The sequence below is a fragment of the Culicoides brevitarsis genome, chromosome 2, assembly GCF_036172545.1.
Source record: "Culicoides brevitarsis isolate CSIRO-B50_1 chromosome 2, AGI_CSIRO_Cbre_v1, whole genome shotgun sequence".
NCBI lineage: Eukaryota > Metazoa > Arthropoda > Insecta > Diptera > Ceratopogonidae > Culicoides > Culicoides brevitarsis.
The window spans coordinates 13,479,383-13,767,740 of NC_087086.1; the positions used below are offsets into that span (position 1 = coordinate 13,479,383).

The 288,358-nt window shown below is 26.7% G+C and overlaps 20 protein-coding genes, 1 long non-coding RNA gene and 2 other non-coding genes across 29 annotated transcripts; 13 read left to right on the forward strand and 10 right to left on the reverse strand.

Moving 5' to 3' along the window:
• Window positions 1-13,173: 13,173 nt before the first annotated feature.
• On the forward strand, window positions 13,174-131,885 carry LOC134829307 (uncharacterized). Its single transcript, XM_063842337.1, has 14 exons — window positions 13,174-13,342; window positions 13,914-14,076; window positions 33,203-33,231; window positions 58,101-60,445; window positions 105,440-105,597; window positions 114,103-114,284; window positions 116,328-116,600; window positions 117,532-117,628; window positions 117,748-117,875; window positions 127,413-127,555; window positions 127,612-127,734; window positions 130,873-130,975; window positions 131,039-131,211; window positions 131,277-131,885. The coding sequence occupies exons 4-14, from the start codon at window positions 58,562-58,564 to the stop codon at window positions 131,586-131,588; spliced, it is 3,576 nt and encodes a 1,191-aa protein (XP_063698407.1). The 5' UTR covers window positions 13,174-13,342; window positions 13,914-14,076; window positions 33,203-33,231; window positions 58,101-58,561; the 3' UTR covers window positions 131,589-131,885.
• On the reverse strand, window positions 68,016-68,097 carry Trnas-aga (transfer RNA serine (anticodon AGA)). Its single transcript has one exon. It is a non-coding gene; the product is annotated as a tRNA-Ser (tRNA).
• On the forward strand, window positions 92,089-95,301 carry LOC134832280 (uncharacterized). Its single transcript, XM_063846265.1, has 7 exons — window positions 92,089-92,163; window positions 92,222-92,399; window positions 92,461-92,596; window positions 92,655-93,091; window positions 93,700-94,182; window positions 94,240-94,459; window positions 95,022-95,301. The coding sequence occupies exons 1-7, from the start codon at window positions 92,089-92,091 to the stop codon at window positions 95,299-95,301; spliced, it is 1,809 nt and encodes a 602-aa protein (XP_063702335.1).
• LOC134831530 (trypsin-3-like) lies at window positions 119,628-120,890 on the forward strand. Its single transcript, XM_063845275.1, has one exon. The coding sequence runs from the start codon at window positions 119,631-119,633 to the stop codon at window positions 120,456-120,458; it is 828 nt and encodes a 275-aa protein (XP_063701345.1). The 5' UTR covers window positions 119,628-119,630; the 3' UTR covers window positions 120,459-120,890.
• A 2,223-nt stretch (window positions 131,886-134,108) lies between the features above and the next one.
• On the forward strand, window positions 134,109-136,089 carry LOC134831821 (uncharacterized). Of its 2 annotated transcripts, none has more exons than XR_010162019.1 (3): window positions 134,109-134,415; window positions 135,554-135,745; window positions 135,839-136,089. It is a non-coding gene; the product is annotated as an uncharacterized LOC134831821 (long non-coding RNA). The 2 variants fall into 2 exon arrangements; XR_010162020.1 differs by lacking the exon at window positions 134,109-134,415 and adding an exon at window positions 135,191-135,326.
• A 3,950-nt stretch (window positions 136,090-140,039) lies between these two features.
• LOC134831179 (uncharacterized) lies at window positions 140,040-142,076 on the reverse strand. The gene is made up of 2 exons (XM_063844840.1): window positions 141,993-142,076; window positions 140,040-141,934 (listed from the first exon to the last, which is right to left on the reverse strand). The coding sequence occupies exon 2, from the start codon at window positions 141,917-141,919 to the stop codon at window positions 140,222-140,224; it is 1,698 nt and encodes a 565-aa protein (XP_063700910.1). The 5' UTR covers window positions 141,920-141,934; window positions 141,993-142,076; the 3' UTR covers window positions 140,040-140,221.
• A 1,885-nt stretch (window positions 142,077-143,961) lies between these two features.
• On the forward strand, window positions 143,962-145,112 carry LOC134829220 (thioredoxin-related transmembrane protein 2 homolog). Its single transcript, XM_063842218.1, has one exon. The coding sequence runs from the start codon at window positions 144,092-144,094 to the stop codon at window positions 144,917-144,919; it is 828 nt and encodes a 275-aa protein (XP_063698288.1). The 5' UTR covers window positions 143,962-144,091; the 3' UTR covers window positions 144,920-145,112.
• A 6-nt stretch (window positions 145,113-145,118) lies between these two features.
• On the reverse strand, window positions 145,119-146,456 carry LOC134829219 (26S proteasome non-ATPase regulatory subunit 6). The gene has a single exon (XM_063842217.1). The coding sequence runs from the start codon at window positions 146,342-146,344 to the stop codon at window positions 145,175-145,177; it is 1,170 nt and encodes a 389-aa protein (XP_063698287.1). The 5' UTR covers window positions 146,345-146,456; the 3' UTR covers window positions 145,119-145,174.
• A 797-nt stretch (window positions 146,457-147,253) lies between these two features.
• LOC134830448 (AP-1 complex subunit sigma-2) lies at window positions 147,254-152,893 on the reverse strand. Of its 4 annotated transcripts, none has more exons than XM_063843941.1 (6): window positions 152,753-152,886; window positions 152,645-152,693; window positions 151,538-151,716; window positions 151,372-151,480; window positions 151,079-151,216; window positions 147,254-147,480 (listed from the first exon to the last, which is right to left on the reverse strand). In XM_063843941.1, exons 2-6 carry the CDS (start codon window positions 152,645-152,647, stop codon window positions 147,436-147,438), a joined length of 474 nt encoding a protein of 157 aa, XP_063700011.1. In that variant the 5' UTR covers window positions 152,648-152,693; window positions 152,753-152,886; the 3' UTR covers window positions 147,254-147,435. The 4 variants fall into 4 exon arrangements, with proteins under 4 accessions (XP_063700011.1, XP_063700013.1, XP_063700012.1 ...); XM_063843942.1 differs by lacking the exon at window positions 147,254-147,480 and adding an exon at window positions 148,204-148,493; XM_063843944.1 differs by lacking the exon at window positions 147,254-147,480 and adding an exon at window positions 148,834-148,986.
• Window positions 152,894-152,958: 65 nt separating this feature from the next.
• On the forward strand, window positions 152,959-153,982 carry LOC134829585 (iron-sulfur cluster transfer protein Nubpl). The gene is made up of 2 exons (XM_063842740.1): window positions 152,959-153,065; window positions 153,134-153,982. Exons 1-2 carry the CDS (start codon window positions 153,006-153,008, stop codon window positions 153,980-153,982), a joined length of 909 nt encoding a protein of 302 aa, XP_063698810.1. The 5' UTR covers window positions 152,959-153,005.
• On the reverse strand, window positions 153,937-155,369 carry LOC134829586 (deoxynucleotidyltransferase terminal-interacting protein 2). Its single transcript, XM_063842741.1, has 3 exons — window positions 155,182-155,369; window positions 154,828-155,123; window positions 153,937-154,376 (listed from the first exon to the last, which is right to left on the reverse strand). The coding sequence occupies exons 1-3, from the start codon at window positions 155,306-155,308 to the stop codon at window positions 153,996-153,998; spliced, it is 804 nt and encodes a 267-aa protein (XP_063698811.1). The 5' UTR covers window positions 155,309-155,369; the 3' UTR covers window positions 153,937-153,995.
• On the reverse strand, window positions 154,449-154,794 carry LOC134832943 (small nucleolar RNA U85). Its single transcript, XR_010162101.1, has one exon. It is a non-coding gene; the product is annotated as a small nucleolar RNA U85 (small nucleolar RNA).
• Window positions 155,370-155,674: 305 nt separating the features above from the next.
• Window positions 155,675-159,592, forward strand: LOC134830319 (intraflagellar transport protein 80 homolog). Its single transcript, XM_063843759.1, has 3 exons — window positions 155,675-156,442; window positions 157,998-158,377; window positions 158,441-159,592. Exons 1-3 carry the CDS (start codon window positions 155,675-155,677, stop codon window positions 159,561-159,563), a joined length of 2,271 nt encoding a protein of 756 aa, XP_063699829.1. The 3' UTR covers window positions 159,564-159,592.
• A 1-nt stretch (window position 159,593) lies between these two features.
• Window positions 159,594-162,259, reverse strand: LOC134830320 (cysteine-rich with EGF-like domain protein 2). Of its 2 annotated transcripts, none has more exons than XM_063843760.1 (2): window positions 160,885-162,259; window positions 159,594-159,645 (listed from the first exon to the last, which is right to left on the reverse strand). In XM_063843760.1, exon 1 carries the CDS (start codon window positions 162,096-162,098, stop codon window positions 160,977-160,979), a length of 1,122 nt encoding a protein of 373 aa, XP_063699830.1. In that variant the 5' UTR covers window positions 162,099-162,259; the 3' UTR covers window positions 159,594-159,645; window positions 160,885-160,976. The 2 variants fall into 2 exon arrangements, with proteins under 2 accessions (XP_063699830.1, XP_063699832.1); XM_063843762.1 differs by lacking the exon at window positions 159,594-159,645 and adding an exon at window positions 160,613-160,653.
• An 8,868-nt stretch (window positions 162,260-171,127) lies between these two features.
• On the forward strand, window positions 171,128-173,982 carry LOC134831755 (uncharacterized). Its single transcript, XM_063845565.1, has 4 exons — window positions 171,128-171,239; window positions 172,496-172,639; window positions 172,697-173,252; window positions 173,316-173,982. The coding sequence occupies exons 1-4, from the start codon at window positions 171,147-171,149 to the stop codon at window positions 173,870-173,872; spliced, it is 1,350 nt and encodes a 449-aa protein (XP_063701635.1). The 5' UTR covers window positions 171,128-171,146; the 3' UTR covers window positions 173,873-173,982.
• A 7,658-nt stretch (window positions 173,983-181,640) lies between these two features.
• Window positions 181,641-185,816, forward strand: LOC134830031 (alkaline ceramidase). The gene is made up of 4 exons (XM_063843380.1): window positions 181,641-181,779; window positions 182,005-182,187; window positions 182,241-182,267; window positions 185,008-185,816. The coding sequence occupies exons 2-4, from the start codon at window positions 182,044-182,046 to the stop codon at window positions 185,620-185,622; spliced, it is 786 nt and encodes a 261-aa protein (XP_063699450.1). The 5' UTR covers window positions 181,641-181,779; window positions 182,005-182,043; the 3' UTR covers window positions 185,623-185,816.
• Window positions 185,817-187,279: 1,463 nt separating this feature from the next.
• Window positions 187,280-207,020, reverse strand: LOC134831215 (insulin gene enhancer protein isl-1). The gene is made up of 7 exons (XM_063844888.1): window positions 206,812-207,020; window positions 192,986-193,306; window positions 192,156-192,338; window positions 189,204-189,324; window positions 188,695-188,857; window positions 187,721-187,933; window positions 187,280-187,654 (listed from the first exon to the last, which is right to left on the reverse strand). Exons 1-7 carry the CDS (start codon window positions 206,984-206,986, stop codon window positions 187,484-187,486), a joined length of 1,347 nt encoding a protein of 448 aa, XP_063700958.1. The 5' UTR covers window positions 206,987-207,020; the 3' UTR covers window positions 187,280-187,483.
• A 33,267-nt stretch (window positions 207,021-240,287) lies between these two features.
• On the reverse strand, window positions 240,288-265,409 carry LOC134828539 (S phase cyclin A-associated protein in the endoplasmic reticulum-like). The gene is made up of 8 exons (XM_063841518.1): window positions 265,004-265,409; window positions 260,654-263,964; window positions 258,456-258,595; window positions 250,426-250,661; window positions 245,069-245,160; window positions 243,396-243,560; window positions 241,390-241,545; window positions 240,288-240,829 (listed from the first exon to the last, which is right to left on the reverse strand). The coding sequence occupies exons 1-8, from the start codon at window positions 265,407-265,409 to the stop codon at window positions 240,662-240,664; spliced, it is 4,674 nt and encodes a 1,557-aa protein (XP_063697588.1). The 3' UTR covers window positions 240,288-240,661.
• LOC134828782 (maltase A1-like) lies at window positions 246,972-248,944 on the forward strand. The gene is made up of 2 exons (XM_063841769.1): window positions 246,972-247,198; window positions 247,251-248,944. Exons 1-2 carry the CDS (start codon window positions 247,006-247,008, stop codon window positions 248,861-248,863), a joined length of 1,806 nt encoding a protein of 601 aa, XP_063697839.1. The 5' UTR covers window positions 246,972-247,005; the 3' UTR covers window positions 248,864-248,944.
• Window positions 265,410-265,888: 479 nt separating the features above from the next.
• LOC134830706 (nuclear distribution protein nudE-like 1-A) lies at window positions 265,889-267,379 on the forward strand. Its single transcript, XM_063844264.1, has 2 exons — window positions 265,889-265,923; window positions 265,985-267,379. The coding sequence occupies exon 2, from the start codon at window positions 266,013-266,015 to the stop codon at window positions 266,961-266,963; it is 951 nt and encodes a 316-aa protein (XP_063700334.1). The 5' UTR covers window positions 265,889-265,923; window positions 265,985-266,012; the 3' UTR covers window positions 266,964-267,379.
• A 4,011-nt stretch (window positions 267,380-271,390) lies between these two features.
• LOC134830285 (F-actin-capping protein subunit beta-like) lies at window positions 271,391-272,861 on the reverse strand. Its single transcript, XM_063843712.1, has 2 exons — window positions 272,722-272,861; window positions 271,391-272,597 (listed from the first exon to the last, which is right to left on the reverse strand). Exons 1-2 carry the CDS (start codon window positions 272,722-272,724, stop codon window positions 271,776-271,778), a joined length of 825 nt encoding a protein of 274 aa, XP_063699782.1. The 5' UTR covers window positions 272,725-272,861; the 3' UTR covers window positions 271,391-271,775.
• A 12-nt stretch (window positions 272,862-272,873) lies between these two features.
• LOC134830286 (large ribosomal subunit protein uL13m) lies at window positions 272,874-273,691 on the forward strand. Its single transcript, XM_063843713.1, has 3 exons — window positions 272,874-272,989; window positions 273,054-273,177; window positions 273,230-273,691. The coding sequence occupies exons 1-3, from the start codon at window positions 272,966-272,968 to the stop codon at window positions 273,616-273,618; spliced, it is 537 nt and encodes a 178-aa protein (XP_063699783.1). The 5' UTR covers window positions 272,874-272,965; the 3' UTR covers window positions 273,619-273,691.
• A 2,485-nt stretch (window positions 273,692-276,176) lies between these two features.
• LOC134829944 (G1/S-specific cyclin-E-like) lies at window positions 276,177-286,496 on the forward strand. Of its 2 annotated transcripts, XM_063843257.1 has the most exons (7): window positions 276,177-276,340; window positions 277,182-277,256; window positions 277,322-277,412; window positions 283,933-284,845; window positions 284,912-285,083; window positions 285,719-285,944; window positions 286,004-286,496. In XM_063843257.1, the coding sequence occupies exons 2-7, from the start codon at window positions 277,243-277,245 to the stop codon at window positions 286,175-286,177; spliced, it is 1,590 nt and encodes a 529-aa protein (XP_063699327.1). In that variant the 5' UTR covers window positions 276,177-276,340; window positions 277,182-277,242; the 3' UTR covers window positions 286,178-286,496. The 2 variants fall into 2 exon arrangements, with proteins under 2 accessions (XP_063699327.1, XP_063699326.1); XM_063843256.1 differs by having other exon boundaries at window positions 283,933-285,083.
• The last annotated feature ends 1,862 nt before the right edge of the window (window positions 286,497-288,358 follow it).

A 288,358-nucleotide genomic window follows, 5' to 3' on the forward strand; every position in this document is an offset into this window, starting at 1 on the left:
CGATGCAATAAACGCCTTATGGGAATAATTTTGCATTTTAATGGCACATTTCGACGTTGTCATCGCAACGAATGCGGGGCGCTAACTAGGCCAAAATGCAATTCACATCATTCCAATTGACTGTAATAATCGGCTTAAATAACAGAATTTTAGCGTTGTTTATTTAAAATGTTTTTTTTTTTTATTTTTACTTCGAATTTGAAATGTTTGTCTAAATATTTGCGAATTTTGCACTGAATTTGGGCGGTTTGAAATGATAATGATAACGAAAATACCAATATTGACAACTTTTAGCCGATATTTATTCGAAATCATCATCAACATTTATGGTTATTGCCAGGCAGGCAGGCAGGCGCGACATGAAGTTACTCGATCTGTATTGAATTTAATTAGCTTTTAATTGCATAAGGCACAAGCCGAGCACAAGAGGTGAAAATTTCGTATCAACGACGAGTGAGCGAGTGAGTGGTTAAATGCAACCGGAGGCTGTTTGTTTAATTTTAAACTTCATTTTAGCATGGTTTGAAAATGGATGCGGGTGACAGGAGAAACATTGATGCAGCAACGGCGAAAGTAAGTTTAGTGTTTGTGTGCGGTAATGGGAGGAAGGTGTTTGACAGACGAGACGAAAATATCTCCAAGTGATTAAAGATGTTAAGAAATTATTATTATTATTGATATTCGTGTGAAGGAGGGGTTTTCTTGATGTAAACTTTAAAAAAATATTTAATTTTAATTTTTTTGTAAAAAAAAATGGATTAAGACTTAAGTTTTTTAAAGGTTTCAATATATTCGTTTAAAAATTTTTTGCTTAAAACATGTTCGACATACATAACCAAAAAATCTTTTTTTTAAATTAAATAACTGTATTTTAAAAATTTTAATTTATTTAATATATTTTTTTAATTTTAAAAGTAAAGGTGCTTTAACGCTTTATATAAAGTGAGTAAGTAAGTAATTTAAGATTTTTTTCTTTGAAAATATTTTTGATTTTTATTTATTTTTTTATTATTTTTATTTTATTTTTTATTTATTTTTATTTTTTTATTTATTTTATTTTTAAATGAAAAATTTAATTTTATTTCTTATAAAATATTTGAAAAATATATTTTGTATATTTTTTATTTATTTTGCAAAATTTTTTTATTGAAAAATTTTTACAATTTTTTTATTTACTTCACCTTGTCATTTAATTTTAAAAATTAAATTAAATTTTTAAACATTTTCAATAAACTTTTATATATTTTTTTTGTTATAAGTTAAAAAATATAACTTTTAATGGCCTAAAAAATTATGTTTCTAGCTAAAATGTATGTAATTTTATTTCATTTTATTTATTTTTTTTTTGTAAAAAATTAAGAAAGACTTTTTGTTGAATCTTTTTAAAATTATTTTTTAATTTTAGAGAATAAATTTATTTTTTTTTATTTAAAAAGTCATCAATATTTTTATATTTTTTTTTATTTTTTTAAAATTAATTTAAGTATTTAATTTTTTAATTTAATTTTTTTTTTTTAACAAATCATTTTTAAAATATTTTGTTTAATTTTGTATTTTTTAAATTTTTAATATTATTAAACAAATATTTATAATAATTATTTTTTAATTAAATTTTTATATTTAACCTATATTTGTCATAAGTTTAACTGTGTTAAAACTGAGGCTTACAATTTTTTTTTTAATATTTAATTTTAAGAATTTAAATTTTAGCCTTAAATAAAATATATTCAAGAAACTTGCACTAAATTTATTAAAAATTGATTTTGTGTCATTTCTACCTCCTTTTTCCATAACATTATTGCTAAACATGAACACATTTTATTGCAAACAGCTTATAACCAATAACATTACACAACTTCCATCATCTCCCGACGTAACATAATCGCATCTAATACTAGTTATATTTTATCGTGGATCATAGAAATGAAACATGAAAACGACCACAACTCTACTCTGCTGCTCTATTTCGCTTGCTTTTCGTTGCCATGAAGATCCGCAAGAGAAGAAGATAAAAAAGTGTTTCACAGAAATATTCTCTAAGGGCATTTTACCACAAACTCTTTTCCTCGTATCTCATTTTTCCCATTTTTATTTCGAAAAATAGTGAAAAAAAAATCTGCTTAACCGAGTCTTGGATTTTTTCTCTTTAGCATTTCATATCATCATCATCGTTCATCTAATCTTATTTATTTTTTTCATTCAAACAGATTATTTCACCTTTGCGAGATTTTCAGCTGTTTTTGCGGATAAATAAAGTCTTGCAGAAAATTGCGATTTTTTTTTTCGAGACATTTCAATATTTTGCGATGAAAATGAGATTAAACCACATATTTTTTAACGGAGATACCTTCTGTCGTTGTTGTATCACTTGCGGCATAACAAGACATTGCATGCCAAACGTTGTCGTCATCATTATTGCTCTTCGGATGGAAAAGGGGTTAAATTAATTCCTTTTTTTGAAAAATCGTTAGAAGCGTTTTGCCGAGATCTACAACTTATGGAAGAAAATTTTCCGGAAATAGTGAAAATTCCGGGAAAACAAGTTTTTGACCACGTGGTTAACGGATTTTTTGAATAAGCCCATCATCAATCTTTGTCTCAAAAGTTAGAATTTTTGAAACACTATAAGAAGGTATAATTCGATTTTTTATTTTTCGCCATCTTCAGGACTTAATTTCTCAAAAACCAGTTTTTTAGGGGTTTTCCACGAGCTTTTCCGGGCATAACTCCTTGAATTTTCATCACAAGGTATCGAAATAATATATTTTTGGATTAGTCTTGATTAGATCTACAACTTTTGGAAGAAAATTTTTCAATTTTAGAAGAAAAAAAATTTTGTCCTTTGGGAGTTTCCACAATTTTCCGAGCATCGCCAAAATCCAACCGCCAATAACCACGTGGGTCATTACTGTAATTCTTTATTTGATTTCAGTTTATTCAACTATATCTTGTTTTTGTGAAGTTTTGGCTCTCATATTAAGGACTTTAATCCTTTGAATAGTAAAAATGACACATTTTCAACCCTCAGAGCTCGTTGAGGAAAATTGGTTCAAATGTGCAATCATCATTCTGTTATTGGTATCATATTACATAAGAATTACATTATGCACGCTCCTTACTCTCCGTTTCTCCCACACACATGAGTTGCCGCCGCGTCATAAAAGTGAGTAATAGAAGCAAAAAAAAAAAAATATTCAATAAAGTCTAACATCATCCTCCTCATCATGCAGTTAAGAAAATACGGAGCCATCCCGCATGAAGCCGGGAACGATGCTGCTGCTGCTACTACTATTTGCATAATCTTATATTTTTCCAAACAGATTTTTTCTATTTTTTTTTTCTCTAAACTTTCGAGACACGAGAAGAAGAGAAACGGAGGAAAAGGTAAGTACGCCGAGATTATGCAGGCGCATATCAAATAAATCAAATCTGTTTAGAATTTGATTAAAGAATGATGATCGTCGTCAGCGTATATCGTGCGCACGGGAAAAACATAAAACGACGATGATGATGATGGTGCAATCATATTAGTTGGAGGAACGTTTGAGATTTGCACAATTCAATGAATTTGGATGAAATATAATCGGAAAAATTTTTTTTTGTAATTTAAGGAGACAGAAGTATTTTTTAATGATTTGGATTTCTTATATAAAAGGATCGTTAGATGTTTAACAAGATTATGCAGCTTTCTAATAAAATTTTAAAATTTCTGATTTTTTTGAATAAATTACATCAAAAATTGTCTTCTAAAAAATATATAAAATAAAAATTGTGAAAAGCTTATCGTCAAAATGGAATTATCTAGATTTATCTTGATAATTTTATTTTGTTAAAAATAAAAAACAGATATTTTTGAAGTTGTTAACTTCTAAAATCATTTTTAACATTTTTCAAAAAAAAAATTAAAATTAAATAAAAATATTTAAAAAAAATATAAAAAAAAACATTTTTAAAGTTCTAAAACCACTTTTATATTTAAAAAAAATAAATAAGACTTCTTTTTTTTTTCATTTTTTATATTATTTTTAGATATTTGTTTTTACATATTTTTTTAAATATTTTTTTTATTTCATCTTTTTAGTTTGTTTTTTTATTATTTTTTTTAAATATAAAAATTATTTTAGAAGTTGAACTCTTCAAAAATTATTTTTTTTCTATTTTTGTATTTATTTTAAAGTGTATAAAAAATTTTTAAATCGTTATTTTTTAAAATTCCATAAAAAAATATTATAAACCAGACGTCTCCACAGCAAAAAATTCCTTCAACTTAAAACTTTTCTTCTTACTTTTGTAAAAATTTTTTCGCAACTTTTAACAAACAAACCAATAAAAATATCGAAATAAATTTCAAAAACAATCAGGATCAAAAAGAAAATCCTCTTCAATAAAAATACTTTTTATTACGAAGCAAATTGTTTCTCCCACTTTGCATCTAGTATTTTGATAACTTTTTTTTTATAGACATCTTCATAAAAGGCAGAGCGAATTCATAACCGAAAATGTCGTCGTTCTTTGCATAAAATAAAAGTATTACATAAATTGAAGACGAAAAATTCCTTACATAACTTTATAAAACCTCAATTTTCTCCGTTGTTGTTTATTTTTCTGTTTTTCTTATTAAAACAAACAATGGAAATATTGCTCGATGGTGACACGAAACTCAACGCATGAAAAATATGAAAGCCAGGAAGGAGCAAGGAAAAAACGGAAAATAAATGAGATACACATTTGAAAATTTAATAAATTGTCTCGCTCGTATTTATCATCGTTGTTGACGTTGCGTTGTTTTGATGCCAGTTTTTTTTTATATTTTTAGGACTTTTTTACGTTTTTAAGGTCTTTTGAAGGAATTTTCGCCAAAAAGCGCTCATATTTTTATATTTTTAGCAGTAAAAAGGTGTTTTGATTATTTTTTTTACACTATTTTGGAACTGTAATTTATTTCTCTCACACTTTTATGGAGACATTGCCGAAGAAAAATTGCTAAAACTCATGACGTGGTCCTGTAGCAAGGTCCTTGATGGATGATTTTTCACGCATTTTGCGTCAATCGTTATTTTTTGTGTGCAAAAAATACCAAAATTATTATTATTAATGAGACGAAAGCAAAATGAGTGAAGGAAAAAAAAAATATAAAACACCTGAAAAAAATTTATTTTTCGACAAGATTAATAATTTTACAGAATTTTCTCTTGTTTTTGTTTTTCTTTGTTTCAGTTTTCGTGAAATAATGAAAAAAAAACCCGCAACTATTGTACTCGCGATAATTTCCCACTTGTCCTATTCATGTGTCTCGTACAAATTTCTCTCACAGAAACACAACAAAAAAACGAGGAAATGAATGGTGTAAATGTCAGACTCAATTGTTTTATTGTTGAATGTCTGTGACAGACACGGAAAACGACCGCGAACGACGAGGTAAGTGCTAAAAAAGGAGGCCCAAACCACTTTCGAGTGTGAAATTTCGAAAGGAAAAGTGTCGCAAAAATTATGCGGGAGCAACTTGATTGACAAATACGGCTTTTTTAGTGTAAAAAAGGTACGAAAAAAGTGTTATTTACATCGACAATGACTTTTTCACGAGTGCCTGGCGAAAAGTACTAAACATGAAATGATAGTAGTTCTCGGTACGTGTCGAGTTGTGCGGTGGAATCCTATTTAAATTTTTACAACTTTAGACAAATAAATTCGGTACGTGCCGCAGCAAAAATTGAACAAAATTCGATTAGAAAAGTGTGAAAATAAATTAAATTCATTATATTGAAATAGAGACAAAAAGTAAAATTCATTGTTGATGAGATGTAAAATTTGCTGTGAAAATTAAATTGACAAATAAATAAAGAATTGAAAGTGATTCCAAGAAATTCGAGTTGTTCAGGTATGTATCTTGAAATTTAAAACTTAAAAAAATTATAAATTAAAAAAAATAAAATTAAAATTAAAAAAAAATAAAAAATTAAATTAAAGACTAAAATGAAATTAATAAGATTTATTTATTTATTTTTAATAAAAATGAAAAATAAAATCAACAAAAAATAAAAAGAAATTAAAAATTAATTTGTAAAAAGATTTTTAAAAAATTTTAATTTGTATTGTAAAATAATTAAAATTTTTAAATTTTTTATGCATGTTTTTTTATATAATTAATTTTAATTTATTTTTTTTTATTTTTACCATTTGGGTTTTTTTTTCCAAATTTTTCAAATAAATTTTTGTCAATTACTCAAAGGATTTTCAAGTCAAGAATTTTCTAATATTTTTTCGTAATAATATTAAAATTTTGTTTAAAAAATATTTATTTATTTTATTTAAAAAATTTTTTTTTTAATTTATAATTTTTTTAAAATTATATTTTTTTATTTTTTTAAAAATTTTTTTCATTATGATTTTAAATTTTTAATAAAAAAAAATATAAAATTTTTAAAATAAAAAATTAATTTTAAAATTAAATAAAAAATAAAATTTAAAAATTTAAATTATTTTAAAATAATTTTTAAAAAATAAAAATAAATAAATAAAAATTAGTTTGATTTTTTAAATATAACTAAGAAACCGAAAAATACTCGTAAAACAATTTATTTAAAATATTAATAATTTATTAATAATAATTTAATATTTTTTTTAATAATTATTATTTTTATTTTTTTTAATTATTTAAAAATATTATTATTTTCTTGATTTTAAATTCTTTTTTTTTTTGAATAAATTTTTGTCAATTTCTCAAATAGGATTTTATAATATATTTGGTATTATTTTTAAAAATGTTTTTTTAAAACCTAATTTTTTAATATTAATATTTTTTCAATTTTATTTAATTATTTAATCAAAATTGCAATTAAATTTAAATTAATTTTTAATTATTTTGAATAATTTTATTTTTTAAATTTAAAAATAAAATTTTTGTAAAATAAAAGGTTTTTTTTATGCAAAAAATTATTTTAAGCTGTACAAAATTATTTATTATTATTTTTTATTTTATTAAAAGTTTTTTTTTCAAATTTTATTATTTTTTAATTTTAATTAAAATTCATTTTCAAACAATGGAATCTCCAAAACAATTTTACTCGTTGCACTGCACAATATCCGTAATGATCACAAACGAATCTGACAATAAAATAACAAAAGTCATTACCTTCGACATCGCCTCTTGTTTCATTATATCAGACACAAAAATCACACATCGAGGCAAAAAATTCATTTGCATGTGTCGGAATTTATTCGCAAAAACATTGAAAATTTTAAATTAGTTTTCCATTTCTCTCCTTCTGCCTCATCCGACATTTTTCGGCTTACTTTTTTGCCAAGCCACTAATACTCACAAAACATAAATTCATTGTTTTTCCAGCTTTTGTGCATTTCGATAACGAAATTTCCTTGTTCCTTCGTCCTCTTTCTCTCTGTGTGTTTATGTGCATGTCTGACCTGAACATATTTCGACTAAAAAACAAAAAAACGAGAAAATTTTCTGCTTCAATGCCTTTTTATCTGAGGAACAAAAATATTTCATTGCCATGTGTTGCCAGTCGTCGTTGTTCCTTCTTCTCCTAAAAAGTAGTTTTTTTTTGTGAGTTAATAAAATTGATAGTAACGAAAATTTTATGCTGGCAAAGATGACAACTATCGAACGAATTTTTAAAAAAAGAGAGAAGAGAAAAAATTTCGAATGTTAATTAAAATTGTGACATCAAAAATCCCTTAGCAGTCCCAAAATTCTCAAAGATTTCGAGCGTAAAGGAATTTTTCGGACCTTTTTTGTCGTCTGTGTGGATGACAGCAACACAAAAAGAGACAAAATGCACAAACCACACAATTATCGTCGTCCATATTTTTTAATTTATGTTTGCTCGAATGACTTTTCCTCAGTCCCAAGATGGAAATTTTACCAGTAATTTTATGTGGTTTTGGTAATTTCTATTTATTATCTTCTCCGTTCATATTTTGTGTTTACGTATAAAAATAAATAAAATAATTTTCTAAATTTCTCTTTTTTTTGGGATGAGGCGTCTCCATTAAAAATGATTAAAATTGACGTTCAACTTTTGGAGAAATAAAACTTTTTTTTTGTCACAAAGGAGCTTTTAAAAATTTTAAGACGCAATTTTCTTGACTCATAGTTGTTTTTTTTATTTATTCTCGTTATTATTTATAGGTCAAATGTGCCGTAAGAGAAATTCAAGTAAGTAAGAAGTGCTTGCTGCCTACCTACTACAAGATAAGCTGGCAAGAAATTATTTTATTTTTTTTCTAGTGCAATGCAGGTAGAGACACGTTTCTCATCATGAATAAATAAATAAGAGCAAATAATAGATTTTTTTGTGTTTGTTTGTTTGTTTGCATGCAAGGTAAGAAGATGAAGAAAAATGAAGTGGGTTTGTTGCAAGTTGCACTTTTCAAGGTTGAGGGAAATTTTTTTTAAAGTATATGAAGGAAAATATGATTATTTTTATTTTTTCTAAAAAATGAAGAGATATTGTCTTATAATTTATTAAGAGTCTCAAATGCTGTTTAAAATTAAAAGAATTTTTTTTTGAAAATAAGATTAAACTGCAAAAAATATTTTAAAAGTAAAATATATTTTTTAAAAATATTTTTTTAATTATTTTTTTTAATTTAATCAATTATCAATTTTTAAAAATAAATAAATTTTTAATCAATTTAAAATTTTTATTTTATATATTTTTATTTTATATTTTTTTTTTAATTATAAGAAATTTTTTTAAGTAAATAAAATATAGTAATTTTTTAAATTTTATAACAATTTTTAATATTATCAAATAAAAACTTAAATTAATTAAAATAAATAAATAAAATAAAATAATAAAAAATAAAAAATAGAAAAAAAAATCTTCTTCTAATTTTAAAATGGGTAAAATATTTTGCACATACCAAAAAAAAAATTAAAGTTATTATTATAAAATTAATATTATTTTTTTTAAATTTTTCTCTGAATATTTTTTTAAATTCAGTTTATATTAATTTTGATTTCAAAAAATTATTTAAAGAATTTGCAAAAAAAAAATATTAAAAAAAATATTTTAAAAAAAATATTTAAAAAAAAAATTAAAAAAATTTGGACCAAAATCCTCTTATTACCAAATTTATATTGAATTCAACAAAAAATATTGCTTCTAACGGGTTGGGAGCCAAACTAAAAAAAAATGATCTACTCGAGTCAGCGCACAATGTTAGCGAAAAAAAATTGACAAAAAAAATTTCACCCAAAATCCTCTTATTACCAAATTTATATAGAATTCAACAAAAAATTTTGCTTCTAACGGGTTGGGAGCCAAACTATGCGTTTCCGAGCATATGTTCCATAGAGAAAAATGATCTACTCGAGTCAGCGCACAATGTTAGCGAAAAAAAATTGACAAAAAAAATTTCACCCAAAATCCTCTTATTACCAAATTTATATTGAATTCAACAAAAAATATTGCTTCTAACGGGTTGGGAGCCAAACTATGCGTTTCCGAGCATATGTTCCATAGAGAAAACTGATCTACTCGAGTCAGCGCACAATGTTAGCGAAAAAAAACGCGCCGTTTCGGCGGCAAAAATTTGATTGTGTTCATAAGTTGGTTTTTTAAATCACTAAAAATTTTTCATTAATCATAAGATTTTTTTATAGTTTTAAAAAACTTAGCACTATAAAATTTAAAAAAAAAATATAAAAAAAAATTTAAAAAAAAAATTTTTAAAAATATTTAAAAAAAAATTAAAAAAAATTAAAAAAAAATTTAAAAAAAAATTAAAATTCTTAACTTTTAAAAAAAATATTTAAAAAAATTTAAAAATAAACTTACTAAAAAATAACTTCTAAAAAAATTATATTGAAAAAAAAATAAAAAAAAACAAACTATAAAGTAAAGTAAAATCCGAGGAGTTTTTTTATAAAGCATGAAACAAGTTTCTTATGAGAGGGAGACATTCATATCACAAAAATTCTCGCTGAGCTTTTACCAAACAGACCAAAATGATATAAATTTTGGGCAACAGTTTTCAATTAAAGCTTGTAAAATACAATAACAAAAACAAAACAACTGTCGAAAGCTTATTAACGTTGATTGGAAAAGAGGTTAATAAAAACCAAGTTTCCAGATTCAGCACAATTGCCCAAAATTTATATCATTTTGGTCTGTTTGGTAAAAGCTCAGCGAGAATTTTTGTGATAAAATCAAGAAACTTGTTTCATGCTTTATTTTGTTTATTTTCAATTCTCTGCGGATTTTACGTTTCATACTTTATAATTTTTTTTTAATTTTTCTAAAGAAAAATAATCATTTAATTTTTTTTATTTATATTTTTTTTAAATTTTTTTTTATTATTTTTTTTTTTAAATTTTTTTTTTTACTAGAATTTGCAAATTTTTACAAAAAAATTCTAAAAACAAGTATAAAAATATTTAAATAATTAAAAAAAAATATTTTATAATCGAAATATTTTAAAAATTAAGAAATTATTGATTTGAGATCCCGAATTATTTTTATACGAAAAACATAAAAAATTAGAATAAAATTTCATAAAAAAATCCATAAAAATCACTGTTTTTGCAAAATATATACATAATTTTGTACATTTTCAAAGTCAAGTCTAAAATTCATCAAATAATCTACTTACCACTAAATCCATCATCAACTGTCCTCTTATCACCAAATCATTTGCAGAACAAATCTCCACGTAACGCAATCCAATTATTCATTTGGAGCATTTAACTCTGCCCAAATAGTCAATTCATAACGTCATCGCAAAAACATCATCAACCTCAATTACTGTGAAACGCAAGATAAATGAGTTTTATCTAAACTTCAACATCCCTCTCTCTTTATTCAAACGTTACAAATTGCCACTCGTAGCTGTAATAATAAATGCATCTTCCAACTTTAATGTACAACAATAAATAATAAGTAACGACGCCGTCGCCTGTAAAAGTGGCGCAAAACCAAAGTCATGTCATTTCTCTTTTTCCATCGGTTTTTTGCTTAACAAAACGAACAAATGAGCATTTTCCTTCCAAACTCGTCTGATTTATGTAAGTCTATAATTAATATCAAATTTCTTCGTTGTCGACGTTTTTTTTTCTCCTCCAGTCAAGAGAGAAATTCCGACTTTCCGAAGAAGATCGTCAAATTATGCAGTGAGCAAAAACAAGCATTCATGAAATTAATTTGATGCCTTCGTTCGGAGCTACGGAAAAGTACGCAAAAAGTGTTACAATAGTGGAAAGTTAGTTTAAATTACACCTTATTTGTCATCATTAAAGCTACATTAACATTTTCGCAAAAGGTTGTGTGTGTTCATTATTAAATTAGTGGTTCCCGGACTAAATTCAAAAAAATTTCTGCATGTTTCGTCAAAATTTCGCACACATTTAATGCATCGATAAATTTTCGTTTGACATGCAAATTGGGTGAATAAAAGGTTGCGGTCCTTGAAATTCGACGTATAGCATTTCTTTGATCCACTTCATCACCAAGAGCAACGTCATTAGCAGAGAATTGTAATTTCACATGCGGAATAATCAGTCTTTGAGTTTTTTGATGAGCTTATTGGGAAATTGCAGTTCAGGGAATTGAATTTTTAAGTAATTTTTGGTTAAAAGAGCATTTCAAATGAACCAAAGTATTTCTGGAAAAATTATTTAGTTTTGTTTAATGGATTCTCGGAAGGTTTTTAGATGTTGAACGAAGTTTTGATAAAATAAAAATGAAGTGCATTAGACATGGGAATGAAAAGTTATGAATTTATGGAATATGTAAAAATTTTAAATTGAAACGAGTTTAATGAATTGAGTTAGTGGTGTTTTTTTTCTATGATTTTTTCTCGAATTTTTTTAAATTGTTTCTAAAAATTTATTTAAATTTTATATTTATTTATTTATTTGCATTTTATTATTTTTTTTTTCGATTTTCCTCATTGTATTTTTTTTTAAATTTTTTATATTAAATTTTACTTAATTTATTAATTAATTAATTTTATTTATTAAAAAAAAATAAAAATTTTGTATTTTTATTCGTAAAAAAACTTTGAGAAATTAAAAAAATAAAGACTCTTTTGTGTAATTTAAAAATATTTCCCGCACTCGAGATAAAAAAAATATTTATTTATATTATTTTTTTAATTTCTATACGATTTATTTATACCTATTAATTATTTTGTTTGTTTACAATTTAATTATTATTTATTTTTAAATATTTTTTAATTTATTTTTCATCATTTTATAAATTTTTAAAATATTTAATATCATAAAAAAACCATTTAAACTTACTTTTTTAATTCATTTAAATTAAAATATTTTTTTTTTATTGCATTTGATTAGTTTTCTTTTTTAAGGTTTTTTCATTTATTTTTTTATATTGATCAATTTAATATTTTTAAGTTATAATTTTTTTAAATTTTTTCATTTTTTTTTGCCAACAAATTTTTAAACCATTTTTATATGTACTTAAAATTTCAGCGAAAAAACATAATTTTTTAAATTTTATTAAAATTATAAAGTCAAAAAACAATTACAAAAATATATTAAATTTTTAAACTAAATTGAATAACTAAATTAAATCAAACTGAACTTTTTTGAAGTTTATTTAAAAAATATGCATATTTTTTTTTTATCAAAAATATGCAGATAAAAGATGAAAACTCAAAGAATAATAATTTAAAAAAAAATATTTAAAAAAGAAAAAAAAATTAAAAATGCACAAATTCAAATTCACAATTTTTTTTTACATTTTGCTTCAATTTTCATCAAATTCAACAAAAATTCTTTCCAAAGAGAAATTCTAATTAAAAACAATAAAACGTTCATGCCTAAAAAATACCTTCACTAGAATTTTCCTCATTTTCCATTGCTTTTAGCGCCATCTACCATAATGTAAAAATACTAAAAAACCGCTTCTCGTACAAATCTCGTACGTACAAGGACATCACTCACACACACAAACATTTTCCGTGAGAGCCACCCTCATTTTCCCGTTTTCTCTCCCACGAAATTCTCTCCGCCGTACGTTCGTTTCGTCAAAACATTTTCCCTGACCATGCAGCCATACATTACATACACGCACAGGAATATTCGCACACACACACAATTGGAATTTGAACTTGGAATCACAAGAGAATTGCCCTTCACACTCGTTCATCTCACATCAGTTTCACAGAGTATCTTGTCCGGATAAGACATGCCAAAAAAGTAACGCGAACGCGCAAGTTATGTGTTTTCCTCTGTTGTTTTGAACAGGAAAATTGCTGAAAATTCACAAATTGATCAGTGAAAAGCGAAAATTAGAGCGATTAAAAGTTGCTGCTGGCAACGTGGACTTATTTCGCATCGTGAAATATTCAAATTAAGGTGAGATTGTAAAATTTTAGGCAAAAACACGGAAAATTCCCACACATACACACACGCACGTACAAAAAGATAAAAGTTCAACGTGCTAAAAAAATAAATAAAAATACGTGAAAAAAAAAATACATCAAAAATTAATTAAAAAATTCCAGGAAAGTGTAAAGTGCATCAAGTACTTGCGAGTGTGTGTGACATGCAAAAGTGAAAAATTACAAATAAAATTTGCTTTGATCAAACGTAAAAAAAAAATAAATTAAAAAAAAAATCTGGAAAAATTCTGTCATTGCCAAATATTCGCAATTAAAAAAATCCCGTTATACTTTGTTTGAAAAATAAATAAAATAATAATTATTTGAGTTGATTGAAAATTAATACAGTGCACGATATATTTTTTTTTCGGTGCTGTGTGTTGTTTTTGTTTTTGTTGGCAATCTCTGATAACTGATATTATTGTTAAACGAGCAAAAAAAAATTTTCGCCGGAGTATTGCCATAAAAACAAATGTCACACAGCAGTTTAATGTTGCAAATCTCCAATTTAAAATTAATTAATTAAATTTTATGTGCTTTTATAGTGAATATATCGCGACAGCAAAAATAAAATTAAATAATAAAAAAAAAGATATTCAATAAAAACGATATAATAAAAAATATTGATGAATGTTGGAATGAATTAATTTTCATGGATTATTGAATTGAAAAATAAAAAAGTTTTATCATAAATAAATTAAAATAGAGGTGAGTTGTTATTTTTTCATATTTTATAAAATTTTATAAAAAATTTTTTTTGTTCCGATTTAATGAAAACAAAAGCGCCAATCGAAGTGAATCGTGTTCAAGAATGATTTAAAGCGGAATGTAATTCAATTAGTAGCAATTAATTAAAATTATGATAAATTAAATGTAGTTTCTTATTCTGCTTCGTGAATTTATTCCCCCTGACAAGGAAAAGTTAATAAATTGAATTCCCACCCCCTCAAGAGTAAATTTGTTTTGAATAACAGTTTTTGAGAGAGCTTATCAGAAAAGAAGTGTGAATTTGTTTAAATTTTTTATAAGGCGGTTGTTGAATTTTTTTCAGTTGGAGTCAAAAATTTTCGTTTGTAGAAATTTTAGTTTTTATTTTAATCAAAAGAAAATTTTTCAAAGAAAATAAAGAAAATTTAAATAATTTTTAAATTTAATTTTAAATAAATTAAAAGTTAAATTTAATTAATTTTTTTTAAAATTATTTTTGAGTTTTTATTTTGGTTAAATCCAAAAATTAATAAATGTTTAAAAAAATAAATGAATAAATACCTAAAATAAAAAAAATAAATAAAAATAATTTTTCAAAATTTTTAAAATTATTAATTTTTTTTTTCAATTATTTTTTAAATACAAAGAAATTTCGAATATACATAAAAAAAAATCTAAAAATTTATTTTATTGTAAAACAGGATGAAATTTATTTATTTTTATATTTTTAATTTTTATTTAATTAGTTAATTAATTAATTTAATTAATTTATTTGAATTAAATTTAATATTCGAATAATTTAATATCCATAAAAAAATATACATAAGGATATTAAATTTAATTCAAATAAATAAATTTTAATTTTTAAAAATATAAAAATAATTAAATTTATCCTGTTTTATAATAAAATAAATTTTTAGATTTTTTTTGTGTTAATGTTAAATATTAATTTTGTTACTATTTTTTTATTAAAATTTGGGGTTTATATGCTTTTTTTTATTAAATTTAAAATTAATAAAAATAAAAAATTAATAAATAAATAAAAAATAATTTAACAAAAAAAAAAATGAATCAAAAAGATGGAAAAAAATTATTTAATTAATTTTAATAAAATCAATTTATTTAAAAAATTTCATTAAAAAAAAATTTTGAAAATGAAAATTTTTGACCAATTAATTAAAGCGTCGAGTGATTTTTCAAAATTTTTGCAGTTAAAAAAAATTCAGAATTTTAGAAAACCTTTGACAAAAAATATTTGTTGAATTGATGACCATAACGAATTTCCCTCACAAGGGAGCTATTAACAGTATTTTTTCTATGACATGTGCTAATTAAGTCTCTTCCCTGTCAAACACTTCTTTCCGGACAAAAGAAGAAAAAAATGTGATCAAAATTTAGATTACGCTCGTCTCAAGAGCCTCCAACGGTAAATCACACTGCCAACGTCCGAAAATCAACCCTCTTAATAGCCAACCCGTACAAAAGCCATTTATTGTCTTTCCCCCTATTTTCTCCATTATTATTCCGCATTCGAAGCACACACATATGAGACAATTTCCTCTATTTTCGTGCTCATAGTAGTGCCTTGTGAAATGAAAATAAATCGGTCAATTGATATAAAAAGTGATTGTATTTATCATTGTCATGGCCTTCGCACACTTTGCAATGTTGATACTTTTATTGCCTTAAATATTTCATGTGCCCTCGTCGTCGTCGTCATGCGTCTTCTTATCGTCAGAGACAAATACGATTTGTTTGGCATGCAAAATAATGCGATTTATAATTTGATGGAATTTCAAATTTGACTTTTTTTCCTCATGTCTCAAATGCGACAAACAGCTGATGAGCGAAACGACTTTGTGTCAACTCAGTGAATGGCAGGCGAAAAAAAAAAGTTAAAGAAAAATGAGATTTTTTTCTCAAAAAAACTGCTGCAGCATCGTGATATGAATGGAATGAATCAGTTGTAATCATTATTATTCTCGTATTTGTAGCTTGGCCATCATCGCGTAAGCGGATTAAAGACAAAACCGCTAAAGTAAAGCTTTTTCCGCTTCCGTTCGCGATTTTGCGTAAAATGGACGAAGAACGGTGTTGAAGTTGAGTTAAATTAGGAAAAGGTGGAGATTTTGAGACACCCCAATAACAACATCATCAACTCCAGCTTGTTGGCTGTTGTAATAATAATATGTATATGTCAACAAACAATATGGTACAGCCTTCATTTTCCATCGCTGCTTGCGTCGTGTCTTTTTTGTGTGTCGGAAAAATTAGGCTGAGACAATTTTTGAAAAGTGTTTCAATTTTTTTTTTAGTTTACAAATTATAATTTTTATAAATTTCTGATGAAAAATGAGCAAAATATTTATAAATATTAATTAATTTTTTTTTTTTTTTGAAAATAATTTAATAAATAAAAAAATAAATTTAAAAAAATTTAACGTAGATTTTAACAAAAGTTTTGAAATTAAAAAAAATCGTAATATGAATTTTTTTTAAATTAGAATACCCAATGCTGAAAAAATCGATCGATAAAGGTCTCAATTTGAACCAAATTCTTTTACATATATTAAATTGATATCAAATTGACATGATACAGATATACAAAATATTAATTTTACTCAAAAGTATCTTTGTGTCAAATAAGTCATGACTAAAGGTGTCAAAATTTTCATGATTTTTGCTTGAATAGTTCTTCAAATTGTCAAAAAGAATTTTTCATATCTATTTTATATCAATTCAATATCAATACCTTATAAAATAAAATATAACTATTACTTTGATTTTACAAAGGCCTGCTTAAAATTTCGATTTTCTTAAAAGAAGGAAGAATAATTTAAAATATTCTTTTGCTACACATAGAAAAAAATAAAATTAAATTAAATGTTTCAGCAAATTTTAAATTTTAATCTGAACTTATTAATAATAAAAATAGTAAGTTAATGAAATCTGCCACTTTTCTTGGCCATATTTGCATATTTGAAAAAAATGAGACCAAAAAATTATGAAAAATCATTATAAAATTTTGAAAATCTTAAGAAAAAAAGAATGAAAATAGATAGCTGAAACTAGCTTTCGAGCTGTTTATCTGAGTTTGAGTTCTATATGAACCAGATATTGCTAATTAAAAAAAATCTGAAATATTTATTAATTTTTTTTTAAATCGAGCACTACTATTGGGCAAAAAAGACATTTTTTTCAAGAAATTTTTTAGAGGTAATTTTTACGAAAATTCATAATTTTTTAATTTAATATAGGTGTTTTTATTAAAAATTTTAATTAGTTAATTTTTACAATTTTTCATTAAATTGAATAAAAATATTTTTAATTTTTTTTTATTAATACCATTATTCTTAGACATTTTTTTCAAGAATTTTTTTAAAAATGTAATTTTTAAAAATTCATAATTTTTTAATTTAATTAATTTTGTTCATTTTGGTTTCTATTTTTTTGATATTTTAGACAATTTTAAATCTTTTTCTACTGTAAATTGTCGAATTAAAAATAAATTTCATTTTTTTAATTGTATGGAAACTTCATAGAACATTGGAACCCCAATCTTAAGTGTTTTTTAATCGAATATCAATTTGTAAAATTCCCTTTTAAATTTTTTGAGTGTAACATAAAACATTTTTCTTTATTGCTCCAACCTAAAAACGCAGGAAATTCACATGAACATGTAAAAATGCGGTGATAGTCATCGCTTCTCGCACAAGCGAGCATTACGAGTTCTCGTCGAGACATTTTATTCTCATTATTTTTCCGTCTCTGTCTGTGTCTCTCTGTGTGTTCATGAGTTCTCGTGTGCGTTCCTGAAACGTACGATTTAAAATGAATATTTTTTACTGTCGCACAACAGAACAAACATAAGAGCTTATTTCATTTCGCAAACAACGAGACGTAATAATAATGAAAAAGAAACAAAAGAAAATCTACATTTAAAATTTTTCACCATAAAGACACATCCGCCTTACACACGGAGAGCAACAAATTTGTTTACTCAACTCATGAGCCTTGCCTCGACATACGAAGACGACATGATGATGATTTAATGCGACTCCAGTTGTTTCCAAATATATTTAACTCGTTTTATTTGCATTTTTCTTTGCGGTTTATGTCAAAAAAAAAAAAAAAAAATTCTTTCACTTTTATTGGATTTTTGATCAAATATGTATGAGCCGAGTGAGTTGTTTGACAGTATAAAACATTTTTCAAGAGTATTTTATGATTATTATGTTTTGCACGGTGGATGTATGTAAAGCAGTAAATTTAAAGCACTGAGTCGATAATAAATTACACGAGAAATAAAACAGAGAAACTAAGTAAATAAGTAAAGTGTTGAAGCGCATGAACCCGGTTAATAAATGGTACTTCAGGGATCACTTGACAATATTTTTTACTTTTTTCTCTGCTTATTTATTGTCATCTTCTGTTACTTTGCTGCTGCATCCTCATGGCCACACAACTGCTAAAGGATAGTTTATTGCAACAAACTTTATTGCGTTTGATCTTTTCGACCAAGGGAGAGAGGAGAAAGGAAATGTCTAATAATTGTAGTGCAAAATAGACAAGTTCGTTACAAGCAAGAAATAATGAAGTTTTGTGTTTTGCTGAAAATTGGGAGATCATGTTTTGAAATAATTAACGAAATACGAGTTTTAATGGACTCTTGTTAGAAAATCTCTTTAAAAGTTGTTAGAAATGCACTTTTCGAATAAAATTTTTTATTGAGTATTTCATAAAAATTTTTTAAAAATTGCAGATTATTTTAAATTTTTTTAGACATTAAATTTTTTAAAATAATAGTTTTTTTTAGAAAATTTTCAAAAATTAATTAAAGTTAATATTAAATTAAAAATAATCTTGCAAATTAAAATGAATTTTTTGTTATAAAACTTCACTTATTTTTTCAACTTTATTTTAAAAAAAGGATAAAAAATTTTAATAAATTGCTAATTTAAGATAAAATTTAATAAAACTCTGAATATTAGAGATTGTTATTAGTTAAGTACATCTTACATAAAAAATAGTAAAAACTATCTAGAAAAAAAAAAAATAAAATTAAAAAAAAAAATATATTAAGCTTGATAATGACAATTTTAAGTTGATTCTTAAGCAAAGAAATTTAAAAAAAAAATATTTTAACGAAAATTTTATTAAAATTAAAACTAAAAATTAAAACAATATTTAAAAATCACGACTTATTTTATCGAATTTTTCCTTTTTGAGTAAATTATTTCAAAATTGAAACTATTTTAAAACTAATCAAAAAAATTTTTTTAAATTAATTTAAAATTAAATAAAAATTAAACTAAATTAAAAATTGAATTGAAAATAAATTTTGAAGAACAGAATTTAACAAAAGAATTTTTTACTTTTTTTGGTTCACAAAAGATAAAAATTTATCCTAACAGCTCAAAAATGCGTTTTTAAAAATTAAATTTTATCCCAAATTTAGCCTTAAAATCCTTTAAAAGCCCATTTAAACGCTAGCCTGACGTTCATCCGTTACATTGATGTAAAATTCATTCCAAGAAGATTATACAAAAATTTTTCACATACATCATCTACCTTCAGTTCATTTAAAATTTCAACATAGATAATAAAATCTTTTTTGAAACAATTACAATTTGACTAATCTCTAATACCGCCTCGAGGGTACAAACTAGAGAACATGTTGCCATATATCACAAGCGCAACGAACGTCAGACGGAACAAATTTCATCATAAATTTTCCATAATACCTCTTAATTTTCATCTCTTCACATTGCAAACTCCTGTGAAATTATTACAAAATTATAAAATGTAACAAAGTCGGGCATCTCATCATTATTTTCCATGGCACCATCAACTAAATCACACTTAATGAAAATGTGCAAATAGCCATCAGCTCAACTTCATTAATTCATTATTATTGTTATTATGTTATATTTGCCATTAGTTAGTATAATATTATTATAGTGTTTTACTTACATAAACATATAAACAACCGCAATGGAAATACGAGCGACTTATAAATAAATACGAGTGAACAGCAAAAATACATTATCATTATCAAATTGCAATCTACTCGCAAATACAGATCAATGCACAATTAATTTGTCTGTTTGTGATTCTGTGTGTAACATATATTATTTGAATCGAATTAGAGCTCTTTAATGCATTTTCGTTCTGAGACTCACGAGCAGTGATGGATTAAAAAATTTTCTTTAGTGGTCCTGAATATTTTTTTTAAATAAAAATTAAATTTAATAAATTATTTAAATTAAATTTGTTTAAATTATTTTTTATTTTGAATTATTTATTAAAATTAAATTAAAATATAATTTTAAAAAAAATCAAAAAAAGATAAAATATTTTTTAAAATAATTACCTAATTATTTTTCTTCTGTTGGAATGATTGGATGATATTTTAAGATAAAAAGATTTTTTTTTAATTTTTATTAAAAATAAATTAATTTTAATAAACTAATAATAAATTAAATTTTAATTAAAAAATAGATAAAAATTCATTAAATATTTTTTTTATTTTTTTTTTAATATTAAAATCATTTTTACTAATTTTTTTAATTAATTACATTTTATTTTAGAGTAAAAAGTATTTTAAAAATTTTTATTTATTGTAAATTTATTTTTAAAATTTGAAATAAAATAATAAATAAATTAAAGAATTAAATTAATTTATTAATTAGGTAGGTAAATTAATATTATTTTTAAAAAATTCATAAAATATTTAAAAATAAAAAATAATTTAATATTTTGCTTGGTTTAAATTAATTAAATAATACTCTACCTATTCTAAAGTAAATTTAATTTTTTTTTGTATTTTTTGGAAGAATTTTTTCCACATAAATTTCCGCTACTGCTTAAAATCACACACACACAACGCGACATGTTGTACATTTAATCACTTAATCCCTCACTCGCTCTCTCACCGATTTCACTAATTATATTCATTTAATTGTCTCGTAAGATAAGCACCACACACACACACACACACACGCTGAGCCTCGGGTATGCCGTAAAATTTTAAAATTCATGTCAGGCATGACATTACAAAGGCATATCATTACATAATTTATCTGTTTATTTTATCGTCATCATCATATTCTTTCTTTCTTTCGTTTCTATTCGTGTGTGTCGCGTCACTCATTGTCGTCTGTTCGCAGCAGACATTTGAAAAGTGCGTGCCACGAAAGAAAGCTCGGTGGGAGAAAATAAAGCTATAAAGTTGTGGTAATGTCAGACGTGCGTTGTACGTAAAAAGAAAACCACTGAGAAAATTTTTTGCGAGATTATAAGGGAAATTTTCCATGCCCAGAGAGGTATTGGAGAAGAGCAGTGGCGTTCTATTAAAATTAAAAAAAAAATCAATTTCGAGGTTTTAGAATGTGCATTGGGGCGAGGTTTTAGAATGTGCATTGGGGCGAAGTTTCAGAATGTGCATTGGGGCGAAGTTTCAGAATGTGCATTGGGGCGAAATTGTTTTATTAATTTTTCCTTGGAATTTTAATTCCTTTTGAAAAAAATTTGTTCAAAAATGAAGGAAAAAAAAAAAATAAATTAAAAATCAAAGGAAATTTTGAAAAAAAAGAATTTTTAAACATTAAAAAAAAAAAAATAATAAAAATGAAAAATTATTAAATGAAAATTATTTAAAAAATTCAAAATATTTTTTTATAATAAAAATAAAAAGAAATAATTAATTATAAAAATAAAAAAAATTAATTTAAAATTTTAAAAAATTAATTAAAATAAATTAATTAAATTAAAAAAAACTTAACATTAAAATAAAATTTAAAAAAAATATTTAAAATATAAATTTATTTATAATTAAATAAATAATTTTTTGTAATTATAAATTTATAATTTATTTATAATAAAATTTAGAAACATTTATGATTAAAAAATAAATTTAAATTTTTAAAAATAAATTATTTAAAAAATATTAAAATTATTTAATTTATTTAAAAAATAAAATAAATTATTAAATAAATAAAAAAAAGTTCCACGTTTGTAACTCAGTTCAATTTAATATCCTTAAAATATTCAAATTTTTAAAGAAGTTTACTCTTAAAAAAAAACTTAAGCAATTTGATCCATCCCTGAAGAAAATAGAAACCCACATTGTTCCCTTTCGCCTTGAGTAACTCATAAAAAAGGTGCGTATTCCAATTTTATTCTTTAAAAAAAATATAAAAAAAAAGTAAATCGCTGAGAAGGAATTGGGAAAAAGTATCATCTTCAGGCGACACATTCACAAAAATAAATAAAGTCTTAAAAAACTTTTTTTTTCTCTCTTGCCTTCGTATGCTTGTGTGTGACCTGGTTGCGTGTGTTTCCCATATTTTTCTTATTATTGCAAGAAGAAAAAAATTTACATCTTTGCTTATATATAGAGTAACGTATTTTTATGAGGTGTTTGCTTTTGTGCGAGTGTATGATCAAAAAAAAAAGTACATTTTCCTCTCCAGCCACCTTTTCCGACTCAACTTCATGTTTCGTGCGAGGTACTTGTCGTTCAACAATAAAATTCTTAAATAGCTTTTTTATCTTGTGATTATCTTTTTGTGTGTGAAAGTGTGTTTTTTCTCCATTTTTATATTTTTTTTGTTGTTGTCGTCGAGAAGTAGTCGTCACGAGAGCACTCTCGTTTAGTGCTGGATGGAATGGCGAAAGAAAAGTAAATAATATAATAATAATATGAGTGACATTATAAAAAGTACGTGCTTTATCAAGTTACCTTGTTGCCTTCGATACATAAGTGACGGGCGGTAAATCTCAGAAAGACGTCTTTTTTCTATTTTTTTTTGTGTATGTTGAAAGTTTTTTTTATGATTATTATGGAAAAATATGTATATTAACGTCTGGATTAACGGCGTGATGCGTTAAAAGGTCGTCGACGCGTCATCGTTCTTGTAACTTCCTCAAGGTTAACTAATGTGACATTCGAAAAACTCCGCCGCCATCATTTAATTTTCTCGCGAATTCCTTTGTGGCTCGTCTATCAGCTGATTGTTTACTTTTCCGTCTTTCGCGAACAAAATGAACAAAAACAAAAGAATCTTCACTATTGTCTGGTTTCTTTTTCTCGAGTATTTTGCACGTAAATACTCGAAGACAAAGAAAACAGAAAAAAAAAGTTTTTCTTTTGTTCGCCTTGAACTTCTCTTCATTTTTCTTGGAAGAACGGAAAATTATTCAAAAAAGATTGACTGATAATTGAAAACTCAAGTAATTCGAGTGACAAACTCCAACCACAAACAAAAAAAAAGTTACTTTGACAAATCTTATAAAATTAAACAATTCCTTAATTAACATTTTTATTACATTTCCTCGGAGTGAAGTCTGTCATGAATATTCAACGATCTCCTAATTTACATCTTTTTTTCCATTTTCTTGCGTTTATGGACAACTTTTCTTGCTCTTCAAGTTGTTTCCAGCAGAACGACAAAAAATCCCTATGCCAGACTGAACGAACGACGCCCTGATGTCCATTAAATAATTATGTACGAGATCTAATTTTCATTTTAAAATTTTAATGTCATTCGGCATGAGGTTCCGTGTCGTATATGGAAATTGAAATAGAGGAAGAGAATCTAATTAATATTGAATTTACATTTGTTAAAAAGGTTATTAAATTAATTAGAGACCGAGTTTATTGTTTTCGGTTTGCGATTTGTGTTCCATGCGACGCCAAAAAGTTGTTGGGGTTTCAAAAATTTTCGTGTTGATGAAAAATGTTTCCTCTTTCCCTTCCGTTTCGATTGCAAATCCATTTATTTTCGTTTATTCTCATGATTTATACTCCATGATTCAGTGTTATGCCAAGCTTAGTTATTTTTACCTCTTTTTTATATTATTATTTAAGCGATGCACCCGAAAGTACTTCCAAACAATAAATTTTTCAAACAAAACTTTATCTATGACTCTGTCTTCTCATTTCATTTCCTTTTCTTCCTTCGGTGCCTCATACAGCGACAGCCTTTTTCTGTCTTGCCCCACAATATTGATTCAATATGTTGATTAAAAAACTAAAAATTGACTAGACTCTTGCTCCTTGCTCCTTCGTCGGTGCATCGTCGTCATCATCTGGAATAAGGAACATCACATACTACTCGAAAAAAAAAACTATGAAATATCTTCTAATAATATACCAGATCAGAGAGAGAGAGGTATAAAAATCTAATTTAATGCAGATGGTAAAACTTTTTTCATTTTGAACACAGAAAAATACCTTACACGTCTGTCGGTTGGTCGCTCGATCGGTTGTAGTACATAGAAGTTCGGCAAATTACAACTGACTGTCTGTTTAAATTTTCATTTTTTTTCCGCTACTATATTGTGCAGAAACGAGAGACTGCAGTACATGTAGGATTTTGTATGAAATAATAATAGTTATAATATAATAGAAAATGTGCATAAAGAAGTTTTTTTCAGCAGCAGGATGATCAGTGCGGGAACGAAATATGATGAAAAATTTTTTATTTGAACACTTGCATTTGCTTCGTGCATTTTTTAGTTTGTGCTGCACAAGAAAAAAATTGTATTAGAACTTGACAGTAGATTTTTAATGTGAGCGCTTTTTCAAAAAATTGGAGCCAAATGTGTTTTGGTAAATGAATAAATTTGGAATTAACAAGTTTCACATAAAACTTAGTTATTAAGTCTTCAAAAGCTTATCTGAATCATTTGTCTTCTATTGAAAGTTTTTAACTATAACAAGTATTCATTTGATTAACTAAAAAATTATCATGATCTCCTTTTTGCCAAATTTCGGTTCTCCTTGAAGTTTAGCTCCTCGTCAATCATTACTCCAAGGTATTTAATTGACGACACTCTTTCAAGGCATACATCATCCATCTTCACGTTAAGATTGTCTGGGATGTCTTCTTTTGTAATGATCATATACTTTGTTTTCTCCAGATTAATTTTCAGTTTACATATTTTCATATATTCACTGAGACGGTCGACATCTTTTTAAAAGCTCATTAATAGTTCCGTTGAGAGATTTCCAGACATCCAAACTATCGTATCATCTGCAAACATGTTCACTTCAGCATTTCTCGTGACATTTGGCAAATTATTCACGTGCATATTGAACAGTGGACATGAAATTGGAGTTCCTTGAGGAAGACCAGTCAAAACTTTTTTACTTTCTGAAACATGATCTTTGAATTTCGTCACCTGTGTTCTTACGCATAACCATGATTTGAACCAACTTTCAACTTTGCCTGAAAATTCCGTAGTTTTGTAATTTTTTCAACATTATATCACGGTCAACCGTTTCGAAAGCACGTTTTAAGTACTAAACTTGTTTAGTTTCTTTTTGAAATGGATTTGATGGAATTTGGTATTTTCGATGCTCGTATGAAGGAAAAGTTAAAGTGGTCGGTCCTCTCAGTCTTTTTAGTGTAATAGAAGAAAAGTTTTGAGATGTCCGAACTTCAATGCCTGTGATGGTATTAGAGTTAGTTTTCCGCAAATTCAAGAAGCGGCTCGAACAAAATCAAACTCAACTCGCCAATCTCCCTCTTTTTGACTGGGTCGAACGTCATTTCATAAAAGTAAGTGAAACAAACGAGTAAAGTATAGTTGATCCGTTTAAATTTTTTTTTGTTTCTTACAATTTGATTAAAGATAGTCATCCATGAAGTCCTACAATAAGACAGATAAAAGTATCATATTAAATCGATTTCATACACTTACCATTTTCACAAGATCTTTTCTTCTATGGGAAAATTTTGAGAGCATCATATTAATAAACTTTAGCTTCAGATAAATGTCATTCTAAGTTGAATTTCTCAAATTCATCATTCTTAAAATACTTCCTCATATAACGGACAGACTTCAAAAAACCTGAAAAGTCTAAATATGTTTCCAATGAAACATCTTTCCAAGTACAACTGAAAAAGAAAAAGCTTTGTAAAATATAAAAATAGTTTGTGAGTTAGTACGAGCAAAAAAACTTACAACTTTTGTTATTACTTCTTCATAAATAAAGTAAAATTATCCCAGTTCCCTTATGTACACTTTAGATTTGTTGGTATTTATCTCCAAAGGTTTTAGTTTTAAAACTACAGAAATTCGCAGAAAAAAAACTTTATCCTGTATTGGAATTATTCACACGAGTATTTGAGTCATCTTGCAACAATCAACAACAACCAGTATTAAAACTTTTGAATGGCAAAAGCTAAACATCAAAAAAGTTTTTTCTTTTTCTAGCGACTCTGCTTGATGCTCTGCATGTGACATAAGTTACATTTCCTCACAATAGTTTTGTATTTCTTTTTTTTTCTGAATTCGAAAAACTATTTTCAAAATGTCATAACATAACAAAGTAATAACAAAATCCTTCTTCTCTCATCATCTTCCTTCTTGTCCTTTGCAATACACATTTTCTATATTTATAACAATTGCACAAGTTTTGCACAATATTTTGTTTCGTTCTCTCGACATACATACCTTTTTGTACAGCATTTCCAGGATATTTCCTGAAATATGTCTGCTTTGCTTTGGTTTGCTCCAGATACTGAAAAGGCAAGAAAAAAAGAAGAAGGTTTAATATCACACAAATAATAACAAGTTCTGAAGTATCTTTGCAGAGATAAATGTAAGAAACTATTTCATGTTTTGATATCATTTTCCATTATGATGTACAAGAAAATCCTCTTTAAAAACACTTTAATGCTAAAACTTACCTGGCAATTCTGCTGGAACGTAAGCTATTTGCGGTTGTTTCGGTAAAACTTGCTTCTCATTGTGCCTAAGAAGAAGTAAGGAAACATCGCAGTAACAATAATAATATTACAACTACTGAAAGAAACGTCTGCAAGCAAATGATACAAAACGAGAAAGAATTTCTTGAAAAAACATTTCTTCGTCTTTATAATAAATAAAATAATTGTGAGTTTGTGCAAGTAAATTGCAAGCATTTCTTTTGAAAAATGGAAAAATCATAAAGAAATTCTGCTTTTGTTAAAAGAGTTGTGTACTAATGATTAAGCAAAACTCTGATTTTTCTCTTTGTACCCTGATCAAACCAATTTCATCGCAATAAATAATAAAATTTTTAATATCATTAAAAAAAAAATCGAGCAAAAAATAAACAAAAATGGCGAGCAATGTATGTAAAAGTATGAATATATGAAAATAAATGTAATTTTATGTATTCATGAAAATTCATATTTTATGCGCCGAATGATTTTAAAATTTATTTTGAAATGGAATAAAAAAATTTGTGGCTTCGTCTGCCTGCCTACATTTGTTATGCGGATGATGAAAAGAGATGCGTTGTGTCGTCGAACAATGCATACGAGAATTTTGAGCAAAATCCCAGGCATCGAGTCCAAATAATATTAATAATAATAATATGATGCTGTTCCATGCAAAAAAATAAAAAAAATAATATAAATTGCATACACACCTGATGCTAATATTTATTGTGCCGCCACACCAATACCCTAGAGCTGCAGTGATAAAATAAAAATTTTAGGACGTTACAATTTAAGGAAATATTTTTGAGATTTTTTTTTTTTTTTTATATTAATAGAAATTTTTAATTTTTTAATGAATTTAAATTTTTTTATAATATTTTTAAAATTTTTATTTAAAATTTAATTTCATTTTTATTTTTCTTAATTTTATTTTTGAATTAATTTGAAAGTTTTCTTCTGATTTATAATATTTTTTTTAAATTTATGTAAAAAAAAATTTGTAAAAATAGATAATTTAATTAAAAAAATTTTTTCTTTTTCAAATATTTGGATGTTACTTAATTAATTCAATAAATAAATTAAAATAATTAACTAATTAATTTTTTGTAGAAAAATTATTATTAAAATTTAATTATTTTTTTTAATTTTTCAAAAAAAAAAATTAGTTAATTATTTTAATTACTCATAAGCATTATTTTTAATAATATTTTTATAATTAAAAAAATAATTTTAAAAAAATTAAATTTTCATAAAATTTTAATAATTTAATTCAATAAATATTTTTTTTAAATTTTATATTAATTTTATTTATTTTATATTTTTTTTTATTTCTATTTAATTTAGAAAAATTATTATTAAAATTTATGTTTTTTTAATTTTTTTAAAAAAAAATAATTAGTCAATTAGTTAATATTTTTATAATTAAAAAATAATTTTAAAAAATAAAATTAAATTAAATAATAAAATTAAATTTTCATAAAATTTTAATAATTTAATTCAATAATATTAAATAAAAAATTTTATATTTTTTTTTATTTTTATTTTTTTTTTCACATTTCAGTATTTTTATCAAAGAAGAACATAATAAACTGCTAAATTTATGAGTCGCAACGGCCTTTTGAGCAGAAGACAGTAACGTACAAAAATTTTTAACAGGAACTGGCTGCCATGCCAGCAATAGCACCCATATTATCTTTATTCCAGTGCACATGATGGCAAATGATCACAGTACGAAATAGAGAGAAAAAAAACTATTCATGCAGTGCACATTCATAACTATCAGAAACACCTGTGATGCCAATTTTTTTCTTCGTTCACCGAAAAAAAAAATATCGTGCTTGCTTTTAAACGTGAAGTGTAATAATAGTGTCGATTTTTCTTCTTTTGCCTGTTTTTTGAAGCAGAAAATTGATTTTATAGCGTAAAATTTACGCCCTTTTTTGTCCTTCTCCGTTATTTTTTTTTTTAGCAACATTAAAGTTTATGTGTTTGGTAACTTTTGTCTCTAATTAACCCTTATAAATTTTCCGAGATGCTGGGGCGATTTTTTTCTGTCGTGTGAAAGGTGTTGCCTTCCATAAACTCACACATCATCAAGTTGCTGGCTCGTAATATTTACGAGAAATTACGCATGATTGAGCTTCTCGTCCGAAATTTTGATAAATGGTTTTTTAAGATCATGAATTTCTTTTCGATTTGTCCTTTATTTGGACCGGAAAGAATTATTACGCATTTGAATAAACAAAAGACAGAAAAAACATGAAACAAAGTCGTAGGTGACCCTAATCCATTTAGCACTTCATTAATCACGTCATCATCTGGTGGTGTCACAAAAATTTTAGCTACTTCCTCTTTCTTGCACGTTTTTCAATCCTTTTTTCATCTCAAAGATGGACAAATCGCTAAGAAATGTGTCGTTGCCATGACACATAAATATTTTATTACAGAAAAAAAGGTGGTGATGTAGAAAAAAAATTATTGAATGGGTTGAAGGACATTCAAAGTGCCAAAAAAATACGCAACAAAAAAAATATTTTTTTAGAAAAAATATTAAAAAAAATCATAAAAGATCAAAAAATTAGACGCATGAAAATTAGATGGACATTAAAATTGATCCGAAGTGACAAGGCTAATAATAAAAGAAAAATATCAAGAAATAAACTAGGACAAGCAAGGAAAAACTTTTTAATAGGAAAAATGTCATCTTCGTATGATTTATCACGATAATTGATCGAAGTGGGGTGTCATGACGAACGACTTTCATGTATGCGGAAATTTTCCTTTTAAATTTTTTTTTTCTTATTTTTTTTCAAGAGTCATTGGATGATTGTGTTTGCATTATGTAATGATTTTTTTGTTGATAAGGCTAATGCAAGAGCATCAATATTTTTATTTGAAGGTTTTTTGCTGTATCATTTAAAGGAAAAAGTTTATAAATTGACAAATTTTACGTTATTTCTTACAAAATTTTTTTTCGTTAAAATATTCATTCAGAAAAAATATTTTGTCAAAAGACTAAAAAAATTTTGAAAAAAAATTCAGAATTTTTCAAATTTTTAAAAAGCCTTTTTTTAAATTTAAAATTGAAAAAGACAAGATTTTTTTTTAATTTTCAATTAAATAATCTAAAATATTTTGAAAAAAGTTCAAAGAATATTTCAAAAATTATTTTTTGCTTTTCGATGATTTTTAATTAAAAAAAAAAAACTAAAATTTTTAAAAATTAAAAAAAAAATTAAAATGAAAATTTAATTTTAAATTTAAAAATTTATTGTTAAAATTTAACAAAAAGCAATAATTTTTAATTAATTAAAAATTTTAAATTAATTTACATTAATTCATATTTTTTTTTTGAATAAAGGTTTTTAATTTGATTTAATTTAATAAATAAAAAAAAAATATTAAATTTTACGAATAAATTTTTACTTAAAAATATTTTGTATCTTACTTGAAAACATTTTTTTAGGTTCGTTGGAAAATTTTCTAGATTTTTTTCTATTAAAGAAAATATTTTTCAATTTTTTATTAATGTTTCAGGCTCTTAAACGCAAGAAATCTCTTAAGAGAACAAAACTTTTTTTTTCAAAAGTTGATATAATTTTTAATTTGTTAAATTAAATTAAACTTTCCATCAAGAAACTTTTAAAAATTTTCCATTCTTTATGAAATAATCACTGAAATCAAAAAACTCAATAGATTTGAAAAGCAGTAAAATTACTTGAGATCAATTTTTGTTGTTCCATTTCTTAACAAAAAAAAACTTTTCCGTTTATTTTTCTATAGTTGTTATTGAACATGTCGCTTCAAAAACCGTCCTACCAACAAAAGGAAATTACGATTTTTCATATTTTTCTTCAACTTTCGAACGTTTATCGGTCAGCACAACAAAACCATTGTTATGTCATCGTCCTTCTTTTTTCCGTAGCGAGAAGTTAATATCTCCAAAGAGGAAATGTTGTCAATTGACATAATGGAGGGGAGTTGGTCTGGGATTTCAACTTCCTTTTTCTACGTGACCAATTTTGATTTAAAAAAAAAGAAATTTCAAAGAAATTAAAGATTTGAACATGAAGAAAGTACGTGAGCGTTAAACTGACAGCTGCAAGTGGAGACGCCTCGTTTTGTGGGAAACTCGAGATTTTCAATAAATTACATGGTAGACAGACATTTTGAGAGAAAAACAGTCCCTAATCTTATTTATATCTTATTTTATGGCAAAAGTAATATTTCTTCTTGTGTGGAGAGGAGATGCATTCGAGAGACGTTGGAGCAATGTAAATCATCGTTTCCTTTGTTATTACAATCTCATAATAATATTATAATAATGCATGTGAAATCATTGCCTTGGAATAATTTTCTCTATAATATCGGTATTGTGCTCCGTTTTCCGTTGCATTGTTGGATGCGATCTCATTTTTCTTCTTTTGCTTCAACAGACTATTAATAAATAATATAATAAAATGCATTTATGCATGGAATGGGGATGGCGGTGCAGGCACACAGAAGAGCAACCACACCCGCTTTGTGGATGCGTTCGTACAGAAATTGATATTATATTGGATTGGAAACCCATTTCCCGTTCCACAAATAACATAAATAATAAAAACAAATCGACGTCGTCGCTCGAAATGAAGTATCTACTGAAAATAAAATACACAAAAAGTAAACAAAAGTCAGGGAATTGCGAAAAATTGGTGTTTCGCAAATTTTCTACTTTTAAAATTTCAAATTTTAAGCAAATTTTTTAAATTTCTTTAAAAAGTATATTGAAAAATTTTACGAAAAATTATTTTTTTTTTATTTCTCTAAATTAAAATAAATAATTTTAAAATTTAATTAATATTTATTATTTTTAATTAATTTAAAAAAAAAATTTAATATTAATTATTTTAATTAAATTTTATTTTAGTTTAAAATGAATAAAATATTTTTTTGGATGTCCATTTTTTAAATTTTGAAAAAAAATTATTTAACTTTTAATTTTTTTTTAATTTTCTGCTTTACGCTAATGAAGAGTTTTTCACAATATACATATGAAGAAAAGACTTCGAGAAAATACCAAAATAGTTTTGTCAATTTAAAAAATTTTTAAAATTGGAAAATATTGTAATTTGTCAATTTCGTCTCCATTTGTTTCTTCCAACTGTTTTTAGGGCGGCCTCTGGATCTTTTGAAATTTTTGCTTAACGCTTGTGTTAAAGAAATTTTTTAAACGTGCCCGAACCATTTTAGCTGTTTCTCTTCGAGTTTTATTTTTTTAAAATTTCAAATATTAAGCAGATTTTTAAAATTTCTTTAAAAAGTATATTGAAAAATTTAAAATAAATTTCATATTTTCAACAAACTAAATGTATTATTTTTAATTAATAAATTAATTTTAAAAAAATAAAAAAAATTAATATTTATTTATTGTTATTTTAAATATTTTTTTAAAAAAAAAAATATTTTTTATGTCACATTTTTTAATTTTGAAAAAAAAATTATATTTTTTTTTAATTTTCTTTTTTTTTTTGAAGATGAAACTTTCAAAAAAAAAATATTTTTTTTAAAAATTTTTTGCAATATTTTTTTTAAAAAAAATAATTCCACTTTTTTTTTAATTTATTCAAAATATACCAATTTAAATTTTTAAAATTTATTTTTCTCCTTACTTTCAATGTCAAAAAAAATAAATTTTTAAATTAAAGAAAAAATTAAATTAAAAATTATTTAAATAAAATTTATTTCTCCTACTTTCAATATAAATAAAATTATTTTTAAAAAAAAAAATAAATAAATAAAAATATAATTAAAAATATTTTTCAATTTATTATTATTAATTATTTTTATTTTATTAAAAAAAAAAATCATGCTCGAAAAAATTTGTACATAAATATTTAATTCAATTTAAAAATTAAAACAAAAAAAAAATGAAAAACTTCAATTTTTCACATCGTCTCCTCCATCGTCATCCTCGAAGAACAATGCAACAATAAATTGCATGCATGACGAATTCGATGCTGCTGCTGCTGCTGGAACAATAAATCAAAATTGTTGTTATTATTACAGACAGACATTGTGATATATTATTATTATTATAAGTATTTTTGTTTGTTTCTCTCTCTCTGTTCTGTACGCCACGCATTCATGTGTGTAAGCGCAAACGCTCCTAGTGATGACAATAATAAATAAATTGTAATGTTGCAATAATTCAATCTATTTGAACATTTCGTACACTCGAAGCGAGAAAATTAATGTGGCAGGCGGTTGTTATGCGAAATATTCCGAGAACGATAGAGAATGTAAATTTTCGTGTCTGAATGCCAAAATGCACAAACTTGTCAGGTAATTTTGAATAAGTGTTGATTATAATTTAATGAATTGCAAGTTTTTGGGAAAATTTTAATGACATTTCTCTCTTTATTTTTCAGAATTCCCACAAAATTCCTCATTTTTAAAGGTAAGTGATAAAATTCCCCTGAAAAATGAACAAAAATATTTCCTCTTCGTTATTTGAATTATTTTCACCCATGTTGGTCATGCCTCGGTATTAAGATAAGTGGTCACCTTGATAATTATCCTTCTCCAGTCGTGTCACATGTAAAAAAGTTTGTTTTTCTCACTACAAATTTTTTCATGTCCGTGCCGAAAAAAAAACGCAACTCACAGTTCCATCACACCATGGAGCAATAAAAAATCACGCGGAAATGAATAAAAATGTCCCTCAAGTGGGCTATAAAGTTGCTTGGCGTTGCTAGAACATTTCGCGTTCTTTGTTGTTGTTGTTGTTGCTGTAAAAAAAATGTACAAATGTACAAACAGACAAAATAAATATAATTAAGATAAACATGAGTTTGATGTTAAAAGTTCGTGTGTGATGTATTTTTGTGTTGTACCTTGCTTTTTTTAACAGAGATAGGCAAAAAAACTGGGGCATTTGAGGTCATTTCAGATAACGTTTTTTGTTTTATTTGTAGAGAGTTTTGTTGATTCAGAGGGTAATTTTGCTGAAAATGGCACAAAAAGTTAAGAAAATCACAAGTTTGTTTATTGACCAGTCGTAAATATTGACCTTCAGATATTTGAAGAAAATTTTATCGATTCGAGATAAATATTGAGTTTTATTTGTGCCCCGAAAGGATTTAAAATTTTTAAGATTTTTTTTAAATAAAATTCTCGAAAATTTTTATAAAATTAAATTTTAATTTTTTTATTTTTTTTAATAATTTAAAAAAATTAATATTCTTCTATTAAATTTTTGAAAATCATTTCGTCGAAAATTGTTTAAACAATATTTTTAATTTTTTTTTTTCGAAAAAATTTCTTTTATCTTTTTAATTAAAAATTTTCTCCTATTAAAAAAAAATCAAATTGAACAAAAAAATATTTGAAATTTGATTTATTTTTTTTATTTTGAGAAAATTTTAAGCAAGATTAAAAAAAATATTTTTTTCATTAGATATTTTAAAATTTTTAGAATTTTTTTTTTTTTTTTTTACTTTTTAACAATAAAAATTCATCTTACGATTTAAAAACCTTTCATGAAAAAGTAATAATAAATATTATTAATAATAAAAATTATTTTTTTAAACTAGAGTTGTAAGTTTTATAAAATTTTTTACAAAATTCTTAGAAAAATTGATTTTCTCGATATTTAAAGCAAAAATTGTTACTTTTACAATTTTCATTATAAAAATGTTAAAAAAATAAATTTTGAAATTTATGCTTATTTTATAATTTAATAAAATAATTAAAATTAATTAAAAATTAATTAAGATAATTGAATAAAATTTAAGTTTTATTAAGAAAAATGTAAAAAAATCTGAATTGTTTAAATTAATTTTTGTTTAGTAATTAATTAAAATCGAATGGAAATTATTAAAATAATTGTTAAAAATTTGATTTTATCTAGAATTTTCCAAATTAAAAAAAAAATTAAGAAAATTAAAAGTTAAAAAATTAAAAATTAATTAATAAGAATTTTATTAAAAATCTGATTTTCATCAAATTTTCATAATTTTTCTTAACTAAAAAAATAGTTTATAACTTTTAATTAAAATTTGCGACCTCATCAAACATTTATTTCAAAGCCTTAAAACATCAAAACTGCCGTTTTAACAAAATCCTTCCATTTTACGTCATTTTTATCACTTCCCACACGATAAACTATAAACTTTGATTGTTTTCCTCCGTTCGAACGCAAAAAAACGTGCTACTTCAGCAACATCGAACGTTCATGACTTGCCTTCTAACGACTAAATTATCCACAAAAAAAATGATTAAATACCACCAAACTGTTTTATATTCTCACACCGAATTCACGTTAAACATCTGTCAGCTTCGACTGAAATTTATCCGGAAAATAGTCACATCATCATCATTCGAAAACTTTATAAATTAAGGCTTTCCACTCTCGCCTCGCGCAGTGAAAAATAAATATGTTAAATCATTTTGCAGGTATTTGCGCTTCATATTAAGTCATGTCATGTTCCGTTTCGCAAAATAATAAACAACGCAGGCTTTTAACATTCCATTTGCGTAAAATTTATAATTTTTGCTCGGAAAAGCAGGAAGAAAGCGGCCATAGAAAATTTTTTTAACTACAAAATAAAATAATTATTATTGCCAAGTCGGGTGAAAATTAAAACTCTTGCAATGCGATATATTTTTGTGAATGCACATTGAAACCCGAACGTGCAAATAATTATTTCAGTTTAAAATTAAAACAATACAAAGGCAGCTAGTTGCCTCGAACACATAGACACACACAAATTGAAATTAGAAACACTTGAAATGCCTTTTAATTTTATTTCAATTATTTTCTGTTCGAAAATTCTCGTGTGGTGATGATGATGATGCGATGCGATGCAGGAAATAAGTTAAAAACAGCAAAATTCTATCAAAAAGAGTAATCTCGTTAAAATTTCTGCTTGTCGCTTTTAATGATTCAGAAGTCCCACAAAAAAAATGTCTAGTCACTGATCCAACATTTTAATTTAGCAATTCGATTTTCAGAAAAAAAAACATAAAAGAGACATTTTCATTAAATTGGAATTTTATGTGATTTTCCACTTTTATGTGCACACCTGAATAGATTTTTCCCTTTAACATTGTTTCTTTGGCATGCAGCACACACACATGAGAGGCTTAAAAATTTTATAAGTGCTTTCTCATGCAATTTCTCCGTATCTGCATCATCGTCAGAGCAAACAGGATAAATATTTCCATAAAAGCAGTTTTAGCTAAATGACTTCTCAAACAAAGTTTTTAATAATAAAAAAATGTATAAACTTGTTAAGAACGGTACTTTTTACTACTAAATAGATAGAGAGAGATAAGATGTGAAGAAGCTTAGCTAAAAAAGATACAAAAGAGACTCGTCTTGTAGTTTTTAATAAAAGTTTAACGGTGCTTAATTAGTAGTTGTGCAAGGTTGTTTACTTCTTTTTAAAAAGGGAGTGATGTTATTTTTTCATCGAAATAAAAAAAATATAAAACTTTATCTAAGAGAATTTTTTTTTTTAAATATTTAAAAATTATTTTATTATTATTAAAAATATTTTTAAAAAATTATTTAAATATTTTTAAAAATAATTTTTTAAAAAATTAAGATTTATTTGTAGCTTTGAATTTTAAAAAATTAACAAACATTTATTTCCGAGAACTTTAAAAAATTTTTTTTTTTAAATTAATCAATTTTTTTTAAATTAAAAAAAAATAGATTTATCTAAAATTAAATTATTATTAAATTAATTAATTAATTAATTATATTAAATTAATTAATCTAATTATTATCTAATTTTTTTATTATTAAAATATTAGAAAAATAATTTGATTTATTTTTAATTTATTAGAAACTTAACATTTTAATTAAAAATTATTGTAATTGATTGATTTTTATAATTAAAATTAAATCAAAAATTAATCAATTTTTTTAAAATTAAAAAAAATAGATTTATCTAAAATTAAATTATTATTAAATTAATTAATTAATTAATTAAATTAAATTAATTTATCTAATTATTATCTAAAATTAAAAATTAAAATTATCTAAATTATCTTAAATTATCTAATTATTTAAAATTATTAAAATTAAATCAAAAAAATAATTAGTTTTTATAATTCAATAATTTCAATATTTTAAATATTTTTATCATTTTAATATTTTTTAATAATTTAATTTAAATTTAATATTAAATATTAATTTTTAAAGTGATTGAATAATTTTTTATTTTTTATTCAATTTAATTTTTTTTAATTATTAAAAAAAAATTAAAAAAATATTTAATTAATAAAAGTTAAAAAAACAAATTAGAAATAAAAATAAATTTTTTTAACAAATAACAAAAAAAAAAGATAAAAATTATTTTAAAGAATATTTAATTAAATAATTTAAATAAAAATTAATTAATTTAATATTCAAAAATATTTTTCCTATTTTTTAAAATTAAGTTTCTAAAATAAATCATTAAAATTTAAAGAAAATTCAATATTTAAAAAAAAATAAATTTAAATAAAAGTTAAATTTCTACTAAAAATGGCGTCTCTAAAGCACTTCAAGCCACTCACTGAAAATGTCCTTCACGCCATTTCCGTCGAAGATCAAGTTTATTTATCACAAAAGCACTCTTACCATTAATTATTTATTAAAAAGACGGCAGAAAAAATATTTTTGTTTGCTTTATCTTCAATTTTTCTTTTTTCATTAAAACAAAAAACGAACAGAAAGTTATTGACGCGTTAATTAAGATTTTTTCTCTGCTTTTCATAATTTCTTAAAAGTGGGTCAACTCACTTTTTCTTCATGTACTTTTTTTGTTTTGTTCATTCAAAGTCCGTTTTTTCTCATTCCCTTTGTTTTTTTTTTATTCTAGATTCATTTAAAATTCAACAACGAGCGAAATTTATGTCATTTTTGGTTTCCGTCCTGCCTTGTCTCGCTCTCGAGATACGCTTAAACACAATAAATAAATGAATCCACTTAAAACCGAAACTCGCTTCGTTCAAGAGCAAGAAAAACGGGAGAAAAGTGAAAAAAAGAATTAATAACAAACAAAGATCGTCCAACTTGACTTCTTTTCTAGGGCAAATCGTCGAGATGGAGAGAAAATAAAATTTAAAGCGGCATAAAACGAAATAAAATGCTAAAATTTTAAAATAATGTGTCCTGAATACGAAATGAATGAAGAGTCGGTCATGAAGACGATGTAGACGACGACGAGGTTGCAAAAAATACAAAATAAAAAGAACGAGGAAGAATTACGTAAATAAATACAAAATATAATAAAATACTTTTTCATTTTCTTTCATAGTCGCTTTTCTCTCAATCGTCACTTAAACGACTCAAAATGTTCTTTTTCGAGCATTTTTAAAAATAACAAAAATAAAAACTTTTTTTGTTGAATAATTTTTTCTCTCTAAAAGCGGCAACTCGTAATGAAATGTCCTTTCAGAGGAATTATTGTCGGAGTGTAAAAGCCGTATTTTCTGCAATAAAACCTTAAATAAATAGAATTTTATTGCGTCAGAATTTTTGTTATTGTTGTTGAATTTATTACAGGCGAATACTGAAAAAGAATACAAAATAAACACTTTGATAAGTTCAAAACAGTTAAAAGGCATGATGACAATAAACAATGTAATGATAATGATGAAGATTCCTTCAGTTTTGTGTCTCATTTTTCACAGGCAAAATTTTAGCGACACACTGATGAGACATAAAATATAAAGTGAACTGGTTCGGTGAAGGAGAAGAAAAATACGGCAAAGAAAATCACAGTTTTTAATGAATTTTGGAACGGAGGAGTAAAGTAGGGTGACTTAAAAAAATAAATAAAAATTTATTTTAATTAAATTTAGAATTAAATTAAATTTTATTAAAATTAAATTAAAATAATAAAAAATATTTTTTTTTACTAAATTTTATATTTTTTTAAAAATTAAATAAAAAAAGTAAAAATATTATTTATTTAATTCTCAAAATAATTAATTAAAATAAAAATAAAAAAATTTATTAATTTTTATTAATTTATAAATTTAATAAATTATTTTTCTCAAAAAATTAAATATATAAATTAATTAATAAATTTAAATAAATATTAATTAATTTTAAAATTAAAGTTAATAGAATTTTTAATTTAATTTCAATTTAATTTTAATATAATAAATAAATTTTAATAAATTTAATAATTAATTAAATAATTAATAATTAAATTAAATTAAAAAAATATTTATTTATTTAATTTTAATTAACTTTAAAATATTTATTCTGATTATTTTCAATTTTTTATAAATTTTATCAATCAAAATTTTTAATGGAGACGTCTTGCATTTGATTAAAAAATAAAAATGTTCACTCTACAAAATATCTCCAGCACTTTTCATATAAAAATAACAAAATTATGCTCTTTTTGGGCTTTAGTGGCACGTAATTAAATGTACATAATTTTTATAGTCCTTTACAATGTTATCGTTTCTTCGCGTTGTCTGTGTCGTTGTTCGTGTCAGGGTTATGTCAATTTTGAAGAAAATGTCGTTGAGCGTAATAAATATAATGGAATGTAAATTAAAAAAGACAATATTTTTAGTATGAAATTCATTCATTGTTACTTTGTCTGGCAAAACTTTCAGCTTTTTGTGCAAAAATGCGAGAGAGAAAAACAAGAAGGAATTTTATAAATAATAATTGTTGTTTACTCAAAATAATTTTTCGGTTGCGAAATAATGTTTAAAATTAGCATTCAAGGAATTTATTTTTATAATTTAATGAATTTTATACAATTCTCTAAAAAGGTTTTACGAAAAAAAAACAAGAAAATTTATAATAAATGAGTTTTTGAAGGAAATCAGACAAGTAAGAGCACTGCAAATATTGTTTTAGTGCAAAAGTTTATCAAAAATTGAAAAAAAAACTGAATGAAGAATGTGTTACGAGAGATTTAACTCTCTCTCTTCCTCTCACATTCATGTAATAGTAGATTATTTTTTTATGTCATCTGAATAAAAAATTGAATTGTTATTGCTTCACTCGAGTAATGGAAGAAAAGTAGAGTGAACCGAATGAAATTCAAAACAGAAAAAGGGAGAAATTGTTAAATGGCCATCATAGTGGATCATATTTCACTCAAAGATTCTTATCGAAATATCGAATGTCTCTTCATTTCTGCTTGAATGGATGTTTTTCTTTGTCTTTTGTTTATTTTAAAAATTGCTTGATCCAAATCCGCAATTTGATTCAATCGACATTCGATGAGGATATCAATTTACGAAATCTGCATAACAGAGTGCTCTTGTACTCAATTAGGGCGCAGTAAGTGGTCTAATGCTGCTAAGAAGAGATTATTTTTTAATAATTTCTTGAAAAAAAAATTTTTTTAGGATATTTTGGATATATAATTGTCTGGAAATGAGATTTGTGTTTTTCTAGAAATTCTTGTTTACGAGAAAAAAATTATTTATTGAGAAAAAAAATTATATTAATTATGATAAATTATTTTTATTCGTAAAAATATTGAGGAATCAAAAATCAAAATTATTTTCAAAATTATTTTATTTTATTAATTCAAAACAAAAAAATTATATTTTTAGTAAAATAATTTTTTTTAAATAAATTAAAGGGTAAATATTTATTATTATTTTTTTTTAATTAAAAAAATTTAAATTAAAATAAATTTATTTAAAAAAATTATGAATTTTATTCTCAAAAATATGAAATTAAATTAAGAATAAAATTTAATTTTTTTATTTAATAAAATTAATTAAATAATAATTCAATAAATTTTATTCAAATTGTTTAATAAATTAATTTTTTAATAATTTTTAATAAAATTTAAAAAAAAATAAATTTATTTAAAATAAATAAATAATTAATTAATTTAAATTTAAAATTAATAAAATTTTTTAAATAATATTTAAGGTAAAATTACATTTATTTATCATTTTCTTTTTTTTATTCAATTTTTATTCGTAAAAAAATTTTGAATTTTATTCTTAAAAATGTGAAATTAAATTAAGAAAAAAAATTAATTTTTTTATTCAATAAAATTAATTAAATAATAATTCAATAAATTTTATTCAAATTGTTTAATAAATTTATAATTTTTAATAAAATTTAATAAAATCTTTTAAATAATTTTAATATAAAATTTCATTTATTTATTATTTTCTTTTATTTTTTAATTCAATTTTCATTCGTAAAAAAATTAAATTAAAATTTAATTTTTATCCATCAAACCGCTCCAAAATTCGTTCAACTTGAAAAAAACATCAAATTTTTTTCTTGTTTACCAAATTTCATCGCCTTTCATAAAAACTTGAAAAAAACATCAAAAGCAGCATGTTGTCGTTCAAACACACATCAAAAGTCAAGCACATCAATGTTATTAAAAATTCAGTCCTTGAACCGATTATTTCCAGTAGATAACATCGAAAGAGTATTTTTTTTTGCGTCAAAATAAAAATGACTCCCACGCAAAAAACGTCAAAAAAAAAATCTCAAAAAACAAATAATGTAAATTGATATCGCTGAAATACCTTCACCAACTTGAACACAACTTCAGGCAATTATTGGATTATATTTTTGCAAAAATTTTATTTAAATTTTTGGCACGAGGACTTCAACATGACAAGGACAATTTTGGCTGGATAAGAAAAAAAAAACAATTTTATAAAATTATCAAAATTCAGTCCGTGACACCGGAATTTCGACAACATTCCGATGCCTGTCACCTCCGATATCCATAAAATTATGTAAAGACGTGCGGCAAATTCTCTCTTTGTTCGCAATAATAATTAGTGGAGGAAAACAATTTTGTCGCACGCCGCCGCCACACACCGACTTTGACGAAAATCTGTCGTTTTTCCGTCGATGCGAGATAATTTTGCCAAAAAAAAAAAAAATTGTGAAAAGGTACAAACAAAATGCCAGCTTAATTTAATGGATATTGCCGAGAAAAAGGATTAAATAAAATTACTTTCTTACCGTATCTCGGCTGCCGGATCTCCTCGTTTTGCTCCTTTATTAATATTATAGTGATCCCATTTAGTTGTATTGCGTTCACGTTCGTCAAAATGAGCAAAAATGGATTTCACCTTGATGTAACTAGTTTAAAATTCTCAAACTAATTTTCCTACAGCTCGACTCGTGCAACCGTAAAACCATAAAAATTCAATTCGTTCCCTTTTTTATGTTCTTATTTGCTCCGAAACCGTAATACGAATTGTGAATTTCGAGTGAAGATGAGGAATTTTATTAAAAGAGAGAAAGCAATAAAATCACGTCAAACAGAAAATGAAAAGTAAATCTTTAAAATCAGGTTCACCTCAAATAACATAAAGTTTTGTGAATGTAACCCCACAGAAATGACGGCAACGACGACGACGAGGTACACTAATTAAATGCCTCGTGTGTGAATGTGCCGCGCGCATTGACGATGGAGGGATGTCGTTAAGAATGTCATTACCTTGCTCACATAATTAAAAATAAACTACTTCACTTACTGCCGTCATGCCAGCTTGCGAGCTTGTCATGTACTTTTGCGATAAAAGTAGCGAAATGAAAAGAAAAGAAAATTTGCGCGAGTGAATGATGAGTTTCTAGCGCGAAAGAGGCACTCGAGACATTATTCATAATTTTGTGAAGAGCGAACGAACTTGATTAATGCGTAGTTTTTTAATGAGTTTTTATTCGTTGAAAGGGAATTGTACAAGGTGAAATTTTAAGTTGAAAAGACTATGGAAGTGTCATGTTGGTGGCATGAAAAATCAAAGTTTTGAGTTAATGACTTATTTGAAAAAATTTCTTTTTAAAATTATAATAATTTTTTTTAAAGATTTGCAACAAAAAATATTTTTTTCCATTTCTACAGAAGAAAATAATAATAATAATAAATTTAAAAAATTGAACAAGTGGTTTTTGAACAATTTTTTTTATTCATCTTTACCAAAATAATTTGAAAAAAATATTTAAAAAATAAAACAATTTTTTTCCTCATTCTGAATAAGAAAAATATTTTTTAAATAAATTTTTTTTTTTTTAAATTTATTTTTTTTTTTTAAAATTTTTTTTAAAATAATTTTTACTTATTTTTCCGGTTGTTTTTTTTAATATATTTTATTTAAATTGAGTCAAATTTCAGTTACATATTTAAAAAAAAAATACTAAAAAATGATTTTCAGTTTTATAAATTAAATAAAATAATTAATAAAAATTTAATTCAAACTTTAAGCGTAAAAATATTTTTTTAAATAATAATTAATATTATTAATAATATAATTAATTTCATAAAAATAATTTTAAAAAATAAAATAATTTCCAAAAATAATTTCAAAGCTTTGCTTGCTTTAAAAATGCAAATTTTAAATCTGATTATTATATTGTGAACCAAATTTTAGTATTTTTTTTTTAAATAATAATTAATTTAAATTAATAAAATTTTTATTTAAATTTTAAAATTAAATTTTAATTAATTTATTAATTAATTAATTAATTATTAATTAAATTAATAAAAAATATATTTTGAGCTTAAAAACTTCAATAAGTAAAAATTTTGTTCAAAACAATTGCCGAAAAACTTAAAAAATAAATAATAAAAAATTATTTGAAAAACCCAAATAAAAAACTAAAAAGGACACACAAAAAGGCTCAAAATAAATAAATAAATAAAATTTTCTTTGTCAATTCGATATTCAGTCATGCATGTATTTGTCTCGAATTGTATCTTTTTCTATATGAATGCACATTTCGTACACATCCTTTATACACAAACATATTTTTAGGCCAAAAATTGTCTTTTTCAACGTTCTCTTCAACAGAAAAAAAAACACAAATGTGGCTTGTTTGCATTGGTTGCTTGGAGCCTAATATTTGCCATAGTATCAACTCATTATCCCCATAAAGACCAATCGGATTTTATTCTTTTTTACGTTTTTTTTTGCGTTTGGCAAAAATTCTGAGTGATTGTCTCGATTTACTTGTTCGTCAATCCTTTCCGTGATCGATTCCGGAATAAATTTGGTTTCTGTTTATCCTTCTTTTTCCTCATTTTTCTGATTTTTCTCCGTTCGAAGGTACGAATTTCCTGTCTCTGCGAAGGATTGTTTGCACAAAAAAAAAAAGAATATTGAAGAAAAATCGATCTATAGAAATTCCATTTTTGCAACTAATACCCAATTGTCTTTCGCATCGAAGAGATTTTTTCTCTGTTTTTTCTTCCTTAATGATACCGATATATAATACATTTATTTTAACGTATCCGCACCAACAAATGAATGCGCATCGTCTCCTTTTTCGTCTCCGAATCTCGTACACAAAAAAGTATCCAATTCCATTAATTTATTTTTTTTTTCAAGCCGACAGAAAAAAAAACGAGCAAATAAAATCAGATAGATGTGAGTTGAAGATGAAAATAATCATAGAAAAAAAAACAAAACGAAAGCTCCCGAAAAAAATAATAAAAATAATGAAAGACAAACAAATATCACGTTTATTTAGAAGGAAGAAAAAAATCTCGAATTTTGCTCAGTCGTTGAGTAATGAATGGTTTTTTCGCATTTTTTTTCTCAATATTATTGGAAAAAAATTGTTTGTTATTTTTTTTTATTTTGAGGAAAATATCGGAAAAAAAGGAAGTCGAATGAGTGGAAAAGAAGATTTGAAGAATGAATGCAATCAGCATCAATGTCGAAGCGAAAAAATCTTTTATTATTTTTTTTTTTTTGTATGTGTCGCAAAACGTGCACATCTAGAACAATATTTTAATCAATCTTTTGAGCCTTTTTTGTCGATTGACCTTCGACAGCACGATTTTTAGGTTGGAATGTAATTTGTTTGTTTGTTGTTTAATTTCGACATAAATGAGAAAAAATTGAGTTCATTTTTTTCTTTTTGGGCAAAATGCCCGATTGCGTCAATCGATCCAGTTTTATGACACATGATAAATTTTTTTAATTAAAGAAATTTTATTTTTTAATTTTTTTTTTGTTCTTTAATGAAAAATAAAATATTTTAAAAATTTAGTTTAAATGTTATTTTTGAACTAATAATTAAATAAAAATTTTAATTTAAAAGAATAATTTATTTATTTTAATTATAATATAATTTAATAAATTAATAAAAAATAAATAAATAAAAAATAAATTTTTAATTAATTTTTAAATAAAATTTAATTAAATTTTTAAATTAAAAAAATTTTAATTTATTAATTTAATTAATTAATTAATAAAATTTAATTTATAGTTTTATTATTTATTTTGATTTATTTTTTAATTTAATATTTAAAAAATAAAAAAAATATATTTTAAATTAATTAATTTTTTAAAATTAAAAAATAAAAAAAAAATATTTTATTAATTAATGATTTAATTTATTATTTTTTTTTACTAAAAAAAAATTTTTTAAATAAAAATACCAAAAATTAAATTAGATTTATTTTAATAATTAATTAAAACACATAAAATGACCATTCTCGTCTTGACCATTTTTGCGACATCCCATAATTTGATTATCTTCCTAAAATTTGTTACTTAAACATTGAACCCTCTAACAAAAAAAAAAAACTTTCAAAAAATCCTAAAACAACAAAATTCTTATCCCATTGTCTATTTTAGGGCGACTTCCATCCATTTTTCTCTCATAGTTGGCAAATACACCCCAAAAAAATAAAAATAAAATTATTGGAAAACAAACAAAACATCGGGCAGACACCGAGTCGCCTCGTATGTATTTTTTTTATCATTTCAATGCCCATAAGATTCAGACAAATCGAGACAATAGTAGTTAGTATTCACATCCGGATGGTCGGCATGGCATCCCATGAAAAAGAAATGATATTTAATGGTCTTTATATATCGATTTGTTGTTTTATGCTGCTTTGATGATGCGTTATAGCCATGTTTTTCTACAATTTTCTATTTTTTTTACATTTTTTTTTGCTCCGAGTAAGAATCAGAAAAATTGAAAAAAAATAAAACTCGAGTGAATTTTTGATGAATATCAGTATTAAATTTTACTTTTTTTTTTATTGTCATATGTGTCTCCTTCGATTTTTTTCTGTTTTTTTTTTCTCGTATGTGAGAAAAAATCATGAAAAATTGTTGAAAGGATGAGAAAGTAGTAACTGCAAGGTAGAAGACGAACAGCGCCAATGTGTCGCCAAATGTCCTTGTTTTCTTATTCAATAAAAAAAAAGAATGAAACACAATATTTTACTTTGTTTGTTGCCAAGGATGGTGTCGAGATGCATGGTTTTGGATTTCCTTCGAAAGTTTGTTCAGTTTCTTACGTATTTGTGGCGCCTTGCGTTTGTCGTCAGCTTGAAAATAATATTTTTCCTCCGAAGAAAAGTTTTTTTCCTCTATTTTTTCGTACATGTGGCATTTTAATGTAAATTTCAATGTTCGAGTGTGGTTTCCCTTTGCATACAAAATTTTTCTCTCTACGTTTTCTAACGAAAATCTGACAAACAGGCAGCTTGCCCGAGAACCGGAAGTTTTAATTTATTCAGATCTGTGTTTCTCTCGCTCCTTCGGTGTGCTTCAACTTGATTTTCGTTTTTGATGCTTAAAAAAATGATGGAAGACTGGCGGTTGCACCCACGCGGTAACAAAACCTCAACAACGTGCTTCAATGTTGCTCTATATTTTTGTTACGCGATGCGATTAAAATAATACAATTTAGAGCAAAGCGAGAAAAGAATAAAACTTTTTCAATTCTTCTGTTCTGCCGACGCAACGTTGTGAAACCAAACAAAAAAAAATACCTGAGTAGAAAGTTGTCGTTTGAAAAACAACCAGAACGCATTTTTAAACAATTCAGAATGTGCTATGGGGCAAAATTATAAAATGTCATTTGGGATGAAAATTGAAAAATTGTAAAATGGGATAAAAATCCAAAATAATCATTAGAATAAAATTTCTTAATGCCTTCTGGGCCAAAAACTTAAAGAAAATTTTCACTGGGTAAAAAATTAAAAAAAAATGTGCCATGGGGCAAAATTTTAAAAATTTCTTTTGGGAAGATATTTAAAAAAAAATTCAAAATCCAAAATTTTTAATATACAAATTTTGCTGTTTAAAGCATATTAAAGCTAAGAATTTGTGAATGTGCACTGGGTCTACAATTGAAAATGCGTTCTGGGCTGAAAAATTTAAAAAAGGAAAATTTAAAAAAATGTGCATTGGGGCAAAAATTTCAAAATGTCCTAAGGGATGAAAATTAAAAATGGGATAAAAATTCAAAACAATCATTATAATTTAATGCATTCTGGGCCAAAAACTTTAAGAAAATGTTCACTGGGTTCACTTGGTTTAAAAAATATTAAATCTAAAAATTTGTGAATGTGCACTGGGTCAATAATTGAAAATGCGTTCTGGGTCGAAAATTTTAAAATAGGAAAATTTGTTAAAAATGCTAAATATCCATATCGAAGAATGCCTTCAAGGCGAAAAGAATATTCCATAAAAAGAAAAATCACGATTCAAAATGTGCATTGGGGCAAAAATAAAAAATATCTTATTAATTTTTAAGAAATTAAATTGTAAACTGGGTCAAAAACTCAAATTAGTTTCTAAGTCAAAAATTTCTTAAAAATTTTCACTGAGTAGAAAATTAAAATTGTGCATTGGGATAAATAAATTTTCCAATGCCCAATGCACATTAAAAATTTTCGTCCCAGTGAACATTTTTAAAAATTTCAAACGTCAAATCTGCATATTTCCTCAATTTTTCTTCGAAATGCGGTAAAAAATAAAGAAATAGGGGGAGCACTGTAACAACACTTAAAAGTAAAAAGACATAACTCAAATAAAACAATAATTAAAATAAAAAGATTTTAAATTTAATTTCATCTACTTCCCTCATTTTTACAATGAAGCCCGATTCATGCTGCTTTTTTTCATTATAATTGTTAAAGTACTTACTCTTAGGCGGGAAACGTGATTCAAGTGTTCAAACTTCTCTCTCAGGTAGGATGATGACGAGTACTGGACTAGTTGGCATCAACTTTTGAATTGAGGATGAAAAAACTTTTTTTTTTATTTTATTTCATCCAAGGCAAGTCTTAATTGAGCAGAAGAGGTTAATTAATTATGCGTAACCTTTTTTCAACGTTGCCTTCTTACCTACTTAATTTTATTTCATTTTTACTTTTCTAAAATGATTTTTGTCTGAAACTCGTTTCATTTACCGTTCCACCTGATCCCTTTTTTCCTTCCCTTCCTCCGCTATTGAAGCTGGCAAAGAAAAAAGTTAACATTATTTTCTTATGTACTTTTCTCATTATTACTTTCCTTTTGCTTGTCTTCTGTTTCTTATTGAGGTCTTATTTACTTAGGAGATGTACTCTGCTGTCTTCTTGTCTCGTTCGAAAAAAATCCGAAAAATTGACGATGTCAATATTTGACGATTCGATTGAAAAAAAGGATCAAGTTTCAATTATTTATTATTATCATCAGCTCAGGTTTCGATTGGGAATCGAGGAGTAATGGTGAATTGATTGACATTTGGTTTTAAAAGCTCTTCTCGTGTTTCAACATATTTTTAGCTTTTTACCGAAAAATTTCGAAAAGAGAGAAAAGTCCATTAAGGACTAATTTGTAGGCAAAGACCTACGACACTAATTTCGCTGAAAGCCTTCTCCATTACATCCATTACCGCTATTTGCATAACAAACACCTGCCTCCCTCATATTTTTCCCAATAATTACTCGTTCTAATGTAATGTGGATCGCAGACACATATTTTCGCATGTAGCAAAGATAAAACGCTTTTTAAAATTATTCCCCATGGTATCTTTTGATAATCCATTTTCGCATCTCGAGTCTTTTGTTGTCGGCAAAATGTTTGGTGAGGTCCTCCTTCTACTTTCGTGCGTTTCTTTGAACGAAATTAATTGTGTTAAATAATTTTTTGAGAGAAATTTGTGTTAATTGCTTATTTTTGTAATTTTAATGTGAAAAATTGACTGTAAATTGTTAAGCAAAAATTTTATTAATCGTTTAATTTAACAAGAAAAAAAAATAAATTCATCAGACAAGAGACAATTTTTAAGACATTACCCCCCGAGATGTTTTGATAAATTTTCAAGGCCGAGTCTCAATGTCATGAGTTCAAAAATTTGTGTCTGTTTTTAATAAATTTTAATATTTTTCTTTGAATTTTAGGTACTTCTTTAATAAACAAAAAAATTTAATGACAAATAAATAAAATTTTTCAGCAATATTAGCTAAAAAAAATAAATGTTTTGAAATAAAAAAAAAAAATAAATAAAAATAAATTAATAAATAAATAATAAAATATCACAAATTAGGTTCAAACGTTTTAATTCAAATTTAATTTAATTTAAAATAATCACTAAATTTTGGGTAAAACAATAATTTTTTAAAAAATTATTTTAAATAAATTTATTTTTTTTCAAATTAATACATAAAAATGCTACAAAAAAACTAGAATTTAAAAAAAAAATTAAAAAAAAATATTTCAACATTTTTTTTTGTTTTGAATTACATCTTCATAAAAAAATATTAATTTTGGAGATTGCAGATAAAAAATTAAATTTTTTTCTGATATTTTTTAAAAAAATATTTATTTTTAAATTTTTTATAGTTTTTATTAGTATTATTTTTTAAATTTTTTTTTCTTCCAAAACGTTGAATCTGATTTTCAAATCAGAAAAATAATTTTACAATTAATTAAAGATTTTTTAATTCAAAAACTTGATTGGTTTTTAAATTAATTCAAATAAAAGAAGAAAATTTAAATTTTTGAAAAAAAAAATTTTTTTAATTTTATTTTAAAATTTTTTAAAAATTTAATTTTAATTTCTCGAAAAATTTAATTTTTAAAATTTAAAATTTAAATTTAATTTTTAAAAAATATTTATTTTTTTTCTAATTATAAAAAAAAAACTTAAAAAATTCTTATATTTCATTTAAATAATGAACAAAAGCTTCTCCCGTATTTTCATTACCACACATTCACCACATTTCCTGATCTACGAAAAATCTACCGACAAAAAGTTTGATTAAAACCGAATCTTTTCGTCATACATTTTTCTATCTTCTTTTCCCTCCATTTTCTACACTATCTCGCTTGTTTGCTATTTGGGGCGCAAAAAGGATTAACCATCATTTTGATGTTCAAAGACGAGGCAAATCCACATTCGAATCCCTTTTAACAGGCTTTTTGTGTGTTTTTTTTCTTTAATACCATAAAGTTGTAAACAAAAACGCCTCAATGTAATTTTTTTTCTTTTTCTGAAAACTGAAGCCAGACAGAATTTCAATAGAAGAAAAAAAAAGAATTGAACGAAATTTAACATATTCGCTGTGACTAACACGTCATTCGACGAACGAACATCAAATGATTGCATCAGGCTATTTACAGTTATCGTCTCGGGGGACAGTTTGATATAAAAATAAGAGAGAGCAGAATCGATACTTGAGACTGATAAAAATGAGATAAAAACATTTATGTGTCAAAGTTTTTTTCCGTTCTCGTCCATATGATCATTTTATGAGCCTCATTTTTGTTTTCTTCTCTATTTTATTTTTTTTTTTTGTATCTCTTGGATAGAAAAAAATAAATTTTTAGAAGAAGAATAGAATGACAAAAGTAGATATATGGATTTTATTGACGGCTAGCTGTTAAAAGTTGTATATTATCCGTTATCTCTCTCTTTTGCTGAAAATGAAATATATTGAAAGATGGGAAAAGTTTCCTTAAAAAAAAAATCGAAAAATACGGAAATGGCGGTGAAACGGAAAGAAATACGAGGCAATGTATCGAAAACGAGTCACTCAAATAGAAAGGTGACTGACAGTGGATGTTCCTTTTATAAACATTGTGTTTGTTTGTCTTGAAGCTTGCGATGGGAAGAATGTGTTCATTCGAGCGTCATGATTATTTTTTATGCTACAAAATTTTATATATATTTTTCATTATTTATAAAATTTTCTTCTTCTCGTTCCTAAAAACGAAAAAGAAATTTTTCTTTAGAAGAAAGTCATTCACGTGACTGCTTTTCATCGAATTTTCGACGATAAACGATGCGAATTGTTGTTTTCTCTGGGACGAAATGATAAATAAATAAATAAAAAAGTACACAAGACGCATACTTAAGTAGAGACCGGGCCACGTTTTTCGTGCGGCGAATCGCTAAGAGCAATAGACGTTCTTCAGCAAGACAGTCAAGGTGAAATATTTTTGTTTTTATTTTGGAATTGTGCGTCGCATGAGTGGATTCTTTGTTGTACCATTCGATACGATTATTGTCTGCGATGTCAAGTTTCGCAAGTGAAAGGACAAAGAAAAAGGTCAAAGGACAAATATTTTGTCGAGGAACTTTGAACGTCGTTGGCTTTGGGGTCACATTTTGTTTCTTGATTTAAATATTTTCAAGGTTAATTTAATTAAATGATAAAGTAAATGTTAATGTCAGGTGTCAATCATAACTTTGGAAATTTTTTTAAAACAAAAAAAAAATAAGCTTCTAACTTTTTATATAAAAATAACAATTTTTAATTTTTTTATGAATAAATAAAATTTTTAGAAAAAAAAATAAATAAAAAAAATTATAAATTTTAAAAAAAATTAATTAAATTTTCAATAATTAAAAAAAAAATTAAAAAAAATTATTAAAAACTATTGAATAAATAAATAATAAATATCAAATAAATTTTTAAAAAATAATGAATCTTTGTAAAATAATTTAAATTAATATTTAAAAAATAAATTTTCATTAAGTTAAATTTTATAAAGTTAAATTATTTTATAAAATATTCATTGAAAAAATATTTTTATTTAAGATAATATTTTTCTTAAATTAATATTTTTTAAAACAAAAAAAAATAAGTTTCTAACTTTTTATATGGAAATAAAAATATTTTTTTGATTTTTTTGTGAATAAATAGAATTTCAAGAAAAAATAAATAAATAAAAATGTAATTTAATTTTTAAATTAATTAAAATAAATTAAATAATTAAAATAACTTCCAAAATTAAAAGGGATAACTTAAAATAATTTTCAAAATTGATAAAATACCTTAAAAAATAAAAATATTAATAATTTATTTATATTTATTTAAAATATTAAATAAATTTTAAAATTATTAAATAAATTTAATGAAAAATAAAAATTAATTAAATTAATTTATAAATTAATGAATATTTTGTAAAAAAATTTGAATTAATATTTTAAAAATAAATTTTCATTAAGCTTATAATATTAAATAAAATTATTTTACAAAATATTCATTAAAAAATATTTTTAATTAAGACAATATCTATTTAATTTTTTTAATACTTAATTTGTATTTTAATAATATTTATTTAATTATTTTTATTTTTTTTATTTTAAAAAAATGTTTATTTATTTTTATTTAAATGTTTGTGTTAAACTTACATTTTTAAAAAATTAAAAAATTAAAAATTTTGAATTAAATGATAAAAAATCTTCTTAGAAACGCAAAAAATTAAAATTTTCCATAGTTTTTGTTTGGAATTTTCCGTTAGTCCTTTTAAATGTCCTCGATTTTTTTCACGATCAAATATCAGATAATTTACCATCACAAATGAACAAAAAAACAATCCTCAAAGAAAACAATTTCTCACAATTACGGTTATAACTCAAACAACTTCTTCCCAATTATCATCTTTTATACGTCTCATTTTCTCTGTAGTGGCTTCTTCACTTCGTAATTAATTTTCTTCCGACTCTTCTCAAATAATTTCTATCTCCGTATGTCAAAAGAGAAAGTACGTCACAACCAGAAATCCCATAGATTTTGGGCAAAAAAAAACAAAAAATCAAGCAAAAATTAACTTCACATATCTCTTGTCATTTCTGATCCCTTCCTTGGTTGATCCTTTAATTATGATGGACACGTAAAGCCATATAATTTATAAAATTGAACCTCTTTCAACTGAGAGACAATAAAGCGACTTGGATGAACGAGCATCGCTCTCGGACCAAAAAAGTTACCCATATCACGTGTCTTTAACTTTAAAAATGGGTTTTGTGCCTTTATTACCTTTTTCTTCCATTTCTCGCAATGATTTCTCTTGTCTCCGACATTCAAAGGTAATTTTTCGTAGAAGACGCAAGAAACAATGGGCATTGTTCATCATCATCATCATTTGCCTTGCTGCCGAGAAAAAAGGGATCAAAGAGAATGATTAAAGAGATTTGTTTTATTTTTCTTGCTCCAAACGCTCGAATTGGCATAATATTTTATCGCATTGTTCATTCCAACTTTCGACCAGATTTTGAAAAAAAAAATTTTTATGATAAGAAGCACGCACGAACGCATTTCTCGTATTTATTAACGTTGTTATCACTCCGTATTCCGAGCAATGTTTGCACAAGTGACACCTTGTTTCCGACATTTTTCCCCTTTTAACAACGTACTTCGTCATCAAAACAACAAATATTGTGAAGCACCTTTTTCGCACATGCACGACATACGGCAGGTTAAACATAAACAACAGAAATATATCCGCTTGGAGAGCAAGTAATGACATCAAGAAAAACAACAAATGAGTTAATGCTGAAAACATGTTTGTCGCTTCTTTGCTGCTGAGTACGAGAAATTGTGTGCGACTGAAGCGAAAGAAAACGAGAAAAGGGTACTTGTGTTGAGATGGCATGACACAACAATGGAAAAGAGTTAAAAATACAGGAGGGGAGACGTAAAGGGATTACAAAAGAAAGAAGTCGATTGCAAGGACAACACATTTTCGATAAATGTTTTAACTTTTTTTTTAAAGCATTTCGAGAAAATAATGCGATTTTGAGTTTTAAAGGTCTCATAAATAATGAGGAGTATGAAATTGTGAAGTGAGGAGTACGAAAATGTGAAATTGTTGCAAAAGAAAATTTGTTCAAAAATTAAAGAAGATTTCGAGAATAAACTTCAAGAAATATTTTGAAACAATTAATTAAAAAATTCCTAAGTTATGAGGAGTATCAAATTGTAAATTAAGCGAGGAGTAAGAAAAATTTAATAAATTTTAAATATAAATATCTCCGTATAAAGCTTTTTATGTGTTTTTGAACAATTTCTTGAATGAGGAGTACTAAAATGTTATATATTTTACACTACAAACCCTAATTTTACAGTGAGGAGTACATAAATGTAAAAATATCATTTTTATCTTTACGAGGAGTACAAATATGTGAAACAAGAGTTATTTTTGATCAATTTTTGTTTGAACCACTGAGAATTTATGAACATTTAAAAAAGCTTTCAAATTAAGAGGTGAATGAAAATGTGAAATTTGAAAGTTATGGACTAAAACATTAAATAAAATATTAGTAGATTTTTGCTTATTTTCGGCGAATTTGTAAGACATGAACTTAAAATAGAAATTTTTGGCAAAAAATTCAAATTGATGCCATTTTACAATGCTTTCAAATTGCTTACTTGGGAATTTTTTAAAAGAGGAGTACAGAAATGTAAAATCTTTCAATTTAATTGTTCAAATAGATTCATTTTTTTTGGATTATATTAAATTTTTACATGAAATTATTCTTGTTTCACAATTTTGTACTCCTCGTATAGATAAAAATAAAATTTTTACATTTTTGTACTCCTCATTGTGAAATTAATAATTTTTGGTACTCCTTATTCAACATGAAGTTTGTCCAAAAGTACAATGAAATACACAAAATGCATTAAATTTCATATACTGAGGAGTATGAAAATGTGAAATTATTTGAAAAAGATTTAAATGCGATAAAGTTCTTCGTTCCATTCACAACAAACCACTACCAAATTCCGTTATTTGTTTTTGAACGATCCTTTTGTAAAAGTCGTGTTTTAATAATAAATGAAATGAAATTCAACTGCAAACGTTTTCCAAGAGCAACAAATACGTTTATTTTTGTCTTCCTTTGAGGCCTCGTTTTCTGTGATGTTCTCGTTTTGTGCAGATAAAGCTGCTCGTTATATTTATCGCTCCTTTTCTAGCATAAAAACAAAGAAAACCAGATTATTCTCCATGTTTGTCCACGCAACCACAGCAACAGCAGCCTTTATTGTCAGTTTTCCTTTGTGTCTTCTAGCAACTCGTTTGAAATGACTGAGATATTCGATTGTTGTCTGCAACAGGATCTTATGCCAACAATAGTCAAAAGGCGTCATTTGTTGCACACGAGATGCCTTCCAAAGCAAAGTGAAGTTCGTGAAAAGCTGGGAAAGGATTTAGCTGAAGTCGTATTCGATCGAATGAACTCTGTGGAGAAAAATCTGATGGGAATCGATAAACCTTTGAAGGGACCGAAAGAGCAGCTTTGGATTGATCCGAGAAAAAATGAAAAACTTTTGAGGGAAATACCAAGCTATGATCATGTCAAAGCAATCACTCATCAAGGGATTTTAGAAATCGGGGGCGTTTTGGAAAAAAGATTTGCGGAACATGAAAAGGGCAAAATTGAAACGGCGGTCCAGGAAGCAATTGAATTTGAGAGATTTGAAGCTAATTTGAAGACAAATTTCAAGTTGAAGAAGGAAAAAGAAAGACATGAGAAAGAAATGAAATTTTTAGAGATGAAATTGCTTCAGGAATACCAAGAAAAATTGGATGCTTTGAAAGTAGCTTTTGAAAATGAAAGAAAATCATTAATTGAGTGTCTTAAACAAGAAAACGATCGAAATTTAAGACAAGCTGTGAATGAAGTCATCACCAAGACACAAGAAAAACTAAAAGAAATTTATGAGAAAAAATGTTGTGAAACCTTAACTACCAAAAACTGCCATGTTTGCTGTTGTGAAAGCAGTCAAGAAGAAATTTGTCTCCAAAATTCATCAAGCTTAGCAAAAATCGACTCACTTTTGAACCAATTATACGAATCTACTTTCAATAAATCTCCACTTTTTTGTCTCGCCTTTGAAGAAATTCAAGAAGAAATTGATTCATTAAAATTAAAATCCTCCAAAAGCTCTTCTACTGTCTCTACAAAACACTATAACGAACCTTTGTTAGATGAATTGACACCACAAGTCGTCATTAAACTAATAATTAAGCACATTCAAGCTGAAATTCCTAAATTCAATAAAACAGCTCTCATAAAAGGAGAAAAATGGGAAAAAGAAGCCATCAAAGCAAAATTAGAGCAAATAGTCTCATTTTTCATTAACGGACAAAACCTGACGGAACACGTGAATGAATGTATCGAATCAATGTCTTCTGATGAGGATTTTGACCGAGAATTTGAGGAAACTTCCATTAGATACCCTGAAGGAAAGTTAATTGCTCATTTGGATTCGCTTGACTTGATTTCTGTGCCTCATGTTCCTCCGTAAGAATTTTTTAATTTGCTTGGTTTGGATTAAAAGGTATTTATTTTTTAATAAGGATACTTACATTTTTCAGCGTTATTTTACCAATTGATACCTCGAAGTTGCTTGAAGTAAAAGATTCCTTGGAAATTTTCTCATATCGGTCAAAAAATGTATCAGATACGGTCGATTCTTCCATCAAAGATGATTCTGAAATTTTTGATAACCCAATTAAACGTCCTCCAAAGATCCTTCTTCAGAAAAGAAATCCTCCTCCAACTTTTGAAATTAAACCAAAAGCTCCAAAATACTTCAAAATCCACAAAAGTCCTCCGAAAATTCCATTCAAAGCTTGTACTGATGAGGATATTGAACAACTTTACGACGAATATCAAGCAAAGCATCCAAATCCACTGCAAAAACATCTCCCATAAATTTTTCTCATCCCACTTTGTTTTTGCTTTAAATCAATTGATTGTTTCTCAAATTATCCGTGATTCATCGGCAAAGGCAGCGGTGTTGATAACAATAATCAATATACAAAAAAAAAATTAACTTTCGTTTTCATCATTTTATCGTCACCCTCGTCGTTGTTGTCACGCACCATCTTTCGTCTCGCAAGCACTGTCAAGACAATTAGCCTGTAATTTGTCTCAGAAAATAATAATAAAAATCCCGATGAAAAATTCGAAATCATCAAAGGTAATCATCATCTATCAGACTTTTTTTTCTTTTTCACATCCGTCGTCGTCGTCTTCGTGCCTTAATGATTCGCTATTTTGGTTATATTACGCGTGGATCATCAATATTCGTTTTTTTTTCGTTGTTGCGTACTAATGGTATGGAAATTATGTCGGATGAAAGCGGGATTTATTTCAAGATTGAACTTTGTTTGGGTTTTATTTGGATCCCTTGAGGAATTTTTCGTTAAACAATGGATTTTTTTTTGACAAAAATTTGGATCATCAATCAGTGTTTTGTTGTTAAAATGGGTTTAAAAAGATTTTTTTAATGATGATTTGAGGAAAAAAATAATTTAGCGCATTTTTAAAATGTTTTTGTATCAAAAATTAAATTTTAGTTATAAAAAAAAATATTTCAAAAATTTTAAGTTTTGGTCCCAGGGCACATTTTTAAAAGTTTCCCATATTGCAAATTCTGAATATTGATCCAATGAAAATTCTAAAACTTTTTCTCAAAGAAAATTATGAACTTTAAACATTTAAAAAGTTTTGCCCCCAGTGCACATTCTTAAGAATTTCCCATAATGCAAATCTTGAATTTTGACCCAGTGAAAATTCTAAAACTTTTTGTCAAAGAAAATTTGAACTTTTTAAACTATTTTCAAAAAAAAATTGTAATTTTTTGACCCATTGAACATTTTGAAATTTTGACCCAGTTAACATTTTGAAAATTTTCATTTGTTATTTTTACCCGGTAAATATTTTAAAACTCGAAAATCATCAAAAATTAATTCCCAGACAGACTCATAAATTTTAAATGACTTCCATCCAAAAAATTTCCATCAAACATCTGCTAAATTTTGATTTAATTTTAAATCTCGCGCTTTTTTTTTGTCACATTTATTTACTTACCATTCATATATTATTTAAATCCAGCCAGCGCCAAAATTGATAGAAGTATGACATCCATCATCCATTTTTTGTGATATTTTCCATACACCAAACTCATCGCTTCATAAAACACGATGTTCTCTGTCGAATTATTATTGGCGCCTATGCTCTTCCTTCCTTCCGTTTTTCCTCTTTTTTTCCCAAAAAAAATTTCTTTGTTGGTCTTGTTTTGTGTTGTTTGCGAACTTCAATCATTTATCATCATGCATATTCAGATCCATACACAAACGCAGGAAAGTTTGTTTGAGTGATGATTTTTTTCCGTTTTTTATTAAAAATGACAATGAATAATTAATCATCGACGATGTGTTTTGACATATTTTTGCGTGTGGTGCATAAGGGGCTTCCAACAATAATAAAAATATTTTTTTTAAAAAAAAGCGACTTCTAACGAAAATTTTTGTTTTTTTTTATCGTTTCAGAAATCATCGTAAACTTCACAAGACGAGGATACTCAACAAAAACACTTTTCACAGATGAAGAGTACATCATAAAAATCTGAACAACTGTTTTTCTCGCTTCACGTAGAAGAAAAAGTAAGAAGGACAAAATCCTTCATCATTGAAACACTTGATGATGATGATTGTGTTGAAATAAAATATTGCGAACGAGAGGAAAATCTGTTCACATCATACGTCTTCATAAAATACATCGGGGTATATACATGTGAAAAGTGAAATATAAAAAAAAAGAAAACAATAAAAGGCAAAAAAACGGGGCGGCACTTGAACAACTGTAATAATCATAAACATAAATAAAAACGGAAAAATATTCCTCGAGTGTGAGAACACAAAAAGGACGATTGTCAAGAGTAGTGTGTAGAAACTGCTAAATATTCCATAATATATGTTTGTTTCTTTCGGAGCCATAGAGAAAACATTTAATGATGCCAAACAATAAAAAATCCAAGTGCCAGCAGTTGTTTATCGTGGGCTGCTTATTCATCGTTTTACAGGCCCATGTGACACTTTGCGACGATGTTGAAGTCACCACAACTGAATCCATTGTTTCTGACTCGACGACGACATCCACTTCATCTACTGTCGTCGCATCGACAATAGCTCCTGCTTCGAGTACTCTCAATAATGTGCCAAGTAGTACTGAAAGTGCGATCGTTACAACTGTAAAAGATCCAAGTCAAGAACAGACGACCACGACTGTTCCTGAGGTAACCACAAAACTTGAAACTTTGAATGCCACGACAGCGAAGGAGCCACAATTGACAAGCACAACAACAACACCTTCCACTACCACAAATGTTAATATTGAAAAATTTGCGAGCAACGACGAGCCAATTTCAAACGAAATTCACGAAAATGAAATTACAAACGATAATCATGTCAAATTGGGTGACGCCGTCATGAACAATAACGATTTTGTGAACAAACAAAAAACGAGTAAGAAACCAATTAACATTGACGACTTTTATCCGTCGAAAATGGAGGACTTTAAAATGGTCATACAGCAGTCGAATGAAAAGTTGCTGCGCGAAAAGGAGATGATGCGAAATGACGACGAAGAGGCGGCCAATAATAATCCGCTGCTCAAACCGATGGATTTATTGCCAATCATTAGTGATAAGAAGGATTTATTGCTGGAGGATCGCAATGGATCGGAAATTGCGACAACTAACATTGAAATTGAGTTAATTGAACCAGATGCGGTTGCGACGAAAAATGATGATGAGCCACGCGAAGAACTAGATATCACGGAAAAGTTACAAGAGAACGACGAAGTAATTAAAAAGATAGAGGAAAGCTTCAAAATTGATGACATGGATTTGCGGCCGGATATTGTTTTTGACGTCATGCCGTCAAAGAGCTCGACGGTACCCACGACGATTGAAACGAAAGCTGTAACCGTTCCTCAAACCACTCCTTCTACGACGACGACTACAACGACGTCAACAACTTCTACGGTAAAACCAAAAGTTGATGACCTGTCGCCTCCATATCATCACGCCACGCAGCAAGACATGGGTTTCATTCCGCGTCGCGTCAAGAAGAACGATCCGAAAATCGAGGGAAAAATTAGTGTGCTTAATCGTGCCACATTAAAACGAATCGATTTCGCTAATACCAAGTTTAAATCTCACCCGAACAATGGCGATGTACACGACAATAAGCACAAGAGTACGGCATCATCTGCTGAATTTTCAACCACAAAATTTTATAACAGCAAAGAAACGGACATTAATAAAAGCAATGACAGCAACAACAACAACAACCCAGTTGTGCAAACCACATCGCAAATACCAGCAGAAAAGGCAACAATGAAGCCAGCGACAACAACGAACGGTATTAATATTAATAACGATAATAATAAAAAGAGTACAACAATTGCCAATGTGCAAACAGATGCCGACGACGCAGCTATATCCGCGTCAACGACGACCATTGCTGCCACAACTCCCGATGGTGACAGTAATAATAATGATAATAAAAATTCTAATAATAAAAATGTGGTGGATATGTCAATCACGGCTAATGTGTATCCAGCTGATACTGCAACCGAACAGCAACAACAACAAACAACGGACACGGAAACATTACATCCGACAATAAAAATTCCCGTGTTCCATCCTTTGTTGCGACCACGTGTTCAGATCTCACGTTTACAGGAGAAAATCAATCAGCTAGACTGCGACTTGCAAAGTTTCCCACAGCAACCGGCACAAAATGCAGCAAGCGGATTCCCCGTGGCGACAGAAGAGTACATCAAAATTTGGCGCGGCAACGAGACGCATGAACTGAGTTTGCCCATCGTGGTAAGTACAGATTTTTTTTTTGTATCTCAACTAAAATGTAGAACAGATAAAAACTACAATTTCACACATAAATTATTCATTTCAAAAGTTTGTGCAGAACCTAGTCTATATTTCGACAAATAGTGCATTTGCATAAAATCTCATAGAGTAAAGTACGAGAAACTAAGCAAACAGAAATCCTTCTCCTGAATACATATTTTATGCAGGATAAATGACTTTTTTTTTTATTTTCTCTCTTCAAACCAGAAAAAAATTGTATTTTAAAAGCCTCTTCGATTTTGTTTTGTTCAATTGTTTTTATCGTCAAAAGCTTTTCCATTTCCTATTGAACGAAAATAACACTAAAAGTACTTTAAGGATTCAACAGAAATTATTTCCCAAAGGGGCTTAAAGAGTCGCGTTCGCAATCGAAGGCAATTTTCATGTTTTACTTTTTTTCCCGATATTACATTTCTGTTTTGATTGTTTGACAATCGAACATTGTGTATACAACTTTTTTTGTCCTTTTCTCTGTTAAGTGAATTTTTTTTCTCTTGAAACATTTAACAGAATTATATGAAGAATCATTTGAAAAGAGATTTATACAAAAACAATTCCAGATCCTTTTTTTAAAAGAAAAAAATAGTACGAAACAATCAAAGATGAACAACAATTTTATCAACATTTCGACAAAAATAGTTTTTTTATATCGAATAAAAGGAAAATGTTTTCTAGGAATGATGAAAAGAAGGCTTTTCATTTGTAAAAAAGTAAAGACGAAAAAAATATATTTAAAATGACATTTAATTCCATCCCTTTTTGGGGTTTTTATTGATAGTGAAATTGAATGATATAGGCAAGACAGTGACAAGTCAATACTAGATTTCGTGTCCTTATTATGTTGTACTGATAAAAAGGGACAACATTTTTTCCTTTTAACGTATTATTTGTATTAATAGAATTCAATTGATGTTTTCGACGAACTTACATATGCTAAGTGTTTTCAAGGATTCTGAACGAAACTATGATCTATGATCTAAGACTGATGTTATATAAATCTATGGTTGGGTCATGCATAGACTATTGTAGCTCAATTTTGATATGGAACAACGAGACTGATTTGAATGAATTACAAAAAGTGCAAAATCAAGCTTTAAGATCACTGACTGAATCAAATCGGTATACTAGAATCTGTGATATGTTGAAACAAACTGAATTATTGAGTGTCAAACAGGGAATAAACTTTAATGTGCTTGTCTTTACTTATAAATGTGTAAAAGGACTCTTGTCCGATTACCTAAGAGTAAACATATCACATGTTGGAGACGTTCAGTATTTATTTATTTACTAACCAACTCAGTATTTTACAAGGGATCAGCATTATAAAACGAATTATCAAAAACCTGTGGTATTTGTGAACTAACATTGAATCAATTTAAAAAAAGAGCAAAAGATTATGTGATTAAAAACATTAAAATATAGTAAATTAGCCCAAATTAAGAACACAAAAAAGTGATGGAAAAAAATACAACAACAACTTCCAACAAGGGCTTTTTATAAAATTATCAAAAATATGCTTTAAGGTATCCTTGTAGTATTGCAGAAAAGGCCAAGTCGTAATTATGTCTTGAATGTCACATCACCTATATAAGTAAAGTATCGTGCTTATTCTCGTCTCGCTCTCTTTGGTTTGATATCTTGAACAAAACGAACGTGTTATCTCTTCGCTCCGCATAAGTATATTTTAACCCTCGTACCATCAGACCGTCGAAAACTTCAGTAAACACCAAAATTGTTTATTGATTAAGGTTTCCAGTCATAAGGTGTCAAATATTCCCTTTATCATTCTGTCTTAATTCAGTCTCTTTACCTTAAATTCTCTCAAAATCTTCGTATCTCGAGTGCCTTTAGCTCTGATTGGATTGCACTACCACACCATCATTTAGCATCATTTGCAGTAACAACAAGAAGCCCATTTATTTTTCACTTGCCAACAATAGATTTCGATCTCAACTTCACAGAATAAATTTCGCCATAAATTCATGTCTTGTACTTTTGGAAAACCATAAAACACGAAGAGTTTGTGCAAAGCGAGATCTATTTGCATAGATATGCCTTTCACAACACAATCTATTATCCCGGGCTCCTTATGGCATCACAAATAAATGTAACTAGAAACAGAACACTCGTAAAATATTGCTGGTATTCCAACTATTTACTTTAGAATATGCATAAATTTTTTAATAGACACGCTTCGTTCGTCTTCTCTTGTTTGGGGAAAAAAAAGGGAAGAAAAAAGTGTTGGAGTAAAAGTGAAAACCTTTGCCTTGTAACGTGATCCGTGCGAAAGTAGTAATAGCATAGTGAATAAGAAAAATGGCTTAATTTAAATAAATATTCACTTTACAGTGTAATTTTTTTCGTCTTCTCCCTTCGTTTTTTCTCTTCTTCTTTCTCACGTCGGCACCGCCGCGCAATTCCTTGGAACAGAGGCCTTAAACATTTATTTTTAGTAGAAATACCGTTATTTATGCAAAAAACAACAACGCGTGCTCTATCAGGCAATTTAGCTCATTCCATGAAAGAAAATTCTTTTAGAGATGTTCAAAAAATTTTTTCGTTACTGATCGAATTTTTAGCAGGCAACATAAATTCTTGCTACCTAATAATTTTTTCAGACAACACTTTTATGAAGGTGTAAACTGTGTTATGTTATGTTTATCGAAACAATAGTCTCCGTAGGCGAAAATACACAAACAAGGAGACGACCATGTGGAAACATCTGTCTCAGCTCAGCAACGCCGCGCGCGAAACACACGCACCACCGCACATGCTTGATGGGGCAATATATTTTAAATGAAAAAGTTAAGATAATAAATCTGTGATAAAATTTTTCATTTTCTTTGAAGCATAAGAAATAATAAAAAAATAAGAAGAAGAAAATGAAAAAAAGTCTGCAAGTGAATGGTGAACGCGTATGTGAGCTCTGTCAAACTTCGTCCTACGCTAATATCGCGAGTGTTTTTTTTTTGTCTGAGATGAGGGAGCCATAAACCAAAAAACATGTTCATATATAAAAAAATAATTCTATAACGGAAAAAGGGAGTATGAGATACGAATAAAAAAAACGTTTACGGCAGAGAAAAGAACAAAAGAAAATTAGCTTATTACATGCGTTTAAGAGATGAATCATGAGAATTGGGACGCGACATCGTTCGCGGTGATGGTAATACTTTAATGAATAAGGGAATAACTTTGCGGCATTTTGCGACGCGTGATATAATGAAGAATGATGCCTACTTTAATTTTTTTTCTCCACTTTTTTTCGCTTGATAAAAGAGTTTTTCGTGTTTGTGCAAATGATGAATTTTTTTCGTGTTTTTTTTCTTTGTTGCTGATTAAACGGATGTTTTTATCTTTCCTCTGCATGCAGCAAAGAGCAGCAGCGAAAGTAAATTTTATTTTTGTAAACAACAAAAAAAAATTTTTTTTACCCCCTTTGGGATATTTTTTTCTGTGCATTCATCTCTGCTAATTAAATCATTTTTAAAGTCAGAAAAAATCGCCTAGAGTGTCATTCAACATACACAAAAAAAAAAGTTTATTTTATTCAGAATTTAATTCATAAAAAAAATTCGGTCAAAAAAGGTGAAGAGATTTTTTTTTCTACTGCTGTTTGTTGAAATCTCGCAAAATTATTATTATCTTTGTTTATTCACATTTTTTTTAACGGAAAAACTTTTAATCAAAAGGCACGTTTGTGTCAATAATGTTCACAGTGCCTCAAAAAATTATATTTTTAAAGATTTAACCTTAAGTTTAAAGAAAAAAAATAATTTTTTACAAAGCACCGTTGCCATTTGACATTTTTTGTTGGAAAAACCAGATCCCAGTAGATGAAAAACAGACACAAATGGGGAATACTTTTTACTGCAGCTTGTTAATTAATCTTGCTTCTTTATTCCGGACTCTTCTTGTGAAAAACGATGTTAAGTATTCTAATTTTCATATTTTTTGTTCGTTTGATGAAAAGGGGTGGTTTATGGCTGTAATTTTATAATCTAAGACGCGCCATTGTTGACAACAACAAAAAAAATTTTTTAGTAGGTCATAACTTTTTTGACTGCCGAAGTGGTAGTCACCTCATTTGAATATACGATTTGCCGCAGAGGAATTTTATGGGCGAAGGTAAAATCACGACAAACAAATTAACTGTGCCATAAATCATCAATTAAATAGATGTTTACTAGACAACGGTGGCGTTTCCGACAAAATTGCAATAAATAGTAAATAAATATGGAATGTCTAGGAAAAGGGAAAAATTAAAGATTATAGAAAATTTATGTTTCGCATGTCTGAATTTTTATTTATTTATTTTTTGAAAAATTAATTTTTTTTTTTGAATAATAAATATTATTTTAAAATTTTAATTTAATTTTTTTATTTTATTTAATTTAATTTAAGTAATTTTTTAATAATAAAAAAAATTTTAATAATTTTGCTTTAATTTAATTTAGTTTAATTTAATTTATTTTAATTTAATTTAATTTAATTTAATTTAATTTAATTAATTTTAAATAATAAAAAGTTTTGAATAATTTTGCTTTTAATCATTTAAATTTAATATTTTTGAGAATTTTTGAAAAAAAATATATTAATTTTTTTTTTAATAATTTTTATTAAAGAAATTTTTCAAAAAAAATGTTCAAAAAATTTTTTTGATTAGAAATATTTTCGTAGAAAATCCCTAAAAACCATTATTTTTTTGAATTTTGAATCAAAAGTAATCAGAAATGTTTGAAAAAAATAATTAAAAATTTCCCGCAAAAAATTTAGCTTGCGAAACCCCAATTTTTCATAGTTCAAAAAGCGGCAACCTTTCCTTTTATTACCTCTTTAATATCTTATGACACGTTTAATCCATAACTTTTCCTTTCTTCCTTTAATGCGATTCACGACGACAGGAGCCTCAAGATGTCTTACCCGAAGCTCTTTTCCAAGCGCTAGACATTCCCACAAAAGCAGCCATAAAATATGCGTGATATGTGACAACAATACCAGAAAAGTTTTTCTTTAAGAGTCACATGTGAAAAATTATCGCAAAAAGTAATAAAAAAAGAACAAGTCGACGACGACATGCCGCACACAGCAATCCTTTATCGACTAAGCTGATTGTCAAAACTTACTTTATGCTCAGAAGCAAGTCTTAAACACATAAAAGTGTCACATAAATTGTTGCCAAACCTCCGCATGAGCGAAAAATAAACGAACGAAAAAAAAACAAAAGAAAACTGAAACGATAAAAAGGAAATTCGTTCGCTTTGATGGTAATAAAATGGCAAAAAAAAAATATCGAAAAGCTATCAAATAATTCGATATTTATTGATTTGTGTTCGATACGATTGTTTCTATGTGAAAATATGTTGAAAGGCAAAATAAAAAGTTATGGGAAAACAAAGAACTATGATAAACGTGGAAAGAATGACAAATCAAAACTTTGTCCAACAAACTTTTTCGTCGCACAAATCCAGCAGTCATAAATCCTTCAGAGAATTTCATTTCCGAAAAATATGGCAATCAAAGACGGCAACATTTCATTTTTCCAAGTGCAATTGTATATTGATTAAATGTAACGCAAACACACGGCACAGAGTAAAAGCCATCATCATAAAATGGCGTTCGCTTGTCACTCGTGTGTCCCCGTGGATTTGTGTCGTTTGATGACTTTGCGAAAAAGAACACAGTAAATTCGCGCGTAAATCCCCCCATGGACAGACAGAGAAACAAAAAGTAGTGAAAATTGACAGTCAATAGCAGGCAGGGGTGTAGTTAGGGCTAGATTTCGAGTAGAATAACATTTTGGCGCCATTTTTTAGATCTTAGCTTCTGTTTTATATTTTGGCGCCATTTTTAGATCTTAACTTCTGTTTTACATTTTGGCGCCATTTTTAGATCCAAGCTTTGTTTTTTTTTTATTTTGGCGCCATTTTTAGATCTAAGCTTTGTCTTTTTATATTTTGGCGCCATTTTTTAGATCTAGCTTGTGTTTAACATTTTGGCGCCATTTTTTTAGATCTTAGCTTCTGTTTTACATTTTGGCGCCATTTTTAGATCTAAGCTTTATCTTTTTAAATTTGGCGCCATTTCTTAGATCTAGCTTCTGTTTAACATTTTGGCGCCATTTTTAGATCCAAGCTTTGTCTTTTTAAATTTTGGCGCCATTTTTTAGATCCAAGCTTTGTTTTTTAAATTTTGGCGCCATTTTATAAAAAAAATTAAAATACAGAAAAATGATAATTTTAATTAAAAAATAATTTTTGTCATTTTTATAAAAAATGCGCCTTTGACAAGTTATTCGCCTCTGCACGAATTTTGCAAACAAAAAAGTGGAAATTTAAGAGAGAGCGAGTACAATAAACATAAATTGACAGATCGTATGGCACATGGCACAGATGTCACTCACAAAATTGAATTGTGACATTTTTCGTGTGTATGCTCGCATGACAATGACATGGAAAATAATGTCGAATCGACTGAACGAACGCCCAATTATTGTAAATTTATTCTGCTTTTAAATCAATTTAATATCTTCTCACTCTTCTCGTTCGATCTTTCTCACTATAGAAAATCTTTCTCTGAGGACGATGCAAGTTTGTGACAAACAACCAAACTACAAATTTAAAGAAAAAAAAAGTAGCAAGAAGAAACTTTCAATTTGATATTTATTTTATTTTCATTCAAAAATTCTTGCATAAATTAAATAACAACGAGAAACTTTATCGAAGCACGTTCGTCTTCGTTCTTCATCGTCGAGGAAACTCAAAATTTTACAGTTAAAAATTATTTGTTATACGATTCGAGCGTAGGCACAAGAAACCAAAAAAGAAACGAAATTCAGGCAAAAGTTTTCTCGTGCGAAGGGGAAAGATTAAGTTTTCTTGCTTCATTTCAAAAAGTTTAATTTGGGTTTTATTTACAATAATAATTGCAGCAGCACGAAGTTTTTAATTTTTTTTTATTTTTCTGATGAAATTGCACTTGAAAAATTCCCACAGCAATTAAGCAGTAAACATATTAATGAGAAATGGCAGGAACATGCTTCGTTCATTTAAAAACTGATTAAAACATTAGGAGAAAACTTGTATTTGTTACAATTTTTTGAAGAAAGTTTTGATCGATATTTTTGTTGTTTGGTGATTGAATTAAGATATTTACAAGCGTTAAAAGATAGTTGAAATGAAAAAATTTTTTTTTTGCATAAAAAATTTAAAAAAAAATTTTTTTCGCCTTAATTTTTAAATTTTTCAACATTTTTAAGCTAAATATTTGAAAATTTTCAAAAAATGCTCAAAATTTCATAATTAATGCGAAAATTAAACATTTTTAATTTAAAAAAAATTTAAATTTAAATTTAAAAAATTAAAAATCGTTAAAGATTTACAAACAAATTTTAACATTTCCTTAAAAATTCCTTAAAAAATTAAATTCTTAATTAAAAATAAAAAATTAAATAATATTAATATAATTAATTAATTAAAAATTCAGAAAAAACGAAAATTTTTCAAAACCAAAAAATTATTAAAAAATTTGTCGCAGTCGGTAGGATTCGAACCTACGCTCCCAGAGGGAATCTGATTTCTAGTCAGACGCCTTAACCGCTCGGCCACGACTGCTTCTTATCTTCTTACCGTCATCAAAATATACAGCTACTCTTGTTTAAACTTAAATCCATGCATACAGAAATAATCAAATTATGAAATTTTTTGTTGCTATTTTTAATCTCTTTCTTACATTGGAATGTACATTCACTTTTTTATGTAAATGACGTCACACAAACACACGTTTTTTTTATTAAAACTTGAAAAATAAAAATAAACTAAGAAATTCCCGAACTAAAAATGCTTCATTTCATTTATTTTCTGGTGTCGTTTGTTTTTCTAACTCGTCTAATGCCCTTTCTTCAATGTTGTTGTTGTTTTTTGCTTCAGTTTTCTTATCAGTTGATTTTGTATTACCAGTGAATGCAATTTTTAGTAGTTGTGAATACGGATCTTCAAATAAAAATTTAAAAACTATCGCTGCACAATAAATTATCGATGACATTCCGAGTCCAATAATTATCTGAAGGGTAAATAAAATTAAAAAATTAAAAAATTAAAAAAAAATTAAAATAAAAATTAATAAAAAAAAAATAATTTTTTAAAATTATATGAAAAATAATTTTAAATAAAGGTTTTAATTAAATTTTTAAATAAATTAATTTTATATGAAATTTTACAATTCTTCAAATTAAATTTTAAAAAATAAATAAAACTCTTGATTCAGTCTTAAATAAATATAAAAAACAATTTTAAGAAATTTTTAAAAATTTAGTTAAATAAAATTTTTAAATAATTTTATAATTATTAATTATAAATATTTTTATTAAATTTTAAAATAAATTTAAATTCTTAAAAATTTTTAAAAAAAATGTTTTAAAAAATTTTAATAAAAAAAAAAATAATAAAATAATAAATTAAATAAATAAATATTTTTAAAATAAAATATTTAATTAAAAATTAAATAAATTTAAATATTTTTTTTTTTAAATAAAATTTTACAAAAAAAAATATTTTTTTAAATAAAAAAGAAAATTTTACTCACGATATTTGTTGGCGCCAAATGAATCGGCGTCTCCATCATCATGGCAATAGCGATAACGCAAATTGGGTTCAACAAATAAACGCTATACGTGAGCTTACTGAAGACGATAAAGGTATCTTTCGTGAGAAAATTGTTCAAGCGTCTCATGTTACCTGTCGAACATGAGATAATCACCCAACAAATTGCCCATGCCCACATGATTCGTCCGAAACCAGCGAGAAAAGGTCCAACAAATTTGCTTTCTTGTCGAACGGAGTGAACGTGAATGACAAAAAGGAGCGAAAATATTGCCAGTAAATTCAATAATTTGATGAACCACTGAAAAAATGTTAAAAATTAATATTTTTTTTAAATTTTGATTTTTTTCTTACCTTTGGAACTTGCAAGTCACTCTTTTGAACGGACAAAAAATGCCCGGACAACATTCCGATGATGTAGGCGCCAATTCGTGTCGTGAAAGGAAAGTACAGGAGTTCCAAAGTGTGATATTGAACATCAAGACTTAACGCGTAGTTCGATTTAACTGCCTTCATTGTCGTATTGCTCAACGAAAATTTGAAAGTTAAAAAGGCGAGAATTAATCCAAAAGCTTTGCTCCTGAAAAAATATTCAAAATTAATTTTAATTGAATTTTTTAAGCAAAAAATCGACTTACTTGTAATAAATTAACATCAATAAAACTCCTACAGTGAAGCATTGCAACTCAACCGATAGATACCAACTCCAACTCATGCACATTTCATCCAACGGGTACAAATTATTGACATACAACAAATTCCGCCACCAATAATTCCCGCAATTTTTCTCGTTATCTTCGATCATGAAGTACGGCGAAACGTCATTTAAGGCCATGGACATCACAAGCAGCAACAAAATGGCAACCGCATAAGCGGGAGTGAAGCGCAAATACCGATGAATGACCATTTTTGCGGTTTTCAAGACACTCAACTCGAATTTCGGGTTATTTCGCTTTTGTTTGAACAAGTGATAGGACATCAGGAAGGAACTGATGGCGAAAAAACTGTCGACTGATGTGGGACTTGTGAAAATTGTTTGTCTGACAATGCGTGTCATGAACGGTAAAATCATGGGGAGATTGCTGACGGATGCCATTGCGAAAAATGCAATATGGGCCATGATGATCCAGAACATTGAAATTACTCTGAAATGAAAATTAATTTAAAAATTAGGAATTAATTTAATTAAATTTTGTATTATTTTAAATAAATATAAAATATTTTTTTTTAATTTAATTTAAACTGAAATAAATTGAAAAATTTAATTTAAAAAAAATAAAATTGAATTATTTTAAATTAATTTTAATGTTCAATTGAAATTAATTCAAAAATATATTAAAACTCAATTCAAATTATTTTAAAGTAAATTTAATTTAAATTAAACATTTTAAATAAAAATACTAATATTTAAAAATTTAATTCGAATTTAATTAAAAATAATTCATTTTTTAATAAATAATAATTTAAACTAATTTTTAAAAAAAATTAAAAATAAAATTAAATCGAAAATCGATGAAAATTGAAAATTAAAAATTTCAAAATTATAAAAAATTAAAAAATATTTAATAAATTAAAAATTATTAAAATTAAAATAAATTTTTTAAAAAAAAAATTAAATAAAAAAATTTAATTTAAAATTTAATGTTCAATTGAAATTAATTAATTAAAAAAATCGAATTATTTTAAAATTTAAAAAGTTTTTAAAAAATTAAATTTAAAAAAATTCGAATTTAATTAAAAACAATTCATAATAAATATCAAAATTTAATTAAGAAATAATTAAAATAATTAAAAAAAAATTTAATTTAAAAATTTTTAAATAAATATTATTGAATTTAAACTAAATTAAAAAAAAATTAAATTAAAAATTTCGAAAATCGATGAAAACTTTTTAAAAAAATTAAAAAAAAAATAATTTTTTAAAAATAAAAAATAATAAAAAATAATTTTTAATTTAAAAATTTAATTAAATTATTTTAAAATTAATTTCTTACTTGATTCCATGAACCACTGTCAAGTCATGTTCATGTTTCGTTTTCCTACAATCCAAAAACTCGTTCCAATTAAACTTCAAAGAAAAGGCTTTTAAATAATTCGGCATATAAGCAATATTGACATCAATACAAGTGCATGTCAAAACAACCAATAAATGAAGTACAACGACACACATGAACAAAATAACCGACCAACTCTCGAAAAAATGTTTTCTCAACACCAACGTCTTCGAATAAAGCACAGTTGCATTCAAAAAATCCGAATTTCCAAACATTTTCACGCCATTTTCTTGTAAATTTTCATCATTTATCGCAATTTCCATCAATTTTGCGAGTTCTTGGTCACTACAAGCCTGAGGAACACAAACTCCGAAATGAAGAATGTTCTAAAAAAATTTTTTTTAATAAAAAAAATAATTTAAAATTCATAAAAAATTACTTTTGGATACGTTTGCATGTCAATTTGGTACTGCGAAAACGTTTCGGCGTAGATCACACGATAATTGACCGGAAATGGCGGTTTCTCATCGAGCAATTCCGGTGTGTGACGATGCTTATAACGCGGTGACAAAACAATCGTTGCTTCGTTATCGTAGTTATTGATCCATCGACAAGCGTCTCTGATACCCAAAAAATAATTATTGCCCCATATGAAGTTCGGGGGACGAGATCCTGAAGCATCGAACACTAAAAAAAAATTTTTTTGAAAAAAAAAAAATAATTTTTTTATAAAAAAAACTTACTTTTATAAGCCCAAATTGCATTTTCTTCCGCTGCAACGTCAATTTCGTGCAAAAGTCCCAAACAACTGGTGCCATTATTGACCCTTGAGAGCTTTGTGAGTAACGATAAAACACTTGAATCTTGAAAACTTTGACTTTTTGTCACAAAAATGACGATTAAAAGCCATGTTGATAAAATCTTTAACAGAAAATCGTTGGTCATTACTACGTTTTATCGCTAGAACGGTCAAAAAAAGACTAAAAAAATATTTAAAAAATTTTTTTGATGCAAAGTAATTTTTGTGTTTTGATGAAATCTTACCATATAATTACCAATCGGTCATCTTTAATCATTTTCAATGCCATTGTGCTTCAATAATTTCAAAAAAATCGTCGCCAAAACGCTTCGTTACAAAATCTTTAAAAAAAGCGATTCAACCATGACCGCAGTTTCTTTAAATGTTGAAAAATTACTCTTTAAAACGACATTTGATCCCCAATTCGCCGTTTTTGAAGTAAATAATCGTCCATCAACCGTATTCGAACCCTTCTTAAGCCAACAAATTTCGTTTCGCAAAGCATAATCATCTTCTAATGTACGATTTTTGCCTCTTGGCTGTGTACATTTCCGTTCCGTTTCATCTTCCTTGATCCCATTTTTTCTAGCATGGAGCGAGCATTCACCATCCAGCGGAATTTTAGCGTTCATTCTCCATCCATTCATCCCTGATCCGTCTGATTATCATCAACGTCAAATAAAAATTTATGTATTTAAGGGGCATTCAAGTGTGTCGTGCACACATATTTTGTTTGCCTATCCGGCCTCTTTCTTTGTGTTGGAAGATATTGCGGCGCGCGTAAAAGAAGATGAAAAAAATTGAAAATGTTTATTGTCTTCAGTACAAAAAATTCATGTCTCGCAAGCTAAAATATTCGAGAGAGAAGAAAATTAGGCAGATAATAATAACAAACAACATAAAAAATGTGCATTGGGACAAGATTTAAAAATGTGAACTGGGTCGAAATTTAAGAATATGTTTTAGGGCAAATTTAAGAACGTACATCGATTTGAAATATAAGAATGTACATTGGGGCAAAACTTCAGAATTAACATTGAGGCAAAATTTTAAAATATGCATTGGGCAAGATTTTAAAATGTGAACTGGGTCGAAGTAAAAAAGTTTTCATAAAGGCAAAGGTTACAATATGAATTGAAGAAAAAGTTAAAAATGTGCATTGGGGCAAAGTTTTAAAATTTGGATTGATATAGAATGTGATTTCCACATAAAAGGCCCCCAATCCACATTTTAAAATTTTATCCTCATGCATATTTTAAATTTTGCCCCAATGTACATTTTGAAGTTTCGCCCCAATTCAAATTCTAAAATTTTGTCCCAATGCACATTTTTTAATTTACCCCAATCCATATTTTTAAATTCCGACCCAATGCACATTTTTAAATTCCGACCCAATGCACATTTTTAAAATCTTGCCCCAATGAACAATCTTTTAGTTCGTTGTTACCTCATCTACCTAATTTTCATGTATTTTTCATGGCGGATATTTTTTTTTTTTGCGAGACATAAATTTTTACAATGTTCTCATGTCTCATGTACGCAAAAAAAAAATAAAATAAAACGAAATGTAGCAAACGATAATAGAAAATTTATCCACATGACTTTCGTTCTTCTTCTTACGAAATGCGACGCGTCGCTTGATTGTCTTGTTACAAAATTGCGTTTATTGAAATGATATTTTTATTCAAAGAAAAAAATTTTTAGATTAAGCTCATCCATGCGACTTTTTTTTCGCATCGCAAATAAATCTGAATACGTAATTATGACCTAGTTATCTTGTTGAAAAAAAAACTACACTCAGAACATTAATTAGAAAAAAAAATTAACAACCACTAACATTATCTGCAGCCACGTAAAGAGCAACTTTTTTATTAATTAAAATCCTATCTCTCTGCCGAGTTTGTGTGGGTTTGCTGCTGCTTGAAGATAAAAACGCGAAAAAAAAGTCCAACCGAAACATAATCCAACTTTTACTAGAGGAGTTTTGCAGAAATGCATAATTATAATGCAGCCAGGAAAGACATGCGAGGGTTCTTGAAATGTTGGTTTTTAATTATTCAAGAGATTTTTGTAATTTTAAGACTTTTTTTGAAGTCGGTTTGAAAATTGTTGTCGGAGATTTTTATTTTATTTTTAGTCAAATGAGAGTCACTTAGAAATTAAAAAAAAAATCTTAAGATTTTAAGAAAAAAATAATGCAAAATAAGCTCAAGGATGTAAATATATGAAATTTCACATTTTGTTCTCCTCTAGAGCACAGATACGGAAATTCTCGACAGAAATACGGACAAAATCCAAATTATTTTCTAATTTTAAATAAATTTAATTTATTAAAAAATAATTTTATTTTGATTAATTTAATTAATTTTTTAATTATTTTTAAATTATTTTTAAATTATTTTTTTTTAATTTATTTTATTTTTATTTATTTCAACTTGTTTTATTTAATTTATTTATTTAAAAAATTTATTAAAATATATATAAAAATTAAAAAAAAAATTAAATTTAATATTTTTAATTTTTTGAAAATTTAATAGAAATATTGTCATTAAACCACAAAATAAACAAAAATCAATTTGATTTTTTTTTTCATTATATCTCAGAGGAGTAAGAAAATGTAAAATTTTCTTATAATTTCAAGGTTAATTTTGCCTTATTTTTCTTAAAAATATATTTTTTCCCAATTTTTTTTAAATTTTAAAATCTCAGAATCCATTATTTGACCAAAAATAAAAGAAAAATTTCTTTAGAAAAGCTAAAACCTTTTTTTTACCCTTAGAGATAATAATTTTAGAGGAGTACAAAAATGTAAAATAGGTTATGGCTAATTTTCTTTTAAAAAACCCATAAAAAATTAAAAATTCAACAAAATCTTGTCTTTTATACGAAATCCGATCATGTTTGTCACAACCTTCTTACATCCTTGTTGTTCTCGCTATTAGCATACATTAAGTTTACATCGTTATTATGAGCAAAACTAACATTAGTACATTATTTATTAAAAACTTTTACGTTTTAATATAAATTTTTTATCATAAAAAAATAGTTTTTTTTATGCGGATTAGGCTTTATCAGAGGTATTTTATAAAAAAAAATAATTAATAATTTTTTTATATTTTTTCTATGGTTCAACTTTAAAATCTCTCATAGAAAAAAAAACTTTTTTTTAGAAAAAAAAATCGTAATAATTTATTTATTTTTTTGTTTGTCAAATATCATTACAAAAATCAAACTAAATAAAATTTTAATTGTCTCTGAGCCTTTTTGTTCAAAAATTTTGTTTGGTTTGCAGCACAAAAATTTACGTAAAAACATTCTCACATTCATTGTGGTTTTTTGCCATCTCCTATTCAAACATTTTAATTTATCATCATGTCTCTGTGCATTGTGAGACTTTTCTAACAAGCAAAACTTTTGTTGTTGAAATTTTTTGATGTGTGTGAAAAATTGTTCATCCATCCCGGATGACGAAACACCTGGAATGTCAAAGTTTCCTGATGAAGTCTCATTTTTTTTTTAAATGAAATTAATTTAATTAGATTTTCTCGGGCATCGTCATGGCAGCGTCGTGGACCGAAGACAGGCGAATTATCAATAAAATCTCGTTTTTCTCGTGTAAATTGCTTCCAGTAAATATTTATGATGATGATATTGATGGCGGGTTAATATTTTATCTCGTGCCTCGACACGCACAGTCCTATACACGAAAATAATAATAACAATAAAAGTCGAATTTCGAGATTCGATCATGTCATGTGTGAAATAAAACAAACCATTGAGAGCAAAAAAAAAGGGGGGACGAAAAAATCGACAATTCATGAATTGGCGCACTTATTTTTGATTGAATTTTTTTCCCTCATACAGATTTTTTTTCTTCACACAGAAAAAAAATGATTTTTCGATGTCTTTCACTTTATCATCATAAAATTTGTCATGCAGAGTGACAGAATAAATTTCTTCGCATTTCCTGTCCTCCTCTCTCTGCGTCTGTTTTTTTTTCTCCATGAGGAACAGACAATATCTTTTTATTGTTATTTGAAATTATGTCAGATATGCAATATCCTGTTTGTCTGCTGCTGCTAACTTTTTACCTGTAAGCTACTCTTTTGAGATTCTGCACTGATGATGGACCCCGTGGATGGTCGATGAGCAATTTTTACAATTTTTTTAAATTTTTTTCTATGAAAAAATTTTTTTTTCCTGAAAAAAAAAAATTTTTAAGTGCCACAGTGAAATCGGCTCATGTTACATCGTCGTAAGAAACAGGAATCCAGACATTTTCTTACAAACGAGATTAAAAATTTTTATTACATTTCATTTAGATTTATGTCTAACATGCAATGAAATCTGAGAATTTTCCTTCATTTTTATGCGTTATGAGAATTTTTCATTGCAAATTAGTCCGGAATTGTTTTTTTTTGTTCGTGTATTGATGAATGACACGATAAATTCGAATGATTAGACAAAGAGCTTTTTACGATGTACGGAGAGACAGTATATCATCATCATCATTTCGCTCGATTAGTCACAATTAATTTAATTATATTGTTTATCGGGCGAAGCTATCAGGGATTCATCGTCGTAGAAGCATTTAAATTAGCAGAACCATTATGTGTCGCAAAATAGCAAAAAAAAATGGAAAGAGGGCAGTTAATGGTGACATGTAAATGAGGAGATAAAAATCGCAATAATGAATGATTTTTTAAAAGTTTTTTATATGGAAAGTTGAAAAATTGTTAAACAAAAAATATTTAGATTTAGAAAAAATTAATTAATTAATTAATTTTAAATTTTTTTTAATAAAAAATAAAAAAAAATTATAAATTTTAAAAATTAATTATTTTAAAATAATTGAAAAAATATTTTTTCTTCCAATTTAAAAATAATCAAGTAAATATTAAAAAAAAATATTATTTTTTTTTAAATAAATAAAATTATTTTTTTTTAATTCAGAAAATTTTTGAAGGATTTTTTTTTAATAATTAATTAAAAATTGATTAAACATTTTAAAAATAATTTTAAATTTATAGCTTGATAAAAATATTAAAATTAAAAAACGCAAAACAATCAAAAAAATAGTAAAACGAAAATAAAATTATGAAATTTTAAAAATTATTGTAGATTGTACATTTATTAATAAAAAAAAATTAATTAATTAATTGTAAATATTTTTTTAAATACATTTTTAATATTTTTTATAATTAATGTTAAACTATTTTTTTTTTATTTAAAAAAAATTAAATAAAATAATTGAAAAAATATTTTTTTCTTTAAGTAAAACAATCAAGTAAATATTTAAAAAAATATAATTTTTTTATTCTTTTTATTTTTTATAAATTATTTTTTTCAAGACAAAAAAAAATTAAAAAATTAATATATTATATTTTTTTAAAATAAATTAAATTATTTTTTTAATTCAGAAAATTTTTGAAGGATTTTTTAAATAATAATTAATTAAAAATTATTTAAATTTATAAGAACACTTTTTTCAAAAATTAAAACAGAATAGCTTGAAAAAAATATTAAAATTAAAAAACGCAAAAGGTCTGAAATTTTAAAAATTCATTGTAGATTTTACATTTTTTTAATAAAAAAATTTAATTAAAAAATAATAATAAAAAAAATAAAACTTCTTATTTACTATGAGAAAAAAAATATAAAATTACAATAAATGAATATAATTTTAAAGAATTTTTTTTTATTAATTTTTTAAAATTTAAATAAATAAAAAATAAAAACAAAAAATCGACATTAAATGATATTTCTCCTATATAAAAAAATATTTTTTTTATTTTACGAAAGTAGAAAAAGCAATTAAGCTTATAAACCTTCACATGACAAAATCCTCCGTTAGACCTTTTTTCCATTCCAATAACCATCAAAAAACGCCTAACATCGTCGCAGAATTTATTTTTTAATTTTTCTTTCGATTTTCTTGATCACAATTTAAGACAATACCATGGCAGTTTCCTTATTCAGCTTCACATTTAAACACACACACGCATAATGGGAACGCCTTGTTCATATTTTTTTAATACCATAATCTCATAAAATTTGTTATTTCTTTTATTAAACATTTAGAAATTTTACAGTCGACTGCCTCGTGCTCAGACATAAAGCGATTTTTATCGCAGCAAAAGAACCAAAAAAGAGCAAAAATCCTAATAATAAAAATGCTGCCGAACGAACATAATTTAAATATATGAAGAAAAAAAAATAAAAAAGGAACTTTTGATGAAAAGTACACAAAATTGCATGCATATATCTTGTTTTGTGTCGTCTTTGGCATTTTTGATACAAAAAAAAAAAGAAAAAACGAATAAAGTTGTTTGGGTGATTTTTGTACCGTGCAAATAAAAAAAATAAGAAAACAGTTTTATCATAAAAATAATCTTATTTAATCTAGTTTTCTTTCGTTTTTATTTTTTTTTTACAAAAGAAAGAAAAATTTAATAAAAAAGGGCGCGCAAAAAATTCACGGAAAAAATATTTTTGGATTAAGATAATGCAAAACATAACAATAATAAAAAGACGTTTTTTTCCGGTGTGACGTGAATTTTTCCGCCTTTTAATAAATCTACGCGATCTCTTCTTTGACTGACACTCAAAGTGAGATTATGGGGTTAGATAATCTTTGACACGAGTTTCGTCAAAAAAAATAAAATAATTCGCTGCAGGAAGTGAAACAAAAATTAAACAAATAAATTATCGGAAATGGTACTTTTCGTAAAAGTTTTTTTTTCAAGTGGCGGCATGAGAAATGGAAACTTCTCGAACAGAAGACGAACAAAAAAAAAATTATGATCTATAACAAAGTCATTTAAAAAAGTTTTTATTTCACGTGAGAAAAAAAAGTGTCATACAGCAGAAACGCAAGCAACGAGGTATGAGACAACAATACCTTAATAAAAGTTTGAAAATTCCTTTTAAAACTTAAGCTTAAGGAGGGGAAACTTTGTCATTGCTAGTTATTTTATTTTTTTGCTTCTTAAGAAATCAACATTGATACTCGTCGTTCAGTGAAGGAAGTTGCTTTTTAAAAAATGATAAACTAACTGGATTAACTACTTGTCTAAACACGTGCCTTTTGTTATAAGAAATAAAGGACAATTAAACAAGTCACACCATTTTACCTCTTAATTCATTTGTTTTGTGAAAGTGAAAGACAAATATTGAATCCGTTTGAGAGCATTTGAGCAGTTAATTGGGCATGACCTATTAAATGTGGCAAACATTCGTGTTGCTCTTCAAAAGATCAAAGACAGACGAGAAAAGGTCAAGCACGTGTTTTGTAATACTTGAACGTTCGTTAATTGACATCCGTAACGAGGAAATTCCGTTTTATGAGGGAAAATAAGGAAAAATTTTGCTCAGAAAGCGATTCTGAGAAAATTAATTTTGTGTGACAATTTGAGGAAAATAATTCAACTTGAACTGCAAAAAAATAAAAATTAATTAAAAAAAATAAAATAAATTTTAAAAAATAATTATTAAAATTAATTAATTAAATTTATTTGTTATTATATTAAAAAAAATAATAAACAAAAATTATGAAAAAATTTGAAAATTATTAAGATTTTAATTTTTTTAAAATTTAATTTTATTTGATTTTTCTTCTTTTTTATGAAAAAAAATTTCTACATATTTTAATGATACTTTAATTTTTTAAATTTATTATGTAAATTAATTTATTTATTTAATTAAAAAAAATAATTAATTTTTATTAAAAATAATTTAAAATTGTTTTTTTTTTATAAAAAAAGTTAATTACAGTTTTATTTAAATAAATTTTTAAAAAATCTTTCAAAATTCATCAATAATTTTATAACGTCATTTCATATTTGTCTTTATGAAATAAAATAATTTTTTAAAAATTTACTTTAATTTTTTTAAAATTTATTTTTTAAGACTACTTTATTAAATAAATTTTTATTTATAAATTAAATTTTTGCATTAATTTATTTTTTAAAAAATTTGAAAGAAAGTTTTTAACTTTAAATGAGCAAAATTTTGTATAAATAATTTTAAATAATAATTGCCACTTGACTGTGAATTTTTTGAAAAATTCATTTCAACTCTTAAGACAAGTTTCATATACATGTCAAACATTTTAATTTAAAAAAAATCTAAAATTTTAGTTGATTAAAGATTTTTTTCATAATCACAAGTGCACTTTGACCCATTTTCCGTTCCCCATTTCTCTCCATCAGGGATTTAATTACTTTTATAATCCTCGGCTTGATGAAAAATTCCACATTTCACTCCATAAAATTTTAGTTCTGCATGTGTTTGTTGTCCCGAAAGTGTTCGTATGTCATTTGTTGGCTTCAAAAGATATTCCGAGAATTTCACACAACAAACGCACCAGACAGTCGCCAAAAAAGCACAAGGAGACAAATGTTTAGTGAATTAATATTAAATTACGCCTATAAAATGTTCTCGTGTGTGTTTGTGTGGCGCTGCATGAATTTTCGAACATGACTGTAATGAACGTCAGACACTTTTTCTTCTTCTGCAACATTTGTGGGATGTTGGCCAACTGCCGACGACGAAGCAGTTCAAGAGTTTAAATAAATAAAATAAATATTGCGGTGCATCGATAATCGATGTTATATCGGAAATAAATTGAAACACTCATTTTTTGCTTGTTTTTGTGAGTAAATCGAGGTATTTACATTCGGGTACCTTCAATATTGAGCACTGCAGTTGCTCTCAAATTTTTGGCACGAAAATACAATTATTTTTATTATTATATAATAAAGTACTTTATCTTAGGAAACAGGCAAGAAATGACTTTGAATTAGCAGAAAATAAGATTTTAGTAGAAAATTTTTCGGGAAGTTATATTTGTGACAAAAGTTATAAAAGAAAATTAAAAAATAAAATTATGAAAAAAATTCAGCTAGGTATTGGAAAATCTTTAGAAAAAAAAATAAAACAAAATATTTAAAATAAACAAATTAAAAATTCTTAATTTCCCTAAAATTAAATAAAAAATCCAAAAATAAAAAAATTATAAAAAAAAATTTAATTAATAAATGAAAATTTAAAAAAAAATAATTAATTAAAACTAAAATTACAAAAAATCGTTTGAAGTAGAAAAATAGAATTAAAATTAGAAAAAAAAATAAATTGTTTATTTTATTTTGTTTAATTTTTCGTCATTTTTATCCCCAAAAATTAATTTTAATTATCCGAAAAAATCTTTAAAGTAAATAAAAGTAAATAAAAGTACATAAAAAAAAATTAAAATAATTTAATAAAATTTAAACTTGGCTGAAAATAATTTTGAAATTTAAAAAAAAAAATAATTTTCATAATATTTTAGTAGAAAAATGGGACAAAAATGCTGATCAAAACCAATAGAGTACATTTACTACAAATAAAAATAAAAAACAACAAATTCGATGAATTTCTTTTCGAATGAATTTTTCATCATGAAGAATGTTCCGGCGGAGCAAAAGGTCACACGAAACGGACACGAAACGAAGGCACATCATTAAAATTAACTCACACGACACACACTCACATTACATTTCATTGCAACTACTGGCAATAATTGTATTTTGTCGCAATAATGTGTAAAATATGAGACATAAGGGACCGACGACCGTTCGCCATGTTATTGCAATATTTGTACACTTTTAATGTAATTTCCACAGAGAAATACGGAACGAAAAGCAACACTATAATAATAATATTAATAACACAACATCTGAAAATTGTATCGTTTTATTATATGGTGCCATCACTAAAGGCAGAAACAGTCAGTTGTCGTGGCAATGAAGGCATTGAATAATGGAACTAATAGCATTGAATGCTCTTTTCTTGGTGTTAGCTACAGATAATATTAATAAAAGGAATGATAACATGTCAAAAGAGCTTGTTTATTGTCGTTGAATCGGATGCAATGCGTGTGATATGAATATTTAAGATTTGTGATTTATATTGAGTTGCTGCTCAGTTTCTGCTCCTTTTTGCAAACAAATATTCTGAGAAATAAATTTAAGCAAACACGAATATTCCTTGTGAATTTTTAACTAAAGGACGTGCCTTTGCATCAAAATTATTCGAATATGCAAATTTTGAGTACGGAGAATTTCAATCAGGCAGAATGCAAAGTTTTGTCTTCAAACTTGTTTTTTTAAAGGGAAATGGAGAAAATTGTGAGAATTTCATAAGATTCGTCTTTAATTAGTGAATGAAATTATGAAAATGTCTTAAATCAAGAAAATTAAGAAAAAATTTTATAAAAAAAAATTGTAAAATTCTATTAAATTAAATTAAATTTTATTGCTTTTCAAAACTGATTTGAAGAGTCAATTATTCAATCTTAATTTATTTTATTCAATTTATTTTTTTTTATTTTAATTCAAAATGTCGACAAATATTTTTTATTATTTTTGATTTATTTTTAAAAATTTTATGATGAATTGCGATAAATTACAAGCCTGATTAAATCAAAGATTTGAAAATCAAATCAAAAATCAAATCTTCAGCTGAAATCAAAAAAAATTCAGTTTTGAAATTTTTTTTTAATTTTTTTTCATTATTTGATTAAAAATATCAGATCATTTTTTTGATTTTTTGATTAAAATCATGCAAGCCTGGATAAAATTTAATAAATTAATTTTTAAAAAATGAATAAAAATATGAAAATTAATAAGAATTAAAAATTTGTTAAAAAAAATTATAAAAATTTAATTTATCAACAAATTTCTTTGATTTTTTTTTTAATTTTTAAAATATTTAGACCCGAATTATTAAATTAATTTTTTTTTAAAAAACAGATATTTATTTCTTTAAAAAAATAAAAAAGTTCAGTCAGTCTTTTTTTCATAAGTCTCGTTCAGAGGGTTTTATAGACACATCTAGCCACAGCCAACAATACCCGTCTAACCATTTCTATTTAATGTAAGTGCAATCCATAATATTTACATGCGCAATCCAAATATTAATCCATATATCAATAATCAAAAATATTGATATTAATATTACTTTCCAAATTTAATTTTAAATAATTAATAATAACAAAATAATTTAATAGTATTAATAATAAAATCATTTTAAATTATATTTTATTCAGAACTAACTTACGATTTTTAAATTATTTATAAATTTTTAAATTTTGAGAATAATTTTGATAAAATAAAAATAATTTTTATAATTTTTTTTAAATATTTGATTAAAATTAATTAAACTAAAAATTATTTTTTTTAAATTAAAATATTTAATCATACTTTTAATAAATTTAAAGTTTAATATTTTAAAAAAAAATCTCAAAAATATCTAGTTATAATTTTAAAATAAAAAAAATATATTTAACAAATAATTTGAATAAATAATTTTTGATCATTTTGACCTCTTTTTTTGTCAAAAAGCAACCAAATCATGAATCAAAAATAATCCCTCAACAAATAACTAGCCATGTTCCATTAATCCCCTTACCTTACCTTCCGAAATGCTGATAAACTAGTCACTTTACTATCCATTGTTAAGCATTTCGTCGCAAATCCTCTCGTACTCAACTTTATCTTTAAATTGCCTTTTTCCTTGCCTTGCATGCTGCATGTTAAGCATCTCCCAAACTTTTACATGTTGTCTCTCTTATCTTCTCTCCTTTTATCGCAAACACAACAACCTTCGATGAAACTCTCGAAAACCAAATAATAATTCGACACTTTATTGAATCGGTCTCCAGGGAATACTTTTTCGATTGCAAGCACATTTTCACCTCATCTTATCTCGTCTCTGCTCTGGTTTCCCCCAAACGTTACTTACATCGATGATGATTGGCTGGATTTCGTTGCAATTGATTGATTTGCCATCCAGTCGGTGATTTTTCATTAATTTTTAGTCAAAATGGAACAAAATTTAAGGAACGGAAGGCAAAAATTGTGAACTGTGAACAAACTTGTGTGCGGTTTTATCGTTTGTCGTCCTTTTTCTGGTAGCACCTCAGTGTCTTGCGTCGTCGTCGTTGCTTCGTAGCTGGTGAGGCATGCGGAAAGACAAAATTTGTTATGGATAACCACAACTATACAAAAGCAGTTTATAAGAGGTGGTGTGTAGTTCAAATATTTATGCAAAACTATGTTTGGAACATACTCCCTCGTTATATTGTTAAGGTGTTTGTTAAAGGTAAATGAGAGGTTTTAACTCTCCCTTGCGTGTTCGTAGAGCAAAGAATTCTCTTTGTTTGCCTCAATTTCGCCTGGCTAGAGTAAGATACGAATGAATGCATCCATGAATTATGCAAAACTAACTTCAGTAGAGACTCACATTATGAGAAAGAATTTTTAAGTAAATCCATGCATAATTGTCTGTTCATAATTTTTGTGCATATGCAGAAAATGCTTGAGATGCAAATGAAGGAGGGTGACACTTGGTTTTATTTTTTTTTTCTCTTGAAAGTTGTTTAATAATGACTTTTTGTCCTTCCTAGTTATTAAACATTGTCATAATTTTCCAAACAAATTTCATACACATTTGCTCCGTCTTCTCTTGAGTTTGACTTTTTTTAGTTGATTTTTGATGAAGTTAATTCAAAGTAATTTAATGAGTCTTAAAAAAACTGAAAAATAAAAAAAAATATATAATTTTCGAAAAATTTTCAAAACAAGTTTTAACTGTTTGTAGAAAGTTTTAAAATTTTGAACATTTTTCTTAAATTTTTCAAAAAAAATATCTTTAATACAAAAAATTTCAATTTTCGAAAATCAAATCGAATAAGAATAAATTTGAGTGTATTTCGAATCGTTTTCAGAAAATTTTCATATTTTCAACATTTTTTTATATTTTCGAAAAATAGAAAATTTTGAGTTTCGAAAACTTTTAAAATTTTCGAACAACCTCTAAAATTTTATCAATTAAAAGAATTTAAATTTTTGTGACATTTTCCAAAATATTTTTTAATTTAATAAAAAATGAATACATAAAATTTTAATAAAAATAAATTTAAAAAATTTTTCGATAAAACTTTAATTTTCGAAAAAAATAATATTTCGAACTTAACTTCGAATTTATTTAAATTTAAAATATTTCGAATTTTTTTCAGAAAATTAAAAAATTTTTTTTCGATATTTTGAAAAATTTTTGAAATGTTTGTTCCTTGAAAAATAGAAAGTTTTAAATTTCGAAAATTTGCTTTTAAAAATTTCGAAAAACATCAAAAATATCGTCAACTTGAAAAATTTAATTTTTTTTTTATAAAAAATTTTCTAAATATTTTTTGTGACTTTTGGTTGAGATTTTCTTAAATATTTTTAATTTTTTTTCTTTGAATATATAAAATTTTAAAATTAAAAATAAATTTTAAAATAATTTTCGAAAATTTGTGAAGACAAAATTTTTATTTTCGAATGTATTTTTCGAATGCTAACTTGTGATAAAATAAAATATAAAAATTTAAATAAAACTTATGAAATTTAAAAAAAAAATCGTAATTTTGAGAATCTAAAAAAAGGAATTCGAAAAAAAATCCAAGTTTTTCTAATTTCGAAAAATCGAAGTTGAGAACTTTTAATTTTTTTTTTTTTTTTTGAAATAAAAAAAATTCTAAATATTAAAATTCATAAATATTTAAAAAAAAAAGTGATTTTTTTTATTGAAAAACTTAAAAAAAAATTATAAATAAAAAAAAATTCTAACCTAAAAATTAATTAAATATTTTCTACTTTTTAGTACTTCTTATTAAAAATATTTCTTTATTTTAATTTTTGTAAAATAATATTTTTGTCATGTAAAATACCTTGTTGTTCTACTTCGTCGTTGTTGTCATCATCAAATGCTGCGGCAAGCAAGGAAGACTTGCAATTTTTTAATGAAAGTAATTAAAATTTGAATAAATCTGTAAAAAATCTGCATGTTCATCCATAATAATAAACATTTTATCTACCGTACCATACGCCCATTAAATACACAAGTTGCTCCATTAAACCTGAAAAGTTATTCCTAGAATGCAATCGTGTTGTTAAACATGCAAGCAAGGCTCTTCTTGGCTCGACGACGACGAAGAGGATGCACTGATTAAAAATTTAACACAGCAAAAAGTTGTTACACTCCAAAGATGAAAGGAATTTGCTCCCCACACACACACACGGAGACAAAGGTGAAAGGCATCGGGGCACGTGTGAGAGACAACAACAACGAGTCCTTAGATGTTTTTTACACGATGATGATGATGATGTTGATGGAAGTACTCAGACGTTTACAAGTTGCAATTTATGCATGGTTTGCGATGGAAACTTGATGTTTTTGATAGACTCCCACTTTTTCTCCTTCGTTGTCTTGACGTCGTCGTGTCGTTGTTATTTTTTGTGTAATCTAGTGAAAAGGTGCGGAATGTGTCACAAATTTCTCCCCGAACAATGCCTGCCTCCGAAACAAAGGAAAATAGGTGAAAATGATGCCTCTTCAGTAAACAAAGCCAGATTTTCTCTGTTTGAATATTAACTTTTTTACGTTGTCGTCATTGCCTTGCATGCAAAAATCATGCTATTTCTAGAAATACAAAAAAAACGCTTTATTGTTGATTTATTGTTATTAAAAAACTTTTTTCACATTTATTTTTTCATTATTTTACACCACGTGAAGTTAGAACAACGCAGGTCATTCGGGGAGAGGGGAAACTTTTTTTTGCACTATTTTATAATTTTCTTGTAGAGTTTTTCTTTCGACTTCCTCATAATAACAGTAAATTTAAATGCACTTTAACGACAACATTGTCATATTTATGAGAAAAGAAATGACAGAAAATGTTAATTTTAATCCAAATGAAGTAGAAAAGTTTCAATTTAATGTTCAAGGAAGGATGGAATAATTTTTGTCAAATGTTTTAAAATTATTTTAGGTCAAAGTTTTTGTGGATTTTAATGTGATTTTGCTGTTTAAAAGCAAATAAAAATTGGTTTTTCAGTAATTAAAATTAATTTTTAAAATGATTTAAAAATTAATTTAATTAATTTTAGTTTTTAAAGTAAAAGAATTTTATTTTAAAAAATTTAAAAATTAATTTCATTTTTTTTATGATTATTTTTAAAAGTTTTATTAAAGAATTTTTTTTGAACACTAAGCAGTTCTAAAAAAATTATTGAAATTTTTATTAAATATGAAAATCTTAAAGTTTTTTTTTCAATTTAATTATTCATCATAAGTAAGAAATTCAGTAAAAATTAAAAATTTTGAATATTTTTATAAAAAACAAATCACCTAAAAATATTTTTGTTTCAGTTTCATCCACAAAAAATTACATTTAAATTGCTTCAAATAATTTTTCTCCTGATAAATTAATTAAATTTACAATTAAACTCATTAAAAATTTAACTTAAAATCATGTTGAAATTCTAAATCTGTGACAATAAATTATTAAATTAAATTTAAAAAAAAAAAAAAATTTAAATAATTATTTTTAAATATTAAAAAAAAATATTAATATTTTTGACTTAAAAATTAAAAAAAAAACAAAAAAAATTACTAATTAAAAAAAACATAAATAAAAAATATAAAAAAAAATAAAATTAAGTAAAAATAAAAATAAATTATAAAAATAAAAAATTATTCCGTTTAATAAAAAAAAATTAAAAATTAATTTTTTAAAAAATAAAATTAATTAAATAAATAAAATTTTTCAAAAATTTATTTCAAAGGTCAAAGTTACTTACTATTTTTATCCATTTTATCCACAAATCGCGTTAAATCCTTCTCTGGTCTAGATAAAAGCATCTCCTCTACAATTCAGTGGAAAAGACAAAACAAAACAAAAAAAAAAACAGAACAACAAATCCAAACATAATCCCAATTAATGAACGTCAATTAGTCATAACACTGCTGTATTTAATTGGATTTTTTTCCCGTTGTTGTTGCGTTCAATCTCTCATTTTCTCCCTCGTTGCTGGTGTTGCCTTTCACACAAGTAATCCGTTTCGTTTGCCATTTCATCTGACACTTATGTGCTGCAATAAAAGCATTTCTAATTTAAAAATTTTCCTCTTTTAATCGGAGGAACAGCAAAAAAAAACACAAACTTTGTAATAACAATGATCATCATTTTAATGTTGCTCCGTTCAACTTTTTTTTTTGAGTAAAAAGTCACGCATTTAGCACCACCTGAACATTATTACTCCACACATCTACCGAGAAATGAGCAAACACATTTACTCTCAAATGCTTTTTTTTTGTTGCTATTCGAGTCAATGATAAAAGACGACGTTTTAATGATGATTATTTTTGTGTTTTTGCGCACTTTTTTTTCATTCAAACGAATATGTTGAGGGCTGTTTTTCGGGAAACAGCTCGTGAAATTGTAATTTTTCTCATTTATCATGCACACATGTACACTGCGCGACAGCTAAGCACTTCATAAAACTTTTGTTTGGTGCGAAATTTTATGAAAAAGTTAACATTTGTTACAGCCAGCAAAACGGTTTCGCCCAAAAAACGGAAGTTATGTCGAAAATTATTATTGTTATTATTATCTCTTCCCTCCAGCTTGATTGTTTTCGTTTTTGGAATACTTTATGACGAATTATTATCACACCAATGGGAACATATAAACAGACAAAAAGCGATTAAGCGCGGATTTAGTTTTCAAAAAAAAAAAATATAAAAAGTTACCGTTATCTTCTTCTTCCTACACCATTCAGAATGCAAAGGGCCTAAAATTACATTCGTCTCCCATTTCCGATTCAGAAGAATCATGAGGTTGGTGTATAAAAAGTGACCGTTATAAAATTGATAAATGAGCATTTAAAGTTTGAACCCAGTCAATATTTTAAAATTTTTATAACAAATTCCGAAATTTTGAATTTTAAGTCTTTTTTATTTGTCCCAGTGCACATTTAAAAGAAACACGAACATTTTGTCTCTAACTCTCCATTAATATGACTTGACCCAGTCAACATTTTAAAATTTTTATAACAAATTCCGAAATTTTTGCCCCAGTTTACATTTTAGTTTTTTTTTGCTTTATCCCAGTGCACATTTTCAGAAAAAAATTATCAATAAAACTGCATTTTGTCTCTGAACCTCCATTAATGTGACCTGACCCAGTAAACATTTTTAATTATCACATTCTATAGTAGACAAATTAGAATTTTGAATTAAAACCCTTGAAATATTGGTCCCAATGCACATTTTTTTGTTAAATTTTTCAACAGAAATCTTGACATTTGTATATTTGGCAAAAAATGTAAAATTTAATTTATTTTTGCACATTTTATTTTTACCCCAGTTAGAATTTTTAGTTTTTTTGCCATCAAATATTTTATCCCAATGCATATTTGAAATATCTTTCCCGACTATATTTAGTTTTTAACCCAGTTAACATTTTAAATTTCAACCCTAATGCAAATTTTATTCATTTTCACATACAAAATTAATTTTTATTGTAATTGAACAAATTAATCCCAGTGCAAATTTTAAAATATTCCGATCTAGAATAGTATATTTTGACTTTAAACCACGTGACTTTACCCAGTTCACATTTTTATTTTTTTTTTTTGTTAAAATTATTATATTTACATTTAAAAATTTCACCCCAATGCACAACTTTTCTCAAATTCTTTGTAAAAACCCCAATGCATATTTAATATTTTAACCCCAATGCACATTTTAAAAAATTTAAACACATTTTTTTTCTCCTATAGACGTCAATTTCTATTTTAAACCACAATTTTTCTTCGAAACGCTCAAAAAAAAAAAATAACTTGCAGAATTGAATCACGATTCAAACAAAACTCGTTAACTAACAAAAACATTTACAACGAGAGACGCCAGATAAATCAAATTGATTTCGTGTGTAAATCTTCTTCTTCGCGCGCGTTCAAACACTTTGCCAGAACAAACAAAAAATCCTTCGATCAATATCTTTTTCGTGCAACAAGACGTGAAATGATCCAAGTGAGAGATTTTCAAGTGTGAACGAACGATTTATGTTTTTTTTGCGGCAATTACTTGTTGTTTTAATCTTGCCTCATGCATCATGCTTTTAAGCAAAAGTCAAGTTTTTGGTCTTTAAAAAGTTTTAAAGTGAAATTTAATAAAGTTAATGTTCCGTTGGTCGACTTGAGTGCCCTCACAGGATCAAAAATTCAAACTATCCATAAATTTTTAATAAATATTCATTTATGGCATATAAACTATTAAATTTTGTGTGCAAAAGTATCACATGCTCCTTTCATGTCCTTTTGCCAAAATTCGGTTGCAAAAGCAAAGAAGGAGGAGGAGGAGAAATATGAAAACATTAATTTCAATTAAAAATCAATAAATTATTCTTTGGAAACTCAACTGACTAATTTTTGGTCGTCGTCGTCGTCTTCACAACAAAAGTTTCTCGAAAAAGACAAATATTCCCCTCCTCCCTCCTTCGGTTTCATGGCAAGGCGTCTCTTGTTCACGAAGCTGCTTAATTTAAATTAAAATTTAATTTTCGTATTTTGAGCTGCTTCTCCGAATGATGTAGTTATGGAAAGTTAAATATTGGCTCTATAAACCATTAAAGAAGATTTTAAAACAATGATAAGAAAGCGAGGAGAGCGAAACGAGGCAGCAACCACAAAAGCCACAAAAGGAAAATATGCTTTTGTGTTGCCACTGGATGAGGGTGGAAGGATGAGGTGCGGCGAAATGTGAGGCGAAATTACGATTTTACACTTTGTGCGGGTTTTAAATACGTTCCAGCGGCAGCAGCAGCAAAGTTGGCGTGCTACAAATTAAAATTTATCGCTCCAAGTCTCTGTCTAGTCGGGGAGTCTTTTATATTAATTTATATATTTTGCCATAGAGACGCGCTTATTAGAGAGTAGTTTAAATACTTTGCTAAGACAGTCTCGATGTTTTTAAAGTAAACATCGAGTAAATAATGAATTTGAAGGATTATGAGTTGGAGGAAAAGTTTGACAGGGTGAACTAATTTTTAATCGTTTTTGGTTAAAAATAGACAAAAAAAAATATTTTAAAAAAAAATTAAGTAATAAAATAATTAATAAAAATTAAAAATAAAATATTTCGATAAAAATTTGGAAAAAATTGAAAAATAATAGGTAATAATAAAATTTAAAATAAAATAAAAATTTTAGTGCCTTAAATAATTTGAAAAATGTGTCAAAAATTAAATTAACAAATTTAAATTAAAATTAAAATATTGAATGAAAATAAAAAAAAATAAAAAAAGATTTAATTAAATACAAATAAATAAAAAAAAAAAATTGCAAAAAATCGTATAAAAAATCTAAATATTTCTTTTTACAAAATATAGACAAATTAAAATTAATTATGTAATTAATTAATTAATTAAAATTAAAAAATTTAAATATAAAAAAAAGCAAATTAATTAAAAAAAATTTTTTAAATAAAACTTTTAGACACAAAAAAAAAATTTTTAATTATAAAAAAAGCAAAAATGTAAAAAAAAATTAATAAAATTCATATATTTTTTTTTAAATTTCGGTTTTGGTAAAATTCATTTGCCAAAAAATTTTAAATTTGAATTAAAAATTAAATTTTTAAATTATTAAAAAATTAAGTTTTATATTTAATTTTATTTTATTTATTGTTTTTTTAAATTTTTAAATTAAGTAATTTTAAATTTTTTTCGACATCTGACTAAATTTTTTAAATTTTTAAGTGATTTAATACTCAAAAAAAAAATTTTTTTAAAAATTTTTTTCTTCAAGCTAATTCTTCAAAAATTAAAATTTCAAAATTTCACTTTAAATTTTATATTAATTTTCAAAAATTTTTCAAAAACTTTTAAATTTATTTTTATTTTTTATTATTTTATTTTTAATTTTTAAATTATATGCGAAAAATTCAAAACAAAATTTTTACAAATTAAAAAATTTTTATAGTCAAAAAAATTTTTGTTAAAACTACTTTAAATATGAAATATTTACATAAAAAATATTTATATAAAATTCTTAGAAAAAATTTTCCCTAGAAAATTACAAAAAAAAACTTAAAAATTTAAAATTATTTTAAAACTTAAAAAAAAAATTAAAAAAGCGAAAATCAAAGTCATTTAATTTTTTTTTTTTAATTCGGAAAATTATCTTAATATTTTTTTTTATTTTAGGTATTTTATTTTTATTTTAATTTTTTTTTTTAATTTTAAAAGCAAATCATTATTTATTTTATTTTTTTTAAACCAAACACCTTTGAAATTTGTGTCAAAATTTCAACCAAATCATTTGTTTTGAATAATTCCTCGCCTTAATGAACTCCAGACCAAGCGCTTCCATTGGGCGTCAACGCAGATTAACATTACTCGACGCCAACGAAGATGTCGATGTAACACTTTTTCCCTCTAAAATCATCGCCCGAAGCAATAATTTCGATAAATTCACAGGTTTACATTTCAATTCCCACCGACAAAGGCTACGGCTGGGTAATTGTTGCCGCTGCATTTCTCGGAAATGTTCTCGTTGACGGCGTCACATTCAATTTCGGGTCATTTTTGAAACCAATGTGCGATACTTTCGGCGTCAAAACTGCCAGTATTGCCTTGTTGCTGTCCGTTCAAAGTGGTTCGTTTCCCATATTTCGCTTTTATTTTCAGTTGAGTTTTGAGAAAATTTGCTTTCGCAGGAATTTATTACATGTCCGGACCATTCATAAGTGCTTTGATAAACAAAATAGGATTCCGCTTAACTGGACTAATTGGAGCTGTATTATCGAGCATTGGACTTTTATTATCGGCTTATGTCGAATCTCTTCCCTTGATGTTGCTGCCATTCAGTTTCATAAGTATTTTTCCCCTTTTTGAGTTTTTTTTTCAAAAGTTCAAAAGAAAACGAATCGATTGCAGCTGGACTCGGCTATGGGATTATAAATTGTACGGGAATCCTCATAACGGGACATTATTTCGAGAAATATCGTGCTTTGGCGAACGGAATTACGATGAGTGGCTCCGGGGCGGGTACTGTGCTCATTGGACAACTTGTGACTTTTTTGCTGAAGAAGTACGAGAACGACTGGCGACGCATTTTGAAGATTTTATCAGCTTTGTTCTTGATGACGTTTCCAGTTGTAGCGACTTATAGGCCTATAAAACAGAAAAAAGTTAAAATTACAGAGAAGAAATTGGCTTTCGAGGATGACGAAGACTCAAATTCATCGAGAATTACAATTGATTTTACCAAATCTCGGATTTCGATGCTTCCAACGTTGTCCATTTATACAATTTCGGAGGAGGAGTCGTATGAAAGTGTTGGAATGAGTAAGTTTTGGTACTCAAAAAGTCATATTTTGACCCGAAAATTAAATTTTCAACCTCGAAATGTGAATTTTTGATTTTTAAACTTCAATTTTTTATCAAAAAAGCCAACTTATGATTCTGAAATGTGAATTTTTGACTTAAAATGTCAATTTTTGTAACTAAAAACAACAATTTTTACACGAAAAATTACATTTTTGTTCCAAAAGATCAACATTTGACTATAAAATGTCAGTTTTTGATGTCTAAAGGTCAAATTTTGACTCTGAATCTGAATGAAACTTTAACTTTTGACCCAAAATGTCAGTTTTCGATTATAAAACTGTAAAAGTTGACTTATTACTTCTATTATCTATTAACTCCGAATCATCAACGTTTTTATCCAAAGTCAACTTTTAGACCAAAAAGTAGATATTGACCTAAAAATATCAATTTTCGGTTAAAAAAGAAATTTTTAAGAAATATTTTGACCTAAAAATCTTCGTTTTTGACTCCAAAACGTAAATTTTTGATCAAAAAATTCATTTTTCTTCCCCAAAAAGTCAATTTTTAGCCGCAAAAAATTTTTTTATCCTCTAAAATTTTCTTCGAACAAAATTTTCCCATTTCAGAAGAACCAATTAACGTTCCAAACACTCCCCCAATAAATCCAAAGACCCGTTTCCGCATTTTTTGCAAGAAAATCTGCCCGTGTCTCTTCCGCGAACGCAAAAAAAGTCTCAAATTCGGTCGAAAAGTCTTCTCGAGACCAGTTTATCGTGACGATGCCTTTTACACGCACAGCATGGCACTCCTGCCCGAATATGACGAGATCAAATCCCTAATCCGCTCGAATTCAATTTCACCCAGCTACCTCAATAGACAACAGATGGACGACGAAACAATTCCGTATCACTTGTCGGTGGCTCGAGTTCCGTCGTACGATGAATTTTCAAAGGAAAAATCGTGGATAGATGGTTTTACGGGCACCATTGTACGGACACTTGCGCTGTTATTTGATCCGAAATTCTTTAGAATTGCGACGTTTTATTTTGTGGCGTTTGCCATGATGAACAATACGGTTGGGATGATGTTGCCGTCGGTCTTTTTGATTGGTAAAGTACTGAAAAAGAAGAAAATTGATTTTTTGAGTTTGAAAAAAATATTTTTAGATCGAATAAAGCAAGAACCTGACAGTGACGAAAGAGTTCAATATTTGATGTTGGCAATTGGAGCAAGTAACATGATGGGAAGATTCTCATCGGGGTCGTTAATTTTCTGTAAAACTGCAAGTGCGACACTTTTTGCAGCTTTTGGGGCTTTGACGTGTGCTATTAGTTGCTTTTCGATCGCTTTTGTGGAGAATTCTCACATGACAGCGCTGATTTTACTGTTTGTATAAATTTATAATTTTATTTTTTTAATTAAAAATTTATTTCAAACTTTTTGTCCTTTTTTACATTAATAAAAATATTCAAATTTTTTTTTTAAATTTTTATTTTTTTTTATATTAATTTTTCTAAATTAAAAATTAATTAAAAAAAATTAATAAAATTTTAAAAAAATAATTTTAACTATTTAAATATTTTTTAAAAATTAAAAATTAATTCTAAATTAAAAATTAATTTAAAAGATTAATAAATCAATAAAAATTATTAATTAATTAAATTAAAATTAAAAATAAAATTAATAAAATTTTTAAAAAATTAAAAATAAATAAATTACAAAAAAATTAAAAAAGTTGAAAATCGGCAAATCAAATTAAATTAAATTAAAAAAAAATTAAAAATGCAAAAATTTACAAAAATAAATTAAAAAAAAAAGTTGAATGAAGAAATTACTTTAAAAATTCACAAAATATTTTTTAATTTTTTTTTAATTTTTAAAAATATGAGACAAAAAAGTTTGAAATAAATTTAAAACTTCATAAAATCAATAAAAAATCACCTTTCAGCTGCATAATTTTCGGCTTCTCCATCGGATTTTCCAATTCCCTGCGAACAATAATTTACGTCGAAAATTTCGGCCTCGAGAATTTAACGAACGTTTATGGACTTGTATCTGTCGCTATCGGAATCGGAGCTATTTCTGGCCCACTAGTTGCTGCATATCTCAAAGACACAACTCACGCTTACATTTGGAGTTTCATCTATGGCGGCATAAGTCTCAGTTTAGCAACTCTTGCTCTATTTTTGACAGTAATTCTGCGAAAACGAGAGCAAACACGACAATAAACGCCTTTTGTAAAATAAATTTTCACGGAAGTTCATTAACGTAAATTAGATTTAAAAATTAGCACTCACCTTATCATGATTTTGAGTGACCCTTTTTCCCTCCGAGGAACTTCTCGCTAAATAACAAAAGAGAAAAAAAATATTAATTATGTTTTCTTGAGCTTTCTTAGCTTTTTATGAGCTACAGTTGCATTTTTTTTTTCATTTCTTATCTCTTCTTTTCATTCTTTTTGTCTTAAAATAATAACAAAAATAGCTGGAAACGTTTTTTCTTTCTCAATTTTCTCTCTACTGGACAGCTAGAAGCTAAATACTGCAAAATTAAAAGAAAAAAAAGTGAATCAGATAAAATACTGCCTTATATTTCATTTGGTGTGTAATTTCATCCGACTTTACAACATTACTACAAGAAAAATGCAACTCAGATAAGGCTGGCTTTGTATTTCCTTAGAATTAAAGGACAAAACGAGACAAAAAACGGAAGAAAATGGGTCATTGTTTGTCTTTAAGGGCTTTGAAACAACAAAAAATTGGAAGTTCTTGCTTCCTGGAAATAAATTTGTATGAAAAATGCAGAAAATTTTTTATTGTGAAGAACAAAAAGTTGTGTTTAAGATAAAAATTTGATGAATTGGAGCTCATTTTTCATCGGTTTTTGTTTCTGAATAAAAAAAATAATTTTTAAAATTATTCTTTGAATAGATTCGTTGAAAAAAAATAATTTAAAAAATTAAATTAAATTAATTAATAAAAAAAAATTAAATAAGTTTCACACAAAATTTAAAAAAAAAATAAATTTGACGACACGAATTTTCACACTGATAATGATGGTTAAAAATTAAAGAAAAACTTCCTCATTAAATCTCAAGTCGATCTCAACACTTCCTCAATAAATTTCTTTTATGTGACCACTTTTTGTTTTTATTCCATTTTCTCTTCTCAGTACTTTGCGACAATTTTACACAAATGTCACTTTTCCATTCATCTTCGCCATTTTTCTGTATAATTTATGCTTTTCCTGTCCCGTTTTTCTTCCATCATGGTTACGTCTTTCTTTCTCTTTCTGTTATGTCATTGTTGAACATCAGTTCAGTTTTTAAATTAATGATTCAACGTTCTTCTCGTCTAGCGAAAAATAAGGGTCGGTTTATAAAAAAATTCTTAGTTATCGTCATTATTATCACAAGAAGAAAAAAAAAATAAGACAAAACGAAGAAAAAAATAAGAATAATGTGAAAAAATTGGGACAACGGAGATAAAGTAATAAAAATTATCATCAAAGGATTTTAATCTCAAAGCAAGATTTATTGCCTCAGTTTGTCTGAGAGAGAGCAAACTGTCGAACCTTTATTAACGGTAACTGACTTGTATTGATTACCGTCTGACTTTTCGAGGTTAAGAGGTCGTTTCTAATTGATTTTTGCAAAGGTAGAGATTTCGAGGAATTTGCTAATGAAGTGTCCTAAAGAGGTTCAAGAAGTTTTAAGACAAATAAGATCGCAAATTGAGTGACACTAACAAAGCTCTTTAAAATATTTTCTTGCAATAAAGTTTAATGGCGCTGTTGTATCGTACAAAATTGCACTTAATGAGGATGTTCTACCCTGAGGATAAAAATAAGATGAATTTGAGTGACTTAAGAGTGAATTTAGAATTCATTAAATTATTCAAATAAATAATTATAAAAAAGTTTGACTTTCTAAAACTTTTTAAAAAAATTCTAGAAAAAAAACGTAAAATAATGAAAAATTAATAAATATTCTGTTTCATACTCCCCATTTAACAGTAGTATACTCCTCATATTTAAAAAAAAATTTTTTTTCTAAAATTATTTAAAAACGACTAAAAAGCAATATTTAGTTCCATATTTTGAATTTCTTAAAAAAAATCCCTTTGCCTTTCCAGTGACTTAAAGTCTTTGATGGATTTGATAATTAGAAAAAAGGACTTTAGTTAATTTTAAATTAATAGAATAAGCTATACAAAACTTTTCATTAAAATTTAATTTAATTCGTCAGAAATGCTTTTAGTAGAAGAACGTAGCTCTCTTTTAAGTACCGATAATATCTCCTTTGTGTCAATACTGTGGTAGTCCATACATGACCTAATGTGTTAAATCATCATGAAACTTGTGATGAACTTCAGTTTTTTGTCTTAGAAATATTGCCGAAGACTCTGTCACTCTTCATTAGTAGAAACGCACCTTTTTAATGACTGTTTCATGGTAGATCTGAGGATCTTGGCTATGTCAACGTTTTCTGCTACATTCTTTAACGACTAACTCCGGGTTTTCCATGAAGATAAGGTATCACTATCACGTTGCTTTCTTAATCCTTGTAAAAATGTTTTTCCTTGGTCCGATGTAAGATTTGCTAATTAACGTTTGCTGAAATAAGTAATAATATTTGATTAAAGGTCAGAAAAAGTTCAAGGTCATTGAAGGTCGAAAATCATAAAAGTTTGATTTAAACAATTTTTTTAAATTTTCGTGTTAAATAATGTTAAATATATCAAAAATTGTTGAAAATTTTTAAAGTATAAGTTTACATAAACTAACTTTAGGAAATCTAAGACTACATATCTTTTCAAAGCTTTAATTTAAAATTGACTCAAACCAACTCCTTTTCGAACCGCAGGGCAGGAACACTTCATTCGAAAAGCACTTGACAACTTGAAACACGAAAACGAACAAGAAGAAGAACGAATAAGTTTTTCATCACTTTCCAAAGAGAACAAATTTTACTTTTAATCATGGAACCTTGCCCCACTAACGAACGAAGAGCACCAAACTTCGCCTATATATCCCGTAGTTTGAACTACTTTTTCACACAAACCTGATGTCTCCCCATCTCCATTGCCAAAATAGGGGAGAGAGGACGAAGTTTTTCGGTACATTCATTCGGCAAACAAATAAAATAGACAAACGAGAAAATTCAGTCAGTCAGTCATGTTCCTCGGCAAATACTACAAATATTGCTTGATGTTCAATTCATTACACAAAATTCATGTCTTTGTTGCTGCTGCTGCTGCTGCTCTCCCTGTTCGGCATCGAGAAAATTGGTTTTGGGAATAGTACAATGGCAGCACAACAAATTGCCGTTCATTTTCATGTCAAATCGTAAAACTTTTTTTTTCTATCTCTCTCCCTTGATCTTCGTAAGCTCGTACGTTTAATCAATCGCAGAAGTCACATAAATATTTATACGGACCATTTCGAGTCTTCTATTGTCTGAAGCAAGGCAGAAGAGATAAAAACGAGCAATAATCATTGTTTCGTTAAACTTAATTAGAGAAACATTTAGGGAGTCTTCGTTCTGTTCTGCCGTTTATTTATTCGTTGAGCGATTTTAATTTGTTTCGTTATATGTTGTGTTTATTTTTCCAACGTGATGTTCGAGGCATGTACTTGTAACAATAAATCAATAGATAAATGATCCGTGTGAATCGGCGTTTGCATTGTCTGATTTTACGCGATTTAATGACTTTCTCTGATAAATTTCGTTGCTTCGAGGCACTTTGTTTAATTTAATTACTGCACTAATTGGGACAAATTGAAACATTTTGATAAAGAATTTCTCGTAAAAGCCAAAAAACATTTATAATTATTAACATAATTTGGCGGGAAAGTGGTCAGACATGTTCTTTGATGTTAAAAATTTCAATATTCAACTTGAAAAAAATTCATTTTAATGAAAAAATTTCCAAACAACCAACGTCAAAACTCATGTTGGGGTATCCATTTCATCCCATTTGGGATTCGACAATCCTATTTTCCATATTATCCGTTTTTGTTCTCTATACAAGAGTTGGTGCGTCTGTCAAATATTTTTTTTTTCGCATATACACTGCAAGACAACACAAGAGCGAAAATGTAATTGAATTTGAAAAAAAACGCAATTTTGATTGATTTTGTCATTCGAGTCGGGAACTGTAGGAAAAAAAGTGTAGGCTTCAGGTGTGTTTGCAGGAATTTAAAAAAAATGTAGATCAACGAATGACTTACAGAAATATTGGCAATAAATCCTCCAGAAGGGTAATTACATTTCCTCGATTCCCCATTGTATGCACATTTTGCTGGAGTGACGCAAGGATATGCAAAAAATATTTAAAAAAAAACATAGTTGATGAGAAAAAAGTTTGTCGTGTACATGGAAAAGGTGCCTAGAGCGGTTTTTGTGAGAAAGTTTTGATTGAGCATTAGAAGTTTTTTTCAATTGATTTTTTTAGGAGCTTTTCATGAATTTTTTCTTTAAATTTAGAATAAAATAAATCATGTTTTTCATTAAAATTTGTGATTTTTGAGTTAAAAAATTTATTTTATTTTTTTTTAATTAATTTAAAAATTTAATTAATTTAATTCTATTTTATTATTAATTTCAAAGTTTATTTAAATAAATAAAAATATTTTTTAAAATTATTTTTATTTCAATTTGAAAATTGCAAATTTTTTTTTATATTAATTTTTTCAATAAAATATAATAAAAATAAAAATTTTTTAATATTAAATTTTTTAAAAAAATGTTATTTAATAAAGTAATTTATTTATTAAATTATTTTTTTTATTTAATTGTATTTATTTAAAAATTTAAAATTATTTTCAAATAATTTTTTTACAAAAATTAAAAAAAAAAGTTTTAATAACATGGATAATAATTAATTATTGTTTTTTTTTTGTAGAATTTTTTTTTTAAATTTAAAAAATTTGAAAAAAAATAAAATTTGAAGAAAAATTTTGAGAAAAAAATGAAGAATGATCCACCAAAAAAAATATTGTTTTTTTAACATTTAAAACTATAGAAATTCAATTAAAATTCAATTTTTTTTTTTTGTGAATTAATTTGTCTATCAAAATATAAACTTAATACAAATTATAAAAAAATTTAATATTAAAATAAATTTAAAAAAAATTATTAATTAATAAATTATTTTATCAAATTATTTATTAAAAAAAAAAATTAAAACTGAATTTTTTAATTAAAGTTCTTGTCTAATTTTTTTTTAAATATTTTTTAATCTTAGACAAAATTTTCCTTCCAAAACTGCCTCAATTTTCATTTTTATATAACAAAATGTACTTGAACAAAAAACGCATGCCAGGAAATACAACAACATACATTTTTTTTATTATGTTGTAGACACAACAACATCGCAGCGAGAAAAAATGAAATTGAACTGACTGCAAATTTTCCTATTAATTTTTTCTGAGCATGTCTGCATTCCGGTGCTGTGTTGTTGAGCTTTGTTAGGCTCCATTAAAAACAACAATGAACAACAACGAAATTGGAATAAATATGATGCATACGATTGCTCATATGGCATAAAAAAAATATTTATTATTCATGGAATAAAAAATATTTAAAAATAAACTTCTAACGAATCGATGGGATTTTACCTGACGATTTAATATTTTTTTTTTTTTTTTTGTGGGAGAAAATTCCCCGATGAACTTTCCATGGAAACGCAATTTTTTGCCATAAATCAGCTTAATATTCATCTGCACAGTTGAATTTGTTCAGATTTTAGTGAATAAATAAATCAATGTGGATCTGTGACGTTAAAGGAAGCGATGCGAAACAAGAGTATCCACTTAGAAATTTTAATTTTTTTTTGTTTAAAATCATCGTTAACGATACTTTCTCGGAATTATCATGAACAAACGAAAATTATTTCCTTCCGCGACGAAGATTTCCTTGCCCGCATTCGAGAAAACTTTTTGTTGTTCATAAAGTTTCTGTCGTCGCGACTCGTCAATATGCCTCTTAAATCATCTCCGAGTTGCTGTGCACAATTAGCAAAGTTTCTTTTCAAGCACGGAGATTTGTACTTGAAACTTTCTCTCGAAAATTCAAGATGAAAAACTAGTGAATATGAAAATTTACTTCCTGTCACAAGTTTAATGATGTTGAGAAAGTTTTCTTTTGTTCGACGATTCCATTTTCGAGCCGAGACTAAAAAAGTTTCGTGTTGCGATGACGACGCAAGATTCCATTTAATCATAATTCTGAAAGTAATCTCAGGGGGTCCGAGTTGATTACGAGTCGAGTTGGCATCTCGCACACGCACGAAGGTGGCAGGAGTGGCAATGACTTTTACTTTCTTTGTGTTTCTGTGTGTATGTGAGAAAAAAAAAACTATGAAAGCATGTCTGGATCAACTAAAGTCCTTTTAATTCAATTTTATGGACGAGCGTTGCCTTCACTGATTGAGTGAATTGAGATTTTTTATGAGTCCACTTTCTCCCTCATGGCATTAAGAATCCTTTTTATGAGTGCATTTCTTTATGAACTTCTTGGGATTAAATAAAATTAAATGACTTTCATAGAAAAGGTAGGCAGACGGAATTAATGTGATATTTTTTAAGAGCTGAAAGAAAATTCTTTTGAGCAAAACAACAAGATTTTCTACGTAAAAATATATTATTTTTAGACAAAGAAAAAAAATTATAAAAAAAATCTTGATTCATAAGTCTTCAATTTAATCAAACAATGATAACGAGAATAATGAAGAAGTTTTATTATTTTTTTTGTGAAAGCCAAACAAAACTAGAAAGAAAATGATAACAATCATCATCTTTGTACAGAATATCTATTTTTTCCGTCATACAAAAAAAAATGAAAATAAAAAAAGGAATGAATAAATGACTAGAAAAAAAAGTGATAAGGATTCGCAGTTTTTATCTTCATTGTCATTTAGATGGAACTCGTTAAGCAGAAAAATCAAGAGAATTTTAGATTAGTTAAGGATGTCTGATATTCAAGTTTTTGTTTCAAAAAATAAAAAAAAATTGAAAAAAGTTTTGTTTACAAAATTTTTATATTTTTTTTAAGAGATAAAAATTTAATTGATCAAAATTGATTTTAAATTAAATTTTTTTTAGATTAATCTTTATTTTATTTTTTAATTAATTTTATAATTTAATTTTTAATTTTTTTTTTTATTTAATTTTTACTAAAGTTCTTTTTATGACCAAATTAATATTTTAAGGTTTAAAAAAATGATATAAATTTTTTGTTACAAAATTTAATATTTAACAATTTTTAGTATTGAAATTTTGTTTGAATTTTTTAAGGTATTCATTAATATTTTCTTTAAACATTTTTTTATTTTTTTACATGAATTTAAGAAATTTTTGATTACATTTTTTTATTTTCAATTGAAAATTATTTTTTAATGTTAAATTATAAAAAAAAATATTTTAAAAATATTAATTTTAAATTTTTTTTTAAAAATTTTATTTTAAAAATTTATTGAAAATTTTTTATTTAGTATTATTATTTTTTAATAAATATTATTTTTTTTTTAATTTATAGAAAGTTTTTGGATTTTATTTTTATATAAAATTTTTATGAAACTTGAATTTTTTCAAAAAAATAAGAATTCTCTAAAAACTTTTAATAAAAAATTTAATTTTAATTTAATTTAATTTAATTTTATTTTAATTTAATTTTTATAATTTTTCGGAAAAAAACTTTAAATTATATTTTTTTTAATATTTATGACTAAAATATTTTTAAAAAATATATTTTTTATATAAAGGTCATATTTTTCTTAAAAGTATTTTTTTTTAATATTTTAGAATAATTTTTTTCATTAAAAAATTTTCTTTTTACTGAATTATAAATATTGAAATATCAATTATGCACAAAAAAAAATCAAAGAAAAAAACCAAAATTCAATAAAAGCAACTAAATAATCCCAAACAACTATGGCAACTTTCTATCAAATTGTACATTGCAAAAAAACATGCAATTTCTCATATTTTTTTTTATTTTCCCCTAAACTCTAGAAAATCATCCTTTGATTCATTTTCTTTTGTCCCATTTAATATTAAAATATTTTTTTTTTGTCATTTATTTCCGTTTTTATCTCTCTCCCTTGTCCCACTTTTCTTCTGCACTATTTGTCATTATTTCCATCAATAAAAAATTTTTTCCTTGCATTTATTAACAATATCATTGTTGTCAATTTATGCTTTTATTATCATTTATTGCTATTATTATTTTTTCTGCGATGATTCCTTGCCACAAACAATAATAATTTTTTATTCTGCGAATTTTCTGTTTGTTATTGGCGATCTGGTAAAATTACATAAATAATTGAAATTTAATGAATAATAAAATTTCGCATGCGTTTAATTAAACCACAACAGAATTCAAATTAAGCGTGTTTTCACGGAAGAAGGAAAAAAAAATTATTAAAAAAAAATTCTTTTTGATATTTCCGTAATTGGTTGTCCATTTCACGTGATTCGATTTATTTTGAACTGAAATTTGATCTCAATAATTTTTATTTTTAATTTTCGAGACCAAACAATGGAAATGCGATAATCGTATTATGGATGGTTAAGTGCATTTGCGTTATTTTTCTTTCCGCATGTAATGTGTCTGTAACGCAAAAATATTATAATTTTTAATCAAATAATAATAAAATAACGATGATGACGCCATTAAAATGCTCGATGGACTGTAATTATTCATTATTGCAGTTCATATGGTTTTCAATTTATTTGCGAATAAGCCGCTTATGAGGTCATGTAAAAATCGCTTCTTTAAAAAAATTAATTTTTTACTTAAAATTTTATTAATTTTTCAGTAATTACTGAAGAAAAATTCATTTTCAGCAAAAAAGGAGCAGAAAGTATGATTAAAAATAATGCGACCTCATTAAATTTAATCGACAATGTCTGAGGGCGCAAACTGCATTAAAAATTTTTAATTGCAATTTTGTGTCTATGCAAAAAAAAAAAAATAAAATGCGGATGCACGTAACATGAGTTATCCCGTTTTGTAGTGTCGTCAATTAATACATCAGTTATCATTAGTGGTAGAGTATCAAATGTTAATTAGTAGTGGTGACAACGAAATAATAATAATAGAGTAGGTTGATGAATTAGTCCTTGTTTGTTGAAGCCGCTTAGTGACCAAATTTAACCTAAAAATAGAAAATGAAAATAAAACGATAATAATAGAAAACCATGGTGACCTAATTATAATAATTAATGCGCTTACCTAACTTTTAAATTATAATTATTATTTATTTTTCATGAGCAAAATTTAATGAAGTTTCTTTTTGCGTCAATATTTTAACAAGTTGTGTCATAATTTTTGATGAAATTTTATTTTTATTTAATTTAATACATTTTTTGTCATTTTTAATAGGACTTAGTCTGGATTTTCCATTTAAAAAAAATTGTAAAAAAACAAAATAATAAAATTTTTTATTTTTTTTTAATAATAATTAAAATCTAAATATTGAATTATTTTATTAAAAAATTAAATTAATATAATTTAATTAAGGATAATTTAAAACTTTTACTTAAAGTAAAAAATTAAAATAATTAAAATAAATTTTTATTAAATTTTAAATTAAATTTTTAAAAATAAATTTTTAGAAATAATTTAAAATTATTAATTTAATAATTAATTAAATTATTTTTTTTTTGTAATTAAAATTTAACAATTGAAAATATTTAAATAAATTTTTATTTTATTTTATTATACTTTTTAGATAAAATAAATAAAATGTTAGATTTTTATTTAAATAAAAAAATTTAATTTAAATTTTAATAAAATTAAATAAAATTTACTCTTACAAAGAACAATTTTAATTTTAAAAAATAATAATTTGTAGGTTCAAAAATTTAAAAGTAAAAAAATTGAAAAGCTTAAAAATTATTAATTTAAAAAAAAATATATAAAAAATTATTAATGATAAAAAATTATTTTTGAAAAATTTTTTTATTTCAAATTTTTTGTTCATCAAAATAATTTTATAAATAAAAAAATAATAATAAATAAAAATAAAAAGCTAATAAAAAATTTCATTTCTAAAAATATTTCAAATGACAAAAAATCGTAAAAACCAAAAATAAAACTTAAAAAGTAATAAAACGTTCTCTCATTACCCCAATTTGTTCACCTCTCAATGTACAAATATTTATTTACTTCTTCTTCTCTCCATTTTTATTTTCCTCAAACCTCAATCTCTCAACAGCTTCTGCAAACATCACACATTTAATCATTCCATTTAGACACAAAAACACGAAAAACACAGAGATTTTACGATCAAACACACTTTCATCAACAAACCATCCTCTAGAATATTTTCTTATCAATTTTTCTTCTCTTTTTTTTTGCAGAAATTGGAAGATTGCTCGCCATCTGGCTTGGACTGCTCACCAACCACCATTTCGTGGGAAAGTACGGCAGACATTCAGTCCGGTGACTTGCTATTAGTGGAAATAGATGATAGTCAATTGATATCAACGCAAAACAGTAACACGGATAATAAGGGAAGGTAAGTGATGTTTCCGTCGCTTTTTCTCTTCTGCAGACTGCTGCTGATGACAAGCCATTTTACGATATTATTACAAGTTGTCTATGGTCATTTTTATTAATATTTTGTCGTTTTTTTTTTCCGAGAAATGAGACGATGTTTCATGTTTTATTCAAACGTTGAGTTAGCCGTAGTTAAATGTTATCCCTTTTCGTGTGTGTGAGTTTTTGTGAGGAAAAAAATTCGTTTTTCGAAGGAAATTCGTCTGTTGCATCTAAAATTAGAAAAGAAAATGTTTAAGAATTTTTATTTTTTAATTTATAAAAATTATTTAATGAAATTTTTTTAAAGGCAAATTTATAAAAAAAAATCAAAAATTAGATTTTTTAAAAATCATTTTAATTTTCAATAAATTTATTTTAAAAAAATTATGAAAATATTGTAATCCAATTTTTAAAAAATATTTTTTTAAATAAAATTCAAAATTAATTTTAAAAGCTAACATAAAAAATTTAATTCAAAATTTTATTAAATAAAATATTGCTAATTTTAAAGATTTAAAAAAAAATTAAAAAATTTTAAAAAAATTTTAATTAAATAAAAATTAAATATTTAATAATTAATTTTATTTAATAATTTTATAAACAAATTAATTATTTTTTTTATGAAATTTTAATATTAAATAATTTTCCAAAAAATAAAAAAAGAATTTTTTTATTTATTTTTTAAATAAATTAATCTAAAAAAAATTAATTATTGAAATTAATTAATTTTCTTAATTTAAAAAAAAATAATAAAAATTTAAATTATTAAAAAAAATTAAAATTAGGTATTAAAAAAAATATTAAATTATTTAAAATTATGAAATGCGCTTTTATATTTTTTATACTCACCAAAAAAAATGTTTCCCTTGTTCATCCACACAAATTCCATGTTCAATCCTTTTCCGAAACAAGACAAGATAAAAAAGGGACTTGCTCAAAAAAAAAAGTAGTAGCAAAAAAAGATAAATAAATTATTCATTCACACAATTTGGTAATTCAAATTTACTTGAGAAGGCCCCGTAGCACCCCAGCAAGTGCGAGCGAGAAGGCAAAATCTCCAAAGAGCTTACTGAATAAACATTTGCCAAAGCAAAATTTAATATTTACCCGACTACTTGAAACTCAATTGAAGTTGATTTGGGATTTTCTCAATGTAAATATGCCTTGTTATAAATGTTTACAATTTTGTGTGTGTTGTTTATTTATTGTATCGCATTTTTCGTATATACTGCTCACAGTAATTCCAAATCTGGCAGTTTACCTACGGAAAAAAGAGGCAAATTTAAATATGGAATAATAGAATAAAAAAAATTTGCATGTGTGTGTCTCGAAACTCGTGTGAAATGAAAATGTTTTGATTGCTTCAAGGAAGAACGACGGGTTTTTTCGATAAGAAATACATGAAAATCCTTTTTATTTAAAAACTTTGAAAATATTGATAAACAAAACGACGCTCGTTTAAGGAGTTTGTGCAACTGATTGCAGGACGAAAGTTGTCGTGACAGAATTTCTACGTGCTTGAAATGCAATAAAAATACGTTGGAGCAGATTTTTATTCTAAAATTTGTTAGAATGTCGCTGCTGAAGTGCACTGCATTGCATATAATCGTGTTAAAGCGAATTCTTTTTAAAGGAAAACGTGAAATAACGAATAAAAATAATAATTTTTTTAACGATAAAAAATAAGAGACAAACAAGCAAATGTAGGTCGATCAATACAAAAAAAAAAGTTTGGTGCAAAAAAATTTTGGTTTCATCTCTTGTATGAAATATTTTTTATTAATTTTAAAGCTGAAAAAGAAAAAAATAATAAAAAATTAAAATAAAATAAAATAATGGACCCGTAGATTTGGCTCTACCATTAAAATCTTACAAAAAAAAATAATAGTTAAAAATTTCAAAAATAATATCCAACGTTTTAAAATTTTTCTTAGCTTTTTACGATTTTTTTTTATTTTTTAATAAATAATTAATCTCAATTAATATTTAACAAACATTGAAGGTTACCTGAAGGTCATTTGAAGGTTTTCTGAATTTTCGATTTTTTCAAGTTTTTCGGAATTTCTGAAAAATTAAATTACCTATAAAAAATTTTAAATATTCAATTTAATTTTTTAATTTTAAAGTCAGTTTGAATTTTATTTTTAACCTTGGATCCAAATAACTATAGTTGAAAAAAAAAATTTAATGAAAAGTAAAATTAATTAAAAAATGTAATTAAAAATTTAAGTTTAATTTAATTAAAAAAAATTAATTAATTAAATAATTAAAATAAATTAAAAAATTAAAAAATAATTTATAAAAATTTAAATTTTATATTTTTATTGAAAATTAGTAAAAATTACCTAATATAAAAGAATTTTTTTAACTTGAATTATAAAAAAATGCTAAAAACTTCAAAAATTCAGAAAAATCATGAAAATTTAGAAAACAAAACATTTTTTTTAGTTTTACCTCCCCATTTTTTCGTTAATTTACCTTCACCTGTCACATAACATGAAAACACATGAAGACAAAATTGCGGAAAATTCCATTTTTCCTTACATCTCATTGGCAAATGGTTAACAAACATGTGACAAGTCCTGACACCGTTCCTCGGGATTACTTTTTTTCCGTTATTTACGGCAATGCGCACATCGTGGAAAGTCTTTGAACACATTCATTTACAGAAAGCGGCAACAAAATGACTGCTCTTATCTCCTTTTTACGGGTCTTCTGCTCTCTCACCGCACAAACTACAACACATAATGATGATACAAAAGGTAATGCGAAATAATATCGGGAGCAGCAACAACAAGAAAATCGAAAAAAAAACGAAACGTGAAACGTGACTAGGCAAGAAAATAAGGATAGTTTGTACGAAGGCAAGACAACAACAACAACAACAAACGACGACGACGAGTACATTAATGATGAGAAGAAACACCTGATCCATAATCCAATGAGGCAAATATTTTTATCTCGCGTGCAACGACTGCGAAGGCCTCGTGGAATAAAATGGGATTTTTTAAGGCTATGAGGGTTTAAAAATAAAAAAAATAAATTTTCATAGGAAATTTTTTAAGAAAACCTAAAAATAATTTAAATTTTTTTTTAAATAAAATTTTAAAAATTAAAAAAAAAAATTTTAAAAAAATTTTAAAAAATTTTAAAAAATTAAATTTTAAAAATTTTAAAAAATAATTAATTTTAAAAATTTTAAAAAAAAGTTTAAAATAATTTAAAAATAATTTCCCAAAAATTAAAACTCAAATAAAATTCCAAAAATTAAAAATATTTGAAAAGAAATGAGAAAAAAATAAAAAAAAAATCTAAAAAAAATTATGATAATCAGGAGATTTTTATTTTTAAATTTAGACTTTTTTCAAGCTATGCATTTAAAAAAAATAAGGGCTTCAAATTTTTTATAAGAAAATTTTATTTATTTTTTTTTTTTTTTGAAAATTTAAAAAATACTTTTTTATTTAATAAAAATTTTAAAAAATTTAATAATTAATAATAAATAAATAAATAAATAATAAAATAAAATAAAAAAAATCAAGAAATAAAAAATTAAAAAAAAACATTTGTGGGTTAAAGATCAAGCCCTCCAATTTTTTTCCATTTTTTATTTCTCGATTTTTTTTTAATTTTATTTTATTAAAATTTTTATTAAATAAAAAAATATTTTTTAACTTTAAAAGCTATTTTATTCAATTTAAAAAAAATATTAAAAAATTTAAATAAAAACTTTAAAAAAATTGAAAAAAATATAAACTTAAAAAATCCTATGAAAATTTGAATGGTTTTATTTTTAAGCTCCCATAGCCTTAAAATAGTTAACATTTCCACTAAGCACGATAAAAAACACAAAGTTAAAGTATTTTTCCAGGACACTGTCGTCCTTGTCGTCATGCACTTTATTAAAAATGCGACGACACGTTTCGAGTTGTTCCGACAATTCCGAATTTTCCTCTGGATTATTTTAGTTTTTTTTTCCGAGAAAAGTTTGAATTTTGAGAATTTACTGTGAATATTTTCTTGGATTATCATCATTAATAATTTGCATCTCTTGCTCTCTCTCGGTTTGTTCATTTTAATCTTCTCTAAGCCCGAAACATGCCAGAACACACAGAGAATTTGAAAATAAATAGAATCCATTCATTAGGAGAGGAAAGATATGAAATCATGATACGAAAAAAGCCACAACGTAATCCCTTGTTTATACTAAAATATTGTCTCTGTGTTATCTCGAAACATGCACAAAACTCGTTCTTGTCACCGCCGATGATTGTCCAAAATACAAATGAAGAAGAAATGTCACACACTCGGCGAACTCACATTTTGATGTCTCAGCGAAAAGTTGTCGTCTCGGACACTCGTCACTTAATGATAGTGCTGACGAATGAATGCAATGGTTTTGGTGCGATAACACATTTAATTGGAAGATAATTTTGTGCGAGATGTGGAACGAGGAAAGGATTTATTGTTTATTTGATGAAAGTCAGCATTTTTTGTAATTTGACACACTTTTGGACACACATGATGATGATGAAATGTTTTATGAATGTGAGTTTTATTTATTTGGAGATCATGAAATGATTTTTTTGTTTGAGAATTTTTAATGAAAGATTTAAAAAAATTTTTTTTGATCCTCTTGTAATTAATGTTTTATAAGTGAAAAGGTTTTGGGTAATCCAAAAGTGCAAAAAATGATATCATCAGCTTAAAAAATCAACAAAAAAAAATTAAAAAAAATTATAATAAAAAATTTTATATGGATAAAACTGAAACTCAAAATCCATACAATTTTAAAAATGCATTCACGCAAATTCTGCTTCAAAAATCCTTTCCGAGTTTTTTGAAGCATTTCAGGTTTAGCTTAAAAAAGGTTTTGGAATAGAAAAATTAGAACAGTTATTGGAAAATTTCGTGAAAAATTGAGAAAAACTCTATATCTGAGTGACTTGTGAGATACCTTTGAGTGACTCTGAGTAACTTTGAGTGACAGCGGCAAAATATTTATACATTTTTTTTAATTCAAATTAATTGCATAGTTTCAAGAGTAAAAATTTTAACGAGTACGTAGAACGAAATCTACGGGTAACGATAATTTTTTTTAAATTCGGTTAGAAATAGATTGAGTATTTTTTACCAAATTAAAAAAAATATTTATTAAATAATTAAATTTTAAATAATTATTTAAAGAAAATAATTTTTAAAATTTTAATAAAAATTAAAAGCTTAAAAAATTTAAAAAAAATAAATTTTAAATTTTTTTTTACTGAATTTTATGATTTTAATTTTTTTTTTTTTTGCAGAATTTTTTTTTTTTAATTATCAAATTTTATCAAAACTTTTCATTAAATTTTTTTTTCTAATTTTAAGACTGAAGGAATAATTTTTTAAAAATTTGAATTTAAATCTCATTAATTTTTTAAAATTTTATCAAATTTCCTACTTTTAATTGCACTTTTCCTCAAAAATGTGTAAATAAACTATAAATTTTCTCACCGCGCAATTCCACGAACAGAACAAAAATTAAATTAATTCAAGACAAATTTTAATAAACAGCAACAAGAAAGCAGCAGCATCGTTTAAATATTTTAATTTCATAATTAATTCTGCTTTTTTGTCTTAAAATCACTCGCAAATGTCTGTCACAGTCACAAACGGCAACAGAACTACTCTGACTTGATTTCATTATTTCCATTATTTTAGCAAATTTTCGCGACAAAGACAAACAAAACTCTCGAATTCTTGTTTCTCCGCAGAAACTGACAGAAACATATTTGCATAAATTGTGTCAAATTTCGATTAGAAACACACACGTCACTTCCAAAATCCTAATTTGAGTCGAAAATAATTTAAATAATTTGCAATTATTACTACAACTATGGAATTGAACGAATTTCGCGGGGGGAAATTATATTTCTAATTAGAGTGCTGCTGTTACTTTCTGTCATGCGAACGAATTTTTGATGTAAAATAGTTTCGCGATTTTAATTTAAAAATATTTCCAGGTTTTCTATCGCATCGCAACAAATCGCACCGAGAAACGGAGAAAGAAGCAGTCAAAACCATATCATTGCAATAAAAATTTATTAACTCTAATCAAAATTAATTATACGGATTTTCTTTCATTAACTTTCCCGTTTTTCTCGGTAACTAGCGGGATCTCATTTGTTGTCTGCGTCGGTTGTTTTTCTATTGCTTCCATTATTTTGCTCGTTTGTTTTCCATTTGCGAGATGCTTGTGATGCTCTTAAAAGCTATGTGAAGTAGTAACTAAGCGACGACGAGAGAGACAGAAAAATTGCGTTGATTATTGAATTTTTGCACATAGAGACAGTGAACGTCATGGTTGTGTGTGGAGGAAAAGGAATTAAGCAAATATCTGTCGATGTCATGAAGAAAGCAAATTAATCCCTTCGAGATGTGAAGAGACATGTAGCGTACAGGGAAAAAGTCAACCAAAAGCTTAACGATGCAGATTGCGGATTATTGAATTGAGTTGGAATCAAGTTGGATCGGTGGTTAATTAGAAACGAGAGAAAATTCTGGTTGTTTATTTTATTTTTTTCTAATGAAGCATTTATTGCAACATTTTTAGTAAAAAAAAGTATTTTTTTAGCAAAATAATAAATTTTAAGAAAATTTGATATTGAATTTTTAAAAAAATATAAAAATTTGATATTATTATTAGTTTATAATTTTTTAACTGAATATTTCAGGATTTAAAAATTTTAAATTGTTTTGAATTTATTTTAATTTTTTTAGATTTTTTAAATTTAAATTAAAATATTTGAATAAATAAAATCATTAATTAATTAAATTTTATTAAATAAAAAAAACTTAAGCATTCAAAGTTAAAATTATTTAAATATTTTTTTATTAATTTTATTTTAAAAAAAATAATAACTTTTTTCTGTCTAACTTAAAAAAAATAATTAATTAAATAAAATAATATTTTTTCTCTACTTTCTAATTGTAATTTCCAGTTAAAATTTAAGTTCAGTTAAAATCTTAAAAATTAAATTCAGAAAAAATATAATATAAAAAAAATTAAAATAAATAATTTTTTACAAAATAAAAAAAATTAAAATAGATATTTAAATATTAAATAAAACTAATTATTTTTTTATAATTTTTCATTTACAAATTTTAGGATTTGATTAATTTTAAATTATTTTGATTTTTTTTATTTTTTTTTTAATTTAAATTAAATTATTTGAATAATTAAAATAATTTATTTTTAAATTTAAATTTAATTAATATATTAAAATTTTTCTTTTATTATTTTATTTATGTAAATAAAAATTATTTTATTTCTTTTGTCTAATAAAAAAAAGTTAAATTTATAAATTACAAAAAAAAAATTTTTGTCTACTTTTCAATTTGAGTTTAGTTAAAATTTAAAAAAAAATTAATAAAAAAATTAAAATAAAAAAAAATTAAAATAAAAAAACTTTACACAAAATAAAAAACAAAACTAAATATTAATAAAAAAATAATATAAATTTGATACCATCTTGACTATAAAAATTAATTTAGTAATTATTTCTGAATTTTAATTTAAATTTTTTAAATTTAATTAAATTATTAATTTAAATTTTTTAAATTTTATTGTTTATTTTATTTTTTTCTGGAATTTTAAAATTAAAAAAATTAACTTGAAAAATCTTTAAAATCGAATTTTCCTAAAAACCCCCAATAAAACCTTCAATCCTTCACTAAATAATATTTTTAACGAAAAATATCAATAACAAAGACCCACGCATTTTTCCTCATCTTTCACAACAACAAACAATCCCACATTCACTGCCTTCCATGTTTTTCCGCCTCGATTTGCCCCCACAGCAGTGTCTGTCTTGTCTGCTACTTTTCACGCGTAAATACTCTCGAATTTTTTTTTTTTTTGCTGTTCTCATAATTTTTCTCCTTCTTCGTCTGCAAAATTAATCCGACCCTCATGGTTGCTACCAAATTGCCAAAATAAAAAAGTAAACGGAAATGAAACATGATTTCTGTTGATGATGCGTCGAGCCTGCCTGTATTTTGTGCCTAATGATGCTATCAAGATAATAATATAAATAACGTTAAGCTTCTCAAGAAAAAAGACGAAAAAAAAATGCGGGTGCGGGTGGAAGAACGAATATTCAAAAGAAAATGAATGAAACGGAAAGGAAATTAATGTAATCTCGAGCTCTTTATTTATGTATTAACGGCACGGAACGAAACTGCGGAACGAGACGTGCAGAAAAGGGTGTTAATTGGGGTGAATCTCGATCGCTTCTTATTGATCCGCTTCTCATGTGATGCGGGAATTTCAGTCAACTCACGTTTAATGTCTGTGCAAAAAAAAAAATCTTGGTATGAATAAAAAATTTCCACACATCATTAATCATTTTCATCATGTGAGCTTTTTTTTTTGCTTCATCAGCAAACATGAAAAATTTTTGTTCGACAATTTTTTCTAATTTTTTTTTATTTTTTTTTTCAGTGCCAACAATGACATGCATCACACTCCTGCAGCGAGCGTTTATCAAGTAACGCGGCCCGGACATGAGCATTGCGACATTACCGAAGGCGAACTCCTGGATATCACTCCGTTAGTGGTAGATGGCAAAAAGTTGGTTACACTTTACGACAAGGATCTGACGGAAGGTGTTAATTTCCTGATTGGTGAGTGATCTAAATTAATGTCTGGCAATTTTTTCCCTCTCGTAATTTTTTTTTTTTGCATGCAAAACAACCTTTTTTATTTGTTTTTTATTTATCAAGCACGGAAAAAAATGTGAATGAAAAAAAAACGGGTGGTAAATAAATACGTTGCGGTTTCGGGTTGTTGGAAGAGATTTGAAAGTCATTCATCCCTCATTATCGTTTTTGTTCTCGTTTTGTATCTTTTTAAGACTGAAACTCATTTCCACAAAAAAAAAATTTTTTTTCTATTTAACTCCGACTTAAAAAGCGGTTTAGTCCATTTTTGTTACTTTTTGCAGTAGAAAATTCTTTCTTTTTCGTCTAAATTAACATTTTGCCACTTCTTCACTTCATCAGAGGCCCACACACAAAAAAAAAACAAGTGAAGCAAGAATTTTGCCCACAAAGCATTTAAAAAACAATTAATGTTGATGAATAGAACCACAAATTACGTTGGTTGGCTTACGTTGTCTGCAGATAGCTGCTTCATTTCGTCTATTCTTCCTCGTTCACAAAAAGATTTCGGTGAAACGTCCTTGAACCGAAAAAAAAATTGAATAATGTTCAATCGATTACGTTCCGGATATTTAGCAAAACGAGACATTAGCTGGCTCTTAAATCTTAATTGAATCAAGCATGACATTAATGTCGGTGATGAGGAACATAAAATCTTTTCCCAAATTTGAAAGTGTGGAAAATTTGGTTTCGCATCTGCCAAAATCAATCGAGCTCCTGAAAATAAATTAAATTAAATTTAAAAAAAATGCTTAAAATTTAATAAATTAAAAATGATAAATTTTTATAGTTAATTAATTTAATTTAAAATTAAAAAAAAATAAGTAAAAAAAAATAAAAAATTAATTTAAAAAAAATATATTTTAATTCATTTTATCAAATTTAATTAATTAAATAATTTAACTTATTAAAATGTGTAAATTGTTGTTTATAATTTTTTTTTATTTTTCAAAATTAATTTTTTTTTCTAAAAATAAAAATTCCATATAATTATTTTTAGTTATATATTTTAAATTAATTTTTTGTCTATCATTATTTTCTTTATGACCAAAAAAATATACAAAATAAAAATAAAATATGTAAAATAAATCATTAATTTTTTCTTAATTGCCATTAAATGTTTAAGTGAACATTATTTTTTTAAGAAATTTTTTTAGAAATTTTTTTTTAAAATTAAATTTAAATTTTATTTTTTTTTATAAATTAAATAAAAAAAATCAATTTTAATTATTAAAAAAATTAAAAAAAAGTTAATACAAAAAAATTAAAAATTAATTAATTTAAATTTTTATAAAATAAAAAAATAAAAATTAATTAATTTAAATAAAATTAAAAATTAATTAATTTAAATAAAATAAAAAAAAAAACAAAAATAATATTAATTAAAAAAAATTGTAGATCTACAATTCAAAAAAAAAATGCATTAAATTAATTTTTGACATTTTTTCGTCATTTTTTAAAATTTATTTTACTTTATTTTTTTTATTATATTCTTTTATTTTTTTTTTAAACTTTAATTTTTTAAAAAAAATATTTCAAAAAAATTTTTTTTTTCTGAACAATAAAAATATCTATTTAAATCAAGATTTTTTTATTTTTGTAAAAAATTTAAAAAATTAAAAAATACTTTTTTTTAAAAAATGTACAGAAAAATATTTTTTTTCGAATGAATTTTTGTCGTTTGTCATTCATTCAAATACTTTAAAATGCGAGACACTAAATTTCCACAATTCAACTATCACACACACGCAAAAGTTGTTTAAAGCCGGTCTATTAATCAAACATCCTCATCCGTTAAATTTTCATGACCTGCATTCTAAAATGGCTTTTCATCAATCTGCCAACGCAACCTATATCTACGTGGCACACGAGTTTGAGTCGTTTTCTGTATCCGGTCGTTAAAATGTCGTATACTCCGAAAAATTTAATAATCAATAAATATTTTATGCCTTTGTGGCGTTTATGTGTGACAAATAACAACCTCGTCTATTTCTCGAATATTTTCAGTGGTTTCCGAGTTGTGGGGACAGCAATGCGTCCGTTTGAAGGTCACCGTGAAGTCTGACAATTGCGGAGAGAATGCCGACTGCTCGGGCAAAGGAATCTGTTACTCGAACAAATCCATGGAGGGTTACGAGTGCCAATGTTGCAGCGGCTTCTCCGGATCCCATTGCGAGGAAATTGACGCTTGTACACCGAGTCCGTGCACGAATAACGGCATCTGCGTGGATTTGTCGCAGGGACACGAAGGCAACTCTTATCAGTGCTTGTGCCCGTACGGTAAGTGAGCACCAGATGAAAATTTAATTGAAAAAGCAATTTAATTCCGGGGGATTTTGAATTTTAAAATGTGTATCCGTTCACATTATGCACGCACATGCACCGGAAAAAAGGTGTGTTAGACACGACCTCCGCAATTAAATTGTATCTAAAAACCACAAACATGATTTCTATTTAGTCGAGATTCATTCAATTTACCTTCGGGCAGCAGATATTTATTGCGAAAATTTTAATATTAAATTCGTCTCTATATCATTCGATCCTCGATGGGGTTGTGGAATCTTTTAATTTATCTAACCGCGCATAAAATGGGAAAATTCTTTCTCTATTTTATCGCACAAAATCAAACCCGATACCGAACAAAGATATTTGTCGGGCGGTAATTTTTGTGGCATGTGCCACACGCGGCTTTTTCGGTTTAGATTGTGCAAAAATTTTCATCAATGTTCAATTTAACACTCAATTAATTCGCCTTTATTCGGATTTTTTTCCAAATAAAATTACGATATTTTTTTTTTTTTACAAAGGGATGAAATTAAAAATTCTCTCGCCAGCACAAAAAAAAATCCCTTTGAAAAGGTTTTTTGATTTTATTCTGCTACGGAGAAAAAAGCGGTATAAAACTAATTAGTTGAAAGAATTTTCACCAACACACACTCGCACACAAAATCGTTTATCCAGCAATTAATTTTGTGCTCTACACAATTTTTTTTGTTGCCATCACCGCACGAGTAGCATCCCCTGACGTCCATGACGAGACGTTTTATATGCCGCTCCATGCGTACGACGACACAAACGAGAGTTATCTTGATTGCTGCAATTAAGCGTTTTTTTTCTCTTTTTTTTTTCTATGTGCGAACCTATTTATTTTATACATAAAAAAAATGCCATCACTAATGAATAAATAAATAAAACACGGAAAAAACAAAAGGATACACCGGTAAAAATTGTCAATTTGAAACAGACCCATGTAATCCATCGCAGTGCATGAATGGCGGTACTTGTGTGGGTAATTCAACGCATTTCAGGTGAGTTTTTGTGTGAAACCGACTCAGTTAGAAACTTTTACTTTCATTTTTTAAATAGCACAAAAAAAATGAAAGTGATTTAATATGGGGAAAAAATTTTATGTCTTTTTTCTCTGCAGATGTGAATGTGTTCCTGGCTTTACCGGACCATTGTGTCAACATAACCTGAACGAGTGTGAGTCGTCACCTTGTGTTCATGGCATTTGCGTCGATCAGGAGGATGGTTTTCGGTGCTTCTGTCAACCAGGTAAGTTCCGTGTCTTAAGTTTTAAATCGCTGAAGATAATGTCACATTCGTTTTGAATAAGAAGTTGTTTAAAACTTAATTTTTTTCAGATATTTTTTCTGATATTTTCATGTTTCTACGTGTTTCTGAGAAATTGAAAGCTGAATAAGTTATTTTCACAAATCTGTATAGATTACGATTTTTTGTGTCTCTATCGGTGCTTGCTACTAATTTGTATTTAGTTTAGTCAAATTTTTAACGTATTGGACTACACATTACCCGGTTTCAGCATTTCATCGAAAAATAAATGGCATGAGATTTTTTGATGGTTTTGTGTTAGTTAAGCCCAGACTTGTATAATCTAGATCAAAATCAAAAAATGATTAGATCTTTTTGAGGCGACTGATCATCTTAAGATTTGATTTGCAAATCTAATCAAAAAATGTCGACCCTTATTTTTTTTTTTTTGATTTGATATGATCTAAAAATTGATTTAAATCAAAATTAGATCAGATCGAATTAAAAATTGTTAAGAAAATTTTTTGGTTCAATTTTTTGTGGATTTTTCTTGGATTTGATCTGATCTAATTTTGATTTAAATCAATTTTAAGATCGTATCAAATCAAAAAAGTCGAGTTTAATACCGCATTTTTTGTTCGAAATGTGGTAAAAAGTTAAGGGTTGAAATTTTTTTTGATTAAATTTACAAATCAGATCAAAAACCTTTTGTGATTTGATCTGATGCATGCAAAGTAGATCAGATCGTGATTTGATTTTTGATTTGATTCTTAGATCATTGATCTAGATTATACAAGCTTGGTTAAACCTAAAGTAGCCCAAAAAAACCTAAATTTAAAATTGTACAACGAACTTCAGTGTTTCTATCCTTCAGGGTTTCTATGCATTTTTAGTGACATAGGGTATGTCAAAGAGGTACTTGAAAACCCCCAAATCCAGTAAAAAAATGTCTAAAATCTCAAAATCTCCTTCTAGAATTTTGAACTTAGGGTTTTTCGGTTAGTTTAGGCCTAACTAACTAAAAATATCATGCAATATTTTTTTCGATGAAATCGGGTGATGTGACTGACAATTGTTGTGCTGGTTCATTCTATTGGATGATGTTTGTTTTCAGTGTCTCAGTGAGATCGAAATCTGGTTTTCACAAATTCGCGCGTGGCTTTTTTGAAATTCACATAGTTCACTTCGATATTGAGTCCGTTACGCATCATGTCATTCAACAAATTTACTCCCTTGTAAAATAAACAATTCTGTGCGAATGCTGATCTCATTGGGGGCAACCTCAGTTCGTTTCCGCTTCTCAGCAAATATGGTTGAACGTCTGAATAAACTAAAAAGTTGAACTAAAAAGACCTGCAAAATCATATCAAATGTAAATATTTTGAAATTTCACGTTAAAATACTTACCCTATTTGTAAACTCATTACCAAGTGTTTTTAAATCAATTTCCCATTGACAATTCTGTGATCTGAAATAAAATGCAAGATGTTAAACTTTTCTCAACTAAAAACACAAATTCTTACAAACAACTTTGAGCTAATTGTTTGTAATTCTTCATTAGTGATGCTTTTTCCTACAAAGACTGATGAACATTTGCTCTTCTAATCTCGTTTACGAATCAATCAGTGTCAGATTTATCTTAAAATGTATTTAAAATCAACACAATCTCAAACAGTATACTTACATACGTTACATTTGTTATCAAAAGATTTTTTTCCTGCTTCCTCGAATCACATCTCAGTCGTTTCATTGCTCACAATGCAATTAAAAGTCGTCTTAGTCATTTATTGCATTAATTTACTTCAAAATTTCCGCGAAACAGCTGCTTACTTCTCAAACACTCGCATCATTGGTGGCGACAAAGTCTCACGTCATCAATTTCCCTACCAAATATCTCTGCATCTGAATGGAAATTACCATTGTGGCGGCGCCCTGATCGAAGATAGTTGGCTGTTAACAGCGGCACATTGTTATCATGCCAATTATTTAGAAATTTCGGTTTTTGCTGGCGTCTATGACTTACGAATGGCGCATGTAACAGGTCAACGAAGGAATGTCGTTATGTTTCACATGCACGAAGACTATGACGGCGGAGTTGGTGCTGATGATATCGCTTTGCTGAAAGTTGATAAGGCATTCGAGTTGAATGATTTTGTTAAAGTGATAAAGTTACCTGCTATGAATTTGTATCCCGTGGGAAAAGGAAAAATTTCTGGCTGGGGTTCCATTACTGATACAATAAATCCTGAATATCCCTCGGTACTTCATTCGGCCTTCCTTCCGATTCATCCGGAAAAAGTTTGTATCGCATTATGGCGAAATCCAGCCCTGATGGACAAAACTTTTTGCGCTGGGACACTAGATGGCGATCGAGTGACGTGTTCCGGCGATTCTGGATCGCCCTTTGTTCAACTTGACTCGAGTGATGGCGAGAAAAAACTTGTGGGAATCGTTTCTGGCGGCGCTTGTGGCGTTAAAAACAAACCAAGTATCTTTGTTCGAGTCGCTTTCTACAACGAATGGATCAAGGCTTCCTTTCATCGATATCGCAGACAAAGAATTTGGTTCAATGGATGGACAAAATAAAAGAAAATTTGTTACTCGTGTCACAAAATATAAGCCACTTACCACGAGAGATGTTGTACAAACAAGTCGCACATTAATTGATGTTTTAGCAAAACATTTCTCATTCCCATTCATTATCGTTCTTCCGTAAAAACATTGCATGACATACAACAACTTGTTTAACGCTTCATTCGTTGATGTTGTGTTGTGTCGTTGTTTGGCTCAAAATGAAAACATCAAAATGTCCATAGAGTAGTTGCCCGATGGTGTGATGAGAAATTTGTGTGTTTGTGTGTTCGCCTCAACGCATCAGATGAAAAGTTGTGTATTTTATTATGATAACATGGTTTTAACATAATTATTTGACATGAACAAGTTATTCAAATATTCATCGGGGCATGAGTTCATCATCAGTGTTCGTTCGTTTTGCAGCATTGCAGTAAATAAATTTGTGTGGTTGTTGTTCAAATATTTTCGTAACGCAATTCAATTAACCTCCATTGTACCCAGCGTGCACAAAGAGATCATTTGATGGAAGCGCCCTCTATAGGATGAATTGCAAATTTTGTCTAAATAGTGATGTCAAAAGTAAATATTCAGAATTCAAATATCCGATTATTCAAAAGGAGTTCAAATATTACGAAAATTTGTGAGAAAATATTGATCTAAGACAGGCTGTTTAAATAGTAAAAGCTTTTTAGATGAACATATTAATTCTCGAAATGAATTGTTAGTTCTTGAAATAAACTTTTTAGCTCTCGAAATGAACCTTTGGCTCTTAAAATGAACTTTTTAGCTCTTGAAATGAACTTTTCAGCTCTCAAAATGAACCTTTGGCTTTTAAAATGAACTTTTCAGTTCTTAGCTCTTGAAATGAACTTTTTAGTTCTCAAAATGAATTTTCAGCTCTTGAAATGAACTTTTTAGCTCTCAAAATGAATTTTTAGCTCTTGAAATGAACTTTTTAGCTCTTGAAATGAACTTTTTAGCTCTTGAAATGAACTTTTTAGTTCTTCAAATGAATTCTTAGCTCTTGAAATGAACTTTTTAGCTCTCAAAATGAATTCTTAGCTCTTGAAATGAACTTTTTAGCTCTCAAAATGAACCTTTAGCTCTTAAAATGAACTTTTTAGTTCTCAAAATGAATTTTTAGCTCTCAAAATGAACATTTAGCTCTTAAAATGAACTTTTTAGCTCTTAAAATGAATTTTCAGCTCTTGAAATGAACTTTTTAGTTTTTGAAATAAACTCTTGAAATGAAATTTCAGGTCTTAAAATGAACTTTTTACCTCTCAAAATGAATTCTTAGCTCTTGAAATGAACTTTTTAGTTCTTCAAATGAATTCTTAGCTCTTGAAATGAACTTTTTAGTTTTCAAAATGAATTCTTAGCTCTCGAAATGAACCTTTAGCTTCTGAAATGAATCTTTAAGTTCAAGAAACGAACATTTTCGTTGCTGAATGAACCTTAGCTTTTAAAATAAACTTTTTTTATCGTTTTAAAATAATTTCATCCCGCAAAGCAATCACTCCGTCATCCCATTTTCCAAGTAAAACAACTTTTCCCGCAAATTTAACTGCAAATGCATCGTAATTAATGCAAACATATCTCCATAAACGTAAATTCTGGCAGCTTTAACAACTTTAAACATGCCACACAGACACAAATAGACAAACCCCGGCATCACCGCATAAAACGGAGTAAAGACATAAAAATAAGGCTTTCGGATTGAAATAAGCAAGTTAATTGCATACTTAAAAATTCATAGAGCACTGCTCCTGCATTTGGTGCACTTTTAATCCCATCTACATCATTTTCAGCATAAACTCTGTGCTCGAATGCATTTTCACTTGAGCAACTTCTGTGCGATGTGACTATGGCAGGAAAATCATGAATTTATTTAAATCACGTTCAAAATGGATGAATATCCAATGTGGGATGAAAAGTAAAGTGAAATGGAAGGAATGAGAGAGAAAAAAAAATCTGAATTGGTCATTTTTCTCCGGGACTAGAGCTTTCTCTATTGAAATATGGATATAGGGCAAACCGATAAAGGTGTAATAATCTTAAATGAGAATTTATGGTTAGTTGTAAAACTGGAAATAATGGGGATTTGTGATCGTTTGGACATTCGGTTGTCAGTAAAATAGTGAGAAAAGGAAAGAAAATAATTAAAATGCGAGCAATTTGAAGACGTAATTAAACTATTAACTCGTTAAATGGAGAATTAATGCATGAAATTGCATTTTCTGTTTTTTTTTCATGCGATTAAATTTTATAAAAAAATCATTAAGTGAAGAAAATTACAAAATTAGGAGAAAATTTTTAGTTTTAACTATTTTTTTTTTGTCTAATTTAAAAATTTTAAAGGATTTTTTGTCTCTTTTTGTAAAAAAATAAGAAAATATTTTTTTTAAATTATTAAAAATTAGCAAAATAAAATTAAAAGTTAAATTTTATTTAGTTTTAATTTTTTTTATTTAATTAAATTAAAATTTAAAAAATTTTTAATTTATTTAATAAATTAAATTTAAAAAAATAATTTAATTTAAAATAATTCATTAAAATTTTTAAATAAATTAATAAAATTAAATTAAATTAAATTAAACAAATTTATTAAATTAATTATTTAAAATAAAATAATTCAAAAAATAAACTAAAAAAATTAAAATTATTTTTTTTTATTCAAAGTTTAGCGTTTTAATTTTTTTTTAATTTTTGTTTAATTTAAATTTTTATTTTTTTGAAAATCACTCAATTTTTCCCAAATTTCACTTTACATTCCATAAAAAATCTCACCTTTCATCATTTCCGTTCGATAAAAAGCTTTTAGCGAACTGAACATCAAAGCAAGCATTTTCTTGAAAGCTTTTGCCGTGAGTCTCATTTCATTATTTGCGCATTTCATACAAATTTTTTTCTTATTATTTACTTAACATACTCAGTTGCAGCCACATTTCAGCACGAATTCACTTTGATTTTCCATTTTCTCTCTTTTTATTTATTTTTTTTTAATAACACACTAAATAAAACTCACTCAATTCAAAAGTCATCAAATTTATCAAAAGAAACACGCAACACAGAGAAAAAGGAGATGAAAGCAATAAAAAAATATTTTTTTAGAATTTTGTGCCTTTTTTATGCCTCCAGGTAGATTTTACAACATAACTGGCTGTTGTTGTTGACACCTCATAAAATCGTCGTCATTTATCGATAAATAATTTTTTTCGTTAAAAAAAACCTTCATAACATCATGTTTCTTGTCCAAAGGATTTTTTTTGTAAAATATGCACGTTTTCTCGACATTTTTTTCTTTTTTTGACATCATTCAAGATCAAAACTCCAATGCATATCAAACAGTCACATATTTTATCGTATTTTTGATGACATCTTTTTCTTCGTTTTTTTTCTCCTTTTTTTTTGGAGTAGGAAAAAAACGTTCGATGCGATTATAAGTACATTTTTTATGATTTTTCGTTCGCCAAATCATCATCATCGACGACGATGAACACATGTTGCGACATAAATTTTAAATTGGAACATAAATCACAAAGTTTTTGCTCCGTGTGAAGGCTTGATGATGTAAAAAGAGCCTGCGGACAACGACTCGACAATGCCAGCTAATGTTGGGTAATTTGATGATCGTTACCTCGGGGGAATTACGGGTAGTTAGTAACACGAGAAAATGTCTGTTGGACATGCAGCGCACACAAAATGCAAATTGCAGTACGGAAATGCGTTAATTTGCGATTGAATGGAGAACGAGAAATACAAACAAAAAAAGTGTGTTTGAACAGTATTGCGATGTAAAATTGGCCTGCAGTCAGGGATGGAAAGAAAAGTTTTTCGATTTTAGGGCAAATTTTTTGTGAAAATGTAAAATTTGTCAAAAATCAAAATTTGGACGATAAAAGGGTTATTTTTTGGTTCTCTGAAAAATTTGAAAAAATTACAACGACAAAAAATCGAAATTTATTCCTTGACTTTAAAACATTTTTGAAGGTCATTCAAAGGTCAAATTTTTAATTTTTAAAAAATACCTAAAATTTGGAAGAAAAAAAATTCAAAAAAATTTAACTTTGTAGAAAATCATTAAAAATTATTAATAAAATATCAGAAAAAATAAAAAAAAAAAATTATGCCAATTATTTTTTTTTTTTTGCTCCGTCTATGATTGCAAATTCTTATCATCAATATAAAGTTACGTAATGATAAAAATAATTTTAATATAAATATAAATATTTCCTTTTTAGATTATTTTTTATTTATTTATTTGTAACTATTTGTTGATATTTTTAATAGTTAGCAACTCTGAACGATAACAACAATGTATTTTATATTACCAAAACAGAAAAAAAATTATTCGTTCAATTTAAATAATTTAATATATGAGAACGGATTTTATTTATTTTTTTTTTTTGTTTAAATAACGAACGACAAGAATTTGGTTTTCATCAAAGTAAATAAAGTTTAAACATCTTTCTGAATGATTTAAAATAAAATTTATTAATTATGTGATCACGTGAGCAACAATAATAAAAAAAATTACAATGAAAATCAACAATTTTATTTATTAAAGATTTGAAAATTCATAAAAGGAGCACTTTTATGCAAAAATTGCTAAAATTGTAACATTTTGTTTGAACAAGATCAAATTTGGATATTTTGAGCTCAGAAAATTTCCTTGTGGTTTTCTGCTAAATGCTTTTCTTATCTTCACACGAAAATAAGAGCTTATATTATGTTGTTAAGTGAAGTAATCGGACCATTTCTATTGTTTAATGGAATTATTTTATATCAATACTGATTTTGGACATTTTAGAACAATAAATTAATGTGTGCTGGAGCGTAAAAGCGTCTTATCACCTAACTTCCAATATATGCTTACGATTTGCAATCACAACATATCATCCTGTTTTGGCACTTTTGTTTCTAAGACTGGGATTAATTAATATTAGTTAACGTCATAATTAAATTTCTACTGAAAAAGCTTTAAATTTAAGGTTTACGCAATTATTATTCAAATCCTCTGTTTGCAAATTCTCCTTTTTTAAAGCTTAAAATCGAATTTTCCTAAGTCGAATGTCTTTCAAGATCTAAGAAATTAATTTTTTCCCCTTTTTTTAAAAACAAAAAAAATAGAATTTTTTGTGTTTACTGCAAATGAAAATAAAAAGGACTGAATATTTTTTTTAGTCTGCATTGCAGACTCTGCAATACAAAAATTTATCACAACAAAGTGTGAAAAATAAATAAACTGTTTTTTTTTTATATTTGAAGAGAAGATAAGATAAAATATGGGTCTATTTTGTTAAAGAACATTTTTGTTTTGCTAAAAAATGTCACACTTTTTCACAATTTTATAATAAATTTAAATCAAAATAATTAAAAAAAAATAAATTAATTATATATATATATATAATAAAAATTTAAATTAAAATTAAATAAATAAAAAAAAATATTTAAATAAAAATTATTTAAATATGTTATGTAAAAAAATAAATAACAACAATTTACACAAAATATTTTTTTTTATTTCAAATGCAAGAAATCTTTTTAAATTACACAAAAAAATTCTTTATTTTTAAAATTCCTCAGACTTTCGCACTTTGCCTGACGATGAACAACGTTCGAAACTAGTGGCGAAATAAAACATTTTTTTTATTCGTAAAAATTTGAGAAATTTAAAAAATAAAGACTTTTTTGTGTAAAAATAATTTAAATAACTCAAAGTTATAAAAAAAAACTTTCATATTTATTAATGTTATGTTATTATTATTTTTTAAATTAATATTTTTTATTAATTAATTAAACTTAAAATTAATTTTAATTAAATTAAATTAATTAATTATTAAATAAATTTTATTTTATTTTAAATTTTAAAAATTTATTTTAAATTTTTAATAATTATTTTTTTATTTTTTAAAAAGATTTTTTTTATTTCTATTTTCATTTATTTCTTAAAATGTTTTTAAAAATTTTAAAATAAAATAGAAAACAATAATATTTTTTTATTAAGAATTTTAGTCACCATCCAAATTAAAATAAAATAATCATAAATTTAGGTACATCCAAATAAAGAATTCTCAAGGAACTCTAAGATTTCTCACGAAAACACTTTTAACTCTATTGACGTCCAAAATTATAAAATTTTAATTAAAAATTCAAAGCAACAAACCCCTTTTGATTCCGGAACGTGAGTAATAAAACCTTCAAGCAGCTGTTTTTTTTTAAATATTGAATATCCGTTTGAGTAATTCAAATAATAAATATTATAATAAATCTATTACTGCAACAATATTTGCTGATGTGTATTTTCAATATTAAATTACTCCTTAAAAAAATTTAACAGACCGAATTATTTTTTTTTTAATTTTTCATCTCTTATTTCCACTTGTGTGGCGCTTAAAATATTTATTTTTGTTAAAATTGCATAATGAGCCAAAATCTCATTACACGCCATCTGGCAAAAGAAAGTCTCGCCTTTCAAAAAAAAATTCTTGCATAGAAAATCTGATCCATTCAAATAAATGACTCCTATTGAACAATGCATATTATTGTTAATTGCCATTGAATATTTAAAACATGGTATTTTGTCAAACAAAAGGTCTTTTTTTCTATGTCTCGCTCGTTTGACACATTTCTCGTATTTATATATTTTATGTTTCGCCAACCATCATCCCAACGCCTACAGATAATTTTACACAAAATACGACAAAAAAAACTCCTGTTATTAGTAGGCTCTATTTTTCCATTGCCGCAACAATACCTGGCTGTTGGCGTCATTCTTCATTATTTTCATGCAGTGAATTTGAAAAATACAATTGTTGTGGCAAAAAAAACAAAAAATACACGAATGTGATGTTATTTCAGTGCATCTCTTGTTTCGCAACGAACGAGAAATACAAAAAAAAAATAACTAGAACACCTTCCATTTGTAAAACCTTTTGTCTAATTTTTTTTTCGTGTCCGCAGGTTTTGCCGGTGAACTTTGCAACTACGAGTACAACGAATGCGAGTCGAATCCTTGTTTGAATGGCGGTCAGTGTATCGATCATATTAGTGGTTTTTCGTGCAAATGCACAGCCGGATACACGGGAAAACGGTGTCACGTAAAGGTATGAATTTTTTCATTTTTTTTTTTGTTCTTTTGTTGAAAAAATGACATTTTTAGGTTGATTTTTGTGCGAATGATCCCTGCCCGGATGGTCATCGTTGCATCGATCATGGCGACGATTTTAGTTGCGAATGTCCCGGAGGACGAAATGGACCGGATTGCAATCAAGTACCACGAACGGTGAGTGAAAAGATTTTTTGACGTCCTTTAAAAACAAAAAAAAAAATTAAATGCACAAAAAAATAAATATTGTCTTAGATGAGGTTGCCAACGTTTTAAATGTGTGAAAAAAAAAATTACAAAAAATTGTTCTACAGGACAAAAATGTAAATTCTTGAAAGAGATAAATTTTTATGACCTTAGTTTTGTTTATTGAGTAATATTTATTTTTTTTAACCAAACAAATCAAAAATTCGAACAAAAGAAAAATAAGAAAAAGTGAAAGAAGGATAAAAAAAATTAAAAAAAAAAGATAAGACAAAACCCAGGCGATATTACGTTTCCGTTGTTTCTTTTGAATAACCGAAATTTGATTATGAACGCATTATGAACGCTATATATTTGTACGTGTTTTTTGAACATAAATTCATAAAATCAATGTGAAAATGTTTAATGTTGTAAAATAAATATTTAAAATATCACGTGTTCAGAACTTTTATAAAATGATCAATGAGTTACATAATTTTTTTTTAATTTTTGGAATACTTGCTCCCGTATGATCAAATATTTAAAATTTATTGTTGGGAGTTGCTCGAATTTCTAAATCTAATTTAGAAAATTTTAATATAAAATTACATTAAGCATATAATTTTAAATTAAGAGTTGTTAAAATTCTAAAATTTTAATATTCGCTAAAATAAATAAAGATTAATTTTTTGAAAATAAACTAAAAATGCTTAACATTTTTATGAAATTTTTCATGTAATTTTTAAAAAATATCTCAAAAAACTTTCAATTGTAGGGCAGTTTGCTTTTAAAATTTTTCAGAAAACGACTAATGATTTCCACAATTGAAAATTCAAAATTCATCCAAATCTATCTAAATTTTGAAAAATAATTTTTTATTTCACTTGAAACATGTTTTCGACAAAATATTAATTATATTTTAAAATTTTTCATAAAAACAAAATTTTTTAAAATCCATTCTTCATAACATAATTTGTTTAGAAAAATTATGAACAAATTTGAACAAATTATGAACAATTATTATTATGAATCAATTATTACCATTTATGAACGTTATGAACGTTCATGAACGATATGAACGCATATTTGTACATGAATTGGTTCTTTTATGATTCATAATGGTTATGAATTTTTTGTAATCCCGCCTGGGACAAAACTATTTTTGAAAGAAGAAAAAATATTACTTAATATCCGTTGTTCTTTTGAAATTCTAATTTTTTAAATAATTCAAATATGGAGTCTGTTTAATGTTTATAAATATTTATGTCACGTGTTCGATATAAAATGATCAGTGAGTCACATAAACTCTTAGGAGATCTCCTTTTTAAACATTTGGAGATCATTAAATTTTTTTATTGCCAGGCAACGAGCAGAAAATAAAAATGTTTCACATTATTTAATTTTTTTTCATATTAATATTCAACTAACATATTTTTTACATTTTGAAAATTAAATATTAAAAAAAATAAATTTTAAGGTTTTTCAAAATATATAGCCAAACTTAACAAAAAAAATGAGAAATTTAAAAAAATGATTTTTTAATACTTTTTTTCTCACGTTTTTGAACAAAAAAAATTAAAAGCATTTTTTTCCTTCGAAATATTTAGTTTAGAAAATGTTTAGTTATTTGAGGGAGATATCCTTTTTAAACATTTGTAAATCATTTAAAAAAATTTATTGCTAAGGCAAGACCAGAAAATAAAAATATTTCACATGTTTTCAAAATGTTTAATTTTTTTAATATTAATATTTAACTAACTACCTAAATTTCACATTTTTAAAGAAATTTATGATGAAAAAAAACCAAAAAGCAATGTAAAAAACCAAAAAGGGCTCATTTTTATCTCTTCGTCCTTGAAATTAAAAAAAATTAACTTGAAACATATTTTTCTTTTTGCCTTACAAAAAAAAAATAAAATAAACCTTTATTCCGGCGCCGAACAAAAAAAAATGTCAAACTGTGAAAGCTCAACATGTAAATTCGCCTTAAAAAGATATATTTTATTTCAAATATTTTAACTTCGATAAAAATGTTTCAACATGATGAAAAATGAAATGAAAAATTCCACTAGAATCAATCCAATTCGCAAAAGTACTTGAACAGTTTTTTTTTACATTTTGCTACTCAGAGTTTGTTTGGATATTGCCCCGAAGAGAAAATAAAATATTAGCACAATCATTTATCCAGATAGAGTTAATATTAAAAGTGTTTTGTGCAAGTTTCCATTAACCGATGAGAAGAAAATTTACGAGAATTATCAGAGAAAATAATTTGAAGTAAAAAAAAAATTAATAAAATAATAAATTAATTTTAAAAAAATATTTTAAATTAAATTATTTTGATTTAAAAAATTTTCCGAATGTAAAAATATATATGAAATAATTATTTTATAATTTAATTAATTAATTGAAAATAATATTATAAAATAATTTATTTTTTTTTATTAAATTTTAAATTAATTAAATTAAATTTTAATTCGTTGAATTAATTATTTTTTTATTTATTTAAATTTATTTATTTTATTTAATTAATTTAAATAATTAAATTAATTTTCAAATAATTTTTAATTAAAATTATTTAATTTTTCTGTTTTCGAAATTCTAAAAATTTGTTATTAATTACAAAAAATATTTTTTAATTTTTGGAAATTTTTTTTGGAAAAAAAAAAATATATAGGTAAAATTTGTTAAAATATTTTTTTTTTTTTTTATTTATTTTTCTTTTTGTAAAATTTATTGAAATTATAAATACCGAAAAAATATAAATTTTAAGGAAACTTTTCACCTCGTTGTAATGATTACCAATAAAATCACGAAAATAACATTCAACAATAGGCATTTGCTGAAATTTAAAAAAAACAGCATAAAATCGCTATAATAAATATTCTGATTGATTTGAATCACACACCGGAAACACCGAACAATTCATCCAATTTGACTGATGTAAAATCAATGACGTACACTCAAATCCTTTTCTATTTATATTTACACTCCAAAGCGAAATTTCGCTCTTTTAATGTAAAAACGTTCGTTATCAGCCAGGCAGATGTTTGTTTGCGCTCCAAAACTCATCCTATATTTAAAATAACACAAACATGCAATAATTTCGTCTTTTTTTTTCGTTTCGCATAGCTATGCAACGTCAACCCTTGTGCCAATGGAGGAACATGCTGGACAACGGAGGAATCGTTTTATTGCGCTTGTCGTCCTGGATTTACTGGAAAAATGTGTGAAGGTGATTTTTTGCCCTTTTTTTTATTTATTTTTGACATTTTTTAATTGAAATTATTTTTAACAGACACTTTTGTTATTGACCAAGTCCTCAATACGAACGAGCTTTTGTCGGATTTGACGCCCAATGCCCACATCGGCTTGGAAAACCCGGATTATGCGGAGGAATCATTCGAAGTACATAGCGTGTATGTCGCTATTGGTACCCTAACAGCTGCTATTTGCATTGTTGCTGTTGTTGTAAGTGTCCTTTTTTGCTTAATTACTCATCCGAGTAACCTAAATTTTTCATTCATTTGTCGCAGGTAACGGCTTGTCATTGCAAAGTCCATCAAACGTACCGTCATTTCAGTCCGCAACACTTGATTCCGGTTTTCATGCGATGCTCGGGCACGCCGAAAAATGTCTCCGCAGGCACCGATCGACACTGGCTCAGCGGCAAAGGTGTGCAAAATGACCCGGAGAACAGTTATTGCACCAACAATTTGCGCTACAGCAACGGCAGCACGTTCGGCAGTGACAGAATAAGTCGCCCCTTGCCGCCAATTAACTTGGATAGCGAAATGTACTACACCGTGGACTTTAGCGACTCGCAAAACTCACCACTCATACAGTAATTAAGTGTCAAAAAATAAATAAATAAAATATTCTTATTTGTATCGTTTATAATTAAATTAAATAGTTAATAAAAAAAACATAAAAAAATAAAATAATAATTTATAAATAAAATATATATTTGTTCGATTATTTAGTAAGTAACGAAAAAAAAAGAATTAGCAAACATGACATTAAAAAATAAAATAAACAAAGAATCATAATTAGAACAAAAAAAAATATTTGCCAAATAAAAAAAATAATAATTTAAGCTGACATAAATAAAATTTTTAATAAAAAAATGCAAAACACACGATTTTTTGATCAAACAATAAAAAATAAAATATTTTACCATGAAAAAAGTAGTTTTTAAAAAATTGCATGGAACATTATTGTGAATCCTAAGCTAAAAATAAATAATTTAAAAATGAAATAAAATAAATAAAATTAAAACTAAGCATAAAAATAAAATAAATAAAGTTATTTGGCGTTAATATTGCTAAGAAAAATAAAAGAGTTTTTATTTTAATGTGAATTTTTTTTTATGAAAGGTAATTTACTTTTTGCTAAAATTTAAAAAAAAAAATTGTCAATTTCTTTGATTTAATTTAATGAATTTCCTTAATTAACAAAAATTTTAAGATATTTATTGTTTTTTTAAATTTTAAATTAATTTTTTTTTTATTTTTAAAATTATTAATTTCTGAGTTTATATAATTTATTTTATAATTTTTAATTTTTAATTAAATATTTTTAAGGGCCTGGAATATTGACATCGACATTTTTCAAAATTTTTAATTTTTTAAAAATTTTATAGTTTGCAAAAAATCTCCATGGGCCTTATTTTCAAAACCACGGGGCCTTAAAAAAATATTATTTGATCCAACTGTGCACATATCGATATAAATCGAGTATTTAAAATTCAAAAAAAAAAATATTTATTTCCTTTGATGTCGTTTTCATGTTAAAAATACTTTTTAATTTAAATAAGCAGTAATATGACACTTTTTAACGATTTTATTTTTGTTTACATCGACACTTTCATCAAATAAAATTTGAAACTAACGTTCAAAAAAAAAACAAATAATAATAAATTTTTTATAGAGGAGGTTGCTAAAAGTTTTTTCATTAAATTTTGTTCAATTAAATATGAATATTTGTTGATATAAAATGCCACGAGCTACAGACAAATCAAAAAAAAAATCTAATAAATTGCGACGCATGCAAAAATAAATTCCTTTGACGAAACTAAAACATATTTTTTTAATATTTCAAATGAATTTTAATAAAATTTTGCAACGTGGCTTCATAGGAACTAAATTTTTGCTCTTGAGTCAGCAAAAAATATTATGAACGTTCGTTTTTCAAAGTTATTGAGTTCGCGACAAAAGGTTCTGGTATCAAATTATTTAATTCATCATAATTTTTGCATCACTTGACAACAACCAAAAATAATTTTACCGTTAATGCAATTTAATGCGCATGGCGACCTAGCAAAAACGCAACAAAACCACCGGCGATTTTTTTTTTACATACAACGTAACCACGAAGAGCCAGTAATTTTATTAAATTTTGACATCAAAGTATTGACCTTATCATTGGTGCATGCTCAATTAATAAAAAACAAGCACTTTCTGAAAATTATAATCATGTTAATGAATTACGCAGCAAAAAACTTTATGTTGCATCAATGCAAATTAAAAAAAAAATTGTCCAACATGTTTTGCAGCTGAATTTTGGCAAGGCGAAATTCATTCACATCATGATAAAATTAAAAAAATGCAACTGCTTTATATCTAAAAATGTAATTAAAAAAATTTAAATAAATCTGCCGGACAAAAAAAAAATTTTAATTCTCTTAAATTTGAAAGAAAATTAAAAGTTCAAATTTATTTTGATTAATACAAAAAAAAAAGATTAAAAATTTAGCCAAAATTTAACGTCATGACTGAACAACGCTTTTATTATATAAAAATGCAGCACATGTTGCACTCTTGGTTCAATGTATGTATCTTTGCAACAATGTATCGCGACGTAAAAATATTTACCTTTTATGACAGTGTGTCAGTATGTTAAAAGAATTCACGCAGTCAAAACCTCTTTTTTCCGTGTCTGAAACAAAATAAATATTCAAAAAAAAAAAACAAGATAATAAATAATACGTTTAGTGAGGAAATTTTTAATCGAAATCTCATCGGATTTTTTTTTCCTGAAAAATTTCCGAAAGTTTAATTTTTAAATTTGGTGAAGTGCAAATTGCCACATGCTATAATTATCAAATGTCCATTGAAGTGATAAGCTCAATTTTCATTTAACTGTTTAAGAATTTACTTTGAACAACTGAAGAAAAATATTTTTAATAAAAATTATAAAATAATCAAATTTACAAACAATTAATTGTAAATTACTTCCAATTAACCCGAATTAACCCATTTGACATCAAACATTCTTTTGATTACATGAATCAACGTGTTCCAAGACACACAAAATATTTTTAATAAACACCTTGACAAAAGTACGAAGAAAGCCGATGATTTCGTTTAAATTTAAATTTTCGGAATGCATCAAATAGCAATACAAGCCACTCCTCCAACTTATATACTATTGAAATTGCCGAACAATTAATACAAACGCACGCATTATATGCTACATAGAGATAAATACGAGGACATTTCTTTGAATTTACATCATTCGGTACTTGAATGTTCAAGAGAACAGACGTGCGTTCTAAAAGAAAAAGGAAAAAATAAAATTTTGATCTCAAGTGAAAGTTGAAAAAAAAAATTGTTGGGAATAATATTGATACAAATAAATATTGAGTGAAAAATTGTGAATTAAAATTTTAACAAGGTTAGTTATTTTATTTTGTGTTAAAATTATGTTTAAGAAAATATTTAACAAAAAGAATATTGAGAAATATTTTTGAAAATTAGTGAGAAAAAAAATAAAAAGAATTTAGAAAATAAAAACCTGAAAAAGTTTTTTTTAGAAAATTGTAAAAAAAATGAAGTTGAATAGAAAATTATTAATTTTTCATTTTTTTTTCATTTTTCTCTCCAATTTAGGAAAAAAATAAAAATTATATTAAGATATTTTTTTGGTACTTTTTTTAATGGAAATCCATGAAAAGACCACTTTATAAAATATTTTTAAAAAAAAATTAGATAAAAAAATTTAGATAAAAAAAATTCAATAAGACACGTGAACGAATTTTTTTTTAAAGTTTAAAAAAAATAAGTAAATAAAATTTAATATTAAAAATCAGTATTTATAAAAAAAAATCCCTCTTATAAAATATAAAAAAAAAAAATTAGAAAAATTTAAATAAGACACGTGAACGAATTTTTTTAAATTTAAAAAAAATCCCTTTTATAAAATATTAAAAAAAATTAATCGTTTCTTAATTTTTTATTTAATTAATCTTTATTACTTCACTTTCGAATTATTATTAAAAAAATATTTTAAAGAAACATTTTCTTGGTGTAAAATAACGCGATCTACGGTAACTCAATGTTTCATATACATACTTCCCCTCCAACTTCTTTCTTACTCGTACGTGAGTAAAGACGACTATAAAAGTAAGTCTCGAATGCATTTTCGATTTATTCTGTATTCGAATGTCGTGTGAGACGGTCGTCTTATTTTTTTTCCTTGAAATAATTTTTCTTATCTCTTTTTTAATCAATGAAATAATATATTTTAATGCGCTTTTGAATAAAAAAGTTTTTGAGTATATTCGGTCTTTTTCAAATTTCTAAACGGTATGACAATTTTTTTTTTGATCTTAGCAATCTTTGAAAACTCCTCCATGATTACAAAATATTTTAAAAAATCAACAAGAAAGTAGTATATAAGAGGCTTCGGTTTAGAGAAATAATTAAATATTGATTTGATTTCAAAGAAGATTTTACTAATTGATCTTGAATATTAAAAAGTAAAAATTTTATAAGAATTCTTTAAAATACAATAATTTAAATTTTTCTTCTAGATGACACAACAGATCTTCAAAAAACCCGAGATCCCAAAAATAAAAGTTAAGATCATCAGGTACAAATCAGTTAAAGAAATTGAAAAAAAGGTCTGGATATACCCAAGGAAAGTTGAATATAAAAGCAACAAAGGAATCCGGATTGAGTTTTCGGACTTTTATACAATAGTCCAGGAACCTTCGATCATAAAGGTAAGTTTTTACTTGTTCATTTTTAAATTTTCTTCCCCAAAAGATCATTCACTAAGTCAAACATAACCTCAAATGATCAATTAACTTTTTCAGAAAAGCGTCATAAAATCCATCAATGAATTTTGCAAGCAAAAACAGCTTGCTGTTATGTTCTCAAAAGGAAACAGAACGACGAAAGAAGTCATCAATACAACTTTCCGTCGTGTTATCGAAAGTAAAGTTAAGAAATAACTGGGAAATAATTTGAAATGGAAATAGAGAATACCCACCCACTGTATACATGTGATATAACCTTAAAGTTAGTATAAGACTGCAAAAAGACGCTTTTATTGTTAAATGTAGAAAATAAATATGTATAAAATGTTGTTCTAGAAAAATCTTTCCAATTAATTTAGAATATTTAGGTAAATTTCAAAAAAATGAAAAGGGGCGAATAGGAATTAAGTCAGTCAAAAAGTAAGTCAAAAAAATATACCAAATAGGTAAGAACATTGTTTTTGGCTATTGAGGATAGAAAATTGTTGTTTATTTAATTCTGAATTCTGAATCCTATTAATATAAGATTGTACTGATTGTTTAGAAGATTTATTGAAAAAGGTAAGAAACCAGAACGAAATCGGATTTCAAATAAAATACCTGATTTTTGAAAAATGTCCGCCATCTTGCAAAGATCATATGAATAGTTTCTCTAAAGCTAAATAGATAGATAGATAGATAGATAGATAGATAGATAGATAGATAGATAGGAAAGATTAGGAAAGCTTATTAAATGTATTTTACCATGAGGTATAAATAGAAAATTTCAGACAGATTATAACCTTATAGTAGAATTTTGGTTTGAATGTCTAGACAGGATAATACGTAGTTAAAAAGCAAATAACTCACTCTCTGTATTTACTGAACAAAGGTTACGGTCCTCTAGTTACCTTGAGGGTTTAGAATGTGAGGTATTTTAAATTCTTCCTTGGCATAAGCTCTAAAGAAACTTGAGTTATTGAGTTTTCGAAATTTTAATTAAATTTATTGAAACTTTTCGAAAGGTTTCTGAAATTTTCAAAATTAAGACATTAAATTAAACTTAAGGACCCGTTGCTTCGTTCTACTTGTCGAAAGTTTCAATCAACTCCAAAATGTATGCAATTAATAAAATAAGAAAACCCAAACTTTTTTGTAACTCAGCCTTATATACTACAAAAAAAAAACAAATGAATTTGAGAGGCAGAATTTAAGTTATTTCGTTAAAAAAATTGTTATTGAATTTTATTCCTATTGCATATATACTATAGGACCCGTAGTAAATGGAAACCTAAAGTTTCAGACAGTTACTTAAAATGGCTCTACCTATATAGGACACAAAAAAATCATTTTTTTTATATTTTTGAAAACTTCAGTCAAATACCTAACTTTTATCCATATGAACTTTTTTTGGCCATCAAACGGACCTCAAGTTCATTGAAAAAATTTTAATTTTTCATGTAATTTGTATGAAAAATTTGCGAAATTCGCAAAAATTTATGAATGTTTGAATGTGCCTCATTTCGGTTTTAAGTACATATTGGTCCCTTCAACTTAATTCAAAACCTCTACATGGAATAAGTATACAAGGGTCCATACTTATGATTCCAAGTCACAATTATTTTTTCTGGAACAATTTAGTAAACAGTCAAAAATTTACTAAAAACGCTAAAAAAACAATTTTTTCTAATTTTCTCTAAAATTTAAAAAAATGTTTCAAAATTTGTTTTCGGGAGCTTCATTGGACTAAAAATGACATTATTTTGTCATATTTAGATTTTTGAACAGAAAAATAGAGATAATAGAGGTGTTTGAAGGTGCCCCATGTTTGAAATTACCCCATCTTCCCCTACATAGATAAATAACATTTAAAAATCTACCTGATCTTAAAAAATGTCAACCATTTTGAAAAAAAAATAAGAGAAAATAATTTTTTAGAATTTCCGAGAATATCAACGACATAATTTATGGCCCTAAAAAGTTAAAAAAATATTTTTACCTAACCTTATATGTATAATATACATAATAGAACTTGTATAAGTACAATAGATAATAACAATTGATATTTATTTTAAATTTAACCTCTTACACATAAACTTTTTTTATTTCTTTTTATAATATGATAAAAAACAGGTGTATAAATTGTTAGAATATATAAAAAAAACTTTTTTATTATTTTTTTTATGTTTTTCATTTTATTTATGATCAAGAATTTTTATTTAATTTCTTTTATTTTTTTTCTTCACAAGATACTTCTTTTTCAATTTAAGTTAAAGAATTTTTTTATATTTAGGGGAATTTATTTAAGTCAACCTGCACCAAAGTTTTCTATACAACTGAATATTTTTAAAAACAAAAAAAAACGGAAGATTTTTACTACAAAAACAGTAAACAGCGAACCCGTTCCTTACACATGTTTCGTATTAAAAAAAACTCGCAATTCAGGTTACGTTGACCTGTTATCATAAACTATGTTTATCTTTCGTTATTTTTTTTTTATTTTTTCTCCTCTCAGTCACATTCTTTCCTTCGTTTAAAGTGTTTTTGTCCATTTTTGGAACTAAGTTTTACTACGTAATAAATAATTTTTGTCTTTTACGTAAAACAAAAAACCAAGGGCTGCAATGACAAAGCGTGACCAATTCTTTGTTGTCTCCGATATCAACAACATCGGCTACAAACTGGAAGCTTTTGTTGTTCCAACGCTGCTTGCCAAAGGACAAACCCTCGTTTTCACACCGAATTTATCTACCTGCAGCATTGAGTTGGCGCACTTTCGTTCCATGGGCTTGTTGGTCCAAACGTACACGGCGGAGCACGATACGGACGACGTAAGGATGCGTTTTACCGACGGATTGATTCAGTTTTTGTATGCAACGCCGGCAATGTACTTCACAAATGGGTTTTTCCGGGACTTTGTGAATGATCAACTTCGGAATAACCGACTTTTTTCCATTGTGATAAACGATGCCAGGAATTTTGTGAATCAGTAAGTTGATTTTTTTTTGTCGGAATTTTTTGAAATTTTTTTTTTTTTTTTTAGAAAAGAGGAAATTATCGGGTACAATAGTTACAAACAACTGAGTATCCTGAAAAATATTAATAAAGGACAAAAGTGGATCGTGATCGGGGATATTCATGACACGAATGAAGTTATTGAGGTCAGTGAGTCGTTGCAACTTTCCAATCCGATGATCAAATATCGACAGGATTTTGGAGGAGTTTGATATTATTTTTTAATTTTCAAATAAATAAAATTTTATAAATAATAAAAATTAAATGTATAAATATAAAAATTAAAAAAAAAAATTTGATTATTTTTAAGGGAAGTCATTAAAAAGTCGTAAAATTGTTTATGGCTTTTCGATACGTAATGATCAACAAGGCGCTAAACATTTTACGACCGGAAACCCAAAAAGTACGAAATCGGACCACGTTTTACGTGACAAGTTAATGAAATTTGCTTCGCAATTGTCGCAACCCGATCTCGAACTGGAGTGTGACTCACGAAATTGTAGTGACATAATTTTTTTAAATTTCTTAAAAATAAATAAAAAAAAAAAAAAAATTATTAAAAAAATAAATTGACGGCTTCAAAATTTTTATGGTAATTTTTTATTAAATTTATTTTTAATTTTTTTACTGGAAGATTTCGGATTTTTATTTTAAATAGACAAATCTTAATTTAAATTCATAAAAATAAAGTAAAAACGTTTTAATTCAAGAAAAAAAAAATACATAAACTTGAAAGTATTATAATATTTTTTTTTTAAATCTGTTTAATTTTTAGCATAATTTTAAAAAATTTTTAAAATACAAAAAGAAAAATTTTTGCATGTTTTTTTTTTAATTTAATATTTTAAAGAATTTCTTTTGGAGCAAACAATAAAATTACCTACACTAAAAAAGTGTCTTAATTTTCTCTGATTTTTTTTTAATTTTTCATGAATTTTTGTGAAATTTGAAAATTTTTTTTCGCGCTCAAAATATTTATTTACATAACTTTTGTTTCAAAAATTAAAATTTATTAAAATAATTATTAATTTAATAATTTAAATTATTTCAGATTTTTTTTATTATTTTTTAAACTATTTTAATATTGCCTGTTTAAAAAAATATCGATATATTTTTGTTCAATAAATTTAGATTTAAAAAATTTATTTTTCGAAAAAAAAAATTATTAATTTTCATATTAATTATTATTAATTATTTATTTTGTCGAAAAAATTTAGGGAAAAATTAAATTAAAAAAGTACATATTTTTGACATTTTTCGTAATTTTTTAAGCCTAAGCCTTTTTTTTGTTTTTTTTTTCTCCTTCAAGAAAAATATTTTTTTTTTTTTCGTTTTGCTAATTTGTTTTGCTCAATATTTTTTTTATTTCCTTAACATTTTCCTTATCAACTTTAAGTACTCATTTTACATGAAATTTATATTTTAATGAAATTTTTCTGTAATAAACTAACTTTTAGGACTTTTTTTGAAGAACGAGTTGATTGTCATTTGCTTAATTTTAGCTTGAGGCGATCCTTTGTTCGAAAACGGCACTAATGGACGATGATTTGTGAGGGAATTTCGATGTTTTTTCTGCGGATGCATTTGCGCATTGTTCTCCTCAGACAATTTTCGTTTGTTAAAGCTGTTGGAGGAATTCAAAACTGCATTTTCCGTGCTTTTTGCTTCATTCAAAGCAGTACCAGGAAGATTTTCAACAGTTAAATCTATCAAATTTTGAGAAATTTCGGTTTTCTTGTCTTTGACATCATCAGTGATGCGTGAAATTCGAGCTTTTGGTTGAAAATCTTCCTTTTCGATGTGTCGGAATTCTCTTTTATTTCCGTTTATGTCTTCAGAAGGCGATTTTTCTGGTTCACAAATTGATTTTTGAGAATCACAAGTCATGTTTTCTGTCTTAATTATCGATATTGGAGAATTTTCCTGCTGTTTTGATTGAATTTCAGCAATTTCGGTGTCACTGACGGGAGATTCTTCACTGTCGGAATGTGATTTTTGGCTCGAAGAAATATTTTTCGGTACAAAAATATTTCTTGTGTATCTCTTTCTCTCCTTTGATGCGAATTCCGTGAAATTATTGTCCAAAAATACGCTTCTGAGGACGTAAGTAGCAAAAGCATATCCTTTATCCGTGGGTTCTGCATTGTCAATGAATTTCCGATTCACTGGTTCGCATCTTTCTTTTTGTAATTTTGTTCCTAATTGCACGTTTGGTGAAAAAGAAGGCGGAATTTCGTCGGGAATGTCTATCCAAGTGCCATTCACAAGTCTTTGTCTCTCTCTAATACCCTCGACGACTTCAGGAGAACTTGGAATTTCGTCTAATCGAACTGCCCCGGCACAAGTTTGGCACAAAAATCTGTCGTCATTGTGGCATTTTACATGAATTGCTTCGCCGGCGCACGTTTCGCACAAGAGCAACTCCCAATCTGACTCTTCTATGTCGCAAGAACGACCTTCCGGGCACTCACAGACTTCCGCATTGCACGTACTCGGTGTCTCTCGTTGATCCGCAAACGCTCCCGGTTCACGTTCCCATGCCGCATCGCGTTCCATCACAAAAATTCCCTGTTGCTGCACTTGATTCTTGAAGTTTTCTTCATTTTTGCACAGCGGACAGCGGAAAAAGAATCCCGCACGATCTGCCGTCTTCACGAGACACTCGCGATGGTACCAACTGGGTTTGCAGCAATCCGCGTAAATTGATTGGTTGTAGTCGTAATCGCCAAGTTCAAGCATACAAATGGCACAAATGTCGTCAGGATCGTGTTTAACTTCTGGTTTTTCGAATTTTCGGTGCTCGTGACAAAAAGTCAAGAAATTTCCCGTCATTTGGTATTGACATCCTCGTTGAATTCCGCAGTCCACATGGAACGAACGAGTGCATTTCGCCACGGAACACGACAAATTTGCGTGAAGTTTATTGTGGCAAAATCGACATCTTTGTTTCGAAATTCGTCGTTCCTCTTTGAGGATGTCTTTTAGCACGAACCCGTACAAGCCGTTGTCTTCATTTTCGTCGCGCTGATACAAAGCCGGCGACAACAGAAGGCACAGATAATGGAAACCGTGTCCTTTTTGTTCGAGAAATTCCTCGAAATCGGTTGGAGGTCGTTGACAAAGGATACAAACTTTCTCCGACATTTTTTTCGTTTTTAACTAAAAATATGAGAAAAAAGTTATATTTTGATTTTAAATTACTAAAAGTTTAATTTACCTGAGGAAATTTTTAATTTATTTGGAAAAACATCTCGAAAAATCTTTTTTGAAGCTCTGAATTGAAAAACGCGCTTTGTTTTTGTTGTGATTTATTTTATGTCCCAATACGAAATTTTTATCGTTTGAAAAGTAGGGTGACCAGATTTTCAATTTCAACTAGTTACGAAATAAAAATTTCTTAAAAAACTCATCATTTTTAACAAGTTTTTACTAATTTTATAGGCCATATTTGGTCAATATATCAATTGAAATGAACTTTTGGAAGACATAGTTTTGTTTTTTCGAAACTTAAAACTGATGAAAATAATTTACAAAATTTTTGAAACTGAAAAAAAAATTCCTTTGACATAGTTTTGTTTTGAAAACTAAATCAAGAAAAAAACTAAATCAAAAACTGTGTCAAAGCCATTTTTGTCAAATCTTGCTCCAAATGGATAAAAATTTGTCAGAGGGCTCTAATTTATCATTTTTAATCATTGTGTAACTCAAAACTGCCAAAAAATTGAAACTGAAAAAAAATTTTTTCTTTGACATAGTTTTGTTTTAAAAACTAAATCAAGAGCAAAAAAAACTGTGTCAAAAACTGTGTCAAAGCTATTTTTGACAAATCTTGCTCCAAATGGATAAAAATTTGTCAGAGGGCTTTAATTTATCATTTTTAAACATTTTGACAACTCAAAACTGCCAAAAAACTGCCTTGCTGAAAAAAAAATCAAAAAATTGAAACTCAAATCTTGCTCCAAAAAAAAAGTTCTTTGACATAGTTTTGTTCAAGAGCATAGTTTTGTTTTGAAAACTAAATCAAGAGCAAAAAAACTGTGTCAAAAACTGTGTCAAAGCTATTTTTGTCAAATCTTGCTCCAAATGGATAAAAATTTATCATTTTTAATCATTTTGCAACTCAAAACTGCCAAAAAATTGAAACTGAAAAAAAAATTTCTTTGACATAGTTTTGATTTGAAAACTAAATCAAGAGCAAAACTATGTCAAAAACTGTGTCAAAAACTTTGTCAAATCCATTTTTGTCAAATCTTGCTCCAAATGGATAAAAATTTGTCAGAGGGCTCTAATTTATCATTTTTAATCATTTTGCAACTCAAAACTGCCAAAAAATTGAAACTGAAAAAAAAATTTCCTTTGACATAGTTTTGTTTTAAAAACTAAATCAAGAGCAAAAAAAACTGTGTCAAAAACTGTGTCAAAGCTATTTTTGTCAAATCTTGCTCCAAATGGATAAAAATTTGTCAGAGGGCTCTAATTTATCATTTTTAATCATTTTATGACTCAAAACTGCCAAAAAATTGAAACTGAAAAAAAAATTTCCTTTGACATAGTTTTGTTTTAAAAACTAAATCAAGAGCAAAAAAAACTGTGTCAAAAACTGTGTCAAAGCTATTTTTGTCAAATCTTGCTCCAAATGGATAAAAATTTGTCAGAATGCTCTAATTTATCATTTTTAATCATTTTATAACTCAAAACTGCTAAAAAATTGAAACTGAAAAAAAAATTTCCTTTGACATAGTTTTGTTTTAAAAACTAAATCAAGAGCAAAAAAACTGTGTCAAAAACTGTGTCACAGCTATTTTTGTCAAATCTTGCTCCAAATGGATAGAAATTTGTCAGAGGGCTCTAATTTATCATTTTTAATCATTTTGCAACTCAAAACTGCCAAAAAATTGAAACTGAAAAAAAATTTTTCCTTTGACATAGTTTTGTTTTGAAAACTAAATCAAGAGCAAAACTAAATCAAAAAAACTATGTCAAAAACTGTGTCAAAGCCATTTTTGTCAAATCTTGCTCCAAATGGATAAAAAATTGTCAGAGGGCTCTAATTTATCATTTTTAATCATTTTATAACTCAAAACTGCTAAAAAATTGAAACTGAAAAAAAAATTTTCAAAAACCCCTGATTTCTTCTAAAAACATCTGGTCACCCTAATCAACTTTTACATTACGCCATGGGCCATTCAAGAAAATATTAAGTGAATTACAAAAGACTTTTGAACGGAGGTGTTAATTAATTGCAATTTCCTGTCTAATATCTTGCGTGAATTTTCGAGTACGCGTCGTACTCTTGCACAAATTGCCACTGTCGCCATGAGCTCATTCAAGAAAGACCTCATTCTCCTGCTAAAACCCTATTATTGGGTCAACATAATCCTCAGCCTGACCTTTTTGATTGCAAAACGATGCCCAATTGTGTGCAACTACACGGTGCCTCTGTTCCCGCACGACACGGACATCTGCGAACTCGGATCCCGCGAAACGGAAATTTTATTTTTCCTCATAATCGTCATCATGATTCGCACCCGCAAAGCTGGCAGCACCACAATGATCACCTACTTGACCTCGTCGTTCATCTACACAAAAGTGGCGAATTTGATTCTTTGGTCGTATCACGATTTTCGTCTCGGCGTCGCTTACGGGATTTTAATCGTGTTAGTTGGGCTTCTCTTGCCGGAGCCAACTTACAGTGGTCCGGAGAAAGTCACGTACTTCCGAACGGAAAATGGGCTCGCTGACGAGCTGAATGGCGATAAACGTGTGACATGGCTCGTTTGCTTCTACACCGCTTGGAATCCAGCTTGCGTCAATTTTGCCCCAATTTTTGCGGAATTATCGTCGGAATACTGCTTGGAGAACCTGAAATTCGGAAAAGTTGATATTGGAAGGTTCCCGGATGTCGGCAAGAAGCATCATGTGTCGGATAGTTCGTTGAGCAAGCAACTGCCGACGTTAATTTTGTTCAAAAATGGCAAAGAAGTCGAACGGAGACCCATGGCGGACCACAAAGGAAAGTTGCAGAAATTTTTCTTTTCACATGACAACATCAGAGCTGCTTTTGATCTCAATAATTTGTACAAAGAAGCCAAGGAGAACCCGATAAAGACGAAAAAATCGCTTGAAACGAAGAAAGACGATTAAAAAAATTCACGAGTGTCGATAAATATTGCATTTATCACGGATTGTTATCTTTTGTTTGCTTTATTTTTGCGAAATTTTGAGTTTTTTCGATTGCATTTTACTCAATTAAGTCATTTTTCATTATTAGATTTGTAGAATTTTATCGATATTTTAGCGAAATACACGAATAGGTACCAAAAAAAATTTTTTTTTACGAGAATTTTATCATTTATTTCATTTTACAGCGAAAAATTAGTGAAAAAGCAAACAAAAAATCTAAATATTGATGACTCGACTGAGCTTCTGGATGCGATTTAGCAAAATGTCGCCTTGTTTGATGGTCGCTTGATACTGCCAGTTCTTGTTATCGGGTCGATTTGTCTCGACAATGCCTCCGACACGATCGATTTTCGCATGTAAACGTCCGGCGGCGATAAATTTCGACAATTCGGCGTCAACGTAGTCGATCGTGACCCCAAACGCTTCTGCCATGTAGCTCAGGGTGAGTGATCTGTAGCTCTCCAAAAGTTGTCCGTACGCCAAAATTCGCATTTCACGGACGTAATAGCGATAATGCGGGTTGATGAGGTAATCCTGACGCAAAAATTGCTCGACTATCGTGAGATTTTTGAAGAATTCGCCGTAATGACACTCAAACAAGGACATGAGGTATTGCTTGACGTCGGGCAGGGCATGCAAAACTTCTTGGATTTCGGCGCCTTTTACGACTTTTGTGCGAATTTCCTTGCGCGGGAGACTAATCATCGCCACATAAACCGTGTAACGCACAAAAGTTTGGTAATCCATGAGCTCGTAACTCGTAAAAGTGCTGACGGTGTCGAGGAAGAAATTCGTTGCTGCCTTAAAATCACGAATGGCGAACGAATAAACGCCTTGATAGACTTTTAGGCGGTTGCGACGGTCCCAATCACCGCCTTCCTCGATCAAAGTCTTGGCTTTGTCGATGTTTCTCGTTATCAAATCGTGATCCAAGTAAAAAAGCCCGATGCGAATGTTGTGAAAAATGATGTCCAAACGATGCCCGAGCGACACAGTTTTCTCATAAGTCACTTTGAATTGCTTAATTGCCCCATTTTTGTCGCCAATGCGCGACAAATACTCGGCTTTCTTCAAATTTGTCTCGCGCACTTCCATTTCGCCCAAATTTTTTTCCGCATCTTCGATGGCAGCGTCAAGCTCGGCGAGTTGTTTTTCGTTTTCGCGCTTCATTTTTGCCAAAAAGTCCCGATTTACGGGCCAATGGAACTCGGCGCACAACTCTTCGTACCACGGCGCCATGGAATCTTGTTCAATTGCTTTGTTCAGCTTCGCCTTAATTTCCTGCGAGTCATTGTACTCCGGCAAAGTGAGCAGGAATTTCAGTTGTGCCAATTCGAGATTGGGATTTTTGGCTAAGCCTTGCTCCGTCATGTCTTCCACAGGCATCTTTGTAGGTTTTGTTGCGGTTTTTTAGTGAGAAACGTAGGGAAAAGACGATTTTTAATGTTGTTGTGAAGCAAAAATGACTTGGCGAAATATCAACTTTAAATGACAGACGTCAAATCGTCGGCGAATTGCCTTTGTTGATTCAAGTTTGAGACGAATGAAAATGTTTAAAAATAAATAATTTAATTTTTTTTTTTGAAATTCAGTTAATTATTTAATTTTTTAATTTTAATTAATAGGTATAAATTTAAAAAAATTTTGAAAATTAAAAAAAAAATAAATTTTAATATTTCAATATTTTTAAATATATTTTTTTTAAATCATGGAATTAAATAATTAAAGAAAATTTATGAAATATTATTTAAATATTTTTAATTATTTAAAATGTAATTTATTAAATTTATTTAAATTATTAATGAATTAAAATAATTAAAAATTAATTAGGTAAATAAATAATTTAATAATAATTATAATAAAATATATAAAACTGTGAAATTTTTTAATTTTTTTTTTCAAATTAATTTTTATTTATTTATTTAAATTAAATTTATTTAAAAAATCATGAAAATTATTAAGAAAAAATTATTGAATAATATATTGATCGAAGTGAATAATTTTTATTATTAATTTTTGATTTTATAAAATTAATTTTAAATTAATTAATATTTTATGAATAATTTTAATTAAATTTAAATTTAATAATTAAAAAAATTAAAAATAAATAAAAAATTTTTTTTTTTAATTTTTTAATTTAACTATTTAATAATTTTCAATAATTAATTAATTTTCAATAATACTTATTAATTAATTTAAAATTAATTTTATTTAAAAATATAAATAAAAATTATTTATTTTTATATTTTAAATTAAAACACAAAATTTATTATTTATTGAAAATATCATTTTATTATTTTTTTTATTTTTTATTCAAATTCTATGTGATGAGATTCATATTTTTATTTTAATAATTGTTTGATGTAATAATTGATAATGGTAATTTAAGCTCAACGTTTGTTACACAAACTCCATTAATACTAGAATGGTTAATTAAACGCATCTCAAAAAATACTAAAATGGCTTCCACTCGTTCCTTATCCAAGTCCATGATCTTCAAAAAATCCTTGCGGAGTCTCATCCTATAAAAAATCACGAAAAATATATTTATCAAAAAAAAAATTTTTTAATTTTTATTCATTCTACAAAATAATTCAAAAAAAAAAATTAATATTAAGGTTAAGTTTGCTACAGAATCAAAACAAGGATTCACCTTTTTTTCATGCATATTATTTTTAATAATTTAATATTTTTAATTAATAATAATTATTTTTTTTAATTGAAATAATTTTAGGAGCAAATGTTACGTGGAAACAACGGAAAATAGCAAACAGGTGGTAAAGACAGGTGCAGGATTTTTTTTCATTTTAAAATATTTAGGAACAAAAGTTTGTTACAAACTTTTACATACCTTGTTTGGATTCCATACATTTATTTTTTTATCATCATATATATTTTTTTAAATATATTTTTTTTTATAAAAAAACACTATATCCACAAATAATATTTTTTTTCCTATAAATTTTGTTCAATTCAACATCTAATCTGATATTTTTAATTTTTTTGTGAATTTTCGATAAAAATACACCAACCTCAACACTTAACAAATATAATTTTGTAACATTTTAAAACATTTTTAAAAATATATACTAACAAGTACCATTTTTTTCATTCATTATTTTATTACTTTTCTATTTTTTTTTTATTAATTTTAAGTTTTATTACATTCTACAAACTAACTATTATATATTAATTATAATAAAATCTATAGTTTAAAATATATATTATTATTTTTCAGGAATTATATATAGTCACCATGTTAGTCTTCTACTTTTTATCATCTATGACTCTAAATAAATTCTTAAAAACAGTTTTTTGGTCGATTTTTTGTTAAATTTGATCGAAGTACGTAACAATTTATCATCCTAAATTTTACATATTTTTCACTTATTTTTAAGACATTTTTTGGGTTACATTTGTTAGAATGTGTATGAAGAAGTGTTTTGTTTGTTTGTCGCTATAAAAATCTCTATTGTGCATAATTTTGATTTTATAAAAGTCCAATATCTTTAAGTGCGCCTTCAACTGCTTCATCCTATGTGTGTGTAATATATAAGGGAATTAATGATAAATAACATTATATATTTTTTTTAATAATGTTTAAAAATTAACACATTATATTATTAAAAATAACCAAATTTTATATGAAAAATAATTAATTAATTATAAAACATTTTAGAAAAAAAGTGTTTTCTTGTACCATACACTGAATTAAAAAATTAATGATAAAAAATCCACAAGCAACCAAAAAAATGTATCAATTTAATTAAATACTTAATTTAAAAAAAAATACTTAAATATTATTATTATTATAAATATTTTATAAATTTATTTTTTATAATTTTTAAATTTATTTTTGATGGACGATTTTATCTTATTTTTTGTGAAAAAATTACAAAAAATTTCCTTCATTTTTTCCACTTTTGTCCGTTTTACTCACAAAATATCCAACCATATTTATTTTTAAAAACCAAAAAAATCTTAAATTTTGTTATTTTTTGTGACTACAATATATCTTCCGGATATTCCTATAAAAAGTTGAAAAATCAAAAAAATTTAAAAATTTATTAAAAATAATAATTTATTTTTTTAGCACTTTAAAGCAACATACTCTCGGTGAATGGTTTGGACTGAATCACTGTGGTAAATAGTCAAATGTACAAAAGGTCAAACATATTTACAGCTGATTCAAAACATTTGTTGTACTGGACGGACATTGTGGAGTAAAAATTAACAAATAGTGTGAAAGCGATAAATATTTAAAAAAATAAAATAAATGTGTGACAAAAACAAACGTGTAACTTATAAGATATGTGGGTGATTTGTGTTTGATAAAAAATGGAGATTTAATTTTTTTTACTTCAATATTAATATTGAGAAATATTTTTTTTAATTTTTAAAATTTTTTTAATAAAAATTTTTAGTAAAAATTTTTTTAATGAAAATAATTTTAATTTTTAATAATTTAATTTTTTTAAATAAAACTTTAAAATTAATTTTTTTAATAAAAAAATTTTAAAATAAAAATTAATTATATTTTTTTTAAATTAATTTAATAATTTAAATAAATTTTATTTTATTTTTCAATAAATAAAATTGTTTAAAAAACATTTAAAAAATAGTTTTTAAATTATTTAAAATAAAAATAAATATGTTATGATTTTTTTTCCAAAAAAATTAATAAAAATTAAATTAAAAAATTAATAAAAAATTTAATTTAACAATTTCAATAAATTTAATTTAATTTTTCAAAATAAAAAACTTTTTCAAAATGTATTTTTAAATTATTAATATTAAATAAAAAAAATATGTTTTTAAATAAAATATGTATGTATATTTTTTTTTTTTAAATAAAAATATTAAAAATAATTTTAAATTAAATAAAAAATAAAAACGATCTCGTATATTAATATTGAAGTTAAAAATCTGTCATGAATTATTTTTTCTACCCCTTAAACGACACAATATTTTTTTTTAATTTTACAATGTCGTGAAATTTTTTAATCCTATTTATGTTTAAATATTCATTAAAAATTAATTTTTCTTCTTTTTATTAAAAATTTGACAACTGACATGAAGACCATAATTATTTTTGGAATATTTTTTTTAAATCTACGAGGCATTAAAAGCACATCGATCTACCTTTTAAAGCTAGTTCGAAGTATTTATTTGGAATGTTTGGCATTTTTTGACTAATTTCTCTACTGATTGTTATTCGACTTTAATACTGAATGAAAAACTTTTTTTTTTCGTTTGTTACAACATGCCTACGACAATTTTTTTTAAATAAATAAATATTTTTAGCATATATACCTAATAAAAATAATTTAAATAGTATAATAATTAATAAATTAAACAAAGTACAACATCAATAACTTTTCAAAAATACTTTTTTTTTGTTATTTTTTGTGAAAATTATTGCAACAAACCAGTTTTCGAATTTAGTTGTTCTTTACGGACTGTTTGTCAGTTCAGCAATTCATTTAAGTCCTGCATTAAATAAGATTTTTGTGTTATGTTAGCTAAAAATTCGATTTTTTTTAATCTCTTTCAAAAGAGAATTTTAATTGGCAAGCCTTTTTAAGTGCTAATTCATGCGTTTTTTGACAAAAATGCTTATTTTTTTTAAATGCACAGCACATATTAATTAATTTTTTCTGATAAAAGCAATTTTCTGGCAATATTTCTGGCATTTTAACTTAATTAAATTTTTTTAAAGTAATTTTTGATTTTAATTTTTTTTTTTTGTATAAGGCAAGCAGGCATTAATATTAATAATAATTAATTAAATTAATTTTTTTTTCTTATGAATTAAGTTTAAAAATGTACCCAGGAAACAAGAGACATGACATTAAATTTAAAAATTTCAAGCAAGTTGCAACCATAATACAATAAATTAATTTAAGGCTTAAAATTACGAGTAGTAATAAAAAGGAAACGAAAAACAGTACGAAAAAAGTTACAGAATTGAACATAATAATTAATGAAAAATGATACTAGCAAAAAAACCACACCAAGAACACCATTCGTTTATAACAAAATATTAATTAGTTCAGCAAACATTTTTTTTTGTATCATTTAAATTAATTAGATATCATATGTATCGGAATCTGAACAAACCTCTTGTAAGACGTCTTGTGCCGCAATGGCCTTGAGCACATTTTTCTTTGACGTTTCTTGCAGTTCGCCGCCGATTAGGAGTTCATCGAGGATGAAATAGGCTTTTTCAAAGTTGAAAATTATGTCCAATTCACACACCTGATAAGAAAAAAATAATAAAAATAATTAATAATAAATTAAAAATTTTAAAAAATAATAAAAAAAAAAATTAATTAAAAATTTAAAAACATTCATTAAAAAATTTTTTAATTAATTAAAAATAATTTTTTTAAGAAAAATTAAAAAAAACTTACACTTCCGAAATATTTATCTAATAATTCGACGTATCTGTGAATTATTTCCAGTGTGAGCAATTCGTTGTCATTTTGCTCGATTGCACAGCAAAAGTATAAACTTGCATATCTGTGATAAAAAAAATAATTAATTTAAGTTTTTTTTCAAAAAAATACGAAAACGAACCTTTTATAGACAACTTTCAAGTCTTTCCATTCGAGAAATGAGCACATTTTGGGCTTTCTCGTGAGAATTGTTGTGATAAGTTCACGGGTGATCTTTTTCTTGACCTTGTCTTGATGTGCGACGTACCATTTTTGGAGCCTTAATTTGCCTTGACGGCTGAATAATAACATAAATTGCATCTGAAATGGACAAAAAATGGAAAAAATTAGATTTTTGGTTTGAAAATTCATAAAAACTTGTGAGAAATGAAGTGAAATTTTATGTTTTAGTGAATTTTTTGTGATGTGTATTGAAAATTGTATTAAAAAAATTAGATTTGATGCTTTTTGAGTATTAAAAATTGTTAATGTGTTTATAACTATTAGCTTGAGTGACAAAAGTTAACATTTTTTTAGTCAATTTATGAACTTATGATGTGCAATGAAGCTGATTTTTTGATGTTTCATACTAAAAAATTACAAAATTTGATATTTTTGAGAAAATTTTGAGGATTAAATTGAAAATTTTAACAAAAATTCATGAAAAACATTGAAAAAATTTATGAAAAAGGTGGAAAAAAAAATTAAAATTGATGAAAATCATTTATAGATAAAGTTAAATTTTCAATTTTAGTGATTTTTTATGTGCTTTAAATCAGTAAAAATTAATACTGTTCATTTGAAGCTCAAAACCACTCAAAAAGTGTTAAAGTGCTTTAAATTAGTGACTTTAGTGATCAAAATAATCGACCTGAACCATATTTTTGTTAATTTTCTATGATTTTTCATGTAAATTGAAGCAAATTTTTAAATTTAATTGTTAAAAATCAACAAATTTAAACTTTTCTAATAAATTTCCAGCTCAAAAAAGCAAAAATTTCAAAAACTTGAAGAAAAATAACAAAAATTCAAGTAAACTCAACAAAAATCCACAAAAAATCAATTTTTCGATAAATTCCTGAACCAAACACTCATCCAAAGTAAATATTTGTTAGCAAAAAAGTGTCGAAAATCGATTCAAAAGTTAGTAAATCCCATAAATCTCATTAAAATCAGCTCCAAATCGATCAATTAGTCACAAATATCGAAAAACAAAGAAGGAAAAGCAAAATCTCGAGACTTTGCTTACCATTTTCGATTCCTAATTCACTGAATTAATCAGTTCCGTCAGCCTGTTTCTACGGGAAAATATTTTATTAACTACTAAATACTATTAAAACTACTAAAATCCACCTACTTTTATCACTTTTTGGAAGTTTTTCACTTCCTGCACAATCACAAAATGTCTTTTTGCACTAAAATTGTCTTTAAATCATGGAATTTTTATTTGTTTTTCTTCGAAATTTTTAATTCTCCACGTAGAAATCCGATTTTTTGAGATGTCAATGTTAAAGTTTTTGAATTGTGACTCGGAATTTTATTCAAAAAGTATTTGGCAACACTGAAAAACAAATAATTTTTGATAATTTTGTGTTAAAAAATTTTTTAAAATGATTTTTAATCAAATTTTAAGGATTTTTCCACGAAATTTCGTTCAAATTAGGGAAAAAGTGAGTTTTTCTATTAAATTAATTAAAAATTTTTAGAAATCAATTAAAATTTCTCTCAAAAATTTCAGTATTCAACCACAAGCTCAAAGCCGGATGCTCGTCAAGCGGAATTAATGGCAAAATCCCTTCCCAAACGAGCCCTCTTACCTCACGTTCAAGACATCGTCATTGTCGCCAGTGGCAAAGGCGGCGTCGGTAAAAGTACTTGTGCTGCAAATCTCGCTGTTTCTCTCGCAGCACAGGGAAAATCCGTTGGATTACTCGATGCCGACATTTTCGGACCCTCGATCCCGTTAATGATGAATTTGAGTGAAACTCCGCTCGTGGATGACAAAAATTTAATGATTCCCCCACTGAATTACGGCGTAAAATGCATTTCGATGGGCTTACTCGTGAATCAGGGACCTGTCGTGTGGCGAGGACCTCTTGTGATGTCCGCCCTTCAACGTTTACTCAAAGGCACGAATTGGGGCCCATCGTTAGATGTGCTAATAGTCGATACTCCGCCAGGTACGGGCGACGTTCATCTCTCGTTGCACCAAAATGTGCCAGTTTCGGGAGTTGTTCTGGTCAGTACTCCCCAAACCGCAGCTCTGGAAGTCACGCATCGCGGCGCGGAAATGTATAAAACGCTAAAAGTGCCGATAATTGGTCTCGTGGAGAACATGAGTCATGCCGTTTGTGATAATTGTCAGCATCGAGTGTCGCTTTTTGGAGCAAAAACACAAAAATTCGCGGAAAATAACAAAATTAACATTTTAGCGTCGATCCCATTGGAGAAAGATGTCATGGAATGTTCGGATTTAGGGACTCCTGTCTCTTTAAAGCTCCCAGAATCGCACGCCGCCAAGGAATATCAAAGCCTAAGTCATAAAGTGATAGAATTTTTAACGAATCAACCGCCAAAAATTAATTAAAAAATCAAAAATTTTATTTTTTCTTCCGTTTTTCCTTTTTCATCTTCGCAGCTGCCTTGTAAAAACCAACGGAACGCTTGCTATCGATGATTTCCTTGTACTTGCGTTTGTTTTTCTTCTGGAATTCAGCATCGGCGAGCAATTCATCAACCAAAGTCTTGGCTTTGGACTTCTTCCCTTCATGCCGCTCGTTGTAATGATCCAAGGGCGACGGCAAAACCTTCCCAATTTGGAAATATTTTGGAAGAACTTTCGATTCTGCGCGTTTATAAAAGTGTTTGCTGTCCAAAGCGCCTCTCATCCTGATCAACTCAAGCTCGTTCTTGACTTCTTCCGTTATTTCTGGCGCCGGGAGGTTGAACCAACCATTTCCTTTGGTCTTGGAAGCTTCAGCCTAAATTTTTTTTTTAGAAAAAAATCTTTTAATTTCAGGAAAAATTGATTTTTTAATAGTTTTTAGGGGATTTTCCTTCAGATTACTAAAGAAGTGCTTCATTTTTCCATCCACCAACGATCAATTATTCCAATTTGATTCCAAAAAAGTAAAATTAGCGCTTCTTAGTGAGAAAAATTGACAAGCAAGTGGCTGTTTTCATGCACAAAAGTCTCTTTAAGCAAAAAATTATTACTTGCTAGATGATTTTTTGTACCATTGGCCTTACAGAGGAACGATATAAACTAAAATCGAGCCACTAAGATTACAATGGAGAAGCAATTTTACCCGGAATCCATTGGTGAGTCAATAATTGATCGAACGCGGTAAAAATGGGAGCCTCTGGCAACGTCAGATTTCGAATATTTCATCATTAGGACTTAATTTCCCACTAAAAATTTATTTTTCTCACCCTTCTCAGCTTCAAAAGTTTCCTTTCCGACATCGAAACAGTGTCAAGCGATTTTTTTCCCGCCACAACTGCATTCGTGTTTGTTTTCACAGCAGATTTTATCTCATTTTGGATGATTTCCTGCAATCCCGAATCCACAATGGGAGCTTTGAAGGGCAGCAATCCCTTCTTTTTCTTATTTTTTGTGTCATTTTTCTTCCGAATCAGCTGAGAGACATCCACGGAAGCCGTTTCTCTGTTCAATTGTTTGGTATTTTTGATGATGTGCGTGATGTCCTTTGATGGCGGAGGGAGACCTAATAATTTTTTTCGTTAAAAAATCATTTTGGAAGCGCATGTAAACAATTAACTAACCTCCGTAGTCCTCGTCATCGTCTTCAGACTCGACTTTTTCCGGTTCTGAAGCGATTTCTTCTTCATCTTCAGAACTTTCTTGGTACAGGTCCTTGTCGGGACACGTGTCTATCACAAATAAATCCATAAAAAGGGGTGCTTGTGCTTTTTATTAGCAGAAAAAGGGAGAATGAAAGGCACGGGGACTTGCGAATGTCAACAAAATGAAAGAAAAATGTTTAGTGGGGATGGATTTTTGGTTGAAATTGCTACCTGGAACCGGTTTTGATTCAAAAATGTATCAAAACAATGACAAATCGAGGGATTTTGGAGTAATTTTGAAGATTTTCTGACTAAAAATCAAGTTTGAAGAAATTTAAAAGTTTAAAATAGGCTATTTTCGGTATTTTTAAGATGAAATTTCATCATGACATGTCCTTATCAACGAACGTTGCCATGGAAGTTGTTCCTACAAACAAACAAAAATCAGATTTTCACAAAAAAAACGTAAGAAATGAAGTTCAAAACTTACCTTTCGAAGGAAATCAAGTACAAAGGAACTCTTTCCTGCATCGGATGGGTCAGCAACGAAGAAGTTTACTCCACAACTGACGATCATCAGTTGTATAAATGGTCCGCGAGTACTCGAGATGCCGTTCAAGTCGCCAAACTGCCCGACGATTTCCTCCCGAGTGACCTTCATTGGCTCTTAAGAACCGCCGGAGGAGTTAAAGGCAACGAAACTCTTCTCATCGGCAGCACTGATGGTCGTTTCATTATTTTAAACAAAAGTGCGCGGGTTGAACGGAGCGTTTCCGCTCATTCGGGCGGCATAACTTCGTGTCGATGGAGTCCCGATGGCGCAGGGCTGTTAACCGCTGGCGAAGATGGCGTAATAAAAATTTGGTCGAGATCGGGAATGCTCCGTTCGACAGTTTTACAGAACGAGGGTCCGATCCGGTGTGCAAGATGGGCTCCGAATTCGCAAGCGATCGTGTATTGTCAAGGAGGAGCAATTAGCGTGAAAGCCCTGGCAGCTAATAGTAAAGTTGTGAAATGGAAAGCGCATGAAGGAGTAATTTATTGCTTGAGTTATGGGAGTAACGAATTGATAGCGTCGGCAGGCGAGGATTGTCGTTATAAGATTTGGGATGCGCAAGGGACGAATATTTTTACGAGTACTCAAGAGGATTTTGCTATTACTTCGGTTGAATACAATCCGGATGGAGACTTGTTGGCGGTTGGAGGTTTTAATATGCTGAAGTTGTGTCATCCAACAGGCGTGAGTACTGAAAAAATTTAAATTTAAAAAAAAAAATTTTAGTAGAAATTATACAGGTTAACCCATTTTTGATCGATTTCAAAGCTAAAATTGAATAAATATTCATTCTAAAGATGATTTCCATCAAAATCTCCTTGATTTTTGAAAAAATAAAAAATTTTTTTTTCCTTGACCGTTTTTCGAAAAAAAATTAAAAACGGTCATGAAATTTTTCAAGTCAAGATCTAACAAACTTTTGATGGATTTCAAAGCTAAAATTGAATAAATATTCATTCTAAAGATGATTTCCATCAAAATCTCCTTGATTTTTGAAAAAATAAAAAAAAAAAAAGAAATTTTTCAAGTCAAGTTTTAATCAACTTTTGATGGATTTCAAAGCTAAAATTGAATAAATATTCATTCTTAAGATGATTTCCATCAAAATCTTCTTGATTTTTGAAAAAATAAAAAAAAAAAAATTTCTTATGAAATTTTTCAAGTCAAGTTTTAATCAACTTTTGATGGATTTCAAAGCTAAAATTGAATAAATATTCATTCTAAAGATGATTTCCATCAAAATTTCCTTGATTTTTGAAAAAATAAAAAAAAAAATTTTCTTATGAAATTTTTCAAGTCAAGTTTTAATCAACTTTTGATGGATTTCAAAGCTAAAATTGAATAAATATTCATTCTAAAGATGATTTCCATCAAAATCTCCTTGATTTTTGAAAAAATAAAAAAAAAAATTTCGGTCATGAAATTTTTCAAGTCAAGATCTAACAAACTTTTGATGGATTTCAAAGCTAAAATTGAATAAATATTCATTCTAAAGATGATTTCCATCAAAATCTCCTTGATTTTTGAAAAAATAAAAAAAAAAAAAAAATTTCTTATGAAATTTTTCAAGTCAAGTTTTAATCAACTTTTGATGGATTTCAAAGCTAAAATTGAATAAATATTCATTCTTAAGATGATTTCCATCAAAATTTCCTTGATTTTTAAAAAATAAAAAAAAAATTTTTTTGAAAAAAAATTAAAAAAAAATTTTTTAAACTTCGAATTTGAGATAAAATTTTAAAAAATCCATCAAAATTTCCTTGATTTTTGAAAAAATAAAAAAAAAAATTTTCTTATGAAATTTTTCAAGTCAAGTTTTAATCAACTTTTGATGGATTTTAAAGCTAAAATTGAATAAATATGCATTCTAAAGATGATTTCCATCAAAATCTCCTTAATTTTTGAAAAAATAAAAAAAAATTTTCATGACCAAAAAAATCGAAAAATTTGCTCCATTCTGAAAAAAATCCTAAATTTAACTACCTAAATTAATTTTTTTAAAAATATTTCACGTATTTTTTGACCTCAAAAATTGTTTTGGGTAATGAAAAATAAGATGTAAAAAAATAATAATTTTGAAAAAAAAATTGTCAGTAATATTCTCAACTTTTTGCATTAAATTCAATTAAAAAAGTTATTTTAAGATATTTTTTATACTTATTGATCTTTTGTAATTGAACAAATTTTTTCGATTGAATTTCGATAAATAGCATTTTTAACTAAAAATTTTTTTTTTCAGTGGAATTACAGCAACACCCGTTTCATCGACGAATCCGTTGGTTCTATTTTCTCTCTCACGTGGTCTACCGATGGAACGCAAGTCGCTGCTGGATCTGGCGTTGGCCATTTAGTATTGGGACACATTATTGAACGCGAAGCCATTTGCAAAAACTTGAAAGCTACCGTCAAAAGTCGCAAAACGATGATTCTGGAAGACATTTTAACACGAACCAGCGACACTCTCGACTTTTCCGAGAGAATTATCAAATGGGAACTCGGATATGGATATCTTGTCGTTGCTACAATCGGTCAAATTCAGATTTTTGCTGAAAAATACGTAAATACTCCGATTATTATTGATGGGAAACAAGACGTTCGAATAATTATTTTGGGAAAAAAGTAAGAAAAAAATTTTTTTTAACCCGAAAAATGATGAAAATTAAAAAAAAAATATTTTTTTAGGTATTTTTTGGTTGTAGATGCAGCTTCTATTTGGATTTACAGTTACACCGGGCGGTTGCATTTGAATCCTCGTTTCGCTGGATCGCAAGCTCAAGTCCCGCTTTTGACCAAATCTTGTATTTCACTCGGTTTGGATTATTTGGCTGTTCGAGATTCTTCTGATCATGCGATTATTCACGTTTTTGACTTGCTCCCGGGTGCTACGCGTCAAGATGAGCCTCATGTCATCAAAAGTAAAACCGCCATTACCGAGCTGAGTGTCAGTCGAGCCGGCGGAAGCAACGAAGATCAATATTTATGCTATATTGATGCCAATCGTGACTTGTACATTGTCGCCATCTCATCAGGACCTGATTTTATCGTCAACAAAATCGGAACGCAAGTCATTAGCGGCATGTGGTGCAGTAATTCCAACATTTTTGTCGGCCTTCATGACGCCTGTTACAGCGTTTGGTACTGCCCGGGCGAAGCAAGTGTCGATCCAACGTTAATCGCTCTCACAACTGTCACCTACGACACCAGCGAATTCGGCAAAAATGTCACGATCGAGTCTTTCGAAGGAAGTTACATCACTTTTCGGAGTTCAGGAGCTGCTTTTACGATCGCCATCAAACCCTATTTCGAAGCCTTGCATCGCTTCGTGAACGACGGAATGTGGAAAAAATCCCTGCAAATTTGCCGTGCCTTTAATCATCCCGTGCTTTGGGCCACTTTGGCAGCAATCGCGTCACGACAAAACGAAATCGAAATTAGCGAAGAAGCGTATTCGGCAGCCATCCAAATTGACAAAGTAAATTATTTGCAACATATTAAGGCACTTCCGAAGGCAAGTCCCGAACAGATGGCGGAAAATTCTTTGATGAATGGACGAACGACGGAAGCAGAAGTAATTTTGATGAACAATCGACGGATTAAAGAAGCGGTCGAGTTTTGTATTCGGATGCATCGTTGGGAAAAAGCACTTGAAATTGCACAAAAAAGCAGCGATAACGAGTTATTTGAGTTTGTGCAGAACGAAAGAAGGAAATATTGCGCCGCTTTGAGCAAGGAAGAGTGGATTCCGGGTTTTCAAACGTTGAATGGGGGAATTTCTAGTTTAGCAATTCAAACAGACAATTTTTAATCAGGTTTTTTTATTTTTAATTTCTTAAATCGTCAAGTAAAATTAAAATAAATTATGAAGAATTGGTGATTTTTTCGTATAACTATTGTAAAAATGTAAAATTAACGAAAAAAAAACGGTAAGTTAGGGCGATACAATAATTGAAAATGTTTCTGAATTTATTTATTTTTTTTAGCAAAATTATTTTGAATGTCTAAAAAATTTAATTTTAAATAAATTCTTTTCAAAATATTTTTTTTTTCAATTTTTTTTTTCTTGAAATGTACTTTTTAGCTCTCAAAATGATTTTTTTAGCCCTCGAAATGATTTTTTTCGAACTCAAAATCGAAATGAATTTTTAGCTCTCGAAATGAACATTCAAGGTTCAAAATAATTTTTTTCGAACTCGAAATGAAATTTTTAGCTTTCGAAATGAATTTTTAGCTCTCGAAATGAACATTCAAGGATCAAAATAATTTTTTTCGAACTCGAAATGAAATTTTTTGCTTTCGAAATGAATTTTTAGCTCTCGAAATGAACATTCAAGGTTCAAAATAATTTTTTTCGAACTCGAAATGAAATGAAATTTTTAGCTCTCAAAATGAATTTTTAGATCTCAAAATAAACATTTAAGGCTCAAAATAATTTTTTTCGAACTCGAAATGAAATTTTTAGCTCTCGAAATGAATTTTTAGATCTCGAAATGAACATTCAAGGCTCAAAATGATTTTTTTCGAACTCGAAATGAAATTTTTATCTCTCGAAATGAATTTTTATATCTCGAAATGAACATTCAAGGCTCAAAATGATTTTTTTCGAACTCGAAATGATTTTTTTTAGCTCTCGAAATGAATTTTTAGATCTCAAAATGAACATTCAAGGCTCAAATTGATTTTTTTCGAACTCGAAATTAATTTTTTAGCTCTCGAAATGAATTTTTAGATCTCGAAATGAACATACAAGGCTCAAAATAATTTTTTTCGAACTCGAAATGAATTTTTAGATCTCAAAATGAACATTCAAGGCTCAAAATAGTTTTTTTTCGAACTAGAAATGAATTTTTTTTAGCTCTTGAAATGAATTTTTTAGTTCTCAAAATGAATTTTTAGCTCTCGAAATGAACATTCAAGGTTCAAAATAATTTTTTTCGAACTAAATAAATCAAGGCTCAAAATTTTTTTTTCTAAAATGAATTTTTTTTTTCTTCTTTAAAATTAATTTTTGATCATGAAACAATAAAAATTTGTAAAATCCAAAAATTTTCAATTATTGTATCGTCCTTATATGATACTAAATCACATAATTCTGGCATCATTTCCTAAAAATTATCAATTTGACGTACAAAATTGTCTACTTATTCTCTACGTTATTTACAAATCGTCGTCCTCTAAATTTGTTTTTTGGTATAAAATTGTGCATTTTCCCTCTTGTCTTTTACATTTCCAGTAATTGTTCGTTTTTATTTGTCGCAGTTTTAGCCAACCAATATTCCGCAAACGAGATATAAGCTGCAACCGCCAACCCAATAATAGCTGCAATTGATGGCGAATTTTGGAAGATGATGCAAGTAGCGACAGCGAGACCTCCATACGTGACATATCGCATGTAATTCGCATACGTGTTACGACGTTCGCTTGTCAAGTCGGTACACAAGCCGTCTTTCAGCTCGTAGCCTTCAGCACATTTGAGACACAAATCTGGGCCATCGCCATGACAACCGTCACATGAGCGATCACATTCGAGGCACGAAAAGGAGCCTTCATTGTTGACACAAAACTGGTTCGATTTGCAAGGCGAATTTTTGCGATTGCATTCGTCGATGTCGATGCAATTTCCTTCGTTATCGCGAATCCAGCCGTCTTTGCAGTTGACGCAATTTTTCGATCCGGCGCCTTTGCAGCCTTCATCCGTACATGCCATGTGACATTTACTGCAAAGAAGTTTCGAATCGTCTTTGAATGACTCGTAATAGCCTTTATCGCACTCGAGACATGATTCTCCGGCGTATCCAGCGTCACAGAGACACTTTCCGTTCCCTTTTCGAGTCCCGTTGCCCTTGCAAACGCCATTTCCGTGACACTCGGAGCACGGAAGACACTCAGGTCCGAAATGCCCGACCGGGCAACAAACTTCTCCCCGTTGAATGCACAAAAATTCATACAATCCGGGCAGCTCTGCTTGTTTTTTCCACCATTCCTCGATGAGCTCTTCCCATTCCTCGACCAAGGCATGACACTGATCCCGCCCACGCGTCACATCCGTGCACAACTGCTCGTGAATTTCCACAAGTCGCACTTCGCTGTACGCGTATTTGCCCATTTTCTCTTCCTCGTAGGCCGTGTCGCCGCCTTCGTACTTGCCGCGACTCGTTTTTTCCATGCCGAGCTCGAAGGACTTGACGAGTGTCGTGCACGCCTTGCATGGCGGCAATTTTTCCGCTTTCAGTCTTTCTTTTTTGCTTTCCACGAGGTTTTTGGGAGGTAGTTGTTGAGCAAATGCGGGATTCAGCAGAAAAATGCATTCCAGAAGGAAGATGGAGAAGATGAGAAAATTCATCGTTCGACGAAAATTTGAACTTTGGTGAATTAAATTAACGCGATTTTTGAGCAATTTTGAGATGCAGTGGCAAGAAGTACGCGATTTCAGCAAAATCACAATGAATGGAGATGATTTTTAATGTTAAATCGCGATTTTTTGTGAATTTTGCACTGTTTGGTTGGAATCAGCTGCAAAAACTGACGTGGGTGAGGTGAGTAACTTTTTGCGTATGGATTTCGAATGCGGTTCGTACGTCTGTAGATACAGGTAGCAATTGAAAAATGAAACAAGAAAATTTTTTACCGTTGAAAATTGAAAATTCCTGAAAAAGGAAAACTTATTTTTTTTTATTTTTAAATAATTAAAAAATTAAATTTAAAAATATTATTTAATAAAAAAAAATAAATTTTTAGTTTTGAAAAATTATGGAAAAAATTAAAGAATTAAAAAATATTTTAATAAAAAGTGACAAAAATTAAATTTGTATATAAAATATTATTTAATTAAAAAAAATAATTTTAAATTTTCCAAAAATAAATTTCAGAAAAATAAATATTTAATGAATAAAATGAGTTTTAAAACCAAAAAATAAATATTTTTTTAGAAATTTTATAATTCTTGACAAAAAAAATAAATAAAAAATTTATAAATTAAATCAAAAAATATTAATTATTTAATTAAAAAAATAAAATTTTTAGTTTTGAAAAAATATGGAATCAAAAAAAAAAGAATTAAATAATTTAAAATTTAAAAAGAAATAATTTTTAATCTTCCAAAAATAAATTTCAATATTCGAAAAATATTTTTTAAATAAAATAAAAACTAAATAATAAATATTTTTTTATAAATTTTATAATTTTATTTAAAAATTCATAAACTAAATATGCGTAAAAAAAATTAATTAAAATTATTCTTGACAAAAAAAAATTATTAATTTATTAAAAAAATCAAAATCAATGTTCATCTTCCTGAAATAAATTCCAGAATAAAAGAAAATATAAAATAAATAGAATTTAATAAATAATTTATTATTAAATAAATAAATATTAATTAAAAATATTAAATGAATTTATTAATTAATTATTTATTAAAAGAATTAAATAAAAAATAAATAATTAATGAAAAATCACAAAAAATTAAAAAAAAAAAATAAACGTCAATAAAAATTCCAAAAACAAAAAAAAATTCAATAAATCACACTTCCCAGAAATTTATTTATTTTACAAAAACAAAACCACTTGCCAAAATCTGATAAAAACAGCTGAACTTGTTTTCATTCATAAAATTACGATTAAATATTTTTAACCACTAACACACTTCTTTACCATCCGCGCTTACATTAAACAACAACAAACGCATGAACTGGTTGGTTCACTCGGCAGTCTTGTTAAGCCATTCGTGCGGTAAAGAGGTTCGTCGCTTGTTTTCTTTAAAATTATTCGTTCGTTCTTCATTCTTTTTATTAATAAATAAATAATTTAAATGCAAAAAAAAAACATTTAACGACCAAATAAAAAAAAATTCAATAAATAATTAGAGGATTTTAAAAAATTAGCAATAATTCGACAAAAAGCCAAAAATAAAAAAAAATTAAAAAAAATAATAAAAAAAACGACAAAACGAACACCAACACAAAAAAATCCTTTTGAATGCTAATTCAAGTGTCTCTTTAAATAAAGAAGAAAAAAAATCATCGTCAGCTTAAATTTATTCACCTACATCACATTATATTAGCGATTCACCTCACATCAATAACAACGCAACACGGATGAGTCACAAAACCTGTAAGTAAGTGTCGAGATGTCGAAAAAGGCGAGACACACAAGAAATTATTATTTAGAAAAGATCCGTTTTCATCACGAGATATGACATCAGAAAATAATTGCACGGAACAGCAATAAAGTGAGAACAAAAAATTTTAATCGGAAATATGATCAACATAAAAAATGACTCACAATTACATGAGATAAGATTAAATTGAGAAAAAAAGTGCATTACGTATATGAAGTTTATTAACTTCTTCTTGTTATCCATAAATATTTTTTTTTAAACAAAAACAAGATTTATGACAAGACGTGCTCGGCGCTGTTGTGAAATTGATTTATTACAAAATACCAACCTTCTTGATTTTTGACATGAAAATAAAAAAAAAAGTGAAAATCTTGCCAATTTATTTACATAATAAATATTAAAGACGTTAATTCTCGAGAAATCCTCTCGCATGACAATGAATTAAAAGTGCGTCAAATCACAGGAATTCTTTGACAACTCTATTAAAAAAAATAAATCAAATAATAATCGGGTTTGCTCATAAATAAATAAATAATAAAAAGAGGTGTATTGTATTCAAATTTTAACACAATTTATGCTAAGTCAATGACTATTTGTTCAACAATTTGTTAATATTTAATAATAAAACGTGCGGATTAGCCTGAACTTGCCTGCAGGTCAAACGAAACATGCTTGCATTTTTTTGATGAGTTTGACAAGTCTTTCCGGCAATGTTGACCGAATCAAGTCGAGTCAGGAAGCAATTGAATTTTATTACAAATTTAATGAAGTTCTGTGGTTGCAAATGAACCGTGTCTGATGTGAAGTACATGGGTTCAATAAAAAAAGTGTTAAATTGATTTTTGAAGTGCGTTTTGAAGAAATTTTTAAAATGGATTTAAAGATGTTAATTTTTTTTAAGTTTGGCATTAAAAAAATTGACCAATGTAAAAAAAAATTTGATAAATTTTTAATTTTTGAAGAATTTTGAAATAGTTTATTTTCAAAAAATTAAATATTAACGTTGTCTAAAAATTGGTTTTTAAAGCAATAATTTTGATAAATTTTCTATATTTTTGAGGATTAAAAAGTATTTTTTTTTAAATTCCCGAAAAACGATATTTTATGAAACATTTTGACAGCTTTTTATCGAAATTTGATAGATTTTAACTTTTTATTTAAAATAGTAATTTTCATGAGATTATGTTTCAATTTTGACTAAATCATAAATTCGTGTTCATAAGTTTAATTAAAATAACAATAAATCTCACCAAAAATAATTTTAAATTGCAAATATTGAAACAAGTTGAAAACTGTCAAAATTTTACATTCAAATTTCGATAAAAAACTGTCAAAAATTTTTATAGAATATCGTTTTTCGGGAATTTTAAAAAAAATAATTTTTAATCCTCAAAAATGTAGAAAATTTATCAAAATTATTGCTTTAAAACCCAATTTTTTGTCAACGTTTATATTAATTTTTTTTCAAAATAAATTATTTCAAAACTCAAAATTGTTCTAAAATTAAATTTTTAACTTTTTTTATTTAAATTTTTAATTAAATTATTAAATTTTAAATTAAATTTTTATTGATATTTTTTTTATTAAAATTATTGAATCCTGTCATTTTTTTTAATCTCGCAATTTTGTATAAATTAAAAAAAAATAATTAAAATACGCTAACTTTAATTGACACTTCGACAAGTTTCTCAAAGAAAAAATTATTACAATATTATAAAATATTTTTATTTATGAATAAACAAGTAAGAATGCGTTGGCTTTATTCAAGGCCTGTTCTCGATTATGTTTACTAATTTTAAGTCCATTTTATTTGTCGTTGTTAGCTTTTATTTTTTCTTTATTATTAATATTTTAATTTATTACTTTATTCACTGGATTTACACACTGAGAACAACTTGTGTCACACAAGACACAAAAAAATTCAAAATATTTTTTTATTATTAAAAAATTTGTTTTGGTTTAATTTTTACCGTTATTCTCCGTGTCTGTCTCAGTATTTAACGAAATGAAAAAAAAAACATGTAAATCAGTCATTTAATAATAAATAACTCTTTTTTTTTAAGTTGTAACTGTTTTCGAATGCATTCACGCACGCATTGATTAAACATTTTTCGATATGTTTAGACAGAAACTTTTGTGACATTTTCACTTCACATTGTTAGCAACACGCAAAATTTCCATCACATAACCATTTATGATTTTTATGTTGATTGCTGTTCAACATTTGAAATTGTTTGAAAGTTGATATCATGTGGATTCTTCTTTCTAAGCCGCAAAATTGTTATTATGTTACGTTTAAACAGTTAAAATGTTGTGCTAATTAATTTAATCATAGTGTTCTTCTTCGTAGTAGAGTTAAAGAGTATGACGACGGGCAATGCTTCGATGATTAAAAGTGTTTCTAATTCTTTAATTTTATTTCAGACCGGTGGAAAGATAAGAAGATATATTTCTAATCTAGATAGATACTTTGTTAGTGTGAAATGAAAGTTCTGTATTCAAGTTTGGTTTTTTCTTCTAACCGCCTTTTTTCTGTGGCTTACTTCATTTTTTTTTTATATCAGAGGCGTAGATATAATGTGGGAACTTGTGTAGTTTTTAAAATTTTGCAAATTGTTACAAAATTAGGCTTAAGTTTTGAAATTCTTCACAGTTCATCCTACTTAACTATTTGTTTTAGTAACTTTAATGAAAAAACTTGAAAAAATTATTTTTAGAAAAATTGATTTTTGCTAACATCAAGATACTTTTCAAGGTATCAAGATACTTTTCACTTTACATATGGCTCGTCGTAAGAATATCTATGACATACCTTTTCATTTCATTTCATTTATTTATTGCAACAACAGGTTTAAAACCCTTGGCTACATAAAAACTAATTTTCATTTGGGGCGAAAAAGCCATTGGAGAATCTGCCGGCATAAAAAACTCATCTTTTCAAAAAACATTTATTCATAGTGTTTCGTCATCCTTCTCAGAGTAAAGGTCCTGCATCCTTCTTGCGACATAAATACACAAAAATTAACAAAGAGCAACATCAGGGCTTCGACAAAACATATACAAGTTCAAATTACCTCACAGTAAAATGTTGTCTTTCATGTGATTTGCCCTTGAATTGCAGCACAAAACTCCGCTCTATTTTGATTAAAATTAAACGCCTCTGAAATTTGATTAAATGTTCTTAAAAAATACCTAGAAGAATGATAAAAGTGAAGCCTTTAGTTCTGGTCAATACAAATCTGTAGAACGTCGTAAGCTAAACTAGATACCAACTTAGACAAAAAATATTTTCTAAAAGGTCAAAATTTTATATATTGAATATATCACAGTCCTCCATCAGGCCCAGTTGGAGTGTTTTTTTTTGGTTATTCAATGGATGAAGCAGATTTTTTTAAGATTATGAATGTTTCTTCCGATGAATTTTCCATGCAATTTTAGTTTTTTTATAGATGATGATGACATTTTACTAAAATTTAAAAAAAAAATAATTAATTTAAATTCAAAGTTAAATTTTATACTTACTACGTCCCTGTCTTCTATGCTTCGCATCTATAAGTTCGATACCGATAAAAAATATTTATTATCATGTTTTTCTTTGTTTTTGCTATTCTCTTCGCATTAATTCGTAATAGAAATCAAAATAACTTAATCAGATTAAAAATTTATAAATATTAAGTGAAGTATATGCCATGGTTATCGGTTACGGCTTAATTATTAAAATAAAATAAAATGGAGCGCAAAAAATGTTGGATACTCAAAGAGCATGACATGAGCCCTTCTTTATATTTTTTTTTATCTTTCTATCATTACAAGGACTTAAAAACCATATTTTTTGCAAAATTTACAACTTCAATAAAATTTAAAGTACTTTTTCATTATTAATTACAAGAAATGCCCAAAAGGCAACATTAATAACTTTATTACAAAATATTTAGTTATTAATAATTCCAACAATAGAAATTATATAAAGGCAAAAAAAATGTTAAAAGGTTAAGAAGTTGTTCAAAAAGTGTTTAGTCATCGATACGTCAATAAATACCTGTCCAGTTATTTAATTGTTGTCTCGTTAATATCGTAACATCTAATTGGTGTTCAAATGTTTTCCGTGTGTCATTGACACCTTCTTTCAGATACTTATCGATAAACTTGATTGAAGTGGACATGTCGCTTCAACGTCATTTTTTTATTGATGTCTGATTCAATGCACTTGTTTCACGTCACGTCATCTTTAGAAAAAAAAAAATATAAAAGGCCATACAATGCAACAATAAAGAAAAAAGTATAATAATAATTGCATAAACTTTCTTCTGAATGTATGATGATGATAGGTAGCAATTCACAAAGATGAGTAATAATTATTTTGTAATTTTTGTTGAATTACGTACTTACTTGCGAGTGGATGTTATTCTTTTGTTTGGAGATGTTATTTGAACAGAAGCTCATTGTTTGCGTTAAAATTGTAATAAATCATGCAAAAAAGTGGGATGACACCTTTTTTGTTGCTGTTCATTCTAGAAGGCTTAGACTTGACCAAGTTAATTTTTAAATTATAAAAAACTGTTTAGAAACACGCTTTTGAGTTTTTTTAAAATAAATTTCTTTCTAGTTTTTACTGTGAAGCTCTCTTTTCTGTTATGATGATGATGAAAACTAAACTATGTGTGATTTTTTCATTTCTTTTAAGATTCACTTTTGTTTACCGAACACAACAAAAAAAAAATCTCACACGAAAATCAACGCTTTTTCATTGTTTTCGTCTCAATTTAATTAGTGCTTTGATGGGTAAATAAATGTTGAGATATTACCATAAAAATAATAATAAAATAAAAAAAAGTTAAGTAAAAGTGAAACAGAGGCACTTAAAGCTTTTCTTATAGGGCGAACGTGTAGCTTTTTTAATTCAAAAAAAAAAATAATTTTATAAATTTTTTGTCAAATTTTGACTCGTTTTTAAAAAAGTTATTTTTTTTAATTATTTTTAAATTTAATTAATTTTTATTTCTTATTTAATTTTTAAAAATTTATTTTAATTTCAAATTTTTTCCATGTTTTTGACACCCCGTATCAAAATCCATATTCAAAAATCAAAATTAAAAATAAAATTTTTGGCAAAAAAAAAGTACAAAAATCAAAAAAAATTTCATCAAAATTGTCCATTTTATGATCTTTTCCCATATTTTTTTAAGGAATTTTCAAAAATTTTTTTAACTATTTTCAAATTTTAAGAATCTCTATATTGAAAAACGAAATTTTACATGAAAAACTCATTTTTGAAAAAATTAAAAAAAATATTTTTCAAAATTTTTTTTTGGGACAAAAACATCGGAAAAAATTTGGATCGGCCTTTTTAAAAATTTAATATAATTAAATAAAGAATAAAAATTATATTTTCTTTACTAAATTTTTTGGAAAATATTTAAAATTCTTGATGTTTCCAAACATATCAAGTAAAAATTTCGAAAATTTAAGCGTATAAACTCAAACTTATGTTTAAGTCAAAAGAATATTTTGACTTAACAGACTTTTAACTAAACTTAAGATTAAGAATAAATTAAAATTAGTCAAAAATTAATTTTTTTTTCGAATTTTCGACATAATTTTGAAGAAAAATTTTATTTATTTTTAATTTTTTAAAAAATGTTTTTTAAATAACGACAATTAATTTAACTTAAATCTCTTAAGTCGAACTTAAGTGATTTTTACTTAAGTCTTCTTAAGTCATAAGTCAAATAATTTTATTAACTTAAAAACTTTTTTAAAAAAGTTACGTGTTTGGAACCCTCAAAAAATATCAAGAGCTACTTTGACAATTAATTGCCAAAAAAAAAAATGTAAAAAATTTCATTGTCTTCGAATTACCGGCTTTTGTGTGTGACTTCTAATTAATCTTGCTCTCAATTTAGATCTAATGTAGAATGATTTGTGAGCGACACAAAAAAAAACTGTAAAAAAACGAGAGAAACGAAAGTGTTTTGCGTGATTTTGAGAACAATAACAATAAAATGATGATAAATTACGAGCATTGTTGCTGTCTCGTGGCACTCCAACTTCAAATTTCGGTCATTTTTTCATCAAATACAAACGAAATCATTCACAACATGTCTCGTGCCTTTTGTTTCTATTTAACAAGCAAAAAAAAATGTTCACTACACAAAAAATCTTGTAAATAAATTTCAATCAGGAGAGCAAAAAAAAATGTTTTTAAGTCGAAGGTGAGTCACGTGTCGCATTCCAATTCGCAATAACTGCAAAATTTCCCACAAATCACTCGTGATGGATTTAAAAGTTTTGGACTTTAAATGCTCAACAAAGAGAAAATTAACCTCAAATGACTCAAAGAAATAACTCATAAAACACCCACAATGCGATATTGATACGCAGATTTGTCCGATTTTAGAGTGAATTTTGACGTTAGTTTGCCATACAAATCTACTTTGATGTAATTTATCACCTACTGGAGTGTCGCTGTCTATAAGAAAAGTCAAAATATCGAACACGAGACACAAAGAGAAAAAAACTGGTTAATCAATAGGCGTGATTTTTTTTTGTTTATGCGGCGCGCAGTTCCGCTGTCTGTCATCAAAAACGCGGATTAATTTTTTTTTGTGAATTTAAATCTTCCAGCTCATTAAATCCAATCAAGAAAAAAAATCAGGATTTGTTCAGACAGACAAATTTCGCGACAAATCGGTCACTGTTCGATATTTTAAGAAATTTTAGCAATGAGGTGTGACTTTTTTATTCATTTGATTTAAAAAAAAAATTATTTGTCAAGATCAAGGTTCAATTTTTGCGTGCTTTATGAATTCTTGAAGTGATAAATCAACAATTTTTTTTTTCTTTACAGTTAATTAAACATCACCCGGTAAATTGATCAACACATCAAACCATCGATCGTCACCACATCGAAGATTTGTCAAGAGATTTGTAAAAAACGAAAAAAAAAAATTCACACGAAATTCAATCAAAATCGAAACACGACCAAATTTTATGTAAATTACAGTGGTTTTTATCGAGTAACTCGCTGGAATATTATCAAGATCGATAAAAAAATGTCTTTTTTATGATTAATTAATAAATTTACGTAAAATGATTCGACGTTACATTAGATAACAAAAAAGAAGTAGTTTTTAGTTGGAGATTTTAGTAGCAAAAACGAGGAAATTATAGTGAATTACGAAGCGAGATTATACAGTAGTTTTAATCAAGGTGATGATTTATTGGCTGTAATGACTGAACTCGACCTCATCAAAAGCACTCAAGACGAAAGTTTAAATGGATAAGAAAAAATTTAGCAAGCGTAATATGGAATGGTTTTCAAAGGCGAAGATTTTCATTTATTGCTGTGTAGCGGCTGTTTTATCGTTGGTGAGTATTTAATTGAAATTTTATTATTACTTTATGTCAAAATTGTTCAGAAAATAATTTTCTTGTATTTTTCTAATAAAATATAAAAAAAAGTATTTTTAGGCCGGTCCAAATGAAAATTTTTCAAAGAAGAATAATAATTTTTTAAAATTTTTCAATTTTAAGCCCAATAATTTTTTTTTTTTTTTTCGAATTTCCAAAAAATAAATCATAAAAAAATTTTTCTTTCAAAAAAAATTTGAAATATTTTTCAAATTTTTTTGACTTAAAATTCAAAAAAGATAATTAAAAAAAAATTTAAGTTATGACTTAAAAAGAGTTAATAATTTTTCATTTTTTTTATTAAAAATATGTCAAAATTCATTTTTTTTTCAATTTTTGAACATTTTTCTTCAAAAATTTTGAAACTTTAAAAATTTTTCATTTGGAGTGGCAATTAAAATTAAAAATAATTAATAATTTTACGTCAATTTTAAGACCAATCAATTTTTTTTTCAAAAATCCAAAAAAAAAATCATAAAAAAATTTGTCAAAAAAATATTTGAAATATTTCAAGGCCAAAAATCTTTTGACTTAAAATTAAACTGAAAAATTTTAAATGCTTAAGCTATGACTTAAGTAAGAGTAAATAATGTTTTATTTTAAAATTAAGATTAAAAATATGTCAAAATTTATTTAATTTTCAATTTTTGAACATTTTTCTTCATCCAGGAAAAAAAAATTTTATTAATTAAAAATTTTAATTAATTAATTTAATTAATTTATTTTAATTTAATAAATTTTTTTATTAATATTAATTAAAAATTTTATTAAATCTTAATTTTTTGAATTAAGTCAATTAATTTAACTTAAATGTCAATTTTAATTTTTTTTTTCTTAAGCTTAAGTCAAAAGTCATTTTTTCGACTCGCAATGTTGGCTTTGAATTTTAACGACATTTGAGCTAAAAAATTCGAAATTTATCAAAAAAAAATTTTTTTAGTTTAAATAGTTAAATAAATAAATCATTAACAATTTTTTTTCATATATTTGAAAACGACAAAAATTAACAAAAAATTTTAGAAAATATTTTAGAACGAAAAATTTTCCAAAAATGTCACTTTTTAAATATTTTTAATTGTCTTAAACTTAAAAAGTCATTTTATTGACCAAATATTTATTAAAAATTGACATAAAAGAACATTTCCGTGAAAATTTTGGTAAAAAATCTTGAAAAACTAATAATACTTAAAAATATTTAATTTTTTCTTTCACAGACTTCATATCTAGCAGCATTTTCGATTGAAATATCATGGCTTCTAGAGGCAAAAGGAGACTTACCGACAGCTTCGTATCTTTTATGTGCAATATACTTTGTGCTGTTCATAGCTTCCACGATTCTAATTCATGGCTTAGCAACAGTAAGTTACTTTAATCCTCACTAAAAATGATTTTCTTACCAAAATTTCTCTTTTCAGCGCCTTCCATGGGGTCTCCTTAGCTGGTCAACGCTCATCATCCTCATTTCCATCCCCGAATTTTATCTCGTTGTCTACATGATTACGCAACATTGGGGTCTCCAATCCGTTCATGGCCTCACCGAGTTAATTAGTTACCTGATTCGTCTTGCAATCAATTGTCTGGCTCTCGTTTGCGTGATTCCCACGGCGCTCCATTGGCGATCTGAGAAACGCGTCCAAAAGCAACTCGAGAATCTCGCAAATCGTCTTCAGTTGACGACACCTTTGCCCGATGCGAATATCTCGGCACCGATGCCGGGTCATGTAATTCAAGAGAAATCTGGCTCGCTGAGGAGTACAAGTAGTAGACGAAGTCGCAATGGATCGATTCGGAATTTGAATGGTTGCAATAATTTGGGCTTCGAATCGCAAGGGGAGATTTTGTCTCCGGGATCGACGCCAGATGCTACGTTAACTTCATCGTCTGAGAATGAATTTAACGCCAGCATCTTTGGGTTGAATCCTTCCATGTATATTGGACCTCCGGGGGGACAACCACAACAAACACCTTTATGTGAGTTTTTCTTCGATTTTCTACTAAAAAAATTTAAAAAATAATGAAAAAATTTAATTTTAGCTAAGAAAACGCAATCCCTCTTGGACTTACGTTACCTCTTAACGCCAAAAGCTTTCATGTCACGCACCAAAGACGACCAAGAGCAATTCATCCTTAACAACAATGATCCCAATCACAACACGATATCACCCACATCGACGTTAAACAGTCGCAAAATGGGCAAAAATAACAAAAAAGTCACCAACACAGACCAAGAACCTTTTTACCACACAATTATCGACACGAAAAAATCCAAAGACCCAACAAAAGAAAAGAGCTTGGCTCGAAATTGTGTCTCTTTGGAAAATCTCAATGCTCCGGCAGCGTTCTATCGCAACGACTTGAACTTGTACGGACATAATTTGCTGCAAAACTACGGAATGCCATGGCATTATCAGCAATTTATGTATCCGCCTCCGCATTATTTCCATTACTTTTCACCTTTTGCTGCGGCACCGCCTCACGTGCATCAACACCCGAATCCGTACTTTAATCCTTACATTAGCAGTAATAGCAGGCAGAGTATTGGCACGAGTTCGACAGATGATTTTAGGAAGTACAGAGATGTTGCCTTGTGAGAAAAGAGGTGCTTAGAACTTTATGAAATTTAACAAAAAAAATCTAGTCTTCTATGAAAAATTTAACAAAAAAGAAACAAATGAACGAGATATATTTATTACTTTTAAGGAAAAAAAAAGAAAAAAAACGAAATAAAAAATAATTATTATTGATGAGATTTAAGACGAATTCAAGGATTTAAATTTTTTTTTAGGATTTTTTCAGGGTCTGGGATAATTCTAAAGTTAATTTTGAAACAAGAGCAGTGGCTTTGACATATTTTATAGTTAAAAGCGAAAGTCTTTGTGATATTTAAGTTATGTGAAGAGATTTCATGAGTTTTCTCAGAATATTAAAATTACAAAAATTATGAAAAAAATACTTGAAGTTAAAAGAAAATTTAATTCTTTTGCTTGAGAATATGTCAAAATTTATTTAATTTAATTTTTCAAATTTAATTTAAAAGCTCCTTAAGCTTATAAAATTTTCTCAAGCCAAAGTTTTAAGTCAAAATTAAAAATAAATAATTTTTCATAAATTCAAAAAAAAACATTTTTTTTCCAGGGTTGACTAAAAAATTTTTCGAAAAAGCTTTTAAACTTTAACTTATTTAAAAAAATTTTATTCAGTGCAACTTAAAAAAACATTGAAAAAAAATGTGATTTTTAAAATTTTATATTTTTTGAAAAATTAAAACTATATTTTCTAGTTTCTAGTTTTTTAGTTAAAAAATAAATTTTATGGAGAAAAAAATGCTACAAAATCTTAAAAACAGTTAAAAAACGACCGAAAATAATTTATTTTTTAGAAATTCTGATTAAATTAAAATCCATAAATATTAAAAATTTTTAAATGATTTTTTCTCAATATTTTCTTTAGCTTCCTTAAAATAAAAATTTTCAAAAATAATTTTTTTTTTTCAAAATAATTTGAATTTCAAATATAATTTATGTTTAAGCAATCACAAAAAAAGTCGAAAGTTTTTTCGACCCTGAGTTTTTGAAAAATATCAATGTTTTCTTTGAGAATTCTAAATAAATTTTCAATCTTTATCTCAAGACTAATTTCTGGTTAAAAAATTATTAAGCTTTCTCAGCTACAATTACTTTTGACTTTCGAGCCTACGGTTTACTTAATTTTGACCTTGTTCTTTTAAGCAAAAGCATTGAGTTAACTTTTGACTTAAATTTTTTTTTTTTAGAATTTTTGTGATCTTAACATTCTGAAAAAACTCATGAAAGCTCTTCATTTTATTCAAATGACAAAATCTTTTGCTTTTACTTTAAATTGTGTCAAAGCTATTGCATTTGTATCACAGATTTTGTCAATTTTTTTTTTGTAATAGATATTCTTTGGAAAAAAATCCTGCAAATTTCAAATTGATAATTTTTACAGATTTTGAAGTACGATAAATTCAATTTTTATTTAAAAAATTTGAAATCATTTTCTTCGCCTTTTTGATTCCTTTTAATTGCAAAAAACGCAAAATAACAGAAAAAATCTCGTCATACACATCTGAGATCGAACAAGAGTCTTTTACTTTCCGGGCGGATGTTCTGATCATTAAACTATGTCTAAACGAAAACTTTCTTCTGCTAAAATAAAAAGATCTTCTCAGTCTATGGTTGCTAAGTTTATCAGGTTCTGCACTGGATCTCTTTATTCATGGCATGATAAATTTCTTGAAGATTTTCCATTGATTTTTTCATTAAAAAAAATACGCTCCTCTGAAAGTTAAAAAAATATTTAATCTCCCAAAACTATGCAATAAACTTACCTCTTCCACTAAAAAATTCCAATCATGACTCACACATTCGTGAATCGCTCCGTCAAAATTCAAAATTAAATTTAAATGTGCTCCATTCACGTTTCCCGCTGCGTACATGTGTGTCAAAAAAATATGCTTAGTAACTAACGTCAAAATTTCCTGTGTTCCACGATACACACAACATTGTATCCATCACTACTCGACCTCGATACAAAGCCGTTGTTCGCTCGCTGTATCTTGTCTCTCTTTGCTCGCCTGTTACTTTTGTCTTTTGTTATGCTAAAAATGACGACTGTTGCATTTCACTCTTTCATTTTTCGAATAGCAGCAGCAGTACAATTCACAATTATCGAAAAAGTAGAAAACAAAAAGTCATGAATTGAAATTTTTTTCGTTTCGAGTTTTCTTAAAAGTTTTCAAGTTTTAAAAATTTTGGTGATTTTGAATTTTTTGCTTCGATGGCCATGACTTTCTTCTTTGTCTTTGCTCTCAATGATGTGCAAAAAAATGTGGAGCAAACGAACGACATTGACCCTCTTTCCGTATAGGAGAAATTCGCATAACCTTGTTTCATGCCAGAAATGTAGCACACGACGTCCTCTAAACGAAGTCAAGGTAAGGCTGAGCGTTGCTTGTGCGTGCCTGCGTACGGTACGTCGTTGTGCGTACGAAAAGTGCGTGTATCGTGCGTACCTATAGACAACGTGCGTTACAAAAAAAAGTAAGTCAAGGATAATTCTCAAGGGAGAAAAATTGTAAAGTTCAAACAAAAAAATGTTTCTTATTAGATTTTTCATCGTTTTTGATTCCAATTAGTAAAAAATCGTTATAAATTATTTTTTTGTTTGTACGTAGCACGTGCATAGATAAATGTTCGTAGCTGAATAGATACACAAGATGGCTCAATAGATATCGAGTAAGAGAGAGGGAATGTGCATCGCGTGTGCCTGTGTGTCTGTTGGCAGGGTAACTGCATGCATTTATGCTACCCTGACACCGCAAAATACAAACTCTACCTCGTACGCCCACAACATAAGCAACAGGTGCATATATTTACACAAGTCATGAGCATGTGTTTGTTGGAAAGTGTGTCTGCCCTTTGCGCACACATGGAAAAAGTTGCCGTGTCGTTGCCGTGAAAAAGGTACCTACAATCCGCTGCTCACTGCAAACTGGCTGCCTTTTGAAAATTCCAAATCCTAAAATGGCTAAATTGTCTTCTTTAACGACTGAACATTTTGAAAATTTGTACCGTGAGAAAACTTCATTGTTGTAGAATTGAGCAATAAGTTGAGTTACGAGCAGGGCAACATAAAACCCAAGAGTTTGCATGGGAAAAAAACTTGTAGCGCTACATAACCGGTATAAATTTTCGTTACTGAAAATGATTGAATATCACCGAAAAAAAATGGTGACATTGAGAAGCCCTTGACAGTTGTGAAGGTGACAGTAACTCCGAAAACGAAGCCAAGGATAACAAATTTTTAAGATCAAGGATAAAGTCAAGGATTGATATTTGGAGGTTTTGTTTGGTTCGATATCTGAATACTGATATAGGAAAATGTGTAACGGCAGGAAATTTTAAAAAACTAAACATTGACTATGAAAGATGATGATGACAAGCCGTTCGAAGGTAAAGGAGTGAAGGCATTTAGAACAATATATTTTATTATCATGTGACTCACACAAATGCCAGACATCAGTCATTACAACCAGAGCAGCAGGAATGCGAGGAGGGCGCGGAAGTAATTTCTAACCTACATCGATACTTTTATGTTTTACGTTTGCGAATGATAGTAACGATTCGTACAGGGTTCGTATGTCTGTAGTGTGTACTCGATATACACTCTGAAAAATCAAGAGTTAAAAGTTAGTTGAAGCATCTCGATGTTGATGATGATTTCAAGTTGATCTCGAACTGACCATATTATGATTTTTGGCTTTTTATGGATTTTCAATCGAGCCTTGAAGGTTATAAAATTCAAAAAATTATTTAACCTAAAATTTGGTATCAAGTACCGAGAGCCAGAGAAATCATAATCTACACAGATAAGAAAAAAATAACTTGATCAGCTTAAATTTCTCAGAACATGTAAAATTTTGAATGTCGAAAAATTTTTTTCTGATATTTTCATGTTTTTGCGTTGTTTGAGAAATTTAAGCTGAATTAGTTATTTTCACTGATCTTTGTATTCTTTACCTGTATTCAAGAAATTCAGTTGGGTTAATTTGGCCATCAATTCTATTGAAAGAGATTAAAAATTGTTTTTAATCCAATTTGATCAAATGTTTTTGTCTCATCTTCTAATCCAGAGTAAAAACATAGAATATGTCCTAAAGATTCAAAAAAAGTTCTAAAAAAAAGTTTCATCAGAGCTTAGATTCATTTTTTCAGGTGTTCTAACACTCCAGCAGTTCTCTCAATGTTCAGTTAATGGATGTTGGATAACGGTAAGTAATTTGATTTAAGTTAAAGTTTAAAAAAAAAGTTGATTTTCAGGATCAAAAGGTCAAAAATAATTGAATACTTAAAAATTTTTTGAAACAATTTTGTTTCAAGTCATCATGCTAAATTAGCTCTTGTACTTTCTGGGTGTTTGAACGTTTCGTACAGGGTGTCGTGTATCTGTATCTACGTACGACATGGCAATGACACAGATATTCGACCTCATTTTGGTTCCAATATCACAAGAAAGTTTGAGCAAAACGAGCGATTACGAGAAATATTGGTCGATTGTTTCACAGGGTAACACGAACGCGCGGATATAACGTGCACACGTTGTGCATGAGTTGCGAGTAATATTCTACTTTGGTAAGGGTTTCAACAGCAACTGTGTGTTTTCGCAAACAAACGCGTTCGTACCACGTACACCCGCGGCAACAACAGTGAAAGCAACGAATCCGATTGCCTTGGCGTGAACCGTAGAGTGTTCAATGGAAGTAAAAATGACATGGGAAAAAATAAACCACCGCAACACGACTGTAACAGGCAGCCAAACTACACAGAGGTTAACGTAGAACACGTACACTTGCACATGTATGCGCACCCGTTCATATCTAGTATGGTGGACGATTGAGACGACGGTCTTTGTTTGTTTGCGAGCGAGCAGCTCTAACGACGACGACGAAGACGATGGGCGATGTGACGACGACGACGACGGCGGTATCGACGACGTGTCCGCATTCCAATGGTATGAAAAACGATATGTGGCGTTGTAGTTGCTATGACTACATCTTTGTTTTTTCCCAAAAGCATAAGGTTGTGACGAAAATTCCATGTGAGATACGAGGCGCGCAGAATACGGCAGGAGTTGCTCGCATTTCTCGGGCCCGGCAAAAATTTAGTGGAAATTGTATGATATACGGGTAGCAGTAGTGTTATAATTAATATGGTGGCGCGAACTAAGTTGTCGTCGCCATATGTGTCTGTTGGCAAGTCGACAGACGCGCAAAGTAAGCATTGAAATCATAGATTCAGTGCCAAGGCGAAATCTACAGACTCTCATGGTAACCATCTATAAACATAGAGACACTCTTGCGATGAATTTGATATGCGTTCACTTTGCAAGGACGTAACAGAAAACAATACAACACTAGGGAAGCATAATCGCGAGGCAGTCGCTACGTACACTCACTTCCCTTTTAATCGTTCAAATGTACACGGTAGGTTTCGGTACGGCGTCATCACACGGAACCACACGGAATTTGTACGTAATTTCTGGTTTGTACGTGCCCGAATATCCGCGTTTCTCCCTACTACTGTTGTTCCACTGTTTGAGACGAACGCGAAACATTTTAAAAACTAGTATAATGGCTTATCGTTCGCTACTTTTTCTATAACGGGGCTCGGTGCACTGCCAAGTATACCGCCGAACGGAAAACCAAAACGCCAAAAAATATATAAGTACAAATTTAAATTTCTCAATACACATTTCGATTACATTTAAATTACTCCAAACTAGAAATTTCACTTTTAACAGCAGGCGATCATATGTGCGAAGAGTTGTGTCTTTGCTTTTCCTCAGCTTCGACTTTGCTCAACAACGATACAAATACCGACGAACTGAAAAACAGAGGGTGTTGCTGTACATCCAGTCACATGTACTTGATGTTCACATGTAGCGACAACGTGTATGAGGCAAGTCCATGTGTTTGTGCACATTGCGCACCATCTGCTTAGCAATATTAAAAATTACACTGTGATACTCTCTGACTGTGTTTTGATGATTTTTCAAATTAAACATGCGCTAAGTGAACGTGCAGATACACCAAGACACCAGCAAAGTAGCATGTCGTTTGTTTTGTTCCTTCTTGTAAGAAGAAATCTACCTGAACTTGCTCAAAGGTTTCTGTATTCGAACATCTTTTGAACTAATGTTTTAAACAGTTAATTTTTCAGGTAAATATGAATCTAATTTCAGATTTCAACTAAGAACATGATAGAAAACATCTTCAAATTGGAATGTTATAGCTAAATAAACAAGATGCTTAATTGTAGTTTGAGGATTGAAGCTCTGCATTGGCTTTTTGTCGTGAATCAGCAATGAACAAAACCATCTAATCACCTGTCATAAGTCAACGTCATTTTCCCTTTTTTACTGACCTTCAATGATACGCCAATACGCGAAGAGGAGCTCCAAGAATGACATGGCTGAAACAAATGCAGAAAAGAAGGCAACTTTACGGGCTCACGGAAGAAGAACAAATGCAAAGACAAGAACCAAGAAGAAGACTTCGTTCCTTCCAAAAAAAAAATGCTAACCTCATGAATAATACTTGAATATTATTAATTGAGAAATGAATTGACTAGTTTTAAGACGAAAAATTCAGAAGAAAGCAAAGAAGAAGAGAATGAAACAAGACGTGAAAAATCTCTGTTTAGGTAAAGATAAATTGATTTCGGAAGTCACAAAAACCCAACAGATAATTAGACCAGCTCCAACTGCTTTGTAATTTCTTAAACTAACTGCTCGTTTCTCTCTGCGAAACCCAAATTTTGTCTTAAGTGTTAATTCAGACCAGTTATTTAAAATACACAAGAACTTATTTAGCTTCAATTTTTCAGAAACACGTAGAAAAGTGAAAATATCAGAAAAAAGTTTTCGACATAGACATCTAGAATCGAACCATAGTCTTCCAATGGTTATAGGGCTTCTTCTAGAAAAATTTAATTTGAGTTAAAAGGAGTATTTTAGAACTTACCAATCCAACTTGATTGAAATCATGATCGATTCTCCAACAGCAACTCCCGCCTTTCGTCTTTTCAGTGTTATTTCTGTACCGAATTCAACACAACCTTACACTTATATACAGCAAAGTTTTTTGCCTACGATTCAATTTCGAATTCAGAAACAAACGTACGAACGTAACCTACTCCATACACTGCCGCCTTAGTACAAAGTGTGAATCTTAGCAAAATGACAAGAGATGATAGACAATTCGTATTTGAATTTGAAACGAATTCCGTTTTTAGTTGTCGTCGGTTTATTTTTCAATACATTTTACATTTTAAATAAATAAGAATGATCACTTACCTGACTTACACGAAACCCCTACACGTCGTACCGCGTACATCTACGGGCGAGTAGCATAGAGTGTCGAGTTTGATGCCACGACAGTCCGTACGGTTGCCTCCTTCTTCTTATGTTAGCCTGCTCTAATAGAGGGAAGCTAAAACTCTTTAAAAATAAAATACGTACACTTCCGCAATGATGTTTCTCCGTACTTTCTACACACAACGAAATGTATGCAGATTTATCGCTCAATGGAAAAAAAAAATGAAATAGCTCAATTCATTCACAACGCAGCTCATTGTAGTTTCGCTACTTATTGTACTGCTTTTCATTCAAAAATCACAAAGAACTTTGTTTAATGAAAGCTTCCAAAATTCCTCTGTAGGCCGTTAGATGTCGTTGCTTCCATATGTGATTTTCCAGCTTTTTCTACTGCTGCGCATAAAATTGTCGATATTATCGTCGTCAGCTGTGTCGATAAATTCATTCACTATTCACAGTACAAAACACAACAAAGACAAGTTGTGACTCGCTCGAAGTTCGATTTTTACTTTTAGTCTTTGTCTCAGGTTGCGATGTAAAACATCTGAGACATCTTTCTGCATGCATATTTCCGCATCTCTGACACATTGCTGGTTCTAACAAGGTAAGAATCGTCCGAAACTCTTGAAATTCTGAGATAAAATTCACTACGAGTGATTATGCAATTTCCGAACTCATTCATTGATACAATTTTGAACCAAAATAAATATAACAAGTTGATTACAAAATATCGCAAAAGTGTGTCAAATCAATGTTGATATACTACGCTGCTGCGGTAAAGACATGTTTGGTGATAAATGTTGAGTAAAAAATTGCGTATTTTTTGCAGAAATTTCAAGATTTTTGGAGAGCAAAACCCGAAGAAGAAATGGGATCTTGGGAACGAGGAAGTTCACCCGTGGATTGGTGCGAGGCAAATTACATTTTCACTCCCGAAATTGCCGAATTCGTGAATACCATTTCCAATGTGTTGTTCTTCGTTGGACCTCCGTTATTGATATTTCTCTTCAAGGTAAGTTTATTGACCGAAATTCTTATCAGAAATCTTAATGAGATTTTTTTTAGGATTATGGGAAACTAATTACGCCAGCGGTGAGTATCATTAACCTTCGTTCAAAGTCAAATCAGTGACGAAATGAAGATCTAAGTGATATCGAACCACGTGCGTGTCCTAAATTCTCTCAAAGTTTATTAGATGAGTTGTACATCAGAGAAAAAAAAACGAACAATTAATGGCTTAATAATTCAAGCAAATAACCTTCGAGTTCGTTTATCAACGATTCCCATACAGGGAGCTCCTATATTTGTACAACTGCAAATACTACAATTGGTGTTAATGTCATGGGTGTACGAGGCAAACGTGCTTTGTATTTAATTTAAAGTCGATGCTGTTTATCATAATTTCTTACTTTATCATAACAAACGACTTGAAATAGCGTCGTTAAGGGAACAAGTGATTGGTAATTTTGCAGAAAATCATGCAATGTTTTTACAAAATGAATACTGGACTGGTAGAAACTAACTTGATTATTTTCAAGTCAAGTCCAAGAGCAGTTTTGGATTTATTTTAAGTTTTTTTGTGAGGTCTAAAGTTCATTTTTGGACCTTTTCAAAAGCTATTGGGGCGTATTTTGAAGAATTTTGTTCTACAGAATGTTTGAAGGTTTACTAAATGATCTTATAAATCAAAAAGTATACTCGAAATTGTTTTAAAATGATACAATTTCAACAAGAGGAGAAGATCAAGTCTCCAAATTCTACTTTTACTTTTAAAATTTTATCATTTTTGATTAATTTTTGATAAGAAAATATTCATTACCGTAACATAGATAATTCTTATGGAAAAAAATCGTTAAAAATTCAAAAAATGCTAATAATTAATGGAACATCAATTTTGAAGTTAATAGAACAATAATTTTCCGTTAATTTTTTGATTTTTTTTTAGCAAATATTTAGAAAGAAATTGAAATTATTTCTCATAAAATAAAAAAAATAAATTAATTAAAATTCATCAAAATTATAAACTCTCAAAAATTTTGTTAAAAATATTGAAAAATTCAAAATTTCGTTAAAAATTCAAAAGTTTAACTTAAAAATGTTAATAGAACGAATTTTAAAACTTTTTTTTGTTAATAGAACGGATTTTTTTCCATAAGAATTATTTACATTACGGTACTATGAGTTTTAAAAATCGATGAGCAAAAATATGAAAAATCTTAAGAAAGTCTATGAAAAATGGGGCTATTTCAGAATATTCGCAACTTTGTGTTCGAAGCTTTTCTTCTTTTTTGATACTCTGAAATGATTTACAACTAATTTACAAAGTATAGACTGCTTTGATCCAAACTATAATTACTTACGTCTCCCGATTTCATCATTTCATCGAAAAAGTATGGAATGAGCTTTTTTGATGGTTTCTTGTTAGTTAGACCTAAAGTAGTCAAAAAACCTAAATTCAAAGTTCTGGAAAAGCTTTTGAAATTTTAGGCACTTTTAGTTTGGATGGGTATGCCAAAGAGGTACTAAAAAACTCCCAAAGCCACTAAAAATGTCTAAAATTTCAAAAGCTTATTCCAGATTTTTAAGTTAGGTTTTTTCGATAATTTTAGGCCTAATTAACACAAAAACATCAAAAAATCTCATGCCATACTTGTTTCGATGAAATGATGAAATCGAGTACCGTAATCTACATAATGCTAAGAGAATTTAAAAATCTGTTCTCTTAACGAAAATGGAAGTCAAAATTCGTTCGTAAAATTTTTGAAATTTCAACTAATTTTGTACTTTTATGTATTTTTATTTTGAAATTATCATTTTAGTGTCAAAAAAATTTAAAAATACAACTAAAATTTGTTTAAAAAAAATTTAAAAAAGTTAAAAATTTAAAAAAGTTTTCTCTTAACTTCATAATTAGCCTTCTCTTAATTTATCTACATTTTTTCGTTTCATTTGAATTTTAACGGTTTTTTTTCTCTTAGCATTATGTAGATTACGGTAATGTGAGTAATTATAGTTTGAATCAAAGCATTCATTACTTGACAAATTAGTTTTAAATAATTTTAGAGTATTAAAAAACAAGCAAAATTTCGAATTCAAAATATCGAGCAGTAAAAAGTTCCATTTTCCACAGACTTCCATAAGATTTTTCATATTTGAAGGACTGAAAGGATAAATCGCACATATGAAGCAAAAAATGAGATTTTTAAGTTCTTCTAATTTCAATGTTTTATTGAAATGTTTGGTTCAAAATGACTTTTAATGACTTAAAAAAGTATAAAGAACACAATAAAGTTGAAAAAAATTAATTTGGAGCATTTTGAAAATTTGACTTTTTACCCGTTTGTATGGCTATGTGCGATTTATCCTTTCAGCCCTTCATTTCTACTCATCGATTTTGAAATACCATATAAAAGAATATTTTTCTTTGCTAAATTGATCAATTTTTATAAAAAAAAAAAACTTTTGACTTTTGGGGGAAGATGGAATAAATTTAAACATGGGGCACCCTTCAAACCTTTATTATTCTCATATTCCGTCATTAAAATTTAAAAATGTAAAGTTTTAATATTCTAAGCTACAAAATGGCATCCAAAATTTTTTGAATATCTAAATTTTTATGATTTCTATGCAGTCAAAATTTTTGTTTGAATTTACCCCATCCTCCCCTACATCCTTTCCATCAAGTTTCTTCTTGAAATTCAAAACTTTTTTTGAAATCTTTTCAAATATTTTCTTAAACTTTTCAGAACCTTTTTTGCTTGAACCTATTTCAGCAAAATCTGAAGCAACGGATAGAAGAAAAAAAATAAAATAATTACCAATTTTTTTGCAGATCCACATCGTTTGGATTCTCCTGATCTTTGTTGGCTTCTCCTCAGCGTACTTCCATGCTACTCTCAGTCTCTTGGGACAACTCCTCGACGAGTTGAGCATCTTATGGGTCTTCATGGTGGCTTTTAGCAGTCTTTGTCCGAAGAGACATTTTCCGAAAATCTTCAAGAACGACAGACGTCGCTTCGTGATTTCCCTCTTTATCTTCTCCGGCATCGCCAGTGTTCTTTCCATCTATAATCCTGCCATCAATGCATTTGCGCTCATGTTCTTGGCTCTTCCGGCTTTCTATCTAATTTATCATCAGATGCGATTGGAAAAGGATGCCCGCGTTTATCGTCTTGGGGTGCGATGTGCCGTCGTTTTGGGTCTCGCCATCTTTTGCTGGATCAACGATCGCGTTTTTTGTGACGTTTGGTCCGAGATGAAGTTCCCGTATTTGCATGGATTGTGGCACATTTTGATCTTCATTGCGGCTTATACGATCTGCGTGCTTTTCGCTTACTTTTTCGTGAGCGAAGAAAAGCCGGAATGGGGACCACGCTTAAAATATTGGCCACGTAACGACTTTGAGTTGTGCGTACCTTACGTCAGCATCGATTGTGGCAAAATTTAAAAATTTTTTTGACCGTACTACGCTTTAATTTTTAATTAGGATTTATCAGTAGAATTATCTTTAGAGTTACCTTTGTTAGAGATAAAAAAAAAGTTTAAATGTTACAAAGTATACACTGCGTTCTAAATATGAGAAAAAATTACAAGGAAAAATAATTTTTTAGAGATTTCTCGAAAATTTTAAGTTTTATTTGACGTGAAAAAAATAATTTTTAAGTAGTGAGTTAAAAAAAAAATTTTTTTAGTAGAATAGAAAAACTTTGTTAAATGCACAAAAAAAATATTGAATATCATGCTAATTGTTCATGACATACAGCATAACCAAACTTTGACTAGTTTACAGGAGCTTTCGAATCTAAACATTCATAATAATTGATTGAATTGATAACGACATTAAAGTGATAATAAAGAATAATAAAATACATATTATAAATAAAATTTAAATAGAAATAAAGTTAAGCGATTTTAAAAAGTGATAAGCGTTTGAGTTTTATTTAACTAAAGAGCAAAAATGAGTCAAGTATGAGTTTAAATTTGATTTTAAAATATTTTTAAATTTTCGAGTGATTTTTTTATATTTTATTTTGTTAAAATCGAAGAAATATTTGTTTGAAAATTGAGATTTTTATTGAAATTTTTTAAAATGAATTTTAATTTTTAAAATTTATTTTTTTTATGTAATTTTACATAATTTTGCTCAATTTTTCTAATATTAGGTAGGTCACGAAATTATTTATTCATGTAATAATTTTCTATAAAAAAATGTTAAAAAATTAAAAAAAAAATAACTTTTATGGTACAAGTTCAAAAATTATATTTAAAAAATCCCACATTTTTTTTAATTTTTAAAAATAAAATAATTTGAAAATATTATTTTGAAAATTTTTAAATTATTTATTTTTTGAACGTAAAAACAGATCGTTCAAATTTATTCAATATTATTAATTTAAAATTTTTTTAAATTAATTTTTTTTTTAAATTACAAAAAAAAATCAATAACTAAACAATTTTAACTGTAAAATTTTATATTTTTTTTACAAAAAAAAATCTATTAGAAAGAACAAAAATCAAAAGTAAATATCAATCCGATTCTTCAAAAAATTTAATTTAATTTAAATTTTTTCTTATTTAAATAAATAACATTGAAATTATAATTTTTCAATTTGAAGTTTAATTAAATTAAATTTATTTTCAAAATTAATTTTTTTAAAATTTTAATTTTTCTTAAATTAAATTTTAAATATTTTTAACCACAAAATACTAAAATTAAAAAATCAGAAAAAATGAAAAATTTTGCTCTTTGCACTTGCCCCAAAAATAAAAGTTATTTCAAAGAAGCCTTCACAAGATTAAAATTTTAATGAGAAAAAAAATCATTTTTTTATCTTTCAATACACTTATATAATATTTTTTATTTTTTTTTTCATCTGTAATAATTAATAATAATATAATAATAAATTTACTTTGCTAATAAGATTCGTTCTTAAAATTATATTTTTTGTTTTGTTTTAAAACATGTACGTTTTAAAATTGTATTTAAGATACTGTTCGTTTTTTTTTCATTTCTATCTTTGTTTTTATATAAATTTTCCTATTCGTACAATATTTCATTAAAAACTAACGTGTTAAATAATTCTCTATAGTTTACAATTTTTTGAGAGGTTTTTAAAAATTAGTACATTTTGTAACTATTGAAACTATTTTTTCTTTAAATTAATTTTTTTACAACTATTTACAAGACAAAAAATTAATTTAATTTAATTTCAAACAAAAAATATCAACAAATCGCAAAAAATGTCAAGTAACGAAAGACTTTTTTTCTTCTAATAATCATCATCCGGAAAGTGATCCTGGATCATGTCCTATGGACTCCCTTGCATACTGTCGTCACTTTCCAAATACGTGACATACGAATCGGTGCTATCGGGATGATGATGCGCCGTGCCATCCATCATGGGGTTCCCGCTCATTTGCGGCGGCGGCGGTCCATGCGGCGGCATTTGATTCATACCGCCCGTGTCGTATCCGTGCATCTGCAATGAAGAGTTCAAATTAGTTTGCGAGTACTTTGAGGCTTCCTGATCAATGCGTTGTCTTACTTGATTCACGAGATGCTGGAAGGCGGGTGTGTGCGTGTTAATGTTGCCGGCGTTATCGAGATCGGCGTGCAACGCAAAGTCTGACAGCGCTTTCCATGGCGGTTGATACGCAGTCACTTCGAGTCCATGGAGGTTTAGCGGTGAGTCGTGACGAACGGGAGAGCTGGCTACCATGGGGATTCCTTGCATGCCGTAGCCGAGTTTGCGACCCTCCTGAAATGAAATTTAAGGAAAAATTGTAAGAAAATTTATTTTATTTTGTTTTTGCAGGACTTAAACATTTTTTTAGAGTTAAGTTTTTAGTTTGAAGTTAATTTTTTTAAAATTTTTGACTTAATAAAATTCAAACTTAAAATAACTTAAGAAAAAAATTTACAATTTAAGATTATCTTAAGTCAACTTAAATAATTTTAAGTCAATAAAATTGTTTAAATTAAGCAAAAATTAATTAATTTTTAGCTTTTTGATCATAATTTGTGAAAAAATATTAATTTTTCGTAAATTTTCAAAAAAAAAATTAGCAAATTTATTTCTTTTAAGTCAACTTAAGCGAATTTTACTTAAAACTTAACCAACGCAGTCAATTTAAATTAAACTTAAACTTTAAAATTAGGCTAAATTCAATTATTTTTAACTCTTTTTAAACATATTTTTCAAAAAAGAAAAAAAATATGAAAAGCTTGTCAACTAATTTATCTTAAGTCGACTTAAGTTTTTTTTTAAATTAAGACTTAATACTTAAGTTTAAGTTGTAATTTTTTTTGAAAAAGCTTCATTTTTAATGAAAAAAAAATTTTATTTTTTTTTTTTTTTTTGCTTTTTTATTTAACTTTATTTTGAAATGTAAGCAAAAAAAATTTTTGGCTTTTTTCAAAAAACTTTTCAAATTAAGTTTTCTTAAGAAAAACTTAAGTCATTTTTTTAAGTCATTTTTTTAATTAATTCAATAAAATATTTTTTTAAATAAAATTTACCTTTTCTTGTTGCATTTGCAGCTTCATCTGAATCGTCTTTTTCTTGTCTTTGCACCGTTTATTTTGAAACCAAACCCTAATAACGCGCGGTGAAAGTCCCGTCATCTCCACAAGTTGCTCCTTCATGAGTGCATCGGGTCGCGGATTGGCGTTATAACAAGTTCTGTGAAGAAAAAAGACAAAAAAATAAATATTCGTGCATTGACTCGACGACAATAAAGTCATTCCCGCAACGAAAAAGGCAAAGCTTTGTATCGAAATAAAATTGACATACACGTGCAAGGTGTCAATTAAAGCATCAATAAAAGCCATTGTCTGGGCCAGTTAACACCTATCACTTACAGCTACCGAAACAATCAACCGTTGACAAGTAGAACTCCGGATGACTCTAATTACGGTAAATGCATCACAAATACACGGTGATAGGTGCTAAACTGCATGTGAAATCGGTGCGCGCGAGAGAGACATTGAACCCACGGCAATTAAAAGCCCGAAAAAAAAATTCTTACCTTAACGTGTGAAGTTGTTTCTCATTCAAGACCGTTCGAACTCGTGTTGGCTTGCCATCGCCCGGTCCATTCGTCTTACCACGCACACTACTTTTGTGAGAACCTGATTCGGAGCCTGAGTCTAAAAAAAAAGAAAAAAAAAGATAAAGTTAGTTTTTTTTTCTAATAATGAAAAAAGAAAAAATTGTAATAAAGAACGAAAAAGACGATAAATTTATAAAAACGACGACAATTATATTTATTCTGTACCGTTTTTGTGTACAAATAAAATAATTAAAATGAAAGAAAAATGCATGAACAGAAGAAATTTTTACATACAGATACAATTTATTTAAATAAATTGAGATAAGGCGGGATTTTTTTACTCTTTGGCTTGTTCGTTATCTTATACATTTTGCTCTGCCTCTTGATATTTATTTTTGTGTATCGATCGCCGATACTCATGGATGGATAAAAATGATTAAAAATCGCATAAATTTCAAATAAACATATTTTTTTCATTTTAACGAGACTTTAGCGCTTTTTAAGCCAAAAACGACTAAAAAATATTTAATTCTTGATTAAAAATAATTTTTTTTTATCAAATTAAATTTTTTAAGAATTTTTCAAGGTATCGATTTTTTTCTAAAAATATTAAAAAAAAATATTTTAAATTATTTTTATTAATTTTTTATAATTTTTAGTTTAAAAAAATAATTTGTTACAAAATATTTTTAAAATTCAGATTTTTTTTTTTTGTTGGAAAAGACTTAACAAAATTTATTACTGAAAAAAATTTTATTTTTGTAAAAATTTTATAAAAAATATTAAAATTTTTTAAAAATTTTAATTTTGTTATAATATTTAAAAAATTTGATAAAATTCTTAAATTTTCATTTGCTCATTTTGATCCAAAAAAATTCAAAAAATTTTTACGTTTTTAATAATAATCAATAAAGATTTCTAAAAAATTATGCATATTTAATACCAAATAGTTTAAAAAATTAAAATTCTTTACTCAAAAATTCAAATTTCTATTAAAAACCTTCAGAATTTGTAAAATTTATTGACTTTTGTTTAATCTCAAAGCGCATAGATTACACGACAATGAAGACAAGAAGCAACGTTGTACTGATTTTGATAATTTTTGCTCGATGCATGCCAATGTAATTTATCGTAACTGAGCTATTTTTGCTGGATTTTTAACTGTACTGCAAAAAAAAAGTAAGACGACGATGAAAGACGGAGGAAAAAAAAATCTTGTTCAACATTATCTTATCGCGGAGAAACTGTCTGCATTTTTTATGTTTTCCAGCTAAAGACGAAAAAACGATTTTTTTTAGCAAGTAATGGAAACATAAAATACAGAAGGATTCATTTTGTTCTTTTTCTAATTTTTTTTTTATTAAAAAGAAAAAAAAGTCGACTTGCTCTTTGTTAGGTAATAAGAGAGTTATTATGAAACTGTAAATAGGTAAGAAGACCGACGTATGCTAAAAAAAAGTACAGAAAGTACCGCCAATGAATGTTTTTGATTTTATCTGCTTCCTTTAACATCATTATTTATCATGTATCAAATGGCAGGCAGCATAAAAAGAAACACGCCGAGCGACATTTTTAATAACTTCGACACTCAAAAGCGTTTTTGTGTGACAAAAAAGTTATTTTTATAAGATTTTTAATAAAAAAAATAAAAATTTTTTTAATTAAAAAATAATTAATTTAAATAAAAAAAAAATTAAATTGAAAAAAAATTACATAGGTATTTAATTATTTAAATATTTTTTTAAAATTTTAATAAATTTTTTTACATTTATTTTTTTATTATTTTAATTATTTTAAAAATAATTATAAAAAAATATTAAAAATATTTATTTTAATTAATAATTCATAAGTTTAATAAATAATAAAATTTTTTATTTAATATATTTTTTTCTAATTTTATTTTTAATTTATTTCTCAAAATCTACAAATTTTTTTTATTTCAAAAATTTTTTATTTTTTTTCTAAATGGGATATTTTTGAAATAAATAAAAATACAAAAAAGCGCTCAGAACCCTTGATTTTTCATCAAAACCTTCAAATAATTTTTTAAAAAATCCTTAAATGATTTAATTTCGCGATAACATTCAACAAATTTCTTTTCTCCCATCATCTCATAGTGTTACTGATGAACTTGATAAAATCCAAACTTTCTTTTGTTACATCCAAATTACAACAAAAGCGACAAAACCTAACATTCCATTATACAAAAAAAATTAAAATTTTAGAAAAAACAAGCAGTCACCTAATAAAAACCCTTAAAAATCGAGTCAATACTTGTCGATTGTCGTTATATCGAAAAATCTCTTTTATCATGTGCCGCCAGTCATGTTACTTGTGTTTACAAAACGACTGAACACATTTTGTTCTCTGTTTATTTTGTAGTTATATCATTTTCAATTTTTTTTTACGTTTTTGTGTGAAGGTTTTTTCAACGCGTTATGACGAAAAATTTTTACGTCATAATTTTTTTTGCCAAGTCCCAGTGGATTTTATCAAAAAAATAGATAACATCAAAGAAAAAGTTAAAAAAAAAAAGATAATCAGGCACGACAACTATTTATTGTTCGTTATTGATATCGCCCGACTTTTTTTTCTTGTCTCATAGTTGAGAACGAGACATAAAATTAAAAAAAAAAATAAAAGATAAGAAATTTTTTGATTTTCGTTTTGGTGAACCTGTTCTATTTTTATTTCAATATTTGTCTTTAAAATGACAACAAGACAACAAATGATGGTGTCCACTTGAGAACTACTGAAGAAGGTTTATTTATTACGATGCGGTATATTTTATTTGTAATGATTTGTAAATAAAAGATACGAACATGGGGGAACTCTCGGATTTAATTAAATCATTAAAACGCTGGATAAACAAACGTCGGGGTCTCGTGGGACTTTGCGTTTTGATTGAAAAGCGAATGTTTTCCTTACCTGACATTGATCCGAGTTCGCTGGAGTGATTATTATTATTGCTAAGCGTTGTGATGTTATTGTTATTATTGTTATTTTCTATCGACGATGGGGCAATTGTGGAGGTTGGAGATGTTTTCTCTAGTACGTCGTGGTCTTCTTTGCAATATAACGTGCCGCCGTCTCTTAAAGCGAATTCATCACCTTTTAAAAAAAATAAAATTGTTTAATTAAAATTGAATTAATTTAAATATTTTATAATTTATTTTGAAAAATTTAATAAAAAATAAAATTAATTTTAAAAAATTTTTAATAAAAAATTAAACTAATTAAAAAAAATAATTAAAAAGATAATTTATTTAATTTTAAAAAAATATTTAAAATAAAAAAAATAAATAAAAAAAAAATAATTTAAAATAAAAAATTAAAATTTTATTTAATTTTAATTAACTTAAAAAAAATTTTAATTTTTCAATAAAATAAATTTAAAAAATTAATAAAAATAAAATTAATTTTAATTTTACAATCAAAAAAAAAAAATTTAAATTAATTTAAATTTAATTTAATTTAATTTAAATAAAAAAATTAACTTAATTTAAAATCAAAATTATTTCAAAATTTATTTTGTTTTGTTTATTATTTAAAAAAAATGTGATTAATTAATTTTTGATTTAAAAAATATTTAATTTTAAAATAAAAAAAATTAATAAAAATAAAATAAATAAAAATAAAAAAATTAAAAAATATTTTAAATTTTTAATTATTTTATTTTTATAATTTAATAAATTTTTCACTAATTTTAATTTTTTAAAAAATATATCTTTAATTTTTTTTTTAATAATTTTTCTTACCCGGTATCAACTGCCTCGCACATGCCGCACACCTGAAACACTCAATGTGATAAATTTTGGTTTTAGCTCGCATCACAAAGTCATTCTTGCTGAATGAACTGCCGCATTTATCACATTTGGTGCCAAAAAGTCGCGTATAATCACGTTTGCAGTACGTCTTGCCATCGCGCACAAAGCACGTACAACTCTCATCGAGGAACTGCCGGCACTCCTGACACTTGAGACAAGCCGCATGCCATTCCAGATCGGGAGCCACACGTAAAATGTACTGATCGTGAATTTGTCCGCCGCAACCGACGCACAGCGAGAGACGTTGCTTCTCTGAAACGAAAGAAAAAGAGAATAAAAAATTAAAATCAGCCATTTTTTACGAGTTTCTTAATAAAATATCGACCATAAATTATTTTTTAATCCCTCGAGTTGTATTTCTTCTACAAAAAAGGTCTTTTTCTTCATTTTTTTTTTATTCAAAATAACGACGAGAAAAAATTTTATTGTTACGTGTACTGATTTTTATAATTTTTTTTCCGTGGCAAAAAAGGAGACATTATGAATTTTTAATAAGATTTGCCGTGCAATGGTAGCAAAAATAAAAAAAAACATACAACGATAAGATCTTGTTCTTTATTATTTTTCATTTTCTTTTTTGTTACATTTTCTTTGCGTTCGACAAAAAATGTCTATATCTCGTTCTATAGATTTATGAATGAATTATTTATAATACACGACAATAATAACGACGACGACAACGCGTTATAAAGAGAGAAACGACGACAACAACAACCGGCATACACAAGGTGGAGCTTTATAAAAATAAAAATAGGAGGAGTCCCCTTCTTGGTTTCCTTAAAGGTTTTTTTTTTCGTTTCGTTTTGTCGAACATGTCTTTAAGGAAGTTATGAGGAATTTTGTCAAAGGAATTTTTTTGAAAGAAGGAAATTTTATTATGAATTTGTTATTTTTTTTTCTTTGCACGTTAAAGTTCATTTTTAGGTCAACTTTTGTACTTTTTATGATAATTTATTTCTTTTTAGATTTATTTTTTTAAATATCTTTTTTTTATATTTTTAATGATTTTTCGATTTTTCTACAAAACAAAAATTATTTTAAAAATTAAAAAAAAATAAAATTTAAATTAAAAAAAAATAAATAAAAATTTTGTTAACATTTTTAATAAAAATTTATTTATGTAATGTAATTTAAATATTTTTTTTTTGTTTTTTTTTTATTTTTTAAATAATTATAAAGATTTGTAATTTAAATAATTAATTTAAAGAGAATTAATTTTTTATGTACTTTTACTTGATATATTAATTAAATAATATATTCAATTTAAATAATTTATTTATTTTTATTTTTATTAATTAAATTTTTTTAAATATTTAATTTATTAATATTTAAAATTTAATTAAAAATTTAAAAATTAAATATTGAAAAAAATAAAATTTATTATTATTTATAAAACTTGATTTTTTTTTTTTAATGAAATAATTTAATTTTTTAATTGTTTTTTTTAAAAAATATATTAAACTTAATAAAATAAAATTTGTAATATAGGTAATTAATAGTTTCATAAAAAAAAAATGTAAAAATAAATTTATTTATTAAAAGTCATTCTGTCAATTTAAATTAAAAATTCATTAAATAAAATTAAATAAAGTTTTTCACTTGCTTTATTCATTTTTTATGTATTTTTACTTTATTTATTAATTTTCATTATTATTTAAATAATTAATTTTTTCCATTTTAATTTATTAATTATTTATTTAATAAAAATAAATATTTAAAAAAAAAAATTCACATAAAATAATTAATTTTCTTTTTTTTTTAATTTTAGTAAAAAAAATTCTACTAACATAAAAATTACAAAACCTCATATTACATCACAAAACAACCACAAATCGATAAGAACCGCGTGTGCCCCTAATCCATTGTTCACATTTCTCACGTTCTATTCGATTAACAAAACCAACTTCTTATTTCTGATTAAAAAATAATTATACCTTGCGAGTTACAACAATGTAACTTTCGTATCAAGATGTCATGCAAATAATTTTTTTTCTCTCTGAATAATTTTTTTTTTCTAACTTTGATAAGAAAATCGTGCAGAAATCGCGCAACCGTGTGTGAAATTGTAACATAAATTATATTGTTTTAATTCTTGTTCTTCATTAACGAATTAACAGAAAAAAAGTTAATTAAGCAACAATGTTGCGGTTTTCGTGTTTAATTCAGGATTCTTGAACTCCCCTTTTTTATTTTTTTTTATTTATTTTTTTTATTTAATAAATTATGATCGGCCACTGTAAATTTTTTTTCTTGCGTTATCTATACATTTATGAATATTTATTATATTATTTTTTTTCTTCGTTTATATTCAATAACTGACAAAATGAATGCTACTTTGCTGCCATAACTGGTTCTCGTTTTTTTTTCTTTTTTACATATGCAAGAAAGGCAGAAACGACGGTTTTGTTATAAAAATATTTTTTTTTGTTACAGAAACAATAAAAATGGTGAGATAGGGTGTCTCGTGACGCTTTATTGTTTGAAATTTAACGAACGTCGTACGAGAACAAGAATTTTTATCATCTCCAGCGATCACATGAAACATTTTGCGCTTCTTCTTTTTCCATGTTTCGTCGTTAAAATATTAAAAAATAATGCCGCGCTGGGTAAAAAATGTATCTGTAACCAATTGGAAGAGGAGCGACCGATGCGATGAAATGATAGAAGCCATTATTATTGCTCAGGTCTCGTTCAAAGCACGCCAATAACCATTGTAATAACAATTTATTGTACGACAACGACCACTAATGATGATGATGATTTTTTTTTTCTGTATGGAGCTAAAGAAGATATCACCTAGTCATCGCTTCTCATTGCAGCATTTTAGCTGCAACATCATCATTACCATTAATACCGGATAATAATGCGACCATTATTATTCATAAAAAAAATAAAAATATAGAAAATTCGACCGATCGACAGTTTTACTGACAGAATGATTGCCACATGTAAAAATTAATTGATTTTTCGAGAGAAAAGGCACAAGACATTTTAATGGCTAATCTAGTTTTTTTAACATGACTTCATTTTACGTACAACGAAAAAAATTGCCGCTAATATCTTTTAATTTCATGATCAGAGTCACGATTACTCCTTTTTATTTTTCGTGTGTTCGTTTGAAAAAAAAAGTGTTAAAACATTGCTCGGCTTTGGATTGGCATTTAACCGCGTAATTTATATACAATTTAATGATTATCAAACGTGCCGCAGATCAGAAAATGTGCCGAACAACATGCAAAAATGCCTTTGTGTTGCGGGGTGAATGTCAGGCTTGAAGGTGATTTCGGGTGTTTTTAGTTATGTTTTTAATGCTTTGAAGGGATTTTTTGTAAATATTTTTAAAAAACGATTGAAATGTGATTAAAATTTTGAATTTTATCGAAAAAATCTAAAAAATTATAAAAAAAATTATTGATATTTTTTTTCACCTTATTAAATTTAATTAACTCATTTTTTAATGTTATTTATTTTATTATTTTAATTAAATATTTTATTTATTTTGTATTCGTTTAAATTTATTTTTTATATTTTTTTTATGAATAATAAATTTTTATTACATTTAATTATTTTTTAATGTAATTTAAATTTATTTATGTTTCATTTAAATTTAATTAAATTGTTAAATTTAATATAATTTTAAAAGAAATAATTTTTATTTCAAATTATTTCATAAATTTTATTTTTTTTTTTATTTAAAATTAATTAATTAAATAATTTTAAAAAAATAATAAAATAAAAATAATAAATAAAAAAAATAATTTAGGTATTTAAAAAAAATTTTTTTATAACAAGTATTAATTAAATAAAATTAAATAATTAATTTTAATTTCATATTTTTTATTTGAAAACCAAAATCACCTTAAAAAAGAGATTTAAATATTTTACATGATTTTTAAGCAATTTTAAGACAACTTTTGAAATAAATTTATTTTCTATTTAAATTTTTATTTTTTTTTTCTAAAAATTAAATATTTTGTTCAAATAATGAACTTTAAATTCAAAAAATTAAATTAATTTAACAATTTAAATTAAATTAAATAAATTTAAGTAAAATATGTATTTAAAAAAATAAAAACTTAAATAAAATATTTCAAAAATTAAAGAACTTAATAAATTAAAAAAAAATTAAATTAATTAAAAAAAGCTTTAAAAAAATTCATTTAAAAAAAAATTGATAAGAAATATTTAAAATTCCAGATATCTATGTCGAAAACTTTTTTTCTTTTTTTTTTTTGTTTCTATGTGTTTCTGAAAAATTGAAGCTAAATAATTTATTTTCACTTAAAAAATCATTAAAAATTTAATTTTAGACAAAATTTTGATCTTAAAAATTCATTTAAAAAATTAATTTAACCCACAAAGCATCTTCTCCATGATGCAAGTTCATTAAAGCAAAATAAGGTTAAACACGTCGCGCAACACAAAACGCTACATGTTCAAAAAATACCTTACCGCACTAAAGAATTCCCTGCTTTGTAAGTCAAACGCGCTGAACATAATGTCGGCTCTAATTGATAATCGTAAATGAATGTTACATATTGAAAAATCACACAAAGTACAAGCGTTACTACACGTGTTGCAATTAAACCTGAATAATGCAACTTTTGTACGTGCATGTGTGTCATGTTGCACTATTAATACTATTAGTCAACGTCTTACGGCAAAATTTTAACAAAATAATTGTTTTGTTTTTGTCTTGCCGCTCACTTTGTTTTTATTTCTAGAAAGCATCGGAGACACTTTGTCACCTATTTATTGCAAAACTGGATCGGGGAATTTCCGTTTTTGCCGAAATTTCGCTTTTTTAGAAATATTTTGATAAGAAATTCCGCATTTTTGCGAAAGAAAGTGGGATTTTCCGATTTTTTTAAAAGTAAGAAAGTTCAAGAATTGCAGGAAAAAAATTAAAAAAAAATTTCAAAGTCACACACATCGCACGATAAATATTTGAACAACAAATAATAACTCTCTCGTTGTTTATTTTACAATTCTCGGACAATTTTTCTTGCTGCGGTACTAAACCAATAAAAATACTCAAATAAATCTGTCCGTTTATTCTGCAAAAGTCCATCAGAGTGAGTCGTCATCAGTCGCGCATTGTTTATTATTCTTCAACGAAATAACCAAACATGCAAAGACACACGAGAAAAAGTATAAATTCAGGTATTTAGCGTCTCGCTAAAGATTTATGTACACATTTATTAACGTAAAATAAAGAAATGATTGCATGTGCACACAATTTTTTTTTTTTATATTTACTTGCGAACTCCCGAAGATTTTTCATCTAGGAAAAATTTCGCGGGCATTTAAAAAAAAATAAAAAAAAAATTAATGCATTAATCCAAATAAATAAAACCCGACCACAAGTTGTCCACTGAATAAACGTGAATAATATAATAAAATATGTGTTTGATCAAAAGAACGAACGAAAAAAAATTCAAAACAAACAAAACATGGTGTCGGTATTCTTTTATAATAAACCTCTGGCAAAGTACGAAAGAAACGAACTCAAGTGTAAAATATATAAAGTTCGAATATAAATATTCATCTCTGGAAGAAAACAGCAACAACGATCTTGATTTTATTTTATTATTATAATTTATTTTGTTTTAGTCGTTTTTTTTTCTCGTTCAAACAGATTTCTGCTCTTCTTGTTCACCATCGTTTAAGGAATTATATTTATTTACTACATAGTGTGCAGGTAGTTGGAGGTGCGAGAAGCGAGGAACGTGATCGTTGGTGTCTATTAATTATGTGTGATTTTGTAAAAAGGCACGTACGAATTTTTTTTCGGGGTTTTTAGAAGTTTTAGAATTTTATTAGGATAGTTTGAAAAATTATTTTTAATGATTTTTGTTTTCAAAAATTTTTTATTTTGTAAGAAATCATTTTTAATTTTTTTTATCAAATTTATTTTTAAAATTAAATTAAAAATTGCCTACGAAATTTTAATTAAAAAAAACATAAATTTATTTAATTTTTTTTAAATTAATTTTTAATTAATTTAAATTTAAAATATTTTATGATAAAAACTGGAGAAATTGTTTTATATTGAAATTTAATTAATTAAAAAAAAATAATTTAGTTTTTTAGTTTTATAATTTTTTTTGTAGCTTTGTTAACTTTTTTTTGTTTAATTTTAAACAATTTTGACTTTTGCAATTTTTTAAAAAAATTTTTTAAATTTAATATTAAAAAGTTTTATAAAATATTTATTTTTATTTTTTATTTAAATAAAATAAATTATTTTTAATTAGTTATTGATTTTTAACCTTTTTTATATAAAATTTCTAAAAATAAATTTTCATTTGACTAAAAATTAATTTTAATAAATTTTTAATTCCCTAATTTTTTATTTATTAATTAAATTAAATTGATTATTAAATTAATAAATTAAATTATTAAATTAAAATAATTATTTAAATTATTAAATTAAATTAAATATTTAATAATTAAATTTAATTAAATTAATAATTTTCTAATTTAATTATTAAAATAATTTAACTTTGATATTTTTTAAATTTTTAAAAAAATTTTTTTAGCAAATTTTTAACAAATTTAATAAAATTTCTTTAAAAATTCTTAATTTTATTGCACTTTATTGACTCAAAACCAAAGCAACATACCACAAAGAATTCTTGACCTCTTTTTATTTCTCTCTCAACCTCGACCTCTAATCATTAACTTTACGACAGAAATAATCTCGTAAGTTTACGACAATAAATATATCTTTTTTAATTAAATAAACGAAACAAACAAATAACTGTGAAAAGTTGTGACTAGTAAGCCATAATAACTTGTCTTATCTCTCTCTCGTCTCGATACGCGACTCGTACGACGTACAACAGGTTGTTATTTTATTCAATAAAATAAAATTTAAAAAAAAAAATTGTAGAATCTTGAATTATTTATACGGTCCGTGATAAAAAGGAAATAAAAGTGTTGGTCAGCTGTGTGCTTCTGTTTTTATCGCTTTGAATGCCCTTCGTTGCGATCTGTTCGTCCGGTGAAGAAAAAAAAAACGTCAAAGAACAGAAAAAAATTGTTGATCTCAATAAAATAATGATCAATCGTCGTGAGAACCAAACACGATATGAGCGACAGACAAGCGAGAGCGGTTGCTTTTGACAAGCAAATAACCGGATAATTATAGTAGCTCACAAAATTAGTTGATTCTAGATCAATGATTTGTCAAATCGAGTTACAGATTATCGGTCGAGTGTGTGATTAATATCTTGAAGTTGACTTGATGAAATAGTTTTATTCGATTTTCAATTATTTGTGGAATTTAAATTTAAAATTGGCATTTAAAAAAAATATTATTTTTGACAAAAATATTTTTACATTTTTATTAAAAAATTTTGGCAAAAAAATATTTTTTTTTATTTTTAAAATTAATTTTTTTTGTTGTAAATTAAATAAATTTTTTGTAAATAATTTAAATTGAATTAAAATTTAAATTAAAAAAATATTAGAATAAATAATTTTTAAAAACGAATGTTCTGAAAATTCAGAAAAAAATTAAAAACTATTTTTTATGTATTTTTTTTAATTTTTTGCCTAAAACTGAAATTTATTTATATTGATTAAATTTAATTGAATTTTAATTTTAATAAATTGTTTTAATTAAATTTAATTTTTTTTTCATTCTAAAAATTAAATTAAATTAAAATTCAATATTTTCTCTTTGTAAAAAAATATTTTTTAAAATTTTCCGTTAAAAAAAATTGCAATTGAAAAAAATATCACTCTGATAATCGAGCAGATGCACAAAAATTCATTAAAAAATATTATATTAAAATTTTTTGATAAATATTTTTCCACATTTTCAAGCGTTAAAAAAAATTAAAATATGTAAAAAAAAATTGAAAACGAAAAAAAAACATTGTGTCGGTCACTTCAAACCGTTCTCAAAAGAAGCTCAGGTATCATTTATTATATTAAACACTCGCACTCTGGCTTGTCTTGCTCGTTGTCGAAGGAAAAAAGGTGTATGCAACTGTTCTTGATCATGTGTCGTCATCGTCACAAAACAAACAAACAAACATTAAGAACTGGAGTGAAGTGAAAGAAACTAAGAAAAAAAAATATAAATAAATAAAAATCCATTTGAATTAATTAATAAAACGAAAAGAAACACATTCTTAGCTAATTAGCATACTTTAGCTACTGAATTTATTACCAATAATATATTAAATTATTTATATTGAACCTCTATTGATCGCGGGCTCTTTTTTTTCATTTTATTATTTTTTTTCATGTTACTTTTTTTTTTGAAATTTATTTAAAATTGCTTGATTGTAACAAAAATAAATTTAAAAAAAACTGAGAACATTAACACAGCGGTGTCTATCACCAAGAGAGCTACCGCGTGATGCTGAAAAGATTTATTGTTATTGTTGTTTGTTCTTCACATTCAGGTGCTAGATTTTGTTTTATTGATTTTTTTGTGACAAAATCTATAAATTTACATCGAAACATGTCAAAAACTTTTTTTTTTTATTATTTTTTGCCCACTTTTTCCATTAATTATCCCTTGAAAAAGTGTGTGGTCTCTAGATTTTTAGCGAGATAAACGATTTCGGATGTCCTTTGATCTGCCTCCGAGCCATCTGTGGACATTCTGAACACAGATTCCAGCAACATAAATACCAAATTAACATACGCGAGCATAAATTCTTCGTTTTCTGTGACACCCTTTTTTACTTTTTTGCATAATATGTAAATTTTGCGCGTACGAAAAAAGGCAATAATACAACAAAAAATCATTCAAATTAGGTGTAAAATTCAATTTATTTTTATTTTATTAAGTTTTTTATATATTTTTTTTATAAAAAAAAACAGCCAAGCAGTAGTGACCATCGGACATCATTAGCCACATAAATAAATAAATAACGCGCTTGTCGCTTCGTTATTTTTTATTTTATTTATTTTATTACTACTACATATCTCACGACGACGACAGCGACTGACCGACAGAACTTTGCAGCAGCAAAAGAGACGAAAAAAATAAAAAAAAAATACAAATGAGCACGCGCATATCTGAAATTCGATCGTTATCAGTTCTTGTTGAGCGCACCACAGTACTCGTTTACGCTAGCGGTGCGTTTGATATGGGTCATCTAGCTTGCTTTTTCTGTTTTGTTCGAAAAAAAAATTAAAATGAAAAAAAATTCGCGGTTGACACATTTGTCACAAGCTGCGTCTTAAATAGAATCATAATCATTAATTTTATTTTATTTTTGTTTGATTTTTTTTTCTTTATCTTCTAATAAATAACGAATTGTTAGAATTTTTGGTGTGTCCCAAAAAATATTTAAATTTAATGTTGAATAAAAGGAGACAAGTTTATGGGATTTGTAGAATTTTTATTTTTTTTTTATGTTTTTAAAATTCAAACAAAAAACGAATCTAAGAAAGTAATAAAAATAATTTTTATTTAATTTTTTTTTCATTTAAAAAAAATTAAAGTAAATGAATAAAAAATTACGAATTCATGAAATTTATAAAAATACCTATTATTTTTATTCAAAATTCGAATTGAAAATGTTATTTTTTTTTTTTATTTTATCAAGTTTTAATTATTTTTTTCAGATTTTTAATTTTTTTTATTAGGAAAAATAAATTAATGTTTTATAAATTATTATTAATAAAATATAAAAATTTATATTTTTTTTTTAATTTAAAATATTTTAATTTTTTCTGTTCTTTGACAGATATTTTTTGATATTTTTTTCAGATATAAATAAAAGATTCGTCTTTGGATATTTAGTTTTTTTTATTTATTTAAAAAAATTAATATTAAAAATTGTTATTTTATTTTAAAATATTTTTTGTCAAATTTAAAGTTTATGAAATTTTTATTTAAAAAAATAAATATTATTAAATTTTTTAAACATTTAAAAATTAAATATTTAATAATTTTTTTAAAAATATTTTTATTTAATAAAATTATTTTTTTTAATTAAATTAAAAATTAAATTTAAATAAAATCTAAAAATTGTCAATATTAAATATTGTTAATTAATTCAAAAAAATTATAAAAAAAAATTAAAAATTAATTAAATATTTATTTATTTTTTAATTTGATACTTTAGTGCAAAATATTAAAATTTTATTGAAAATATTTATTTATTTTTTCTAAATTTAAATAAAAATGACGACCTTATGGAATTCATAAAAATAATTACATTAACGTGTAATCCAATTAATGCCCAAAACTACCTGAATAAACAACAAAAAACAAACGAAAATGAAGAAATAATCTCATTTGTGGCACATTTTAATGCGACTTGTTATTATTATTGCTCCAGTTCAACGTCGTCGTAACAAAGCATGACTAACAACTTAGAGGACTCCTTCATGCAACGAAACCGGACCAGATAAACATGTGATCGGATTATTTTTCTTCATATTTTGACATGTAACACATGAAACATGAGCCAAACGAAACATTTTTATGAACTGAATTCCGTTTAAATCATCATCATTTTACTCTTTTTTTACGGTATTTAGTGGCGTTGTATCTTCATTCAAGGAAAAATTAAAATTTTTTGTGACAAAAAAAAATTACTTAAGCGCATTTTTTCGTCTCTAAAAGCGTAAAAACGACAAAAAATTATGAAAAAAATGTACCTGTCCTTTTATTGATGTTTTGACAAGATCAAGAGCTTAAGCAAGGTTGATGTGACGTCTTACGTTGATGCGATTAAGAAACCAGAAGACACGCTGTGTCATTCATGCATTCGCAGTTCATTCATGTTCGAGAAGAAATAATCTCAAGAATGTTGAAACAAAAGGACAGAAAATATTTAAAAACAAGTCGTCATCGTTTATTGACAGGACGAGAGAGAAAAAAAATCGTAAAGGGCAAAAACCTAGATAGAAATAAAATTTGTGTGATAAGGAAGGTGTAATATATCCACAACACAACTCTGACTAAGCTCCTTAAAAATAAAAAAAACGAGAAAGAGAGTCAAAATAAGAACTTTTCGAGTTACTTATAAAAAATGTCGCGCCAAGATAAGACAAGGAAAAGGTTTAAAAAGGCGCCATCCACTTTTTTCATCTTCTCTTCTTCCTTTTTCTTACACAACGATCATCGCCGAAAAATATTTTATTATCATCTATGTGAGAGAAACTGAATAATAATCATAAAAACCCCGATGATGATTCATAAATAACTTAATTCGGAAGGCATTTCAGAGGTCCTTCGAATTTTTTTTTTATTATTTTTATGGCAGCGGTTTGGTTAGTAGGTCGCTTGCGTTAAAATGATTGAGTGGACAACAAGGCGCACGTACAAGGCGCAAAACAAAACAAGAGATTTTAAACATTTTTTTCTTTCAGATTTTCGTGTGGGCGTCAAATAGACACAACTTGATGCTATTCCGAACACACAATAATAAAAGAAAAATTTGTACTGCGTGGGTAGTGAGCAAAATATAAATTACTGATTAATTTATAAAACAAAATTCCAAATGAACGACGACGATGTTGTCTGTAAAAAGCGAGAAAAAAATGATAGACAGACAAGAAATCGTCAATTTTTTAACAGATTTCGTCGAATTTTGTAATTTTTTTGAAGAAAATATGGAAAAAATATTTTTCGTATGAATATTTGAATATTGACGTTAATGTTAGCAAAGAATTAATTTAGCCGTCGGTAAATTTTTTTTATTCGTTTTTTTTTGTTTGATTAAATTTTATTTTTTTTTTTTAAATTATTTTAATTTTTTTTTTTTTTATTTTTAAATAATTTTATTTTTATTAATTTTTTAATTTTTAAAAATTAATTTTGTTTTCAAATTTATTTTTTTTTTTAATTTAATTTATTTTTAATTTATTTTTTTAATTAAATTTATTTTTTTTTTTTTATTATTTTTTTTTTCTTATTTATTTATTGCTAATTTTTGCGATTTTTATTTTTAGTTCATGAAAATTAATTTTTATTTTTTAACTTTTTTTTAAATATTTAGATTAAAAAAATTTTTCATTGATAACTTTTAATTCATATCTAAGCCAAAAAATAAAAAAAAAATCGTAAAAAAAATTATTATTTATCTCTCTTTGGAATCATTAAAGTTTAGCAAAACATACAACAAAAAAAAATAATAAATAAAAATTAACACATTTTCTGGTTGTCCCTTTGTTTTAGATAAATATTTAACAACCAAGTCTAGTTGTAACAAAAAAAAATATTTAGTTGTAAAAATCCTTATCTGCGCTTCCCAATCTCTTTATTCTCACATTTATTTTTATTTTATGTTTTTTAAAGAGTCATACGTTACGTTTTACGATACAATCGTGAGTCAGAATTTCTGACCAGAAAATTTTATGTCTGGAAATTGGAGGATGTAATTAAGAGATTCAGACGAGAATTCCAGTGAGAATTTATTGAGGGAGTTCTGATTGGAATTTTATTTTTAAATTTGTGAATGAAAGTGACTTTTGAGTTTTTTTGTTTTTGATTTTTAGCAAAAATTTATTATTTATTTAAAAAAAAAATAATTTTTAGAATTTTTTAATAAAAGTAAATTTAATTTAATTTTTTTTTAATTAAAGAAAATAAATAATAAAAAAATATAAATTAAAACTTCATGATATTTGAATTAAAATATTAGCTCAAAATTATTTTATTTAAACAAAAATAAATTTTAAAAATGTCATTGAAATAATTTTATTTAGTAAAAATCCAAACATTTTAAAATATTTTAATTTAAAAAAAATAAAAATTTAAATTTTTAAGTCAATTTAAATTTTTTTATAAATTTAATATATTTGATAATGTTAGGTTAAAATTTTTTAATTATTTCTTTATAAATTTTATTTTATTTATTTTTTTTTTTATTTTTAATAAATTTAATTTTTAATAAAAAAGTTTTATTTAATTTTTTTAATTAATAAAAAAATATATATTAATTCATTTTAATTTTTATTAAAAAAAAGTTTTTAAATATGTAAAATTTTATTTAAATTTATTTTCTTAATTATTTTTTTTAAATAATTTTTAAAAGTCAATTTAAAGAATTTTTTAAAGAAATCAATTAAATAATTATTTTCTTTATAGAAAAATTACTATTTAAATTCAAGAATTTCTTCTTTTCCGCAAAAAACTGAGAATAGTAGCAAAAAATAATCAAAAATATGTTTCTCATCAAAATCTTGACACATTTTCACAATTAAAAAAAATCCCACAATTACTTGAAATAAAATTCAATTTTACTAAATGGTCCTTTTATCACTTTTATGCATTTCCTTTGTCTCTTAAAAATCTCGAAAAACCACAAAAATACATTAAATTTTGTGAATGCAGTGGTAACCTCCAGTGCCTTTCTCGTCATAAAGAACAACAATAACAAGACCGAAAAACATATTTAAATAAATACCAGATGCAATATTTAAAATGCATGCCGTGCCGTACCTCGCATAGAAAGGTGAACATCTCGTTTTGTCTTAGAAAAGTGACTGTGACGGGAGACGAGAATGTTAATATTGCGGCATGTTGCTTTTAACAAGAATAATATTAATGGACTTTTAATGGATTGTTTGTTTTTCTTTTCATTTCATGTCTCTCTCTGGTACAACAAACACACGCAAGACGCGTTTTTTTCGGGGGAATCTTCTTAAAAATGTTTTTATTTTCGGGAGATTTGATTGATTTGGAAAACAAAAAGAGCGACTTAGCGACGGTATTTCCTTTTTAATTTTTTTTTTGTATTTTTTGAGGAAAATTAAAGAAAAATATAGAAACTCACTTAAATCCGTTTGTCCAACGCCAGATCCGAGAATGCCGCTGCCTGTATGACCACCGCAACTATCCAGATCCAGATGATGGTTCATAACAAGGGAGGGCTGCAACGCACCACGATGGTTGTGATTGTGGAGTGGTAGTTGGTGAGCCAAGGGGCCACCGATCTCTGCCATTACCATGAATAAAATTTAATCAGGCTCGTTTACGGAATTATTTTTTAATTTAATTTAATTTTTTTTAAAATTATTTTTTAATTAATTTTTATTTTTTGAGCCTATTTAACATTTCTTTTTTAATTATAATCTTTTTTATTTATTTTTTTTTAATTTTTAAATAATACTCAAAAGGCACTTTTTGGGTTTTTAATTAATTTTTTTTAAATACTGAAATTTTTCTGGAGATTTTTTGGCTTTAACACATTTTTTCTTTAAAATAATTTTTGTTTTTCATAAATAATTTTTTTTTATTTATTTAAATATTTATTTTTATTTATTTAAAAAAAAATTGAGAAAAAAAATTTTTGAGCATAAATTTTTATTTCCGCACACTTCTTCCGACCGGTGTAAGTGTGAATTTTTTTTTATTTATTTTTTTCCATGCACACCGATTTTCAATGTTAATTTATTCTTTTTTTTATTTATTTATTTATTTTTTTTTTGTAGAGAAAAAACAAATCGCAACGTTTTCTCTGACTGACAACTGCACTCGTCAAATGTCTCCAACGAACTAACGAACTTCTGTATCAATAGGAATGACGAAGCATGCACAAGGCAAACAACATTCCAGTTTTTCATGCCACTGCCATCGAGTTGTCTCGCTCTCACACATGCCAAAAGTCCAAAAACCCGAGCGAGAGACACATACAAAGTCGGCGTGAACGGAGATTGGTTGCTAGGGAAAAGTATTTGGTTGGGTGATCAACTATCGGCACACAACGTACGACGCGCGTAGTAACAAAATGGTTGTGTAAAATGTACGGAAAATACATAACAGACGTTTGTTACACGGAGCGCCGTCATCAAAAAAAGGAAAAACTCGTAAAGTACATAAAACGAGTCCCTTCTGTGTGCGCTCGAGATACATAAAACTCGCTACATGAATAAATGAAAATAATTTTACACTGAATAAGTCAGTACATAAAATTGAAATCAACAAAAAAAAATGAGCTGTTGCATATTCGAGCGCCACACGAACAAATCACAATGGAATTCACCCGAGAAAATCAATTTTCTTCGTTTTGAAACCTTGATTAAAGTTTTTTGGATTAAAGTTTGGCGTTTTAATTAATATTTTAATGCAGAAACGACGCTCGTGTCACAAATTGAATGGATTTCTGCGCAACACAACAAATCACAAGTCACTTTCAAAGGAAAAAGCATTTCTTATGATTAAATATTAATAATCAAGTTAAAACTACGTCGCTGCGTTGTCGGTAGATCTTAATTTGTTGTTTCCTATCTCTTGCGTTCTATTTGAAGTTTTTGCTTGTTTAAGGGAGTTGTTATGATGCTGTGTTGGTTTTAAAGGAGAACGAGAAGTTGTTTTAAATGAATTATTTTAAATAGGACTTTAATTTATTTATTTTTTATTGAGTTGGAAATATTATTTTTAGAAAATTTATTTATTTTAATATTTTTTATTGGTTTTTAATAAATTTAAAATTTTTTTTTTTTAAATTTAATTTTTTAATTTTTTTTAAAATTTTGTAATTAATTTTAAGAAATAAAAAAAAATATTTTTAAATAAAAATTAAAATTAATTGAAACACTTTAAATAAAATTATTTTTTAAAAAATTATTAAGAAATTTGCGAAATTAATTGACAAATTAATTAATTAAATCCAAAAATTAGAAAATTATTATAATAAATTAAATTCATCAGAAAATGATCATAATTAAAATTTTAAGATATTATATTAGGTACTTTTAATAAAATTTCATAAATTTTCGTAAGATAATAATTTTTTTAAAAATAAGTTCAGTGATTTAATTTTTTACTGATTAATTTTAAAAAATTTTAAATTTTAATTTTTTTTCTGATTTTTTTATTTATTTTTATTTTAAATGAATTATTCTAAGATTTTTTGTGATACTTAAATTTATTTTAATTTTTAAATAAAATAATTTCAAAAATTTAATAAGGCAACAAAAATAAATTTAATTAATTCAAATTTAATTTTTTCTTTGTAATAGGTACTAAATAAAAATAATTATTCAAATTTTCAATTAAAAATTTTAATTCAATTATTTTTTGAGAATATTAGTATTAGTTTTGTTCTGAAAGTACTTAATACGGTAAAATTGTTGTCATTAAATTAATTTTTTAAAAATATTTTTTAAAATAATTAAATTTTAATTAATAAAAAACTTTTATAAAAAATTGAAAATTAATTTATAAATTAATTTATTTATTTATTTATTTTTAATTTATAAATTTATTTTTTTTTATTTTTATTTTTTTCATTTATTTTTTTATTAAATTATTTTTTTTAAAATTTATTACAAAATCAATAAAAATTAAATCAAATCTCAATTAAAAGTATTTCATATGAAATTTTAAAAATATTTTTAAAATGAATAAAAAAAAATACATTACCTAAATTTTAATTTTTAAATTTTAAAATTATTTTTAAATTAATTTTTTATTTAAAATTTTTTTAATTTTTTTGTTTTTTAAAAAGAGGAAACAATTTAAAGTATGTCAAAAAAAATCATCCCCATGTGCTAAGAACCCTCAAAAAAAAATTAAAACCATAAGAAATCCTAAATCCCAAAATAAGTCACATTAAATTACTCAAATACTAAAACACTCGAGGATTATCGTCTCCGAACAAAGAAAGGAAAAAAAACGGAAAAATCTGCGCTATAAATACTCGCATAAATGTGAAAATATCACGCAAACTGGATCAAAATAACAATCAAGGCAGGATAACATTATCACACACACAAACAAATTTCGCCAACGAAAGGAAGTGCTGTCGGCAAAACCACACGCAATCCATAAAATCAAACAGAAACCCTCGAAAAAAAAAGTAAAATCTGTGTTGATAACATTAATTTGCGGAGATTTTCTCGTGTGATAACTCTCTAAAAGGCTTAAAATCATTCAAAACCCGACTTTTTAATGGAATTTTTCACTAAAAGCGTTAAAATCATCAGACACGTGTTAATGCAGCATCTCTAAAAGCATCAAATGGACTAATTACTATTTTCATAAATAAATTAGGGTTAGGAAGTCTCCCATGCTGTGAAACTGCTTCCGTTTTGAATTCCAGGAAAAAGTGCGCATATCTCGTAAATCGACTCGGAGAGCATTTTAGCACATTTTTCGGCTCAACTACTGGAATTGAACGAAAAACCCGAAACGGAATGCAATAAAATCCTTATCTATGTGTGTCTCGCATGTAAAGCGCACCCGACGAAAGACGAAAGAAGACGTCAGACAGAGGCGCCCATACCTGCCTACTACATGCACTGAATAATGTATGGAATGTGCATTTTTGATGTGATGCAAAAACAGATGCATGTCTCAATCTCGAATATTTTTATGAGCTAATGAAAAACCACTTTAAGAGTCTTTAAATTTATTACAGTTTTCGTGCTTGATGATTGTTTCGCTTCGAATTTCATGTCAAAGGTCCTTGTTAATTTTTTTTTCGACTTATTTTTCGTAATATTTATATGTCTGCTTGTTCGACATGAAAGAAGATAAAAACTGGGACATCTGTTTGTTCTGTGTTTTGTTCAAATTGCTGAGGTTTTACACGATTTTTTGTTTTTTTGGACATTTTCGTAAAAGAACGGGTGAGAAGAATTGTCCATCTGTTTAATTTTTACTTGGAAGATGACGATTTTTTGATAAAAATTGTTGAAAAAGTTTATGATTAATTTTTTAAAATTATTTTTTGCTTTAAATTATATTTTTTAACTATTTTATTATTTTTTCAAAATTAAATTTTAAATAGGTACATATATATTTTTTAGGAAATTAAAAAAAAATTAATTTAAAAGAAATTTTTAAAAATGTTTTAAAAGTCTTAAAAAACTTTTTTTGATTAAATATTTTACGTTTGAAATAAAAAATTTGAGAAAAATTCAAAAATTGATCTTTTTGATTAAAAATGTATTTTTTTTTTTTAACTTTTTGTACTTTTTTTCATAAAAAAATTCTGTTGATTTAATTTTTAATATAAAAAATTTTTGGTAACCAAAGAGTATTTTTGATGAAAAAATGTTCAAAAAATTTTCAATTAATATTATTTTTTCAATTTTTAAATTACAGAAATTAAAATATTTTTAAAAAAAAAGTATAAACTTTGAGCCAAAAAAATTTTTTTTGCTAAAATTTTTTTTTTTTTTTTTGAAATAATATTTTTAAAAAATTAAATTTTGACACAAAAATTTCAAGAGTCCTTGAAAAAAGTTTTAATTCAGAAATTTTAATTTTTTGTCAATTTTTTTTTAATTTCAAAAAATTCAATTTCAAAAAAATTTTTTGTTTTATTTTTTTTTTTTAATTTTTTAATTATTTTTATTTATTTATTTTAATTATATTTTTATTTTATATTTTTTTTTAATTTAATGTTTTTATTTTATTTTTATTAAAAATTACTCTTAGAGTTACAAAAAAGAGTTTCTTAATTTTTTTTTATCCAAAATTTACATAAGATCTCCTAAAAAAGTCTTTAAACCCAGAAATTTGATTATTTTTAAATTGAAAAAAAATAATTTTTATGTTTCAAAAAATATTTCTTAACTTTTTAAAACGCATAATTCTTTAAAAATACGCTCAAATAATATTTCTTAAAAAAAAAAAAAATTTCGATAAAACAAGAATTTATGATCTCGTCATATTTCATACCAAAAAAATTACTCTTTCTGGTTTGAAGAAACACAAGAAAAAAGGGATAGACAAAATTTCTGGTGTTTATCAACAAACTCATCAAAATTGTCATATTTTGTCTAGTCTCTGACTTCTTACATGTAACACGACGCTCAAATGTTTTGAAAAAAGGTGTGGCAAGCATTTACCCTTAACAAATTTTCCAATTTCTTGCCGTTCTTTTAATGAATTGTTAAAAATAAAAATTTAAAACGCACAAAACTTTTAACATTGACACAAAAATTGGATAGAAACGAGAAAAAACCGTCATTACCATAACAGCAAAAACCAGTGACACAACATCAAAAAGCATTAATGTTCTCATTTTCGGGTTTTAGAATGCGCATTAACTCGGTTTTACAACAAAAAAAGGGTTGCGACTACGAAATTTTAACAAAATGAAAATATCTGACTGAATTTTATTTTCAGTAAAAAAAAGGCATCAAATCCCGATTATGCGAGACATGTACAAAAGTCGATATAGCGACGACCGGTGCACAAAACACGAAATCGAGCGTACAAAACAAAACTAAAACTGATCGATATCCATTAGGAAAATTAAAAAGTCTTTTATGTATACGACGGGCGGCATATTTGTGTAATTCAGCACGCAGCACGACGAACGCGTACAACACCGAAGTCGAGTCAGGAGTATATAAATAAAATTTTCCGACTGTATATTTTCATTTGCGCCCTTGTGTAGTCGGTCGGTTTGTCGTATTTGGGTGGATGTATGAAAATGACTGGCATCGGTATGGAACTTTTCAATAATGTGTTACAACATGTCTGCCTGCCTGCTGCTGCTGCTTGCGTGTTTGGCTTTCGCAACAAGTAAGGACCATGTTGCAAGGGACAATTGAAGTTTTTTGTGCTATAAAATTGCTTTTTATTCGATTAAAAATGTTTTTTTCTTAAAGTAATTTTTAACAAAATAAGATTTTAAAAGAAAATTGGCTGAAAGCTAAAAAATTTAAAATAAAATCTCCAAACTATTTTTTTTTTTAATAATTTTTTAAAATGAAATCTTTGAAATAATTGACAAAGTTTTGTTCCTTTTTCATAAATCATATTTATTTAAATATCTATTTTTAATTTTTTTTTTTGAAATTAAAGTCTAAATGTTGCTTAATATTCTTCTTTTTTATCTTAATTTTTTTTAAATTTTCAATTACTTTCATGTCTTTATTGAAATTGCTTTAAAAAATAAAAAAAAATAGCAAAATGTCATTTAAAAATATTAAAATTAAAATTTCATAAAAAATAAAAAAATTAAAAAATTTTCTAATTTTTGCAATCGGAATATCGGAAAAAATAAGAAAATTCAAATTAAAATTCGATTTTGAAAAATTTTTAAAATTTAATTTTTAAATAAATTTTCCAAATGAAAATGTCAAAAAACTATCCAAAATTTAAAAAATTTTATTACGGGTAAAAATAAATTTTAAAAATTTTATTTTAAAAAAATGGATTTTTGATTTTTAAATTTTTTGATTAAATTAAATATTCTTGAAATTTTAAATTTTTGATTTTATATTTATTTTTTAAAAATTTAAATTTTAAAAAATATAAAAAAATTTTAAAAAAATGCTTTAAAATATGTTTAATAAATAAAAAAATAGCCAAATGTCACTTAAAAATATTAAAAAATTTATATTTTTTTTACAAAAAAAATGAAAAAATTTAAAAAATCAATTTTATTATTTTTAATATTTTTTGAAAAAAAATTTTTAAATTCAAAGAAATTTTTTTTATTTTTATTTTAATTTAATAAAAAAATGCTAAAAGTATCATTTTTGAATTAAAAAATATATTTTAATTTATTTTATTCAAAGTTAATTTTTAAAAATTTTAAATTTTAAAAATTTTTAATTAAATTAATAAAAAAAATTTTTATTTCAAATTTTTAAAATTTAAGTTTAATTAAAAATTTAATTTATTTTTTTTTAATAAAATTGAATAATTAAAAAATTTATTAATAATTTTTTAAATTATCAATTAATTTTTAAATTATTATTAAAGGATAAATTTTGAAATTTTTCAAAAATTTTTTAAATCTTAAAATTAATCAATAAAATGTTTAAAAACTTACAATTTTTGACTCTTTCAATCCAGTTTTCCTCATTTTTTTATTTTAATTTAAACTTTGACACTTTTCGTTAAATTCACTTTTTGGCACTCTCCCTCAAAAACTTTTACATAAAAAAATTAACACAAAAAATTATAAATATTTAATTTAAATTTATTTTTTCTTGTATGTCACATCTCTCCTTGTCCAACGCTTTCTAACACAATAACAAGTCACTTTGATTATAAATTATTGTGTTGCAATTATACTTCCTCGTAGTTGGAGTAATTTCACACAAAACAATGTAAAGATGCTTGTTACACTTTCTCAAGAAACACTTTGCAGCAAAATTAATTACAATTAAGGAAGTCAGGTACATGACAAGTGAACAAGTGTAACAAAATACCGAACAAACAGAAATTAAATTAAAAATTATGCGGGCTGCTCATTTTACGACGTGTCACGAGCAAAAAGAAGAAAAAAGTTCATCGCCCGATTAAATTTCACGTGAATATTTTGACACAGAAAAAATAAACGTTTTTTGTCGGATACGAACCAAACCTATTTTCTATTGATTAAAAAAACAACAGAAAAGTGACTAACATAATTTTCTCCCCCGGTTTGACCTTTGAGACGCACCTCTCGCGTAACTTTCGTGCATAAACATTAAAACCATCTGCTTTTCAAATCAAAAATAGCCCAAAGTTGTATTTTCGTACACGTGTCTCGTACAAATTAATGATGATGACTTAAATTTATGGTTTATTATTGTTTTTTTTTATTGTGATATGTGATGATGAGTTCGCATGCGATGAGTTCGCGTGACTTGCTGACCAACAAAAAAAAAGTTAAAATCCAAACAATTAACTTCGTAGTCAATAATAATGATAGTTCGATGAATAGAAAGTAACCCTATCATCAGAAAAAAAATTTTAATGGATTTTTTTGAGAAGAGAAAAAAAGCTTTCAACGCAATTTTTTGTAAAAAAAATCGATCGATAATTAAATCAGAAAATAATGCAATTATTTAATTTTGTATTGAAATGTGGAAACATCAAAAGATTTACGGGAAAATGCTTTTTATTTATGATTTTATCATTATTTAATAAACATTTCCTTTTTACAGTCATTTTACGAAGAAACATTGAGAAGCAGCGAAAATTCTCCCTTTAAATTAAAGAAAAAACTTTTTCGCTCCCTTTTTTCCTCATTTTTCTCTATTTCCATTTAAAATCTGTTCAAATCCGTCCTTTTTATTCCAGAATGTCTACCAAAAAAAGCGCTTCAGCTCAAATAAATTTCCGACGAGGGTGGATTTTTTTTCAAAAAGATGATTTCAACTATAAGTACATGATGCGAGACACCGAACATGCGTTTATGTGTCGTTCTTAAAAGCATTCTGTTGTACTTTTCAATCCTAGTTTCGCATGTTTTTCTAGATATGGGGCTTAACTTTTGTATTTTTATGTGCACCACGTACATTTTGTGACGTTATTGAGGAAAAATCAACCAATAAATTGTTCATTTCTGCTATTTACCTTTTATTTCTTTCTCCGTTTTTAGTGCTTGAAGTGGGAAAATCTTTTTCCTGGAGTGGTTGAAAGTTCAGGATGTTTTAAACTCTTTTTTAAAGTGGAATATTTTTTTAAAAGATTTTCTGAAGAAAAAAATATTTTTGATTTATTTTAATAAAAAATAATTCAAAATAAAAAAAAAATAAATCAGGTAAATTTAAAATAAAAAAGAATAAATTTAGAAATTAATAAAAAATAAAATTTTAAATCTTAAATTAAAATTTTATAAAAATATTTTTTTGAAGAACAAATTCTTAATTTTGTTTTAGTTTTAATACAAAAATTTTACCTTTTTAATATAAATTTAATCAAAAATAATTTTTTTATTGGAAAAAAATAAATTCTATTTTTCCAATAAAAAAATTATTTTTGGTTTATTTTCAAAATAACTTTTCAGTTATTAATTAAATTACATATTAATTAATTAAATTTTTATATTTTTACAAAAACTAAACAAAATTGATTAAAAATTTAAATTTAAAAAAATTATTTTTGGTATTTATTAAATTCAAAAATAATTTTTGGGTAGTCGAGTGTCTAAAAAAATTAATTAAATAATTAATTAATTAAATTTTTATATTTTTACAAAAACTAAACAAAATTGATTAAAAATTTAAACTTCAATTGTAATCTTTCAATTTTTGATGTATTATATTAATGGCAATTTATTTTAATTTTAAAAAATTTCATCTCGAGTGTCTAAAATTTAAAATTTTTTCTAAAAGAAACTAATTTAAAAATTAAACTTTTTTATCTTTATAAACAAAATTTTTAAAAATTTAAACTTTAATTTTTGATGTAATATTAATGGCAATTTATTTTAATTTTAAAAAATTTCAGCTTATGTGTCTAAAATTTCAAACTTTTTCTGAAAGAAACTAATTTGAAAACTAAACTTATTTATCTTTATTAAATTTTTAATTCAATAAAATTTTTAGAAAAAAAAAATTTTTTTTAAATTTAATTAAAAAAATATTTTTTTTTGTGTTTTAATATTTTTTTATTTAAATTTATTAAAGTTTTTTATTTTGTTAAAAAATTTAAATAATAAATTTAATAATAAATAAATAAAAAATAAATTAATAGAAAAATATATTTTTATTTAAATTAATAATTTTTTACTAATTATTTTTTTATTTTAATTAATAATAGACTTTACGAAAACGAGACAAAAAAAATTACAGAAAAATCATCAAAAAATTATTTCCTGTTACATGAAAACAATATTTTTTCAATCAACTTTTTTTGTTTTTATAAAAAATACGACAAAAACTGGATTTTCCTCTCAAAAAATTCCCGTCACTATCAAAACAATGAACCACAAAAGGTCTGCTTTTGATCGAAATATAAATAAAAACAAATACAAAACCTTTCGAAAAAAATAAAAAAGAACTCCTCTCACCATGTCTTTACTATTGACATTTGCGATCTATTTTTATCCCGTTCGAACCGTAGTGCAACTTCTCTCGAGTGCTTACACAAATAAAATAACAAAATAAATACAAATGAAGTGCCACTTCACACACTATATTATTCCAGATGACAATATTTTTGCATTTTTTGTCGCATTTAACTTCAATCTACTTCTAACTTTGCATTTGTGTGACATTTGTACAATGTTATTCTTCTTCTCTATTTTTTTTTTTCGATGTGCATGTGACAGATTAGATCTCTCTAAAAAAAATGTTATGAAGAGCCACTTGTGAAAAAAAAGAGAAAAAACGCGAAATACGATATTGTGTAAGGCGCCCACTTCAATGGAACGCACTCTCAAGGCAATTTTCATGCCATGCCACCCAAGTAGGCAATCGTGTGCGATGCGACATCAAGTACAAGATTGGTTTCAGTGTGTTTGACTTTCGATAACTGCGCGATGAACGAGAGGTTATTGCTCATCGTTATTTATTAATTTTATGATTATTTATGGAAAAAAATGGTGAGAGGTGCATCAATATGGTGTCATGTTTATTGATTAGATGCACTTTTGTCGAGTTTTTGTTCATTATTGGCGTTATCAAGTGTCTCTTTGTTTGAGGAAGGGTTACGTTTGAGGCTTAACGGTAATCAGTGATAAGCTACTTTATTAATAAATTGATTAAATTATTGCGTTTTATTTAAAAATTGATAAAAAGTGCATTTTATGGTGATAAAAATTGCATTTAGATTTAAATTTTTAATTTATTGATTTAAATATTTTTAATTTTTTATATTTCATCGATATTTTAGAAAAAAATATTAATTTATTCAATTTAATTGAATATTTAATTAATTTTTTTTTATTTAATATACGAAGAATTCAAGAGCATATAAAATTAAAATAAAATTCTTACCAAAATTAATAAAAAAATAATTAATTAATTTTTTAAAAAAATATAAAAATTAATTATAAAAAAATTATTGGGCTAATTTTAAAACTAAAAAAAAAAACTTTTTAAAATTTAAAAAATTCTAAAATATTTTTAAAAATTTTATTTAAAAAAAAAAATTTTTTAATTAAAATTGTCATTTAATTTAATTATTTTTATTTAAAAAAAATTTTTTAATGAAAAAAAATTAATAATTATAATATTAGATAATTAATTTTTAATTTTTATTTATTTATTAAATTAATAACTTTTTTAAATAATTTAAAATTAAAATAAATTCTTACAAAATTAATAATAAAAATTAATTAAATTTTTATTTAAATTAAATATATAATTAATTTAAAAAAAATAAATTTTTACTTAAAATAAAAATGACAAGTTTAAATAAAAAAGTTTTAAAAAGTAAATGAAATAAAAATCAAATTTTATGATTTTTTACTTTTAAAAATTTTAAATTTTATTAATAAATTAAATTATTTTACAAAATTAAATATTTAACAAATTTATTTCAAAAAAAAAAAAATTTTTTTTTCAAATTAATCTTTTGAATTAAAATAATGATAATTAATTTTTTATTTTTAATTTTTAATATTATTCAATTTTTACAATAATTAGTCAAAAATAAAAATTTTATTAAATAATTTTGTTAATTTTTTTTTACTTTAAATACTTAAATTTTTGGGTGGAATTTATACTTCAATTTTATAATTGAAAAAATATAAATTTCTTTCAAAAATAAAAAAAAATAATTTTTTTTTCAGATTTAATTTTTTAAAAATATTTTTGATATAAAAATCTCAAATTTACATTTATATTTTACTCCAAAATGATATATAAAAAAATTCATAAAAAAAAATATTTCATGAAAATTTGATTTTAATAACATTCCACTCCGTCTATTTTTTATTAAATAAAAAAAATGAAAAAAAAAATCCTGACAAAAGCAATCAATATGAAATTTTCCCAACTGCCGTTTTTTATTCGTTATTGACTTTTGACTCTATCTCTCCTCCTGCAAGCAAGCACAATATTTTCAAATAATATGGTTTTTAATTTCCGGTTGTTTGTCACTTGAAACATTTCAATCCAAATATTGTGTGAACAAAAAAAAACCAACCTAATTAACATATTATTGACAAACGCACGTATGCTACTTACTTCTGTTTTTTTATACGACCAGTCAAGTTTGACGTTGCCCATACACGGAATTTAATGCGTTCCAACACCTGCATTTGGTGTCATTTTGATCATAATCATTAAAACTTTACATATGTCGATCATCGTTGTTGTTTTTTGTCGCGTATCGCAGAGAAATGAACAGATTTAATTACGACCCACGCGCGCTACCTTCCGAAAAGCGTAAATTTAATCAATTCAACTGATGCGTCGTTTTACGAAATCCCCTCAAGAGACCGAAAATCTGCCATTGGCGCGCAATGTAATTCCAATAATTAAATCAAATGCATGACTACACGAAAAATATTCATCATTGACGACCGTTTTGCATTACACAAAAAGCAATTAGCTTAATCATGTGTCATCCATTATTCGTCGGCGCTCAAGACGAGTGTCGAGATAAATCCTAATTAGGGAATGATTAACCCCTGGAACGGTTTTTGGCACGCAACTTCAAACATAATTTTTAATTTTTTGCGTTAGGTGTAAAGTTTTTAATCCTTCTGCTTGCAAAATAAATCCCTCGTCGACCGTTGACCGTCGAAGAATGACGCTTTGATGATAAATATCTCGCTCGTTCGCACCAACAAAGCTAATAAAGTGTTATAAGAATGAGTTATTGGACGAGACAAAATAATCGCTCATAATTTTTTTCTTCTTCGCAGCGACAACGACCGTTTGCTTATGCAAATGAACTGCAATTGTTAAAATCCTTGAATCGTGTCGGTACATTCGAAATTTGTATTTGACGTTCTTGGAGCGGGTCTTTTTTGTGCGTAATTCTTGTTTGAATTAGCGAGTGTTGAACTTTTTATTTACTTGGAGGAATGAATTATTATGTTTGATCGTTATCGCAACTTATTAACACAACTAAATTAACAAGTGTGAGAAATTAATGTTTCAGAACGAATGAAAAGAGGATTATTTTTTTTACATCGTAATGAGTTATTATTAGAACTTTTTTTTTTATTTTTTTTATATTTTTCAGAACGAACTAGTTTTTTAAAGTTAAAAAATTTGATCCACAAAAAGAATTTTATTTAATAAAATAATTAAATTTATTTTTACTTTAAATTTTTACAAGAAATTTTCTGGATAAAAATCCGTTTATAGAGGTCATCGAGAGTCTTGAAATTATTTAACAAGGTCAAATTAGTAAAAATTATTTATTTAAAATCATAAATTGATAAAAAAAATATGTTTTTAAAATTCCTTAAAAAAATTATTTTTTATTTAATTTTGATTTTTTTTATTTATTGTTATTTTTTTAATAAATAAAATATTAAAATTTAATTCATTTTTTTAATAAATAATTTTTAGAAAAATATTTATAATTTAATTAAAATTTTCTTTTATTTATTTTAAGAAAAAATTTAAATTTAATTTTAATTTTTCTATATTTTTTAATTATTTTTTAATTCATATATTCAATAAAATGAATTTTAAAAAAAAATAGTTGATTAAATTAAATAAATTAAATTATTTTTCTTGATTAGAATTTAAAATTAATAAAAATAAAAAAATATTTAAATTATAGGCAAATATTTATTTATACAAAAAAATTTTTTAAAAATTTAGTCGCTTTTTATTAAAATTTAGAAAAAAAATTAAAACTAATTTTATAAATTTTCTTCTGAAGAAATTCTAAAATGTATTTTGCAAACAAAAATTTTAATTGCAAAATTTAAAATTTTTTAAACTTATTTTGATCAACTTTACAGATAATAGAAATCATTCATAAAATCTAAGCATTTAAGAGCCATGATGACTCAGCAATCATGACAAGACTTTTCTTGACGACAAATTTCTTAACTTTTTTTATTGGTCAGTTGACAAGAACTTGTCGCGCCATTTTCCTGTGGATTTTTTTTTTAATTTTTATCATTCACCTTCACAAGGGAATTTCAAGGGAATTCCTTCAAAAACAATTAAACCGTAAAAAATTGATAAAAACTTCATTAGTGGGACCAAAATTACTTACTTACCGAAAAAAATGAATATTTATCAGTTGTTCCTTTAAAAAAAAAAATATTTAAAAAAAAAATAATTTTTCGACTTCCTTCGACGGTAGAAACTTTGATGTCTAATAAGAATGGAATCCAAGGAATGTCACCAACTTTATTTCACATTTTGTTTCGTATGACGTATTTTTGTCACATTTTGGTGCCGAGTTTTGAATTTCACCAATATCATCTGTCTCATCGTACAAACGTAGAGATAAAACTTAAAATGTTATTATTTTAAGCCTTTTTTGTTTCATTTTAACAAGAAGAACATTGTTTATCTATCAGAAATAATGTCTAACGAAACGTATCGACGACGACATGTAATTCGAGTGACAAATTCTCTGTTGGTCTTTTTTTTTTGTTCGGGTATAAAAACAATGAAAAGTGTGTCGTCATTTGATATCTTCATGGTTTTTACGTTTACTTTTTTTGTGTGTGTTCAAAATTGAGATAATTATGAAATAATGGAGATAGACACACACCATGAATGACAAACGAGTGTCTTTTATCAACTAAAAGACAAAAAAACCGAAAAAAGGGTTAAATTACTATTTTTGTGCCGATAAAATATCACACAATGCGATAATTGCGGAATGGCACCTTGAGTCCATTTTCTCGGCAGCTGAAAGAAATTTCCTTGGAAACGTTCAAAGGACGCACACGTAAGTAATGAATTTCCGAAAATATAAAAACATCATATAATTTATGACTGCACTTACACATTTTTATGTTTTATGCGCGGCGCTAAATAACAACAAGCGGGAAACTATGAGATGTGATGTAAAAAGTTTCAGTCTCGCGACGATAAAATTTTTCCAAATATATCCAAATATAAAATATTAAATTTTACTTTATTTTAATTAAAAATTTTTATTTAAGTTTATTTTTTTATAAATAAAAAATATAATTAATTTTATAAATTTATTTTTAAAATTTCATAAAAATTATAAAATCCTTTTAAAAGTTATTTTAGTCGAAATTTTATTGAAAAAGTTATTTTTTCTTTGTTAAAAAATCGCTATTTATTTTTTGATTCAAATATAAATTTAAAATTTTTGTTGAGTAATTTTAGAATGTTTTTTTCCAGAATAAAAAAAATGAGAAAATTTCTTATAATAAAAATAAATATTGAAAAAGTATTTTTAAAAAAAAATATTTTTAAAATTTTCTAAAATAAAAAAATGGTGTGTGTTTAAATTTTATTTTTTCAGTAAAAATTTAATTTATTTTTTCAAAAATTTTTAATAAAAATTAAAAATTTTTTTTTATATTGTTTTAATAATTTTAATCTCTGTAATATTTTTTATTAAAAATATTAAACAATTATATTAGAAAAAGTGAAAATTTTACATTTAAAATAAATTATTTTTTTAAATAAAAATTTTTTTTAAATTTTTAAAAAAAAATATTGAAAAATTATTAAATAAAAAATAAATATTTTAAAATTTTTTTTTTTTTTATCAGTAAAAATATAAATAAAAAATAAATTTTTAAATAAAAAAAATTTAATTGAAAAATCTTGAATTTTAAAATTTTATTTTATTGATTTTTATTTTTTTAAAAAAAATTAATTAATAAAATTAAATTAATTAAATAATTAAATTTTAATTTTAATCTCAAAACAAAAAAAAAATGAGAAACACAAATTTTTCACATCGTAGTAAAAAAAAGAGAGAAAGAAAGACGTCACACAACAACATAAGAGGAGAAATAATATAAAAATGTATTCGGCTGCTTTTAAAAAGTCAAACATTTATTTCTGTTTTATTTCGCCTTTTTAGTCATAATCTTGTTAGAGGCCCGTATGTTAAGTACACTCGTTGCAGCGCAGAGAATAGAGTGAAGGTGATGCCCTTTTATGTGATGTTTTTCTTCTCGTTGTCTAATAATTCTTTCGTGTATGATTTAAATGCAGTTGTTGTCGGCTTTCTTGTGTCGTTTTTTTTCTTTCTGGCGTAGTACGGATGGCGCTAAATATTTTGTTTTGTCGCCTCTCTTTTTTAGATTTTTTTTTATTATTATTGAATTTACTCAAGATTTTTATTTATTTTAACGTCTTGTGTGAACCTCCATTGAATTCGAACATTTAACAGATGAGTTATGAATTTAATGGATAGTTGTTGATAAAATGCAGTAAAAATGTTCAATATGCAGTTCATAGGAAGTGATTTACATTTAATTGTTTTACGAGAGTGTAAATTGTGAATGGAAAAATGTGGGATTTATTAGTTGAGGAGTGACATAAATTTGAAGTCGTGGCATGACGCATGCTTTTGACTGACATGACAAACTTTTTTTTTGTGTGTGAGAGAATTTTTTTCTTGTTAGACAATAAAAATTGCTCAACCAGAAAATGTTCTTGGACAAATCTTTTTATTCATGAGAATCGTTGACCATGCAATTTGTTGGAAATGCTGGTCATTCGCATAATTTACCAGCAGATTTGACGTTTTTTGAAGTAGTTTGAGAGATAGAGAGACTTTTTGATGGTATTCTTGAATTTTAAATGTGGTTCGCTTTCTTTTTTGATTAAAGCACTGCACGTTAAATCATAACAAAAAGGAGTTTTCCACTTTGGAACTTGCCATTTCACGAATTTATTGATGTTGGTCTCATGTAAAATGTTGCGAATGTCTTTTACGTTGGAATATGGATTACTCGAGTCACGATTAATTTGAGAACAAGACATTTTTCATAAATTTAATGTCAATTTTGGCATTGGTTACTTGTCTAAATTTAAAAAATATTTTTATTTTGGATTTTTTTTAAATTTTGGTCAATAAAAAAAGTTTGAATTAGCAAAAAATTGATTTTCAAATTTTTAACGGTCATTTTTTGAATATACATTTTCAATTTTTTTATTTAAAATTCACAATTTATGAGTAAAGTCTAGTTTCTAAATCAAAGATTTTACTCATAATTGTAAATTCAATGTCAAATAAATAAAAAAAATTCAAAAATTTGTAAATGTCAATTCAAAAAATGACCGTTAAAAATTTGAAAATTGATTTTTCGCTAATTCAAAATTTTTTTATTCACAAAAATTTAGAATAGAAATTCATTTTAAGATTTATTATTTAAATTTCGTTAATTTTTAATCAAAAACAATTTTTTACGCATCTTAAAAGTTAAGAAAACACAAATTGTTATTTTTTAATTATTAACAATTTTTATCCAGACTCTCGAAAGGGGAAAATTCATCGTCATTTATTATTATTACACATGTTTGAACAATTAATGTTTTGTATTGTTGAATAAACATTGTCATCAGTTTTTTTTTCTTTCCATAAACAAGAGTGTGCGAAATGATTCGAATTGAAAGACGAAAAAAAAAAATAATAAAAATAAACATTGACTATTGTCATCGTATCTTCCATTCACTGAGCCAACAATGTGTGCGCAATTGTTATTGTTGATAGAAAGAAGTCAAGCTTAAAAATTATAAAAATAAATTGTTAGTGCACTGCGCTAGATTAATTCAGGTGACTTCTATGCGACAAGGACTAACTTAAAAAAAAATCCCCTTAAAAATTCGTTTCGCCGAATTAATGATAACACAGACAATATTTCTCCGATTACAATTCTATAGAAATTATTTTTTGTCCCAAACAATTTTTAAAATTAAAAAAAAAATGTATGTGACAATAAAATTCACTGTTCCAAAAGAAAAAAAAATTAATCTGTGAAACGCGGGAACGACAATTATTCCGTAATAATGATGATTTTCCACCCCAAAAATTACTCACGATAATTACAGTTGACAAGTTTCGTGTTCGTATGTGTGCGGAGGAGAGCTAAAGTTATTGTCAACTGCTTGAATGGTGCATTATTTTACAACAATCGGCGTGTAAAGAAGTGGAAGAAGTAGATCGTTCATTGCACTTTCGATAGAGAGCAAAAATAAAAGTAATTTCTCGTCAAAGTTTGCGAACAATGGAAAATGTGTACTCGATGACGGGTTTCCTGTATTGCGGAAATTGATTTTGAAAGTGGTGAGAGATTTTATTGTTGCATTTTTTTCAACTTTTCACTTTGTTTCGCGGTAAAATTTACTCTTGAGAGTTTGAAAAAAAATTTTTTTGAAGTCTCAAATTTATTTTTTTTTTTTCTTTAAAGTCTTTAGCTTTGCTTTAAAATTAGATTTTCATTTAATTTAAATTAATTTTTTTTTTCAATATTCACAAGTATATCCCAAAATCTAAAGTAATTTAATTTGAAAAACCTCAATTCATCAAAAAGTTTCATGATACCAGTCCATTTCGAATGCTTGTAGATTTTGAAGCTCTGAAGATCAGTCAGTAAATTTTTTACCATCATTCAAATTATCAGTCCAGATGTTGCATAAAAAATCCACTAAATAAATAAATCCTGCTGGTTTCGCATCATCCCACGAAAAAAAAAATTAAGTGATGACCTTTCATATTTTTTTTCCGTTCCGAATAATTTTTTTTTAATAATTTGATCTATTTTGCATCCTACATTTATTTATTTATTCAAATAAGCACGGAAAATGTAAATGACTAGTGCTTTGATTCACGAGAACACCAACAAAAAATATTCATAATTCAATTTTATTTATTCATGATTAGTCATCTTTGTGTAATTATTCATTGTTTGATTGCAGTAACTACAGTTTTATTTACTGACAAGGGCATTTTTTGCTCTTTTTTTATCAAGCACACTTTATTAATGATCATTTTTATTATTCCTTATCACTTTTTTTTATTTAAGATGAAAAATATGATAAATTGATCCGAAATTTGCAAATTCATGGCATTAATGATCTACTTTAGTTTCACTTAAATTAAAAATTTTCACTCAATTTGACGATCGAACAACAAAAAAAATGGTCGGAAACAATTTTTTATGTAAATGTGTCGTCGTTTATTCCACTCAACGCATAATTTTTGTGTGAAAAATGAAGGAGAAAATCCGAAAGTGACATACGTGAAATGGAGATTATGGATTTCGGGCAACCTGTCATATGTACGTTCACGATGCCAACCATCAATTTCCATCTCTGTACCGCTCTCTTTTTCCTAAAATGATTAATCCCTTGAACATTTCCCCCTTTCTTCTACCATTATTTAGCTAAAAGCATCCGGCGTATTCCATTATGGAGCGTATCTTCCTCATTTTTTATGGTGTGATTTTACTTTTTTTTTTACTACGACTCATCCACATGTCTTCTGACAATTCCTTACCGCATAATTTTTTTCATATTTCATCATTTTTATCGCGTTTCGAAGAAAAAATGTAGTTTCAGTGAGGTCACGTGGTTAAAATAAAAAAATATAAAAAAAAATATATTAAAAAAAATATTTAAAAAAAATAAAAATCACGTGGTTAAATTTCAGTCTACGTCAGTATTGATCCATAAGTTAAAGAAGCAAGCCACGTGGTTAAAAAAATTTTTGAAAAAAAAAATTTAAATAAACAAAGTTGTTAAAATTTAAAAGTAACCACGTGGTTAAGAAAGTTTCAAAAACAACGTTGTTAAAATTTAAAATTAACCACGTGGTTAAAAAGATAAGCAAACCACGTGGTTTAAACATGCTTGACAATTCCTTAGCAAATTTCCATTTTTATCACGTGGTTAAAATAAAAAAAAAAAAATCTGGAAAAAAATAAGAAATCGAGTGGTTAAAAAAGTTAAAGAAGCCACGTGAAAACTTTAGAAAAAAAAATTGAATAAGCAAAGTGGTTAAAGTTTAAAAGTAACCACGTGGTTAGTAAAATTTCAACAACCACGTGGTTAAAATTTAAAAAACATTTAAAATGGTTTCTTAACCGTTTGATATATTTTACATTTAACCACGTGGTTAATAAAAAAAAGGACTTTCGTCGATTTCCAAACGAAAGTCTTTCAGTTTTTTTCATATTTCATCATTTTTATCGCATTTCGCAGGAAAAAAATGTGATGTTCAGTGAGGTCACGTGGTTAAAATAAAAAATTTTGAAAAAATTTAAAAAACCACGTGGTTAAAAAATTAAAGAAGTCACGTGGTTTAAAGCTTGAGCAAACCACGTGGTTAAGAAAATTTTTGAAAAAAAAATTTAAATAAACAAAGTGGTTAAAATTTTAAAGTAACCACGTGGTTAGGAAAATTTCGAAAACTACGTTGCTAAAATTTAAGTTAAAAAGATAAGCAAACCACGTGGTTTAAAATGTAAAATAAATTACATGGTTTCTTAACCGTTTGATATATTTTACATTTTAAACCACGTGGTTTCTTTAACTTTTTTAACCACGTGGTTAATTTCAAATTTTAACCACGTGGTTAACGAAATCAAAAAAGGACTTTCGTCGATTTCCAAACGAAAGTCTTTTAGATTTTTTTTTTCATATTTCATCATTTTTTTCCAACAAATAAAGAGACAAAGAGTTCTTTATGACAATCATATTTTTTTTGTGTTCGCGAAGAAAAAAGACCTAACCTTCGTCGTGTGTGTAATAAAATTAATGATGATCTACTGCTGCCATGCGAGTTATGAATGAGAGAACTTGCTACTGGATTAGTACATTTTTTTCTTCTCATTCATTTCTCTTTACAACAATGACATGATGGATCACGATCCAGTTTTAGCGCTTCTTGAATTGACTTGAACAAGTGCTGTGCGATAAAATCAGTAAATTTGTTTTTTCCTCCGCAACTTTTCGTGAGAATCTCATCTACATCAAGAAGGTACCTCAGAGCATAAATAATCAGGTAATGAGTGCGTGTGTACAGTAATTCGTTATGCGGCTGCCAATGAAACCTTTGAATATGTCATTTTAATGAGAGAGGGATCAATTTCGAGATTGCGAGACTAATGCGACAACATGTTGTTCGGTAATTACGAGTGTGAGAAAACTCGATTTTTCTGCTGGATCATCGGGCGGCGCAGTGAAAATAGCTCAGGAAATAAGACATTTTCACAAATTACTTTTATTGTTTACCCGAAAACGTGTCGTTATCAACATCAATATCCGCTAGGGATCGAATGATAATGAAAAAAAAGACGAACTTTGACTTTCTAACGCATTTAGTGTCTCCCCAAACACACACCTAATTTTTCCTCAATAGAATTTTTTTTTTAGTTTTAAACATTTTCGATAATAATAAAAATAACAACAACGATCACCGGTCACGTGTCAGTTTTGAATTGAAAAAACCGCTGTGGACACGTGACTTTGTACATAAATATTTTCCCATTTAGAAATTACTGTTTATTGTTACATTTTGTGACTTTTTAAATATTTTTATTTTTTTTTTCGCTTTTGTGTATTGTGCTGCATTGTGTTTTGATAAAAGGAAGAAAAAACCTCCCACCTCCGTTCCATTCAACGTTAGTCGATTAAAATTTGTCGATAATCATAATATTATGTGTTGGGTCTATTGTTACCGATAATTTATGATTAGTATTTTATGGTGATGAGTAATTTTCGCCGTTGTTCGTCTTTTATTTTTTACTTCAACAAAACGCCTACCGTTGAAAGAAGTCACGTGACCATTTCAGGCAATTTTTTAATTTTAAAGTTCATTTCAATAATTTTCGTGAATTTCCATAATAATGTTATATGTTGCCACAAATGTGTATGTCTTAACATTTCAGTCAAAGAGCAACCAAAGTAATCATAATTTTGTACTTATGGGTACAAACTTACAATTTTGTGTAGCGTGTGATCTGCTTAAAATTCATATGTGAGTAATAATATTCATAAACAAGGGGCTTATTTACGACGAAAATGTTCGACATGCGGATTTTCTGATGTTTTTAAAAAGCATCAAGCAGATATCAGTGGTAGACCATATGGCTCTCTTGAGGTTCAATTGATTTTGAAGGTGCAGCCCTCCAGTATTTCGATGAGGTAAAAGTTCCTGTAGAAGTGTACGTAGAGAGATGAAACAAACAAACGTGAACGCAGAAAAAAAATCTCCCCCTTCGTAATGATGTTACGGTGTTGTACTTTTTAGGAGCAGCATAGGGAACTGTTTCATGGTGAGGTAAGTTTTTATGAAATTTGACAATTTTCTTTTTTACTGCCTTTAAAGGTTTTTCATTGCAGATTTTTGCGGCGGGGAATCATTTTTAGTTGCGGCATAATTTTACATACAAGGAGTAAATTTATTTAGTAAGGGCTTCCTATAGGCCTTTCGTGAAAAAAAATTTACTGCTTTGAGTCACTTGATTGAAGTTACTTGATGGAAAATCGTATTTCATAACTTTTACCGACGACTTTACCCATATGGTCGCAACGTACCTTATAAAGAAAAGAGTGAAGCTTTCGATCGTATTAAGGCCTACAAGATAAGAAGCAATCTTGGTAATTTAAGGAGGAGTTCTCATCAGTCAGAGGTATCCATTGCGAACCTCAGCAGTCAGTTGACATATTTAAGCTGCTAATTAGTTAAACAGATTACATGGGAGCAAAAACAACAAAGACGCATGTAAAAGAGTAAAATTATGTATCTTTGAATATCTGAGAAACTTACAATATCCGATTAGATTAACTCTTGATTCTTTTTGAACTTACTTATTAAAAAGAAATAAATTTGGTTCTTTAGTATCATAAATCGAAGATCAACTGTAGAGAAAAGTCGGATCAATAAAATCCTTTAAAGTGGCAAAATCCAGAAGAGTCAAGTACCGATAAACATGAATCCCGGTTGAAGAAAATGATTATTTATAAAGACGAAAATTCAAATTTGAAGGTAACCTTTCTTTTTAACAGGCAAGTAAAAAAAGAAGTGATCTCTGTAAGTGTTGAGTGACAGAAAGTAATGTCTAAAGATAAAAGTCAAAAGTATGAAAAAAAAGTCAGTCTTAAATTTTTAAAATTTACTAATTTTATGTATAAATAATGATCAAAGTCTCCAAATATTTTAATTTTACCGATTAAACTTTCAACATACTTGAAATTCGTTCAACTTCCATTCAATATCTTAGTCCCCTATGACCTTATAAAAATTGTCATGAATATCAAATATACAGCACTACTCTCCTCTACAACACCAAAACATGCAACATTGAAAAATATTTTCAATTCAATTTATACAAGAAGAGTCAGAAATGTCTCACTCTAATAAGGATTGATTGATTTTCATATATTTCCATATAAAACTCGATACAGTAGTGAAACAGTCTGCTATAAAAACATTACGTTCGAACGCAAAAAAAAAATATAAAAGAGAGAGGGTAGAATTCCTCGTACCGTAACGCATCAACTCATTGTCGAGGATTATATGTAGTTTTATTTTTATTGTACGATTATTATTATTATTTAGACTTACTTGAGTTATTGTTATAGAGGGGTTCTTCACGTTATTAGTTGATTACATTACATATTTTATGATGATTATCACTTGCGATGCGTTCCCTCTCTCTTCTTCATGCATGTTAAAATTTTTCGATGATCAGATCCCAGTGATTAACATTGACTTTGCTTTTGTTTGCATTACATTTTGAGGTGTAACTATTTTCTGATTAACAATTAATTAAATTTGCAGATTTTTTTTTCTTTTCGGGGTTTTTGTACTTTTGTGTTAGTTTTTGCGACAATAAGATAAAAATATACGCCCACAAAAACCGAAAAAAAAATCTTTTGACACAAAAAAGCGCATTAAAAGGACAAATAAACGGATTAGCCAACATGTAAGTGAAAATCAAAGCTTATTGTCATCAACTGTCACAAGGAGGATTACAAATTTATCTTTGATGATGCATTAAGGATGGGGACTAATGCGAAAATGATATTGTTGTTGATCATGCAAAAAGGTGCAGTCTTATTGTGTTAACATGCAATCTTACATCGTGTTCTTTTCTTTTTTCGCCTTGCTTAGGGTGTCTCTTCTGTAGATAAAATCTATGCGCTCCTTTTCTTACAAAACTCAAGATTTTCTGCCTACTCTTTGTGTCATTTTCTCGAGTGTCACTATAAAAAAAAATAATAATAATATAAAAATACAAAATAATAATAAAAATCATGCTTTGATACTCGATTAATACGGCGCCGAGCTTATCTATCAAATCCCGCGCGCACCAATAACAACACACAGACAATATAATCCGTCATGCATATTCAAATTACACGTCTTAAATTCTTGCGTGCCAGAGGTCGAGACACATCACTTTATCATTTCGCTTATAATCTTCTTGCGACGACGTCGTCGTGGTTTCTTCTTGTATTTTTTTTCCTTTGTACAAACAAAAAATATTCATGTCGTCGCTTATGTTAAACAAAATATTTAAAAATTTCGGTTGTGATAAGCGGAGAATGGCGCGCGACGATATCTGAGGTAATTTTTCGTCTGTCTGATATGCCAAAAATATTCTTCCAATATTCCAGAAATATAAGAAGAATATAAGAAATATTTTGGAAAAAGTCTAAATCTTTAAAAAAAAACTGAAAAAAAATTATTAAAAAAATTAACGTTAAATTTTTAGGAAAAATATTAAAAAAAATTATTAAAAATATTTTGTTTTTTAAATTAATTAAAATTAAATCAAATTAAATTTAAAATTTTTAATAAATAATTAAATTTTAATTAATTTAAAAAACAAAATATTTTTAATAATTTTTTTTAATATTTTTCCTAAAAATTTAACGTTAAAATTAAAATTAAATCAAATTAAATTTAAAATTTTTAATAAATAATTAAATTTTAATTAATTTAACAAAAAAATATTTATTTAGATTTAATTTGAAATTAGTTCAAATTTATTTATTTATTAAATTAAATTAAATAATTTTTCTTCTAAAAATATCTTCTAATTAAAAATTTAAAATGTAGAAAAAAAATGTTCAAAATATTTTTAAAAAATTTTTAAAAATATATTTTTAATTCACTTAATTCACGTTTTAAATTTTTAATATTAAAAATATATTATTTTTTTTATATTTTAAATTTTGACAAAATTTGAGAAAAAATTAACAGAAATGGTCTTTGAATTTTTTAAATAAAAAAAACAAGAAATCTCAGAAAAAAATTTTTTTTTCATCTCCGTAAATCTAAAATAAGCGTTTGATTAAAATCCAGTGACGCATAATAAATTTATTAACCCCCTAATCATGCAAAGGGACTTTCATTGGATTTTTATTCAAATGCAAGAGACAAACAGAAAATAACGAAACAAAAACACGCAAAAAATAAAATATTTTATTTTTATTGATGATTTGTCTCTTTGTCTAATGATGTATAAAATTGAAACCATAAACAGAGGAAAATGATTCGTATTTTTCCAAACAACTAACCAAAACCGAAAATTTACATTCATAAATCACGAAGCTCGACAATTATCATGACAATGGAGAAATCCGGTCAGCGCAAGTCATTTGAGAGACAAAAAAAACTGCAAATCGTTTATTTTTGAGCAAAACAATATTTATTTATTTATTTACCCTTGAAAAGTTTCTTTTTCTGGTCGTTTTATCATTAGTTTGTTTTGGTCATTTATTTCCTCTGCCATACGTTTCTCCGGATACGTTAATGTCTTTGAGCGACGGCAGTCCATTGTTGGACCTTGAGAACGTCTCTCATCCTCTCCGAGCGTTTTGCAGAAACAACGGAAGGATGTACTTATTCATTTTGAGCGGAAAGTACTTGACGGGTCTTTTCCTTTTATCTTGCTTTTGCATGTCTTTCACTCACTCTCTTCGATTTCTACTTTTTTCAGATGTTCGAGAAAAAAATCGGATTAACCAGATTTGGTCCATTTGAATGATTTTTTGTTGCAAAAAAAAATCAACAGAAGGAGGAACGAATTTTCACCTTAATTTTTTTGAATTTTTTTTCCATCTGTTTAAATCTCTTTCGTCCCTTCAAACGATCCAACATATCAAAAATCACATGCATATTTAAATTAAATCTGGCATATTTGTGCATTCTCGGGAGTTTAAAATGTTCAAAATGAAAATAAACAGGAGTGACAGATTTAAAAAAAAAAAGTTTATGTCTCAATTAAAATGATGCACTCTCCTGCATAAATTTTCCACTGCACACCCCTTTTTATTACCGCTCAGATTTAAATATTTTAGACCATAGCGCGGAATTGTGTTTGTTTGATGAGCAGATCATAAATAAATAAAAATGTTATTTTTTTGTAATGTAAAAATGATTGCAAATGTTCATTTTATGCTCATTATTAAAATTAGGGGAATTTTTTTTTTAATAAATTAAATAAAATTAATTTAAAAAAAATTTTTTTGAGGCTTTTTAACTTAAATTTAAGCTTTCTAATTTTCTAAGAACTAAAATTTAGCTAAATAACTCAAATTGACCTCATTTAAAATTTAAAAAGTGCTCAAAATGCGTAACTAATAGATAAAAATATCAAAGAGGGTTGATTTAAATATTAGCACAAAGCAAATATTGTAACAGGTTTGTGTTTTTTATGCATGTAAAAAAAGAGGGCTTGATGTACATTTCTGTTAATGCATATGAACATTATTATCAATTATGATGTCATAATATAGCAATGAAATTTATTAGAATTTGCCTACCAGAAAGTCAGATGGAGGCGTGACGGAATATCAAGATTTCAAGACCGTATGTTGCAATTTTGAAGTCTGTTATTATTTTTTTTTAAGTTTTAAAGTTAAAAGAAGGCCTCGGGGGATGAAAGTTACTTTGAAGTTGAATAAAGTGATTTTTTTTCGTTTATTCAAAAACTTCAGTTTAATTCAAATTATTAAATTAAATGAAAAAAAAAATAATTTATTTATTTGAAAAATCATTCAAATTGATCCGAATCAAGCAAAATTCATAATATTCAAAAAAACAAAAAAAAATAATAATAAAAAAAAAATAAATTTTAATACAAAATTAAGATTTTTCATACCAAATATGAACAAACATTATAATTTTTCATGTAACGTAAAATTAAGAATTTTCCAAAAATATTGAGAATTTTTCTTTAAAATTTAATTGAATAAATCAGATAATTTTTAATATTAAATCAATTTAACTATTCAGTAAAAAATGATAATTCATAAAAAAAAATCTCGACTCTAGATTTTTATGAGGTTAACTTAGAATGAAGGTTTATTAACCTCTCAAACTATTCAATGAAAACTAAATATTTAAATTACTCGATTAGGGAGAAAAGCCTTTATATCCAGAAACCCATTCAAAAATTAAAAATTGAAAACGTAATCTGAACAGTTGATACCCTTGCAAAGCCCAAAGCCAATCGCGGTGTCTTCCAAGCGGAGAGCGGTCAGGTCAGGTAAGGTTCCTTTGATAGAAAAAAAAATTTTTAATGTAAAAACTTTTTGAATCAAAAGTTAAAATAAAAAAAAACATAATTAAATTTTAAATTTAATTATAAAAATTAATAATAAATTAAATAAATCTTTTATTTGATTTTATTTAAAATAATTAATCTTTGATAATTTTAAAATTATTTATTTTTTTAATTTTTTTCAAGTTTTTTTTATCCAAACTTAGGTTGCAAAATATTAATTTTTTTTTTCTTTTTTTTTTTATAAAATTAAAGAAAAAATTTAATGCCTGGAAAAACTCTTTTTAGAGAACAAAATTCATTGTCAACTTCCATAAAATTTTACGACAGATCCCTCGAATGATAAATGTCTCCTTCATCCAGAAACAAAAAATGCGAACGAGAAAACGACAAAAACGTAGAGAGCAAAAAACAACTTTCAATACATTAAAATATCATCTTACAAAACGATACACATTTGTTCGGTTTTTGTGTGTTTTCGTCTCCTTTAGCTGCTTCGTTGTTTATTGTTTATCATTGAAATTAAATAGGACAATATTCTCCAAGGGTTGAAAATACACATGTAGCGTTCATATGTTGATGTTGGCTGCTCGGGGAAATTCTAGCTTTTATTTATTTATTTGCTTATTATTTCCCTATTAAATTACAATAAACTTTCCAACAATGCCGAGAACCTGATATTTTTGTTTTATTTTCTCGTTCGGATCTTTTGTTTGTTCTTCCTCATCCGCATCCTTGGATGAAAATTGTCGCAAAATCTTGTCTCTAATCAGTGTCATATGTGTTTTTAATAATTTTTCCGATGTTTTGAGCACAAAAAGCGTTCATTTGATTTATTTTATTTGACGAATTAACGTTTTTTCCCTTTTTTCAAAGATTTTTTGCCGGACCAGATGCGTTTCCACATGTTTTGCTTCCTCTTGACTTGACTCCCAACGACATCGCCATCAATTTTTATTTATTTATTTATGTTTCGCTCGTCGTCGCTCGCCTAAGTCCTTGCTCACAAAGGCACAAATAATTGATTAATCTTTTAATGCGTACACAAAAACGCGTTATTTTAGCGTTATGGTCTGTTCTGTTATGATTTTTGTCTAATCGATCGTCGAATAATTGCGCAATCGGGTGGAAGGACACTTTTTTTACGTTGCTGCGTAATTTATTAATTTACAGTTTAACGCCCTTCCCGTAATTTTTTTTTTGCTTTGATTTGACGCAACGTTCTGTGAATGCCGTTTCGAGTGACCATAAATTTGTCAATATTGATAATAATTTTTTTTTTTGTGAATGAAAATAAAAGAAATGGGACACCCAGGAAACAACAGGAAGTCCCTTTTTCGGTGTCGTCCTTAGAATTTTTTTTCTTTGTGACCGAATGTTCGATACCAGTGTGAAAGAATTCAAAATTTTTTATTTGCATACGATATTAAAGGCGCCATTAACAAGTTTTCATAGTTTTTTTTTAAATATTCATGAAAAAAGTACAAAACGAAAGTGACACAGGTAAGAACTAAAGAAACATATGCGCACATTTTTTTTAAGTGTTTGCTCGTTTGTCTCAAGACTGCATTTTATTATTATTTTATTTATTATTTATGCATGACAGGTATATTTGCATTTCAATGAAGAGCATTGACTAAGACAGAGAGCCAGTAAGACAAGCCAGTTAATTAATTGTCGTTCATTAGATGGAATTTTTTTTCAATAATTTTTAAAGGTAAGTAAAAAAAAGTCCTGAGAATGAAGCAAAAGCTGATTCAGAGTTTGATGAAATGAAGGACAGTTAATATGTGAAGTATTTTTAATCCCTTTATCGACAATATTTTCTGCTTAATGAAATCGAATTCCATTATCTGGTTGAGGACTGTCACATTTTTTTTCTGATGAAACGCATTTTTATTGAAATTTAATAGAAATGAGCTCCAGAAATGTCTTTGAGATTAATTGAAGTCAAAAGTTACTAAAAAAAAATTTTTTCTTTAATTTTTTTTCAGGATAACTGATTTTTAGTAGTTTTTTTTTGGTAAGTTTTGAATATAGTTTATTAAAATTTAATTCATTAATTAATTTATTTTATTATTTTAATATTTTTTTTTAATTATTTTCTTCGAACAAAAGAAGTTATTTTTATTTCATTTAAACCAAAATATCTAAGAAAATGGATAAAATTCTTCTTAATTCTATAATTTTTTTATTTTCTATTTTTTTTTTATTAAAAATACGATTTTTAAATCAAAATATTATTTTTTTTATTTTATTAAAATTTTTTTTAATAATAATTTTTAAAAATTAATAAAAAAAATAAAGTTCAAGCTTTATATAGAAAAAAAAAATTTAAATATTTTCGAACTTCTTATAAAAATTAATATTTGAAAACTTAATTCTAAAAATATTAAATTAGAAAAAAATTTCGTTGATTTGTTTTTTTTGTAAGTTTTGAATAAATTTTACTTTATTTAATTTAATGAATATTATTCAATTTATTTAAAAAATAAAGCATTGACTTTACTCTTTATTCTATAATTTTTTTTTTCGATCGAAAGAAGTAACTTTAAATAAAATTAAATTAAAAAATCTAAAGAAAATGACAATGAATTCTAATTTTTTTTTTAATTTTATTTTTTTTTATTTCCATTTTTTTCCTAATTTCTATTTATTTTTTATTCAAAATACGATTTTTAAATCAAAATAAAAAAATAATAATTTTTTAATTTAGGCCGCTCCAAATTTTTTTCTATGTTTTTGTCCCCTGCCCCATTTCAAATGCCGAAAATCCAATGGGGCAAAATAAAAAAAAAGTTAAAAATTTCATCAAAATTGACCATTTTTTGGTCTTTTTCCTCATTTTTTCAAGGAATTTTCAAAAATTTTTTAAAATATTTTCAATTTTCAACAATTTTTGTATTGAAAAACGAAATTTGGCATGAAAAATTCATTCTCAAAAATATTTTCAAAAAAAATATTTTTCAAAAGTTTTTGACAGTTTTTTTTATAAAATTTTTTTGTTTAAGTTTTTGACTTGAAATGCTCTGAAATTAATTTTAAACTATCAAATTTCAATGTAATTCCCATAAAAACAATTAAAATATTCATAAAGGACCAAAAATTGTTTAAATTTTGTCATTTTGTATGAAAAAGTATTTCAAAACTTTTTTTTTTTTATTTTGCCCCCCCCATTTTGAAAAAAATGTTTTGGGACAAAAACATCGGAAAAAATTTGGAACGGCCTTATTAATTTTTTTAAAAATTTTATCAATTTTGTTTCAAATAATTAAAAAAAATTACAAAGATTAAGTTATTTTAACACAAATATTAATTTTTCAAATTTTTTTTTTTTTAATATTCAATGAAAAAAATTTATTTTTGATGGAAATTTAGGCTTTTTTGATAAATTTCTTAAAAATTAAACAAAACACTCCAAAATAATTTTGATTTACAAAGACTTTATTTAACTCGTCTCAAAAAACTGTCCTTGTCTCGAATCTAAGTTCAATCAATCGATTTTTTGTTTATTTTTTTTTAATATTTTGTGACTCATACAACAAGAAACTCAAATTTCTTTAAAAAGAACAAATTCACCTGCTTCATTGTTGTTAACTCCTGATTACTAAATTTCTTTTGACACAAAAAACGAAAATAATCATAATGAGAAGCAGCATTTACAACTATTTGAGTGCGATAACGATCAGCGGTAGCCCTTTGAGTAATTTGAATCTTATTATTTATGACAAATATCAAGGATTAAGGATTTTTTCACGTCCAAAAATTATTTCAAAGCTATCTTGAAAAAATCAATAAAAAATTTTGTAACAATCCTATTGACTTTTGGATTTCTTTTAAAATCTCTGCCAATGTTGATTGTTGTTGGTCTGCATGACCAGACAGAAATTTTATGTAAATATTTAAAACTTTTATTCGAAAATCGAGGCATTTGCATTCCTCCGAGTATGAAATAATAATAAAATAAGTATGTTTGTCAAATATGTTTGTTTTTACTATTTGGGCATTTTTTTGTTAACCAAGTGCGGTTTGAAATCAAAAAGTCTCTTCTCGCTCGTTATTTGAGGGTATTAGAGGCGAAATTTATGAGTGCTTCGAGATATGAACGAGAGTTAGAGAGAGCATAAGTGGTAACACGAGTTAAATATTATTTTTACATTATCCTGTGTGTGTTATTTCAAACAAAATGCGCACCAAAAAAAGATGAGATGAGATAGAAAGTGGAGTGTATAAAGTACCAGTTGTAAATAAAAACGAGAGATAGTTGGAGGGTTGTTTTTGATGGTAAAATCCTGTTTGTTTTAAATAAATTTTATAAAATATTATTATTATTATACCCGTGTTTCGATGCTTGCTCCTCTCTTATCCTTCTTATTCCTCGCACATTTGATGCGGCAGCGGTTTTTGTGTACTTTTAATTTAGCCGGAACATTTCGAGGCAGGCAGCGTAACTATAAAGTGTGGAGAAATACGTGAATGATGGTTATTATCGTTTGGTGAAAGATGATCAGGGATGGCGATGAGGACGGTACAGAAAAAACCGGTAAGTTACTTATGTATTTTTTTTTTGTTTTTAATAAAAATTAATATTAGATTGAAGTATTTTTTTCTATTTCAGAGATTTTTGATGAATTTTTATATAAAATTAAGTACATCGAAGGCATTTTGAACTATCGAAGAAAAATTTAAATTTATAAGAGCACATAAGAAAGAACTGGTCGATGAGAAAATATATTGGTTGAGCTAATATAAACAAACTAGCAGATTATCTTGGCCTTAGACATAACCAGCTCTTAAAGGATTTACTTTGGACAACATAGGTCTTTAGTTGAGTTCTACTTGTCTTTAGTTGAAGGAACCTATTTTTAAGTTTATTATGGCAACAACTAAAAAATTAAAATTACATCTCTTTAAGCAAAACACATGCATTATTGTCCGGAGTCAAGAGGTTCTAGATCATACATTTGGTTAGAAGCTGTCAGATTTATTGTGAACAAAAATGTATGATTCCTGAGCCTCTTTTGCCCAGATTATCTTTATCAATTTAGCCCAAGTCCGCTAATCTCACACATTAACACTATGAATATAATGTCTAATATGACGCATTCAGAAAATAAATAAACTTCAGAATTTCAAAAGAATTTAAACAAACAAAAACGTGAATTCTGCAACTAAAATAATCGGATCAGAATCGAAAATGTTTTTATAACATCACAATCAGACTATGCTGTCTCGAGCTGAGACGAGAATATAAAATTTAGACTCATGGTTTCACCCTCTTAGAAAATAGAACAGCCTAGTTGTTGTGACTGAGGAGCAAAAAGGTCTACCAATAAACTCTATCAATACTATAAAAACAGTTATACAAGCTTTTGCCATAATTTATGAGAATTCACAGACTTTAAACTTATTTAATAAAAACTTCTTTTGTGACTTAAAACATTTCATGGAAAAATACATTTGAATTTCGTTGAGTTGAATTTATTATTTAAACCGTTAGCTTCAACAAAATCGGTACAGTACCCTACCCACGTCAGATATGGAACAAATACTCCCGAAAAATACTTTCTTCCGTGAATAATAATGTTTGCCCAGAATGAAAAATAAATTAAAATAACAACCGCCGATATTTCCACGCTTTATTTTTTAATAAATTCCCGTTTAATTCGCTCACAAAAAATATAAAGTCTTCATTTTTCTAAAAAAAAATTCGCGCACAAGACTTTTCATCTCCCCAAAAAACAAAAATCCTCCAAAAATTAAATAAAATAATAATGGAAAACGTATTTATTATCTAGAAATATTTGCTATGAGTGATGAGTGTTTATCTAAGAAAAGTTTGCACGAACATTCATTATTTCGTGCGCATCGTTACGAAATCTGCAGAACTTTACTTCCAAAAATTGGTTAGTAAGTATTTATATAAATATTTGTTATTCGTTGTTTTCTGACGATTTTTGATGATGGAACGCAAGGAAAATATTGAAAGAACACTTTTGTACATTGTAAAAACATTAAAAGGCATCATCATAATTCAATCAACAGAAAAATATTTTTGATGATTTTTTTTGGCAATTTTATTAACATCAAATCTTTAAATTGTACAAACCTTTTTTCTGTAAAATCGGTAGCCTTCAACGTTTAATTATACTTTAAACTCTACAAAATTTGTGTAAAAAGAACAGATATTTAAATTTTATTTTAGTTTATCATCACAATTAATTGCGTTTTTTTCGAGTTTTTTTTTTAATTTTTTATCATAATAATTAATCCTTTGGACTTGTTAATTTTTTTCCTTGTCTGCCTAAGTTGCATCCAATAATTATTTCTTTTTTTTTAAGTAAATAGTTAAACATAAAAAATTGCTACAAAAAAGTTCTTAAGATTAAATGAAAAATTAAACAAAATAGTGAAACAAATGACAAATAAATACGTGAATGAAAAAATGTTTTTAATGCTCGCTAGAAAGGTGAAGTTAATGTTGATTAAATACTGAGATGTGAGATTAATTAAGTGAAATTCAAGTGTTTTTTGGGTTTGTGTGAGTATAATTAGTCTTTTTTTATGGTGTTGACGGAAGCGATGAAGCAACCGACGATGATGACGGTGTATTTAACTCCGAGCCTGAAAGGGATCCAGGAAGTTTTGCGGTTTCAGTTGGAATTTTGAACAAAAGTGAGACTATTTTATTCTTTTTTGCCATGTCTGATGCTTTGAATTCTTCGAGAAGCTGAAAAATTTTGTATTTAATTTTAATTATTTTTTAAATAAAATTTATAATAATTAAATTAAATTAATTAATTATTAATAATTAAAAAAATAAATTGAAATTAATTTAATTAAAAATAAATTTTTATATTAATAAAAAAATTAAATTAAAATTAATTTAACTAAAATTTTTTTTAATTAAAATTTAAATTAAATAAATTTGAATTAAAATTTAAATTAAAAACAAATTTAAAAAAAATAAATTTAATTTAATTTTTTTTAAAAAAATTAAATTAAATAATAAATTAATAAATAATTAATTTAAAAAATTAAATTAAAATTAATTTTAAAATAAAATTTTTAAAAAATTTAGTGAAAAAAAATTTAAATATTTATTTATTTTATTTATTTGAAATAATTAATTAAATTTAATTTGAAAAAAATATTTAAAAAATTAAATTAAAATTACTTTAACTAAAATTAAATTTTTATCGTAAAAAAATAATTAGTTAATTAAATTTAATAATTAAATAATTTTTAAAAAATATTTTTAAAGTAAAAAAAAAATTATTAAAAACTCACCTCAACATTAAAATCCTTACTCAACAATTGCCGTGCTTCAGGATTTTCATGTATAATCGTTACCAATGTCGGATAAATGACCATATCGAACTCCTTTGGTAATTTTGTGAGACTCTTTATAATGATAGATGATTGCTCTGAATTGATTAACAGGTTCTAATAACGAAAAAAAAATCATAAAAAGAGGATGAGAAGGATTCAAAATATTTATAAATAACACTTAAGAGCTTTTTTTCTCTTGAACTTGAGAACAATTGCCAATAAGCGAACCTATCATTAACTTAATGCACTTTTTATTCATTTTTTTTTTGTTCGACATTTTGGAGCACTTTTATTTTTAAAACGTTCGAATGAAAGAACTGAGAGCCGCTACCCCTCCCCAGTCCATTGAATTCCTTAAAAGCTCCTTAAGTTCCCTAATTATCTCGTCAAATTACCCCCAAATTAGGCACTTCATCCCTGATGCAGCTCAAAACATTGCATAATTCCAGTTTTTAGAAAAATTTTATTTAAAGTGAATCAGCAAATAAACAACTTCTCTTGCACTTGTTTCGTATCCTTTTCGAACATGCATCGTCATTCGTAAACGCACTTGAGAGACGTATTATTAGCCTTCGAAAGAAAAATCCTTTTTTTTCGTATTTAACGTAAAGAGCTTTTAACGTCAGATTTGATGCCATTTCTTGATTGAGAGAGTGAACTTTTCTCTTTTGAAGTGTTCTTCGGGATGCGAGATCGGCCGATGCGATAATGTCATGTATTTCTTTTCTTACGTGTTATTAAAAACACGATTGAGTTGTTGGTGCTGGAGAATTTTTCTGTCAAGTCATGTAACAATGGTAGTTATGTTCTAAAGTTGTTTCTTATAAAAAACGGATCAATTTTTAATCTAATCCAATCTACTGAGTCGTCGTCGTCGTCGTTGAAATAATTATCATCAATATGGCGGTTTTCTCTTCTTTCATTCGTCGTCGTCGTCGGTCGTTGGACCGTGTAATAATGATCGACAATGTATTAAAGATCTCGAGAGATAATGGCGATGATGATGAAGACGATGAACACAGAAAAAAGTTGTAATAATAGAAAATTAGACCAACTTCAATCGTATCTCGATCAACCGATCTTAATGGATGCGATGCCAAAGTGAAATAATAATCATGGGTTAAGAGACAATTCTTTTGTACTTTTTTTTTTGCATTTCGTTCCATTTTATGACTTAGAAGATTAATTTTTTTTATACCGCATTTCGATAAAAAAAAGATATTATGCGGATTTTGATGTCTGACGAAAAGGGAAAATGTGCATTGGGCTAAATTTGAAATGTGAGTTGGGATAAAATTTTAAAATGTGACTTTGGGCAAAAAATTAAATATGACTTGGGATGAATTTTAAGAATGTTAACTGGGATAATTTATGAAAAATATGAATAAGGCAGAAATTTCACAATGTTCATTGGGACAAAAAGTAAAATTTCCACTGGGTTCATCCCATTAACAAAATTTACTGAGATGATTATTCAAAATATTCCTTGAAATAACAATTAAAAAATTTAAAAATAAAAATTAAAAATGTCTATTGGGATTAAAATTCAAGAATGTGAATTGAGATGAAACTTCAATATGGAGTAAAACAAGAATGTCGACTGGGTTGAAATTTAAAAATGTTCATTGAGAAGAATATTAACATTAGTTCAGAATGTGAAAATGGGTTAAATTTGAAAATTTGTATTGGGTCAAAAACTAAAATGCTCACTGGGAAGAATTTTCATTGTGAAAAAATTTTAGAATGTCAACTGGGATAAAAATTGAGAAAGCTTATTAGAATAAAAATATGAAATGCTCTCTGGAATAAATTTAAATTTTAATTTTAAGTCAAATTTTAAAATGCTCATTGGGGTGAAAATGAAAAATGTTCACTGGGACACTTCATTTTAAAATTAAAATACGTTACTATCTTCAGCTCTTCGTCTAACGATAACTTTCTACAATTTTTTTCTCATAACTTACCTGATTCTCTTTGTTGTTGGCACAAAAGAAGCCTAATGTTGCTATTAAGTCAATTATCACAGCCTGCGTTTCTCCCTTCTCATGACACTTTGGAACACAATACTTGAGCAAAATCGTCACGACATCGAAAAATTGCAGCGACAATGATTCCTCGCCCAAAATCTCCTGAAAAACAGAGAAAAAATACTCGGTTAATTATCTCGAATTACAACCAATCAAGACCTCGTTAAGCATCTTATCGGCAAATGAAATCAAAGTCAGTCAAATGTCTTAATTGGAAAAGACAAGCACCGAAGAGTCCTTGAAACATCGCATTAAATCTTCATGAAATCAATACCTCTTTTCTCCGTTTCTGTCTCGAACGTAAACATCTATCAGGCAATTCGAGTGAAAGGTATCTTTCGTGTGCACATCAATATTGACATAATTCGATTGTAAAGTGCTCGATAGGCTCGAAAATTATGTTAATTGGAAGTGAAAAGGAAACATCCTTCACACAAAAACTGAAAACTAATGAAATGAAATAAAAACACTTTTTTCGAGGAGGAGAAGAAGAAAGACGGAGGATTCACAGAACAAACAAATGGAAATTAATTGTATAGTTGACAAAGTTGAGTTGCTCTTGAATAAAAAATAAACAAATGGAAGGAGGTGCATTGTGATTCAATTTATGTTGAATTTATGCGAAAAAAGGGTGCGAGTTTGTCATGTACTGCGTAGGCAAGACTGCAAAATAAACATTTTCTTTACACTTGTGACGTCAGTCAGCTGGAATTATTTTTTTATTGAATTTTTTCGACTGATTTTTTTTTTACTGGGTAAACAATAAGACTATCATGCATGGAAAAAAATGAAGGGTTTTGACTTTGGGACCTTTGAGTTGAATGAAAATGACTTAAAAATCAAGTTTAAGAGATTAAAATTAAAAATTAATGGCTTTCGATTAATTTTTAATATTAAAAAAAATCAAATTAATTAAAAATTAAAATTAATTCTAAAGATAAAAAATTAAGGATTAATTTTAAAAAATTATTCTTCATGCTAAAATATTGTAGGGATAGAAATTCACTAAATTAGGTTCAAAAATCCGAAATAATATTGAAGAAAAATTAGTTGAAGTACAAAAATCTATTATTATTAAAAAATTGATCTTTTTTAAGACTTAAAATTAAAAGTTTTTATTTAAAAAAAATATTAAGAACTTATGACTCATAAATTTTTGACTTTTTAAAAAATTATTTAAATTAAAAACTTTTTTTTTTGTAAATTTTTTTTTTTTTTTAATTTTAATTAATTTTTATTAAAAAAAATAATGAGAAAGTTTGACTCATGAACTTTTTGAAAATTATTTACATGAAAATTAATATTTTTTAAATAATTTTAAAATTAATTAATTAAAAAAAGAATAAATAAAATTAATAAAAAATAAATTTAAAAAAATAATTTAATAAAAAAATTTTAGTTAAATTAAATATTAATTAAAATAAAAAAAAATTATCAACAAATATTTATTTTTTTATAAAACTAATTTTTAAAAAAATCATAAATTAATTAATAAAAATTTTCTTGAATTTAAATTTAAATAAATTAAAAAATTTCCCACAAATCGTCACAAAAAAAACTTTTAAATAATATTCTTAGGGTAAAACAAACAATAATTAGCAACAACTCACCTGAAACGTTTTCACATCGAGACTCGCTAATGTAACCAGTAGATTATATGTCGCAGCCGCTAACGAAATTGTTCTTTTCGGAATACATTCACCTAAAACAAAAAAAAAATACAACATTAGCATGAAAAATTAATAAAGACAAAAATTATTTTAAAAAAAAACTAATTTTCCCGCTCTTTTTCTACTCTGAACGAAAATTTCACTCGTGCGTCGCACCATTTTCGACAAAATTCATTGTTATTAGATAAGTTTTAAGTGGCTTTGGCAATTATTATGATTAGGTGTGTTTACATTTTTTTTTTCATTAACATCTTGATACATATCAAATCATCAGTAAATGTGCTAAACAAAAGCTTTCAACACCACAAACTCGTTAATTTCGTAAAATTTATTGTTTTTTGTTTCGGATTTCATTAAAATTATTTTTTTAGGCAGCGTTCGCTAATTAACTACCACATGAAACAGAAGTCACTCGATTGGTAGCGCAATAAAAAAATTCCATTAATTTATTTATGATTATTGTGGATTTTTATCGCGCTACGCGAGATTTGACTATCAAGAAGGGAATGTGTGAAAAAAAAACGAACGCATAAAATATTAATCATTAATGTTAGAAAATAACAAAATTATTGTTATGTTATGATTATGTGAGAGCTGTAAATGTGTTAGAAGTCCAATTTTGGGCAAATAAATGTGTTGATGATAAAAGGAAGTACTTTTTCGGATAAAAGCTTTTTACAATAAATTTTAATAATTTATTACGGTAACTAGCCCCGCTTGTAATGAAGTAATTTTCTGTTGTTCGAGTTTTTAAGTAAACAATGGAAAAATTTCTGTAACTAATGAGGTAATAATTGAAACAGGAAAAAATATTTGAACAAGTGATAAATTCGATTTTGCAATTAACGGAAGTTGATATTAAACATTAGCTAAATATAATCATCAAGGGTTTGCAATTTTAATTTTAATTTTAATTTTAATTTTAATTTTAATTTTAATTTTAATTTTAATTTTAATTTTAATTTTAATTTTAATTTTAATTTTAATTTTAATTTTAATTTTAATTTTAATTTTAATTTTAATTTTAATTTTAATTTTAATTTTAATTTTAATTTTAATTTTAATTTTAATTTTAATTTTAATTTTAATTTTAATTTTAATTTTAATTTTAATTTTAATTTTAATTTTAATTTTAATTTTAATTTTAATTTTTTTTAATTTTAATTTTAATTTTAATTTTAATTTTAATTTTAATTTTAATTTTAATTTTAATTTTAATTTTAATTTTAATTTTAATTTTAATTTTAATTTTAATTTTAATTTTAATTTTAATTTTAATTTTAATTTTAATTTTAATTTTAATTTTAATTTTAATTTTAATTTTAATTTTAATTTTAATTTTAATTTTAATTTTAATTTTAATTTTTTTAATTTTAATTTTTAATTTTAATTTTAATTTTTTAATTTTAATTTTAATTTTTTTTTTAATTTTTAATTTTAATTTAAATTTTAATTTTTAATTTTAATTTTTTAATTTTAATTTTTAATTTTAATTTTTAATTTTAATTTTTAATTTTTTAATTTTTTTAATTTAATTTTTTTTTAATTTTAATTTAAATAATTAATTTTAATTTTTTTTTAATTTTTAATTTTAATTTTAATTTTTTTAATTTTAATTTTTAATTTTAATTTTTAATTTTAATTTTAATTTTAATTTTAATTTTAATTTTAATTTTAATTTTAATTTTAATTTTAATTTTTCTCGATTTCTAAGCCCGGGAAAATATTTTATCTTCCGTGTAAACAAAAACTTGACTTTATTTGATCACATCTGCGTTTCTGCAATATTTTTTTTTTACAATTTTCTCCTATAAAACGTGTCATGTCATCTAAAATCTTCAGTATTTTCCTTCGTTTCTTAACAAAAACTGATCGAAATGATCTTCCAAACATTCACAATTTTACTGGCTTGCACTTTGCAAGTCTTAACAATCCCCCAAGGAGCTCGCGAAAAAGATTGGTGGGAAACTGGCAACTTTTATCAAGTCTATCCCCGCAGTTTTATGGACTCTGATGGTGATGGTGTCGGCGATTTGAAAGGAATCCAACAAAAAGTTTCTTATTTAAAAGGTTTTTCCTTGAATTTTCTCTTGAAAAATTAAAACTAAAATTTTTTTTATAGAAATCGGCATGGATGGCGTCTGGCTCTCCCCAATTTTCGATTCTCCAATGGCAGATTTTGGTTATGACATTTCCAACTTTACAAAAGTCTATCCGAAATTCGGCGACATGCAATCGATTCAAGAGTTGATCGACGAATGCAACAAAAACGACATCAAATTAATTTTGGATTTCGTGCCAAATCACTCGAGTAACGAAAGTGAGTGGTTCAAAAAGTCCGTGGCACGTGATCCGTACTACTCCGACTTTTACATTTGGCACAAAGGGAAGCCCAATCCAAATGGCGGTCGAAATTTGCCTCCCACAAATTGGGTTAGTGCGTTTCGTAGCAGCGCCTGGGAGTGGAACGAGCAACGTGGCGAATATTATTTGCATCAATTTTTAGCGGCGCAACCGGATTTGAACTATCGCAATCCCGTAGTTGTCGAAACAATGAAAAATGTCCTTCGCTTCTGGCTGCAAAAGGGAATTAACGGCTTTCGTATCGACGCTGTGCCATATTTGTTTGAAGTTGCCCCCGATTCTGATGGAAACTACCCCGATGAGCCACTTACGTACAAATGTGATGATCCGCTGGCGCAATGTTATTACGACCATATTTACACGCAAATGAGACCCGAGACGATTGATATGGTCACCCAATGGCGCTCCGTGATGGATGAATGGCAGCAAAAGAATGGCGGACCCACGAGAGTTTTGTTGGTCGAAGCATATGCGCCGCTCAAGAAAGTCGTTGAGATTTACGGCGAAGACGGGAAACTCAATGGCGCCGAATTTCCCTTTAATTTTGAATTTTTGAACTATTTGGGACCCACAAGTAACGCACGTGACTTCAAAGCTGTGATTGATAATTATTTAGCGACCATCCCGCAAGGCTCGACGCCGAATTGGGTTCAAGGCAATCACGATCAACATCGTTCGGCGTCGCGATTGGGACCACAAAAAGCTGATGCGGTGAATATTTTGTTGCAAATTTTGCCGGGAGCTGCAATTACTTATTACGGCGAAGAATTGGCGATGGAAGACGTTTTTATCCCATGGTATCGCACCGTTGATCCGCAAGCTTGTACCACAGATCCCGTTACTTTCCACAAATATTCCCGCGATCCAGCTCGAACTCCGATGATTTGGGATGGAAAACGTAACGCCGGATTTTCGAGCAGTAATTACACTTGGTTGCCCGTTGGCCCGGACTTCCGTAATAATAATGTCGAAAAACAACGTCAGCAACGAGGAAGTCACTTCAATATTTTCAAGAGATTAACTCAATTGAGGAAGCAGGATATCTTGATGTATGGCGATTATGACAGTGCATTGCTGAATGAAGACGTCTTGGCGATAAAACGTGAACTTCCGAACAACCGAACATTGATCGCGGTCCTTAATTTGGGCTTTACGGAACAAATGGTCAAACTTTCGTTGATCTCAGAATGGAAAATCCCGGAAATAATGGAAGTTTATACGGCGTCTGTGGATTCTGGCATGTTCGAGAGACAACCAATTGTCACAGATGAGGTCTATGTTGCTGCTGGAATTGGTGTTGTGCTTGACTATCAAGTTGGAAAACGTCTTCCGGAGCCTCGGGGTGACGATCCAGGACAATTTGATCAATAATTTCCTTAAATTTCTTTAAAAAAAATTTTTTCTTTTTCCTTCTTTTTTTCTTCACTAATAAACTCCAAAATTGGCAAAATATATTTTTTTTCCTCTCCAGAATGAAAGATTAGCACTTCTTTACTCAAAAAATAACGCACGTGAGTAAATATTGACACACTTTTGACGGATTTTTCTTATTCTTTGTGTTTTTTCCGCACACAAAAAAGCAGCCGACATCGGTTTAAAGTATTTTCTCGTACCAATCCCACGCTTCAAATAATTTTTCAGTTTGAGATGAAATCACGTTCGAGTAAGATAATACAATGGATAGAGATAAATCGGTAAGTAAAGTAACAAAAGATCCATCAATTTAATTGAATTTCGTTTAAAATTGATGTTCTAATTAAATTGAACACGGATTTCTCACGTTTTTTGATTGTGTAACGTTTTTGATATGAGAATTAAGAAGGTGCATTTAATATTAAGTTAATGAGCATTTTTGGAGCGAATGTTAAATAATATTTGGTAATTTTTATGATTTTGTATAAAAATTGTTTAAAATTAATTTTTTTTAATTTAATTCAAGTTTTTGACGGCAAAAAATATTTTTTTTAACATAAAATTTACTTTGGCACAAATTCGTTGATTTTTTATTGAAATTTTTCTTACAGAAAAATAAAAAAAATATATATAATATTGAAGTTAAAAATATTAATTATTTAAAATATTTAACAAAAAATATATTTTGCTATTTAAAAAAGATACTAATGACTAGAAAAAATCGGAATTTTATTATTCGAAAAAAAAGAGAATTATTTATATTCATTTTTTGAATATTTTTTTAACAGAATTCAGTTTAATTTAAATTTAATTTAATTAAAATTAATTTATTTAAAAAATTTTTTTTTATATTTATTTATTTATTTTTTTTCATTAAAAAAAATTCAAAGCATTTTATTTAAAAAAATTTATTTATTATTTTTTTATTTATTTACAAAAAAAAATTTTTTTTATTTAAAAAAATTTAAATTTACACGCAGAAAAAAAAAAATTAAACAAAATTTATTATTAATAAATTAAAAAAAAAAAATTATTTAGTAAAAAAAATTTATTAAATTTTTATTTCAGAAATTTATTTTATTTTTAATTTAAATTATTTTTTTTTTTGTCAAAAATAATAAAAAATTTTTAATACAAAAAAAAATTTATTAACTTTATTTAATTTATTTCACTTTTTTGTAAATTTAGCTATGTTAATTTTTAACAACAAATTTCATTAATTTTGCAAGAAAAAAATCTGTAAAATTGATTTTTTTTAACAGAATTCAGTTTTAAAATTAATTTGTTTTGGTAAAAAAAAGAAGTAGGTATTGATGAAATTAGTAATGCAAATTTTTGACGAAAAAAATTTTTTTTTTTAAATTTTCTCATTTAAAGATTTAAAAATTTTCGATTCTCAATAGAAAATTTTAAAAATTATTTTTTTTTAAAGAATTATTATAAAAATAATACCAAATTACCACAACAATTCAAACAATCCTTCCACGAAAACCCAAAATTAAAAAAAAAAATCTACTCACCAATCGGCACAATTGTCGAATACAGCAGCGAAATGGCACCAAATAGCTCCGTTGGTTGCAACATTGACAAAAATTTCGTCGTATCACCGCCTTTCGGACACAATTCCGCAAATTTTGTGAGTAATCCGATCGTCGCTAGCAATGACAAGACCACACTTTGATGATTTTCCACAGATTCGTGTACCACGAGACACCGTTTGGCCAAAATATCCACGAGACCTGTTGCTACGGCATAGCTGAAACGACAAAAGAGAGAAAATTCCAGTTAAATATCCGTAATTATGGTCGCAACGACACAATTCAGGTGATTTAGATCTAATGAAATTTAATGATGATTAGAATGGCTGCGAATTGTGGCAAATGTTTTAAATCCCGCTTTTGTTGTTTGCAACCGAGTCAGCTGTGCGACATTGTCGAAAAAGGGCGCTTATCGACATTATCCCTCGATTATTTCTGTTATTTTTATGTTTATTAACTTAATCAGATAATATGTTACATCTAATTAGATTATATTTCAATAGACCACATGGTGACTTTTTGCTTGAAGTGAGCAGTCTAATCTCCGCGTGTAAGTAGCTTAACACTCGAAATCCCCGGAGATCAAGTCAAGATGATTTTTTTTTTAAATTCACAAAAATCCACCTGCGATAAGATTGAAGTGAAAACCAAAAAAAATTCTCAAAAAATGCTTCAACAGGGGTAAAAAATATCAAATTACCGCACAAAATTCATGAATGCTCGAACGACACAAGGCCGGAAAAATTAGAAAACTATTGGGGGTCCAATTCTCTCCCTCATCATTGCAAAAAAAAATATGAATTACGTTTGAATTTAACCGTTAAGGAGTAAAATGGCATCCCACAGTGTTATTCACGTGCTCGACATTGAATTAAGTTATTTATAATAATAAAGCGTGTCGGTCCATTTATTTGTTCAAGAGGACAATTTGGCAATTGTTTGGGATAGGAAATGAGAAAATAAGGTCAAGAGATGTCATTTATCAAGAAATTTTCTTATATGAAGAAAAATTATATTTTAATTAAAAAATAATTCTAAAATACTAAATAAAATTAAATTTAAAAAACAATAAATTATAAATTAAAAATAAATTAAATTTAAAAAATGTTTTTTTCTATTTTCTTTAAATAAGGTGAAAATATAAATTTTTAAATAAAATGACTTGAAAAAAAATTATTTGCAATTTAAAAATATAATTATTGGTTTTAAAATATTATTTTTAAAATATTTTTAATTTTAAATTATTTTTTTTTTAATTTTTGAAATAAAAAATAAATTATTTTCGATTTAAAATTATAATTATTTTTTCATTTTTATTAAATGTTTATGCATTTATTCATAAAATATTTTTAATTTAAAAAATAGATTTTTTAAAAATATAAATTAAATTAAATTTTAAAAAAAATTTATTATTTATTTCGAAATTTAGTTTATGAAGTTATGTCAATTCATTGAAAAATTATTAATCTTTCGATTTTTGAGAATTTGAGATTTTTTTTATTTTTTAATTTTACTCATTTTAATTTAAATTTATTTTAAAAATAAATAAAAATAAAAAACAAAAATATTTTCAATATTAAATAAAAATTGAACCACTTCAAAACTTTAAATGAACAAGGAAATATCGCTCGAAAATGACGCATCTTCCATGTATTTATTTACTTTAATGGATAAAATAGTGTGAAAACACACAATGAAATCACAAATAATCATAAGATAAACAAAAAATATCACAATACAAGTTGCTGCGATGTGAAATTTCATTTTTGTGCAAACACACGCCAAAAGCATCTGTTTACCGCATCCGAGAATAAACATTACGTGTCGAAACATCAGAAAAGTCGACAACAAAACTAAATAAAATAATATGACAACTTTACAAAATAAAATAAAATCCAAACAAAGTTAATTTATACGAAGATGTGATTTTGCATTAAACATTTTTATATCGTTTCTGATAAGATTTTGAGGAAAATCGATGGTGTGACAGTGACAACGTTTATTTTGTGTGTGAAAAAAATGCGCCTTTTTACGAGTTCGAGAATGGCAATCATAAAAAATATTTTATAGCATTTATTTGATAAAAATATTATTGCTCGAGTCTTTAGATGGAATTAAAATAAAAGTAAATGGACATTTAATATGAAAATGAGGTAAAGTTTTAATGAAAAAGCTCGCAAGGTAAACGATTTGATTCTAAGAAATAATTTTGTTGGACGCACAATTAATGTAAATTTTGTTGAAAAAAATTTTTATTGTGAAAAGTTGACAATTTTTTATTTATTGTTTGGTTGTAAAAAGGCACGCAAGATAATATATTTAATCATAAAAATTTTTGTAGATTTTTTGAATGGGTAAAAAATTAGCAAAAAATGGAGAGCCATTTAGATAAGGAAGAGACAAAACTTTTTTTTAATTTTTTTTTAAAGAACGCTACTCGAAGGAAATTTTAGTATTTTGTGGATTTAATGTCGGTCTGTTTAACTAAATTTTTATTAATTTTTTAATTTTTTTTTCAATTAAAATTTTCAAAAATAAATGATTTTTTTTTAATTAAATATTTTTAAAATTTTGACATTATTGAAAAATATTTTTTTTTCAACATAATTAAATAAATTAAATTTAAATTAAATTTTATTTTTTAAATAAAATTTAAATTAAATAAAAATTTTTAAATAAATAATTTAAAAAATTTTTATCATAAAATTAAATTTTTAAAAATGCAAATTTAAAATTATTTGAAAAAATAAATTTATATTCAATTAAATAAAAATTGAAAAAATCACGATTTTAAAAAAATATTAAAAAAAAAATTTTAAAAATATTTAATTTAAAAAAAAAATCATTCATTTTTGAAAATTTTATTGAAAAATTGTTTGTTTAAAAAAAAAATAAAAATTTTATATAACAGACCGACATTAAATCCACAAAATACTAAAATTTCCTCAAAAATAGCGATCTTTAAATATTTTTGTAAAAAAAAATTGTCTCTTCCTTATCTAAATGGCTCTCCATTTTTTGCTAATTTTTTACCCATTCAAGCAAAATCAGACAAAATTTTTATGATTAAATATCTCGTCTCGTGCCTTTAACATGCCAAACAATAAAAAAAACTTGTCAACTTTTCACAATAAAAATTTTTTTAAACAAAATTTACATTAATTGTGCGTCCAACAAAATTATTTCTTAGAATCAAATCGTTTAACTTGCGAGCTTTTTCATTAAAACTTTACCTCATTTTCATATTAAATGTCCATTTACTTTTATTTTAATTCCATCTCCAGACTCGAGCAATAATATTTTTATCAAATAAATGCTATAAAATATTATTTTATGATTAAATTCTGTCACTGTCACACTCGTAAAAAGGCGCACACACACAAAATAAACGTTTTTTACAGCCTACGATTTTTTTTTGACGAATATCTTATCAGGAACGATATAAAAATGTTGGAGATGAAGAAAAAAAAACTTTTTGTATAAATTAGCATTTTTGTTGGTTTTTATTATTATTTTGTAAAGTTGTCATCTTATTCGTTCGTTGTTTTGTTGTCGAATTTGCTTAGAATGTCAGCGACACGTAAGAAAAGAGGTAGTTAAGCGGATGCGGTGACAATGATTAGGGTTAGTGATTTTTGGCGTGTGTTTGCACAAAAATAAAAAAAAATAAATGACAACTTGTGAAATGAATAATGATGAAGTGACCTCTTATGATTGAGTGAAATTGATGAATATTCAATGAATTTTAATGCGAAACGGAAATTTCTTTTAAGATTTTTTTTTTGTTTTGATAAATTACATCTCTTAGCCGAATTTTTACATTTCCTATGACAAATCTTGAAAAAAATTGCTTTAAAATTATTTTCAAAAATAAATTAAATTAAATTAATTAAAATAAAATAAATAAAAAATTCCAAGCTCACAAAAATCGAGAGTTTTATATTTTTTTCTTAATTTTTAATATTTAAATGAAAAGAATGAACTGAAAAATATATTTTTTTATTCTCATATCTCAAAAATATTTTTTTTTTTTTTGAAATTTTTAATTAAATTGAAAAATAAATAAGTAAAAGTTTTTTTTATTAATATAATAAAATAATTTTGAGAATTTAATATTTTTAGAATTTAAAAATAAATTAAATTTAAAAAAAAATAACTTTTAAAGAAAAATTAGAAAAAAAAATTTTAAATTCAAAAAAAAAAAATAATCTAAATTTTGTTTTTAAAAAAAATCTTTTAAAAAATAATTTTCCTTGATACAATTCAAAAAATATTTTTTTACAATTCACAAGAAAAAAATATTTTTAAAGTTTTTGCAGTAAAAAATATATCAAAAATCAATAATTAAAGAATATTTAAAAATTTGTCGGTAAAAAAAATTAATTAATTTTTATTTTTTTAATACTTTTTTTTTAATAAAACCTTCTTAATTTATTAATTTTAATGAAAAAACTAGAGTTTTTACTAAATTTTCATCTCGTTTAGAACTCGAGTCATTCTTTAATGTCCATTTTCAAACAAAAACTGACCAGAACTCCATCCCAACCCAATAAATAACTCAATAAAAACACACCTCACCACTTTTTAATTGAAGTTTTAAACTGTGTCACGCTGTGATTCTAACCATAATTCGTAGGTAGGCTTGTTCCAATAATAATGATAGGTTTTAAAGAAATATACTACATTAGCTCGCTCTTTATCTCGTGGCGCTTTATTTTTCAATTCACGACCATATAATTTAGTTATGTTTATTTTTTTATTATTTATTTGCGTGTCCCCTGACGATAGGAATCCCTCTGCTCTTTGATATATCAATAGAGGAGTAATGATAGACTCGCACCCTAATTTAACGAGATTGTATCGAGCGCCGAGAGTAGAGTAAATTAAAATTAAAAGTAATAACAACAAGATCGAATTGCCGTAAAGTAGAGCGAAAAATGTGACATATGCATAAACAATGGTGAGATGAGTCAATCAAAAAGCAATGAAAGGACACCTCTCCGGCATGTCCTTTTATTTTTGCGCACTACTTGTACTTTTACACCCTTCAAAAAAAATCTCCAACTCAACAACAACAACAAAAACTACTGATCCTCTTGTACATTTAATGAAGCGTAAATAACACGGTCACATTGATTGAATTTAAATCAAAGAAACTTTTATTTAATTTTTTTTTTGTACACAAATAAAATATGTTCTTTAATTTAGGAACAATACTGGAAATATGTCGCCTCTGTCACATGTTACGACTTTTTTTTTTTTTTTTTGAATGAAACTAGGATCAAGTTACTCTCAGAGACGAAAAAAGATCGCAAAGTTTGAAAAATAAATAATTTTTTGTTTATTTATTTTGCCTTCGAATTTACATGATATTAAATTACGATAACTTTTCTATTGTTATTATTTTGTGTTTTGTTTCCCTGTGAGACATTCGAACGAATTTCATGTAAATATTTTGTTGTTGATGGAAATAGAATATTCGTAAATATTTTAAGAGGTGAAGAATTTTTGAAAAGGTTCATTTTTCATCTTTTGCATTTCTTAAAAAATATTAAAATTTTTTTTTTCGTCTGTCTTGTGTTAATAACTAATTTAAATAATAAATAACAAAAATATTTATTTAAAAAATTAAAAATAAAAATAATTTTAAAAAATAAATTTTAATAATTATAAATTCCTAAATAATAAAAAAAAATTAAATTAAAATACGCTCAAATATTTTTTTTATATTTAAAATATTTTTTTTTATTTTTTATTTCAAAAACAAAAATTTAAAAAAATAATTAAAATGCGCATAATTTCCCATTCTAACGACTTTTTGCCTGTTACAAAAAAAAAGTGATGTAATCCCACTGTCAATCATTTAATTTTTTTAAAACTTCAACAATAACAAAACAAGAAAAATATTAATTTTTCAGATTAATTTTCAAATATTTACATGCCAATGCCACCCAAGTTGCATGCATCGTATTTTTTCGAAACAAACAATCCTCGATCAATGAAAAATATGTAAAGAGTGCGCGCGGTTCAATATAAATATTTTTCATTTTATTTTATTTTTTTGAAAAACCGCATATGTCGAGGCACGTAAAAAAATACATATTTTGTAAACACATTAGTAAATAAAAAAATAACACAAAAATTATTTGTTTTTATTATGTGTCTTCTTCATTCGTTTTGTGTTGCGGTTGTCTGTGAGTCTATTTAATAAATTGAATAATATTTTTTTGAACACATTTTTTAGTTAATCTGTCAAGATGTGAGAGATCGATTTTGGATTCGAGGCAGATGTAAGTTTTCATTTTTTTTATAATTTAATTTTTAAAATTTTTATTGAGTGAGTAAGAAATGCAATAAAAAAATTATTTTTTTAGTTTTTTTATTATTTTTAAAAATTAAAAAAAAAACAAAAAAAAAATTTTTTCTCGTTTTTATTCAAAAAAAAAAAAAAAAACTAAATTTAAAAAATTATTTTCACACAAATTAATGAAATAATTTATTCAGCTTAAATTTTTCAGAACACGTAGACACGTGAAAATATTAGAAAAAAATTTACGACATAAACTTGTACTTGTTACCAATTTGTAAAATATATTTTGTTCGATTTCAATAAGAATTCTTAAATTTTTAAATAAAAAAAAATAAATTATTAAAAAAAAATTTTTTTAATAATAATTTTTATGAAAAAAAAAATAAATAAATAACAAAATAAGTTTTAAAGGAAATTCATCAATTTTGATTAATTTTAATTTTTTTTAAATTAATTTAATTTATAATTTTCAATAAAATTTTTTTTTCTAATCAAAACTAAAAAAAAAATTAAAAAAAATATTTTTAAAATTTTTATATTATTTCCAGTGTTTTTATGCTCCTTCTTTGGTTTTATATTTTTTAAGTTTTAATTTTATTTACTTTTTTTTCAATATAAATTTGTTTTAGAAGTTGAAAACTTCATTAAATATATTTTTTTAATTATATTTTTTTTAAGTATATTTTTTAAAATATTTTTTTTAACATTTTTTTTTTAATATTTTTTTTTAAATATTTTTTTTTAAATTTATATTACAAGAAGAATTAACTTTAAAAATCAAGAATACGAATTCTTAAAAAAAATTATCTGAATTTTCTAAAATTTTATTAAAAAATTTTTTTTTTAATTATTTTTTTTTAATTCTGTTTGTAATATTAATATAAATTTAAAAAAAATTAAAAATTTTTAAAGGAAAACATAATTTCGAGTTCAAAAATCAAATTCTCAACAAAAAAAACCTTCAATTAACAAAACCTTCTTCCATATTTTATCCAATAAATTTCAACAACGACATCCTCCTCTAACATCACCATCATAGACGAGACATTAAAGTTCTACTTTTGCCATAAAAACAAGTAAAGGAACTTGAAAAGCCAGAATTAATTATTACCTAATACTCGTTTTCTACTGAAATTCAACTTGACTAGGAGACATCAGAAAATCGATAATATTCATTAAATTCCCTCAACAGTTTCTCTCTTTTTTTGTCGCAAAATGTTGTAAAATAGCAAAAAATGTCCCCGAAACTTGCTAACAAAAAATATTTAAAGAAGAAAAATTCATCGAGGAGCAAAAAACGACAAAAAAATGAAATACCGAGGAGACCACATACCACAACCCATACAATATCACGCACACATTTTACCAGAACACAATGGTTTCGAGGTGAAACGACGACGACGACGACGAAGACAACGATGTCGATGAGCAGAAATGTATTAAAACCATTTATATACCCCATTATGATTTTTCTGTGTTTCGTGCTCTCTACGGACACGATCTTCATTTCTGTTTTGTGTGCCGATTCTACCTTTTTTTTTTTTTTTTTGCTTTGTACCGACAAAAAAAAATGTAAAATCATGCGCATCAAAAGTTGTGAAGAAATCCACAATTTAACGAGGGAGAGTGAAACGGAAAAAATGTCGAATGAAGAGTTGTCTCGTTCTCGCACGGCTTTTTGTTGTTTTTTTGCTGTTCTTACCTTATGAGATCTGGAAGGCGTTCCAATACCTTAGGGTTGGCTTGCTTCAGGGAATTGCTGGGTGACAGGGCAACAGTGCAGGCCAAGATCAGTTCAGTTGACAGTTCAACGGGGTACAAGGGACTTTTTTCCTCAGGGGTCTGAAAAAGAAAAAATGAAAAAATTAATTTTTTTTGCTGGAAAAATGGAAATTTCTTATTTATTTTTCAGATTTGTCGAACAAGATTAAAATAATTTGTCATAATTTGCGGCGAAAAATCAGATAATCTGACATTTTTGCCGAAAATTAAGACGAAAGTTAATCAAAATAATGTGCAACATGTGCACCATGTAAAATTCGATCCCTCAAATCGTATCACTTTCGCACAAGAGAGACGGGCGAAAGGAAGGGTGGTAACTGGAACAAAAACGATCGATAAACGTAATTCAATTAAAGCTCTCTTGCAACGCATACGATGTCAAGGAATTGAGAAATAACATTATTAGGTCTCTTATCTGTGGTCGGGCTGCTGTAGATCATTAAATGACACGTGCCAGCGAGACTCTCAAAGGACCGACAATTATTTGCTTAGACGAGTCAATGTTTGTGTGAGTCGAAAAATTTCTTGTGAAAATGCATTAACATAGAAAAAAGGATTGTTGTTGTTGTCTTTTTGTGTTGTTTCAAAACTCGAAGGAATTCTCCCACATACGATAGGTGTATGAGCGGTTGGTTGTCTAGTCAATGACATCACATGAGGTATTGAAGTGAAAATGTTTGTGTTAGCTACCGTTCGTGCGGTGATGAGTTCAGGTGCCGTTATTGGGGGTTTTTATGAGATTTTTTGAATTTTTTAAAAATTTACTGTTTTTTCATTAAAATTTTTTTTTTTTTATTTTTTAACTAAATGTATTAAGCATTTTTAATGAAATTCAGAAAAATTTCGAAAAAATTTAATGAAATTTAATTTTTCAAATTATTTTACTTTTAATAAATATTTTTTTAATTTTTATTAAATAAATTTATTTTTTTTATTTTTTTAATAATAAAAATTATTAATTTTTAATAATAATAAAAATTTAATTAAGTCACGTGAAAATTAAAAAAATTCAAAAATTAAAAAAAAAATTAATTTTAAGTCACGTGATCAAATGATTTTTTTTTAAATTTAAAAAATAATGGAAACAAAAATTTATCTTCATTTAGTAAAATTATTTTGGGAACAAAATTTAAATGAAATTAATTAAAAAAATGAAAAAATTTTAAATTTAAATGAAAAAAAAAATGATTTAAAATTTAAAATAATTTTTTATGAGAAAATTTTATAAAAATTTAATAATTTTAATTTCATTATTTTTAATATTTTTATAGTATTTTTTTAAATTTGATCATAAGCAGTCTTAATAAGGTTCTATAAGAAAATTAATTAATTTTGTTATTTTTAAAATAAAGGCTGAATTTTTTTTATTTTTGAACTAACTTTGAAATGGAAATAATAAAACACATTTTTAAAAAATTTAAAATTTTCTGAAAATTCAATTTCTTTAATATTTAAAAATATTAATATTTTTAAGTTTAAATGAAAAAAATTAAATTTCTGGTTTAAATATTTTATATTAAATTTTTAAAAAATTAAAAAAAAATAAGCAAAAAAATTATTTTAAAATATTTTTTTAGTAATTAAAATTAAATTTTTATCGAATATAAAATTTTCTAAAATTTGAAAAAAAAATAAAAAATTAAAATTAAAAAAATTAATAAAAATAAAAAAAAATTAAAATTAATTAATTAAATTTTTCTTTTTTAAAAATATTTTTTTATTTTTATAATTTTTCTCAAAATTCGTCATAATTTTTTTCACATCCCTGCCTTTTCACATGAAACACTGAAATTTTAATATTTTGATAGACATCGACAGACAGCGTGAGTGAGTGAACGAAAAACGATGCGATGATACAAAAGTGATTTTTCAATACATCACTTTTCGGTCCATTTCACACAGACACGTGATAAAGTGAGTCGAGTGCTGTGATTTTATTGAAAGACATAACTTAATTATATTTGATAAAATTTTCTACTGCACGCTAAAAGCATTTTTCGACAAAAATAAAACAAAAAAATTTTTACGGAGGCGCTAAAAGGCTAAAATGCATTCTGTGTGTTCATTATTTCACGAATTTTTAATATTTTTTTTTAAAAATATTTTTCATGAACTTACCTGCAAACTCGTCAAAAGTGCATCAAACAACACCACAATTGTATTTCCGAGGATCGCATGACGCGCAATCTGTGGACAGGATGAGCAAGAATTGCGATAAAGTTGCACCGAAAGAACCACCGCCCGTTTCGAGATGTCCGAATTGTCTTGCATGCCCTTTTGGATGATGTTGGAAATCGTTCCGAGCCCATCGAGCAACCACATTGACTGAAAATCCGCAATTTCTGCTTTGGAAATTTGTCGTAAAAGTTGCCCCAGGGGTCTTTCAATGCCAAGCGGACCTCCGCCTTTGGTTATCATGTTCAGCAATTTATGAACTTGCGAATCTTTTTTCACGTGAGCCGGTAGAGGTTGCATTTCCGCGAGATAATCCGCCGCTGCAAGTGCCATTCGTTGTTTAACCTTCTTCAAACGCTTCCGTGCCGTCTTTACGAGCTCCTTGGACTTGTCGCTGCAATATTTTGTGCAGGGTTTCGTGCCATCGCCACTTATAGAAGACCTTTGACCCGGTTGTGGCGTCGTTTCTTCGCCACTTCTGATGGGAATTGTCATTTCCAGGGCACGTTGACGAATGTGTTCGATATTTTCTTCATGCCGCCGCGCTGATTCCTGTTGTTTTTGCAGGATTTTTCGCTGAAGTTCTTCTGTCGTGGCGATTTGTTGCGCTTGCAACGCTTGGAGACGCGTTTCGCGGTCTTTGGCTTTGGCTCGAGCCGCATGTTGACGCTGCTGTTCACGCTGGGCTTGCATTTTTCCGACTCTTTTTTCACGTTCGCGACGCGTTTCGCTCATTTTTTCCAATCGTTGTTGTCTTTGGGCTTCCAACTCTTGTCGACGCTTCTCCACAGCAGCTTCTTTCGCGGCTTTTTCCTCCATTCGCTTAATCCGCTCCTGTTCCAAGTCCTGAAGTCGTCCTTCCTGCTCGCGACACGACTCCATAAAATCTATTCTCTTATTTTGCGCCTCCAAACTCTTGATAAAAGCAATTTCCTTTAATTTTTCCTCCTCATCATGCGCTTTTCGGATCTTATCGCGCAAATATTGCGTTCGATTCTCCGCCGCACGCTTCAAACGACTCTCCATCCGGATGCGTTTCTCATCGATTAACTGCTGCTTTTGATTTTTCACCTCCTCGACGCGCGCCAACAAATTTTGGATCTTCACCGCTTTGTCCTTTTGCAACGCTTGACGTTTTTCCAAGGCACGAGCTTGCTTTGCCTGATATTTTTTGAGTGTTTCCGTCAACGAAAGGCACCGCGATGGGTTTGACAGCTTTTGATGCAGTTGCTGCGCCCGTCCCGGGTGTCGAGCGTGGATCGCTTGCAGTGTCGCCAGCGTTTCGAGCCTTTCGACCCACGACATGTCACTCAAAACGGCTTCATAGCGATCCTCCAACGTCATATCCTCGTCATTTCCGTTCGCATCGCACTGATCATCGGTCGTCATGAGGTCCAAAGTTTCGCAATCTGTCTCATCGGTCTCTGTATCGACGTCAATTTCGGTATTTTGCAGTTCGCGCAACTCGCGTTCCAAACTTTCCTGCTTCGCTTCGAGAATTTTCTTCTGATCGTCGTCAGATTCGATGTCTTGTTCGTCGTCGCAGCTGGAAATGTCGCGATCGATGCGAGATTGGCCCAAACAAGCGACATAAAGTTTGTTGAGGATCTCGCTGCCCGTTTGGATTTTCATGTCGATCTTACTTGTGCTCGTTTCCGATTGTTTTTCGTCGTCGGTTTGGCTGTTCGACTCGTTTGACGACTCATTTTTCGATTTTTTATCCGGACTTGAGCTGTTTTTTTGTAAATTTAGCAATTTTTCGCTCCGGAGATACTCTTTACGCAGCGATTTCAGTTTCAGTCCCGTCAAATCCGACTTTTGACGTTTGATGCTGCTGACAGGAACCGCGGGCGTTCGCGTTGTCGGCGCCGAATTCACTTTTCGCTTGATTTCGCCGGACGATGAGCTCTTTTGTTGACTTTTGATTGCTTCGGGTTTGGGTTTTTGCGTCGTTTTGGCGAGAACCGAGGATGTTTTGACGCTTGAGGGCACAATTGGCTTCGTGACAGCAACGGGTTTCTTCTTTACTTCCGTCAAAGTCTTACTTTTCACATCTTTTGTAACCGATTTTTCATTTTTTAGCTTCTCATCTTCGTTTTTTTCAGGTTTTTCTTCGTTCAAAAGGGCCAGAGAAGGTAAACTCGCGTATCCGGAAGGTTGATTGAAGCGATTTGCCCAGTGACTGCTGAAGCGACGGCGATTTTTGACGGTTTGCCATCCACTGTCGTTGCCTGTTATGGTCTCACTTGACGAACTTTGGGCTTTGGAATCGGATTTTAAGCTGGAACGGACGAGACTTGACTTGCTGGAGCCATGCAACAAGCGATCTGTGCTTGCTTTTAGCGTGGAAGTGCTACTTCCGAGACTTTCGCGTGATTTTGAGAGGCGATTTAACTCACTAATGCGGGATTTTTGGGTATTTACGGGATTTTTGTTGCTATTTATCTCGATCATCGTCTTTGAACGTGCCGACAATCGATTTTCCACGTTTTTCGGAGCTCCCAAGTTATCGCGCAGCTTCACGGAACGCGTTTGACGACTCGAAACAACGGAAGAATTCGTCGTTTTTGGAATAATTTTGCCCACAACAGTTTTTTTCAAGATGCCTTGATGCCCAGCTCTGCCATGAACGCCATTTGTCATCGTCGCTGCGCGAGAAGGTAAATTTTTGCTCACAACACTTGAGTATTTTGCCGTTACCGGAGGTTTTTTCTTCTCTTCGACAGGTAATTTTTCCTCCGTTTTGGGAATTTCTTCGATTTTTGGGTTTTCTGAAGCGATGAGACACTTGTCGTACTTCTCCAAGTACTCGGCGAGCGTTAAATCGCCATCCGGCAAGTCCGTTTGCGAGCTTTTGTCTAAGCGGATGACATCCATGACGCAGTTGAAGATGTTATTTTCTTGATCGACGGCGAGATTTATCTGTTCGACGACTTGTTGCGTCTCGACGGGCACTTGACTGATGCTTTCGGGGATGATGGATGATTTCAAGGCGATCATGTCGTGACAAACGATCTCGCCGTTCGTGAAATTCTCGAAAGTTGTGTGATTTATGTGGATTAACTCCTTGGAGCCTTGCAGCATGGAGGCATTGTTGTGCGAAATGATGGCTAATTTGCTCTCTGATGGCGTTCTTTTGGGTGAGTTTACGGAATTTTCTTCAATTATGGGGCAAGGACTGTTTTTTCCGGAATAATTTGGACTCGATTTGCCGGAAATTGACTTTGGACTGGCAAGAGTTTTGATTCTGACGCCTAAAAATTAATAAAAAAAAAAATTAAGATCGAAGATTAAGAATTTAAGAGAATTTTTTTCAACTTTTTGTTTTTGTCTCTGAATTAAAGAAAATAAAAATTTTGAAATACTTTTTCATTTAAAAAAAAAAAATTTTTTTTTTTAAATTTTTTAAGAAAATTTGAAGATAACAATTTTATTTTTATTTCAAAATTTTTTTTTTCAAGATAAATTTTAGCATTTTTTTTTTAATTTTCCAAAACAATTTCTTTCATTATTTCATTATTTTTTTTTTTTAAAAATTTAACAAAAAAAAAATTATTTTAAGGAAAAATTTTTAAATTATTTCGAAATTTTTTTTTTTTAAATTTTTAAATTTTTTTATAAAATAAAATTATCATAATGATCTTTTTTCAAAATTTAAAAAAAAATAAAATAAAAAAATTTTTATTTAATTTTTTTCATTATTTTATTTTTTTTTTTTTTTTTTTTTGAAATTTCTAAAAAAAAAACAAAAAAATATTTTAAGGAGAAAATTCGAAATTTTTTTTTTTTAAAGGGGGCAAAAAATTCTAATTTAAAAAAATTCCTGAAAATTTAACAAAAACGAAATTTTTTGTTAAAATTTGAAAAATAAATGAATGTTTTAATTATAAAAAAAATAATTCATAATCGATTTTTTTTCAAAATTTCTTTAAAATAATTGCAAAAAATAATAATTAAAAATAAAAAAAGAATATTTATTAAATTATTTTTAAAAAATTTTTAAAATTTTTTAATAAATTCATAATCTCAAAATTTTTAAAAAATTTTTAAAGTAAAAAAAAATAATTTAAAATAAATTTTAAATAATTTTATTAATTGATTAATTTTTGTTTTTTTTTTAAATTAAATTAAAATAATTATTTAATTATTATTATTTTAATTTTAAAAATTTAAAATTTCATTATTTAAATTTTATTTTTTAATTTATTATTAAAATTTCTGAATTTTTTGTAAGGATCAAGAGACAAAAAGTTAAAAAAAAATTTTAAACATAAAAAAAATTCAAAAACTTACGTGGCACAGGATTACTCTTCCTCACTTCCCACGCCAACGAGTGCGGTCGTTGTGGCAACGGCGTATTTTCATATTCGGACGACACTTGAAACCACTCTGCCAACGACTTAAAATCCCTTATATAGTTCTCAAGTACCAAAATCACCTCTTTGCATGACGACATCGAGCCATAACACTCCACGGTCGTGTACAACTCATCAATCGCTCGTTGCAAATTGCCAAACAGGAAAGCCCAGTACCGCGCCTGAAGTTCACTGCGTTTGTCGCGACCCGCGCTTGCACTTCTGACACGCGACGACGACGTCGTTGACTCTTTTTTCAGCAGCGGCGACGCAATTTTCGTCACAATCGGTGGCTTTTTGCTCGAAACGACATTCCGTACTGCAAAAAAGACGCAAAAACTCATAAAAAATCGCCCACACACGAAACAAGCAAAACTCACCTGAAGACGACGAAGACGAGTTCAGTGATTCATCCTCGCTATGACACAATTTTGCAGCAGATAATCTCCGATCAGCGTGAATTTTTGCGTCATTTTCCTTGATTTCGGGCATTTTCTTTGACTAGGCAGGTAAATTAACAGCTGAAAATAAGAAAAATTGCGTTAGAACAAAGAATTTGGCAAAAATGGTGTTCAAGGACGAATCGCGTTTACCTTGTTTTAGACTTTAATTACATTTCCACGCAAAAATTTACAAAAATTTCCTCTGTTTGGACATAAAATTTACGATTTTAGTTGAATTTAAGGCTAGAAACTCGCTTATTTTGCTGAAATCGATTGATTTTTACGATTCCAAGTGCTCGAAGCATGAAGTAAATAAACGAAATTCAAATGTGAGTGGGACAAAAAAATCAAAAATTTGTCCAAGAGCGAATTTCGGGAGTAGTTGTCACACGAAAAACAACGCAAAAATCAAAAAGTAAATAAAAAAAATAATTTTTTATCAATTTTCCGCTTGAATTTTCGTTTTTTTCTCGTAGACGGGCGTTTCAGAGCTTCCTGTAGACGATGGAAGTACCAAATTTTGCATCAGCAGCCGAGGAAGTGGCCTTTTGGAAGAAACGAGCGACACTTTTGCTCGCTGAAAAGAATGACATCCAAAAAGAATTCGATGACTTCATGGAAGGATCGCAGCAACTGGAGGCGGAACTCGAAACGACAATCCAACAGAACGAAAAACAGCTGTCGCGTCTCAATCAGAACGTGGAACAACTGAAACTCGAAAATGAGTCGCTGAAGAAAAAATTGCAGACGTGCCTCAATGATCTCAGTGAAAAGGACGACGAAGTGGGTGCGCTGCAAACGGAGCACACCAAGCTAAAAAAATACGTGACGCAGCTCGAACAGAAAAATGACGACCTTGAAAGGACAAATCGCGTCGTGGCGGAATCCGTGAACAGTTTTGAGCTGATGCTGAATCAGGCGTACGAGAAAAATGCGCTGCTCGAGTCGGAGGTGGATGAAAAGGAAAAGTTGCAGATTAAATTGCAGCGATTGATGGACGAGGCGCGCGATTTGAAGCAAGAACTGAAGGTGCGCGAGCAAAAAGGCGGCGGAACGAGCGATAACGATGGCAATGAAGACGATGGCACGACATCGCGTGTCATGAATGGCAGTGCGACGCATCACGAAACGACGACGGCGGCAGATTTGGGGTTTGGAAAGTCCATTTCGACTGCGACAACAGCCACATCGCCATCCTCCGACCCCAACAAAAACATTTGCGGCAGCCCGACAAGCAACGGAAATGCAATTGCCTCTAGTACAAGAGTGACTGCGATCAGTATTATTTATGACCTGCTCCGACGCATCGATCGGATAGAGTCCAAACTGGCGGATTGGAAGAAAATTAGCGCGGCAGCGACACGCACTTCGGGTGCCTTGGATACCTCCGCGTCGACGACGGAACTGTATCATGCGTCATCGCCCAACAAATATCAATATGGATCAAACAATTAAAAAACCCACACTCACCTATACTCACTACTGTAAAATTGTTACAAAAACAAAAAAACACTTAGACAAAACTTTTTTCATGACAAAAAGTCGCAAAAGCAAGCCAGCAAAGTGCACAGTAGTCGAATTTCTGTTCGCTTCAAATGTTGTCGAATAATTTATTTTTTATCTCGAGAATAGTCAGAGTCCTGTCTTCACTGTACATAACACTAATTCATTGTCGATAACTGTTAGAAATTTAAATTAAACCCAAAAAAAAAGCAAGAATATTAGCTGGAAGAACGGTCGATCCAAAACATTCGCTACTAATATTTCAAGGATATTTTTTAAGGAAGAAAAATTGTAATTTTACTAATTTTTTTTGTGAATCTTTATTCTAAGACTTAGACGCATATAGAAATATATATATTTTGCCTCAATGTAATTGTTTTTTCTTATTTCATGAAAATTTCTCAAATAGTCGACAATTTCTCAAGTAAGGCTGGAGCGGCCCCCAGGAGTACAGATTTTGACTTAAAATAAAGAAAATTTAGCGAATTGATATTAATTTGAGTAAAAACTTGAAAAATATTTAAAATTTATCTCATGCTCACCTAAAATCGAGTTTTTCTCAGCAAGTAAACTTTTGATCGATTTTAAGCCTAAAAAATAAAATTAAAATTTTTCGTTTTCATATTTGTCATTCAATTTTCGATCAAATAAAATTTATCTCGATTTTATCTCATGCTCATTAAAATCGAGTTTTTCTCAGCAAGTCAGTTTTTAACCAATTTTGGGCTTGAAATTGAATAAAAAGTCGTTTTGAAGATGATTTTCATTCATATTTTGTCAATTTTCGAACAAATAAAATTTATCTCGAGTTTTTTGTACCAAGTCAATTTTTGTCCAGTTTTAAGCCGAAAATTGAATAAAAAGTCATTCTGAAGATGATTTCCATTCATATTTGGTCAATTTTCGAACAAATAAAATTTCGAGTTTTTCTCGATTTCAAGCCTAAAATTGAATAAAAATCATTCATGCTCAACTTAATATCTCGATTTTATCTCATGCTCACCTAAAATCGAGTTTTTCTCAGCAAGTCAATTTTTGATCGGTTTCAAGCCTAAAATTGAATAAAAAGTCATTCTGAAGATGATTTCCATTCATATTTGGTCAATTTTCGATCAAATAAAATTTATCTCGATTTTATCTCATGCTCACCTAAAATCGAGTTTTTCTCAGCAAGTAAATTTTTGATCGGTTTCAAGCCTAAAATTGAATAAAAAGTCATTCTAAAGATGATTTCCATTCATATTTGGTCAATTTTCGATCAAATAAAATTTATCTCGATTTTATCTAATGCTCACCCAAAATCGAGTTTTTCTCAGCAAGTAAATTTTTGATCGATTTCAAGCCTGAAATTGAATTAAAAGTCAGCAAGTAAATTTTTGATCGGTTTTTCTGCAAGATGATTTCCATTCATTTTTGGTCAATTTTCGATCAAATAAAATTTATCTCGATTTTATCTCATGCTCATCTAAAATCGAGTTTTTCTCACCAAGTAAATTTTTGATCGATTTCAAGCCTAAAATTGAATAAAAAGTCATTCTGAAGATGATTTTCATTCATATTTGGTCAATTTTCGATCAAATAAAATTTATCTCGATTTTATCTCATGCTCACCTAAAATCGAGTTTTTCTCAGCAAGTAAATTTTTGATCGATTTCAAGCCTAAAATTGAATAAAAAGTCATTCTAAAGATGATTTCCATTCATATTTGGTCAATTTTCGATCAAATAAAATTTATCTCGAAAATCAAGTCAATTTTTGATCGGTTTCAAGCCTAAAATTGAATAAAAAGTCATTCTAAAGATGATTTCCATTCATATTTGGTCAATTTTCGATCAAATAAAATTTATCTCGATTTTATCTCATGCTCACCTAAAATCGAGTTTTTCTCAGCAAGTAAATTTTTGATCGATTTCAAGCCTAAAATTGAATAAAAAGTCATTCTAAAGATGATTTCCATTCATATTTGGTCAATTTTCGATCAAATAAAATTTATCTCGATTTTATCTCATGCTCACTTAAAATCGAGTTTTTCTCAGCAAGTAAATTTTTGATCGATTTCAAGCCTAAAATTGAATAAAAAGTCATTCTAAAGATGATTTCCATTCATATTTGGTCAATTTTCGATCAAATAAAATTTATCTCGATTTTATCTCATGCTCACCTAAAATCGAGTTTTTCTCAGCAAGTAAATTTTTGAAGTTTCTGAAAGCCTAAAATTGAATAAAAAAAAGCTCACCTAAAATCGAGTTTTTCTCAGCAAGTAAATTTTTGATCGGTTTCAAGCCTAAAATTAAATAAAAAGTCATTCTAAAGATGATTTCCATTCATATTTGGTCAATTTTCGATCAAATAAAATTTATCTCGATTTTATCTCATGCTCACCTAAAATCGAGTTTTTCTCAAGTAAATTTTTGCGATTTCAAGCCTAAAATTGAATAAAAAGTCATTCTAAGAATCATATTTGGTCAATTTTCGATCAAATAAAATTTATCTCGATTTTATCTCATGCTCACCTAAAATCGAGTTTTTATCAGCAAGTAAATTTTTGATCGGTTTCAAGCCTAAAATTGAATAAAAAGTCATTCTAAAGATGATTTCCATTCATATTTGGTCAATTTTCGATCAAATAAAATTTATCTCGATTTTATCTCATGCTCACTTAAAATCGAGTTTTTCTCACCAAGTCAATTTTTGATCGGTTTCAAGCCTAAAATTGAATTAAAAGTCATTTTAAAGATGATTTCCATTCATATTTGGTCAATTTTATCTCGATTTTTCTCATGCAAGTTTTTCTCAGCAAATTTTTGATCGGTTTCAAGCCTAAAATTGAATAAAAAGTCATTCTAAAGATGATTTCCATTCATATTTGGTCAATTTTCGATCAAATAAAATTTATCTCGATTTTATCTCATGCTCACCTAAAATCGAGTTTTTCTCAGCAAGTAAATTTTTGATCGGTTTCAAGCCTAAAATTGAATAAAAAGTCATTCTAAAGATGATTTTCATTCATTTTTGGTCAATTTTCGATCAAATAAAATTTATCTCGATTTTATCTCATGCTCACCTAAAATCGAGTTTTTCTCAGCAAGTAAATTTTTGATCGGTTTCAAGCCTAAAATTGAATAAAAAGTCATTCTGAAGATGATTTCCATTCATATTTGGTCAATTTTCGATCAAATAAAATTTATCTCGATTTTATCTCATGCTCACCTAAAATCGAGTTTTTCTCAGCAAGTAAATTTTTGATCGATTTCAAGCCTAAAATTGAATAAAAAGTCATTCTCACCTAAAAGATGATTTCTAAAGATGATTTCCATTCATATTTGGTCAATTTTCGATCAAATAAAATTTATCTCGATTTTATCTCATGCTAAAATCGAGTTTTTCTCAGCAAGTAAATTTTTGATCGATTTCAAGCCTAAAATTGAATAAAAAGTCATTCTAAAGATGATTTCCATTCATATTTGGTCAATTTTCGATCAAATAAAATTTATCTCGATTTTATCTCATGCTCACCTAAAATCGAGTTTTTCTCAAGTAAATTTTTGATCGGTTTCAAGCCTAAAATTGAATAAAAAGTCATTCTAAAGATGATTTCCATTCATATTTGGTCAATTTTCGATCAAATAAAATTTATCTCGATTTTATCTCATGCTCACCTAAAATCGAGTTTTTCTCAGCAAGTAAATTTTTGATCGATTTCAAGCCTAAAATTGAATAAAAAGTCATTCTAAAGATGATTTCCATTCATATTTGGTCAATTTTCGATCAAATAAAATTTATCTCGATTTTATCTCATGCTCACCTAAAATCGAGTTTTTCTCAGCAAGTAAATTTTTGATCGGTTTCAAGCCTAAAATTGAATAAAAAGTCATTCTAAAGATGATTTCCATTCATATTTGGTCAATTTTCGATCAAATAAAATTTATCTCGATTTTATCTCATGCTCACCTAAAATCGAGTTTTTCTCAGCAAGTAAATTTTTGATCGGTTTCAAGCCTAAAATTGAATAAAAAGTCATTCTAAAGATGATTTCCATTCATATTTGGTCAATTTTCGATCAAATAAAATTTATCTCGATTTTATCTCATGCTCACCTAAAATCGAGTTTTTCTCAGCAAGTAAATTTTTGATCGGTTTCAAGCCTAAAATTGAATAAAAAGTCATTCTAAAGATGATTTCCATTCATATTTGGTCAATTTTCGATCAAATAAAATTTAAAAAAAATTGTTTGAAATTTTATTACGCTTAGATTTTCTACTTTCAATTTACCTTTACTTTTAAACTATGAATTTTTCATAAAAAAAAAATATTTTTTTTTAAATCATTTTATTTATTAGTTTAATATATATTTATGCCTTAACGCTTATAGATTTAATCCTGGGTAATAAATGCTAGAAAAAGAACAGAAATGGAATTTAATACAAAAAGCGATCTAATTTTTATTAATTATTTGTTTTAGTAGCAAATTCGCCTAATTATTTCTCTTCATTCTAATTTTATTTTTTTTCTATTTTTTCGTGAATAGTTTTTTTTTTTTTGTTAACCTTAATTGCTTAATTTGGAGAGATGCGTATTGAAGTTGATTGCGTTGCGAGTAAAATATTGGTAAATAAATGTTTAATAATTTCTTTAAATGAAAAAAATATATAAATTGGTTAAAGTATCGACATAACAAAAAAAAAAAAAATTACATAAAAAAATATTTTTTGAAAAAAATAGATAAATACTTTTTTTTTAACCGAAGACAATTTCCTGCGTTGGTTAGTTGTCGGGTTTGTTCCGGAGTTGCAGTTGTTGCGCCAACTGTTTCTTCAGTTCGTCCTCGCGCTTCTGGTCGCTCAACGATTGCACGCTTCTCAGTCCGTTCACGATGTCCTTGGTCTTGCCAAAGTAAATTTCGTTCAGTGTGTTGCGAATTTTGTTCTCCATGTCTTCGACGAGGCGCCCAATGTTGGCGATATGCGGCGACGTTTCGCCCACTGCCGCATCTTGTTCCACTTGTCGCGTAAGACTGCCGCCCAAATTCATCGTGCCGCTGCCCTGCTTGTTCGTTTGCAGCCACAACATCGCGGTCGACGTGAGTTTGTAGTGCGCACTGCGTCCCGACGTTTTTTCCTGCACCTCGACGACGTGAATCGAGTCCCAGCACCCTTTGATTTTTTTGTTGCCGTCGCCCGCCTTCTTGATCAGAATGACGCCCGCAAATCCGTGATCCAAGTCCCACAAGTAGACGGAAGACACGCCGCCCTCGTAGTACATCTCGCGGTACTGATCAAAGGCATAGTTGGCTTCAATTTCGAGGTTTCGAAGGCGCTCCGACGGCAACGACCCGTCTTCGAGTGGCGGATCGTACGTGTTTGACCACGGCGATCGGTACGAGTCGCCGTCACGATTGTAGTCGCAAAGCAAGTAATCCTTCCCCGTCGCCTTGTCTTTGGCAATTTTCAGTGGCTGGTCGATGGATGTCAGCAGGTCTTCGCACAGAGCGGGCGCCAAATCGATCAAATCGATGAGATTTTTCTCGATTTGTTGCGGGGGCAGGCGACGCATCAAATCCAAAGCGCAATCCATCTGGTGTTCCGTCTGAAAAAAATTAAAAATTATCAAATTCTGCTGGTTGTTGACATGTAGAGCAAACATTAATGGGTGTGCCAGATACGAATTTCTCATTTTTTCCAGCATCCCGATGACTTTTTTCGCAACTTACCATTTTTTATCACAGCGGTGGACTAAATTGAGCAACAAAATTTAAGTAATTTCCGATATCTTTCGATTAATTTCCCTTTAAAAGTCGACGGAAAGTGCAGATTGACTCAGAATTTCAGTGACGTTTAATCTTTCGTGCCCCGTTCGCATTTGGCATCGACAGATTTTGACGTTTTTCCCATGTTTTGATTTTCGCATGAATAAAATTTCCGAAAAAACTTGAAAAAATATAAAAATTAGGAAGGATGTCACTCGTTAAAAGGGGTCAGGTAAGAAAAATCTTGAAAATACCATTAAAAAATTAAAAATTCACGACTTTTTCATTGTAAGTAGCAATGGGGAACCTTCGCAAAGATCTGGCACATTTACGATTGCAAATGGCAAAACCCCTTTCAGTCGGCGGAACTCATTAAAAGGGCTTTATTGGGTCTCCACAAGCCCATTTATCATCCAATGAGTAAGAAATTCAAATTTTTCTCATAAAATTTCAATAAAAAAAAGTTTTTTAGATTATTGCGGCGATCACGTCGTCTGTATCAACACGAAAGACATCGCGCTGCCAGGCACGGAATGGACTAAACGCGCGTATTTTCATCACACGGGCTATCCGGGCGGTGCAACGTGGACCTTGGCATGGGAGTTGCATACCAAAGACAAAACTATGATCATGAAAAAGGCGGTTTACAGTTCGATGCGTGGAAATTTGCAGCGAAGACATGTGATGCAGTGCCTCCATTTGTTCCCCGATGACAAAGTGCCGGAAGAAATAATGCAAAATGTGACGTCGCAAATTAGGCAACCGAGAGCCGTTCCCACGAGATTGGATCATATTGACAAAGAAACGCTGGAAAGTTTTCCGCAGCTGTTGGATTTCCCGAAAAATTATGTTTTGCGATAATTTTGGGTTATTTTTAACAGTTAGTAGGAATAAAAATGGTTAGTCAAGTACCAAATGAGGGAGTTTGAGATTGAAAGTCGTCAAATATATTAAAATTTTACAGAAAATTTCAAATAATGGAAATTTTAGGAGTTGAAAATATCGTTTTCGAAGGATTTTTGTGCTAAATTATCAAAACTGGCTTTTTTTCTGACAAAAATGGCTTTGACACAGTTTTTGATTTAGTTTTGTTCTTGATTTAGTTTTCAAAACAAAACTATGTCAAAGAAAATTTTTTTTCAGTTTAAATTTTTTGGCAGTTTTGAGTTATAAAATGATTAAAAATGATAAATTAGAGCCCTCTGATAAATTTTTATCCATTTGGAACGAGATTTGACAAAAATGGCTTTGACACAGTTTTTGACACAGTTTTGCTCTTGATTTAGTTTTCAAAACAAAACTATGTCAAAGAAAATTTTTTTTTTTTTCAGTTTCTATTTTTTGGCAGTTTTGAGTTATAAAATGATTAAAAATGATAAATTAGAGCCCTCTGACAAATTTTTATCCATTTGGAGCAAGATTTGTCAAAAATGGCTTTGACACAGTTTTTGACACAGTTTTGCTCTTGATTTAGTTTTCAAAACAAAACTATGTCAAAGAAAAATTTTTTTTTCAGTTTCAATTTTTTGGCAGTTTTGAGTTATAAAATGATTAAAAATGATAAATTAGAGCCCTCTGACAAATTTTTATCCATTTGGAGCAAGATTTGACAAAAATGGCTTTGACACAGTTTTTGTATTAAATCATGAAATTTTTCAAGATATTTCTTCAAATTTCGAAGTAAAATAATTTTTTTTAAAGAATTTTGAGATAAAAAATTTTCAAATTCATTCAAAATAGTCATTATCCGAAATTAATGAGCAACATTTTTATTTTTAGAAAATTCTCCGTTAAAATTCTTAAACAAGGGCTTTGAAAAATTTATTTTGACAAAATTTGATGCAAATTCAACCAAAAATTTTTTTTATTTATTTTTTTTTTAATTTTTGAAGCCTAAATGTTTGAATTTTACTTAAAATGTCTCGAATTTTCTTGGAATTTTATAAAATTATAAACAAGATCTTAAAAAAACAATTTAGAAAGAAAATTTGAATTCTTGTGAAAAAATTTTTTAAAAATAATTTTAATGAAATTTTACCTAAATTGTTGATTTTTGTCCAATTTTTTGTTCGTAAGTTGAAATTTTTACTCATTTTCATAATTTTATTCCAAAAATCTTTTCAATTTTAATAAAGTCTTTAAAAGAAGACTCGAAATATCAAATTTCATGCGCTAAAATGTGAATTTTTGATAAAATTAAGCTGAATTTAATCAAAATGTCTTTATTTTAAGACTCAATCAGAGAAATTTTTGAATTTTTCAAGTTTAATTTATTTTTTTTTCTCTAATTCGCAAACAAAATAGTTAAATTTTTAGGATTTAAATTTCATCTGAAAGGTTCTTAAATGTTTCTTTTCAAGATTTTAAAAGAATTTTTTACAGGATTTTTTTTTAAATTTAGGCCACTCCAAATAAAAATCAAAAATAAAGTCCAAAATTTTTTACAATAAAATTGGGGCAAAATAAAAAAAGTTTTGAAATACTATTTTCATACCAAATGACAAAATTTTATAAATTTAAGAGCGTTAAATAATATTTTTGATGTTTTTTACTATTTACTTTGAAATTTGCTTATTTAAAATAAATTTCAAAATATTTCATATTAAAAATTAAAGAAAAAAATTTCATAAAAAATAACTGCCAAAAAATTTTGAAAAAAAAATTTTATAATTTTATGAAAAATATTTTTAGAGAAGAAAATTAATAATAAAATATGATTTCCAAAACAAATTTAGATTAAATTGAAAAATTTTCAAAAATTTTATGGAAATTTTCTTGAAATATTATGAAATTACACCAAAAAATGGTCATTTTTGGTTTAATTTTTAACTTTTTTTTTATTTTGCCCCATTGGATTTTCGACTTTTGAAATTTGTGTTAAAAATTACCAATTTTCCTTGACGAAAATAAATCATAAAAAAGTAATTTTTTGACAAAAATTTAAGCAAAAATTATCAAAATCGTAAAAAGGAGAATCATTCTCAGGCGACTTTTATTTTCGAAGGCATCGGGATCCTCGAGCATCATCTGCATCGAATAATCGAGCTTTCTATAGAAATTTAGATGAAAATTCACGTGACCAAAATTAATATTTTTTCTCGCGATTAAAAATCCCGCAATTACGAGCTTTCGATTTCGATCCTCGAGCTGAAAATTAGTTCCACTTCATGCCGCATTTCCGTTTTGATGGCGCAATTCCGGATATGAACCTCCGGAAGTCGTGATCTACTTCAACGTCACTCCCAAACAGCGACGAGAATGGAAACCACGTTCCACTTTCCATCCCATTTTCCATTTTGACAGCTGTACGCGGTTTCGGTGTGTTGGTTACGGTACGCCATACGTCCGTAGATGCCGTAAAAATGTTACCCCAATTTTGCCGTCATTGATTCGTGCTCATTCACAGCGAAATCGTCGTCGGTGTGTGTTCTCGTTCTAAAATTGTCCAAAATTAAAGCTAAAAAAACCACCAAAATTCGTGTAAAAAATTGGCAAAAACTCATTTCAAGTGTCTTCGCACCTGGAAATTGCTCAAAAGTGAAAAACGTGAGAAATACCCGAGTCGTTCATGTAAAAACTGAAGGTAAACAACGCAAAGTGACCCAAAGTGAAGCGATTTTAAAGTGGAATTTTAATGGAGGGATGAAATGTTTGGGGATGTTTCCGGCAAAAATGTCTCAAAAAACTCCGGATTAATGCAAAAAGTTGTAAAAATTTAGTGAAAAATATTGCTTTGCCTCCAAAATCGGGCGTCAAAAGTGAATTAACCTCAGAAATCCGGCGCTGCGGACAAAATCCACTCGGAAGGGTGTCACATCTTCCGTGTTTCGGAGCCCAAACTGCGTCTTTTCTGAATGAAATCGCCCGAAAATCCGACGATTTTTGCAAGTTTGAACATTTTGCCGCACAAAACGCCAAAAACCCGGGAATATTTTTCCATTGTTTTGATTTTCGACGGCGCAAGATGATGTCAATTGTCAATTTTTTGCGGGTTAAATTATAATATTTTGGCGGGACTAACCACATTTTCTCGTGTCACTATTTCGTCGATTTTGGCATGAAATACGCGTGAAAAATTGCCCAAATTGCCGTGAAAAACAAGAAAAAATCCCCAAAAATCCGAGAAACGTGCGGAAAAGGTGAAAAATCCACGGGAAAGTCGCGAAATTTGACGCGAAATACCCGAAACCGTAATCGTGGTAAAAATACTTTTTTGCCAGGTCTCCATTTTTTTCGTAAATGGTGACGAACAACTTTTTTTCGCTTCAAGTGTTGTGAAAATAAAATCAATTTCGGGCACTTTCGGAGTCATTGTCGCCCATTAAAACGCCACAAAATCGCTGCGCAGCCCAAAAGTTCCGCAAAATCCACGGAAATTCATGTAAAAAGCGAAAAACCATTAAAAGTCATTAAAATTCTTGCAGCTAAAAAATTTGTGCAGCCAAAAGGCCTCCGTCGTCCTCCCAGAAGCGACTTCCAACCAGAATGGACAAACAAAGGTGAGTTTCGGGAGCGGCGCAATTCAGTGACGCAGCAAATAATTTCCAAAAAAATTCTCTTCCAGGAAACCTTTGGAGAAACTTTGTGTCGGACAACTCGCCAAATCGCAGAGCAGGAAGAGGAAACACGATCGCATCACAGATTCAGATGACACGGTAAAGAATTTCGCAATTTTCTAGCAATTTAAATCCCTTTTTTGGGAATATTTAAAAAAAAAAAAGAATAATAATCCAAGTCACACACATACAAATGCAACTTTGGAGTATATAAGAACAAACACACGAAAAAAAAACAGGGAAACGACCCTTCTTCATGTGCGGTGTTGTTGTTGCATTTGTTGGATTAAATGGCCAACATCTGCACACAAATACACGTACAGTGGAAAAAATTCCTTTGCACACACACACGAATTAATTTTTGGTAAACAACTTTTTTTTTATTGTGAAAATATTTTCTACTAGTTTCTTGTTGGAACAGATTTTTCGTTATGCAACGGAATTTTTTTAATGATTTGATGAAAATTTTCATTAATTTGATGAATTTCAGGTATTTGAAGGACTAAAATTTTAAAGAGCTTTGGAATTTAATTTTTTTTAAATTTTTTTTTGATAAAATTTTAGACGTGTCATGTTAAAAAATTGTTCTTCAAGAGCTCGATTTGGATTAAAAAGCATAATTTTCAACCCAAAAATTGATTCTTTGGGATTTAAATCACAATTTTGCTCTTTAAGAGATTTTTTAAAACATGAAAAATTTAATTTTTAGATTAATTTTTAATTTTTTTATATTTTAAAAATATTTTTAGCTCAAAAATTGACAAAGAACACTTAAAGAGTGTCAAGAAGCCGAAATTTTGTTCCTAAAATCATTTAAAAAGTACTAAAAAGTTGAAAAAAATTAACATTTTTGAAATTTTTGCCTTAACTTTGTTCTGTTTAAGAAAAATTAAATACTGAAATTGGTAAAATTTATATTTTTTAAATGTTTTAAGAAGTTTTAATACAAAAAATTACTTCTATACTGCCAAAAGATGAAAAATTTGTTACAGAATACATTTTAAAGGAAATTTAAAGGCCTTAGAAGCTGAAATTTTTAAGATTTTTAACTCAATTTGGTCTTGTGAAAGATTTTTAATGAACCAAGATTTTAATTTTTGGATCAAATTTTAATTATTTAATAATTTTCAAAGACGTTTTTGCACAAAATTTAATTTTTGAATGCCAAAGTTAAAAATTTTGTACTAAAAATCATTTAAAAAGCTTTAAATTCGAACATCAAAGCAAATATTTCCACGAAATCCATCATTAATAAACATCGAAAATCCTGAAGAAGCCGAAATCCGATCGAAATTCAATTTATCAAATGCATTTCATCACTTCTACACCACGAAAATCAATCAAAACTTCGATTGAATATTCTTCCAAACAAAAATCCATTAAAAATATTCAATTTAAACTCCATTCAAAGCAGAATTTCTTGCAATAGTTGTACAAAAAAACGTTAAACTTCATTAAATATCCTGTTTAAATCACTTCAGATGCATCTATTTGAGCATTGACAATAGTGTCCATATCCTTTTTACAAATATGTATTGATTTGTTTGTGTGTGAAGGTACATTTTTCGGTCCTTTTCACAACACCGCTCTCACACTCTAAGAATCCGGTACCTGCTCAAATTTCTATTGAAAAATGATTTTTTTTAAGAAGATTTTTTTTCATGCAATTTTAAAAAGCATTTAAAAAATTAAAATTGAATTCAACAAGTGTTGACATGAATTTCGTGGAAAAATGGATGCGCGCGTCGATTTTCACGCGCCAACTATTATTTACATTTATTATTTTTATTTATTTCTATTCCATATGGATTTCATTCCCATAGTCTCTATATATGTACAACATTGTAGCGCGAAATTTATTCTGTTCTTGTTTTTATATAATGTTATGTTATGTTACTTACTTGGTTCGCTGTGTGTAAAGTTATGTTACTTACGTGTATAGTGGATTAAATAAGTGAATACACAATTTAAATGTACTGCACACGGCATGGCACGATTTTACCGCCAAATTTTCTTCCCTCTGCAATGGTATTTAATTCTGTTTTTTTTTTCGTAGTAGAACTCTTGCTGCTCGATTATATCAACAATGAGGAAGAATTACGGGCACAAAAGGGAATTATATCTAATAATTCTCCGGACCCCTATGTAAAGTACATGATAAACATCAACTACTTGCATGTGGATATATGGAACTTTATCGGCGATACACCTTTATGTAATTCACTCGCATAACATTTCATGACATGGCATTGTTGATGATTTTGTCGTGCTTCAGGTTTTGTGACAAGGCGCGATTTGGTTGATGGATTTTTTGTACCGAAAAGAGTCACAAGACCCGAATTTCTGGTTTTCGCTTGAAGAAATTTTTGCAAGAGACTCTAAAATAATGGGAGTCAACGCTAATGAATGGCAGATTAACTGGCAATCAGGCCTAAGGCTATTGGATCTTTTTCAACAATTTTTAGGCCTAATTTAAAGAATTTTTTTCTACAGAATGCTCGGGGCCTTAGCCGCGACTGACGCTAATGGAAAGACAAGAACTGAAATTTTCAAGATCTTCAGAAATGAAAAGTGTTGAAAGAAAGTTTAAGGAACCTCTGAACATTACTATAACTATAATGATTACCATGGTTGGAGTATAAAAGGAAGTTGAAACATTTAATAGTTATTCAGTTAATAAAATATATTTCATACAAAAATATTGAGGGAAAAAATCTGATGATTTTTCCTGCTGGCGATCATCAAAAAAAATGGCGGGAAACTTAAATAATCGAAAATAGGATGATTTTTGAACTATTCGAAAGTCAGTTACTCTGATATTGATAGCGATAAATGCTTAAAATAGCAAGCAATAGTTAGAAAAAAAAAATTTGCCTCAAAAGTTTTTCTTAGAAGAACGAGGCTTATTAAAAACCTTCAGCAAAGTGATCGAATTCTAATGAATTTTAAATGGAAAATTAAAATTTTATTCAAAAATGAGACAAATTACAAAATTTTTCTCTAAACTTTAAAAAAAATATGAGATTTTTGATAGAAAAATTTAAAAAAATTAAAATAACTCTCTTAAAAATTAATGAAAGTCTCACTTTTTATAAAATTTCATAGATTTACGTGTCTTTATGCTCGTTCAAAAACATAAATTTGTCTCGTCATTTACTCAAGATAACAAAATGTGTCAAAAAGTTACTCTTGTGACCTTTACAACTACATTCATTAAACATAAATTCTAATGTTTATTCATTCATATTAATTTTTGGCAGATTTTTATATAAAATTTCACTTAAAAAGCCATTTTTGTTAAAATCAAACAATTTTAAAAAATCTCAAAATTGAACTAAAAGTAAATTCTGATCAAAAATTTCACCACGCAATTGTTTTTCAATGCAAATCATTGCAATTATTTGCACTTTTATGTCAATATTTTATGCTAAACTTATCTCATGACCTACAAAAAAGTTTCTCATGAATTTCAAAAAGTGTTTATGTGATAAATGTTTAATGCATTTTTTGTCCTGCATTTTGAGTCCATTTAAATCGTCGTCACTTACTTTTCACCAGAAAGATCAAAAGATATCGACGACGACACAAAAAAGGCGCCTATTTTCGCTTCTACTGCTCGCGCGCATTATTTATTTACATTTACCACACACACAAATATGCTTCTTCATTGTTTTGTTTTCTTCGCTCGTACATGACTTTTTTTGTGTGCGTGTTTTGTTTGCGCACCAGAACTTTTTTTCCTTTTAATTTTTTTTTTCTCGTTTGCATAAGAAGACGACATATGACGAAGGATACAATCCAGTAATTTTATTTGAATTTTTCGAAGGTGAATAATAATTTTCAAGAAGACACGATATTAAGGAACCGTAAAAGGGGGATGATTATTACCTTGACTCGATGTCATTTCATGCCTGACGAACTTTTTTCATTAATATTCAATAGAAAAAAAATATTTTCGTAACGACCGATCAAGAAGGACTCGATCCCTAAAATTCCCAAGAACGAAAATTCACACAAAATTTCTTAATTGGGGCGAATTCCTTTCTTTTTTTGTGAGACCAATAAATAAATTTCTCATCATGATTTCATTGAGGGGATCGATTTCTGCTTCTTGTGTCTATTAATTGTGGCAATAAAGAAAGATTGTTTCCTAGAAGTTGATTTCATTCAAAAAAATAGAAGAAAAAAAGTTTCACATGTGAGACACATAATAGAACAAAAGGAAGAACGTTAGTTAGTCAGTAAATAAGAAACAGACAGAGAAATATTGCACTTTTCTTGTAACTTTTGTTACATACTGATATGACATGCAATTTATGTATGTTAGTGTGCGAAGTAAAAATACATAATAACGGACAAATTGTCCCTTTTTCTTACTTAACACAGATTTTTGTGGCATTCCATTGTGCCAAGTACATGTTTTTTCTATGTGTTTCTTCTCCTTTATTCTATTTTAAGTGAGTGAGTAATTATTAAGTGGATAAAAACATGTACTTGCATAACTGGAAGACTAGTTATTTATCATATGCGAGATAAATATTTGCAATTAAATTGTCTATTGTTGTGAGAAGATGATGAGAAATTGATTGGATATCAGCTGCGATGTCACATAATGTGATTTTTATATAAAATAAATATTTTAAAGGACAAAAATTTCAATTTTTCAAAACGAATTTTTAAGATTATCTTAAAAATTGAGATTTTTTATGAAGCCTTGAGCTGAAAATTCTCTAAAAACTTTTAAATTTCTTAATGTTTATTAAAAAATCTTTTAGTATTGAATGAATTTATATGTTTATATTTAAAATTTATTTTTTTTTATTTTTTAAATGTTTTAAATCAGTAATGATCAAATTTTAAAACTTAACCTTAGTGATAAAAATTTATAAAGTTTTTGATACTATTCTGTAATTTTTAAATAATTTTATCAAAAATTTCTCGTAAAAGATTAAATTGAAGAACTAAAAAATTTTTTTACTAAAATCTAACTCTTAAAATTTTAGAATTTTTTGGTCTCTTTGACACATTGACCTTTTATTAATTTTAAAATTAATTAAAAATGTGAATTTCTTGATTTTTGATGAGAATCTATAAGATTTTAATCATTTTTATGATATTTTTATATAATTTCGGTCGGAATCTTTAATTTAGAGCAAAATATAAATGTAAAAATTAAAAAATAATTTTTTTCAAAAAATTTTTTCAAATAAATTTTTATTTTTTATAATTTCTCCAAATTTTGCGTAAAATTAAATTTAAAGTTTTGACTGACTGATTATTTTTTTTAATATTTCATTCATGAAGTTTTTCATATTTTTTGTATTTTTGAATAATTTTATTGAAAATTTCTCATTACTAAATACTAAACTTAAGATTTTAAAAAAATTTTGTCCAAAAAGTTTAATTTTTTTTTAAATTTTCGAAATTTTTTGGGGGTTTTGACACATTGACAAATTGAAATGACTATAAAATTTATTAAAAAGTTTAAATATTTTGATGAGAATTTAAATTTTAAAATAATTTCTTTCAGAGTTTTCCGTTTTTAAGCCAATTTTTTAATAAATGAATTCGATTTTTAAAATCTTTAATTATTTGATAGTTTTTGGAGAGATTTATATTAAAAAAAATAATAATGAAAATTTATTAAAAAATTAAAATGTTATCGGAATTGAAGTGAAAATTGAAAAAAATATTTTATTTTAACTAAAAATACTTTATTAGAGTGAAAAAAAAATAATTTTAGGCATTTCAGGGGCAAAATTACCCAAATTCCTTATAATAAATTATTTCAAGCCCCGATATTACGTCAAATCCATCAAAACCATCACAGTTGATATTTCCCTCCATTCGCGATGCCTCACATTCTGCCTATTATTTCATTAAAACGAAGAATGTAAATGACAAATAATGTGAAGAGAGAGAGATGAAAAACCTAATTGAATTAATCGACCTTGATATGTGTGTCTGCTGCGTTGTCTACCATTTTCGGAGTAAAAACATTTCTGCATGTCTCTTTGCAGTTTTTCTTTTTATTGCTCTGTAATTAATAAATTAAACATCGATCCTGATCGAAATGTTGATAGACAGGTTCTTCCTGACTCTTGCAAGTGTTTAAATGCGCGGTAATTTGCTGCGTGATTTGATTCTTTATTAGAGTCGATGTGTGGCATTTTTTTTTTTTGCTCAAACGGTTTTTGTCCTTTTACGTGAAGAGAATTGAAGGAAAAATGGACTTTAATTTCCAAATAAAAAAAAATAATTTTTTAAAATTAAATTTTTTAAATTTAATTTTTATTTAATTCAATTGAAATAAAATTAAATTCAAATAAAATGAAAAAAAAAATTATTTTGAATTTTAATTTAAATTAAAAAATTATTTATTTTTTTTTTTTTGAATTTTTAATTTATTTTTTTATTTAATTTAAATTTTTTTAGTAATTCTAATTAATTTTTATTTTTATTTATAATTCAATTGAAATAAAATCAAATTTAAATAAAATTTAAAAAAAATTATTTCAAACTTTTATTTTTGTAATTTTAATTTATTTTTTTTTTTTCAATTCAAAATTTTTTAAAAATTTAATTTAATTTTTAATTTTTTTTTTAAATTTTTTTCCAGGATTACGAACGTCCATTGAAGAAAAGTTCAAAATTGTCATCGCCGTCGCCAGAAAGATGCGTGAAAGAAGCTACTGCTCCGTTATCTGGCTCCCGTCTTGCTGCCACGGAGCACAATTTGACGTCACCCATTGAATATCACTCGCAATCGAGCTCCGTAATTTCGCTTTCCGATACTAGTCCTCCCACGTCGTCCGTGTTCAACTACAGCCCGAGCACAGATGACGCCTCAAAAGACAGCTGGCACGCCGTCAAGGGCAACGAAACGCCCCAAAGTGTCGCCAGCAGTTGTTCCAACGACAGCACCAGTCTCAGCAGCGCCAACGTTACACTAATCGAAGCCAAAATCTGTAAATATAATATGCCGTGTTCCGTGACGCCGAATGCGGAGCAGCGTCTTTGCACCTTGCCACGTCTCAATTTCGCCGAAGCCGACGAAGTGTGGAAACTGATGTGTCGACAGGACGACAAAGGGTCCTTGGATCGCGATGCGAGCATGTTGCAACGACACAAAGGCATCCAGCCACGAATGCGCGCCATTTTACTCGATTGGCTGATCGAAGTTTGCGAAGTTTACAAGTTGCGACGCGAAACGTATTACCTCGCTGTCGACTATCTCGATCGGTACTTAACGAATGTGTCGCAAGCCGTTCTGAAAAATCACCTGCAGCTCATCGGCATCTCGTGTCTCTTCATTGCCGCGAAAGTCGAGGAAATTTATCCGCCCAAGCTGAACGAATTCGCGTACGTGACAGATGGCGCGTGTGCCGAAGACGACATTTTGCGACAAGAGTTGCTCATTTTGAGTACGCTACAGTGGAAAATTTGTCCCGTTACGGTTGTCGGTTGGCTAAGTTTGTACATGCAAATTAATGTGACGACAAATTTGCAAAATCCCGACGCACCGAACGCAGGTTTGTCCACTTCTTGCAAGAAAAGTGCCCAAAAGCAAACTAAATCGCGTCGCAAATCAATTGCAGACCAAGTACTCCACGAAAATCGACAGGCAGAAGCATTCGTTTTTCCGCAATTCAGTGGCATGGAATATACGCAAGTGATGCAACTCGTCGATTTGTGCAGCTTAGACGTGGAAATGGCCGTTTTTCCGTATTCCGTGGTAGCTGCTGCTGCAATTAGTCACATTTTTGATCGGTAAGTAATGCAAAATTTATTTTTTTCATTAAAAATTTTCATTAACGTAGTTTTATTTGAAATTTTATTCAAAATTTTGTTAAATAATTCAAAATTTTGACGAAAATTATTATTTTTTTAAGTAATTTTAACATTTTTTTTATTAAAGTTTTAAAAATAAAATTTTAAATTATAATAATTTTTTTAAATCATGAATTTTTCTGTGAATTATTGAATTGTATAATAAATAAAATTAATTAAAAAAATTATTTAAAAAATTTTTATAAAAATTTTATAATTTTTTAAATTTAAAAAAATTATAATTTAATTTTTAAAATTATCTTTTTAATTTTTTTTTTATTAAATTTTGTTCTATAAAATTCGAGTTAAGACCAATTCATATTTTTTTTTTATTTTTTTTCTTTAAAAAAAAATGTTATAAAGTCAAAAAGTTAGTCAAAATTTTTAAAAATTTTCATAAAAAATTTATATTTTTGCCTTTTCTCAAAATTTTTTAAGAACTTTTTTAATTTTTAAATTTTTTGTATCGAAATTTATATTTTTTAAAAGGATTTTTTCCTCAAAAAAATATTTTTCACTGAAATACTAAACTTATTTTTCAAAAATTTCATTAAAAAAATTATTTTTTCTTCCAGAACTACCGCAACTCGTCTCTCGGGCCTAAACTGGGACCAAATTCACGAATGTGCGCGATGGATGAAGCCCTTTTACGATGTGATCAACGAAGAATCCGGTCCAATTTTCCTGTTGGAACAAAACGAACAAATTAGTTCGCCCTCCGGACTGAAACACATTTGCCCAAATATCGTAACTGACGAGTCGCATACCATTCAGACACACCGAACTTCGCTCAAGATGTTTGTAAGTAACAAAAATCTCTGAAAAATGAAATTTTTATTAAAAAATAACAATTTTTACAGGACACTGCCATGGAATACCGCTTAAAACAAGAATCTGAACGGATTGCCAGTCAACCAGAGGAGTCGCCAGCTACGGCATTGGCGAAATCCGTCGGTCTCCTAACACCTCCTGCCTCAAATCGGAAGTCGCTCGGTGCGTGCGCATCATCGACATCGAAGACGACAAAAGTTTAACACAAAAAACTACTTAAACACGGATTTTTATCAAAAAAATGCATTTTAAACAACCTCAGATTAGAAAAGTTCAAAAAACGGAGTGTTCTGTGATTGTTGTGTGAAAGCAAGTACGAGAGAGAGTGAGAAATGGTGTAAAAATAGCAACTTAATACTGCCAAAGAATGAAAAATTAATAAGAAAAAAAATGATAACTTATGAATGCGCGACAATTAAACGTAAATTTAATGAAAAGTGCCAGTAAACTGCAAAATGTACCTTCACACATAAACATTTCATCAAATTAAGAAAAAAAAATAATTTTTTGTGATCGTTTCACCTCATCCTATGTTACAGATTTCATCATATGAAATGGTTACTTGAGAAAATATTTATCAAAAATATGATTTAAACTGATGTAAACTTTCTTTAACATTAAAATTAATTAAATTAATAATAAATCTTATCAAAAAAAAAAAAAAAATACATATCATAAAATTAATAATTTAATAAAATGAGATGCACAAGAAAAATTAAACTAAATTTTGAGCTGTGTGCATTTCATTTTGTTTTTCCACAAAATATACATTCATCGTGTGTAAAAAAAATTTATAAAAAAAAATAATTTTCTATGAAAAGAAAATTTTACAAAAATACGCTTATAAAATATTATCATTAAAAATAATTAATAAAGTTAAAAAATCCTATACACTACTTAGAAATAAAAAAAAAAATAATATTAAAAAAAAAATATTTTTTTTTAAGAAAAATTCTTTTTTAGACATTGACTTTTTTTTAATCGTCTTTACCTAAAAAAGATTCTTTCTCTAAAAAAAATAAACTAATAAAAAACTAAAGACTTGAAAAAAAACAAAAAAAAAATAATAAAATAAATAATTAAAATTCTGACTTTCTGCCTATTTTATGCAAATATACCTGATTTTGGGTCAGAATTCGACTGTTTTGTAAATATAAAAAAAAATAAAATTATTTTTAAGGAAACTTTTTTTTTTATAAAAAAAAATATTTAAAAAAATCTGTGCAAAACGCGTTAAAAAAGTTTTGAATCACAATTTATGGGATTTTTTATACATTTTAAGAAACCAATAATAAAAACAATAAATTAAAAAGTGTGATGAACAGCTAAATTAATAAAATCTAACTTTTGTTTAGATCGAGGTTTAGATGTACTATGATGAAAAAAAAAGCAACTCAAAATTCTAAAATTTGATCCTTAAAATGATTTTTTTTAGTTAATTTTACCTAATGTTAGAAAATATATATCATTAATATAGGTTGCTAGCTAATAAAAAATGGTAACTATTTATAACTTTAATTTTTATATAAATTTATTACTGACGATATTTTTATAAAAATATTAAACAACAAAAAAATGAAAGAAATAAAGTGAGAAAAATTGTCAATTTAACAAAAAAAAAATGTTTTTTTTATTTTCACAAAATTTTTCAAAAAAATAAAAAAAAAAATGATAAAAGTAAGTATGTATTTACCTTTTGAACTTTAATAAATTAGGTATTTAAATCCTTTTTTTTCTCAAAAAAAAAAAAAAAAAATAAATAAATAAAATAAAAAAATAAAAATCGTTTCAAGTTAAATATTAAAACTAAAAAAAAAATCATTTTATAAAAAAATAATTATTCTTTAATTTTATAAATATTAAACAAGGTTTTCAAAGGAAAATAAATTTTATTATGTATACTGATTTAAAAAAAATTAAGAAATTAAATTAAAAATTAAAAGAAATTAAGAAAAAAAATATTTCAAACAAAAAAATTAAAAACTTAAAATTTTGCCTGAATAGTTTGAATAAGTTTTAAAAATAAATTAATTAAAATTTTAAATAAATAAATAATATTCAACAATTTTAAGTAAAAAGTTTTTACGTATTGAATTAAATTCGCACAACCTTCGGACATTAAAAAATCAAAAATTAAAAATTGACCAAAATGACGGCATTTTAAAAATTAAACATTTAAAAAAAATTTTGAAAAATTTTTTTGAAAACTTAAAAATTTTTTAATTTTTGTAAAAAACTTTTCAATTAAAATGGCCCGGAAAAATTAAAACAAAAAAAAAAATAAAAATTAATCAAAAGTAATTTACCCTTATTAAAAAAAAATTTTTAATTATTTTAAATAAAAAATTAAAATTAAAAAATTTTTTTTAAAAATATTTAAAAAT

Excerpts from the sequence above, each read along its gene's own strand:
- LOC134829307 (XM_063842337.1), top strand. The coding sequence starts at position 58,562 with ATGATGCCAAACAATAAAAAATCCAAGTGCCAGCAGTTGTTTATCGTG. Across the intron at positions 60,446-105,439 it reads AACTGAGTTTGCCCATCGTG|AAATTGGAAGATTGCTCGCC; the intron begins GTAAGTACAGAT and ends TTTTTTTTGCAG. Across the intron at positions 127,735-130,872 it reads GCAATCAAGTACCACGAACG|CTATGCAACGTCAACCCTTG; the intron begins GTGAGTGAAAAG and ends CGTTTCGCATAG.
- LOC134832280 (XM_063846265.1), top strand. The coding sequence starts at position 92,089 with ATGAACTCCAGACCAAGCGCTTCCATTGGGCGTCAACGCAGATTAACA. Across the intron at positions 92,400-92,460 it reads GTTGCTGTCCGTTCAAAGTG|GAATTTATTACATGTCCGGA; the intron begins GTTCGTTTCCCA and ends TTGCTTTCGCAG. Across the intron at positions 94,460-95,021 it reads ATGACAGCGCTGATTTTACT|CTGCATAATTTTCGGCTTCT; the intron begins GTTTGTATAAAT and ends ATCACCTTTCAG.
- LOC134831530 (XM_063845275.1), top strand. The coding sequence starts at position 119,631 with ATGCAATTAAAAGTCGTCTTAGTCATTTATTGCATTAATTTACTTCAA.
- LOC134831179 (XM_063844840.1), bottom strand. The coding sequence starts at position 141,919 with ATGTCGGAGAAAGTTTGTATCCTTTGTCAACGACCTCCAACCGATTTC.
- LOC134829220 (XM_063842218.1), top strand. The coding sequence starts at position 144,092 with ATGAGCTCATTCAAGAAAGACCTCATTCTCCTGCTAAAACCCTATTAT.
- LOC134829219 (XM_063842217.1), bottom strand. The coding sequence starts at position 146,344 with ATGCCTGTGGAAGACATGACGGAGCAAGGCTTAGCCAAAAATCCCAAT.
- LOC134830448 (XM_063843941.1), bottom strand. Across the intron at positions 151,481-151,537 it reads TTGAAAGTTGTCTATAAAAG|ATATGCAAGTTTATACTTTT; the intron begins GTTCGTTTTCGT and ends TTTTTATCACAG. Across the intron at positions 151,217-151,371 it reads TAGATAAATATTTCGGAAGT|GTGTGTGAATTGGACATAAT; the intron begins GTAAGTTTTTTT and ends TTTTCTTATCAG.
- LOC134829585 (XM_063842740.1), top strand. The coding sequence starts at position 153,006 with ATGATTTTTAATCAAATTTTAAGGATTTTTCCACGAAATTTCGTTCAA. Across the intron at positions 153,066-153,133 it reads TCGTTCAAATTAGGGAAAAA|TATTCAACCACAAGCTCAAA; the intron begins GTGAGTTTTTCT and ends CAAAAATTTCAG.
- LOC134829586 (XM_063842741.1), bottom strand. The coding sequence starts at position 155,308 with ATGGATTTATTTGTGATAGACACGTGTCCCGACAAGGACCTGTACCAA. Across the intron at positions 155,124-155,181 it reads CGATGACGAGGACTACGGAG|GTCTCCCTCCGCCATCAAAG; the intron begins GTTAGTTAATTG and ends AAAAATTATTAG. Across the intron at positions 154,377-154,827 it reads AACTTTTGAAGCTGAGAAGG|GCTGAAGCTTCCAAGACCAA; the intron begins GTGAGAAAAATA and ends AAAAAAATTTAG.
- LOC134830319 (XM_063843759.1), top strand. The coding sequence starts at position 155,675 with ATGAAGTTCAAAACTTACCTTTCGAAGGAAATCAAGTACAAAGGAACT. Across the intron at positions 156,443-157,997 it reads AGTTGTGTCATCCAACAGGC|TGGAATTACAGCAACACCCG; the intron begins GTGAGTACTGAA and ends TTTTTTTTTCAG. Across the intron at positions 158,378-158,440 it reads ATAATTATTTTGGGAAAAAA|GTATTTTTTGGTTGTAGATG; the intron begins GTAAGAAAAAAA and ends ATATTTTTTTAG.
- LOC134830320 (XM_063843760.1), bottom strand. The coding sequence starts at position 162,098 with ATGAATTTTCTCATCTTCTCCATCTTCCTTCTGGAATGCATTTTTCTG.
- LOC134831755 (XM_063845565.1), top strand. The coding sequence starts at position 171,147 with ATGGATAAGAAAAAATTTAGCAAGCGTAATATGGAATGGTTTTCAAAG. Across the intron at positions 171,240-172,495 it reads TAGCGGCTGTTTTATCGTTG|ACTTCATATCTAGCAGCATT; the intron begins GTGAGTATTTAA and ends TTTCTTTCACAG. Across the intron at positions 173,253-173,315 it reads ACCACAACAAACACCTTTAT|CTAAGAAAACGCAATCCCTC; the intron begins GTGAGTTTTTCT and ends ATTTAATTTTAG.
- LOC134830031 (XM_063843380.1), top strand. The coding sequence starts at position 182,044 with ATGGGATCTTGGGAACGAGGAAGTTCACCCGTGGATTGGTGCGAGGCA. Across the intron at positions 182,188-182,240 it reads TATTGATATTTCTCTTCAAG|GATTATGGGAAACTAATTAC; the intron begins GTAAGTTTATTG and ends GATTTTTTTTAG. Across the intron at positions 182,268-185,007 it reads GGAAACTAATTACGCCAGCG|ATCCACATCGTTTGGATTCT; the intron begins GTGAGTATCATT and ends ATTTTTTTGCAG.
- LOC134831215 (XM_063844888.1), bottom strand. The coding sequence starts at position 206,986 with ATGGTAATGGCAGAGATCGGTGGCCCCTTGGCTCACCAACTACCACTC. Across the intron at positions 189,325-192,155 it reads CGAACTCGGATCAATGTCAG|ACTCAGGCTCCGAATCAGGT; the intron begins GTAAGGAAAACA and ends CTTTTTTTTTAG. Across the intron at positions 187,655-187,720 it reads TCCAGCATCTCGTGAATCAA|ATGCACGGATACGACACGGG; the intron begins GTAAGACAACGC and ends TCTTCATTGCAG.
- LOC134828782 (XM_063841769.1), top strand. The coding sequence starts at position 247,006 with ATGATCTTCCAAACATTCACAATTTTACTGGCTTGCACTTTGCAAGTC. Across the intron at positions 247,199-247,250 it reads AAAAGTTTCTTATTTAAAAG|AAATCGGCATGGATGGCGTC; the intron begins GTTTTTCCTTGA and ends TTTTTTTTATAG.
- LOC134828539 (XM_063841518.1), bottom strand. The coding sequence starts at position 265,409 with ATGAGTTTTTGCGTCTTTTTTGCAGTACGGAATGTCGTTTCGAGCAAA. Across the intron at positions 258,596-260,653 it reads CACTTTTGACGAGTTTGCAG|ACCCCTGAGGAAAAAAGTCC; the intron begins GTAAGTTCATGA and ends TTTCTTTTTCAG. Across the intron at positions 243,561-245,068 it reads TCGATGTGAAAACGTTTCAG|GAGATTTTGGGCGAGGAATC; the intron begins GTGAGTTGTTGC and ends TCTGTTTTTCAG.
- LOC134830706 (XM_063844264.1), top strand. The coding sequence starts at position 266,013 with ATGGAAGTACCAAATTTTGCATCAGCAGCCGAGGAAGTGGCCTTTTGG.
- LOC134830286 (XM_063843713.1), top strand. The coding sequence starts at position 272,966 with ATGTCACTCGTTAAAAGGGGTCAG. Across the intron at positions 272,990-273,053 it reads CACTCGTTAAAAGGGGTCAG|CAATGGGGAACCTTCGCAAA; the intron begins GTAAGAAAAATC and ends CATTGTAAGTAG. Across the intron at positions 273,178-273,229 it reads GCCCATTTATCATCCAATGA|ATTATTGCGGCGATCACGTC; the intron begins GTAAGAAATTCA and ends AAAGTTTTTTAG.
- LOC134829944 (XM_063843256.1), top strand. Across the intron at positions 277,413-283,932 it reads TCACAGATTCAGATGACACG|GATTACGAACGTCCATTGAA; the intron begins GTAAAGAATTTC and ends ATTTTTTTCCAG. Across the intron at positions 285,945-286,003 it reads GAACTTCGCTCAAGATGTTT|GACACTGCCATGGAATACCG; the intron begins GTAAGTAACAAA and ends CAATTTTTACAG.